Source organism: Drosophila tropicalis, unplaced genomic scaffold (assembly GCF_018151085.1).
Source record: "Drosophila tropicalis isolate 14030-0801.00 unplaced genomic scaffold, ASM1815108v1 contig_158, whole genome shotgun sequence".
Taxonomy (NCBI): Eukaryota; Metazoa; Arthropoda; class Insecta; order Diptera; family Drosophilidae; genus Drosophila; species Drosophila tropicalis.
The window spans coordinates 2,321,495-2,609,852 of record NW_027172602.1 but is presented as its reverse complement, the minus strand read 5'-3'; the positions used below and the strand labels follow the sequence as shown (position 1 = coordinate 2,609,852).

At 38.6% G+C, this 288,358-nt stretch overlaps 22 protein-coding genes across 33 annotated transcripts; 15 read left to right on the top strand and 7 right to left on the bottom strand.

Annotated features, from left to right (window-relative positions):
• Positions 1-68,194: 68,194 nt before the first annotated feature.
• Positions 68,195-77,146, top strand: LOC137583397 (uncharacterized). The gene is made up of 2 exons (XM_068298393.1): positions 68,195-68,230; positions 74,873-77,146. The coding sequence occupies exons 1-2, from the start codon at positions 68,195-68,197 to the stop codon at positions 77,144-77,146; spliced, it is 2,310 nt and encodes a 769-aa protein (XP_068154494.1).
• Positions 77,147-78,974: 1,828 nt separating this feature from the next.
• On the top strand, positions 78,975-79,799 carry LOC137586818 (cuticle protein 16.5). The gene is made up of 2 exons (XM_068302985.1): positions 78,975-79,046; positions 79,139-79,799. The coding sequence occupies exons 1-2, from the start codon at positions 79,044-79,046 to the stop codon at positions 79,667-79,669; spliced, it is 534 nt and encodes a 177-aa protein (XP_068159086.1). The 5' UTR covers positions 78,975-79,043; the 3' UTR covers positions 79,670-79,799.
• A 2,306-nt stretch (positions 79,800-82,105) lies between these two features.
• On the top strand, positions 82,106-83,057 carry LOC137583391 (proline-rich protein HaeIII subfamily 1). Its single transcript, XM_068298379.1, is given in 2 exon segments — positions 82,106-82,873; positions 82,875-83,057. Coding segments are annotated over 2 exon segments (951 nt in total).
• A 3,551-nt stretch (positions 83,058-86,608) lies between these two features.
• On the top strand, positions 86,609-88,794 carry LOC137587015 (skin secretory protein xP2). Its single transcript, XM_068303246.1, has 2 exons — positions 86,609-86,793; positions 86,885-88,794. The coding sequence occupies exons 1-2, from the start codon at positions 86,791-86,793 to the stop codon at positions 88,676-88,678; spliced, it is 1,797 nt and encodes a 598-aa protein (XP_068159347.1). The 5' UTR covers positions 86,609-86,790; the 3' UTR covers positions 88,679-88,794.
• Positions 88,795-91,693: 2,899 nt separating this feature from the next.
• On the top strand, positions 91,694-93,441 carry LOC137587344 (uncharacterized protein F09G8.5-like). 2 transcript variants are annotated; one of them, XM_068303705.1, is made up of 2 exons: positions 91,694-91,869; positions 91,934-93,441. In XM_068303705.1, exon 2 carries the CDS (start codon positions 91,995-91,997, stop codon positions 93,219-93,221), a length of 1,227 nt encoding a protein of 408 aa, XP_068159806.1. In that variant the 5' UTR covers positions 91,694-91,869; positions 91,934-91,994; the 3' UTR covers positions 93,222-93,441. The 2 variants fall into 2 exon arrangements, with proteins under 2 accessions (XP_068159806.1, XP_068159807.1); XM_068303706.1 differs by having other exon boundaries at positions 91,708-91,853.
• A 1,734-nt stretch (positions 93,442-95,175) lies between these two features.
• Positions 95,176-97,000, top strand: LOC137587337 (uncharacterized protein F09G8.5-like). Of its 2 annotated transcripts, none has more exons than XM_068303690.1 (2): positions 95,176-95,351; positions 95,416-97,000. In XM_068303690.1, the coding sequence occupies exon 2, from the start codon at positions 95,477-95,479 to the stop codon at positions 96,701-96,703; it is 1,227 nt and encodes a 408-aa protein (XP_068159791.1). In that variant the 5' UTR covers positions 95,176-95,351; positions 95,416-95,476; the 3' UTR covers positions 96,704-97,000. The 2 variants fall into 2 exon arrangements, with proteins under 2 accessions (XP_068159791.1, XP_068159792.1); XM_068303691.1 differs by having other exon boundaries at positions 95,189-95,335.
• A 564-nt stretch (positions 97,001-97,564) lies between these two features.
• Positions 97,565-104,570, top strand: X11L. 5 transcript variants are annotated; one of them, XM_068301902.1, is made up of 9 exons: positions 97,565-97,702; positions 98,184-98,607; positions 98,671-99,378; positions 99,441-100,403; positions 100,482-100,782; positions 101,014-101,153; positions 101,452-102,384; positions 102,453-102,593; positions 102,936-104,570. In XM_068301902.1, exons 2-9 carry the CDS (start codon positions 98,194-98,196, stop codon positions 103,005-103,007), a joined length of 3,672 nt encoding a protein of 1,223 aa, XP_068158003.1. In that variant the 5' UTR covers positions 97,565-97,702; positions 98,184-98,193; the 3' UTR covers positions 103,008-104,570. The 5 variants fall into 5 exon arrangements, with proteins under 5 accessions (XP_068158003.1, XP_068158036.1, XP_068158010.1 ...); XM_068301909.1 differs by having other exon boundaries at positions 97,566-97,702; positions 98,162-98,607; XM_068301927.1 differs by having other exon boundaries at positions 97,615-97,702; positions 98,145-98,607.
• A 14,102-nt stretch (positions 104,571-118,672) lies between these two features.
• Positions 118,673-123,111, bottom strand: stas (Transmembrane protein stas). Its single transcript, XM_068303829.1, has 4 exons — positions 122,592-123,111; positions 122,175-122,514; positions 121,785-121,913; positions 118,673-119,927 (listed from the first exon to the last, which is right to left on the bottom strand). The coding sequence occupies exons 1-4, from the start codon at positions 122,614-122,616 to the stop codon at positions 119,414-119,416; spliced, it is 1,008 nt and encodes a 335-aa protein (XP_068159930.1). The 5' UTR covers positions 122,617-123,111; the 3' UTR covers positions 118,673-119,413.
• A 242-nt stretch (positions 123,112-123,353) lies between these two features.
• On the bottom strand, positions 123,354-124,552 carry LOC137587416 (gelsolin-related protein of 125 kDa). The gene is made up of 3 exons (XM_068303830.1): positions 124,397-124,552; positions 123,798-124,335; positions 123,354-123,740 (listed from the first exon to the last, which is right to left on the bottom strand). The coding sequence occupies exons 1-3, from the start codon at positions 124,477-124,479 to the stop codon at positions 123,366-123,368; spliced, it is 996 nt and encodes a 331-aa protein (XP_068159931.1). The 5' UTR covers positions 124,480-124,552; the 3' UTR covers positions 123,354-123,365.
• Positions 124,553-124,662: 110 nt separating this feature from the next.
• jub (LIM domain-containing protein jub) lies at positions 124,663-128,051 on the top strand. 2 transcript variants are annotated; one of them, XM_068303827.1, is made up of 7 exons: positions 124,663-126,144; positions 126,241-126,270; positions 126,736-126,876; positions 126,942-127,111; positions 127,184-127,246; positions 127,330-127,495; positions 127,583-128,051. In XM_068303827.1, exons 1-7 carry the CDS (start codon positions 124,974-124,976, stop codon positions 127,828-127,830), a joined length of 1,989 nt encoding a protein of 662 aa, XP_068159928.1. In that variant the 5' UTR covers positions 124,663-124,973; the 3' UTR covers positions 127,831-128,051. The 2 variants fall into 2 exon arrangements, with proteins under 2 accessions (XP_068159928.1, XP_068159929.1); XM_068303828.1 differs by lacking the exon at positions 126,241-126,270 and having other exon boundaries at positions 124,665-126,144.
• Positions 127,978-130,976, bottom strand: Nup93-1 (Nucleoporin 93kD-1). The gene is made up of 4 exons (XM_068303826.1): positions 130,723-130,976; positions 130,475-130,655; positions 128,889-130,333; positions 127,978-128,819 (listed from the first exon to the last, which is right to left on the bottom strand). Exons 1-4 carry the CDS (start codon positions 130,881-130,883, stop codon positions 128,111-128,113), a joined length of 2,496 nt encoding a protein of 831 aa, XP_068159927.1. The 5' UTR covers positions 130,884-130,976; the 3' UTR covers positions 127,978-128,110.
• A 190-nt stretch (positions 130,977-131,166) lies between these two features.
• Positions 131,167-132,543, top strand: LOC137587100 (malate dehydrogenase, mitochondrial-like). The gene is made up of 2 exons (XM_068303357.1): positions 131,167-131,378; positions 131,447-132,543. Exons 1-2 carry the CDS (start codon positions 131,307-131,309, stop codon positions 132,389-132,391), a joined length of 1,017 nt encoding a protein of 338 aa, XP_068159458.1. The 5' UTR covers positions 131,167-131,306; the 3' UTR covers positions 132,392-132,543.
• Positions 132,544-134,239: 1,696 nt separating this feature from the next.
• Positions 134,240-137,351, top strand: ppk23 (pickpocket 23). The gene is made up of 8 exons (XM_068303323.1): positions 134,240-134,667; positions 134,760-135,059; positions 135,695-135,776; positions 135,845-136,127; positions 136,190-136,328; positions 136,392-136,602; positions 136,660-136,851; positions 136,990-137,351. The coding sequence occupies exons 1-8, from the start codon at positions 134,270-134,272 to the stop codon at positions 137,107-137,109; spliced, it is 1,725 nt and encodes a 574-aa protein (XP_068159424.1). The 5' UTR covers positions 134,240-134,269; the 3' UTR covers positions 137,110-137,351.
• A 4,308-nt stretch (positions 137,352-141,659) lies between these two features.
• On the top strand, positions 141,660-218,478 carry LOC137583348 (serine-rich adhesin for platelets-like). Its single transcript, XM_068298303.1, has 4 exons — positions 141,660-142,116; positions 162,967-164,981; positions 217,809-218,403; positions 218,472-218,478. Exons 2-4 carry the CDS (start codon positions 163,016-163,018, stop codon positions 218,476-218,478), a joined length of 2,568 nt encoding a protein of 855 aa, XP_068154404.1. The 5' UTR covers positions 141,660-142,116; positions 162,967-163,015.
• On the top strand, positions 217,809-226,630 carry LOC137582380 (rho guanine nucleotide exchange factor 10-like protein). Its single transcript, XM_068296899.1, has 6 exons — positions 217,809-218,863; positions 218,919-219,161; positions 220,713-221,565; positions 221,631-222,340; positions 222,410-223,596; positions 223,658-226,630. The coding sequence occupies exons 1-6, from the start codon at positions 218,492-218,494 to the stop codon at positions 224,733-224,735; spliced, it is 4,443 nt and encodes a 1,480-aa protein (XP_068153000.1). The 5' UTR covers positions 217,809-218,491; the 3' UTR covers positions 224,736-226,630.
• LOC137587073 (uncharacterized) lies at positions 219,201-220,116 on the bottom strand. Its single transcript, XM_068303326.1, has one exon. It carries the CDS (start codon positions 220,006-220,008, stop codon positions 219,337-219,339), a length of 672 nt encoding a protein of 223 aa, XP_068159427.1. The 5' UTR covers positions 220,009-220,116; the 3' UTR covers positions 219,201-219,336.
• Positions 226,631-230,368: 3,738 nt separating the features above from the next.
• On the top strand, positions 230,369-232,611 carry LOC137583343 (coiled-coil domain-containing protein 1). Its single transcript, XM_068298288.1, has 2 exons — positions 230,369-230,678; positions 231,258-232,611. Exons 1-2 carry the CDS (start codon positions 230,369-230,371, stop codon positions 232,547-232,549), a joined length of 1,602 nt encoding a protein of 533 aa, XP_068154389.1. The 3' UTR covers positions 232,550-232,611.
• A 205-nt stretch (positions 232,612-232,816) lies between these two features.
• On the bottom strand, positions 232,817-235,397 carry p-cup (presidents-cup). 3 transcript variants are annotated; one of them, XM_068302951.1, is made up of 5 exons: positions 234,643-235,397; positions 234,173-234,565; positions 233,657-234,120; positions 233,452-233,597; positions 232,817-233,401 (listed from the first exon to the last, which is right to left on the bottom strand). In XM_068302951.1, the coding sequence occupies exons 1-5, from the start codon at positions 235,222-235,224 to the stop codon at positions 233,019-233,021; spliced, it is 1,968 nt and encodes a 655-aa protein (XP_068159052.1). In that variant the 5' UTR covers positions 235,225-235,397; the 3' UTR covers positions 232,817-233,018. The 3 variants fall into 3 exon arrangements, with proteins under 3 accessions (XP_068159052.1, XP_068159054.1, XP_068159053.1); XM_068302953.1 differs by lacking the exon at positions 234,643-235,397 and having other exon boundaries at positions 233,657-234,118; positions 234,173-234,281; XM_068302952.1 differs by lacking the exons at positions 232,817-233,401; positions 233,452-233,597 and having other exon boundaries at positions 234,043-234,118; positions 234,643-235,396.
• Positions 235,398-240,012: 4,615 nt separating this feature from the next.
• Positions 240,013-258,239, top strand: LOC137587103 (uncharacterized). Its single transcript, XM_068303361.1, has 3 exons — positions 240,013-240,134; positions 256,562-256,851; positions 257,211-258,239. The coding sequence occupies exons 2-3, from the start codon at positions 256,797-256,799 to the stop codon at positions 257,357-257,359; spliced, it is 204 nt and encodes a 67-aa protein (XP_068159462.1). The 5' UTR covers positions 240,013-240,134; positions 256,562-256,796; the 3' UTR covers positions 257,360-258,239.
• ENGase (Endo-beta-N-acetylglucosaminidase) lies at positions 251,655-255,643 on the bottom strand. 2 transcript variants are annotated; one of them, XM_068302647.1, is made up of 4 exons: positions 255,296-255,643; positions 253,339-253,576; positions 252,939-253,265; positions 251,655-252,864 (listed from the first exon to the last, which is right to left on the bottom strand). In XM_068302647.1, exons 1-4 carry the CDS (start codon positions 255,498-255,500, stop codon positions 251,691-251,693), a joined length of 1,944 nt encoding a protein of 647 aa, XP_068158748.1. In that variant the 5' UTR covers positions 255,501-255,643; the 3' UTR covers positions 251,655-251,690. The 2 variants fall into 2 exon arrangements, with proteins under 2 accessions (XP_068158748.1, XP_068158749.1); XM_068302648.1 differs by having other exon boundaries at positions 253,339-253,523; positions 255,296-255,435.
• Positions 258,240-258,658: 419 nt separating the features above from the next.
• Positions 258,659-267,181, top strand: LOC137586967 (probable ATP-dependent RNA helicase CG8611). Its single transcript, XM_068303181.1, has 5 exons — positions 258,659-258,814; positions 258,870-260,674; positions 260,742-261,169; positions 266,078-266,267; positions 266,327-267,181. The coding sequence occupies exons 1-5, from the start codon at positions 258,761-258,763 to the stop codon at positions 266,595-266,597; spliced, it is 2,748 nt and encodes a 915-aa protein (XP_068159282.1). The 5' UTR covers positions 258,659-258,760; the 3' UTR covers positions 266,598-267,181.
• A 13,826-nt stretch (positions 267,182-281,007) lies between these two features.
• B-H1 (homeobox protein BarH1) lies at positions 281,008-285,338 on the bottom strand. Of its 2 annotated transcripts, XM_068303054.1 has the most exons (3): positions 283,967-285,338; positions 282,296-282,524; positions 281,008-282,203 (listed from the first exon to the last, which is right to left on the bottom strand). In XM_068303054.1, exons 1-3 carry the CDS (start codon positions 285,024-285,026, stop codon positions 281,597-281,599), a joined length of 1,896 nt encoding a protein of 631 aa, XP_068159155.1. In that variant the 5' UTR covers positions 285,027-285,338; the 3' UTR covers positions 281,008-281,596. The 2 variants fall into 2 exon arrangements, with proteins under 2 accessions (XP_068159155.1, XP_068159156.1); XM_068303055.1 differs by lacking the exon at positions 281,008-282,203 and having other exon boundaries at positions 282,348-282,524; positions 283,962-285,338.
• Between the last annotated feature and the right edge of the window lie 3,020 nt (positions 285,339-288,358).

The window sequence follows — 288,358 nt, the reverse complement described above, 5'->3', positions numbered from 1 at the left end:
GCCCCTCGCCAATGTTCAACCTTAGAAGACGAAAAATTTCGAATGCATCTGATGTTTTGGCCAGAAAAGTTTTTGGCGCGTCGGCCAAACAAACGCATGCATTTCTATTATTCCACCCCCCCTCGCCCTCTTTCAGTGGGTGAGTGGGTGAAGTGGAGCAGAATGGTGGTAAGGAAAAGGAAAACTTGCCAAGCACGTAAATAAATCTTAAAATTGTAAAATCCGCAAAAAGCGAAGCAAAACTCCTCTCGGATCTGTCGCCATTTTGGGTATGTGTTTTGTCGCCGTCATTGCCGCTGCAGCAAATTACGCAAGGCGCTCGTCGTTCTCATCGTTTTTTCTTCTTTAGTCTTTCTAGTCTAGAGTTCAACTAACGTTTGTCCTTGGCATGTCCTTTGGCGCACTTTTGTGCATTTAAACCCGCCACCCATCAGCCCACAAACAGTTTCAGACGACTACGACGACGACAAGGAGCAGTATGAGGACGACAAAATGCAGTCATTACTGAAAATTGGTTTTGGGGCTAACGCACTGGCTAGGCAGGGGCCCATCGTCTCTATGTATTCTGCCCCTTTTATGTGTGGGGAGGATGAAAGCCACAAAATGTGGGAGGGGATTTAGCGTCATTTCAAAAGTTTACTTCTTCTCATATTTTTCGTAAAATTGCATGCGATTTTTACCAGTTTACCCGCCATCCACTTTGTGCCTTTTGTGCCAACCAATTGAAATATGCGCTACACATGCGTTTCCAGATGACATTTACTGATGAACTTAAGGTTAAACTAACCAATTCCCTAAGCAGAGTCTTTAAGTTTTTGTGGGAAAGCAAAAGTTTATCTTTATTTTACCTATTTTACATCACCTTATCGTTAAAATGAAACGCTGTTAATATCCTTTAGCTAGATAAGGGATATTCTTGCTTTAACTATCTCCAAATTAATCGCCAATTCTTCTGAGATTTTCCACGCAAACTAGGTTTGATTAGGTTTTCTGTCCTAGTTTCGAAGAAAACTTATCAAAGAAGGCAACATAATGAGGATTGAAGTCTAACAATGCTTTAAGTAGTTGAGAATTATAAGTGAATTGTAACTGACATTAACAAAAGATAGAAATATAGTCAAATATTTAGCTACAGATAAACTATTTGGATTAAAAATATTCAATCAAAGAAGCCCAGGTGAAAATTTAAGGATCAAGGATATACTAAGATTAAAAAAACCAAATATATTTAACACTGGGCTACAAACTAATCCAGTTTATATTCCAAGTCCAGACAGATCAACAAAGCGAATGATCGAGAAAGAAGAGACAGAGAGAAGTGTTTTTTAGCTGGTTTTTGTTTTGTTTTTTTTTTTTTTGTTTTTCTGCTTTTCAAATTGCTTCTGGTTTAGCATGTGGCAGCTGAGCATTTGCATCAAGTTCGATGCTTAATCTGCTCACCATCCGCACAGGCCGAAAGCCGGCATCAAGAGCCCAGACCCCAGACTCAAGACTCAAGACTCAAGACACCAGAGTCGGCAGTCCCAGTCCCAGTCCCAGTCCCGAAGACCAGAGCCAGAGACAGAGTCAGGGCAATTGCAACGGCGGCAACCAGCTGCAGTCACATGCAACATGAGCTGCAACAACAACAACAACAACAACACTCAATAATTTGCCTCTTTTTTTTTTATGCTGCTTAGCTTGTAACTTGTAACTTGCGTTCACATTTCATTCCTGCTTATCTCATACTTGACTCGTTTTCATGTCTTTATTTATAATTTTATTGATAAAATTGACATTAATCGCCGCGTTTAAGATGATTTTTATCGCTTTGCGTGCAAATTGCTTAAAATTTGTATTACCCAGTATCGCAACGGTAAACGAAAAATGAAAAAAAGAATATATAACCAATCGTTGAAATGTATCTTGATCTTACAAGACTCAATTTGCTACAAAAAAAAAAAAAAAAATATAAAATTTCTCTCAATCACTCAAGATATTTGCAAGATTATCTGACAGTTTTCTTTCTTTCTTTTTGCCACAGTGTTGATATGATTAATACGAAGCAGAAGCAAAAGAAGGGTGTAACGAACACTCAATCGATATCAATCACTTTACATAGTTAGACACGGTAATTGGTGTTGAGGGATCCTCTTACTTAACTTGGAGCAGAATAGGCTAATATGTTTCAACAGTTAGTTGGTAAGTTTTGGTTAATAAAGTTGTGAAATGCTTTGCTTTGCTTTGCTGTGAAATGGCTGAGCTTTGCCCCCTAAAGTATGCCCTGGAAATCGCTTTTTCATCTATAGCATGACCGATCATATAAATGGCCCAAAAAGGATATCCTTTATATAACTCTTAAGTAATAGAAAACAAAGGGATAAATTTTCACCTATTTCGAAGAGGTTTAGTTGTCATTGCAAGGTTGATCAGGGAAAACAGATAATGTCCTGACTAAAGAGGACCTTGACATTGCACTGAAGATTCTTTAGTCAATCAAGATTGGATAAGTTAAACGTTATGCTTCATTCTTCATCTATGTGGATGTAATTCCCAACAAGTTATATCCTTAAAGAAGCTTTATTCTGATGGCAGGACAAAACCAAAAGACAAGGTAATAGTAAACAAATATAGACAGATTATCTGTATGTTAAAAGCAGTTGAGCAGAAGGAAGAAAGATTATCAGCTTAGAAAATGAAAACCTTCTCATGTATTAGGTAACTTCTCACACAGTTTAAAGGACATGAAGGTAGACCATTTCGAAAGCTATTTGAAAAGCATTCAGCTCAAAGGTTACCAACTGACAAGTCTTAGTATTAGAATAAACTTTCTTGATTTCAAATTGATTTGTACAATTTTCAAGATGTTTTTCATTTGTGTTTTGTTTCGTTCTCTCAAAACGAGAGGTTCTGCGTTCCTGCAATCCAATTGCATTTGTAAGTGCATTTCCCACGCCAACTGGCAAGCTGAGGGGTGAGTTCAAAACGATTTGCGAACGCCAACAAGAGACACCGACACCGTTTCGAATTACACAAAAGATTTGCTGAGAAACTCACTTTTGAGAAAAGGAAAAACCAAACCAAACCAAACCGAAAACTTTGCAGACTCACAGACACAAAATAAAATTCAACGGAAATGTTTGCTGTTTGATTTTTCGCTTGAACTGAATAAACTATTTATTTGTGCTCTATATTTTTGCAGCTGTGGCCAGTCAGGCAACAATGACGTCACAAAATGTTAGAGCCACAACCCACTTGTTGCCACTGGCCAATTGCAACAGAAACAACAAATTTTTCTAGAAAACTTTTCTCGCATGCCAAAACGCTTTTGTTTTTCACCCAAAAAACAAATTTGCATAAACTGTGCGATTTCCCTTTTTTACACTATTCTCTGCATCTTTCTATATAAATTACGCCTTTACCTTTGTCGGCACGATAAAAACTACAACAACAACAAAAGGGGATAAAATTTTTTATTATATTTTTTTTTGGTCATCGTCGTCGAAGCGCGCAAAAATTCTTAATGAGCGACAAACAATGTGGCTCGGAAAAAACAAAAAACTAAAAACAAAAATGAATGAATATATAGCTGGAAATTAATCGGTGAAAAGCATGCGATATCTACTATAGTAATTTGTTATTCATATGGTTATTGTTATTATCATTATTGTAATTGGCTTAAGGTAAAAGTTTTGAGTCAAGGACAGAGAACGAATTGTTTCAACAATAAAGAAATCTCCTAATTATCTTGGCTGAAATGAAGTAAAATTTGGAATATTTTATCTGATTTTATCCTTAAGTAATGCGTATTACATCTGTATTAAGAATAGTTTCAATAACTATCAAAATCAACCATGAAAAACTTAAACTAAACTTAAACTGTATATCAGAAAGTGTGAAGGACATTTCCAAATCATCTTTAAAGGATGAAACTTTGTTTTTGTTAAGAAATTCAACTAAATACTTTAAATCCATTACTAAATCTAAGTTTTATGTCTTTTTGTTGTCTTCCCACACTGAAATATCTTTGCCTTAAACAGAGTTTTACAACACTAAATCAATTTGGCTAAAGTTTTTGAAAAGAAGTTTCTTTCCTCAAATAAATATCGATTGATTGATTCAAATTTGGAGTCCTCACACTATTTCCAGCTGGTTTGAGATTATGTGAAACTTTCTAAATTTTGAGATCATTTTGTTAGGTTAAAAGTTTCTGAACCGAGTTCTGATTAAAATTGTTTCCAAACTTAAAAGAAGGCTTAAGGAAAGACAATATAAAGATGTAAAGAAACAGAAAAGATCAGAACTATATAAAGTGTATATAGTTAATGTGTGTGTGTCTATGTCTATGTCTCTGTGTGTGTTGCGCGTTTATCATAGAAATGAATGCACTCATTTCGACTATGCAGTGTATATAATAAATTAGGTGCAGATTTCTTGTCTACCTTTCACTATCCTCTACCACGTTGACAATCGAGTCGAAAATAAACGATAACTCGAAAGCCAGATGGGTTGCCCAAGATCAATGGCCAAAACGCCGACTCGCATACGGCGAGGCAAGAGGCAAGAGGCAAGTAAAGAGTAAAGAGATGGACCAAAGAATGAGAATGTTCTACGACTTGCACTTAGGTGCGATGATCGCACAAAAGCTCCAACATCAAGACAGAGTCAACTAGCAAATAATTGCACTAGGCACCGACTTGAGCATCAGCAGCAGCAAATTAAAAAGCATGGGCAGAGAAGGCAGTCCCAACTCTCGGATGTGAAGGAGTGCCCGGAGACCAAGAAGCAAAAGGTCTCTGAAATATTGAAATAAGATCAATATCGCAATAAGCAGCGCGTAGCCGCCAGTAGCAGAAGCAACAACAACAACAACAACTGTCAAACAAGCAACAAGACATATTGCGGGAGCGGGAATCAAGAGCAAACCACATCAAGAGATTCTGCTCTGGACCTGCTACCTACCCCTGAGACTCATTTATAACTTGGCCAAATCATCTACACACACACACACACACACACACACACACACACACACACACACGCAACTGTTTGTATATATGTAAATCGATTACCGACCCCTTTTAAGACAGTTGTTAGTTTCATCAAAATTTAGCTTATGATACGAAAACTTATGACATATTAAGGATCAAGCTGGACAAGTGATCAAGGATGGGCATGGCATAGAAAAGAACTATTAAGTTGATGTAAGAAGTTGTCCTTTAATGGAAGAATGGAACACATAATATTTGACTTGACAATGGCAATGTCAAAAAGTTATCCATAGACGACTTGAGTGGGTTCTTTCACCGAGTGCCCTTCTTGGTGTTTATCAAAAACTATACCACCCAAAAGTATCCCAAGTATGGCACAGAGGGAACCACTTTAAAAAAGAAAAGATAACATGAAAAGAATAATAATATCTCATATAAGGTGAGTGTGAGACAACAATACAAAACTCAGAAATCCATCCATAAATCTAGACGACTTCGGACTTATTTACACTTGTAATGGAACCTTCTTGGGACGTGCGTATGCAATTGTGTTTTAGCTTCGATTGTGTATTGGTATCTGTCTGTGTGTGTGTGTGTGTGTGTTTGTGTGTGGTGTTGTTTGGTGCCGCTTTAGAAGAGCCGCCGCCAACACCGTGGCATAAAAACAATTGTTTTTGTCTCGTTTTTGTTGTTGTTGCTGTTGTTGTTGTTGTCGTCTTGGTACGCAATTTAAATGGAATTTCAGCTACTGGGCCCACGAAACGTTGATCGCCATAAATAATCGCATACAGAGTTGGAGCTGGAGTTGCTCGTTCTCTGTCCCTTTGCCCCCTCTCTCGCAGACAACCCACTCAATCGGTGGTGCAGCATCAATGATGGTGGCGGTGGCGGTGGCGGTGGCAATGCTGATGGTCAGATGGTTGGTTCAGTGTGTCGGTGGAGACGGGGCAACAGCAACAACCACCGCGAGGAGCCTTTGAAACGGCAACCGCATCTTAGATCGCGCGATAAGGTAATTGGACTATTATGTCAAAAAGTATTTGGCGTTTAAGAAATATGGCCTGGCATTTGACATTTCGGCAGCCAAGTAACCAAGCAAGCTGCATTCAACCAGCCAAACAGCCAGGCTCCAACCAGGCTCTGTCCTACTCCGCCTTTACCCCCACATTACTCCAACCCCAACCCATCGAACGTAAAGCCGCCAACCTGTTCTCCCCATTGCCACCAATGCACCCGTTTCCCTTGTATTGCATTGGCATACAGTTGCAATTGCCACAGAGACAAAAGGTGCACATTAAAAACTATTTCTTTTCCTCTCACAGTTATAAACCATTTTTTTTTTTTGTTCACAATCACGATCAGCCCAACAATCTAGTCAAGTTTCAAACCATTTCAAAGAAAATGCAGGCTATCATGGCGTCGATCATTAATTGGTTAACCAAGTTGATACTTCAGATGCAATTGCTGCAATTTCAGGTGACTTGGCCCAAACATTGATCTAGGAGGGGAAGAGCTATAAGAAGTGAAATGTCGTTAAGTTGTAGATGTTTAAGCTAACTCAAGTCAATGTTATATAGTTCAACGGTTGACTATCCAAATTCTAGCTCTTGGTTTAAGCCATTTCCAAGTATGTCACAGTCGAAAAGCTTAAACTAAAACACAGTAAACGTTTACTTTATCTTTAGCTTAAATGAAAATCAGGTAATGAGTGAAATTTTCTAGCCCCAAATTGAGGTTTTACTTACATTTGGAAATCCAACAACGTTTGCCCCTTCGAAATGAGGGGACCACCCACTGAAATGACTCGAGAAATAAGTAAAAACAGGGTGAGATAATTGCACTTTACTTTACTCCTAATTGTGTTTGTTTAGGGTATCAATTAGTCGTATACATATACTTTGTGATCATTTGCTCAATTTGCTGTCAATTGTTAAGTGTCTTGAAATGTTGTTTTCTGTTAGATTAATTCATATTTGAAATTCTACAACTAAAAGCTATTTAAATGAAATGGATAAGGGTTCGGACAACACAATTTAATTAGCACAAAATAAAAAAAAAAAAAAATAATAAGTAATAATGAAATAAATAAATTAAAAATTATGGGCAAAACAAAGACAACAAAAAAATGGTTAAAATGAATGAAAACAAGATGGATTACTTTTTGCCACTGCACGTAAAATTGGCACGCCAAGCGAACCCGGCAACAGGAGCTGGAGCTGGGCGACTGGGATCTTTTGGCTCACATGGCTTTCAACACGTTCGTTTCGGCCATTTCTTTTTTTGGCCAACCCAACGTGGCCGATGTCTGCGTGACGAAGGCCTCGAAGCCTCAAAACGTTGATGATGATGATGATGATGATGAGGACGGATGATGTCTTCATTCATTCCGTTCTGTGTGTCTTCTACCTCTTTCGTTTGCCTTCTTTTGAGAAATGCATTTTTAATTTTAATTTCATTTTCATTGTCTATGTGTGTGTTTGTGTGTGTGTGTTCCTTTGTGTATATGTAAATAAACTTGTACTTAGTAAATTGTTACGCTAAAGGCGCGCACATTAAAAACGTATTTAACATAACAACAAACCCATTAAAATTACTCCAATTCATCAGTTTGTCTACCCTTACTTGCTGCCAATAAAATGAGTTGGCAACGAATTGGCCGAAGCTTTTGCTGAGTGATCGCCAAGTAAATTCCTGATATCGTAACCTAGGGTAACTCTTAGGTCGATGTCTGGTTCACTTGGCTTTTCAATTGCTTTGCCTCAATTATGATAAATAGAATGAATGTATGAGTAATACGCAAATCTGAGTGTTTAGCTCATTTTCATTTTACATGCATTTAATTGGGCTTGGTAAGAAAAACTAAACTAATTATATAGCCATGTCTGGCTAATCCAAATGATATGACACGAACAACAAAATCTACTGGAAAATGTATCTACATGATATACAAAAAGGTCTTGAACGTAATTCTATTATAAACTTTATATCTAACATAAATTTCTAATCCTTAAATGAAGAGAAATGCCAATACCTTGTAAATTTCCAACTTGACCTAACATAGAAGGGGTAAATTAGCTCCCAAAAGTATGCAATAAGCAGTTCAAGTTTCAAAAATATAAAAACAATAACAAACATAGCTTGTTGATTACACAGGCCAACATGTTTTAAGCTCAATAGGTCTCCTATAGTAATTGTTGGGTGCTGATCACGGTCCTGTTCATGGTTTTTCTCCATCACGTCAGGATTTCGAAAAAATGCATTAAAATTATTCAAAATGACCTCATTTGCTATATCTTATTCTATAATATTAATATTTTAAGCTTAATTTAAAAGAAATTTACAAAATATCAATCAGTTATTCCTTTGTTATAAGGCATAATATCTTGCACTTTGAATATGGTTCTATAATGAGTAAAATTTGAACCAAAAAGTATGCTATAGGAATTCCAGGAATTGTCTGATTTTTAATTTTAAAGAATAATGCAAACAAGAACTAATTTTCTTACATAGAATATTCTAAAAACTGTTAAAAAAGTTGAAAATTTGTTTTAAACTTTTTATAGCATACTTTTGGGTGCCTATTTTACAACCCCAGGTTTCCAGATTACTTAGGAACACCTCTGAAGTTAAGGTCAGCAAAAATCATGTCGGCCTGTGTTATTTTTAATTATAAGTTATCAATAAAGACTTTCCCAGCCTAATGCATACCTTAAGGGGCAAAGTTTATTCCATCAACTGACACTAAGACACCAAAGTTCATTTAATTAATTAAAATTTAATCATTTAGTTTATCCTGATAAATTGAAGCATTTACTAATCAATTTTTATTCATTTCGACAACTGATTGATGTTGTCATATTGGGGTTAGTCTGGGGTCCTTCTTTTGTTTCATTAACGCTTTCTGGTATTGGTATTCCAACATGTCTCATAGACCATTTCAAGCCACTTGCATTCAAATTAAACGAAATGTCTTTGCCTCATGTAGCCTTTTATGTAATTGTTGTTCAGTTTGGTTTTTGGGTTGCCTTTTTTTTTTTTTTTTTTTTGCTGTTCTGTCATGACATGTCTATGCCCAAATAGGCATATCAGACATCAAAATGCGGCAACATTTTGATGTCTTCAAAATGTAAAAAACTTTAATTTCTAAGCTGCCAAAAGATTTGAATATCCCGTTTTGTATATGACATGGCCAAAAACACACACACACACACACACAGAGAGCTGCCAAAAAAAAAAAAAGTTGCCAATCAAATAAACCAATTTTCAAATTCCCTCTAAAATGTTTTTGAGTATTTGAAATTGTTTAAACAGAAAAAAGTTGTTAAGACAATGTTGATTTTTGACTAATGCCTTTAAGGGCAATATTCTGGAATATTTAGATACTTGAAGTTAAAGTAAAATATCAGGATAATATAGTGTATAGTAAGAGGAACTAAAGAAACTATGGTACATGTGTCCCAAGTATGTATGTATATAGAATTGAGCATTCAGTTGACAGGTAGACAAAAGTTGAGAATTTGGACAATGGATGGACGATGACAACAACAACAACAACGAGAGACAACGAGCACAGTTGAACACACAACAACAACAACAACAACAACAACGATGTGCGTGCTTTTGAGTTTGATTTAAGTAAAAGACGTCAATTTGCAAAAAGAAAAGAAGCAAAAAAAAAAAACGCACAAAGTGCGTTGCGCAACGCTGACGACTCGACGACGACGACGACGACGACGACTATGACGACAACCATCCACTGTCAGAGTCAGTCTCAGTCTCAGTCTTAGAGTCAGTTTTGGCCAGTCTCCTAGTCCTCCTCTTTAGCTGTGCTCAGTCTCACCTCATCAAATAAATTTCAACCAAATTGCCAACGTCAGCAACGCTATCAGCGGCATTGATCAATTTACTACTGCAGATTTAGTGACCAACTAAAGAAGTACAACCAACCAACTTGCAGTGGCCTGTTGCCGCTCGTTGTGTGGTGTTTGTAACATTTCCACCTTGCCCCCTCCCCTCCTCCCCCCACTCCACTCGATGGAACAGGTTGCGCGGGTTGTTTGACTAACTACTTCTAACTTAACAAAGTTTACAAGTTGACTTAAATACATTTTTCGAACAGCCCTCGCAATGGTTTTACTTGGCTTGCGGTTTCAGAGTGGTCTGCATGCTTTTTCGTAATATTTAATTGGCAAAATATGCGTCTAAACGCACATAAATTGCTAACGCGTGTGTTGTTATCAACGTCATGGCTTCTCTGCTCTGTTGTTGTTATTGTAGTAGTGTTTTTTTTTTGTTTTCGGGGACACCGCACGGCAATTACCTTCCACATCCGCACGCAATGATGGCCATGGCCAATTGCAATGTCAAGGCAAATGTTTTGCTGGCAATGGGACATGGCAACAGCATTTGCTTTTGCCGCAGTAACGTCAAATGTTGATGCTACCAAGTTTAGTTTTGAGCTTCACTAACAACTGGTAATACATAGATTAACTTAGTTGTTATTAGAAATTCCAATCGAAATGAACTTGAGTTAGCCCACAACAACCATATTTAGGGTATTCTACAGTCGGTTTGGCCTCTGTTTAGGAAATTCTTCTTATGTGAAGAGGTCATCGCTGAAAGGTCCTGGTTTCTTTTTGTCTGTCTTCACTTTGAGTTCAGATTGTCCCTTTTAAACTTTTTATCTATCAAAAGAAATCTATTCAATTTTCATTCAAATTTGGACCAATTCAGGTGTACATTTTGTAGACTTTCAGTTAGTTGCAACATTATCAGCTATGTCCTTTCTACAAAGCAACGATGTTAGGTCAATTTTGTTCAACTTGGCCTAGTTTACAACGAAATCAGAAACACAAACTTGGTATTTTTGAAACAAGGATATCAAAAGGAAACTAAATATATCAAGTTAACTTGTTTTAAATTTTCAAACAAATTGTTGTCCTTTTGTTGTCCTTTTGTTGGAGATGGCATTCAAATAGACAACTAACAAACGAGTGGAACTTCTACTTATCACAAGGTTTATAGAATCCTTATCTTTCTTAACTGTTTTTATTTGTATCTTCTATTTTCATTCTATTACATCCAAGTAACAAGAAAGTCCTTTATATATTTACTATATCCTGGGACAAGAAGGTAGCAAAAAGTAAATAGTTTATAACTAAATCATATAATAGATCAGATCAGATTAAGTAAAATGAATATGAATAAAAACGAATTGAAATTGAAAGAGTTTTGTAAATGTTCTTTAAGGCCAAAAGGGATAATCTAACGAGTTGTGTGTGTGTGTGTGTGAAGCTTTAAGTGTGTGTATTTAGTTGACTTTAACCTTGAAATTTTAGCCAGACATATTTATTTCAAGTTGATAAGAATATCTCTCTTTGGCATAATTATTGAGCTTGCAGCGAAAAGTTTTCTGGCGCAGCGACCTTTGGTTAAAGTTGTGGAAAACATTTATCCCCATCCAACTCAAACCTTAAACTACAAGCAGTTTCCCATTTCTATCTCCCTCTCTCTCTCTCTCTCTCTCTCTCTCTCTCTCTCTCTCTCTCTCTTGTGTGTGTGTGTGTGTGTATGTGGGGAAAAACTTTGTTTTAAAGTTCAAACTGGAGCAAGAACTATTTGCCCCAAATGCGAATGGGGTAGCCGCAATAGCTTTCACGCTGAAGCATATAACTAGATATAGATATATGTATTTGTATATGAAAGTATATAGTATATATATAAATAAAATATATGTGCTTAAACATGTGTCTATGTCTGTGTGTGTGTGTGAATTAATGCCATGGGTACGTGCACAACTTTGGAGTCTGAAGTCTGTCGATTCTCTATTTCTTTCTCTTTTTCTGTCTTTGAGTGTGTGTTTGTGTGTGTGTACGCAACTTTCTGTCATTCCTTTGATAAACGGGTATATAAATTTTAACTACAAGTTTGTTACATTTGTTGTTAGAACAAGTTTGGCTAATAAGATTTCTACAATTGACTCGAAAAACTTTCCCAAACATTTTCATTTAGGATTTAGTTTAGGTAATGATTCGGAATTAGCTTATATAATATTGCATCGTTCGATCTCCTAAATACTTTGAAAATTTCTGAACTGAATCAATTGCTTTGGATAGAACGAAATGAAACGAATATGAAACATTTGGAAACTCAATTCTAATAAAAATTTATAATTTCCATTTAATATTTGGAATCTAAAAACTAAGTTCTTTCCGATTTCCTTTTGGCATCTTGAAAATCTAAAAAATTTTACTATAAAAATACTATAAAAATCTTATGAAAATGAAAGATCTATTTTCAATTTGTTAAATGTCACATGGCAAAAACAAAGAATGTATGAAGAGTCCTTAGGAGTTGGCCAGGACTCTTCAGATGTGAGTAATAAGAGTATATACTTAAATTGTCAGCTGTATTAAAGTTAGCTCAGCTCGTTTATTGTCGGTTTTATTTAAATGTTGCAGCATTTAAGACACGCACAGTGGTTTGAGATCATAAGTGGGGACCTAGATGAATGAAGCATTTACTTCAAGTCCAAAGAATCTGACTGATATGAGGCTATTTTGAAATCTCTTTTATCATATTTAGAATTGATAGTGAAAATTTACTAAACTTTAATTTATGTTGCATATTTTTTGTGGTTTGCTTCACTGTACAGGATCTGTTATTTTCGCGGAAACGTCCTTGGCCATTCTCCAACACTTTACTTGAGTTGCTCTCCTCCATATCCTTCTTGGCATTACCCACTAACTGCAGTTTCTGGTGCTGTTTCTTTTCTTCTTATTGCTATTGTTGTTGTTGTTGTCGTTGTTGTTGACTGGCGTTGTCTGCAAAGTTTTCTATATTTTTAGTGAGACCAAGAGCAAAGAGATAAACTGAGAGACAAGCGGAAGAGAAAGAGAGAGAGAGAGGGAGAGAGGGAGAGAAGGAGACGAGACATTTGGAGTTTCAGTTTCCCACTTTGCAATAAGTTTCAAACTTAAATAAGGATAATAAAATGTTGCTGCTACTGCTGACTGCATTCCCGTGTACCCCTGTGTCGGTGTGTTGGTGTATCGGTGTGTGTGTGTGTGTGTTCCTCATTTGTATAGCATCCTTACTACACTGTCTGACGTCCTTGGGCTTGTCCCTGGCACAACTCTAACCATCTCTCTTTCTCTTTTTCTGTCTGCTCGCTGTCTGCTGTTGAGCACAAGAAAAAGAAAAGCACAATATAGCGTCAACTTGCAGCCGCCAAGTGCCCCCACCCCTCTCCTAACCACCCGCCATTGCCAACCCTCTGTGCCACATGCATATACTGGCAGCATGATTCACTCTCGAACAACTTTTTAACATAATGAAATCAAAGAAAATATACGCAAAAAGCTTATGCAGCAAAATGTTGTGCTTGAGCATCAGCTGGAGCATGATGTGTGTGTGTGTGTGTGTGTGTGTGTGGGAAATAAAATATATGCAGATAAGTAAGTGCACACACACACACACACACTCACGTTAGATAGACATGCATATGTATATGTATGCACTTATTTCACTCTGTCTGCGGTTTTATTCGCTGTTCCTTTACCGTACTTTGGAACACTTTCGCTTTCATTGTCAGTGTACCAATGCCAACAACTACATACAACAACAACACCATCATCTTCTTCCTCTTCTTAACATCTTATTCTCATCCTTTTTCATTTCTTTCGTCTGCTAAGAAGTTGAACAGTTTCACTTTAAGTTTGTTTCCTGTTTCCCACATATTTCTTCAAGTTTTCTTATCAAGAATAAATAAAGGTTAACTTAAAGAGAGAGTGAGTAAGTATGAGTGTTTCTTTGACAATCACCTAGATAAGGTTCCTGTCCTTATCTGCAAGGATACGCAGATCCCTATCTTCTCCATCCATAAGGCTTAGCTTATGCATTTGAAGAGCATCGGAGGTGCCTTCTCTATCTTTAATAGACAACATTGCCATGAAGATCTTTTTGCATCTAGGATGGAATATGAATGATGCTGGATCATGAGCAGTTTTCAATAGTTGCTTGCATACTTTAGGGGGCATATGTATATTGCGGCAAGTTTCCCTCTAAAGCAAACAAAAAGTTGAGTTCCCCATTTGTCAGAGTCGTTGAGGAAAGAGGACATTTTTTGTTTTTTGTCTCTGATTATTTATATCCTTACATTGTATGTGTGTATGTACACACATGTCTATCTGCTCGTGTGTGTGTGTGTGTGTTGGGAGTAAATGTGATGAAAAAACAGGATGAAGAATTGATGATAAAGACCAGTAAAAGTAGGTGCAGCATAATAGAAAGACACAAGACCGAGCTGACAAAAACAAAAAAACGCCAAGCCCAACGAATGATGTTAGAGTAGAAACTGAGGGCGTTTTTAGGGGGCGTGGCACTGCTCATGTCACATGAGTTCGTTTTTTCCCCAACCCATAAAGTTTGTCCTTACCCCGAAAAATCCGAAATTTATGATGCGGGTGAACACTCCTCGTCGCCCCCCCTCGCTGGGTCCTCCGTCAGCCTCTCATGCCCCTATGAGTCTGGAAAGGAGCCATCAAAATGGCGGCCGACCAACGCTTCAGTCGATTATTTATAAGCACTGACAGCATAACGTCAACTTGATGATAAACTATGTTTACCGCGGCATCCTAATTGAAAATAATGCTGCTTCAACACAACACAAAGCAACCGACAAAAACAAAAAAAGGATAAAAAGGAAGAAAAAACATTCTTCTACTATGTGGAAATATATATATATTTTAAAAGGAGGAAAAAAAAAACAAACTTTCAACTCCAGCACTCAGTCAGAAGAAGTCAGAATATAGGCGGACACTGTGTGTGTGTGTGTGTGTGTGTATGGTACAACTGGACGTATACGCAACATCACGTAGGCGGCCGCTTGGGCTAGACAGGGATGAAGAAGATTTTAGATGAGGAAAAAAAAAAAAAAAAAAAAAAAAAAAAATTGCTGCAGTCCCGAAAAATTGCAATCAACTGCAAAATTGCCGACGTAAACGATGGCCAAACAAAAAGAAAAAGCAAAAAGAAAATAACAAAATAAAAAAATACCCAGAAACAAAAAATGAAATAAAAATAAACGAGCAAAAAGACGACGACGACAACGACAAAGAGCAGGAGGAGGAGGAAGAGGAAGGTAAAGAAAAGGAAAAACTGCAACCAGCTGCCAGGACACGTACAACACAACGTGGACGTCAGAGTCAGTTGAAAAGACAGTGCCTGGCATGGGCTGAGTGGGCGGACTTGGGGCTAAATCGGTAAGAGTTGGCGGAGTAGAGAGTCAAGAGCCCAAAAAACGATATTGCCTCCCGCAGTGGGAACCCAAACTGCCACCCCTTCTACCTCTCTCTCCCACTCCTTCTCTCTACGGCGTGTGCATTGTTGTTTTTGTTGCGCCAACCTCGTCGTAAAAACAAACTAAACTGAACTGCACTGAAAAGCAGCCCAAAGGACGCCCAACAAAAGCGAAGAAAACGAAGAACGAAAAGGAAGCAAAAAAAAAAAACACACATATATATATTGAAGAAAAGGAACATCAAGCCCAAGGAGCAAAAGGCCAAGGAAACATAGTTTTACAGCAAACCAAAATTCCCAAATAGGTGACTATGCAAAGACTCTACTCAAGAGAGTCTCAAGATTAACAAATCGAATACAAGTTCAAAATATCTGCCCCCTAAAGTAGTCTAAGAATTTGCTTTTTAAATACGACAAAGTTTTTGTATATTTTGTATATAAAAGCAAATCATGAGTCGAAAGTCTTGTGAATAGTACTCATTCCCTTTTATTTAGCTATAGTATAAGTATTAGAGAGAAATTATACGAACTTTGTCCCCTAAAGTATGCAATTACTTGTAGAAGAATTGCTTTTTTCAAAAATATATCAAAATATTTGGAGATAAAGCAATGATCTCAAGTCGATGGCCTGTTTGACCCATACAACTTTGTTCAGATCTAAGGGCTGTGAAAATACTTTGCTCCCTAAAGTATGCAATAAATAATCTTAGAATTAGCCATTTGAAACAAGTAACCAATGAAATGTAAATGATCTACTTAGATCTAGTCTAGTAACAATCTTTTGAATGAAATCCAATGAATTGAATGGAACATTCCCGATGATGGCGAATTTTAATCACAAAGTATTTAAATGCAAACAAATGGAATGGAATATGCTTGAAGTTTCATTTCATTGTTCCACTTGAAGTTAGTATGCCCCTACACGCATACAGTGTACACTGGAGGAGTCTAGGAAGAAACAGGCAGAAATTCCATTAATTTTTGTCCTTATCCGTTGGTTGTCAAGTTGGGCGCCAGCTTGGGCTGCTAAAGGTTAGGGCTTGATGGGTTGTTCGTCGTTTTCTTACGTATCGCCTCCTTTTCTTCTCCTTCTCCTTTTCCTTTTTTTTTTCTGTTTTTTTCTGTTTTTTTTTTTGTTTTGCTTGCTTGTGCTCATTTTTCGTTTCTTAGGTTTTTGTTGTTGCATTTTTTCTGATTCGGTTTTTGTTTTCTTGGCAGAGCTGCTGCGTGCGGTTCTGTGGCAGTCTTGGCTTAGCAGCGTCACGTGCTGCAGCGCAAACTTAACGCATTTCCGTGCAGCAGCAGCAATCCAAGTGGGTGGGTGTGGGTGTTGTAGTCCTGCCGTCTTAGGACTTGCGTGCACAAGGACCTTATTGATGGCAGCAGCGACATGGCTGTGGAAATTTATTGAAGCGTTAAGTTGCTGCCTTTGAGAAACTTGGCTTAGCCTCCTCTCACGCACACACACACACACACACACACACGCACATAGTCCCCTGCAGGTATGCAATACTTTTTCACCAGAGCCCATGTGGTTTCTCTCTCTCTCTCTGTGTGTGTGTGTGTGCCAAATCCAGCTGCTGGTCAATGTCTTACACGTCTTACACATACAAGGAAAATGCATTACATTTAGCTAGTATTACTTAATCAGCCACTTGTAAAGCAAAAAGGATAATGAAAAACCTTATGTTTCACAATCAATTGAAACAATGAAGTAGCCTGGCATTATGCCAAGGACTAATGATGGCCAATGGATCTGGCATTTAAAACCAAACTCTTTTAGGCTTTTCAAATTTCTCTCGTTTACTCCTTTCACAAGTTTTTCAGTTTGTTTTCTAACCTAACCTGGCCCAACAATTAAAGGATCAATGAGGCTACTTGAATTCATTCACTGACATGTTAGTTTCAAGGACCCTCCACTTAGCTGCACCACCCCCCACCCCCCGGCTAAAAACAATGCCCTTAGCTTTTCTAGCATTTGCGGCCGTGTCAATTTTGTTAAATTAATTGTTTATTTATTTTGTTTTGTCGAAGAGCCATCAAAATAATTCGACAGGCAACACAACATGTCAGAGTTGGGGGGTGGGGATGTATGTAAGTAGGGGGCGTGACATCATCACGGTATTGACTCCATTAAAAATGTATTAAAGATAATTTTAAATGGCGGCAGCCATTTTCTGCTTAGAAAAACACAAACAAAAAAACATTTTTGAATATTGTTTTTTTTTTTTTTTTGGGGGGTTTTTTGTGTTTTGTTGTTGTTCTCGTATTGGTTGAATTATCGATGAAGCGCCAAATTAATTCCAAGTGCAGTTACGTGCATGTAATTTGACATATTTGAGAAGGGGGCGGAAGACAGAGCGGGGGTGGGGTGGACAGTGGGCCAAAAGACATGCAACATAAGCACAAAAAGAAAAAAAACCAAAAAACAATGCAAAACTCTGAGCACAAAACCTTAGCAACTTTTTTTCTCTAGCAACATTGCAGTCGAAATCAAAAGAAAGAGAGAAGAGAGGGAGAGAGAGAGTGAGTGAGAAAAAGACCCATTCAGAATCCTCTGTTAGTTGCAGTCGATTTAAGAGTAATTTTAAAAGAGACCGTTATAGAGAGAGGGAGATAGAGTAAAGGAGTCACATAGAGTGGTGGACAGAGAGAGAGAGCAAGAGAGAGAGAGAGAGAGAGAGTGAGCCAAACTTTTCACTCAAACGCAAGCCAAAGCTGCTGCTGCTGCTGCCAAAGCTGACGTTCTGCTGACGCTCTGTCGACGTTCTGCTGCGTTTCGATGCGTCGCGTTGCAGTTGCCGTCAGCTGAGAGAGCAAAGCGCAACGAAGAGAGTCGTCTGGTTGCTGTCTCTTTTTGCGCATTCGTTTGTTGTTGCTAGTAGTTGTTGGTTTGGAGTGAACTCTCTCTCTCTCTCTGTCTCTCTTGCTCCCTTCCCGTGGGTGTGTGTGTGAGTTTTGAGTGCAAAAATTGACCAGCTGCTGCGGAGCGCACGTGGCGACATCGACATCGTACTACAATATTGGTATTCCGCCCCCGAGCCCCTTCCTTCTGCTATTGTAACCCCACTCAACTGCACCCAGTTGAGGCACTGTCCAAACGCACGCACAGCCGTCGCCGTTGCCGTTGCCGCCTGCGCCTGGCCACGCCTACGTTGCAACACCCACGCAAAGAGGCGCTAGTTAGGATTGGTTCACCAGCTGGACATGCCGTATATGCAATATAGGGAGAGGTTAGCCCCGAACCACAATGCACAATCCATAAACCCCCCACACCACATCACACACACACACACACACACACACACACACACACACACACACACACTCTTGGATACTCACCCTTCAGCATGTTCGGACATGGCGCGTAAAAAGCCGCTGCCAACGTTGGCGTCAACGTATTTTGCCTTGAAAAAAATTTCGGGATCCACTAGTGTGAAGAAGGGGATGGGGTTGGTTTGTTGCTTGATGGAGCTAGTCGATCCCCCACTAGCTTTTGTTTTCTGATGTATAAGAGCGAGTGCAAGGGCGAAAGAGGCATAGAGTGAGAGACAGAGACAGAGAGAGAGAGAGAGAGAGAGCGAAATACACAGAGAGTAGAGAAAGTAGAGAGAGGCATGAAAAATAGTAAAGGATATTGATGAACCACATTTTGTAGAGTAAGAGGAAGAAGAAGACTACAGGACACGCTTGCCCTCTCTCTCTCTCTCTGTCTATAGTAGTATTTGTCTCTCTCTTTCGCTCCACATTGCATACATATGTGCATACATATATGCGATTGAGTGTGTATGCGTAAGGGCCAAAATAGGAAAGCCCATACACGGATATGTGTGTGTGTGTTTGGGTGTGTGTACATTTGCGTGTGTAACTGCATAAATGAGGCTTTCAGTAGACTACAACAACACAACAACAACAACAACACACAGTCGCCAAAAAAAAAAAAACACTAGAGAAAGAAAAAGTTTTTGTCTATTAGTTACGAAACAAGAGTACTGAACTCCAAACATGATGAGGTCCATCTATATATATCTCTTCCTACTCCACACATACACATACATACATACATATATAGAATTGACTATACATCTCTATATTTAATCTACTTACATGTGTCATCAGCAGCAACAGCAACAGCAGGTACAGTCAACGCAAATGGCATAACTGTTTTTTTTTTTTTTCATAATTAAAACTTTTAAATTGGCATTTCAAAAAGTGATTAGGTATAAAAACTCACACATACATACATAGTACATAAGTATTATTAGAATAACATTGTAAATACGGAAATTAAGTATACGTAGTTCCTAAAAGTATGCTGCAATTTTTGAAAATAAACTACAAGCCTTTTGGTTTTTATGGTAAAGTTGGCCAATTCGAAATTTGAAAGACTTGCAATGATGGGCCCAATCGTTTGTGCTTACCCCTAAGTACGGTCCTGTCAAAGCATAGTTAGAGATAAGTTCTTGTAACTAACTAGTTTGTCTGATAATTAGTGATAATTGTGAGTGAACTATGTGATCTATCCTTTTTGTGGAATAAGGAGTCGAAGGAGTTGTAACCTTAGAACGCTTTCTATTTAGGCGGGAGTCTGGGGGTCCATTTAGGTTTCAATAACTTCCCGAAAAGTTACTCCAGTTCTTGATGATTGTCTACATTAGTTGGGGTAAGTTCCCTTTCAAATTTTTGGGCCTTTTCATATTAGTTATATATTCTTTTAAGGACTTTCTGGACAACCAACTGATGGCAAACACAACTGTACCAGTTTTATTCATTTTGGCCAGTTTACCTTTTCATTTGCTCTGGTCTTTGTCGTTTTCGGTCTGCTAAGTAAACATAAAATGCAATAAATTCCATACCCATCGATTATGGAACAGGACCAAAAACAAGAAGAAAAAAATTTGAAATAAAATACATACAACCAGGAAGGAAAGAAAATCTATAGCCCTACACTATGTACGTATACGTCCTGTATGTCTGCCTATGTTGGACAAAAGGACACACACACACACACACGGAGAGTGAGAGAAAGCGAGAGAGGATGAGAGAGAGATAGGGCCAAAGCGGGAGAGAGAAAGGAAATTTGCATGTGAAGACAACCAATAGATACGCATTGATATAGGAGGATGAAGAGCCGGCCTGGCCCAGCCAGACAAAGTAAGTGAAACAGACTGAAAGAGAAAGGAGAGGAGCCAAAGCCAGAGTCAGAGTCAGAGCCAGAATCAAAAGCAGCCAGCCAGTCATGGACAACATGGACAACGAACCGAAAAACCGAAACTAAACCGAACCGAAATCATCATGTGTTAGTGTGTGTGTGTGTGTGTGTGTGTGTAAGTGGGTGAGTGTGTGGGTGACTGAGCCTTTCTTTCATCTTGTTCTTTTTTTACAATTTTTTTGTTAATTAAGTTTTGTTTGTTTTGTGTGAGTTGCCGATTTCCAGACCGCATTCTAGTTGTGCTCCTTTGGAGCTTCGGCTCATACTCTCTGGTGAATAAGGTAAAATAGATGATGAATCTCCTGTCCACTCAGACACACACACACACACACACACACATACATAATGCCTCTGATTTCTGCCGATCTCTGTATTTGGTTCCCTTCGGGGGTGGAGGCGACAAAAATAGATTGATTTTTGTGCAGATTTGTAATTTTATGGTAGAGAAAGCTCTTCCTTTTAGTGAGTGTGTGTGTGTGTGTGTGTGTGTGTGTGTGTGTGTGCTATGTGTGTGGATGAGAATAGCATGGAAAATAGCCAAGTTACTTTAGTTACTTTAATTAATAACTTGTCAGTGTGCAAATGACATGAGAGGAAGCTACCAAGTTAACGCCCTTGGGCAAGCAATTTGAGCCAAAGCCAAGCAGCTGTCTTCGAGACGTCGTTGCCACTGTTACTCCTTCTTCTTCTTCTTCTTCTTCTGCTACTTCTCGTTTCGGCATTGGCTTTGGCTTAAACTTCTGCTGGGATTTCCTGTTTCGATGCGGTCTTGGTAAAGAGTCTGGCAATGCAGTTAACTTTATTACACTTTGGTCCATATTGATTGCCAATTGCCGCCATCACACTTAAAGGGTCAGCACAAACCAAAAGAGAAACTACATATGGCAAAGAGGACAACAGTTTATCCCTGATAACCTTAGCGCCTTTTGTTTTATTGAACAACAACATTACCAAGATCTAAAAACTAAAACTTTAAGCAGCTTAAATGACCTCTAAATCAGATTTTTACTTATTGAATAAAGTCCATTCTCGATTGATACTAACGTTATCATCACGTTCTCCTGAATGGCCTTCATAGTGTCTAAGGTTAAGCATTACTTAAATAGTATAAACTGAAACTTAAAGTATTCTTTTCTCTCTCTCTCTCCCGCTCTATCTCCCTCTTCATGGCCTTATATTCATCGCCCCAACATCATTCTTACTCTATGCATCCTTTTTGCAGCTTCTTGCGCCGTGTTGACCTAATTTCTTAACCCTCTGTCGTCTGTTTGTTTGTCTGTCTGTTTGTTTGCACAAAATGGGTTAAAAGTTCTATGTGTAGCTTAGGGGCTGGCGTTAAGTTAAGTAAGGAAACGCTCTATGCTGTATAAACTTAAAATATTTCCCCTTTTTGCCACCCGCAACGTTTTTTTTGTTGTTTTTTTTTTCCTTTGCCATCATCCAATCTGCCCACGCAAAATGTCACACAATGACGCAGCGTTAAAATGGCATCCGTAGTAGTAAATAGAAGATAAACTATGAGCAGCAGAAAAAAAAAATGGTAGAGAGGGAGAGTTGGGGGAGAAGAATGTCAGTGTCTTTTAAGTATGCGAAGGGTTGTGCTCTCTCCATCTCTCTCTCTCTCTCTCTCTCTCTCTCTCTGTGGAGTGACAAATGCATGGGGCGAGTGTGCAATGTAATAGAAAAAGTTAAATTAGACGCACTGACACAGCGCTACAACTTGAAGACGAGGGAAGGGGGATAAATGGAAGCAGGCAACACATAAGGGGGCAAACTCTTGCCAAGGTGTTACTTAAATCCCAATGAATAAAAAGCCAACTGATCGATTCTATATCTCAAATTAATAGAATAATCATCTAGTTGCATTTCTGATCCTTTGATAAGGATTGGTTTCGATTTCACCAAGAAATTTTTGGGCTAATCTATGTAAATACTATTAAGCGCTTTTGCGGAAGAGGTGCAAGCCTTGTGCTTCAGGAGAACAGGTCTTCAGGTTTAATGGCCAGAGCGTTAATGAACACGAAGTTGAGAGACGCGATGCGACGACGACGGCCACAAAAGATGATGATGAGGACGACGACGATGAAGTTGGTCAGGCCAACTCAATGTCCACGATGCAATAACCAGAGGTCCAGAGCTAAGACGAAGCACAAAATACTCTAAGAAACTAAATTCAAACTAACCTTTACTTTGTGTCCTTTGGTTTGCCCAAAACACAAGGGTTTATTCATTTCTGCATATCATAAAGTTCATGTTGATGGCATAACCGATATACTCAGCTCAACTGCAAGAGTATGAATAAAAGACGCAAACAAACAACAACAAAGGTCCTTGCGTGCTGATGCGCATGCGCAACGCATGTGTCTTGTTTGATTTGAGATTTCAGGGAAACGCTGCAACGACTCCAACTCCAACTCCAACTGCAACTGTTCAACTCAGACTCAGAAGGCTAAGGAGTGATGTCTGTAGAGTGAGAATGAGACTGAGACCGAGACCGAGACTCGAACTAGGTGGGTCCGTTCAGTTTATGAACTTGGCACACAACTTAATTACACATTCATCCAATTAAAGTGTGCAAAAGCAATTCATCATCATCGTGTGTGTGTGTGTGTGTGTGTGTGAGAGAGAGGGACTAGCGGAATTCCCGTTATGGCTACTGACCAACAAAATTCTAACAACAATTAAAATTGAAATGAAGACCAAGTCGCAACACATCCTCGTCATCGCTTACAGCCTAAATCCTCTGCAGGTGCAAATCCACATCGAATTAAGATCCGCTGCAAAGTGCAAGTGTTGAATTGGTTGGCTCTTTCGTTTCACATGCAAACAGCGCGTTAAATTTATAACCATGCCATATTATTCATCACTCACACTCTTCATCCATTGGCAATGAAGTGGCCAAGTCAAGTGGTCAGTTTGCCATTTAAATTCACCGATATACATATAGTAATTTAAGCATTGCAACGCAACTCAATCAATCGTTAAGACACGCTGACAGCAGCTGCCTTGGTATACCCGATCACCTGATCACCCGAGCACCTGTGCGAAAGGTGTGAAAGTGAGCTTGAATTATGTACAGAATCAAACTCCATAAAAACCATTAACTAACACCTCAAGAGCGTAGATCGATCGGCTGGTTATAAAAATCAATTGAACTTGATTCTAGAAATCGTTTTTCGCATCATATTTAATTGGCTAATAATCATAAATTCAAACGATTTGCAAATGTGGCTTAGGTTCACCTTCCATAATCCATGTACACTCTTCATCCATATTTGTCCAGCTTATTCCAGTAACAGATAACAGAGATCTGTGAGCCATATTCGTGTTTGGCTTATTAATGCTTAACTTCACCTGCTAGAACCGAAGTCGGAGCGGCAAGGGGAATATGCCAAAGTAAACAGATTCCAGCTCACAGCGGTCGGGGTGTGCTGATGAAGGGGTACCTATGTCATTATTGTAAAACCAGCCGTCATATCGTTTATGATTGAACATTCAAACACACCTCCCCGAACAACGCCCACGGCCCAAAGCTATGGCCAAGTCTAGGGTCAGAAGCAACCTCTGTTGGAGCCGAAGCTGAAAGCTTTTGCTCAGTAGATTGGCACAGTGGCACAAATGCCGGAAGGTAAATACACCAGGATGGCTATAGTGACTAGATTTAATAGCTTTTGCCAATCGTTAATTGCCAGTTTTTAGTATGTATCTTTAAGATAGTCAAGTTAGCTACCTGGTTGATCACTGTTTAAAGGGTATATGTAATAAAAATCAGATGAAAGCGTTATTCATCAACTAAATTGTTTTGTCTAGTCTCCCTCTCTCCCTCTCTCCCTCTTCTCATCTCTTCCACCTTAATCAACATTTCTCACAGACATCGAACTGAACTCAGGTGAGGTTTTTGAAGTGTGTGAAACCAATCTACATATAAGTGACTTTTTTTGTTCTTAATTTAAACATATTTATTTTAAATTTGTTCATCTTCATCTAGTGCAAGTTGTTATTTGGTTTTTTAATGTTTCATCGATCATTTTAAAACGTTACTAATTTAACGAATTTCCAAAAATCTATATATTATCTTCTTGGATCTTTGGCTTGTGTATTTCCAAGTGCGATGAAGGCCCTTTGCCTGGGGCTGTAGTAAGAATGTCGTTCATATTATGACAAGGACATTATTTATTACTTAATAAGGAATACTTTATGGTATCTAATACTTAGAGTATATAAAAGAAAAGAGCAGAAGAACGATAGGTAATCTATTTCGAGTGAAAGTCTAGTTATGAGTTAAGGATGTTGGACTCTTTGTATCATTCGGTATATAAAGTTTCTTCAAGTTCCTACATAATAGCAAAACATAAAACAAAAACCACACAGATTTTTACAGTTTCTATTATATATAATCAAAGTAACATTCTTATATATGTTAACCCCCAAGAATGTAGATGGTTCTAACCTATTGACCAGCAGTGTACCAATTCCTTGTTCAAAGGCGAACTTTCATCAACCATCTTACAACATTGTCAAAGTTCTTTCAACCACCAAGGGAAGTTTCCATTTTAGTCTATCTATTTACAGTTTATTGTTAATTCGTTGATTTTAGCAATATAATTTTGACGAGCCTTTAAACGTTTTTGCTGAATATTAAAACCCTTTAAATAAATGTGTTTAATTTTTTTTTTTTTGGTTTGTTTGTTAAACACGTGAAACGGTCGTTCACAAGTCATTTGTATTCAATCAATAGCCTATAGAAACAATAAACAGTCTTTGCTTATTACTTTTACAGATGGGTCAGATGGGATGTGATGAGAGGAGGAGGAGGGAAAGACTCCACCTGTGTGTGAGTTTGTGTGTGTGTGTGTGTGTGTTAAGGAGGAAAACCGTGGTAACAGGCAACCCATTTGAATTGTAAATCAGCCCTAGCAGCAGCTAATTGTCTTTCATGGAGAAGAAGCGACATGAACTTGTCTAAAGATTTACGCTTGGATTGGGCCATTAATGATTGCCTGCCTGGCCTAGCCTGGCCTGGCCTGTCCAGTTCGGGTTCGTATTCATATTTCTGTAAGAATTTTACCCTCGCTCCCTTTGCCTCATGCTTGGTTGGTTGTCTGCAATTCTTTTTTTTTTTCCTTTGCCACGTTTTTCTTTTGCCTAACCGCGGAACAAAGTGCTATTGCAATGTTTAATTTAATTAATCTTCTCTTCTACAGCCACTTGAAAAGTAACACTATTGATACACTCAAGCAAAATGTAATAGACAAAACATATTGACAGATAACTTGATTATCTTTATGGGGCAGCATAGAAATCTCCGATTAGTTGTTTGTTATTTCTGAAGGATAAACTGTTAAGGAGCTTGTCTGTTTGATATGAAAGTTTAAGGTTTAAGATTGAATCCAATTCGTTTTCCGTTCTCAATTGTTATAATCAGAAACTAGATCCGTTTAGGCATTCGAAATGTTCAAAGTTCCTATGAAATGCTTGACCGCAATGTATTTTGTATTAGGATTAGAAACATATTCATATAAAAGGTCTTACGATTTCCATCTGAACCACAAATCAATGCCCAATGACTAGAAGGCTTCAAAAGAAAGAAACAAAAATAGTTCTCGAGATTGAAATGCAGGACATTAAAGGACATTATTACAAGGCGTAGGGTCCGAAGAAGTTGAAATTCTTATATGACAAAGAGATATGATCTAGTCCAATTCTCCCTCTCTCTATCTGTATAACTTTCATTTGATTTCCTCAATAATCTGTCTAGTCCATTCTATTGTCCTTTGCTGGCATCCTGTGTAAAGCTTATTGCAAGTTGCAAATGTGTTCAAGTATTGGTCGAAAGCTTTTGCATTTACTTGCTTTTTCAGCTAATGTGTCTTGGGAGATAAGCCGATAAACAATTACTTACCTCTTGTTCGGTTTGCTCTTTCATTGTTAATGAAATTCTTCCTGGTGGAAATTGTGTGATTTTTGTTCTAATTAATAGTTTTACCTTAAAGTCTGTATTCGAAATTGAAGAAGAAACAAATAATTTGCTTGTTTTTATTTTTATTTTTTTGTGTTTTGTTTATCTCAACCCAAATTTCTTCATCAATTAGGAACATCAACTCGTTGTCGTTGGCTGTTGCAGCCGCCAACAATGCAAAGGAATAGAAATAGAGAGAGAGACAAAGAGAGAGAGAGAGAGAGAGAGAGAGAGAGGGAGAGAAGATGTGGCGGGAGTAAAAAATGTTTAAATCGAAAGAAAATGTGGAAAATGGCATCGTTGGGCCGACAACGAAAGGCAACAACGTTGCATCTCTGCTTTTTGCCTGGGCATACTTGTTATTATCCTTCGCCGAGGACGCTGACACTTTTTCGTCATTACTGTTAAAAGCGTTAAGGAAAAAACACGATGGGCGAGAGGCAAAAAAAAAAAGAATGAAGAAAAGAAAAAAGACGTCAACAACGACGACAACGAACGAAATGAAAAGAGTTTTATCGGGCAAGACGAACAAAAAAAGGGGCAAAAAAAAATAAAGAAAAGAAATATAAACCCCAACTGCAAGGAGCTGGCATAAAATCTGTATGAGTTTAGTGGGGGAGGAGGAGGAGATGGAGATGGAAGAAGAAGAGTGTTGTTAGCCAGGGTGCCAAAAATTGAGGTTATCGCTGCAACGACAACGACCAGAGCCAGAGCTACAGCCAAAGGACCAAGCACAGGACCAAGACGAAAAACGAAGATGAGGACGTGCACGTCGAAATAATCAGGCAGAAGGTTGCTTGCTTGCTTGCTTGCTTGGTTCGCTCGTTCGTTCGTTGCAAGATGATGCCAAGGAGCGTGGTTTTCTCTCTCGTCCTTCGTTTTTTTTTTTTTTTGCAGGCTCATCAGGCAAAAAGGCGGCGGTATTCTTGTTGTCCTGCGTGCTGCACGCGTCGGTGAGCTTAAATGCCAAAATGGGTCCCCAAACGCCATCCTATGCACTATATTATATAAACATTCCATCGAATTTGTCGTTCCATTTAACACATAGAAATATTGTTACTTATTTGTAGGATTTGTTCACAATGAACAACAATCTGTCATGATCTTTATAGACAAAGAACTTTTCATAATTAGTGTAAATTGTATTAAAGTGTATTCTTTTGGACTCGTTGATTCAATGTTTTCAGTTAGTTTCAGTTTCTTTAAGAAGAAGTTTTTACCTATGTATATTTTCCGCCCTCTACCACTCCTGGCCAAGGCAACAGAACTACTTGCAGCTAGCATATCCCTCGCCCTTGAAGAAGTTTTTGGCAGAGATTGATGAATTTTGATGATGTTTACGCTCAAAAGCAAAATTTTTCTTCAGCTGCAGTTGTCGGTTGGTGGTGGGGGGGGGGGCCTTTGTCGTTTTGGCGATGGAGCAGCATCCTTGAAATAACCTTAATCCCATACACGAGGGGCAAAATGAATGATGTTTTACTATAAGATGAAGACCCGCTCCTTCAGTACTTCACTCCTGCAATGCTCCAATCCTCTTGCAGTTCTTTTAGTTTTGCTCAGTCTGTGTCTGTGTCAGTGGCCTGCACTTTTCATCTCCTTAGCCCCATCCCTTTCCTTTCCCTTTCCCTTTCCTTTTTTTGTCTCTCTGCACATCTTACCGACTTACCGTTGCTCTGTCGTTTTATGTTTCAGAGATATCGTTTCACATTCTCTTCTCCATTTTTTTTTTTTTTTTACCCCACTTTTTTGTGCGTCTTCGTCGTTAGATTTTCATTTTCATTGCAATTTCATTTGCCGCATGAAACGCAAAGTGGCTTGAACCCCCCTCCCCCCATTCTCAGAATGTATATGTATTTTAGCCCTTCTTTACCAACTTCTCAGTTGGAGTGAGCGTATTATTTTTCTTTTTCCCCTTTAGGTTGGTTTGCTTTTTGTTAATGCGTGGATGCAGTGCAAGGACGCATATTAATATCCTTACTTAGCTGCATAAAATGTGCTTAGCACGTTTCCATCGTTAAGGAGATCTTCGTTGGCGAGGTAGGTGAAAGTGTTGCAGCAATTGCCACAAATTGGCCTAGTACACTCTTTTTTGGTTTCATCTTCGATGTCAATTTACATATAAACCTAAACTAGCCAATCATCTGATACAGATTATTATGTTAAGGCAGTTAAAACTTGGCAACTCTCTGTTTGGTCTAAGCCAAGTTATCCATATTTTCCATTACAATCCATGAAATACTTCATTTCACTTAACTTCATTAAGAATGTAAGCTGAATTACACTTAAAATGCATTATGCTATAGTTTCTAGGCCCCCCCAAAAGTATGCTATTTTCAGATGCTTATGACAATTCAAGCTTTAGTTAAAAAAAAAGATAAAAGAATTCCAATCAATATTGGTACATAATTTCTCAATTTCCATACCGCCCAACCTCTTTCAGCCCATTCTGCTTATTTCGTCTATATATATATCTACGATTTCCTTTCATCATCATCTGAAGCTCTGAAATGGCATACCAGTCAATGCAATTAGTTCAATTATTTTTCCACAAACTGGGCAAAAAAAAAAAAAAAATAAAACGAGAGCAGAAGCATAAAAAAAAATGAAAGAGTAGAAGATGTTGAATAAGAATGGGTAAGCAGGAAGGGAGCCCAAGGCAAAAGGCAATAGCAGAAAATGAATATGGCAGCGATTCCACACATGCCACACACACACACAAACACACACATTTACACATATGTACTTGGTCCAAAAGAACGCCAATGGCAATCGACTGAGGCTGTGTCGACTCGGAGGCCTCTGAGTGCACAAAGTGCACAACAGGGGGTGCCAGCAACACACACAAACACACACACACTCATATGTATATCCTGCAACAAGAGGACAATACAAAGACGACGTTTGTGCAACAATCATTCGCTGAAAAATGCTAAGCCCCGTGAAAGAAGAATACAAAACTAAACAAAAAAAAAAAACCAAAATAAAACTGCAAAAAGCAACTCAAACTACATAGGAATAAAAAATATGTGTGTGTGTGTGTGTGTGTGTGTGTGTGTGTGGTGGGTGTGTATTGCACTTTGATGTTCTTATTGCGTTTGCCACATGGACAGCAACAACAAAAAGCAAATCAAATGAGACGCCAACAGACAAAAGCAATGGCAACTCTGCAGTATGCTGGCAAGGATGAGAAGAGGGAGTAGGATGAGGAGGAGGAAACATTGAGAGCCACCCATGCAATTTGCATTTATTGCTCACACAACACTCATCCCCCCTCATCACCCCACCCCTTCTATATGCTTCCTTTGCCATCAGCGCCATCTAGATTCTGGCAACAGGCCCAAGTTTTCATTTCGTCAGGATGAAAATGTGAATTTTCCTTTTGCGCCCTTTGCATGTTAACGACGTTTGTTCTGGCCGGGCCAACAGAAAAAAATACAGAAAGCAAATGAAAAATACGAAAAAAAGTAACACAAGAGAGGAGGGAAAATGCTGCCAAAGCATTGCCAAAAAATTTCAAACCGGACGCAGTTGGTCAGTTAACTCATTTTTGTTGCTGTTGTTTGGACTCTCTTCCGAGTTTTAACGTTAGCCTTTTCTTGCCTCGTTTTTTTGTTTTTCGAGTGTGTGCGCACCAAAATATGCAACACACACACACACACACACACACATAGGGAAACAAAACACAAAGTGCAAACGAAAATGTAAATGAAAGGCAGGAAAGAAAGCAACAAAAAGAAAGAAACCAAATGGGGGAGAGAAAGAGATACAACAAAAAGAAAAAGGAAAAACTAATTCGATTAATCATCAGGCCAAAAGGCACAGACTCCAAGCAAGAGGCAACTCATGGATATGGACACTGACAAGCACACACACACACACACCCATATACACAGAAGCAATAGCACACTCACATATGCAACAGCAGTATTGCAGTTATTTGGCTACCCTCTATTTAGACACAGTCAAAGCGGCTATATTAGGACTTAAGGGATTCAACTGGGCATAAGATACCCTATTTAAGAAGAAGAATACTAAAATTTAAATCAAAGGCAACACAAAAGTCGAAGACGAACCACCAAGTTCTATTTTCAGTGGATTTGTCTAACGAATCGAATATTGTAATGGCCATAAGAACTTTTTAACGCTAAAACTAGTTGAGAATTCCAACTAAATGAAACAAAAACGATTGAAACAAAGAAATTGTATTCATTTCGATGTCAAAATTGATTTCAAGAATCGGATTTTAAGGAAAACTAGCAAGTTAAAGTATTTAATAAGCCCATGCTAAGAATTGACGATCTTAGGATATATGGCTAAAGATATATGACAGAAGGAGCCAGTTATACATTTTTCAAGGGTATTTCAATTGCTTATCACTGAAGTTAGTATTGAAATTTCTACAATAAGCACGAGTGTTGCCATTTTTTTGTTTTCATTTCTTTTGTTAAAAGGCAAATTGTAGGGTTACTCCTTTGGATGACTCTGGGATTGCCTGCGAAGGCGTTGCAATGCTGGTTTCACCCACCGTGACACCCAACTCGGCTAGAACTTCAATCAATGACGACAACAACGACGCATGCACAGAGCCGCATGGGCAACAACAGACACAGAATAGAGATATGAATCGAGCGGGGTATGGTGGCAGATGAATGTCAGTTTTAAACTGACCAATCTGCAGGCATATATTGCAAAAAGGCGCATTCTAGAGTGCACAGTGCGTATGCGCACTGTCTGAAGTAACGGCCCACACACACATTGGCACCCACACACACACACACACACACCCAAAGAGATGCAGAAATACAACTAACAAACGGAAATAAAAAGTAGAGTATATCAGAAAGAAAAAAAAGAAAGAAAATACAACAAAAATTGAGGACAAGCAATTAGTCTAATTGCTAAACATGCTGGGGCCATTTCCATTTGCTGGATTTGTACGAAACGCTTGAGGACAGATCACTGACAGTTAACCGATGGGACACCAACGTCACCGCGAGAGAGAGAGAGAGGGAAAAGTTCAATAGAGATAGCCTTATGGATGACGCACAGCATGTGCAACAGGGACGAACAAAATAAAGGAGAAGCGGTCGCAGTCCGCTAATCGTTCAAACGAAATCAGCAACAATTCATTTGCACAACAAGCGCCCAAGACTTCTCCAAACTTTCAGCTCTCCAACTTAAAGTTGGATTCGAAGTTGGAGTCGGAGTCGGAGTTGGAGTCGTTGGCTGCTCTTATAGATTATCTTAATTCACGTTGTGGGAGACTAATGAGTGCAAAACAAAAAACCAGAAGAAATACCGTCCAAATGGCCACAAAATCCGCCCGGCGGTCCGCCAACTGTTTCATTCCATCCCAGCCTTTCTCTCGACAAATATGCCTCTTTTTTTTTTTTTTTTTTTTTTTTTTTTCGGTTTTTGTTGTTGGTCTTTGGTTTTTAGGTGGAATTTTAGACGTTCATTCATCCTTGCCATTCATGCCACATGCGTGAGTTGTCTGGAACTCTTCAGCTTTTAATTGAATTAGAGAGCCCAGTCAGCCAAGACAGGCCAACAAATACACTGAGAAAAAATTGACATAGAGGGAGCTTAGAATAGTTTGGGACATCAACAGATTAAGTATACGTCTAGTACGTCAATCAGAAATCAAGGATTTAACAATTCAATGTTGAGTTATTGAAGGTTCTGGGACGACAGAAATATGAATCCTTTGGAAAAGGATTATCTTATTTTTCTTTCAGTGCATCGGTTAGTCGATCTGTGCGTTTCAAAAGCGCATTAACTGTGCGAAACCGTGTCTATAACTGAACTGAAGACGAGTCTTTTTTCATCTGCCTCTCGCCTCTTTCTCACCACTTAATCGCTCTTTCTACCTCTCGTTTTGTATTCCCCCGGTGTGAGTGTGTGTCTGTGTGTGTGTGTGTGTGTGTTTTTATGTAGTTTTATCTGGCTGAATGCCTTCTGCGTGGCTTGTGTCGCCTTATGTCGCTCTCTGTGTCGCTTTTAATTAAGCATAAATTTCATCACACAAGATAGGGAAAATATACTACGTTTTCGTAGTTGCCTAGAGTGGAGAGTGAAAGATAGGTAAAGAACAGAAGAAAAAAAGGGGGAATGAGGAAAGAGTGTGTCTAAACGGAACACGCATTGGTATCTGGCCTTATTGATGTTGCTGCAACATGCAGAGCAAGTTGCAAGTTGCCAGTTTGCCAACTCTTCAGCGCTGCCCTTATGACAGGCCGTTTAATTGATTGAGCCATTTCATTGATCGGTAAGCGGTAACAACAAGAAAATTTAAATGCCCTTAACATTTCATCATTTGTCAGTTTTTTCACTCTTTTCCATTTGGAGTTTGTCTCAGCTGTACACACACACACACACACACACACACACTGGCATACTGACTGGCCATTAGAAAATTTCACAGAATAATGTCAAGAATGGAAATGGAAATGGCATTTACAAATTATGAGCAAGTAAAACGCCTTAAGGCAAAAAGAAAAATCAAAATAAAAGCCACATTGTGGCAGGAGCCACATGAGAACACCAAAGATAAGCCTCTTTAACTAAATAATATGTTGTATCTTGAATGTTTCAAAAATTTACTTACTTGGGACTTAAGTCCTAAATTAAGAGTTTTTAAAAAGTAAATCGCAAGAATATGAACTAACACTAAGAAGATAAGTGAGTTGAAATAAGGAAATAATCATCATTGGATGGACAGTTATATCCGGAAATATGAAATCCTTCAAAAGGAACATTCCATAAACGTGTTGGAATCTACTCAAAGAAACTTTGGATATATGAGTTGTTCATTAAGGAAAACGATTTTTAAAGTAAATTCTACACAGGCTAACTCTATGAAAATAAGAATTCCATATAGATTTCCCGGGCGGTTTGTAAGGATAATTATGTAACAAAGCTGTTCTAAGTAAAAGTGGGACTTGGGGTAAGTGTTTTGACTATCATAGGCCCAATTAACAGTGGTCTAAATCATCTCGGTTTCAACTGAAATAAATGGAAAACATTGAAAAACTCAGAACAGCCAATAATAGAGAGAAAGAGAGTCAGAGAGAGATAGAGACAGAGAGAGAGAGAGAGAGACAGGGAGAGATGAGAGAGAGAACAGGGAGAGCAGTTTGTGTAGCTTGGTGTCTTCAATTACTTAAGCCAAACACACACAGAAAGGTTAAGGCCAAGCTTATCTTCTTAACCTTCATTCTAGGCCTAAGTTAAGTTCTTGTTTGTCTATGTAGTTAGTTCTTAATTCTGAATATTTTTTAGATCCTTCTGTCATCTAATGTATTCAAGGTATCTATTCATTCAATTGCTTTATTTGAAAAGATTAATCAAAGTAAAAACATTTGAACCATCCAACAAAGTGGTTAATAGAAGGAATTCAATGTGAATCAATACTTTTTGCAGAGACTTTGCCAACCTTAGAGATTAGCCAGGCTAAAGTAATAGTTAGTAGTCAATCAAATGGATCATGTTCAAGTCTAAGACGGTGTTTAATTGTTAGGAAGGACTTGTCATTGAATGCCATTTGTCATCCACCCTCTTGAAGGGATGATCTTAGATCCCTTTTCCTTGCCTTTAGATTAAGTGTTCGATGCATAATTCAACAAATTGTAACTTTAATTTTTTCTTGTCCAGAAACTGGCACAACTGAGGGGTCACTTTACCCTGTTTTTTGTTTGGCTGGGGGTAAAAGGGGTGTATGTAGGTGTGGGAAGGGTTTGATGTTGGCTTTTGCCAAAAAACTTCGGTCAATGACTTTGGACAACCTTTTGTTGCTGCTTGTTATTACACAGACATACTATATAGATATATATACATATATATATATATATATATATATATATACATATGTGTACATTTAGGTAGACATATATAACACATGGCCATGGGCCACTTTATGTGCGTGTGTGTGTGTGTGTTGGTTTTGGCGATAAGAAGGGCAGCAGACTAACCTCCATCTACTATCCTTGTTGTCTTGTTGTCCTGGCTGACATACACCTGTCTGGCCCGGTCCTGTAGTTCCTGCGGCTTGTGTATGCCTGTTTGCCTGCCAGCCAGCCAGCCAGCCTGCCAGCTTGCCTGCCTGATTTTTTGTCGTCATCATCATCGTCGTTTGAAATTGTATCGCGTTTTTTTTTTATAGGATATTGTTTCAAATAATTCAAACTGTATCCACTGGACCAGGCAACTCCTCCCTTCCTCCATGCTATAGAAACCTCTTTCTCAATTAATGTTTGTGCCAATATTTTGTTGCCTGGATAGAGGAGCAGTGTGGTCAACCTCCCATCAGTAGCCATCGTAGTCGTCGGCGTCGTCGTCGTCGTCGTCGTTGTGCTCAGTGAAGCGTGATGTCGTCTGACATCTACGGATATACATAGACACCCGGTGGATACTCACACACATACTCATCTCTCCGTCACATAACCGTTTACCAACTACCGGATAAAAATATTCTCATACCAAAGCCACACACCATAGCCTTTCGATCCACATAGACCTATACACCCACTCACACACACCCACATGTAAGGCAAAACAAAAACACAAAAAAAAGGTGGACACAAATGCAGACTTCATTCGTTCTCCAACTCATATTCCTTTGGTCTAACTTTCCCCCTCTCTAACCATCCATGTATGTATATTGCCGCGTTTTCTTTTACTCTTCTCTCACCACAGGCAAGGAAGGTGGTCTACTGTCTCCTCCTCACCCACACACACACAAACACACACACACAAAGAAACGAAAAACCAACATTACAAAAAATTCTGTTAACGTTAAAAAACGTCTCTTTGTTCGCATGGTCTGAGCACCATAAAAATATGCTAGCCATGTGCTAACTTTGCTCTTTCCCATCATATAGCCAGGTTCTCGCCCAAACCTGTATGTATGATGGGCATATTTACTATATGGATTATCTAAATTTCCAAAAAAATGAATCAAGTCATAGATAAAATGTTGGCATACTTTTTTACATTGCCCCTAAATTAATGGCCCCAAAGTTGTTCAGCTTAGAGGATTCTCATAGAGCATTCTTGGGTCGTTGTTGGCTTTCTTTTGCACTCACTCACTCTCTCTCTGTAGGTGCGTCTCTGATGTATCGTCAATATATTGTACCTTTTTCAAAATTAGATTTCAACCATGTGAAAATGCCTATTTTTGTTTGTTTTTTGTCTGTCTGTCTGTCTGATGTTGTGACGCAGAGATTTAAATTGCATTTAATATGATCGCTTTGGGAACTTTCTTTGGATGTTTGTTTTTGTGTGTCGCTAGTTCCATTACTTGAAGGACTTTCGTTGGTGGTTGAAATGTAAAGTCAACCCTTTTCCGTGTAACTTGAATGTGCTGCAGTTTTTGTATTGCACGGCCAACGCATAGGCCCATGGGCAAAAGCCTGGATGAAGCGAGTTAACGTTCGCTCGCTCGCTGGGGTCTCATGAACCTTCCCCTTTCATTCATCCATTTATCGATACGTGTACACCTCGTCCTATATAAAGCGGCGACCAATCCGAGAGGCAAATGCAGCAAATGCAAAAAACGCAGCAATACAACAACAAACAAGAGCAGAAGGACACGCTGACCAAAATGGAGACGCCCATGTGCCTGGCCACGATTTGCATGCGTCGCGTATCGCATATGGCGAGAGCGCAACCAACCACCCGGCACCCAACCACCCACAAAAAAAAAACGGAACACGCTTCTGTAAGGTGGTGTCATAGGGCAATATGTGGGTATGGGTTATATGCCGCGTGCACGTTAATTACTGCAGAGAGTTTCATATATTCGACTGTGTGTGTGTGTGTGTGTGGGTGTGGGAGTGTACATACTGTTCATCAATTTGCCATAGAATCAGAAAAGGTAATACAAAAAATGCTTTCAATAGAGCTTCGATGGCACCACGACTGACGATGTTCCTTCAAAAAACTAATCGCAAATCATTCGATATTTGCAATATCCTTTAAAGTCCTTAAAGTTTACTAAAAAAACACATACAAATCACTTTCTAATAAGCTTTTGTTGTTTGCATTCAAATCAGCAATCCAGAATTCAAAGTCCCACCGAAGAGGGTAGGCGAGTAATCTACAAGAAAGTCCTCCAAAATGTCCTAGGGAAAGGAGGAGACAAAAGCTAAGAAGACAACTTTGAAACTTTTGACCCATTTGAAATGGTCTTTAGTGTCCTTCTTGTAATGTCTTTCTGATGAAGCTGGTGACCAATGGAGTTTCCAATGTCAAGACTCATTTCTATCAATCAGGCATAGAAACTCCAAAGCATTCTCAAGTTATAGGCCATATTATACGGGCAGGATATTGAAGTAAGTCCGTTTTTATTATAACTCAAAGGAGTGTATCGTTCTTAACCCTAACTAAAGCAGATATGGCCAAAATATACCCTATAGATATATGGTATATATATGCGTTGTAACTACATATGACCAAAAAAGGAAGAACAAAACCGAGAAGAAAGAAATTGAAAATGGACAAGAACGAGCTAGCAATATTATTGGCATAGTATGAGATGGAAAGCATTTTCCTTATATGCTTCATATGCCGATGTGTCGCGGGTATTTACCGTACTCTTTTTTTTTCACTTTCTCTCTCTCTCTCTCTTTTTCTCCATCCATTTTTTTGTAGTAAAGCAAACTATGCTAAGTCTACCCTACCCCAACCAATTCTCCATTTTTCCATCCATACTCATCCATTTCCACCTATAATAATTGAATTGGAAAAATGCAAAGCGACGATGGCAATGGGGAGCGGGGTATGTGGGAGGGGGAGGTCTTTTGCTTGGTTTAACGCTACGCGACCACAGGAAAATTGTAATTAAACAGGATATGATGTTGGCAAAGGTTTAAGCCACAAACATACACATACACACACATACGAATTTCCATACATCTCCTAGTACTTGTATGTAGTTAGTGTATAGCTCGATGTGATGGCTGAATAAACATGTTGTCCTCTAATTGGAAATTGGAGGGTGGTAACAAAGCCATCAGTTAAAAAAATAGAAAACGAAACATGTGTCTCCTTGTAAAAGTTAAAGTGTAAAACATCTCCATGATGAGAAACTATAATAACAAAAATTTTCTCAATTACAATTTCTCTAACTTACATGACCAGGAACAGGACAAGGACAATGACAATGATTTGCCCAAGGAAGTCAAAGTGAACATAAAGCTATTCGAATAACTAGCTTAGAGATTGCCAAATGATAATTAATTAACAATTATGATTAAAAAGATTAGGCAGATGGGAGAGGAGTAACAATCTGCTTCCTTGATATTAAAAGTGATTATAAGTCCTCAGAAAGGTTTGCTTTCTTTAAGAATAACCTCAAATGCCATACAAATTATAGTTATTATAGACAAAGGAACCATTCATGATGGAGTAAGTTTACAATTTCATATTACACCCCATCTAATCTGGGAATCCTTTTCTGTCAACATTTGTTTTCTATCCCTTGGACTTATACAAAGATTCTGGCCATTATACTCTCACCTCTACAAGGAGATTGACTTAGCCTCTGACCTTTTCATATACAAGCTAAGTGGGCAGATTAATTGTTAAACTTAGTCAAATTTACTCCTTTCCGAAACATTTACCAAGCCACAAGGTGTCGTACATTAGACAAATTCCTAGTAGAGGTGGCTAACTATCGATGGTACTATCGATCTTTATCGATGGCGCCCATTATCGATAGGCTTCCACCTCTAATTCGGAGCCATGCTGCGCAAGGCCCAAAAATGGCAAAGAAGAGCAAAATATTTGATTCAATCCTTATTCCATCCAAGTGTTTGATGCCAAATTCCTATATAAGTTTTTGAAATGGCTTAGAAATCGATGAACACTCAAATATTAAGAAATTGTTAAACGATTTTCATTAATAGATAACAATTTGTTTAACTTTTTGATGAAAAGTGAAAGATTGCATGAGAGAAAGTTTACATTGATTTGTTAATTGGTGTAATTAACTAGTAAGATTGAAACATTGGCAGTGACATTTGTCTATTGTTCAAAATGGAATTAGTTACCAAGCAAGCCAAAGAGATAGAGACTAAAGTATTTGGTCATATGCTTGCGAGGATGGTGGGCAAAGGGGAGACGCTAGTGGGGGTTTGATGGTTTAGGTCTAAACAAATGTGACCATCAAGCATTTAATTGGCGTCTTTTTATGTCGCAGATAACTAGCACCATAAGAAAGATCGTGAGTGACAAAGCCAAAAGAAACACACACACAAACACAAAGAGAGAATAAGCGACAAAGCACGACGAGCGACAATCGATCGAAAGGGAACAATTGAAAATTGATATTGAGCAATTTCGCCATGAGAATCTTAAAGGCTAAATCGCCGCACACAGGAACCTACTTAACCGATATCCATTTCTAGTTTGCTTCCCAGTGAGAGGCTTCATTAACGAATTCTCTTACTCTTTTTGTGTTTGCTTTATTACGCATATGAGAAGGAAGCAACCATTTTTCTAAATTTACATGCAGTATGTATGGTGGATAACAAGCGAAGATCTCCTCTGCTCCACTCCACTCTTCACTCCACTCCATTGAAAACGCATTGAGATTGAGTAAGCGGTGTGTGTTTGTCACGTTGTTGTTATGCGCCTGCGCCTGTGACTGTGTCTTCGTCTAAAGAAAAGGTCTAAAATCTGAATCTGAAACGCGGAGTCCCAGTTGAAGATGCGCCAAGGCAGCAAACGTGTGTCCATCATTATGTCAACGCTGTGAATGCGCATGCCAATCAAGATGAAGTGCCGCTGATACAGGGAAGTCTGAAATGTGAACTGAGTTGCAGTTGCAGTTGCAGTTCCATTTCACCATCGTAATGGCTCTCATACACAAGAGCCCAGTTATTAGAGTTTTTTAAATATCAATAACCACAACCATTACTTACATACATATAAATACATAGATGATATTGCCATTATGGAACATTCTGTAGGTCTGTATATAGATAAAGCTGGAGGTCAATCTGCTGAAGAAGCTTCTTCCTCTTACCAACTAAAACATTAATTGAATATAAGTTTAGACCATTTCAGTTGTTGGTTATCTCACAAAGAGTGCTAAATTCCATCCAGTTTGTTATCAACAATTGTGGTATGTAGAGTAGTGTTTAGTATCGCAGTCTTGCTTTCCGTTAGTACAAGTGACTTAATAATTAATGTTTTGTCGAGTGCCAGTTGTATACCTTTTTTCTGGTTCTTGCTTCAAGCGAGACCATTATAAATACAAACGTTGACATCCGTTTGAGATTTGGATCACATGCGATACCCTTATATGTTGAGGGTATATTGGTAAGGGCCATGTATTCATATCCATCAGGAATTATGATTTTCCAAGCTCACCTTTTTGGTAATCTAGATCTTAAGCATAACATTTAAGCGTTGGTCTAGAGAATCCTGTTCATATGTATGTATGTGTGTGTGTTTACTTATGCTACCAGTTGATTAGCCTCACTTATTGTTAGTGGAACGGTATTAGGTCACCTGATTCAAAGTGCACCCCCCGTTTTATGAAACAAAGGTGAGTGAGTGGTGAATCGTGTGTAACGGCAACAGCTGCCAAGACGTGCAAATAATAAACTTAACTGAGAAAAAGGACTTGTTGTCCTTTCCAAAAAAAATATAATCCAGTAGCATGGAATGACAAAACGGCCATTAAGCGGTTCTCGGGGGGTAACAGAGACCGAGTGCCAGACAGACAGACAGACAGACAGAAAGACGCAGAGGAACAAAAAAAAAAAAAAAAAAAAAAAAAAGAAGGGATTACAAAAAAGGACTACCAAAAGAAAAGTTGCCAACCTACAGGGAGTGCTATAATTTGGCGTGCATTGAAACCGTTAGTCCTTGAAAAGAACAAAAAAAACATACAAAAATGCACAATGTACACTCGCACACACACACACACACACACACGACAGAAACTCAATATTTTTAGACTGGATAACAACAACGAAAAGACAAACGAAATATTGTATAAGAAGCCGCAAGCAAGAAAAAGGGGAGCAAATGTTTTGTATGTATGTATTTTGTATTGCACTTAAAATGACATTCCACAGTAAATTTCACGTTTATAGCTGACACAGAGAAAATAAATACCAGCGAGTCATACAATTCAGAGGGATAATACCATGAAGGCGTCGGCGTCGGTGTCGGCGTCAGCAACGGAATCCACCGAAACAACAATTGAAAGTGTACATGAATAACGGAATACGGCAAATAAAGAAGAGCGAACAATGAAATATTATATTGCCCTCATACAGACAGACATACATATATGTATCTCCTTCTGCAGGTTGTAGGTTGGACTCATCCTTTTAGATCTACGCCATAAATTGTTATCAATAAACTACTACTAGATGGCGCCATAATGAACCCAACACTTAAAATCCCCCCCCTTACTACTCTTCTCCATCAAAATTTGTAAGCCTTTTGCCATTTGGACCATCCTGTAGCCTCTTAGATCCTTTGGGCATTCTATTTTGGAAGTTCATACTCTAATCAATGGCTTTCTTTCGGTTCTTTGGCTTCCTCTTTCTTAATCCTTTTTGCATTTCTAATTACCTCATGGCACTGTCCTTTAATACCGCTTACCACCTTGCTTACCAATTATCTTCAAATTCAATAAGAAACTTATTGTCTTGGCCAAATGCTTTTCAGTTGGGCTGTTTTGGTTGTTGCTTCATTTCAGTTGAAATCGTGATTGGCATATTTTTATTGCGTGTATTTAATGACACTGCGGTCCAGTTGTAGCGGGGCATATTGTCAAAACAGCCGCCAACAAAATGAAATCATGGATGCAATAGCAACAAGTTGATAGCTTCAATTTACCACCCATTGCGACTTCATCTTCTTCTTCTTCTATGTATTTCTTCGTGCAACTCTGTGGCGAAAGGCAAAGGCACACAAAGAAGGTGCGCGCATGCGCACATGCCATTTCATTTCATTTCTCTCTCTCCCTCTCTCTCTCTTTGATACTCTTGCAAAAAGTATTGTTAATATTGCATTTTGTCACAAAATGGTTAAAGAATAGTAGTTTGGCAAGGGTATTTCAAGTTCGTCTGAATGTTGGCAATTTCCGGCATATATTTAATATCAAAAAGTCACACGCAGAGTTTGCACCACCTGTTTAATGGGATTGGGTGTGGGATTTCAGACAGATAGATAGATAGAGGAAAAGAGAAATGGAGCAAGATAGGAAGAAATGCGGATGGATGATGACAGGGACTGAGCGTGGGTTCGCTGAATTTCTTGATTTAAGTCTTGCTGTGCCACCAGGCGAACAGAAACCTACGATCACTAAATGGATCCACGTTGATATGATCACATTCAAGGGATGCTTACGAAAATAATACTCAATTAAGAAACAGTTAAAGTAATTACTTTAGCAAAGAGTCGATAGTTATCGAAAACCTATCGAAATTGTAACAGCTCTAAAGAAATCTACCCCTAAAGTATGCTATAAGATATTGAAAAAGAATTCACGCATTTGACAACTTTATCTCTTATTTTTGTGGATTGGTTTGAAAATGGGCTCACACTCACACTGATTAAGCTTTAAGTTGCGCAAGCCTGGGATTATTATTAATATTATTAAGCAAGGTGAATTCCGGATTCTAGTGCAGCGATTAGATTAGTTATGCTTGCCTGACCAGAAAGCCGCGTTAATGCCAATGACGTTGTCGATGGCAATGATAATAATGATGATGATGATGGCAGCGTCGGCAGCTTGAAAAGGAAAGTGGGCGGGGTTCATTTTACCTGGAGTAGTAATTGCAAGACAGCTGACGGACGGACGGTAGTGTGGTGTGGTGCTCAGTACGGGACTGTTTAATACAACTTCAACTACTTTGCATACACAACTTGAGGGTTTGGCGTTGCCGCGTTTCGCATAATTACGTGCAGACTCAATTCTAGACATAATTAAAATTATTAATGTGTGTGAGTATGTGTATGAGTGTGTGTGTGTGTGCAAGGGCAAGGTTTGATGGGGCTCTGTGAAGATTTGTAGAAAATGCGTTCAGGCGGCCGTAACTAATAATCCTGGACATGCAAAGCCAAATACCCAAATGAAGCTTTACAACAAATGCAACCTTACAATGTTGCAACAATAATTGGCCATTGAAAAAAAGGCCTAGATGTCTGGGTCAATCATAAATTCTAAACTCAGAATTGACCTCTGCTCTGGACTCTAGGTTCTAGGAAACATCTCTCACACTAAATAGAGCCTAAACTGCAGTTTGAAATGAAGAAGAATGAAATTCCATCAAGTTGTCGCCATAGAAACTAAGAATCTTCAATTATTCATCTAAAAGGAGTTGATATATTTGCTAGCTTATATGGTCAAATCTCTAGGTCTTTGAAGGTAAACTTACCAATTAATAAAGGGATGAAAGAGGGCGAAGCAGTCCCAGAAAATCTCATCTTGGATGGGGGTAACAGTAAAAATCTAAACATGGACTTTTCCGGCCTTTCGAAATGAAAATTCTACGCATGGCTAGCGTGTCGCATGCATGCAAATGGCTTTAAAGAAAATTTTCAAAGGAAATTGCTCATCAACAATTATTTTCATACACATAACTACATATAGACAAACATATGGACAACAAGTTGTTCATGCTCACACGGCTGGAAAAACATTTTTCGCTCAAAAAGTATGTTGTTCGCACATCGTAATTTAAGACTTTGGCATGGGGAGACAAAGAAGAACAACAAAGAAAAGAAAAGAGAGTAAGATATTGCCAAGTAAAGAAAAATAAGAGCACATTCAATAAATGATGCTTCTTGCCTTGTTCATAAATTTCATGACCAATTATTGAAATTGCCACCGCCATCGATGTGGCAAACGTTGGTGGTGAAGCTGTGAGCCTAATTTGACTTTGGCAACAACTTTGGCGTCTTGGCAACATGTAGGCACTTACAAAAATGTTGCCAGCAACATGCTTTACGTGTTCAATTAACACTTATGTATGGGATGGGATGGGAAGGTTAACGGGCGCCATTGATGGTTGGCAATCCATTTAGTTTGTTTATACACAACATGATGATGAAAATGGATTTCATATTGAAATCAACATTCTGTTCATTCCATGCGGTAACAAGCGCATTTCGCATCCCTCCTCAACCCCCAAACCCCTACTCAACCAACCCATTTGGATTCAACATTTTGCTGGCTTGTTTATTCATTAGGTTCTGCGGAAAAACGTGTTTAATTTGTGACAAAACGAAACGTAACGAAATATCTTCTCGTCGTCGTCGTCGTCGTCGTCGTCGTCTTCTTCTTCATCTTCGTCCTCATCCTCATCCTCATCGTTGTCGTAGTCCTCTTTGTCGACGTCTTGCTTCTCGTTTGGGGTCTTGGTCTTTGGTTTTTTGGTCTGCGTCTTGGTCTTGGCTACTGTCCACCATCTCTCTTCATATCAGTGTTATCTTTCTCTCTCTCTCTCTCGCTCCCTCAATGTCTGTTTGTCTGTCTGTCTGTCTGTCGGCATGCGCTTCTCGTCTTCGTCTTGTTGGTTTCATCTGTGTGCCAGATGCAATAAAAATTTATGAAGCCCAGTTCAGTTCTGGTCCCAAGGAGCTGCTGCTGATGCTGGTAGCTGGTAGCAGGGTTCAAATTTTTCGGCTCAATCCCCAATCCAAGAGTTGTTGTAGTGCGTATTCTACTGTGCGTGTGGAGCAGTCATCACTGGATCTGAGTTTGGGTTTTTTTGGGATGGTTTGCGGTTTTGGGTCTGGTAAATTAATAAGCAGCAGCCGCAACAGCTTGCCACATACTGCAATAGGCTAAAAGGCCCTGTTAAAACCCGTTTACTCAACTATTCGTACAATCTGTACTTTTCTGTGCGGAGCCTTGGCAGATGTCACGACGCGACATTGTCAAACAAGCCCCCAAAAACAAAAACAAAAACAAATTCAACAAAAATAGCAAAGTTGCTAACATTTTCGTTGGCAGCCACCAAATTGTAACATAAATACTGGCAGAAGTTAGTTAGAAGATGCACCACCACCACAACCACCACCACTCGAGATAGGCAGGTGAGGAGCTAGTGAGGTGGTGTATTAGGTCTCTCTCTTTCCCTCTCTCTCTCTCTCTCTCTCTCTCTTTCTTTCTTAAGAGCTGCTGCACATGCGCAGTAAACAACGTAAACCGAATGAACCAGAGAATCCAACATCCAAGTCACTGAAGCAATTCTCTGGCCAAGTCTCCTGTCTCCTGTCTTCTCTGTCTCTGTCGCCGTCTTGTACCGACCATGAAAAACGTGACATTTTTATGTTGCAAACTTTAAATCTTTCATATCAGAAAATGAAATGTTGCAATGCGATTGACTGCAACAGCAGCAACACAAACACAAACAACAACAACAACAACAACAACAATAGCAACACACGCTCTGCTGACATTTTCGCAACATTCATGTGCACATGTGTACACTGCGAATTGGTTGCTTTTGGTTGCTTTTGGTTGGGACCACCTTATTCAGGTCTTTGCCAAATTCTATCTCTACCAAATGGCTATCAAAATGCACAGGGTCAGTTAGGCACCAAATGGCAACTTAAGACCTTATTATGATAGTCAATAGTCAATGATAGTCATAAGATTTATTATATATTTTAAGATTGAACAATTAGGTGAAAATGAATCAAATTGTCATTGAATGGAAGTTAAACACCTTTTCTTACCATGTGATGACTATATAATTGATGACCATGACTATGGTTGATGGACTATAGATAGATTGGCATAGTTTTTCAATTTGTTTATTTAGGCGACCTTTTTGATTTCTATATTTAACCTCTTTGTATTCTCCTGGCCTGAACTATTTCCCAATATTTATGAACTTCTTCGGGATAGTAGTCCACAGAGGAAGTTTTACACTATTGACGTCTGATCCAATCCAAAAAGGAATAAAATCAAATAACAAAAGGTTTGGTATAAATCAAAAAGATTGCTATATATTAAGCAATTCTTATATGATATCTTATCAGTCTTAGAGCGATTTGATATGAGTTGTCCATGTATGCACAATTGGCTATGATTATGTCATATTGGAAAAGATCTTAACCCATAGGTTTCCCTTGATGTCCTTATCACTGATTCAGCACATTCAGGTCGACCAAACTATGTTTGGTTTCTTCAAGTTCAAGTTAGTGTCTTTGTATGTATTATTTTCTGGGTCATCTAAAGCATTCAATTAAGTCTTAACGAATTCTTCTTCCTACATAAATTTCATCTTGAAATACTTTAAGCAAATCTTTGCTAGTTAGATATTCCAATTGGAAGATCAAGTTGCTAAGGATAGCTCATTGAATTCTAGTAATATTAACTGATTGAAGTTGTCAAAAGTTGCTACAACTAAGTGTAGCTGAGGTGACTGTACCGCTTAAATGATTTATGCTCGCGGTTTTGTTTATTGCAAAAAACCAGCGAAAAAAAAAACCAAAAAAAAAAAAAGAAGAACCAAAAGATTTACCTCACCACCAGATCGAATGGGAAAAAACCAAACCAATCACAGTTCCAAGCCTGACAGGACCCAAGTATATATTCACATTTTCCTATTCCTATTTCAGTTTGTGTTTCTTATCGTGTTCCCTGTTTGCTGTTCGATTTTGGTTGGCTAACTTGGGGGCGACATATACGCATTGGACTAACCGTCGCCTCTTGTTCCTGCATCATGACGACCTCACTCCATTCATCACCTTGGCTCTTTGCGACCGACCTCTCTTTTACTCTGTCTCTCCTTCTCTCTCTCTCTCTCTCTCTCTGTCTCTCTCCATCTCTTTCTTGCTTCCTCATATACTCTATATGCATATATGCGCTTTCGCTGTACTTTCCATACATACATATATGGTCCATTTCCTCCCATCCTTACCCATTCTTTTTCTGCACTCTTTCACACACACACACACACACACACACACACACACACACACATGATACGCTATGGCAAAAGGAAATAAGCAAAATGTTTATCCCCATATTTTTGTGTTCTTTTAATTACAAAGAAAGAACAATTTTTCGATGCGCCATGTAGGCGGGCTCTTCCCAAAGCGCGCAGGATAAAAAACAAAAAAATGGACAGAGCGCAGCAACACGGAGTGCACAGGGTGCAGGATATGGAATGGGGAATGGGGCATGGGTATGGATATGGGTATGGGGATCGGGGGGGTGGGCTGTCGTCTCTGCAGTGGCAATAATTCGATTAGTGCTTCGTGTCTATTTTCAGCCTTCTCTTTGTGCAGTTTTCCATTTCGTTCCGTTAGCTAGTGCGCCCATCAGTTTTTCCACAGTTTTCTGCTTGCTTTACGTTTTTTTTTTTTTTTGTTTATATATACGAGCCTTGTGTGTGTGTGTGCTTGGTCGCTTGCAGGGCCGCACAGCGCACATCTCCCACAGGACTCCGAAAAACAGCAGCGCCTGAACATTGGTCATCATTCATCAAAGTGAAATGTTGATTTAGTGCTTGTTGGGCAGAAGCAGCAGCAGCAGCACCACCACCACCACCAACACCATCAGCACCACACACACACACACACACACACACACACACTAGCAACCACCCACTAGCCAAACATGGTGAATTTGAGGGGGAGCAAGCAAATGCCTGGGCTGCACTTTTTTTCGGCCACTGAATGTGGCGCCATTTTCCATTGTGTTGTTGCTGTTGCTGTTTGTTGCTGTTGTCGCTGCTGTTGCTGTTGCTGCTGCTGCAGTGTGTGATGTATTGATGCTATTTATCCGAACGCAAGCACAACCAAAAAGGACAAAAGAGGGAGGCCAACAGCAACAGAGGAAGCCTTGATGGAGAGATGGAGCAACTGCTGGAACTGGAAGAGGACTTTCATAAAAGAAAGAAAACCAAAAAGAAAAAACTTTTTTTTTTTTTAAATTCCCATTACTTCTTTGCCTTGTCTAGATGTGTGTGTGTGTGTGTGTGTGTGTGTGTGAATATGTAAAACAAGAATTAAAGGCAATGACAAAGTATACAAACTTTAACGAATGCAAAATACTCTAAATTATCCTTACATTGACATTGTCAATTCTAGAGATGCGCATAAATCGATAGTCGATAACGATAACTGCACAAAAGTATCCCTGAATCAGCAATCATCATTTAAAAGCAACAACAAATCAATTAACTGAAATTCACAACCAAACAAATGTAATGACTAGCATACCCCTAACTAATTATAGAGTATATATGTAGGTATAGGGCATACAAATTTCATATTTTTCTTCTGTTTTTCTTTTCACAAATGCATGGAAAAATAAAAGCAAGATGAACAATTTTTGCCGATGTTTTCTTCTACTCCTCTTCTTCTCTGTTATTTTGCCTCAGTCTCTTCATATAGTTGGCCAATCGAATTGGTCCGAGGCGATTCACATGCAGGGCGTGGCATCTATGCATATACGTGCATATATAGCAAAGCTAATAGGTATAGCTAAAAAAGAGCTATAGGTACCATCCATAGGTTATTGGTATATACTACATACATACAACTCCAAATATACATATGTCTGTATATATATATATATATATATGCGTGATATATGCGGCATATATCAAAACCAACAACTGAACGGTCTCTGTGAAGGATTTTACGTATGTATGTATGTATATTGATTGAATTGCCAATTCAGTAACTACAAAATATGACCGCCCCCCCTCCCTCCGCCACTTCTTGACAGTATTCATCCTTAAACCAAGGGAGAACTCTTTGATTTTTTCCATATGCCTGAGTCGTTTTTAATTAACGCTGATTTCAATTAAATATGACAAGTATACACAATGCATTGGAGTCAAAGATTTGAGTAGCTTAGGATTACTTACTAATTAATTACTTGCTATGCATATGAAGTCCACAATAATTACTATTACTAAGCACTGCAAGTCAACAGGTTTATCATTTTAAGTCGAGAGCTTAACTTGTGATTCTGTTGAATAAACTGTATTAGTTCCCTCCTAATCCCTCTATGACTAGCTTTATCTCTCTCTATAACTACTGATCTTTCAATCAGCCAATGTCCTCAGATGGATAGTTGGTTACTTTAACTAAAGTAGTCAGAAGGAGACCAAGAGGAAGGCAAGTTTTCCAGTCAGAAGTCAGAAGCACTTGGACGAATCGTCCTTAAAGTTTTATCACCATCTTGATTTAGTTAAATTCAATAAACATACATACATGTATATCAAGATTCAACTATTTAGTTTAAGATAAAGCCTTTTCATTAATTAGACGTACATATGTAACTTTCGTATTGTCGCGACTTCATTAGTTAGTTTTAAAGGACCTTTCAATGCAGTTGCAGTTTTTCTCTGTGAAAGGGCATACTTTTCCATTCAACTAACAACTCTAGTTCCACAAGATCCAACCCATTGCAATAACCTCTAAAAGGACTAATATAAGAGATTGAATAATCCTTAACAAAGGACGAATAAGCATAAAAAGTTTGTCCATCTTATGCTCATAATTGGACTAATGATTGCAGATGATCAACAATTTCATGAGTCTACAAGAAAACTTACCCAATCAATAGCTGGTCAATAAGTAACTAACTAACTACTTACTAATGGATATAAGGGAAATTTTCTCTCTTAAGTTTTTGCAAGTTTTCCAAAAATTGTCCAAAAAATTTCATTTTAGTCATTTTGTTAAACGATTTCCAAAAGTTATATATCATTTGAATTGCACTTTAGAATTTGGTAATATTGTTCGGACAATCTTTTGTATTATAGGTGCTCTATTAGTGTGTGTGTGTGTTTGTGTGTGTGTGTTTTTATGCATTCCAATGCAATGTAATGCAATGGCATCGGCTGTGCGAGATTCTTGCACTGTGATTCTGTTGTCTTTGGAGTCGAGGGAGCGGAGACTTGCAGTAAACCAAAAAAATAACAAAAAACGCAGGCGGGTGGGCGCCTATGGCCCCAAACAACAGAAGACCCAGAGAGAGAGTGAGAAAGAGAGAGAGAGAGAGAAAGAGGAGAGACTGAATCGCTAAGCATTATAAGAAGTCGTGCTTTACGTGCAGCAGCAGTTGGTTTTGAAAACCGCCCGCAAGCCCCACACAGCACACACACACACACCCCATGGTCCCCACCCCCCACCCACCTTTATTCCATATTTTGTTCGCCCCCGCCTTGCCACCGCTAGAACACAGAGAGATCACAGTTTGCCACACTCATAGTTTAGGTTTCTCTCTTTTTCGGGGCATATCCATGCTCCATTTCATTTGTGTTAGGATTAAGAGTTACCTTTAGTTTAGTCACTGTTAAAGGATACCAATGGGTCGTACCCTATGCTCTCCCTCTCTCTCTATATATATACATATATATTTATATATGTATGTGCCATAAACATTTCGTTTCTTTTGGCTTAGGCAAACCAGTACGAAAATCTTTCTTACTGGCCATGGCCAGCGCCGTTTGTAGTTTTTTATGAGCATCTTAAGGGCACGCACGATTTTTTTTTCGATTTTGCGTGGCGCATTTTAGAGTCAGTCAGTCAGACTCTCCTAACCCAGGCCAAGGCCTGAGACTGAGGCTGTGGCACTCAGGCCTCGCCTTGCAGTTTAGTTTGCAGTGCGTTATGTGGCACTGATTACCGTTCTTTGCCTCTTTGGCTACAGTTCATCGTCGTCGTCATCGTCATCGTCGTCGTCGTCGTCGTCGTCGTCGTCGACGTCTTCTTCTTGTTCTTGGCATTGGCATAGGTCAGAGCCGCTTGGAAAGCTTAATTAAATTTGATGTTTCCCTTCTTTTTGTCCACTTCTTTGGCCTGTTTTTGTATTCTTCTTAATTTTTGGTCAACCAAAATCTTCAAACTTGAGCTAATTACAACTATTTAAGGTCACAAGGCTGAAATTAACATAGGTCGAGTAGTTCAAAGGACTTAATTAATCTTCTTATATAAAAACAGATTAAATAAGATTTTGGTTTATTAATATACATAAGTGATTAAGTTAAAGTGATTTAAAGACCTACGTTAAGAGTTAAGAAAGCGAAAAGAAAATTTCATTAGTTTTTGTAGTTATTCTTTATGAAAAGGAGATCTTCAGCGAAATACAGAGAGAGAGAGAGAGAGAGAGAGAGAGACAGGACTGCAATGAAGGACCAATGGGTAGGCACTGAGGGATCCACAAAACGTGAAGCAAATGTGCATACAACTGTTGTCTTCAGAAAGTGCAATGCATAGAACACGGAACATGGAAAATGGGGATAAAAAAAAACCACCAAAGAGTGAGGGGCAGAGGATATGGGGAGGAGGACAGTCAAGAAGAGGACAACAGCCATTTTGTTGGTCGTCGCGTACCTGGAACCCTTATTACCTGTTCGTTTGCCATTGCCGTGACCAGGTATTGTTGCTCCTTTGAGACTTCTTGTAATCCTGCCTCGGTGTATGTCTGTGTGTCGGGTGTGTGTGTGTCGGTTGTATGCGGTGCTGCCGCGTAGCAGAGTCCATGCATTTTATTTTCGTTTATCATTTATTTACTACTCAATTTTTCTACTACTTCAGGCAGCGCCCTACTGCAGACCCTCCGGTGGGGCGGCAAGTTGATTTGGTATGCCAAGTAACGGCAGCTGCAGTGCATTTGCTTCTAGCCACCATTAACCCATCCTGCTCCCCACACACACACACACACACACACTAAACGCCTCTCTGGCTTACTGCACGCGACTTTATCCTTCAAATGTCCTTGCGTGCGTTACAACGCCGACGATGATTTTACGTGCCTTTGCTCTGGGCCCTAACTACAAAAGCACTAGAACAGCAAGAGAGACAGAAACAAAGAGGGAGGGAAAGAGTGAGCAAGAGAAAAACAGACAAGGAAAGATAGAGAGGGGGAAAGCTATGGTAGCTGAGGATTTTAATGGCTGCTGCAGTGTTGAGAGACTCCCAAACGGTCGTGGAGGTGGGCGAATCGAGTAATATCCTTCCACATCCTTGCATTCGTGATGCGTCCTGCTGCTGCTGCTGCCTGCCACTGAAGCTCTGGAACTGGAGTTGAAGCTAGGGCTGGTGCCGCCTCGTAGCCATTTTAATTTCGCCCGCTGCACAACGTCGAATTTTCTAATCTTGTGCGGACTACGGCTCCCCAGTTGCTGCCTTGACTTACTCCTCCGACTCCCACTCTGACGGCGACTCCTGCACTCTTCGTTGTTCTTTGCCGTTCGTTAGTTGTTGGCTTCGGTAGTTGACAGGGGCCACACAGTATTTTGGCGCCAGAGGTCGTTTTAAGGACTTTTGCCACAGGCCTCCTCCACTGCATGCGTTTTTACACCCAAATGCACCACACCCCCATTCCCTCACACCGCCAAGATGGATGACGTGTCAGTGGGAATTGATGATGCCTGCCATGACAGCGGCCAACACAAGAATGGCATCCTGCATCCTGCATCCTCCCGCATTGCTGGCCTGCCACGACATCGAAAAATGGGTCTCCCAACTCGAAGCGATGGCGCAATGAGAAGTGGAAAGTGGAAGTAGAGGCTAAACAAAATATTTTGTAGACATTCTTTTGATGTATTGCCTATTAAACTGTGAAAATTCAACAGCATATCCTTCAATCCTTTTAATTTCCAATCAGAAAGTAATAAGAACTTCGCTATGCTAATAAGAATGAACCTCGAAATATTGATTATGATTAGTTCATAGGGTCCATGTGAATCTCTGAGTTTCCCTTAAGTTAGGATTACACTGAACGGAATTTTAGCATATTACCAGGAGAAGGAGATCACCCAACCCAAATGTAGGTAATACATACTCCCATTTTTGGTCAATTTCATTTGGAAATTATACTCTCTCTCTCTCTATCTCTCTCTGTTGCTCTGTGGGCTTTTGTTCTCATGTTAAATGCAATCACAAATTGCCAACGTCGCGCTGTTCCAAGTGGACGTTGTTGTTACCGTTGTTATTGTGTGTGTGTGTGTGTGTGTTGGTGTTGTTGTTGCTGTTGTTGTGTGTTGTCGTGGTCATGACAGAGGCAGAGACAACATGCCGCAAGATTTGCTAAACTCTGTGGTGGTGACCAACGTTCATCGCCTTCGCTCTTGGACTCTTCGGAGCCTGGACTCTTCTTATAAGACTCTTCTTGGCTTGCGGCCTCACTGGCCGCCTGTTGTTCTTCGATTGTTGTTGCTGTATACACTCGACATGGTGCCTTTTCTTTTTTTGTTTTTGTTTTTGTTTCTGTTTGTGTTTGTGTTTTTGCTTTGGGGCAAAAGAAACAAAACCAAGTGACTCTGACTGACTATGGGCTCATGTTGTGTGCGCGTTTCCACTCAGCTGGCGAGATTTGTGCCAGCAGACAAGTGCGACATGATGTTATGTGTCAACAGCTTAATTCGCAGTGCGACAGAAAACGGGAAAGATCGCTGGATTGGTTGGATCGGTTGGATCGGTGGATCGAAGCGACACATGGCTAGGTAAGGCTAGGCTAGGCCAGTTTAAGCTGACTGGTTGGATGACTGGCTAGCTGGGATGGCTGTCCTGTTGTAGCCTGTACCCCGTTGTCCGATTTTAATCTCTAGCTAAGCTTAAACTAAGTAAAAAGAAAAGAAAATCTAAATTCAAAACGCACTCACAGCTCAATAGGTGAATTTCCGCATTTTGGCATTCAATTATTTATTAATCTCTTCTTCTTTTTTTTCGTTTTCTGTGGGATTTGCAAATCAATTGTGCTAAACAACATTCTTGTTGCTAATATATATACTTAAATATTTGATGATTTGCCTTTTAAAATAGCAATTGTCTAATTAGTTGTGCACAATTTTCCCACGCCCACATAATGGTGGTCCATGGCAATTGCAAACGCAAAAGGAAAGACCCAAAGAAGACTCACTTGTCCTTAGCTCTGATCGGAATGATCTATGGGTCCATGGGCCATGGAGCCAGTCAGCCAGCCAGTAAACAGACCAAATTTGGCAAGTATTGAAGCAACAAAGAGTAGAAATCAAAGCAAGCCACTCTTGTGGGCCTAAAAGATATCGTACACACACACACACACCGAAAACTAACTCTCTTCTCTAGAGAACAGAGACATAGAGACAGAGAGAGAGAGAGAGAGAGAAGTCGTCTACAATAAAACTCATAAATCAAACAAGACAAAAGACTTGAGGCAAACGCACGGAGTAAGCGTAGGGACATGATGGGCTGTAGTTTTCTTTTCGCTAAAACTAAACTGAGCTCTTGGCTTGAGGAAACTCTAAAGGTAAGAGGTAAGAAGATAGTAAACGTAACGCAATATTGACCGAAACGACTGTGGAACAATGGGAGCAAATAACTGGCAGGCATTTTGGGGGCGCATAAACCTCACTCAAGTCGGGGACAACATAGACTTGACTCTTTACTCTACTCTCTAGACTTACACACACACACATGGATATGGATTCTGGTCCATACAATCCGTGTGGATGAAGATGGGCTATGAATCGAAACGAAATGTAACATCGACCATCGACCACCGTAGCAGTGCCTGAGGAGTAGTAGTCAGCGATTTTCAAGGTAAGACAAATACCAAAAACTACGACGACGACGACGACGACGACGACAACGGAATTGTAGACGACTTTTGAACCAATAAGCCAATGTTGGCAAATCATAAGGAATATAAAATACCCTTTAAACACTGATCTTCAATTGAAACGGGGCAAGGAAATCAAGTGAAAGCATCCAACTAAAGAGTTCTAAGCATTTGCATTACTCAACTAAGTTTTTCTATTGTCCATTTTGTACAGTGTATATATGGGTCAGAGGTCTTTAATAACCCAAGAGTATTGAATTATCGGCCCAGTGTAGATTATAACCTGTGCCTCTAGTCGTTCTACCCGCCCCATTCCCTTACCGCCGCCCCTCCTCGCATTTTAGTTGTTTTTGTCATCGTCATCGTCATCGTCTTCGCCCAACTAGATAGGTTTTTTGGGTGCTTCGTTACACAAAATCACGAACCACATCGTGCACGACTATTTTGCGTGAGCTGAGAACATGACCACTGGGATCGACCGACCCTTCTTACCTTCAATCTTTTTGGTTAGTTCCTTCGTTTTTCGCCTTCAAATTTCTGCGCCTGCTGCAGCTGGGGGCGACCTGTTTTTTTGTTTTCTTCTGTTTTTTTTTTCTTGGTTTTTGTTTTCGGTTACGATCGCCCTTTTTTGCACTTGGCACACACCGAGACTAGTCTTCTTCTTCTTCTGAAGCTCCCCCTTTCGATGGGTTGGAATATTGAATTGATTCTGTTTCAAATATGTCACTCTGATTGACAAATAAAGCTTAGAGATCGTAACAAGTGCAAGTTCCATTAAGTTCCTCTTGGTGTCGATTCTCAAAGGAGGCCTAAGGGAATATATCAAAGGGTATAAAAGCAGCTGCGGCATGCCCCAACACCTCACCTCAACTGACCGTCTCAATGTATTATCTTAGGTAGAAAAAACAATGTGAACATTTTTTGGGCCAGGAGTAAAAATTGAAGGTGTTAGTTCTTTTTTGTTAGACTAAGGGCTGTAGCCGAAAGTGCAGAGCCAATGGGCAATAAATGGTGTGTGTGTGTGTGTGTGTGTGTGTGTGTGTGTGTGTGTGTGTGTGTGTTTGTGTGTGTATCGTTATGTGCAAGTGTTTTCCACTTGATGTAACATTACTTTGAAATCTTCCTGCACTTGGCTGCAGCCAAATGAAAAGCAAAAAGAAGATGTTGCTGAGAAAGAGCTTTACCCTTACCAATTTCCCTCCCCCACCGCCTCATTCCCATCTCTTCGGCAACAAATTAGGGGAGAAGGGTTTGAGGATTTTGCTTGAAAGCGGATATGGATACTCGGCTTAATTTTCGAGCCGATGACCAAAAAAAAAAAAAAAGAAAAGGCAAATACAAAGCGAACAAGTAGAAAAGTTTTTCTGTTTTGTCTTTGAACATGGGCACACACACACACACAGTTGTGGGATTAGTGTGTGTGTGTGTGTGTCGTGTTGATGTGGTGTAAATTCTATTCTCAGGACATGGGCGAACAACCGATGCCTCACTGGACAATGTACAAGCAAAATTAGAGAATGTAAACAGCGCATTTTATCCTGTTGCCAGGTTGCTGGCTAGAAAAAAACCAACTTGACATCATGAACAGAAGCAACAACAACAACAACAACAACTACAAAAAGCCCCATGAAATGTGCACCATTTTTCTTTGTCCACCTGCAGATAAATAGGAGAGAAACAAACAGAGAGAACGTGGACAGGGGGAGGGGTTGGGTTGGCAAGTGAGAGTGAGCGGAGGGTATAAAGGTGGCCAACAGCGACAGCGGCGCCAAAAAAACTCGTCTCTTTGCCGCTTGACAATCATTAAAACAGGCGCAACAACAACAACAACAGCAACAACAATTACAAGCAATTTCAAGTTGAGCCTCTGAAGTTGCCTGAAGTTGTCTCGCATTGACCTTTAAACCAACATAAAAGGTGGCTTAAGTCGTTTAACTCCCAAAGATCATAACAGTAAATTAGCCAAAGGCCATGCCCATGGATACATTTGCAGATACAGAATACATTTCTGTGTGTGTGTGTGTGTGTGCTTGAGGAGTGAGGAGAGTAGGGAGAGAATTCAATTTTCCATGTGTCTAAGTGTGAGTTAACCATTTCAGCCCTTTTTACCTCCTATTCCCCGAATCCTTGCCAGCTAGAAGCAGATACATATACACGTACATAAAACACTGGGCACTCTTTTTTTTTTTTTTTGGTTTAAGCTGCCTCTCCATTGCCCTACCCAAGCTGGCCACGTCTTCACATATGTAGATAGTTGTTACCTGGCAGAAATCCAACAAACAAACATTATGTACATATAGGAACAAGGCAGGAGCAAAACCAGACTTTTTGGCTATTGTTAGATGAAAGGCATTTGCTCCCCCTCCCTCCTCAGACGACTTGCCGGTCTGTTGGCCACTTTATCGATTCAGTAACAAAACAAGAAGAAAAAAAAAAAAGTACACCACGAAATTTCACATTTCCATTTGAATAATTTAGACATTTTCGTTGATGAATAACCGAAAGGCCATTGATAGATATTCCAGCCACATTCAAATGCCATACGCATTCCAACTCATAGATTCAGTCTCCCAGCTCTCAGTCCCATTCTGTCTAGGAACCAACGAAACCACATATACATGTCTAGGTTGAAGGATTTCAGTGTCCATCAGTTTCATCACTTTCCCTCACATGGGCCAAATGTACGTAAATTTATTCCCATTTGTATGAAGCATTCTATCAATAGTCCACTAAACTAGTAGAAAAAAATTTAATTGATATTTAAGCTTTTGTTGGGACACTTTAATTATTTCATCAAGAGAAAGGTTAAAGGGCATTTTCGTATCAAGTTTTCTAGTTTTTCTGAAACTAGAAATGATTCCAAATTTCTAATGGCTTGCTAGGAATAGTTCTAGGATCATGTTTAATCATTATTGAGAACAGAAATAGAAAGTTATTTTGAAATGTAATAAATTTGACAATTTTCCTTCAAGCCGCTTACCAAATCGAATTCGGTCGAAATTATTAGAAAACGGCAATGAAAATCGTCCTGAATAGGTCAAAATAAGTTAAGGCAATCAAATTTTTTGCTTGATCATTGAAATTAAGATATTGAATTGAGTGCCAAATGCAAATAGTTTATCTTGTTGGGAAACAGTTTGATAAGGCTAATTGAAGAACTGCCGAGTTTGTGGTTGATATTCCACTGGGCCCCCCCCTCTCTTGCTCTCCGACAATGTCTATGAATGTCTACAATGTATGTAATGAAGAGTTTATGGGTCATTGTCTTATTTAAAGATGGCATTCAGCAAATTGATGCCATCTTAATTGTACCATATTCTATAAATAAGTGTGTGTGCGTGTGTGTGTGTGTGTGTGTGTGTGTGTGTGTAGAAGGGCAAATCACATGCCAAACGTTCATGTATTCAAGTGTTGGGTTGCCTACAGTAAAGTAAACGTTTCTTCTTAGTTCATAATGAGGCAGCGGTTAATTAATTTGTATATTGTGCTGTCGACGCTACTCAAGTTGTGTGTGTGTGTTCCCTCATACCTTTTAGAATAGACTCATAAATAATATGAAGGAAGGTATGAATTCCTTGCCCCTTGCCTCATTCTCTCTCATATGTATATCTCTTGACGCGGAGATGTGCAATCAATTTAAGTTATAAGCACCCAGTCTTATGGCTCAAACAAGACAAGAGACCAAAACCCTTCTACACACACACACACACACACACACACGGAGACCCTAGTGCAACTGGCGCGATAAAACGTTTATTGTGCGTGTAATCAGGCTCTTAGCCATAATTTATGAAAGGAGCGAGAGACAGAGATAAGGAGGAGGAGGCGTCTGAGGAGTTCGAGGTGTTCGAGGTGTGCGTATATGTTTGTACTTCGTAGATACACTCGTATCTCGTGCATGTAAATAGGTATGTTATGTTAGTTCGCAGTTTAACGCTAGCCTCTTTCTCATCTACAAAAGCATCGCCGGAAGCAATAAACTTCTGTATAATTAAATAAAATAAAATTAATGAGTTAATGAGCTATATCTATATGTAGGTCTCTCTCGCTCTCGCTCTCACTCACACTCTTACACGCACACATTCTCTTTTTCTTTACCTTTTCTTTTTCTTTTCCCTTTTTTTGTTGTCGTTGTTTTTTTTAGTTCTTTTAATTTTTAATATAATCAAAGTGAAGGCTGGCAACTCTGGTGGTTAAGCCTATAGAGACCCTAGCCATGCCTCGTGGCTGGTTGTAAACAATTTAGCGTGTCTCCTCGTATTATATCATTAATATTAATATGAGTTTAGCGTGCCATCAGCCTGTACATATTATACTACTAAGAGTGTCTACTTTGTTCAGTAGTCCCTCATATTGTATCGTAGTCGTAGGTCTTTTAGAGGTGCGTACTAATTCAAAAGAGTTATCTATTCTAATAAATGTCTTTATTCAATCGTCAAAAGGTTACAATCCTCTCTTCGCACAGTTTTTTCTTTAAGATATTTCACAAGGGAATCGATTGAAGAGTTTGAAATCGTCCTTTTAAAAAGTTTTGGGGCCAACTGAAATTCTGATTTTGGCGTGAGTAAGTGATTTTAATATTCAATTTTTCTTAATCTAAGAAAGAAGTTGATTTCGATTTTGATGTCCGAATCGTATTGACATAATATAGACTTAATATTTGATTATCATTGACTTGAGACGCAGGTATGACATCATTTTAGACTGTTTTTTTGTGGCCAGTTCGTTGACAAGGGGATTCAGATGGGTTCCAAGCTAAGCGAACATTACTCTCAGATTTCAAATTGTTGTTTTTTTGGTTTTTCAATAATTGCATGCATAATATCGATCGATTTTGAAATGAATTCCTTGCGAATAGGGCAAGTATTTTTCTACATGTTGTTGTTAGTGCGGTGAGGCTTGGCTTTGCCACTTTATTGGTCTTGAGATTTCCCAGTTATTGTTTTTCCCTTCAACTGTGAGTGAGTGTGTGGAGAAGGAAACCTTTTCTATGAGGGAAAAAAATCAAATGAAATGCGTTCAAGCTTTTCTAATGACTACACAACATCCGTCTTGCCGTCGTCAAGAGTAATGACGTCTTGGGATTTTGTTATGAGTATGTGTGTGAGTGTGTGTGTGTGTATATGGCTATGAGTATGAGTTTTTTTTGGGGCCAAGAGTTTTGTCGCCGTTGGCGCAATTATTGAAACTTCAATAAATTTTCGATTTGATTACGCACAGTGCGAAAATTAATCGAAGTCATACGTCATATACCATTTGTGCGACCGCTTGGCAATTCCAATTAAGGCAAAGTCGAAGAAAAATTTCTTGGAATTATTATTTGCAGGAGCAAGAGCAAGAGCAAGAGAACAGGAGCAGGAGCCACACACTCATTAACATATTTACAACTAAAAATGCGAGTCAATACAAATGACAAAGAGGCGTAACCACTCCAGTTTTCCAGTTCCCAATTAGACAAACGAGGCGCGGTTCTTTGTCAACTTGGCTTTAACCACAATGCACACACACACACACACACACACAAGTTAAAGGCAGTCACCGGCAGCAATTCGCGAAAACTACGCGATTACGATTAATGATCAGACACTTAGGGAATTTCCGCCGCACGCGCTAAAGCACTACGCAATGGGGGGATATGGATATGTCAGAGAACTACGAACTAGCCTAGAAGAGGATGCTGACTGAAGATAAACCACTAAACTTAACTAAAGCTAAAGCTAGAAGCAGGGAGCTGGAATCTTTGTTTTATTATTAAGTTGTCCAACACCTGCCCAGTGGGCACGAACGAAAGAAAAACGAACAGAAACGCCGCACAGCTGGTTGCCAATTTGTTGTCTTAAGCCCGGCTTCAACTCACTCATTTGTCTTCTAAATACAACAAAGCGCACTTGCTGATGCACCAATTAAGTTCTTCAGCTCCAGCCGCATGTAAAACTACAAGGAGACCAACAAAACCAAACAGAAGGCACTAGCCAGACCAGTCACTCTCTCTCTCTCTCTCTTGCCTAGCACATAAGAGGGACACAGTCGAGGGTTATATAGCGTATTTGCCGATCGGCTATTTAAAGTCCCAGCTCCTTTGTTTTTTTTTTTGGTTGCTTCATGAAGTATTTGCCATTGACAGCGTCCTAATGGATTAGCATTTGTCAGTGTCGTGTTAGGCCACAACAATGCCCGCCAGTTACAAGTCCACCAAAAGAAAGTCACTAGAGACCATACCGAGGAGGAGAACGAAAAGGAGAAAGACAGAGATGCCTTGAGTTGCTTGAATGTATTTGCATTCACTACATATCCTTAGCATCTCAATCACATCATATTCCATTGGCATTAGGCAATTTGATTGCCCTTGAGGCTCATCTTCTGGTCATGCCAATACATATCTTCCAAGAAACATTAATAACAAAAGCATTTAAATGGAGTATGCAAGTAAAACTTACTAGCTAAACTTATTAATATATAGAGTACATAAATTTTAATTGGTGCAATGGAAATTCTTGGGTTTTAGTTTGCAATTACTTGAATACTAAATCAGATGCAGAAACATTACCATTACCATTCCATTTGACACGTTAATTGAGTTTAGAAGACCATTTGCATAGATGCATGCTACGAGTGACTGACGGACTGACGGACTGACTGACTGACTGACTCCACCTTGTTGGCAATTGTGCATTGAGCGTTTCAGTAGCAAAGGTTTCTTGGCAGTACGCCTCGATCGCCGAATGTTTTCCGGTCACGCAGGTAAACGCAAATAAATTAGCCGCCTCACAGTGTTGACATTTATTGTCAAGACAATTCACCCCCCCCCCTGCTCACCTCTCAAATGACTCCAACTTTCTTGAAGTCGACAATTTAGACAGACCTTCATTGGGTGTGTGTGTGTGTGTGTGTGTGAAGTGAGGCACTTGCAACAAGATACGCGCCACACGTTGGGCCCAAAAGCTCACAGATTGCCGCTCGCTCTTGGTCAATTTTAATTTATAACAACAAGTAAACAACGTGCGACACTTGGCTCGCTGGCCAACGGGCAAGGCGAGAGGGAGAGGCTAGTAAGTCGGAACAGTCCACCACATTCAGCACTAGTCCGAGGTGGGCCTTCACTCTTTAATTGGTGCGCACCGTTGTCATCGAAGGCTCTGCTGGTGGTGTGGTGCCTATAATGCCTGTCTGCTTCCTTAGCTGTCGGTCTGTCTGTCTGTCCGTCTGTCTGTCTGCCCGTCTGTCGTTTCGAGCCCTGTGACGACGGCAATAGCGACCGCAACGCGACGTCTAAATTGTCGCACCTTTTATAGTTTTCGCGATTCGCGATTTCAAGACTTTCCATTGTCACATAATTGCTTCATTGTCAAGGGCGTGCAATGACAATCTTAACCACTGTGCTCACCACACCACATTTCAATGGGACATGATGTCCCATGGTTAAGATTTGATAAACAATTCCTTACATTCGCAATTCGAATGGTTCACCTTCCCCTCATCCCCTTGTTCCAAGGCGTTCTATATATTTTGGCGTTAGTTTCGACCGTTCCCATTCTTATCAAGAGATCAAAAGATCTTCTCCACACTAGATACAACAGTCAGGTAAGTGTTGGTGGAAGGGGAGGGTCATGCTGTATGTTGGCAACAATTTTGATGCCCCTTTTAGATAGTGTACACACATATGTACATATATTCCGACTACGCCCATGCAGGCAATTAAAATTTTCCTCACTAATGGTCCGCTTTGCCCACAGTTTTCTCCCCTTGTCCAGCCAAGTCAAGTGTTGCCAAGTAAACGCCGCGGCGTTGCGGCCAAATGGGCGTTTGAAATGCAATTAAATTAAATTTGCAGTTGCCAGTAACTGAAACGGAATGGTCAATGTAATAATAACAACAACAGAAGGCAAAGACCAGAAGAAGGACTCACTTATAACCCAGGACCCAATACAGTAAGCACATCCAACTTGTCAACGAGTGGTCAATGTTGGTGTTCAGAAGAAGATGTTGTGCACAACACTCATCATGCGTGGTTTCTTCTTTCAGGATTCCTTAATAATTATGATTTCTTGAAGATTACTTCAGGATGAATAAAAATCAAGGTGATGTGTGAAGATTGCTAATCTTGCTGATCTTGTTCACTTGTTCTTCCTTTTCAAAAGGAGTCAACTCGATGATTTTGTTCACTTGTTCAGTTGCTCAGCATGACATGATCCATCGATCAGTTTAGTTCATTCACTCATGAGCAAGCCAACACCATTGTTCCTTTGCCACATTGATTACTTATTCATTTTCATTCAGTTTGCGTGATTCTTATTCGATCTTTCGATCGATTTTCAATTTGTACATGAAAATTTGTTGTTTGTTTTCAATAGCTCTTTATTTGCCCTACTCGTGTGATGCATTTTGTTTGCCTTCTATTGAAATGTCACTCAACGTTTATTTGGGCAATTATGCATATCAGTGTGTATGCCCAAGTGCCAGGTACATGGGCTCACAGCCACACTGATACACATACATGTGTGTGTGTGTGTGTGTGTGTGGGGAATTGCCTCTGCCGCAGCCTATCGATAAGGACTGATAAAACAGAAGCCGAATCCACCCACAATTCGTGGTGTGCGTGTGAGTTTAAAAGCTTTTTCATGTACACCAGATAAAATGGCAAAAATTGAATAACTGACAGAAGTCAAGGAAGCAGGAAGCAGCAGCCGCATAGATGGCAGGGAAGAAGAAGTTAGCAAATCGATAGACGGCTTCGGGTCTATTACATTAAGGTCAAATAAATTTAATAAAAAAAAAAAAAAAACACTTTCAAAATGACACAGTACAGAATTATACATACATATCCTTGAACAATAAAGTTGGCATAAAATGAATACAATTGAAGAGTATCCCATGGTCGTCTTTAGCTTGGTTTTCCATTGAATTAGCTATACAACCATTTTACAATGTGTTTTCTCACTGGTAACTAGAGTAAAGAGTCCACACACACAAGGATGGCATTCGGTCTTTTATTTTTTCGGTATCAACACATCTGCAACGATATTCATACAGTGTACCATCCCCATCCCCATCCAAAGTCATCGTCTCATACCGTTCCATGGCCGAGATGCCTTACGCATCGTTTAATGGGTTTCCATGAAGTGCATTCAAGTTGTTGATGAAAAATGCAGCTAACTCTGCCAACTGGCTGACTAGCTAGCCGGCCTGACCCTGGTTTTTGGCCCGGCCAACTGTCTACTCCAACTGGGAATACAACTTTATCACTTGCCCACAAAATATCTTCAATTGGTTCCATTAAACTTAAGCTGCACTCCGTGCACGTTGTACATGACCAAAAACCTAAACAAATCTCAAGCTTCACCTGAGCGCTCAACGCTCATCGTGCGTTTTGCCACAGTCACCGCCACCGCCGCCGCCGCCACCGCCACCGCCATCGACACTGCCGTTGCCACCAATTTCATCCTCATTCTCATCCTGAAACTCATCCCAAAATGCACCAAAAGAATATGTTGTGGAAAATTTCTTTCGTTTCTTTTTTTCCATTTGCTTGATGTGGCAAGTTTCTCTCAGTGTATCTATGTAGTAATGATGATGGTCGTAGCCAAAATTAACCTGGCCAGGGCATGATCATTACGACGCAGTCGCAGTCGCAGTCGCAGCCTCAGTCGCCTTAGCCCCGCTATAAAATCTATTGGCGTATCTATCTACACTACTTCTAATTTGGATTACAGCTCCGCAGCTCTGGCTTCTGCCTTCTGTCTTCAGACTTCTTTGGCCATAGACTCGTTGCTTCAGTTTACCATGTTACCAATGTTAATGTTACCTTAGTCGCCGCTGCCGCTGCCGTCGTCGTCGCCGTCGTCGTCGTCGCTTGGCCAATTTAAGTTTAAGTGCTTTGGTAACAGTTTCGCGCTTTCGAAACTTGAGTCGTGATTTATTTTTTTTTCCTTATTTCGTTTTCCTCCCTCAGCCTGTTTTTTTTTTTTTTCTTTAGTTTTTGTTTCTATTTTCTTCTAGTAGTAGGTATTACATACAAACCTATTCTTTCTATGTTGAGAAGAAGCCTGTGGAGGGGGTGGGGAAGAGAGGGTGCTGGAAATTTTTAAGTGCCGTTTTTCACGCCACGACACGCAATCGCAACGAGGTTGAACTCAGCAGTAAATTAGGAAAATTGATCCAAATTTTCTTGGGAACCTTTCTATTTCTAATTTTTTTTTTTTTGTTTTTCTTTTTGTGGGTTTGCTTGGACTTTGGCCCAAAATAATAATAATTAGTTTTGGCAGAGAATTCCAGGAGATATTGTTCAAATAGTTGAAGGATCCAATTAAATTTTTGTCACCAAAACAAATCTGCTGGGAATCGGAATGCCAAAATTTCTAAAAAAATTTGTTTCAGAACTTTTAATGATTAGAATTCCCTAAATTGAAGTTGAAATAGAAACATGTTTGGGAAATCAGAAAGCCAACTCATTTTAATTTTGGCCTAAAAGGGTTAAACAATCTTTCTTCTGGAAACCAAAAGTGCAAAGTTTATTCTGAGCCCTTCCCTATAGAAATGGTAGGAGACATTCTTATTGTTTAACTTTTGCTTAGTTTTTGTTGTTAATCAATCATTTTGATGTTGAATCATCACAAAGGCAAAGGAACAGTTTGGATTAATCAAATCGAATTGTAATTGAACATTGATATAACAATGTGCAGATGCTTTACTTTTCCTAATCAATATCACTTGGATTCTCTCTGTGTCTCTCCCCCCACTCACTCTCTCTCTCTCTCTTGTCTGTTTCTTAGGGCTGCCTCCCTCACGTAGCCAATTAAAATTCAATAAAAATTCATGCAATTCCAATGAAAATGATGGCCCCCATAGGCTCTAGGCTGTTGGCTGTAGGCTGAAGACTGATGCTGCTGCTGCTGGAGCAGTTCTATCACAAAATTGAAAATCTTCAAATCGGCGCATGACTAGAAGCAATCAGTACGAGTTCCATGTAAACAGTATCAGAGCCCAGCAAATGCATCCAAAGAAAGAGACACACATACATACAAGAGGCACACTAGAGCAACAAGTTGCAAGTTCTTTTGTTATTTTTCTTTTGAGGCAAAGTTAAAAATCTTTGCCAGGTCAGCGCCAAAGTCAAGTGCAAAAAGAGCTGCTCACGTTTCGCAACGGTGTGCTCTCTGTAGCCAGTAGCCAGCCAGTAGAATGGAAGGACGGATTTGGAGGCATGCAACCAAAAGAGTTGAGGCTAAAGCTGAAGCTGATGTTGGAGTTTTAGTTTAGTTGGTCGCCTCGTCACATAATCTGCTCCAAATCAAAATTGCTTATTAAACGTGGACGGGAAGCTTGGTCGGCCAGAATGAATGGTGATTTCTCCGCCCGTGGCTTACGATTGGCAATGCCCTTTTCTCATTTGTATATCAATATGACTTAATAATTTTATTATACTCCTCTCCAGCTCCTTCCATTTCTTTAAAGATCATTCAATACTCAAACGACAAGTGAGGTGGGGGGAGAAGTCAATCCTGTCGCCAAATCAAGAATCACTGAACATCATCAAATGGCTCCAGTTCAGTTCGCTTCGATCACGATCGCCTTAAAGTTTCTAGTCTTCAGTCCTTAGCCTACTATGCAGACTTGCATCTTGCAGCATGCCCCAAACATCTTGATAGGGGTGCGGCGTTACAGGCTGGCCAAAAAAAAAAAACTAAGAAGGCAAACCTATTGATGATCGACAATGTGCAAAGCTGCCAATGAGCCAAAACTAGCCTTAAGGCTCAACACGAGAGCTTCAACTCACACATACACTCTCTCTCTCTCTCTCTCTCTGGCTGTCTGTCTCTTTGTGCTCTATCTTGTATTGCCCTTTGAACTCTATGGCATTTTGTATATATTATAATTGCTGACCGTGCTACACAATCTACTTGAAGATGGCAGACTCCGACTTCGACTCCATCTCCAAATCCCAACTGTCCAGCGACTGGGCTGGGCTGGTTGGTCTCTGACTTTGGTTCTGGTTCTGGCTCTAGGTTGGCAGCGAACTGCAATTCGTTGCGCCTTACTTATATCATGGTAATGCATCAGATTTTTCATTTCTAGGAAGCTGCTAGCAACAATGTTTTTTGTCGGGATTCTGCTGCTGTTGTTGTTGTGGTGTGTGTGTGTGTGTGTGTGTGTGTTTTCTTCAGTTGGACTTTGCTGGACTTGTCGCATTAGCGCTCTTTGCAGAGGCATTGATTTCGATTTTGATTTGAATTTTGGATTTGGATGAAAGTGTACCACATGGTGAGATCAATTTCAGATATGAATTCCTACAACTACCTTGAAAGATGCCTAGAAATCTCTGACAAACTGAACATTAATTAAATAAACGATGCTTTATCCAATCCATCAATCAAATCCCATGAAGCGTTTGTTAATGTTTTTACCAATTTACAAGAGTTCCATAGATGACATAGAAGATTCACTTGCCTTTGTATGACTTTGGAATATCTAGTCTCTCTAGAGAGAGAGAGATCCAAAGGCTTGTAGCTAATCTGTAAATTGTAAAACTTTCCCTTTCTAAATCCCAACATTGTTATGATTAGTCTTTAAAATGGATGAAGCTTGTTTATATTGTAATAATCAATCCATTAAATAATAATAAACAATGAATGAAGAAATTGAGAATGTGCCATAACAATTTGAAATCGCTTTCAGTCGCCTCAGCTTCTTTTGTGACTTGGTTTTAGTTCGATTTCATTGTGGCGCTTTCGTATTAAGTGTAAAATGATTGAATTTATTCCATTGCATTCATATCCCTCTCACAAGTCCGATAGGCCATGCCAATGCCAAATCCAGCGCCCAACCAGGCTGGCCAAAAACGTCGCTTTAAGAACAATATGGAAACAATTGACCCAATTGCAAATCCTCCAGCCATCTTTATTAAGCCATCCGATAGACAGCGATCCAAAAGTTTCCCCTTACGATCCTCAGCAAAAGTGGACTGCCTAGAAACTTCCGACATAATCAAATTGGAAAAATAAAATTTTCTTTTATGGCCAAGAGTTCGTATGTTTTGTGGTTTGTAAATTTGTTTTGTTCTAAAAACAATCGAAAGCAACTTCTATGAGAACTATGTTCCCATAAGTTTTCAAATATCAAGTTTGAGGTATAAACTACAAAGTGTTGCCCATCTTTCTAGCCAAAATGTTTCCATATTTTCCTTTCTCCATTCGAAGTTAGAGTATACAAATGGTTGTCTATTCGCATATATATTTATTTCATTGGTTTTTTGTTTTTGGTTTTTGCTGGCTTGGGAAAACGAAACTCTTCAGACCGCGCTGAGTTGTTAAGTACTTTACCCACAAACACTTGGGTTCAGGCTATAATTTTATTGTTCGCCTACCCAAAGAAACTGGCAAAGGGGCTGCAAGAAAAAAACGCGGGGGAAAATGAAAAAAAAAAAAACCCAAAAGGTTAGTTCGAAAATTGTAAATTCGGGTGTTCAATTGGCAATTTGGCCGCTCAGCCATTCTCCTTGCGCCCTGTATTTAAGGAAATTGTAGTTCTTGAAAGTGTCGAGAGGCTGAGGTTTTTAGGGTGTTATCTTATATGCCGATTGCTAAGTGCTTTCTGCTTAACTTTTCACCAACAAAAGTGGACAATCATACATTTTGTTGTTCAAGCTTTAAATCTCATTTACTGCACGCATTTTCATCACCTCGTGACCTCGACAAGTGATGCCTAAAGGAATTGGCCCCAGGCAAAGATACAAAACAAAAATCAATGAAGTATTTAGCCAAAAGAAAGACATTTTAGCATCGAGGGATACTGTGGGATGTCTTGGATCAAAAACCGAACATTCAAGTTACAAGTCGTAAGAAACACTGCGGCCTCAGTCTCATTATACATGCAGCGCCGATTTGTTCTGTTGTCCCCCATTTGACTTTGAATTGATAGCATCAGGAAGCAGGCATCAGGCAGCAGGCAGCAGGCAGCAGGCGGCAGGCAGCAAGCAGAAGTTGCCACAACGGTGCACACTCGCATTCTGCACCCGCCGGCAGCAGCTGCTGCAGCAGCCCAGTGTCTTCTTTTAACTTCATCTTCTTCTTTGGTTTGATTTTGCTTTTGCCTGCATTTAAGATATAAAAGTGTTCGAACAATTGAGTTTGCAGCGCATGCGCATGACCAGTGCAAATATTTTAGATTCGCATAAACTTTGCATAGTTTTTAAATGGGCTGGATAGAATAAGATGGAGGAGGAGAAGGAGAAGAAGCAGGAGCAGGAGGTTTAGTATTTAAGCCACACCGCATCTTGCCCGCAACTGCAAATAACAGTGACTGGATGACAGCAAATAATGGGGTCAAACAGAGCACACGAAAGGAGGGATCTCTTAACAGCAGCATTAGTCAATCACAGCATACTTTAGGGGGCAATTATATTCATAAATTTCATTTTATTATTTAACATAAACTATAAGAGAAATCTCTACTATCTTTATATTTTCTATTTCAAGTTTCATTTTGCTAATAAAAAGCCTTTCAAAAACAATGTTGTACCTTGAAAGAGCCCCTTAAAGTATGTTATGAATTTTGTGACTTTAAGAAAGGAAGAACCCCATAGAGAACTTCTGAGTCTTGGTGTTTTGTAATGCTGAAACCACTGTATCAAAGGCATTAAGGTCCACAACTGCACCTACACTTACCCGCCACTGATTTACTGCGTGTATATACATGTACATGTATGTATGTGAGTGGGTCTACACGCACTCACTGTCGACGTGGTTGTAGCCACCATAGTCATACGATGGCTCGGTGTCCTCCTACCGCATGCCGTCTGTTTAGCTGCGCATTTTTACTTAACATATCATTTAAAATTCATGTAAAACACATGTAGCCAGTGGACAGCTTTGCATATCGTCTGTATTAGGTACGCACACATGCGAACTGGAATCGGTAACCAGGAACCGGGAACCTCTCACAGACAAACATCGCGGCTCAGAGTGTGTGGAGAGCAAAGAATGGTCCATCTGGGCCATCGGTGCTCTAGGCGCAAAAAATCGTATGCTCAAAAAGTCGATCCACCTTCTTTTTTATACGTATGTACATACATACGTGGAGATATCCTCCGAATGTCTGCCCCCTCGGTGGATGAAGATGTCGTTTCTTGCATTCTGCATTTAATTTGTAAACAAAGTCTTTTAGTTTATGACTGAAGTTTTATTTTAGCATATCTAGTCGGATACCGCGACCCGCAAGCCATTTCGAAATTTGTAAACAATTCGAAAATGCCGAAACACATTGCTCACAAATTTGCATATGACCAGGAAGACGAACGAACAAGGAGTCAGGCTAAAGATACTGTGTGTGTGTATGTGTGTGTGTGTGTGTCTGAGAGAGGGGAACGGCGGTGGGTGGTGGCCCATTGTTGGAGTTTGACCTTTTGCCTCGTTTATGTTCTGTCAGGCAAACAAATCACCAATGACGAAGCCCGACACTAAATGCAATTTATAACACTTTTTTTTCATTCTGCTTCTCCCATTCTCATCTCCCTCTCTGTATCCATCTCCTTTGGGCTGAAGATTGCCAAAAACAACTTGACTAAAAGGCAAGTTAACGAGCAGAGGCCCCACAGCTCCTTTTTAGCCAACCTTCTCCCCCCCTTCCATAACATTCTCTTGCCCATCTATTTCATTGCCGAATGAGCGACAACTTCATCATGGTCATGGCACACACCCTTCTCCGGTTTGGTTTTTGGTCGCCGCTGCTGCTGCTGCTGCTGCTGCTGCTATTCCTGTCATCAGCATTAACACACGACCAGCCAGAACCGAAAAACCCATTAAAACAAGAATCAGACCAAGAGACAGAGGCAACTCAAGAGAGAGAGAGAGAGAGAGAGCGGGAGCGAGCAAAAACCAACGCTTAAATTTAACAAGCCATGACGGGATAAAAGGCTTTCACTTAAGCAAGTTCAATGAAGATAAAATGCTCTTACTTAATCTCTAGGCCATGATCAAGGAAAGAAAAAAATCCAAATCGCCTTCAATTGTGGCCTTGATTGCAATTATAGACACCTTGATATCAAATGTCCATGAGACCGAAGCCGAACTGTTTTTAAATTGTTTTGTAGATTGAAATGAAAACGAAATATCAACTCGTTCAATAAATTTGCCTAGACGTCAGTGTAAAGATATAAATTTGATGAGAAACAAGGGTAGAGCTGCCGTTTTTTGGGGGTGAAAGGCTGGGCACATAAAATTTGGGGGCCCAAAAACCTCCACACACTCACATCGTATGGCTTCTAATACTTATGACCGCCCGTCACTCATTAAGCCGACACTGTCGTACGCTGTACATTGTATATATTTGGATACCCTGTAGAGTTCCATGAAAGTTTAAAAGGTAGACTGAAGTCAAGGATATAATGACACCGAGAGAAGCAGGCGGACTATCACAAAGTATCCCACATTCGACTTAGCAAATGCATCTAGATTCATTTTTATATATTCCAAAAGAAATAAGACACACTTACTTTTAGAGAAAATGTTGCCGTCGGGCTTATCGCAGCTCAGGAAATTGTGATTTTTCATTTCAGGTTTTCTTCGTTGACGAGAGGAGTCAAATTTTGTCAAATATTTGGAGGATAATAATTTATACGAGCATAAGGCAACTGAGATGCAGCCATCCATGCACATAGACGGAGTCGCTACTAAGCCAGCCATGTCCTGGTTCCTGGTCCTTGAATGCCTTAAGGCATTTTGTTGTCTTTACCAAGCGCTCCTCATTGTATGCAACACATTTTGTCGCCTAGTGATTATTATTATTATTTTCATTTTTCTCATCTTTTGTTTTACTTCTAGGTATGGGTAGTCGGTTGAGGGCGGAAAATGCACCTCATTTTGCTTGATTGCTTGGTTGGGTAAAACTTGGGCTTGGACTTTGTCAACAAATTTTTTGGCGACTACATCATTGTCATCATATTCATCATAATCATGACAATCATCATCATCAGGAAGTGCAGCCATAGCAGATTCTTGTCCTGGCACATGTGAGGGTGATGTTGGTTTTGGTTTGGCAGTGTCCCTTGAGGCCCCTCTTATTTGTTTGATATGCATTTAATTTTTAATGTTGCCTGAAAGTAGGCAACAATAAAGTTTTTACTGCTACTACTACCTGAAAGACACTTGGGCTAATTAAAATTCGGTGCAGAGGCAGAACCAGCAAGTTGGACCAACCAAGAAAAAAGGAAGGATTCCCCTCGTAAAATTGTAGTTAAGAAAACGAACATTTACATTAAGTAGAGCATTCTCCCTTGTCTCTTTTACTTACCAAATGAAAAACAAAGCAAATTATAAAAAAAATTCAGAATTTGTATTGTTTATTAATATGAACAATGTTCTGTTCCTACATTGCTTTGATTCTTCTCTCTTCTAGATTCCGACCATTTTGAAGTCCTTCTTATAAAGTCACACAAAACCCATTGAAACTTGGTCCTTACACATCTGAGAATCTTCCTGGGAGAAATGTTGTTATCTGCCTAATAAACTTAATACACGGTATAGGGAAGTAATTGCTTGGACTTGGGCCAATTTGATGGCACTTAACTTGATTAATCTCACATTAGTTGCACAAGATGTTTAATCATATTGTGCATTTATTAAGATAGTCACCTCAACATTGCCAGTGTGCGAATCATTTTGCCTATATTTGCCAATGATCAATATTTTATTTTAGTGGCGGGCAAAGATCGCGGCAAACAAATTGCGAAATACCGAGACAAATTTCTTATGTTGACAGCAACAACAACAACAACAACAACAACGAAAACATAGTAGTAGATAAACATAACTGAAGGTATACGAATCTGAAATACCCTTGAATTTAAAACGATGGTAATTAAATTAAATTCATTTCATGCGAGACACATGAACTTTAAATCGTATTGAAATTATTTGTTTTGTTTGCCAATCTTTTTGGTCAGCCACAGAATTGATCACTTTAACGTTTAATAATAAAATTTTAAAATGAATTTGCTTTTATTGCCTGTTTTGAAACAAGATTTTCAAGTGTAATGAGAATGAGACACACACACACACACATACGCACTCGGCCGGGCCCCTGATTTTTAGCTTTGAGTCGGAAGCTCAGTACGCACTTGTCTTATATTAGCCAAACAAAGTACACGATACAAGTTGAAGTTAAGTGACTAGGCTCTTAAACAACATTTATGTATTTTGCAAACATTTTTGTTCAACATCTTGGAGTACTGTAGAAACCGCCCAGTAAATAAACATCAACCAACTAACTAACTAACAACGAAATTCATTTTCTGGTAACACGCTTAAATGAAAATCCATTGGTCATATGTAGTTATATAATAAGTTTAAGATATTTACAATTTTCTCAATCCCTATTTGAAATAGTCTCAAATACTTTGGCTTAAAGTCAAAACAATAAGCTTCATTCCAATAATTTCAAACTCTTTAAACGCTTTGTTAGTGGGCGATTAACCAGTAGATGTTTTTGAAATGACTTTAAGTGGCTGACTAAGTGATAGATGATAGACACTCCCTAACAGTGGCTACTTTTAAGCGTTTAAGTAGAATAGAACTGTGAAAAAAAGTGAGCTGAGACTTGTTTTACCTATCCATCTCTTATCCATCAAGTGCTTTTCGGCGATCAGAGAGATTGGAGATTGAAGTTGTCATACCCATCCAACAGTTAAAGAGGTATCATTAACTACTACATTGGTATTAGATCAGGCGCATAGTGACAGATAATGAAAGTGGGAATTAGTTATTTGTATTTTCAAGAGGAAAATCCTTCTGGGTAGGGTAAAATCTCGCTTAGGAAGTAAACGGTTCCTCATTGCTATGCTATATGCATCGCCCAAGCAATCAAAGTGTAGAGCTATCCTTTTGCCATCCTTTTTGGCGTATACATGTTTACAAACAAAGGCCTAGACTTGATTAAAATGAACATTTATGCAAACCCCGAAATAGATTCTTAATTTACATGCTATGCAAAGATTTTTAATTTCTATTTTGTTGATCACAAAACTCATAGGTTTTGCATAATTTAATCAAAGAAAATATTCCACTAGACTAGACCACTTTTATGGATCTGTAAAAGACAAAGACAAACCAGTTCGACAGCTAACAAGAACGAAAGAAAGAACGAAAACGATATAATTATATACCCATCAATGAGTCAGTTCAAAACTCCTCACTGTCTATTACATACCTGTTATTTATCTTCTGTGTTTTCCAAAAAAAAAAACACAAACTAAATAAAACAAAGATTCAAGCAAGAAATTGCATATTTTATTAGCTCTATTTATGGCCAGAGCTTGACGTCATCATCGGGCGGGGAATCAATATCGGAGACAATGAAAGTGCTGAAAAAATTCACACAAGTCGACCATTAAAATGACCTGTAGAAGGAAGTTTACTATCCTGAAATATCTGCAGATCTTTAGTAGAAGCTTGTGTGTAAGGGTATACAAATATCGACTTAATCTAGGTATTCCAAAAGTCTTCTTTACTTCTCGTCTCGTACATTTATCTTGGGATTCAAATCTTATATTCTAAAATGGATTGATTTGAGATAAAGTTATGATCGCTGTCTAGAGAATCAATGGCATAATAAAGTTAACTAGTCAACAATAATTTAGTTAAAAAACCAAACAAGTCTAACATGAGTTTAGGCAACGCCCCACAGACGATTTACTCATTGTTTGGCATGCAAAATTTAATAATTGTTTATGATAGAAACAAGTTTATACAGTATTACCGGCAAGTGTAAGAAAGAATTTTTGTCTGATCACAAGGGGTTTCCAAGTTGTTAGTATTATTATTTTGTTCCCTCCATCATCTCTATCGTTTAATGGGCAAGTTTTAATGTGATTTTAAAGAGACATTGACAAGATCGCTGTGAGCACTCAATTAGTAGCTAGTGAATTCAATTTGTCATAGACATTTGCCCAATATCAAACCCGTTTTCCTTTTGAAGCTCAAGCCGATTAACAAAAGAGAAGAAACCTTGCAATGTGCTAATTAGTCATTTTAATTTAACAATCCATACAAGAAATTGTCCAAAAGCCAGATGAGATCTCAAGTCCATTGGAATCATGAGAACAAAATTTTAGACATTCAGCTGTAATTTCAGACAGGTTACCATGTAGAAATTCAATTTTTCTAACAGTGTATTATATTTTTTGTTTGTTTTTCTTGTTTATTTTTTGTTTTGTTTTGTTTTTTTTTTTTTTTTTATTGAGTTTTTGTTATGTTCTTTCAAATTATGTTGTTTATCTGAATTCATGTATAGAAAAGAATAACGATAATGATCAAAACCAGAAAGACAGACTGTCCATGGCAATGTAGAACTTTCTATACACTTACAGAAAGAAATCATTTGAAATGAGTCTTTATGATTATATAGTTTTAGATCGAGTGACTGCAAGTTAGTAATTAACGAATATGTTAGTTCTAAATCCGATATTTAAGGGTGAGTACCCTTAAGTTGGAGATCTTGGCTTGAAGTTTTTTGTATAGTGTAAGTATAGTCGTTGTGGTTGGGCATAGATGTGTTTAGAATGATATGGGTTGATATATGTATGATAAAAGTGAGCGAATATATGATCGGGAGTGACCGAATAGATGGACAGACACAAAACAATAAGGAAAGAAGCCAAACCTTTTGAAATCATAATGAACATCCAATTAGCATAGGCTCTTCTTTTTTTTTTTTTTTTGGGGAGGTATAAAAACTTGAAACATTTTTAATATTAACAACAGAATCGACTAAAACATGGTAAGTTCAGGTTCGAAGGGGATTCACTTTGAAGCTTATTCAATTTTCCATTGTAGCTTTCCCACTCCCAAATATTTAAAATTCTAATTGGATTTGGTTCTCTTTTTTTTTCTTTTCAGCAATTCTACGTCATTGCATTAATGCTGGTAGCAGGCCAGGTGGCTGCTGATGTCAGTCACCTTCACTTAGGCCAAAACGCCGACGAGAGCTATGGCCTTTCCTCCTCAGCTAACCACGAAGCCAACTTTAAGTACACCCAAGAGCAGGTTTCTGATGCTTCTGCAGTACCTGGTGGCGATTCCAGCTCATATCAGCCCGCTGAGTATACTCCAGAACACCTAAAGGCTTCTTCCTACAATGAGGAGTCCTCTGCTATAGTACCTGGTGGCGATTCCAGCTCTTACCAACCAGCTGAATACACTCCCTCTCATCTGAAAACTGTCAATGTCGGTGTTGAGTCTTCCGCAGTTGTTCCTGGTGGCGATTCAAGCTCTTACCAGCCCGCTGAATACACACCAGAACATCTAAAGGCTTCGTCTTACAACGGAGAGTCTGAAGTAGTTCCTGGCGGTGAATCCAGCTCATATCAGCCCGCTGAATATACTCCAGAGCACCTGAAATCTTCTCCTCAAACCGAAGAGTCATCCGAAGTAGTTCCGGGAAGCGATTCCAGCTCATATCAGCCCGCTGAATACACTCCAGAACATTTGAAGTCTTCTTCTTACAATGAGGAGTACTCTGCTGTTGTTCCCGGTAGCGATTCCAGCTCTTACCAGCCAGCTGAATACACTCCCGCTCATCTGAAAACAATCAGTGTCGGTGTTGAGTCTTCCGCAGTTGTTCCTGGTGGCGATTCCAGCTCTTACCAACCAGCTGAATACACTCCCGCTCATCTGAAAACTGCTACAGTCGAAGTCCAGTCCTCCGCTGTTGTTCCTGGTGGCGATTCCAGCTCTTACCAGCCAGCTGAATATACTCCCGCTCATCTGAAAACTGTTACAGTTGGCGTTCAGTCCTCCGCTATTGTTCCCGGTGGCGATTCCAGCTCTTACCAACCAGCTGAATACACTCCCGCTCATCTGAAAACTGTCAATGTCGGTGTTGAGTCCTCCGCAATTATTCCTGGTGGCGATTTCAGCTCTTACCAGCCAGCTGAATACACCCCTGCTCATCTGAAATCTGCTACAGTCGGTGTGCAATCTTCCGCTGTTGTTCCTGGTGGCGATTCCAGCTCTTACCAGCCAGCTGAATACACTCCCGCTCACCTGAAAGCTGCTACAGTCGAAGTCGAGTCCTCCGCTGTTGTTCCTGGTGGTGATTCCAGCTCTTACCAACCAGCTGAATACACTCCTGCCCATCTTAAGTCTTCTTTCGTGGGTTTCCAGTCCTCCGCTGTTGTTCCTGGTAGCGATTCCAGCTCTTACCAGCCCGCTGACTACACTCCTGCTCATCTGAAATCTGTTACAGTCGGTGTGCAATCTTCCGCTGTTGTTCCTGGTGGCGATTCTAGCTCTTACCAGCCAGCTGAATACACTCCCGCTCATCTGAAAACTGCTACAGTCGGCGTTCAGTCCTCCGCTGTTGTTCTTGGTGGCGATTCTAGCTCATACCAGCCAGCTGAATACACTCCCGCTCATCTGAAAACTGCTACAGTTGGCGTTCAGTCCTCGGCTGTTGTTCCTGGTGGCGATTCCAGCTCTTACCAACCAGCTGAATACACTCCTGCCCATCTTAAGTCTTCTTTCGTGGGTTTCCAGTCCTCCGCCGTTGTTCCTGGTAGCGATTCCAGCTCTTACCAGCCCGCTGAATACACTCCTGCTCATCTGAAAACTGCTTCAGTCGGTGTGCAATCTTCCGCTGTTGTTCCTGGTGGCGATTCCAGCTCTTACCAACCAGCTGAATACACTCCCGCTCATCTGAAAACTGCTACAATCGGCGTTCAGTACTCCGCTGTTGTTCCTGGTGGCGATTCCAGCTCTTACCAGCCCGCTGAATACACTCCTGCTCATCTGAAAACTGCTTCAGTCGGTGTGCAATCTTCCGCTGTTGTTCCTGGTAGTGATTCAAGTTCCTATCAACCCGCTCAATACTCCGCCAAGGTTACTACCGTTCATTCCTATGTCCAAGGAAAGACCGTTTTAAGTAATCAACTGCAAGCTCCCGCATACTCTGGAGAAATCGTTTCATATCAGGATCCCGTCTCAAACAGTATCGAGCCGTTTAACGCTGAGACACATGTTCCAGCTGCCATTGGCCGCGATACTATTACTCCAGCTCACTTGCAGACCACCTATTCATCGAACACCCATACAGGTTACAGCTCAAGTGCTGCCGCTTCATCAAAATCCTCATACGGCACTCAATATGCCTCCAATGGCGGATATGTCTACTAAGTTTGCCTCATCACAATAAAATATATTCCGATAATCAATCAATATGTATGCCATTGTCTGTAGACTATTATTCTTTGTTCGTATTCAATTGATGGCAAATCAATGATAATCTAAATCATTAATTTTGCAATTAATCGATCCTTTCTTCCATTGGGTTTTAGATACATTTAGCATGATATCTTCAAACTTGAGTGATTAGTGGGGCGTTGATCCGATCTCAACCTTAGGGTATGCATATTCGAAAAGTTTTCAGTTCATTGAAAGGGTATTAAATTTTACAACAAGCAATTATCTCAACCCCAAACACATTTATCGCAGCGCAATCAACTTTAATTAGACTGAGTAAATGGAATTTTATTAAAGATGATGTAAACTCAACTTTCTGTCTAGAATAACTTATTCATACTCAATCTTGAAGGCAGATGAGCCTTTGAATATTTGTATAACATCAATGTATCCTTCAAATCAAGCCGAGTTCTAAACAATTAACACATTAGCTTTATTTACAATTACAAAGTTTAAGTAACATTCAGCTAAACGGTCTGTAAATTATTTACCAATTTAACTATACCTAGATTTCACAGTATATAAACTCACAATGCACTGGTAAAATTTTAAGCTTTAGTCATCATTTTTGTCATGTTCTCATTCTCAGTTGAGTCATTAGGCAAAGTTTATGGGTTCCGCATCATTTAGTTAAAGTTCATGATCAACTGCATGGCATCAGGCAGCAGGCATCAGCATCGCATCTGCCCTGTTTGTCTGTTTGTGTCTGTCTGTGTGTCAGCAGTGTGTCTTAGCGGTGGTCAAAGTAAAAGTTGATCTACCGGCGTCTTCCCTTGGCAGTGTGATTCGCAATGTATCTGTATCTGTATCTGTATCTGCACTTGTACTTATTATGTAAAGCTTGCCATGCGGCTCGTAACTCTAGGCAAGCCCAAGGCCGTTTTAGAAAGTAAATTAACTGAACTGAACTTGATGATTCCCTGCAGTCTTATTCTTATGCGTTATTTTCCCCAACCAAACCATTCTCTGGGTTATGATGACCTATTTTCTAAGTGCTTTATGGTCCGCACCCAAGCTTAGATAATTAGTTGATTTGATTAATCAATCGTTTGATTTTTAACCTTCGCTGTGGACAGAAATAAAACAAAAAGTAGCCGCGGGTGGAGGGCTTTATGTTGGCGTTTGCCATTGTCTTAACCGCTAATGAGCTTCATTAAAATTAGTCCACTGCGAAAGAGATGATCCAAAAAAACGTGGTTAACACCACTAACAATCAAAATGAAACCCGTTGCGTTGGAAAACGATTTTGTAAAATAAGTTTAAAAACTTGTTTACGCCTTGTATTTGTCGCTATACCCTATACCCTTGACAGAGTATGTTGTGTCGTTGAGGTGCTTTAACCAGGACTCTATGTTGGCCAAATTATTGATATCTTTACAAATAGTCCGCTTAATCAATCAATCCGGAATCATAATCATCAGTTTTTTTAACCACTTGTTATCTTTTAATTATCTGTGGCCCATTTCCTATGCCACAGGGTATCACAAGGTCTATAGTCTTGTAGCCATTCCTTTACGGGATGGTTTTAGTTTTAGTCTTTGCCTTTTTTCTGACAGTTACTGGTTGTTTTGTTTTGTTTTTATTTATTTATTTGTTACAGTGAGCCTCGACTCTTCTTCTTTTGACGTCTGACTCTCTTATACTCACATTGCAAGCTGTTGATTTATATTGTATACATACGAACCGGCAGGCACTTATGTATGTTTGTTTGTATATATGCATAGATGGGTAGTGCTTTTGCCGACTATAAATTGCCGGCACGTTAAAGAGATCAGCATCAGTTCCAGTCTCTAGCTCGTCCAGCTCAGTAGTCGCAACAATCAACTTCATCATGGTGCGTTTGGAGCCGACATTCAAGAATTTCACCTCCTTCTATTGGATTTGATAGCGATATTAATATTTGTTCTTTTCCTTCTAATTCAACAGAAATTCCTTATTGTCTTCGCCTTGTTCGCTTGCGCATCTGCCGATGTTAGCCATCTGAGCAATGAGTATCTGCCACCTGTTCAGCAGGTCTACTCTGCTCCATCAGTCCAGAGGACCTACTCGGCTCCTTCCGTCAGCTATGCGGCTCCAGTTCGTTCAAGTGTGTCTTACTCGGCTCCCAGCAATGAGTACTTGCCCCCAGTGGCTCAGGCTCCATCTGTAAGCTACTCTGCTCCTTCCGTTAGCTACTCGGCTCCCGCTGTCCACTACTCGGCTCCAGCTGCTCCATCTGTCAGCTACTCTGCTCCCGCTGTCCACTACTCGGCTCCAGCTGCTCCATCTGTCAGCTACTCTGCTCCCGCTCCCGTTCAATACTCTGCTCCATCTGTTAGCTATGCTGCTCCCGCTCCCGTTCAATACTCCGCTCCATCCGTAAGCTACCTGGCTCCTTCGTCCAGCTACTCGAGTGGCTCTTCCTACGATGTCGGCACCCAGTACGCCTCCAACGGTGGCTATGTCTACAAGAAGTAAAAAGGAAAACCAACAAAAAATTGTAAATAACTCTCAATTTTTTTTTTTTTTACTCCCCCACAAACCCCCCACAATTTTTATTTTGTGTGAAGAAAAATAAAACAAGAGACGAAATATTTATGTAAACAAATCCATTTTTTTTTCTCGAAATTTATTGGAAATCGCAACCTAAACTATATTTATTGGCTACCAATTTTGGAGGGCAACAACATTCATCATTATATATACATATATTTACCTGATATTTAACATTAACATTTGGTTGAATAATTACCAAGTTTGGTGTTAATAGCTCAGGAAATAAACGAGTTATCCTAACACTTTTGAGAAGTTTCTAAACAAAAAGGCACCAAATTTATTGCTCCTCAAATTATGGACCGATATTTACGTATGTACGTTTGTTTGTAGGTATATAAATAAGACATTGTCAGCTATCGGTTGGATCGAGAATAAATATAGACCTCTGCATATGATTATTAACGAGTCAGCATCATAAAATACCCATTTGGCATAGTCTAGATAATCATTAAAACCTAAACCAGATATGTCATAGCCAAAATTTAATACAATTTGATTGCCAAACCAAAAAAAGAAACCAAATACCCTTCAAAACTGATGGAAAACTTTCCAAATGGACGGAACTTTAAAGTATCTTTATGCTGTATAAGAAGTTCCTACAAATCTCTCAATGCCATTGTGAATGTTCTGTGTATCCTTAATCGAAAGATTAGACTACATATAAAAAGGAGTGATGGAATTTACGTAATTGATTACCCCAAGATAATGGAAAAAAGTTTACTTTCTCATGGGAATATAAACAAATTTCTGTACAAAGTATACAATTGACCAAAGAATGACAGAATCGCAATGAAAAAGAAGGTTTTTCTATTCATTTTGTTCTTGAATTTCAAATTATTTGTTTTGTTTTGCCCAAAAATTAATGACCATTATACATAATTTTTGTTAATTACTCAATTTATTTGATACGCTTGGTAACCCTTTATACAGTTTATAAAGTTTTATATTGACCATTAAGCCGCCTTAAGGTCAAGTGAGTTTAACTTTTTGCCAATATATCATTTCATCATTAAAAATCTTAAATATTTTGCATAAAGAAGAAGAATGTAGGAATCAAACGTCTAAGCTACTTTTGTTATAATTAATTCTATGGTAGTTTGTCACGATTTATTTATTTTTTTTTTTTTTTTTGGTTTTTTTTATAAATTTTCCGTTAAGTCAAGTCGCTTTTGATAAAAGGGGAAACCCATAAACATGAGCTTTATGAGAAAACAAACAAAACATTGCATACTTTTCGGGATAAACTGTTTATCAATATCTACACTGCAAAAAAGTCAACAAAAGGATGTCATCCCCTATTTGGAAACAATATTTTCAGTTTATAAAAATGTTATTCTCAAAATCATTAATCAAAATTGTTTAAAAATTTTTCAATTTCTTTAACTTTTGGATATTGAAAACGATAAATATTAACTCTAAGTAGTCATCGACTTGCATTGGCGATCTAGAGTTAAAAAAGGTGGCCAAACTAGTAAAAAAATTACAAATTTTAGTAAAATTTTAGAATTTATGAGACAAAATTTATTCATATATTAACTTATTTTGTCTTTTAACGTTTATTTTTCAAACACTTTAGAGCTTTATCAGTTTTCTTTGCTAAAAAAATGAAGTTTTTTATGAAGTTTAATAGACCAAAAGATATAAATGGCTAATATATATTGTATATTTTATATGTAGGACAGCAGAATCGGCTCCAGTTCTTAATAGAGTCGGATATGTTACCTTCTGTATGTTTTGATAACTTTAATATACCATTTCATCTTTAAGGTGCACGGTATAATTATGACTCTAATTGTGTCAAAGAGTCTATTGCCATTTTAGGCCGACTAGCAGCGACTATTCCGGCTGTCTCTCTGCAACATTTTACTGGAGCAATATATGTAAGTATAGGCAAACCAGTTCAGAGTTTTTGTCTGACCATAACAACCATAATATTTTGAATGTTGTCTCTTTTTTTATGCTAAAATGATGCGGCAGATTTGTTGGTTTCATTTTTAGCTAATTAATTTGTATATACTTTTCGGCAAATGGGTCTATTAGTTGAGGCAAACATCTTCACTTCTTTCATTTTTAGATTAGGAAGACAGCAAACAAAATAACCAAGTGTATTGGCTATTCGTGGTTGAAATCTTGTTGGCTTATGCTTAATTTTGATTGTTTTGCGACCCTCCGAGCTAAAGTCGGCATCTATATTTAGAGTGCAGAAACTTTTGCGGAACCTTCTCCCATTATGATGCAAAGTGAAATGGAAAGTGAAATGGAAATGCCAATGATGGGTTTGCATTTTATGTAAGCTAATTTGTATTAAGTCTCTTATAAGTAGGCACTCCAAAAGGCCCCGGTCACACAGTGTTGAAAATGGAATTTGATTGGAAGCAACTGCTTCCGGCTGTATGGGCGATCGTTCTCTTCGTACCGCTAGCTCAGGCAGATGTCAGTCACTTGTCACTGTCCCATGAGCATGGAGGGCATGGAGAGGAAACTAAACAAGCAGATGCTGCCGTGGAAATGAATGATGGACAGTTCTATCCTGTTGCCGGATTGCCTTTGCCCCCAGGTTATGCTATACCGACAGGAAATAATGTTCCACCTCCACCTGTGGCGCCGCCTAATTTCCCGTTGCCCATATATCCGCCGTATTTCGGTTTCGGTGGTTCGCAGGGAGCAGGGCCGGGACCGGGGCCGGGCTTTTCGAATGTTGGTGGCCAACAATTTGCAGGTGGACCGATCCCAGAGCCCACCAATGGACAGTACACAGCTTTCCCAACGGCCTCACAGGGCCTTCCGTTCCCAGGTGCTGGTCCACAGGGTGGCGTGCCTTTCCAGCCTGGATCGCAATTTGGATCATTTGCAAATGGACCACAAGCCGGTCCATTCCCAAATGGGCAACAAGCTGGCCCTTTTCCACCCGGGCCATTCCCATCTGGACCACAACCAGGTGCTTTCCCTTCTGTCCCTCAAGCTGGTCCCTTCCCACCGAGTCCACAAGGAGTTCCCTTCCCAGCAATACCACAAGGTGGTCCCTTCCCATCACAACCGCAATTCCCACCGGACTATCTTACCAATCAGGGTCTACCGCTCGCTGGAGCCCAACAACCATTTCTCCAACCATCAGGCTTCAACGTCCCCCCCCGGATTCGCAGGACCCGGCATTGATTTTTCCAATCCCTATCAGCAACCCTTTGCCGACGAAGCACAGCCGGAAGAAGTGGATGCACATCCCACCACAGATGAGCCATCCAAAGCCAAACAATCTAGCGACACAGTCTATGCCCCGAATGGTGGCTATGTCTATCAACGAGCCAAATAAATACAACGCGTTTACGCGTTATTTTATAGCCATCAGTCTGCTGGACGACACAAAGACAGACATCATGTTCATCATAAATTATTTTTAATTTTTCGTATCAAGACAATCCAAACATGTGTTTGTCTATTTCGATCCATCGATGGCCAAACGTAGACAAAGTGTTTGGGGCACTGACGACCTCATTGTCTCTATGCTAATCGCTGTATCGAAATTTACATAAATTTAACGATATATCATCCATAATCAAAATATGCCTAATAGAGATTACAACTCGGGATAAGCAATAAGCAACAAAAATAAAAACCAAAAGCAGTTCAAAGTAACATAAACTAATAATTAGACAGGCATTTCTTACTATAGTATATAATAATTACCAAAACAAAAAGTAATTACTGAATTGCAGTACTCAAAAAAAGCAGACTTTAGTTATGAGTCTCAAAGTATGTGATGGACCAACCCAATAATAAGGTTAATTAGGATCCTTTAGACCTCGAACACAATGTTAAGCTCTAGATTGAAAGATGATTCAACAAATGGATTAATTTTAAAAAATATAATCATTTTTAATGTTAAGTCCATCTCTGGGTCATCCATCTATAGAAACAATTTCATGGTAAAGTTTAGTTTAAAGTTCAACCTAATAACACGACGAGTCCGTTTAATGGCTAACTTTTTTTGCCTTTGTGTCATCCTAACTAGGGATCAGATCAAAGGATACAGAAAGATGACACTTTTTAGACCCAAATTCAAAATGTCATTGACCATTTCTCCAAAACTATGAAAATACTCCAAATGGAAGAAAACTAAAACAGTAACTAAGTTAGACTAAGACTATTACATATATTACCCACATTATGCTATCCATTTCGACTGACAACCATGTTAAAACAGATTTAGCTTATCTGAATATTATGATGACATAAATTATATATGTATATTCAGTGCCGGATTGGCCATATAGCAGGATTAGCAATGCCAAGGACCCCGCGCTATCATCTAATTCTAAAAATTCTGAAACTTTGCCAAATTTTAATCAAATTTTTGAATATGATATCTCATTTCAATGTTTTGAAATTGAAATATATCAAATTATCTTTTCAAGTGAGACAAAGTAGAGCAAAATATTCTATTAATTCTTAATTAAATGAAGCTACAATTTAGTCTATTTTTGGAGTATTTGAATATCTACATTAAAATCTCGAAAATTGCCCAAAAATTTCTAAGTAAGCCATTTTTTGTGAATTTGAAAAGTGATCTCCTCAATTGCTTTATGGTTAGATAGATAGCTGCCCACCTCCCATCCGACCGACCGACCGAGGAGTGCAGCTATATAACGCATAGAACATAGAACGACATATAGACAATAGAAAAAATCATAATACTATAACTAATCTATGAACTAAATAAGAGAGGATAGATGTTCTAAGTATAGTAAAAGAAGACTTTGAGCAAATTACAGGGCATCGAAGCAGAGGACTCTAAAAGGTTCCTGCATGGCATAGTTAGATGGACAACGACTTAGGGTCTACTCCGTCTACATGGTACCGACAGATGAACCTAAGACAGATTAACAAAATCATTGTTTATGTTGGCTCATTTTGAAGTTAATGTCCCGCTGGACATGATCATTTATAGGAGATATATTGCAGAAATCTGCGTTTTTTTGCAGGGTAAAGATAAATGCAGATAAATGAATTCAACACTATGCCATCTATGAGGTGCTTATGTTGGTGAGAAATCGATAATATAATTATTGATTTATGATTTGCCAAATGGCCAATCATTTTGTGTGTGTTTGTGTGTGTGCTCCAGGGGTGGACTTGATTGGCGAAGACAAGACCAAATTCTTACCCCCTCCAATTGAGTTTATACTATGTAACTTAAGGTTTTTCCCACATATTTATTGTCTTAGGTCTTGTATTTAACGTTTTCTTGAGCAAGTATTGTCCAAACTATTATCACCCACTCGCCTGGTCCCTGAGGCACTTCTCCCATTTCAATATGGATATGGATAGCTTTAACCTTTAAGTGTGTTGTTTTGTGTATTATGCAAATGAGATCTACAGCTGTGGTCTGAAAACGTTTTTGTGGCTACTTCACAAAATGTTGTTGTTTGATTCAATTCACTTGTAAATGCGCTTCATAATTTATGCGAATAGCAACAACAACAACAACAACAACTCTATTATTATTAATATCATTATTATTTATATGACACTTTGGGTGATGTGTCTCTCTGGTTGATGGTTTCTTTTTTTTTCATTTACACGGTTGTCGGCACTGCAATTAGTCATTATCCGATTGATACTTTTGTGACATTTGACTTGTATCCCTCCTCCCTCCACTGACCACTGACCACTGACCTCGCTGTGGGTCTGAGGCACGTGCACAACATTCAACATAATATGCATAATTTTCTAAGCATTCATTTTTATGGATCTCGATATGTTGTCCATGTCTCATGTATAACCAACAAGCTTATCATATAATCTTCGGCTATGGGAAAAATACACAAAAACACCTACGATAATAATAATATTGCATGCATAAGATATTCCATAACATTATAAAAATGTGAAACATTTACACATTTAAATGTATGTACATAACATTATCGCATATCGAACATTTTAATGACTGAAAGGTCAATCGTTTCATTCAAAACGAAAATTTCTGATTAATTTAAATGGAGAATTTAAATTTGTTGTCATGTCTGTAGTAGGAGAGAATCAATCGTCCTCATCATCCTTGGGATTCTCTCTAGTGGTTGATAAGGGAAAGGGAGAATTTTTATTGCATTTAAGATTCGCCAAAGTTATTAATTTAAGTCATAGTTTTGTGGGCGAAAGTTCTATGACTAATAGTTATAGTTTTGGATATTGAATATTACGAAATTTGGGATTTAGGTGGCCAATTCGAGTGGGTTTAAGCTTTAAAATTTCATATTACATGCCAATTTGAAACAGGTTATTTGAACATTCGTAATGATTTTTATCATATACCCTGTACCCATAATATAAGAGGGTATATACGATAATAATAATATTAATTATGTTAAAGCAAAAACCTCCATAAATGTTAACTATTTCATAAACAAATAAATCTTTTGCCTGTTATCGAATGCTAAAACACTTTGCAACACTGCAAAGAAGTGCTTGACAAGAAACGCTAATAGGTTTTGCAACACTGTCAAGAATTTAGAATCAACATCTATTGGAAACTCTGTTTGAGTATTGCCCACCTGTAAAAAGGTATCGAAAATTCGAGCTAAACAGCAAATGCTTACGAGATTTTTATGTTAAAATTGAAGATGCAAATAGTCTGTCACACAATGATAGAGGTTTTACTTTGTTTCTCAGTTTTTTGTTTGTTTGTTTGTATTTCATTTTTTGTCTCTTTGGTTTCGGTTTTTTAATATTTTTCATATCTTTTCATTTATAAATCAACATGAAAATGAAATGCGTTTTGCACGCTTTTGTTTTGCTGTTACCTAGAGGCTCATTAGCATAGCTCGAACCAATTAAGGAGAGATGGCCATTTGGTGGACCGTGCATATGGAGAAGATGCCAGCGTCACCATCTGTTGGCCAAATGCCTCATTGGCTCTTCTATTTTGTAACTATAAATGCTGACGAGCACTCTTAAGCCGACATTAGTTTATCGATTACATTCGCTTCGTGCAGATTGGCTTTATTGCATTTTGTGCCCAAGGGACAACAGTGATTTAAGTGATTATGGTAGGTAGCCCTTCCCTTCCCTTACCATAATTTTGTATGTTTTTTCTGTGTTTCTGTGTAAAAAAATCCTTTTTTTTTTTCTTCTGCTTAGAAACAATTTGTGTTTATTCTTGTGGTGGCTGCTCTTAGCTGGGCCCAGGCACGACCCCAAGGAAATGTTGTGCTTGGCCAAAATGGATATACTTCAAGCAATCAGGTGGTGTCGGCCAATCCAGTCTATCAGCAGGTCCTGCAACAGCAGCCGTTGGTGTCTGCGAGTCCAGTCTATCAGCAAGTTCTGCAACAGCAGCCACTTGCCCAAGCTCCAAGTGTGCAGATTGAGTCGATTAAGCCATCGTTGCCATTGGCCAGCTTCTCAATTCAGCAATCGAGCGGCCAGCAAGAGATTAGAGCCGCGGTGGCTACGCAGGTGAAGAATGCCTACCTGCCCCCAGCACCTGCCCCAGTTCCGGTTCAACAGACCTACCCGGCTCCTGCTCCAGTTGTCCAAGAACAACAAGTGATTGCACCTGCCCCCGCTCCAGTTCAGATCCAACAGACCTACACGGCTCCTGCTCCAGTTGTCCAAGAACAACAGGTGATCGCACCTGCCCCCGCCCCAGTTCAAATCCAACAGACCTACACTGCTCCTGCTCCAGTTGTCCAAGAACAACAAGTGATTGCACCTGCCCCCGCTCCAGTTCAGATCCAACAGACCTACACTGCTCCTGCTCCAGTTGTCCAAGAACAACAAGTGATTGCACCTGCCCCCGCTCCAGTTCAGATCCAACACACCTACTCTGCTCCCGCTCCGGTTGTCCAAGAACAACAGGTGATTGCTTCAGTACCAGCTCCAGTCCAAGTTCATCAGACCTACTCGGCTCCAGCTCCAGTTGTACAGGAACAACAAACCTACTCTGCTCCAGCTCCTGTTGTCCACCAACAGGTGAGGAATGCCTATCTGCCTCCAGCACCTACTCCAGTGCAGATCCAGCAGACCTACACGCCTCCAGCTCCAGTTGTTCAGGAACAGGTGGTTGCCCCTGCTCCAGTGCAGATCCAACAGACCTACACGCCGGTAGCTCCAGTTGCCCAGGAGCAACACTTTGCTGCCCCAGCTCCTGCTCCCCTTCCAGTTCTTCCTGCTCCTGTACCTGTTACTATTCCCGCTGTTCAGGTTCAACAATCCTACTCACCCCCAGCCCCTATTACCGTTGTTAAAGAAGAGACCAAGGTCCAACAGACCTATGTGGCTCCGGCTCCAATTGCAGCTCCAGTTGTCCAGGAACAGCACTACACTGCCCCAGCTCCAGTTGTAGCTCAAGTGCAAGAAACCCATGCTGCTCCCGTTCAGGTTCAACCTACCTACACGGCCCCAGCTCCAGTCGTCCAGGAACAACAGGTTATTGCACCAGCTCCTGCTCCAGTTCAGATCCAACAGACCTATTCGGCCCCAGCTCCTGTTGTTCAGGAACAACACTACGCCTACACTGCTCCAGTTCCAGCTCCAGCACCTGCTCCAGTTCAAGTTCAACAGACCTTTAATGTTCCTGCTGCTCCTGCCCCTGCACCCGTACAACAGACCTATTATGCACCAGAGCCCGCTCCCGTAGCCCAACCGACATACACTGCCCCAACAGTGCAACAGCAGCCTCAATATGTGCAAAGTCCAGTGCAGCTCCAGCAATCCTTTGTCCCACCCGTAGCCCAGCCCACCTACAATTATAGTCCACCTGCAGTCCAACAGCAATTGTCCTACACTCAATCCCAACCAACTGCAATTGCTGCACCCGCTCCCATTCCCTTGCCCACCAGCCAAATCACTTCCTCATCCAGCAGCTCAGTAGTCGCAGAGACCGGAACTGTCTATGGTGAGAACGGTGGCTATGTCTACCAGAAGCATTAAAGGAACCACAAAAATAAGTTTCCCCATGCACCTAACATCGCTTAGTTCAATTTCTAGCACAATTTTTACGTTATATTTTTTTTTTTTTTTGGTTACCTTCAATAAAGAATTTATTAAAAAAATTCAAATTTATTACATCACAGTTGGATCCATGGAAAGCAAGGTCCTTATTGATCCTTATCCTTTTGGATATCATAGCTTGTCCTATGAGCAAAGGAGGATGTTCTAAGGCAAATGGATCTTGGCCTTAGCATTAAATTTATGGCCAAGTCCCAACTTTCTTGACTTTATTAAAAAGTAGTACTATAGATAACATAGTTGATACTTGATCCACTCCATTGTCGACTTACAGTCCCGAGAGTTGGTGGTTCTACCATCGCCTCGTAACCTAATTTCTTTTTTTGAGGATCACAGAAAAATTAAAGCTAACCGTAACGAATTGAGGTGAATCTCAATGAAATGGCATTAAAGACGGTCAAGTCAGATCTACTTGAAAATTTGTATACTCTAAGCCAAAAAGTATTTAACCGAAGAGGAGAATGTGTACATACATATGTATATGCAAAGGGTATACAAAACATCAACAATGGTCGTTGCATACCCTGCATAGTCGGTTTTGTTGTTGTTGTTCTTTGTATCTGAATGCCGAAACCAAAAATCGGGTTAATGTTGATGAGCAAAAAAAAAAAAAAAAACTTGTTTTACCACAATTAAGGGAATTGAACTGCACCCACCATAAGTTAATGAAACAATACATCCACATACATACATATATATGTATATGTATGTATATATAGCACACAGTAGGTATATAAGGCACAGAATGCAGAATGTATATAAGAACAATCTTTGCTTGTAGAAATTTCAGTTGATTCCTCAAAGTGCTTGCAGTTCGTCATGCAACGGCTTGAAGGCCTCTTGGCCAAGTTGTTATGCCTCCACTTGACGTTGGCCATTCTCCTCCATTCACTTGGCCGCGTCGAGAGCAGGTCATTAGACCAGGCAGCCAGATCGATACAAATCATTAAGAACATCGAGGATGAGCCCATACCGATGACATATCAATTCATCACCGATCACCATCAGCCAACAACATTGGGTCAAAACTATTATATCAAGCCGGGTCAATTGGTGGGCTCATTCAATCTGGATTCAGGTATTCTGAATGTAAGGCATCAGAGTGATGGCAAGAAGCCGATTCAAAATAAACACAATATTCTCTTCGTGGCCTATGGACTTAAAAATACTAAGCCAAAGGATATACAAAGTTAAGCCATTTACCTAATTGTGTTTTGTGAAATAAATAACTACATTTACGTTTAATTACTTTGCTCATAAGTTAGTAATTGAATCGAACGAGAGAATGGAGAGTGTATATTTAAGCCCCCATTAAAATCTAGATATATAATCGACATATAAGTTGCCTGTACAATTTCAAGAAGTAAGAAGGAAACAATATGCCATTTGGCTGTCTCTCTTTCTCTTTATTATCCTCTCGCTCGCACCTTCTCTTCCCCTTCTTTGATTGCATTTCTCCACTACACTTTGTATCATTATAAGGAAAATGAAGCAAGTAAGACGTCACTTGGGTATACCATACACCAGGTGAAACAAATATTTCAAATTTCGAAAACAAATGTATGTCTATTAAATTGTTTTACATGTTTCATAGTATGTGCTATCTCGCTCACTCTACGAACACACGAGCACTCTAGCGCCGCTACTACCACGGCCAATTCTGGCCTTGGGACCGCTTAGTAAAATACGTTCATACGCATATTTTGCATGTTTCTAGTCCGATTTCAATAAAATTTGGTAGTTTTGTAGAAATAGATAAGATTAATTAGTCTGCCGAATTTGAATGCGATAGTCAAAAAACTACAGGAGGAAACGGTTTTTCTTAATTATGGAGGCGGAAGTGGGCGTGGCAAAATATGAAAATATATATACTCTGCGCGCATACTAAGCCAGTATACATACTAAATTTGGTGACTTTAGCTTTGTTTGTTTTTGATTAAATCAGTTTTGTTTAATTTACGGGGGCGTAAGTGGGCGTTGCAAAATTTTTAAATAGCCAGTTTCTGCGCGTCTATTAAACTAGTCTTCATACCAAATTTGATGTCGGTAGCTGTCATAGTTTTTAAGAAAATCAGTTTTATGTAAATTCCGGGGCGGAAGGGGCGTGGCAAAAGTTTAAACAATTAGTTTCTGCGCGCTAACTAAACGGTATACAAACTAAAGTTGATGTCTCTAGCTGTTATACTTTTTAAGAAAAATAGTTTTATGTGATTCCTGGGGGCGTAAGGGGGCGTGGCCGAAATTCCAATTAACTCTATATATGTACATAATACACGAGTATACATACCAAATTTGGTGGCTCTAGCTCTTATAGTCTCCGAGATCTGCGTGTTCATACGGACGGACGGACAGACGGACATGGCTAGATCGACTCGGCTGTTCATCCTGATCAAGAATATATATACTTTATAGGGTCGGGAAGCTTCCTTCTGCCTGTTACATACATTTTGGCGACTTTAATATACCATTTCACCCTATGGGTGTATGGTATAATTAGTCTTGAATATCGAAAATTTCCTCTAAAATTATTAAATTTTCCATGTCTTTTTGTATTTATTCATATGATAAGAGTCCTTTAGAGAGGATCGACTTCAAAATTAAACTTTGGTAGATCTCTAGGATTTAAATAATGTCCGAAATAATGTTATTCTGGCCCATAGTACATTTTATTGAACTTTTTTTAAATTTTCACAATATCATGGACCTTTTATGGATCTTTGGATGGCTCATTCAAAGGATTGCAAAAAACAATTGAAACAAATACATAAATATCACGCTTGAAAAGGTTTCTAGAAATTTCTAGCTGGTACAACAAAAAACGAATTCTCGCCCATTGTACTTAGCAGTCGGAACACTTTTTTTGCCAATCAAGTAGGCCACGCCAATTTGAAACTTGCCCCAAAAATCAAGGTACTTGGAGATTTCCCTGGGTTTAATCATAAACAAAGTTACATGAGACACGTTTGTACTCTATTCCTATCCACTACTGCTTAATATATATTTCTACAATATATTAATAACAGCCGGGCATTTTGGTTTTGAGTTTGAAGTTAAAATTTTCGTGTCCAGGAATCCTGAAGATTGTATCCTATATCAGGTAATATTCCAAACAGGTAAGTACTAATACTAACACACTAACATAAAAAGAGGATATCCATCCATTCATTCTACTTCTAGTGTAACCAAATCTTATTTCAAACGGGAAGGAAGTCGGAGCGGTAAGGGTCCGCAACCCAAGATGGTTAAGCTTAGCCAACAACTAATTGAAAGCCGCGGCAAGGGCTTGGACTATCGCCAAATTCTCAATCTGAACATATGGGGAACCGATCTTGATGATATCAGCATCTTTATGGAGATGCCTTTGTTGGAAGTTCTCTCGTTGAGCCTTAACCAAGTGACCACATTGCAGGGCCTCAGGAACTGCCTCAATCTGAAGGAATTGTATCTACGCAAAAATCTGATCGAAGATGTTGATGAATTGAACTATTTGAAGGAGGCGAAGAATCTGAGGACCTTCTGGCTCTTGGAGAATCCTTGTGTAGAAATCCTTGGTGATAATTATCGCCGCGCTGTGATACGTCGTTTGCCGCAGCTGAAATTCCTGGACGGTGAGGCAATTACCGACGCAGAATTGCGGTCTGCTCTAAGCGAAGGCCCCCAAAAGCCGGAAAGAGATGAACCCCGAGGACCTCCGCCTGAGGCACCAAACCCAATACCCAAACGTGCTGCTATTAAGAACCGTCGCGAGGAACTTAAAAAGGAACGCGAGCAGGAGCCACAAATGGGCCACGATGCTGATCGCAAACGCCCAGCCAAAACCCGACGTGCTAGTCCCCCAGCACCGCTAGAGATGAGCCGTCCGGTGGTCCAGGAACGTCGCCCTATTGCCGACAGCGGTGATGGCAATCATATAGAGCAGCAGAATGAGCAGACCATGCCGATGCAAGCGATGCAGCCGATGCCACATGTTGCACAAGCTACAGGACCGCAGACAATCCATTGTCAACAGGGAACACTAGCCCAGCAAATGCCCCAAGTGAACCAGATTTCCCAGATGGGACAGATGCCATCGATGCAGCAAATGCAGATGCAACAAATGCCAATGCAAGCCTCGTCAGCTGCTTCACGCAGCTTCTGGTCTGAATCTCCGGGACCCGATTTTTCGCAAAATGATCGCTACATGGAACAGATGAATTATCAACGTTCACACGACCCAATGTCATCGAACTTTATGGGAGGATGCCGCCAGGAAGAAATGGAGAAAATGCACTATCAAGCTGCCAATTCGATGATGTTCCCGATGAACCGTGTTGAGCATTTTGCTATGCGCAATGGTCCAGTGCGTTCCAATGTCAATATATTGTCGTCGATCCGTTGCCTGATCCGTGAACTGGACACAGCCAGCTTGGTGGTTCTTAGTCAAGCCATTCATGAGCAAATGGCCAAGATGCTACCCACTGATTAAATCCAAATACTTCGTTCCCGTTCATATAGCAGGCCACGATAAATCGCGAGTCCTAGCTATTCAAAATTTTCAAGTTAATTTACGTTCCGATGAGTTTAGTTAGTATTAGACTGAAAGAAGCTTGGCCTATGGACTTAAAAATACTAAGCCAAAGGATATACAAAGTTAAGCCATTTACCTAATTGTGTTTTGTGAAATAAATAACTACATTTATGTTTAATTACTTTGCTCATAAGTTAGTAATTGAATCGAACGAGAGAATGGAGAGTGTATATTTAAGCCCCCATTAAAATCTAGATATATAATCGACATATAAGTTGCCTGTACAATTTCAAGAAGTAAGAAGGAAACAATATGCCATTTGGCTGTCTCTCTTTCTCTTTATTATCCTCTCGCTCGCACCTTCTCTTCCCCTTCTTTGATTGCATTTCTCCACTACACTTTGTATCATTATAAGGAAAATGAAGCAAGTAAGTCGACTCGTCGACTTGGGTATACCATACACCAGGTGAAACAAATATTTCAAATTTCGAAAACCAAATGTATGTCTATTAAATTGTTTTTACATGTTTCATAGTATGTGCTATCTCGCTCACTCTACGAACACACGAGCACTCTAGCGCCGCTACTAGCCAACGGCCAATTCTGGCCTTGTGGACCGCTTAGTAAAATACGTTCATACGCATATTTTGCATGTTTCTAGTCCGATTTCAATAAAATTTGGTAGTTTTGTAGAAATAGATAAGATTAATTAGTCTGCCGAATTTGAATGCGATAGTCAAAAAACTACAGGAGGAAATCGGTTTTTTCTTAATTATGGAGGCGGAAGTGGGCGTGGCAAAATATGAAAATATATATACTCTGCGCGCATACTAAGCCAGTATACATACTAAATTTGGTGACTTTAGCTTTGTTTGTTTTTGATTAAATCAGTTTTGTTTAATTTACGGGGGCGTAAGTGGGCGTTGCAAAATTTTTAAATAGCCAGTTTCTGCGCGTCTATTAAACTAGTCTTCATACCAAATTTGATGTCGGTAGCTGTCATAGTTTTTAAGAAAATCAGTTTTATGTAAATTCCGGGGGCGGAAGGGGGCGTGGCAAAAAGTTTAAACAATTAGTTTCTGCGCGCTAACTAAACGGGTATAAACAAATTTGATGCTAAAAAAAGTTTGGATGCCTGGGGCGTGAGCTGTTATACTAAATTTTAAGAAAAATAGTTTTATGTGATTCCTGGGGGCGTAAGGGGGCGTGGCCGAAATTCCAATTAACTCTATATATGTACATAATACACGAGTATACATACCAAATTTGGTGGCTCTAGCTCTTATAGTCTCCGAGATCTGCGTGTTCATACGGACGGACGGACAGACGGACATGGCTAGATCGACTCGGCTGTTCATCCTGATCAAGAATATATATACTTTATAGGGTCGGAGAAGCTTCCTTCTGCCTGTTACATACATTTTGGCGACTTTAATATACCATTTCACCCTATGGGTGTATGGTATAATTAGTCTTGAATATCGAAAATTTCCTCTAAAATTATTAAATTTTCCATGTCTTTTTGTATTTATTCATATGATAAGAGTCCTTTAGAGAGGATCGACTTCAAAATTAAACTTTGGTAGATCTCTAGGATTTAAATAATGTCCGAAATAATGTTATTCTGGCCCATAGTACATTTTATTGAACTTTTTTTAAATTTTCACAATATCATGGACCTTTTATGGATCTTTGGATGGCTCATTCAAAGGATTGCAAAAAACAATTGAAACAAATACATAAATATCACGCTTGAAAAGGTTTCTAGAAATTTCTAGCTGGTACAACAAAAAACGAATTCTCGCCCATTGTACTTAGCAGTCGGAACACTTTTTTTGCCAATCAAGTAGGCCACGCCAATTTGAAACTTGCCCCAAAAATCAAGGTACTTGGAGATTTCCCTGGGTTTAATCATAAACAAAGTTACATGAGACACGTTTGTACTCTATTCCTATCCACTACTGCTTAATATATATTTCTACAATATATTAATAACAGCCGGGCATTTTGGTTTTGAGTTTGAAGTTAAAATTTTCGTGTCCAGGAATCCTGAAGATTGTATCCTATATCAGGTAATATTCCAAACAGGTAAGTACTAATACTAACACACTAACATAAAAAGAGGATATCCATCCATTCATTCTACTTCTAGTGTAACCAAATCTTATTTCAAACGGGAAGGAAGTCGGAGCGGTAAGGGTCCGCAACCCAAGATGGTTAAGCTTAGCCAACAACTAATTGAAAGCCGCGGCAAGGGCTTGGACTATCGCCAAATTCTCAATCTGAACATATGGGGAACCGATCTTGATGATATCAGCATCTTTATGGAGATGCCTTTGTTGGAAGTTCTCTCGTTGAGCCTTAACCAAGTGACCACATTGCAGGGCCTCAGGAACTGCCTCAATCTGAAGGAATTGTATCTACGCAAAAATCTGATCGAAGATGTTGATGAATTGAACTATTTGAAGGAGGCGAAGAATCTGAGGACCTTCTGGCTCTTGGAGAATCCTTGTGTAGAAATCCTTGGTGATAATTATCGCCGCGCTGTGATACGTCGTTTGCCGCAGCTGAAATTCCTGGACGGTGAGGCAATTACCGACGCAGAATTGCGGTCTGCTCTAAGCGAAGGCCCCCAAAAGCCGGAAAGAGATGAACCCCGAGGACCTCCGCCTGAGGCACCAAACCCAATACCCAAACGTGCTGCTATTAAGAACCGTCGCGAGGAACTTAAAAAGGAACGCGAGCAGGAGCCACAAATGGGCCACGATGCTGATCGCAAACGCCCAGCCAAAACCCGACGTGCTAGTCCCCCAGCACCGCTAGAGATGAGCCGTCCGGTGGTCCAGGAACGTCGCCCTATTGCCGACAGCGGTGATGGCAATCATATAGAGCAGCAGAATGAGCAGACCATGCCGATGCAAGCGATGCAGCCGATGCCACATGTTGCACAAGCTACAGGACCGCAGACAATCCATTGTCAACAGGGAACACTAGCCCAGCAAATGCCCCAAGTGAACCAGATTTCCCAGATGGGACAGATGCCATCGATGCAGCAAATGCAGATGCAACAAATGCCAATGCAAGCCTCGTCAGCTGCTTCACGCAGCTTCTGGTCTGAATCTCCGGGACCCGATTTTTCGCAAAATGATCGCTACATGGAACAGATGAATTATCAACGTTCACACGACCCAATGTCATCGAACTTTATGGGAGGATGCCGCCAGGAAGAAATGGAGAAAATGCACTATCAAGCTGCCAATTCGATGATGTTCCCGATGAACCGTGTTGAGCATTTTGCTATGCGCAATGGTCCAGTGCGTTCCAATGTCAATATATTGTCGTCGATCCGTTGCCTGATCCGTGAACTGGACACAGCCAGCTTGGTGGTTCTTAGTCAAGCCATTCATGAGCAAATGGCCAAGATGCTACCCACTGATTAAATCCAAATACTTCGTTCCCGTTCATATAGCAGGCCACGATAAATCGCGAGTCCTAGCTATTCAAAATTTTCAAGTTAATTTACGTTCCGATGAGTTTAGTTAGTATTAGACTGAAAGAAGCTTTAAGCGAAGAAAAATTGGAAATTCTTGTCAACCAAAACCGAAATCGATGCCGGATTCCAAAATGAGAAATGAAAGCCATCAGCTCAAGTACATTTGTAATTGTTAAAATTTTCAATGTTATTGTATTCTTCAGTGTTCGATATGTGCATAAATATAATTAATATGTCACAGTAACTTTAAATTGTTTTTTTAATTCTCAAGCATACTTCAAATGAAAGCCGTTACTTTTTTGATTTAATAAGTTACAGCCAATGAACTAGTTATTAAAAATGAACCATTAAAACCAGTGAAATATAATAATTGCATAGTAATGAAGTCGCATATTAATATATATATATATATTATAAAATGACATTTAACTAAAACGATAATCAATTTGGCGATGGCAAACGATTTATTTTATTTTTCGCAGCTAGTGCGTCTAGCTCGTTTAAGCGCCAGTGTGGCCCTAGGCCGCATACCGATATTTTTCATAGGCGCCTTAATACTAACAATCGATACTTAGAAATACTGACATCGATATATGTGTAAACATTTATTCATTCATAAATAACTGGCATCTTACAATATATTAATTTTATAAATATATTAATTCCAATAATTTTGTAAATTACTTTTGTTTTTTAAAGTATTTTTGTTTATTGTTCGAATTGTTCGTAACAACTTTAAGTCACATGACTTGCGCTGTGACATGAAGTGATGAATATATGTAACATATCGATAGTTATTGACAGTTATCGTTAACTTCAATGGTATCCAAAGATTTTACTATTCTGAACTCTGAGTGGTAATGATTCGTCTTTTAAAGGATTAAAAACCGAAACTCCTGGAAACGGCCACGGGTGTAGAGAAGTGGAAGTGCAATACTAACTACTGGTGCGTTGTTTTTCGTCTGTCTTTGTGCTGTCTTTGTCAATAATTGTTATTGCTGCTGCTGCCGCTGTTGTTGTGGCTGCTGGTGCTGGGTGATGGGTGCTGCTGGTTTGATTGGGGGCGGTGGGTGAGATGCGTCGGCGAGCAAATAAATCTATTGATTTTTAGCAACACTGATGCGCATAGACAAAGTGATAGGATATAGAATAGCAATAAGAAAAACAAAGGAAACAGAAACCAGCCTCCGACAGTTCACCCAGATGTCCTTTCTTGGCTACTCTCTTTCTCGCTCACTCGCATTTTCACTTTCTCTCTTGCCCTAAGGGTAATGTTTTTCTATTGGAGGCCAAGCTTACCTGCGCAGCAGTTGCAGCAACAACAACAACAACAAAACAATTTAATTGGCCTAGTCTTTGCGATGCAGTTAAAGTGATTCATCCGTTAGATCATCATCAACATCAGACTCTTTCTATCCCCCCCACAGCTGTGTCGTCATGAACTCCAATTCGTGCAGCGACAGCAGCAATGACTCCATGGCCAATCCCCATCAACATACACCCGATCCAAGGCAAATGAATTTTGGTAAAACTGCTGCCGTCGGTGGAGTAGGAGGCGGAGGTGGTGGTGGTGGTGGATCAATTTCATTGCAACAGGAACGTTATGTATGGGAAATGCGGACACGTAGTCCAAATGTGACACCTGCCAGCACAGTACTGAATTCACCCGATTTAAATGCCGATCTGCCGTATGCACCACTTAAATGTGATTTGGAAAACGGATCGATTCAAGGATATGACTCCCCAACGGATCATCATGCAGGCAATTCCTCATCTTATTATTATCAACGTCCGCACTTGCATCAGATACGTGTGGGGCGCAGTCCGGGCAGTCAGTTTGAGCATTCTCAAGTAAAATATTTGCCCATTACTCAATTTTCGAAAATAATGATTCAACTTTTGTCCTTGTTTTAGGGCCTAGCTAGTCCCGGTTCACCTACAGATGTCGGCAAAGCCGACGGCCAATGTGTTCGCGATGGTGAGATTGTCGTTTTTGATGACATCGATACCAATTGGATGAATAAGACATCTGCATTGTATCCGGGTAGCCATGAAGATGTATTAAAAGTGACGAAAATGATCGGACAATTGCCAATTGCCGAATATGAGGGTTCGCCACGACGATTTGGCAATCAAGTGCCATTGTCCATGAGTCTACAAGGTTCGCGAAAGCGTCCACCAGGATATCCACAACGTGTCTCGCCCCAGGCAACCAACACAGCCACAGATACCACCATTACCAACAATAATGTAGCAAGTGGAGGTGGAACTAAGTCATCAGTGGGAAACCTTATCGATCTCATTGATCATGAGGAGTCTGCTGCTACTGCTGCAAGTGGAGGGCCAAAAGATCGAGAGAATACGCCGACTTTTGATTATCTCTATGAGTTTTCCGAGACACGAAAAGTCCTTGAGGAGTTCTTCAAGGCCAATCCAGAGGATGAGAAACGTTTTGGTGACTATGCGAACACAGAGAATGGTGAGGATGCAGCCAGTTCACACGACAATCGGACGGCAGCGGCGACACCAATAGAGCAAGCCTATATTGGTCAGCGCTTGGCTAGAATACCCAATGATGAGCTGTACGTGGTGCATCGTTCACCAACCAGAAAACAGCACCAGGTGAGAGACTGTCTCAATTCGATTGGCTCATAAATGTCAATTACTTTCTTTGCGTTTTTTAGCCCAGTGGTAATCACAATATGACACCGTCCAATGTTGTTTACCAGGAACACAACGATATTGAGCTTTATATCGATTCAAATAGCCGTAGCAGCGGTGATCTGGCCGATACCGAACTAGAAGCCAATTTGCGTCGTCATTCACGAAATTTCACACTATCGCCAGAGACAACTGACTACGATTCAAATTGCGGTGATTTAGACAGTCTGTCCAATGATATTAACTGCCCTACAGATTATGGCAAACTCTATACGAGCATGCCAGTTCTAGAGGATGGCCTAAGTAGTGGTCATGCCTCCGACACGGAGAATAACGCATCTGTTGTCTGCGATAAGCATAATGGGAATGGCAACGAAAATAGGAATATTACTGAAAATGGTGAAAGACTGGAGAATGACTATAATAATAGCGCAAGTCTGGCAACTGTCACCACAGATGTCTCCCAGTCGGCATTGATAAGCGATTTTGCAATAATTCCCATGCCAATGCCACCGCAACAGTCGCCGACATCACCGTCCCCTGCTACGCCGCCGCCACCGCCGCCCACTCCACCGTTATCCGAACTAAAACACGAGCCGGGAGAATCGTCAATGGTTGAGGATGATAATAATAGCTCAAATGGCAAAACATCGTATTATGGAGCAGTCTACGCAGCAGCAGCTGCAACGCCTCCTCCTCCAACAACGACATCAGCAGCAACCCATTGTCCAGCTGTAGAAATACAAGAGGCCATGAAGGAGATACGTTCCGCTTTGCAACGAGCCAAAACGCAACCGGAGAAGCTTAAATATTGTGATGAGGTGCTACCGGCTGATCCCGATTCACCTGTATGGGTGCCACGACAGTGTATTCCCACCAATATAGGCAACTTGACTCTGGCCGAAGAGGAAGCCGATACGGATTTGGAAACAGATCGTTTGTTGGGCCAACAAAGACATAACGAGCATGATTTCTTTGCAGATCAGGTAAGATGAACATAAAAATCTTGCCCTAAATGATAAGAGAGAAAGACTAATTTACGTGTGTGTGTTCTTTCCTGATAGCCTGATAGCAATGCCAATGAGGCCAATGCGGATAACGCTAGCAATGAGCATCTAAATGGTGATAACAATAATTCCCATAAAAACTCCAAGACAATCTATTCGCCGGCCACCTTAAGACAGGGTATCGGAACCACACTCACACCCAATTCACCGGATATTTGCAAAGTGGAGGTTTCAGTGACAACTGGCCAACTTGGTTCACCAGATAACTTGCAGTTCACCAAAAGTCCAACGGGTTCAATTAAATCCCTTAAAGATTCGGCAAATAGTGACCGGAAGGCCAAAACGCGCAACAAGGAGGGTAAGTAACGCCCCCACCGAAACCCCCTTTAAATATTATTAGTATATATGTTCCATAGAATTTAATTCAATTCTATTTTGTATGCTGCATTTAAATATTAATCACTTGTCGTATGTCTGTGTCATGTAAGTGTTTTTCCGCCACCGCCCCTCCCCTTAAATTTATTGAATCCTTTCGATTAGTGAGTTCTAATTCTCTTTGTTGTCTCTCTCTCTCTCTCTCTCTGTTTAGGTTTGTTGGAACCAAAAGTATTAATCGAAGGCGTTTTATTCCGTGCCAAGTATTTGGGTTCCACTCAATTGGTGTGCGAAGGTCAGCCAACAAAATCCACACGCATGATGCAGGCCGAGGAGGCAGTCTCTCGCATTAAGGTAAGTCCATATGATTTGATTCGATCAATGAATTCCACAAAAACACCTTAGCTAGGCTAGCTTCCCCCATAACTTACATATATGTATGTCTCGGCTTTTTTCTCTTGCCACCCTTGCTGCTCATTCCTCACTCTGTCTCTCTCTAAAAAAAAAAAAAAAAAAAAAAAAAATCAAAAAAAAACCACAAAAACCAAATAAAACAATAATAGGCTTTGGTAAGCATAATTCTTTGGTTGAACAAATTGTTTCTTTTTTTTGTTTCATAAACTAATTTTATAACTTTACTCTTCGCTACCAGGCGCCAGAGGGTGAAAGTCAACCTAGTACTGAGGTTGATCTTTTCATATCAACTGAAAAAATAATGGTGCTTAATACAGACCTCAAGGAGATAATGATGGATCATGCTCTGCGTACCATATCCTATATAGCTGACATTGGTGAACTTGTTGTTCTGATGGCTCGTCGTCGTTTTGTGACCAACAGGGATATGAATGTTAGTAGCGGGATGGATGAGAGTCTAACATCTCCCTCTGATTTGGGTGATGGCTCGCATCCAATTACCACAACAACTACAACTACCACAACCACCAGCACCACCAATAATACCACTAGCAGCAGCACCACCATTGATTGTGACTCACCTCCACTCAAAGTGGAGGGCAATAAGCACAATCGCACACCCAAAATGATTTGTCACGTATTCGAGAGTGATGAGGCACAATTTATTGCCCAATCAATTGGCCAGGCCTTTCAGGTAGCCTATATGGAATTCCTTAAAGCCAATGGCATTGAGAATGAAAATTTGGCCAAAGAGATGGACTATCAGGAGGTATTAAATAGCCAGGAAATTTTTGGCGACGAACTCGAAATATTCGCCAAGAAGGAACTGCAAAAAGAGGTCGTTGTACCCAAGGCCAAAGGTGAAATTCTTGGTGTGGTCATTGTCGAAAGCGGTTGGGGCTCAATGCTTCCCACAGTGGTGATAGCCAATTTAATGTCAACCGGCGCCGCTGCCCGTTGTGGCCAATTGAATATTGGTGATCAATTGATTGCCATCAACGGCATGAGTTTAGTGGGTTTACCTCTGTCCACCTGCCAGAGTTACATACGAAATGCCAAGAATCAAACTGCCGTCAAATTCACCGTCGTGCCGTGTCCACCTGTTGTGGAAGTCAAAATCCTACGACCCAAGGCATTATTCCAGCTCGGTTTCAGTGTACAAAATGGAGTGGTAAGCTAAAACAAAGTTGTCTCTCAAAGCCAATTACAATCTACAAGTATTTGTTTTCTTTTATACAGATATGCAGTCTACTACGCGGTGGTATTGCCGAGCGTGGTGGAGTACGTGTGGGTCATCGCATCATTGAGATCAACAATCAAAGTGTGGTAGCCGTGCCCCATGATACTATTGTAAAGCTGTTGTCCTCTTCTGTTGGCGAAGTGAGTTGCCCCTTACAAAAGTTCTTTAATAAGAAGAAATTTAAGATTTTAATTTATAATAAGCCAATCTGTCAATAGTAAGTGGCATCCATTGGCTTTGTAAAGAAGACCATCCTTCAAGTCATCTCTTCTCTGTTGATTGTAATAGTAAATTTTAGGAGATCAGTCAAAGAGTTGTAACAGGATTCACTTTACAATTGTCATTCAATTACTAATAGTTCTTAATGCTATATAATTTTCTGATGGTGGTAGATCTTGAAAAAGTTTGTCTAAAGAGTTAACTGGGAATCCTTTTTATTTCTCAATAACTATTCATGAACTTTACTTTGAATTATTTTACAGATTCTTATGAAAACCATGCCCACATCCATGTTTCGATTGCTCACTGGCCAGGAGACGCCTATATATATTTAATATGTTCACTTACATGTCGCGCACATCCAATTGACAAAGGACAACTGGAACTGGAAATGCAAATTACCCAAAAAAACAAAAACAAAAAAATGGAAATTATTGAAAACCTTAAATTACTCATTTAATTTTAAGGACAAATAACGCACGCAAGATAACAAAACAAACCAACAAATCAACAAAAAACAAAAAAACAGACAACAAAACAATCAAAGAAAAAAGCGAATGCAATTTACTTCAGTTATTTGCTTTTCGGTTGCTCCTTTTTGTTTCAACTTGTATATGAAAAAAGACTGAATTTGATTATAATTGTGTGTGTATGTGTGTGTGAGTATGAGTGTGCGTGTGTGTGTATGTGTGAGTGTGAGAGTGTGTATGTATTCGAAAGACAGGAGACAACCAAACAGAGAATGACAAAGAGACAGAAAGAGAGAAAACTAGCTGAACTTGACTACTCCGCATTAACATTCGGAGATTGCTCGATCCTTTGGATTCCTGTTCCTGATTCTCGTAGGGAGTTAAAATAACCCCCTGGCATTCCACACAATCTGTATAAAGCCCTAAAGCAAATAACGGCCTTCTTGATTCAAACTCGGTCTATATAGGAAATATTTTAGTTGAAGATTTCAATTTGAATTTACACGCAAACGCGCACTTTATTTTTGTTTATTAACTACATTTATAATTTAAATATAATGCAAAATGATAAGAGAAACGAAAGAAAGAAAGAAAAAAAAACAGAAAACACAAATCAAAACAAATGAAAAGAAAATGTATGCCAAAAACTAAGTAAGCATTGGAATGAGATTTCGTTAATTTTTTTTTTGTATATTTTAAAGATTTTACTTTTATTTTAAATATTTATAAACTAATTTAAAAAAAAAAAAAGCGCATTCATTGCCTGCCTGCTAAACAAAACGAAGCAAAAACGAAACAAAAATGAAAAATGCATTTAAAAAAAAATTGAGAAAACCAAAATTAAAGAAATCTTACTTGATCTAAAACTAATTAATGCCATATATAGTTACAAAATGTACAACAAGAACAATAATTCCAGCATTGAGTGTAGTTTCTGTTAATACATAAATTACATATATATATATATATATATATATATAGATATATATATGTATAAGCAAATAAGAGAAAATGAAGATACAGATTTAGAAGTTAATTTAATAAGCAGAGAGATAAACGATAATAGATAAAAGTAAACACACAAAAAAAGAATATAAAGATGGGGGAACAGTTAGAAAATGAAAACAGAGAGACACACAGAGAAAGATAGATACATAGAGAGGGAGAAAAAGAGAGAGAGAGAGAGCTTATTTTTGCAAGCAAATAATAAATAATTGATATATAATATTTAAAATATTTTCAATGTGCAGGTAAACGCAAGTTAATAATATAATATTTAATATAACAACGCATTATTTTTGCAAAAAATAAATAAAATTTATATATATATTGAAATTTAACTATCACAGCTAACACAAAAACAACTAAGTATATTAATTTATAACTTACAGATTATTATTATTATGATTATAAAAACAACAATGAAAAGTAACTCAAAAGAACTCAACTGCTATGCGCCTCCTTAAGTAACTTAACTTAACTTAACTTAACAACAACAACTTTGAACGTGTACTAAAAACAAATACTTCATGCAATTTATTTATTAATATTAACACATGACCGAATATGAAACAAAATAAAAATTTAAATTTATACACAAAACAAAAATAAAGCTAAAACTAAATATAGATACTTCGATTTGGAATACTTGGAGGTTGCCTTGTCACATATAGATTTGGATGGATCATCTATCTATATAGCCTAAATCTGCAATCTAATAGTCGAAAAAGTAAAGGCAATGGTAATATAAACTTGAAGACTTGAAAGGATCTGCCGCTTCCATCTTTAGACTAAGCTAACCTTAATGGTTTACTATTGCTTAATGCATTTGAAAACTGATTAGTTACTTTCAGTATTGATTTTAGTAAAGACAATCTTTATCTAACTGTGCCACTTCTCTAGTATCCTGGATAGTTTAAAGTCCTGTTGATGTTTAAAGATAATTGCTTCAATTTGAAGTTTTCCGCCCAGTTGATGGGCAGGTCGAAAGTTTCTGGGCCCTATTTACTCTGAGCATTTAGTTACTAAGCGATTTGTTTCTCAGCCCCATTCCCCCCTCCCTCCAACCCCACCCCAGTCTCATTGCCATCTTCGGTTGCCCTTTACGCTATGCTATGCCGCAAACAATTAACTCAATTGCTTTTTGTACTCATTTTGCATGCAGCAAGCAACCTTTACCTCTCACCCCTTTCACTTTGGCCGTTGGCCTGGTTTAATCAACTTTCAAATGCATTGAAGCCACTTTACAATTTTCATGGCTGCTCTATTCATTTGTGTTGGGTCAGACTTTAGTACGTACATACATACATACATATACGAAGTTGCTTTTTGTGTTTAAATTTATTTTTGGCATTTAAAACAAAAATTGAATTAGAGACCATTGCACACTGAAATCCATCACAAGGTTGAAATCAAATTGGCCAATTAAATTCAAAGAGAGACCTTACCGAATTGAATGGAAATACAAGTGTTTCTTGTTGGCCATCTTGAGGGCATTCGCATAGGGTCTAAAGCACTTTATTATGGCCGAGAATCCAGGGCATTTAGACGGCTGTTCGAACAGATTTCTGTGGTTCTTTAGTCTTTTGATTTCTCTTTCTTAGTATTTGTTTAGTTAGTCCAACAAATTGTCAGTTAAAGAAAATGGAGAAGCTTTAAACACTTAACCATCTTAAGAGCCCTACAAAAATAGTTTGGCCAATTCCTGTCGAATTTTTGAACTACAGCCAGGCGAAACCCACTCCAAAGAGCCAAAAGAAGTTTATGATGTTAGACTGGATGTACTTAGAACATTTAACTTTTTAGTTTCCTTCTAGGAGCAATGCGTGATCCTAGTTGGATGGCCCATATCAAACATATGTGCTGAGATGGCATCAATTAATACTAATTTACAACCTGTTGTTAGCAGTTGCAGTTACTTAGTAGCTACTTTTCATTTGGCCAGCTTCCTGCTGGTTGTTGGTTGGTTAACAACAATTCCCACAATATATATGATACTAATCTGGCAGATGTAGTTATTATATTATGCTGGTTGCAGCCGAGACTTAATTTGAATGGAAGCATGCAGACTGAAAAGGAGTATGCAGCAAGTGGATTTCTAAAGCTATCTTTGTGTGGGTGAGTGGGTGTGAATGGTTGGATATGGATATGTTTATGTTCATACATATGTATATACATGTGTTTCGTCGCGACGGTCGACAGCCGATGGCAATGGCAATGGAAATATAAATGGAAATGGAAATGGCAATGGCAATGGCAATGTCTGGGAACAATTGTGGTCTTTTGCTGTTGCTTTTCTCTACTAACTTGTTGTTGTGGCAGTCAATTTATGAGCAGACACACACATACGCATTCTGGGGAGGCGCAATGCTTGGTAGGGGCGTGACAAGTTATGCTTAAGCAGCTGTCAAATTACAAACGCGTGCATGTTTCTATTTCTATTTCAGTTACCCCAAAAAGTATGCCACAAAATTTGATTTGCACACACACACACACACACACTCGCAGACAGACAACGTTAGACAAATCCCTGATCAAGAGCAGGAAGATGGCAAGTGTTTGAGAATCTATTGAATTTATGATCAAATAACTATAAATCAAACTTTTTAGAGAATTTGTTGAAAGGACATTTTGGAGAACTTTAGTTGCAAATGCATTCTCAGTGTTTTCTTTCTATACTCCATTTTACTATCAGCCAAATCAAAGATTTGTATGCTTTGTCATTTGAATTTATATTTCCGCTTATTATTATTATCATCCGACCATTGAAATGGAAAGGTATCAGATACGATAGGTGATTTAGGAATACACCTCACGGAGACAAACCTTCAGATACACACACATACATATATATATACATATATAGCTATAGAGTGCAGCGACCGACAATGCCTCAACATTTTCAGAGTTTATTATTTTGAGTGAAGTGCTTTCAGATGTGCGGTTGGCAAAGTCGCCTCTTTTGCTTTGCCTCTTTTACACCCACGCCCACCAAATGCGGCATAAAATGTTGGTGGTCTAGCATGTGAGTGTGTGTGTGCAGTTTTGCCATCGAAATATGCGCATATAGAGGACCTGCTACTCACACACACACACACACACACACACCCACGTTTATGGGTAACCATAGAGCCACAAGATGGGCATAAAAATAAATAGGTACCCATGCTTAGTGAGAACTAATAAAAATCTTTTCTTCTCTTCATTTTAAAGATTTTATCCATTTCCGTTTGTGTGTTGATTTAAGATAATCTTGTGTAAATTTCATTCAATCATTGAAGAAAAGGACAACTACTAGATGTTTTTATCATAAACAATAACACATCAACATCTATGTATGTGGGTATAGCTATAGATCAGCTAAATTCAATTTAATGTCCATAGCCTAACCAGCTAGTGAGTGTCCTTTGTGTAAAAAGAGTCGAACTGTGAAAGAGAAGGGATCGTATCCAACTCATCAAAAAGAGTCGTGATTCAGATACAATTATCTCCATTTCTTACTCAAATGTTTGGCTTAGAAAACTGAACAACCTAAACCATAGACAGTCATATTGTTTAAATAGTTTGGCTTTTGAAATAACGTTTGCACTTTGCATACTTTTGGGGGCAAATTACCAACATTTTAGCATTTATTGTTTTAGAATTATCTCAAATATTGCAATACTTTTGAGACAAAAGAAAGAAACAAAGACTTTGTCCATCAATTGGGTTGAATAAGTCCTCAAGTTAGGTATTTCAATTAAAAAATGTTTTATTCAAGAATCGATCTCTAAGGCGTGAGAATACCCTTTCTATGGCAGGTCTTTGATAAGATTGTTAAGACCAAAGTTTAAGTCATAAAATTCTTTCTCCTTGTTGATTTCCATTTCAAGTTAACTTTGAGCAACTAATTAGACAAAATAGTTTTTAGTTTTTATCTGTAGGTTCTAATTGGGTCTACATACATACATACATATGTAAGTATGTAGGCAATTTTTGAAGTTCAACAAGTTTTTGTAGTAGTAAAAATAAGGTGAGATAACATCTGACAATTTACAATTTAACAGCAATTAAGCCAATCTGATTAAAACGAGGACAATTCCCTTTCCTAGCCTTTCGCATTTGCTACCTGTGCCGCATTAAGACAATGTCATTCAACTTGTAATCAAATCCCAGTCCCGGGTCCTTGCAAGACACCAAGTTTAAAGAACTTGACACACGCGATGCCTTTTGCTTCACTTCATTTCCCCATTCGGTTGGAGTTTGGTGGCTGTTCTTGCCGCCACCCCCTCTCAACTATTTAACAAAGTGTTCCCAGGCGCGTAGTAAAACTCATTTCATTCATAAATTTGCCCCTCTTAGTTGGGGTAAGACCAAATGAAAAGCTGGAGAAAATTATCCGCGCCGACGCAATGGAAACTGTTACCAATTGCCAGCGTTGTGTGCCAAAGGCCCGAAGCAGTTTCCACAAGTGAACCCAGTTGGAGAAATAACGGTATTCGAAGGGGTTTCCTAAGAGAGAAGCTACAAATGTGCTCTCTTAAATAAAAAGTGGTTACAGTTTTAGCCTTCTACTGAAATGAAAGGCCATGTGAAGAAGATTACCTTAAAACCAATGAAAAGCGGTTTATTCGAATGGCTAGAGATTTTTCAGCATGTTTTTTTGTCTACATTGATTTAACTGAATCTCATATCCATGTTCTGTAGGTCGTTATCAAGGCGATTATCAAAAGATTTGTTTACTTTGTATGGCTAACTCCTATAACTAATGTGAAACTAAAATCTTAAAAAAAAGGACATATCAACATGACGATGATTAAACAATCAGAATCAACAATTTTCCACCAAGCATGAGGAATAATTGTGTTTGTGAAGATTTCACTGACAAGAGTATGAAAACTTTGACTTAACGGTACCTTTTCCGGGATCATTTCCATTAAAACTGTGTAAAATTAATGACAATGAGAAAAAGTGTTGAAAGCAATGAAGGACTTTCCATCTTTTCTCCCACCCATAACCAAGAGTTAAGGAAATTAATTACCCACTCTGTGTATGTGTGTGTGTGTGTGTGTGCTTATGTGCAATCGTTTAAAAAGATGGGCAATGAAAGAAACAAGACAAGGAGCAAGAGAAACAGAGAGAGAGAGAGAGCGAGAAAATGAAATCCAAAACGCAAATTTGAACAATCAAGAAACCAAATCAGACGCCAAACAAATATGCAGACAAATAACATGCCAAACAAAGTCTGACATATGACCAGAAATGAAGCGAAAAAGGGAAGCAAAGCATAAAAACGTGAGAACAACAGAAACCACTTGAGTAAAAGTGGCAAATTACGCTTGGTTTTATTCACATTTTTGATTGTAAATTGAGAAAATTAATTTGATTACGTATACGCAACGTGAATGAGGCTGGAGACAATTTGTTATCTAATGTCTCATCAACTGGCAAAAAAGCACAGAAAGAAGATTATACCACAGCAATTTACCTAATCATTTCTAAGGAAAATTTATATTTTCCTTTCATTTGGAACTATTAAGAACCGAAAAAGTGTTGTTAAACGTTATTACAATCTTTAAATTTAAAAGTCTTCAAAGATTACTTCAAGAATTCAATTTTTTGGTGCTGACAATAAGATTTCTCCCTCCCTCTATATGAGATTCTAAATCGTAGGGACTTGTTTTTCATAAAATAGTGTTGAAAAACATAGTATCATTCAAAATGTTTCAAATTTTCAATCTGTTCGTCCGTAATTTTCACAACGTTTTCCCATTTCATAATCAGTTGTTATTAAATGGTTTCTGACAACCGAAACGAAGCAAAATATTGATGTGGGACTCACTCTATTTGCACGCTTCGTTTGATATTAAGCCACTAAGCTGTCAGTGTGACATTTGTGGACACTTGCACTCCATTTGTTCTCATTCCTCTCAATTGCAGTCGTTGGTCAATTATCACCCACAGTAAAAAGGAAAACTAAAGGACACAAGGAATCGAAGCATTTGGTGAGACAAGCCTCTTGTCCGCTTCATTGGCAAAAGGCTTTTCGAAACACATACACACACAAATCTTGCCTTTCAGCTGATGGCAGGACTTTGGATTTTAAAGAATTATCAAATAATAGTTACATTTGATGACTATTGACTTTCATTTGTTCGATATTTTGTTGAGTCATTCATGTCTGATCGGTCTGAAACTCTAAATTAATTTGTTTTACGCTTTGTGCTTTTAGTTAATTTGCAAAGTTTTAACAAAGTCACAGTCATTGTCATAATATACTCTACCCACGGAAAGGGTAGTGACTTATTAAGTTCTGTGTAAAAAGTAATGATGTTGATTGTTCGTTTCATAAGAGTGTTGACTATTCGTCATAGTCTGGTTTCACTGTCTAAGAGTCTAAGAGTTTTAATAATAATTATTTGACTTTTAAAGACTTTATGGGCAAAACCAAAAGGTAAATGCAACCGATTTGGATTGGGAATAGCAAATGGGTGAAACCAAATAACATACATATACATATGTATGCTTGTATATGTATGTATGCTGTCTGTTAGCCAACTTTGAAGAAAGTTAGCCGCACTTGGCCGTTGTCTGTGTTCTGGCCATACGTCAATTTAGCTAATATACAAAATGTTTATTTTATTTTATGATGAATTTATGTGCACTGCGCTTTTTCCTTTAGCCTGAGCTTAAGGGCCACAAGTCCGAAGGCAGAGCGGAGCAGTAGCGGGCCATTAAAAGAAGCCATGCACAACAAACAATGAGTTAGCATGAGTTAGCCGACCTATGGATACCTAGTAATTGAACTTAAGAGTCAATTATTTACCATTGAATCAAGAGAGAAAAAGAGAAGGAGTGAAACCTTTTAAGCCTTTTATCATGTCGCTTGGGTTTTTGGTCATATTTGGATGACTTTAATATACCCTGCTTGGATGGCACAGATAGCAGGGCCTGAACGTTAAGCGACGACGACGACGACATTGAAACTCAATTTGTACTAAAGCCAGTTCAGACACTCAAAAGAAAACAAAAAAAAACGAAATGTATATATAAAATGATTGCACTAAACAACATTTTGACAGCACATTGGCACTTGAACTTGAACCGAACCGATGCCAGAAAATTTTTATACATTTTATAAATCATCATCATAATCACTTTCAATTTCCCAGCAACAACAAAATGTTAATAGAATATGTGAAGCACACGAGGCAAATAGTCAAAGAATGGCCATGTTTAATTTAAATACCAATTATTATGCAAATGTCATAGAAACTTGACCTTTGACTGGTGAATTGTGTGTCGTTTTGTCACTGCGAATGGCCACTAAAGGATACTAAACTAAATTTCATTTTGCGTATTGGATTTGTGATAGGACATTAAACTTAAGGTGGCCTAAAGCCCATTGATCTTAACACGATGATGATGATGATGATGATGGGACTCATGGTCAAAAAGTTGGAGTTTTTCAATTGATTTCAGTTTACTATTGGATTGGGAAGATCCTTAAAAGTTTCTGTCATAAGTTTTCTAGTGTGAGCCTAAAGCCCAAAGATGAGGAAGCCGAGTGAAGTAGGCAAATAGCGCATACGCGGTGTGTGACATTTAGACTAAAGCGTTTAAGCAAACACTTCAGCAATCAAATGAAAATTAAGATTCTTGTAATATTTATTTTAGATAATGGGCATTTACTTGGATTAACGATAAACAAACGGGTTAATAAATAATAATTCATTTTGGAAAAAGTTGCTTTGGTATGATGAAATGATTACCATTAGTTTTATCATCCTCTCCCCAGTCGTGTGAGACGTTCACTTACTTAGCCGTGTTCTCCTTTCGGTCGTTTTCCTTGCCAACCCACATCTCTCATTTTTGCATTGCTGTTCTTCTCATTAATGTGCACCGTGTGCGCTTCAAATTAGGCACGCAAAGCGTTTGCCATTAAAAACGATGAAGAAAAACAGAATAAAAAGGGACCCGTTTTGAAACAAGAACAAAAGCCGCCGAGAATAAGTGTGTGCGAGAGAGAGAGAGAGAGAATGGGAACGCGAGGAACAAAAAAAAAAAAAAGTGGAAAACGAATCTGTCGCATAATTACAAAAAATGTGTCAGACACGGGCCAAGCTCAAACTGCCTTGGCTTTTATGCGTTAACGTCTAGACGGGCGCCCAGGACACTTTTTATTGGGTGGCAAACAGAGAGAGAGAGAGAGAGATCTGGAGCGTGGGAGTGGAGGTTGGTAACAGAGGAACCAGAGCTCATGCCATAGCCATATGTCAAATTGAAGCGGCTGTCAATCTTTTGGCCCCATGCAATTGTTGTTGTTGCCCATGTACCAAAATCAATATTTATCATTGTTGCCATTGTGAGACTTCCCGCCAATTCCGCCAATCTTCCCGATTCCCTCTCTAAGGGACATTTAAACATGCGAGCATAAACGATTTCTTGTCGAAATGTTTGCCTAACTCATGGACCTGCCTGCCCCCGCACTCTCGTCTCTCAATCAACAATTGGATCCAACAAACTAATTACAAATTATTTATATACAAACATATTCCATCTGATTAGAGAGATGAATTCATAGGAATCCTTTTTTTTAGTTAGAGAGGGAATCATCGGTGATTAAAGATGCTTAAAGTCCATGTCATTGTCATTTGTTTCTGATCCGCTTAACCTCATCCTTCTTCTCGCTAGCAACTGCCAACCGCCAAACCATAATCTCAAATTAGAGAATCGTTTGCTCCGAGTTATGAAAGTTTTCTTTGATTCATTCAACTTGTAATTTAGACCAATTTCCAACCGACGCAAAAAAGTCATCACCCAATTTGGTTGCTAGTTTCTTACCAATTTCCAAAAGTCACTTTCAAGAGTGATAACAAGGATATCAAGGATACCCTTTATTCTTTGTCAGCAGAAATTTTATTTTGCCATAAATGTTTCTGTGTTTTTGGTTTTTTATATTTTTGTGATTGTTCAGCGAATGTCTAAATAGTTAAATGTCATAAATGATACGAGCCATATACTACGAGGGAAGTTCGGTTAGTTCTAACACCCTAAAATAAACCCAAAGGTTTTGAAATTTGGGCCATATCTAAACGACAAATGAAATGGCCTTAAAAATTTTGTAATACATTTCAATTTAGGTCTTTGAATTATATATATGTACATATAAATATAGTTATTAACCCGCCTTCGTTTATATTTATATACATTGAAACAAAGAAACATTTTGATCATTTAGTTTTCATGTCCTTTTTGGGCTTTTCTTCTTGTTATGGTCTTCTTTGGCATTCATATTGATTTAAATTGGCCATTTCATTGCTTCATTATTTTAGCAACGATTTAGACTGCCCTACCCAAGTGGAATGGTGTGGAGTAAATGGGGGAAGGAGGAGTAAGATATTGACTTTTTCTTTCTTTCCACTTAAAGCTCAGTAACATTCAGCCCAGCTTCAGGTGTGGGCAAGGTGAGGATATGCTCGTGGACGTATGTCTATGCCGTTCTCTATTTTCTAGCTGAATTATGCAAAATTATATTGAAACATAAAAGGCGCCGACCAATCCGACCATCCGACTAGTCTGTCCGCACTCCTGAGTCAAGCAACTCTTCAATTCAAGTCTCAAGTTTGTCTACAAATGTGGGATTTACTTAATCAAGTATTTATGTTTGGCCTACAAAAAGTTAAAATTATATGGTGCCCGGTCCACGGACCGACCGACCGACCGACCTCGTCGTCTGCATTGTTGACGACCCAAAAGACAAACAAAAAGCACAAAAAAAAAAATTGCCTATTCCAAAGGATCGACACCTAAAATACTCTGTATTAAGAATTAACAATTCGATCGAAAAGAAAACCTCAAAATATCTCTATTTCATGGTCAACCATTCATATTGATCCGTTTTTAGTCCTAGTCGGTCACTCAAACTACCGCACTGATATACCCTGCGGCTGCCTGCCTCTGTGGGGTATAAGAAAACATGCAAAATGAAAACTTTTTTAATACCCCACGACCACCACGTGGCCAAAAAGAAGAGAAAAGGCAAAAAAAAAAACGTCGAAGAAAGGCATAATCGACGCAAATGTGTCAGGATTCGAATTAGAATTAGTGCCAACAAAAAAAAAATATATAAAATAAAAAGAAAAAAAGTAACGCAGAAAATGAAAACGTTTTCCCAAATGGCAGTCGGCAAAAAACTTTGTAGTCTCGGTTTCTCGGCCTCTTTGGTCTCTTTAGTTCTCGTGAATAATGAGTGTAAAGTCTGAGTTGCGGCTTCAAAAGGCAAATACCTATATACATATATATATATGTATGTATATAGAATATTATGGAGAACAAACCAGTTTGTTCAGTTTGCAATTAGTTGTTAAAAGTTTAGTGAATTGAGACCCACGAAATGATTTATTCCAATTACATCCATTTCATTTGGATTTGGTTTTTGAAAAGTTTTCATTTTAACACTTTTCTTAAGAAGCATCAAACGGTGCAAAAGGAGATGAACATTTGATTTCGAACAAAGTATGTATCTTTGATGTGGGGAAGGGGGGCGGTGGAGGGTGAAGAACTTCTCCCAATGGGCCTAGTTGTTTATTAAAATAAAATTAATTGTATTTATTTCCAAAACATCAAACATTTTGACGCATAGCCTGGCTGGACATGAACATTGAATTAAGCCTGCGGCTCTAGATAAGACCCCAAAACACATCCATTCCCTACACAGGACTCTTGTTGCCTGTGCAAATGTTTAGATAAAAGCCATGTCCAGTGAATTCAATTTAGAGAGAGAGAGAGAGAGAGAGATTGACCTTCAATTATACACAGATGGAGATACAAACAAATGGTGCTTCAAAATTGTTGAGGTCATTGAATTGAAGTGAACAATTAGACGACTATATGGCATATCCTTGATCACTTTTGGCTTCGATTTGTTCGATCGCTGATAAGACAAAGTAACAAATTTTTGGCAAAGCAAAGGTCAAGAGAATTGCCTTGTCTAGGTCACAGAATTTCAGGCAATTAAACTCCCTTAAACATCATGCATTACGTTCAGCAAGCGAAGGAGCAAGAGGAGGAGAGAGTGTAATTTCTAAATTGTTTTTGACCTGGCTATAGACTAGGTTGGCGCTTATCACTGACAGTCGTGGCATTGAGAGTGCATGTGGATGGCAGGCAGCCAGCCAGTTGGCCAACACGGCGTATGATTGATTTGCATAATTGCCAGACTTGCTGACATGGCAAAGTGGATTAAGCCAATCAATTTCACATTGCCCCAATACAAGGTAGTAGAATTTTCTGCATGCCTTTCTTTTGGTATTCTTTTGGGCGTTCCTTAAGCCCCCCTACCCCTAGTATAACCAATTTGATGATAAATTTATATATATATTGGTATAAACAAAGCATACATCTGAGCACATGGAGAGGAGAATTACCTTCTCTATTCTCTGTTCATATGTTCATTTGAGCCTTGTTGTGTAGATAAAAGTAAAATTAAAATCCTTTTCCCTCTAAGAAACGGCTCCACGTGTGCAGTGCACTTGACACTTAAAAGAGTTACAGCAATTAATTAGCTCTATTAATAGATTGAATAATTAATAGCTATATTTAGGCAGGTCTTGGACTTTAATGCAAAATGAACTCCACAGAGAAAGATGAAGATATTGAAAGATTTCAGAGCTCCAAAGAATGGGAATGAAACGAATTCAAAAATCTCTTCTAAGTCAATCTGGAAGATTGTGATGAAAACTCTTTTTTACCACAGTCTCCATTTGCCAAGTTTTACTGACTGCTGAACTAATGTCAAATAAGTGAAATCCTCACCAATGGTGGGCCACTATCCCTGGCTAAGCTCTTGATGGCAGAGAGAGAGGCTGTGAGGCTAATGAAGTACATAAATAAATTAAACAACGATTACCGCCTGCCTTTTCTTTGTGTTCCCTTTTTTGTTTTTTTTTTTTTTTTGTTTTGTGCACGTCTCCACTAAGAAGTGTAAGGACTGCGATAAGAATTTGTTACCATTACAGACAGACCGATGAACAGACGGATAGATGGACACCTAGACAGACAGACAAACAGACAGACGGACGGACAGACGGATGGATGGATGAATAGATAGACACACATTTACGTGTGTATTTGTGTCTACTACTTAAGCCCAATAAATATGTGCATAATTTTAGGCAATTACCACAAAAAAAAACAGAAGAAACATCTAAACATGAAACGTTTGCATTATACCCTGTAATGAAGTATAATGAAAGATATCATATGAGCAAGACTGGGCTTAATAAATTTCATGAATTCATAAAATTTAAAATCATGAGTTGCCTGAGCAGACTTTGCTAAGGCCATACCATGCCTTCCCCGCTAAAACTAGTTGGGAATTAGAACCAAATGAAGGAGAAAAAGAGATTCATTCTAAGGGCGAACATACGGGAAAATGTTGGAAATTTTCAACAGGACGACATTGTCCCATCGATCCCAAATCTTAAAGGAATCTAAATGTAACAAGTTTAAGAGGAGCAGCAGGCGCAGAAAAGATATCTAAAATGTTTTCGAGCTGTTTGTATCCCTAATTTGACCTTGGTTTAATATAAAATGTAAAGAAAAGAAGATTTAAGGGCAACTTTGCCGAAGCTCGATATGCCTTGCTTCCCCTTGACTACAGGGTATGCATTACAAAGGGCAAAAAAAAGAAAAATACTTGGCATATCTGTGCTCCACAAACACCCAGGCAGGCGTAAAATTATGATGTCGTTAATACAATTTCAGTATTTTTACTTCACAATGTCCCGGCCTGACGTAGTCTGTCCTTTCCTGCCAGGTTCTGAGGCATGGGCCCATCCCAATACCTCTAGCCCGAGATTTAGCGTCCTAACTACACGCATTCTAAATCAATTACCCTGTCCGTATCTGGGCAGTGTCATGCCATGGATATGGCTATGGCTCTGACCACCTGTAGCTCCTCCTCTGGGCCATCTATTCTCAGTGTCTCTTTTTGATGGGACAAGTTTTGCTCGGCTAAAAGCAAAAAAGTTAAAAGTGAATTAAAAAATATATATGTATGTATGTATATTTCTTCTTTTTTTTTTTTTTTTTTGTTTGCAAAAATGTCAGTAGATAATCCTTTTAAAAAAGTTTCACCGAAACTAATTGAGCACACAAATCATTAAATGGGTCAAAGGTACACAAAACCAAAAAGGGACGCAACTCAACTTGATCTAATTAGAAACAATAACAATAACAACTTGGCAAAATAACAAAAAAAAAACCTCGAGCCCCAAAGAATCCTTTGCGGCCTTGACAGAAAGAGATGGACTATTCAATTTTTTCACATTGGCATTTGCTGACTTGATATTTTTGTCTATCAAACTTTTAATTGACTTTACTTTGATGTCATGATAACAAAACTATTTGAATACACATACATACATACACATGGCTTGACTCTTATTTCGAATGACCACAAGAGTCAACACTATGTATTTGGTGAAAGGACTATGGTATATTGATTTCCTTCTGTTGAAGGATTAAAACATTGTCTTAAAACTCTAAATTGAGTTTAGAGTCACTCTGAGAGTCAAAAATATAAAAAAAAAGGGATGAAATTTTATTTTGAAGACCAAAATATTTTGCGTAGAACTTCATTTATAATGCTTGCTTTATCTCATAGCCAATCGAGTGGTCCTTCCAATTTTCCATACAGTGGGCAAAAGGCAAAGAAAATCCGACCGTATATTCCGTTTTTAGTAATACATTTTTATCTTTAGTATAACTCTAACTATTGTTAATATTTGGATATTCATTTATATTTTACTCGTGCCCATGTCTTAACGAAGTCTAGTGCTCTCTCTCTTGCTCTTTCTCTCGTTCTCTCTTTGTTGCTCTTTAAAAACTTATGTATCCTACGTAGTTTGCATTAAAACCTCAAAAACTTATATGAAATCAAACGTTTTTTTGAAATATTTTGATAATATTTGACAACTTGATGACTACTTTGATGCTTGATTAAGTTTTCAATTTAAGTTTGAATTTAAAAAGAGATTTCCCTATTCGAGAATAGTTTAAAATTTGTCACTTTTTGAATTTGAACTTTTGGTCAACTAATTTAATTTGCTAAAAATTGTATTTTGATTAATGGATAAGCAATAAATCAACATTTTCGTTGATGAAAAGCCTTTTTACGGCCTCCCTAGCATTTGCTATTCCTGCTATATGGCTAGTCCGACATCGATAATACATATATTAGCTCCAAACTACAATTTTAAATATTGCCCATCAAGAAATTGATTTCACATTGAATGAGGCATTGGATTAGTAAAATGGCTTTTGGTTTTTAGCCGGGACACACACCACAGCAAGACACAAACCGAAAGCTAAATAGAATGGCTGTCACACGCTGCGTATACGTGATGGAATCAACTCTATTTCAATACCTTTTTTACTTACAATCAGATTCTAGAATTTTGCCAACCAATAATTAATTTTGAGTTTTGCTTCTTTGTTGCAGACATTAATTTATTTTGTATTTGTGTTTTGGTTTTTTTTTTTTTTTTTTTTTTTTTAATTACTTTTTACTTAGACAATATAAGAACAGTTTCTAGTAAATACTGCAATAGCATTAAACAAAAAAATGATCTAACCTAAAAACGATAATATATGTATATGGAAAATTATGTTGCAAAAGAGTTTTCTAAATAACAAAGTTACAAAATAATTACAATTATAATTGTTTTGGCTAAACTTAAATATATAGTGGATAAGGGGGGACCGGGTCGGCTCTGATTTATTTAATTTTTTTATTTGCTATTTTTGTTTTTTTTCTTTGTTTAAACATAAATAATTTTTTCAAGACATATATAAATATAATTAATATTATTGAATTAATTTTTTTTTTTTTGTGTTTTGTTTCTATTCTCTTTTGTTTTTTTTTTTTCTTGTTTTTGGAAATAGCATTTCGACACAGACTTGATAAAACTTAAAAATGTAATAATAACACACAAAAAAACCTACATACATATATACATATATAGATATATATGTATATTGGATACATACATATATACATATATAGATATATATGTATATTGGATACATACATATATACATATATAGATATATATGTATATTGGATGTTGTATACTCGGTGTACCACTCGGTTTGAGTTAAATTATCCAACACATAAATACAGATAAAGCCAGCCATCTTTTGGTACAGATTTCAGATTTTGCCGTTACCGCTTTGCCACTTTTGTTAACTCCATTCATTCATTTGGATATTCATTCACATTTATGAATTTACGCCACCTTCTTCTTGCTCTTGAATTTGTTCTTCAGCAAGCCGGGCGCAAGGGCGGCACAGGCGCACACTGTCAGCACACCCATTGAGGTCCAAGAGAAGGCATCACTCGAGCTGGTCATCTTTTGCAACGTTTTGCCGGCCTGTATGGCAATCACAGATGGCGGAGCCACACCACAGAATGTCCCCAAGGCGAATGTATGCACGGGTACACCAATTACCGGCGATGCCAAATTGATAAACCAATTGGGCAGAATTGGTGTCATGCGTAGGAAAAGCATGTAATTGAAGAGACTATCGCGATACTCTTCCACATGCTTCGACCATTCGCTGGTCTTCTTTGGCCAAAAGTGACGTATGAGTCGTCGTCCGACCAGATTCGAGAGCGTATAGCATAGCGTGGCGCCCAGCGCCGAACAGAAACAGATGAGGAACAGTGCTATGGGGAATTTATACAGGAATCCAAGTAATATCGATAGGAATAATGAACCAGGAATGGCAAAAGTTTGTAGGCTACAACGAAAGCAAGTTATGGAAACCAAATTTTTGTTTTTTTTTTTTTGCCTGTAACAGAGTAAACATATTTGAATAAACAGTCTAGATCAGTCATATTAAAGCCTATTAGCTTAATCAATTCGATTTATCACATCTCTAACAAGATTATCCTATCAACAATCTGATCTTAGTCTACCCCCCAACTAGTGTATACACCTCTATATATGTACTTTTATATAAAGATTATTCAGTCAGAGCGCGTGTGTGCTTGGCATGTCTACTATATATATATTTATAGACACCGCAATAGGAAGAGAACATTGGCAACGCCAACAACTTGACAATGGGCACCCGCATAGCACATGTCGCAATTTCTTTGATAACAATAGAAAATAAGTTAAAGGGCAGGGCTAAAGTCGAATTTGACAAAGTTGAAATACTCTTCTGCTCAATAAAGATACTCCTACTACATTTTCATTGGCCAATTATGGCATTAACTATGCTAAATAGTTTAAGCGACTTTAATATGCTCTTTTTGCCAGTAGGCTAACTGTTCATAGGTGTAATTAAAAGAAGAAAAACAGTGAAAACACACAAAGAAAATGCTGCCAGCTGCTTTAAATGCGTGCACATACACACATATCTATGGATATTTATAAAACACAGCTGTTTTTTAAATAAAAGGAATACCATTAATGTATAGGGCCATAATGAGATATGTAAGTCGGTGGAACAATCAAAAATAATAGAGTAAAATCTAAAATGGGTCGCCCACTATCAGCTGGATTAAGTATGACAAAGGGGAAATTAACTAGACCAAGTTGAAATATTAATACATCGCAAAAAACACAAAAAAATAAAGCATTATAATGCTGAGTAAACTGTTGTTTTTTTTTTTCAGCTAAAATATTTTGATGAAATGTTGCCTCTATTTACGCAATTTACACAGACAGTCACATTTGATACATGTTTTTGTTTGTTGTGTGAATCAATTATAACGCAATTGAAAATTTGCTTAGATTAGCTGTTCCAGATACCCTTTCCTTTTACAAGTTTATAGACATTATGGGCTCATAGTATTTTGGCACTAATAGCAAACATTTCAAAGTTTCATTTCATGTACGATAAAAGGCTTTATAAAAGCGAAAATTATAAGTGCTTCTTCATTTAAATGTTATTGTCTTCTATTTTTGAGTTTAAGAAGAAATTGTAACAAAAAATGTTACACAAATTCTTGAAAATTCAAATTGATAGTGTATTTTGAAGTCGGCATTTGAAGGTGTGAACTTTTGGGGGTATTCGATGTTTGGGGTCTCTGCTGATGATGACGATTTTGCTATGAAACGATCAAAAGTCCAAAGCTTTTAAAGTGACCTTGTGTCTCTCTCACTCAAGGAAGAGAATCACAAGATCAGCAAAATTGTTCTAAATTCTCAAAATGAGTAAATCTCTTGATCACAATTTGGTATAAAACTACAATGAACGTTTCATTTGATTAGAATTATTTGAAAACCTAGGACCTTGAGGGTTGACCTGAGAGCATTTCCGGGTTTTAAAGCCGCCTCCCTATCTCTATCTCTATTTCTAGCTATCGGTCTCTGAGGCTCAGTTTCACTCTCTGTATGGTTGACTCATACTGAGTTGAAATGCGAATAAAACACGTCGTAGAAGAACGTGTCGCTTCATGTTGGTGAGTGCTTTTTTTTTTTGTTTTTCTTTGGTTTTGTTGTAATTAATATGCAAACTATATACCATGACCGTGCATATTAATTAGTATGACCGTGAATTCTTTGTTAAGCGTAATTGGGTCAAGGTTATGTTGGTTATGTTTGTTGTTAGATTTGTTGCTTATGTTGTTGTTGTAGAAAAGGATACAATACGTAGGCGACGACCACTCCAAACATGACTTCAAAATAATACATGTCCTTGTAGCGATCCAAGACTTTGGCCAACATTTTAGCATCTTGTATATCACGAGGTATTTTCAAATGTTGTTTCTCGGCCCTGCAAGCATATGCGAGAGAGAAAGAGAGAGAGGGAAAGAAAGAAGGCGGAGAGTTACATACGCTCAAGCATACAAACAAGTTAGTTGTAAATAATTCTCTCGGTGTGTTTGGGTGCCTGTGTGTGTGTTAGTGTGCGAGTGAAAAAGGTGGCGTGACTTGGCTGAGCAATAAATTGGCAACACATCAGCCTCCGCCTTTGCCACTGCGTCTGCGTCTGGTTGTTGTTGTTTTTTTTTTTTTCTTAAGTCCTTTAACTTACGCATTTAATTCCGGGAATATGGCATAGACGTAGCACATTGTGGCCACACTGGCAACGAATATGCCAGCGACAATGACCAGAGATCTTCTAGTGGCTTTCCGTTCATCCGCTGACATGGCTGATGATGACGATGACAACGACGATGACACAGCCGCCTGCTTTTGTGGTGTTGATTGCTGCTGCTGTTCGTCCTGTTGCTGCTGCTGCTGCTGTTGTTGATTTCCTCCATGATTCTCGAAAGGTTGTTCATGTTTTTTCGGTGGTCTATGTTTACCGTTCATTAGGTTGCTTGTTTCTGTTGATGTTGCGGTGGTCAGCCCCTTATCAGCAGCTGCAATGGCTACAAAAGAAAAGCATGCAAATTGCCATGAAACAGCTCCGACATCTCTACCACCCACTCCACCACAATTTACTTACCACCATTATGCATAAGTGTGGACATGACGAATTCACTAATTGTTCTTTTAATAAAACTTTCAAAATTTTGTGCAGTTGGTGTTTTTTTTCGCGTTTTTGTTTTAAATCATTTGAGATAAAATTTTTTGTTGTTCTCTATGTAACTACAAATTTAGCGTCTAATAGAATTATCAATTAATATTATTATGGTGTATATATGTATGTATGTATGTACATATATGTACGTATGCATGTGTATGCGTTCTTTTTATGTCGATTTGCGCGCTTTAACAGTTTTTTCTCCCGTCTCTCTCCCTCGTTTTTTGCTGATACTCTCATTAAATTAAATCAATAAAAAACTATATTGTGAAACATGGAAATAGTGTCAAAACAGGCACTGACACTTGATGAATTTAATTTGAAATTTCTAAATATTTGTTGTTATTTGCCACTAATGTTGTACTATAAATTGAGCTATAATTCCATTTTACACACACACTTTTCTTCAGCATTCGCTCTGCTTTGGTTAGTGTGTGAATTTTATTTTAATTTTTCTTTTGTGCTAAAAAAAAAACTATCGTTATCGGTTCGATAACAGATAACCAGCAAGATTTTGGCTTAAGTAATCGATTACTGTGTTTTAGCTAAATTTGGCTAGTTTTATCTGTAATCACTTAGTACTGGTTTATTTGTATCGATAATCATTTGGTAATATGTTTCTCCGGCATTGTTCGTTTTCTAAAGAACTGTATTTCAAGGACAATTAAATAAAAAGTAACGCCGTTTTTATTTCAATTAATCACTACTTTTATTGGTCGTCGAATTGCTTTTCAGTTGACGATATAGCTCGATCATTTTTTGCTGCTCGGTTTCTAGCATGGATCGTGTGGCTGCTGGAAGATCCTTGCGTTTGCCTTTCATTTGAACTTTTGTGGGTGTTTTGTGTTGGATTTTACTAATGGCAGTTGGTTTCACTCGCTCCTCGTTTGCTTGTATTTGCCGATTCGTTCCATCCAGCATGGAGGACAGTAAAAGATTACCCTTTCGCCCCGGCCGTGGCACCGTTTCATTCTTGGCAGCTTTTCGTGGCAGAGTCTTTAGTGTAGGTGGAGCATGAACTGTTTCGCCAAAAGTGAAAACATCTCTTTTGTATTCAGCGGGATGAGACACCTGTGAACGTAGAGATAGTGTCAGGGGTTATAGACATAGGAAACATTTAATTTATACCTCGTCCGGATCCTTTATGCCATTTCGCTGTTCCTGTTTAACCTCTCGAATGGCTTGCTTGACCAGCTCCTTCCTGGTCTTTTCATCCATAGAGGGTTTTTCTAGCTTTTTCCGATTCTTTCCGTTCTTCTGCAAACGTCGTTCCTGCTGCTTTTGCTTCATTAGCTCATCGATCTCGTTCTTTGGACGCTTTTGAACTGTTATTTCCCCCGTTTTAGGATTACGCAGCACGTTTACACCGTATTTGGCCTCATATTGCGCCTCGCGGACTGAGGCATTGGTTATACGATTCACTCGCCTCAGGTAGTCTTCATCAGTTTCCTCGGCGAGTTGTCGTATATTTTTGATGGCGTTCGTTTTAGAATTCGTGGGGGAAGCACCTGTTGAGGACTTCGGCTTGTCCTCCTTACCTATAGTACCTAATTTAACTTTATTGCCCTTTTTGCTAGCTTCCGTTAGTTTTTGGAATTGTTTAAACCGAAATGAGACACGCTGCTCATCAGTTTTTTCTGGCGGATTGTTGATCACATTGGCCAATCTGTAAATACCAAGAAACATGTGAGAATTTGGTATTTACTCTTTATTTTCAAGTAACTTACTTTTTCTCTCTTTGCTCCTGTTGCTTGAGTGGATCACGTATTCCATGATGTTTGCGAACGGGAATTTTACGCTTTCTAGCCATTTGTCAAAATAAATGAAATGAATAAACAACGTTTTAAATATTCAACAACATGCTTTCTAGGCAAAAACAATTGATATCGATAATTCGTTACATAGCGTTGACAATATAGCGGTTTTAGCGGATTTTTGACTAATAGTATTTGGTCACACTGCGGCAAAGATGTTCTTAAGTGTTATCGATAATCTTCGATCGAAATCGCAGTCTCTGTCCATTTGCCTTGTGATGAATAAAGAAAATGTGGAAAATTGTTGACAAATTGCAAACGGAAAATCACACCCATTGACCAGAAAGAACTCGGCACACGCAGAGTGAAACAGTATTGACAAATGCAATCCAAAGGGCTTAATTGACCCTAAAATCTTTAGTAGCAAGAGGCGGTAGTTGTTTACTTTTGGCGTCCCTCCCCGCCCTGGACTACACGAAGATTGAACGAGAGAGAGAGGGAGAGCACTTTGAGAAGAGAAGACGAAATTAGAGGCAGGTGCCCCATCACAATGACCACCCGACGCACAACAAGGAATGCCACAAGTGCATCCAATGAGTCCGAATACGACTACGAGTTGCTCATGCAGCGTATGCATATAGGCAGCAGCGGAGGAGGAGGTGCAACAATGTCTGGTGCTAGCGCTGGTGGATTAGGTGTTCTGGGTCGTAACTATCAACGCTCACCCGTTGCTGTTGAGAACTTTGTTGAACAAATCTTTCACAATGGCAGTCCACAGATATATGCACCAACTGCTCAGGTGCTGGGCCAACGCATTGCCCCACAAAAACATTCGCCGGTCTATGAAAATTTGGAATTCCATGGCCAATTCGACTCGAATCATAAACGTGCCCAGCCCCAGAGTCCAGGCAGCAGACATGCAGCAGCTATGAGTGCCGGAAGCGGAATGCTAAAAGACTATCTGGTTATGCAGCCAATTGGAGGACGTCTAGCCCATACCCCGGTGCCGGATGCTGGTAATTCTATAGCTAATAGTAACGACACCGAGAATGTTGCCAATCCTATATATGAGAACATTATACCCCATTCGGGGCAGCGAGCACAACCACAAGCATCACCTGCCACGGCTACCATGTCCAGTTCATCGTCTGTGTCATCAGTCACTGCCTCTGGTTTGGATCTCAATGCACTGTTAGCCTCACCCATGCATCAGCGTAGCTTTAGCTCCCACACAAGCTCCACAAACTCATCCACACAGGCTGCTCCTGCCGCTGCTGCTGCTTCACAATCTAATTTAGCTTCGCCCAACCAACGTTACAGAAACTTATCGTTGCCCAATCATATTCCAGTCTCGAAATTACAACAGCATACACTTATTAAGCATTTACCATCACATGGCCCATCGGTAGTCTCTGGCGGAGTCTCTGCTCCGCAGCCTGGCATAAATGTGTCCGTGAATCCCAATTATATTGAGGATATCAATAGTTCCGATTATGTCTGCATGACAGCTAATCTACATCGAAATACAGCCAGTGGATCTATAGCACCTGTGGGCGCTACTCCACAGCGGGCAGCAGCAACCGGACAAGCTACGGAAACTGGGATAGCAGCAGTGGTTCCTCCTCCCACGTTATTGTCGGCAGCGACTGCTGCAACCCAATCATTGCGAGCCACGCCCATAGCAGTGGCCACCTCACCTACACCCTCACAAGGCAGTACAGGTAAGAAATTTTCTTTCCCCCACTAAATTCTATCACCCTCTCTTCACAACTCTTAACTAACGTTTCATCTTAATCAATTCCCACAAATACATGCAGCTGTCAATGCCGCTTTAAAGCCCAGAAGAGGTAACAAAGAATCAAAGAAAAAAACATACAAAAATACATTCAAGGATTTACATTTTCTTTTGTTCTTTTATTTATACACCTTCTTGGCAAATAACCCCTAAGTTAGGCTATAAAATATTCAGCCACACCTTTCTTTGTGATGAATTTGTGTATTCTTTTACTCGATAACTAATTGAAACAAGTCCCTGAAAAACATATTTGAGTTGTTTTTTCAATTAATATTTATTGATGAGCTTTCATTTGCTTTATCAATTGACTGAGGTTTTTATTGATCAACTGAAATCGAAACAATATTGATTCAATTATTGATTTATTTACCATATTTTCGTATGCCTTTTTGTTTTCCTTATTTTCTTAGATTAAGTTTTAACTAATTTAACTAACTTAAAAAGTATTATTCCTTAGAAATTGAAAAATTTGGTCAAGGACATATCTACAATTGAATAAGTTTTTTGCCCAAATTAGGTTTGACCAAAAATTTGCTGCCATATAGCGTGACACCGCCACGTCCGGCTGGTCCGACCGAAGCGCAACGCAAAATCGAGGAATTAACCCGCCAGCTAGAAGAAGAGATTGAACAAAGCGAAGAGCATGGCGAGTACTTTGGTAAGAGGTTTTCCCCCAAATACGAGGACCTTTGGTTCAAATCAAATAAATTTTCATTGTTTTAGGCATTTGTCACACTTGTGGCGAGAAGGTGAAAGGTGCTGGACAAGCTTGCCAGGCTATGGGTAATCTATATCATACGAATTGCTTCATTTGCTGCTCCTGTGGCCGGGCATTACGTGGCAAGGCATTCTATAATGTGCATGGGCGTGTGTATTGTGAGGAGGATTATATGGTAAATAGGATAATAAGGGAAAATTCTAAAAGAAAGGCGTTTTAATCAAATGATTCTTATATATTCTTGCAGTACTCGGGTTTCCAGCAAACGGCGGAAAAATGCGCCATCTGTGGCCATTTAATTATGGAAATGGTTGGTATTCTCTTCCGCTCTCTCGCTCACTCTCTCTCTCTGTCTGCTCATTAAAGGATTAAATTAAACTTTTTTGTTGATAGATCTTGCAGGCAATGGGCAAATCATATCATCCCGGTTGCTTCCGCTGTTGCATATGCAATGAATGCCTCGATGGTGTACCCTTTACTGTCGATGTAGATCATAAGATTTATTGTGTGAATGATTATCATCGCATGTTTGCCCCAAAATGTGCCAGTTGTGGCAAAGGTGAGTTCACTAGATTAAAGTCAATCAATAGTCACTTTTACTATCAGCTCTCTCTTTCTCTCTCTCTGTTGTTTTGTTTCGTGACAGGAATAACACCCGTTGAAGGCACTGATGAGACTGTTCGTGTTGTTTCCATGGATAAGGATTTCCATGTTGATTGCTACATATGCGAAGAATGTGGCATGCAATTGACTGATGAGCCAGATAAACGTTGCTATCCCTTGGATGGACGTTTACTCTGTCGCGGTTGTCATTTACAACGATTGGCCCTGCAATCCTCACCACATGTCCGCCATCAAGAGCCGGTATGCGCCTCCTATCAGTATATGGGTTAAATCATTGAAACATACATACATACGAAAAAAAAAAATAACCATTGAGAACCAGCAATCAATTAAATCTGTCTATCGACTCTATTCCACTCCGACGACTGAAAGTAAACAGAGCAACTACAACAAAAAGAAAAATAAACTATTCCAATATCCAATTAATTAATTAATTATCTTTAATAAAAACAGAAAGAAAAAATGCATTTATATAATTATAAAGACAGAAAGTTAATGAATTTTTCCTCTCTGCCTCTGGCTCTCTCTCGGCCACACCCACTATCTCTTTCTAATGCATAAGAATTTCAATTTGTACAAGACGTTTGTTGGTATCGGCTGGCATACGATATGGCACAGTAGCTGCCATATTGGTCAATGCTTTGGCACGATCACGCAAATGGCATAGGGCAGCCTCTTTGCCAAGTCCACTATCATCTATGATGGTCAAGGTGGTGTTGTTATTGGGCGATGCGGAGCCAGATCTCAGTGATTGATACTCAGAGTAGATGATATTCATAGCGGCCAATAGAACATCGGGTAGAACTTTGATAATTTCCGGGCCCATACGCTTTAAATTCTTGACACACTCATCGACATTGGCACAGGAAGTGGGTGTCAGTCTGTAATCGACCAGAATTTCCAGTGCCAAACGCGCCTCATTTTCATGATAATAGTCAAAGAATTGAAGCAATTGTGCTAGCAATTGATATGTGACCACCGCTTGAGCATCTACATCTATTTTACGCACGGCCAGAGCGTTATTCATGCGCTCTATAATGGCAACGAGACGATGTCGCAGGCTTCCCTCCCGCGTCCTCTGATGAACTACCTGGGCAAGCAATGATGAGATTAAACGCAAAGTCTTATCCAAATGGCCGGCAATGAAATAGAATTTAATTGCCGATTCGAAATTACTGCGATTTGCCAATTCATCGCCCACCATGCCAGCCAAGAAGTATTTATCAAAATCCAAGGCGGGGAATTGTGAAAAAATGCCGCTAAAGTAAACAAAAATGCGATTAGCAACAGGATTGTTCGGACTTGTCAGAGAGTAGTAGTTTACTTACCCCGAATAACGCCATGACTCTGTCGTATCCTGTACCCCAAAGACCAACTGCAGCATTTGTTCATCACAATTCTCGATGAGGAGGTCACACATGCATGTCAACATCAAATTCTTGCCATCGCTTGATTTAAAGTGTCGCAATAGATAATAATATTGCATAGCTTCGTTAGGATCGGTTTGTTCGAAACATTTGGCATACATTATGATGAGGCGGGCCAAATTGAGACGCTTCATCGGCTTAGGATCCTCTGGCTCAACACATAACAATGGCTGCTGCACTCCCGAATTGGGAACACCCAGCAGACAGAGTTCATGCAGGGCAATGGCCATGTGTACCGCATGGGGTCGATTCGCTTCGGTGCGAGCCAAAAACTCAATGGCCGATTCAAATTGCCCGGTTAGGGCCAAAACCTGGAAATATAATTCCGTCTTTTCGCGTGCATTGAAATAGTTTTCGCCATATTTATCCAATATCATGGATTGCAGGCCACTGTATGTCAATTGTTCGACATTATAGTCGCGACGATCGTCAGTTCGCAATATGGATAATTGCATCCAGAGGAAATCATCGATGCTATGCATAATTTCGGCATGCGAATCATGGGGATCACAGGCCAGGATAATGGCATAGACGGCCTTCTTAAACGGATCCGAGCAGAGGCGCAATTTGTTATTATATTCCAATTTTAATTGTCCCACAAGCTTGCTATTCGATTTTTCTGCCTCATCGCTCTCTTGGAGTAGAATCATATATTTCAGGAGCTCGGGGCATGCACCCGATTCCTTAAGGAATTGCACGGCTGCAGACAAATCACCACTTCGTAGGCTATAATAGACCAGAGGCCACAATGGTCGGCTATTGTTAACATCGAGTAGACCGACCAATGTCTGCGGCCCTCGGAATGTAACGCCCACAAATGAACTAACCATATTAAATATATTGGGTACGCCTCCTCTCTGGGCAATAGCCAGATTCTGTTTGATCACCGTATTCATGTAGTGGCGATAGCGCCGTTCCAAATATGTGCGCGCCTGCTGCACAAATTGTGGAGTTGTCTGACGATTCTTAATGGGATCCACATTTCGGGTCAATGGTGTCACCCCGGCCATAAATTCCAGAACGCTCCACATTTCATGGACGAATTCATCGGGGAATTTCTCTCTGGCCAATTTTGTGAATTTCGCTATCAAATTTGGACGATGCCCAACGGCCGACAGATGTGTGTGATTATATGTGGTTATCTCCAAGGCATATAGTAATTCAATATTAGTTAGAAGAGATTTTGGTGTGGGATTTTCCTGCAATACACTGGACACTGTTTGCCGCAAAACGTCTGGGAAATCTTCCTGTTTTGGCCCCACCAATGAGTTCAGTAGGCGTTCCTTCTCCCTACCCCATTCGGCATAAATGCAGCGCCATTTCGATCGCTCCACAGAGTCAAAAATCTAGAAAAATTTATAAAATATATGTAGAAAATGAGTATGATATGTTTAAGCCATATTGTGGTATCCCGAAAACCATCTGCAGAGGCAGTTGGTTCAGTTGGATGTCTAGAATATATATTACTAATGATCTGAATGTCTTACACTGCGATTGGTCTCATCTATAACAGAGAGAATGGCATTTTCACGTTCATTCTTCAAATAGCCCTTGACATCGGAGTCTGTGACAGGATCCAATGGCTCAAATGATCTTCTAGCACTCAGCGATTCCAATTTCTGTGTCAATTTAGGCAAATCCACACCTTTCGAGCCAAGCAGAGTGTAACTATGTGTGTGTGGGAGACAATTTAGTATTTGTTTAATAAACAAAAGAAAACGCATCCAGTACTTACGCTTGCAAATCATTTGTTCCTGTTTGCGTGACGCGCGAATGGAGCTCTTGGGTGGCTTGCAAAACTTGCGAAATTGTTCGCTCTACGCGCGGTAATTCGGCATCCATTTTTGTTCTATTATTAAGGCGTTGAGCCTGCTGTAGCAAGTCTCGTAAATCCATTTTCGTTATTTTTCTAAATTTGGCAGTATGAATTGTAAACGAATAAATATTAACAACAAAAAAAATACAAAAGCGCTGTGCACGCCGGCTGACTATCGATAACGATTGTCGCGATAACAATATTTGTTCACGATAACAACTGAAAATTTACCAGTACTGCAAAAGTTTCCGCCATTTGATTAATAATTCATGGCAGTTCAAACCGTTATTTTAAAATTTAAAAGTATTTATTGTAGAGTTTATTCACTAGTGTTGATTAACAACAAAGTAATCTAAAAAACGTTACAATCGTCAAGAAATTTTAAGTTGAGACATTAACTTTGACTTAATGATCAATTTTATAAATTCATTTTCGGCTTCATAATCAACAAAATTGCATATCATATTTAATCACCGGCCTTTATCGCTTCTGTGGCCCTTGGGATGTTTCGTTTCAAAGTCAATGTATCAATGTTAAGACAATGTGTGCGGCAATTGCCTCAATCAATACAAATGGTAAGCCCTAAAGTGATCCAACTATAGCAAAAGACCTTGTCATCCTATTTGACTCCTGTTGTGTTTAGCGTTCCTTTAGAGTGACTGTGGTGGGGGCCAGTGGTGGCATTGGTCAGCCCTTGTCCCTGCTTTTAAAGACGAATGATTTAATCAGTGAATTGGTTCTACAGGATATTGTGGATTCACGGGGTGTGGCTACCGACCTATCGCACATATCGACACCATGTCAGATCAAGCACACATTGGGCAAAACCGAATTGGATAAGGCCATCAAGGGTTCCGATGTAGTGGTAGTTGTAGCTGGTATGCCTCGTAAGCCGAATATGGAGCGTGACCATCTGTTTGATGTTAACGCTGATGTGGTTATCGAAGTGGCCACTTCAGTGGCCAAAAATTCACCTCACGCCCTCTTGGCAGTTGTCACAAATCCTGTCAATGCCCTACTCCCGATGGCAGCCGAAATACTCAAACAAAACGATGCCTACGATCCGAATCGTTTGTTTGGTGTCACCACTTTGGATGTTGTGCGAGCAGAGCAATTCGTAGCCGATCATATGAATTTGAATCCAAAGAAGGTTCGCATTCCAGTCATAGGAGGTCACACAGGTCTAACCATAATGCCAATATTCTCTCAATGCAAACCCGCCTTTCGGGGCGATGATGAATGCATTGCCGCATTGACCAACAGGATTCAACTCGGCGGCGATGAGGTGGTTCAAGCCAAGGCTGGCAAGGGTTCCGCCACCCTTTCAACAGCCTTTGCCTGCTTTCGTTTTGTCAATGCGATGCTGATGGGTTTGAAGGGAATTGAGGGTCCACCGGAATGCGCCTATGTCGAATCAAATGTCACCGATGCCGCGTTCTTTGCCACACCATTGACTTTTGGTCCAAGGGGAATCGAAAAGAACCATGGTCTACCTGCCATGAATGATATAGAAAAACAGGCTCTGGAAAAATCAATCGGAATATTAAAAGTTTCCATTGAAAAGGGTATTAAATATGTTAAAAAGTAAAAAAAAAAAAAAATTTAATTCGTTTGCAATTTTACTAAAAAGAAATTCCTCTTTTTCAATATTTACTCTGAGACACATTATGTACGTAAATATTGAAAACAATTTTGCCTTCTCCAAAGGCAATTACCATTAATCACACATAAACAGATACGCGCACGTCAAAGAAAGAGAAAGAGAGCAAGAAAGACAGAGAGAGAGAACGAGAAATGAAATAAAAAACGAGTTCCATTCACCTTTACTCTCTCAATTTTGAATTTATTTTTATTTATATGCACCTGAATTCACTTTATCTACCCTTCTTTTTTCTTGCGCTTTTTGCCTTTATTCCTTTCTCTGTTTTCCTTTAGACAAATTGTCACAATTTCGGTTAACAAATGATTACCGATTACAATGGGGTTTTAGCACTTTACAATACCGAATTGAGATGCTCTTTTGAAAATCTGAAAAGATCGTTTTAACATATTTTTTCTTAACCATTTTTCTGACTAATATAAAATTTACCCCTTAAAGTATGCAATGTGATATTCATTGTTTTTAACAATTTTATAACTTTTCGTTAGACTAGTTCAACAATGTTTGCTTCGATGATTGTTATTTACTTACAGTACATTCCAAAAGTTCTTTGTATGCTTCTTTGGGCTGCCAAATGCATACTTTAAGGGGCTAATTTACTTCATTGTACAGCCCTAGATTCGCCTATGTTTCAGTTAAAAGTTGTTTGAATTTGAGTTGTTAACAATTATAGCCAATTTTTAAATAGATGAGCGATAAGAATCGTCTTTTTATGTTGTCCTATTTGAATGGCTAGCATTGTATAATTTTGTTGCCGCCAGACTTTATAGAGGATAATGTAGTTGGTAATATTTTAAAATATAAATTTCAGTATATAAATATTTATGTTTTACTGTATTTCATTGCGATTCAAGGATGTTAGCAGAGCTTTTCTTTTGGGTTGAGATTCATACAAAACATATAACTAAAAAAAAAAAAAATATGTTGAGGCACTTATAATAATGCCCTGACACTGGCGCCACTGGTTTCTGGTGAAACTTAAGATCGGGAGATCCTTCTTTGTGTCTTCCAAGTGGGGAAGGGGAAGAGCATGCGGCGGATGCTGCAGGCTGCTGCTGCTGCTGCTGCTACTTATCGTCATTTGGTCGCTCATCGGATCGCCCCATCAGGGTCAACTGAATTCGGTTGCCGTTTTGTCTTTTGTTCTGCAGCGCGAAACTTGAGACAACTTGAAATTTAGTCTCTGATACCCTTGGCGGGCACAAAACAAATGCTCTTTGGGTATATTTAATTATCAAAAATGAAAAGTAAAATACTTGATATTGGGTATTCAAGAGTTGTGCTTCTTGTATCGGGATAGCTACGGTTTAGCATCGTCCGTTCGCGTCAGGAGTTCACACAAAACTTGTGAACTTGTTGTTGTTAAGCGGCGCCGGATATTTGGCAGCCAGCTGCAGCCAGCTCCTTCGGAGCCACCCTTTTGTGTTGGTCAAAAGGGATCGCCATTTTGTGTAGCAACCCCAGCAATCGCAATAGCTAATGAGCCATCTAGATAAGCTTTTGAATTGTACATACATACATAAGTAGGCGCGGGACGGGTCGGGACGGGGCGTTCAATCAAAGTCATGCAAACCACTAATGCATAAACAATGAAAGGCTTTTAGTGGCCATACATATACAGGACATACATCCATTCCATTCCATTCCTTTTCGGCGGGGGCAATTAGAAGTCTCATTAAATGACCTAGATACCCTCCTAGAGAGCAGCAACATGACTTTTTCTCTATTTCTTTTTTTCTTCTTTTGTTGGACATTTAGTAATAAATTCCATGCCGGTTGGTAAGGAACTATGTTCCTGAAACGAAAATGCCGGAAGAGAAATCAATGTCAAATGGAAATCAATCGGACTCAACGTTGACTCGACGCCAAAAACTTTTAAGCACTTTGGTCATCTTTCGACGCAGTTTGATCTATCAGACAAAGGAGTTCTTTCAGAATTCCACATTACATGGTGTTAGATATATTGCCGAGACGGGACGTCCAATTGGTGAGAAATTCATGTGGTTCTGTTTCACATCGATTGGTGCCGTCACCGCATTGGTCATTATTATGAGTTTGTGGGAGAAATTTCAAACGAATCCGACCATTACGGGTCTGGATACCGATTTCCATAATCAAAATGTTGTATTCCCAACGACTGTGGTTTGTCCCGAGGCGGGTTTTGATTTCGATAAGGCCTATGAAACGGTATATAAAACATTAGCGTAAGTTCACAAATGACGCGACCTTTTACTGACCTTACCCTTTAACCCATTGCCATCTCGCTCTCTCTCTCTCTCTCTCTCTGTCTCTATAGCAATTACGATCCCAGTAAGGCGGCATTGTTCGCACCATTTTTGAATCTATTGACCACATTGAATTTTGAGAATATTAAAGATGCGCAAACTTTTGGCGAACCCATACCCCAGGAACAATTGATGGAGCACACGATAAGGGATTGGGCATTCCGGGCACATATCAGCTGTGAGAATACTTTAGTCTCATGCAAATATCGTGATGAGGAGATACCGTGTTGTGCCCACTTTGAACCCATCTATACGGAGCATGGTTTCTGCTATGCCTTCAATAGTCGCTTCAAGTCCACCGAAACAGAGGAGTAAGTATAAATAATTATGACCCTATGAAGTAAGAATCGGTTGGATATAGCATGAAATACTTGAGCTAGATGATGTGCATGAGAGCAGTCAAAAGACTGTTTTAGATTTTGTCACTCTGAACCTAGTTTTTAGTCCTTAAATTAGTTCGTTTGCTTTGCCCATCAAGGAAAGAATTTCTTGATCGTCTGTCCTGCAAGAACTGAAGGATCTAAGCATGGCTCACTTGAGCTAGCGAGTCCTTGAATCCTATGGGATGTCCGCTAAATGAGCCGACGAAGAGCTCATTCAATTTTGACATCTCCCAAAAATATTTTTAATATTCTTCCATATTCATGTGTTTTACAGTAAATGTGCCCCCTAAAGTATGCAATAAACATTTGTTTAATACGTTTAATGGCCAATAGCACATAACCAATTGCTTATAGACAATGTTTTCACCTGCAGAACATTTCAAAATCTCTTTATAAATGTTTTTAGTATAGTTTACCTGTTTGTCTGATCATTGCATACTTTAGAGGGCAATATTTACCCATTCAACATACCAAAATTTAACTCTAAAAGGATATTTTAAAATCTACAACATTAAATATAAATTCATTGATATTTTCTGATTGTTTCATACTTTTTAATTTAGCATTAAAACTGGAGCACCTCATGATCTTTATGAGACAGACAAAAAATGGGCTCTATTTTTTGTACCCAACAGCACAGCCCGTGTAAGAGAGAGAGAGAGAGAGAGTGAGAGAGACAGACAGAAAGAGAATAATCCTTTTTCGTTTTACAGATTTTTATATTTTCCAATGAGGAATACTTTGGCTCGGACTTTAATGCCCAAATCGATTGGTCCGAGAGTCAATTGGTTGAGGTAAGGATCTCTAAGAAGAACACATATACCACGGATGATGCACGTCAATTGTCGATAGGACAACGCAAATGCATATTTAGCGATGAAGTGAAATTGAATTACTTTCCCGATGCCTATACATTCTCCTCATGCATGAAGCAATGCCGCATGAATAAGGCCATCAAGCTATGCAAATGTAATCCGCCCTTCTATAAGCCAATCTGTGAGTATAGCAAGACATATTGTTAATCTCTTCATTAGGATGTGTTTTTTTTTTCCCTTAAGCCAATGTACCGATGTGCTCGATTAAGGATTTTGGGTGTCTAAATGACTTCAAGATGAATATAACCAATATCAAGGATTGTCTGCAATGTGAACTTAGTTGCTCCAAGACAGTCTTCAATATTGATAAACTGATTAAGATGTAAGTTTTCCTCCGCCATCCAAAGATTATGATTATTTCATATCTTCGCTTTCCCTTGTCAAGTGTCGATCGGCCTGAAAGTCCTGGCGTTTTGGTTGAATTTCTCACTTGGCCCATTATACGCTATAAACGTGAAGTACTCTTCGGTTGGGTCGATCTTTTGGTATCTTTTGGTGGCATTGCCAGTTTATTCTTGGGCTTCTCCCTGCTATCGGGTGTTGAGATAATCTATTTCTTTACCCTTCGGGCCTGCTGCATGGTCTACAAGAATCGGGTAGATACATAGCATCGAATAAACTATATTTCTCCTACTAAATATAAAAACTTTCAGCAAGAGCTTTATGAAATTGAGGAAAGAATTCGTCATGAACCACCGCCAGCGATTGATCTGCAACTAAAACTAAAGTCACATTCAAATTTCATGAATGACTCAATACCCACTTCAGCTGTATTGCAGGTGAAGCCAGTGGCTGAGGGCGATGTCGTCAATCATTCCTGGACAAGGCAACGAAAAAATGAAAAGGTCAGTTACAGAAGCCAAGATTAAGTGTTATTCGAGCCATGAAACTAGAAAGGAAGTAGTCACAAAATTGGCAAAATGCTATCCAAGTTACCTTTAAATCACTTAAAAGTAATTATTATTATTGCCTTTTTCTTTCAGGACTACTTCAACTACTCGAAGGGTTTGTATCGTACACCAAAAGTCCTACCCGAACATGGATACTCTAATAGCACAACTAAAGAGAAATGGTTACATGATCACTCACAATATTTACCCTAAAAACTGATGCGATAAACAAATATGAAAAACAACAACAACAACACACAAAATGGCAAATATATTTGCACCAGTTAAACAGAAATACTTAATCGAATCTTTTTCCAATTACCAAAAGAAAATACTTACAAGTCGCTGTGTGAAGAGAAGAAAAACCTACCTACATATATATGTATGTTTTTTTTCTTCTTTGCAAGGGTATTCTTATAAAGCTTTTGTGCACGAAATAATAAATATTCTCAAAAAAAAAAAAAAAAAAAAATGAATACGAACAAAAAATAGTCAAAAGAAATTTCGAGATTGTCGATGGATAATGGAATTTTCTTCTACCAATTAAACTACAGTTTTGTGTTGCATACTTAGCGGCGAGTTCACTGCACTATGGGCCCCCGCCAGTAAACAAAACCGCCAACGCCATCAGTTGCCCCAGCCAGTCAGTCAGCCGGGCAGGCCACAGAGCCACAGAACCCCACAGACCCCACAGACCCCACAGACCCACAGTTCCACATCCGAGAACCACAGCCCCAAAAGCTAACAGCAGCAGCAGCAGGAGCAAAAAGCATTTTTCAGTTAACATCGTTGCCGGCTCATTGTTAATTCCCCAGAGAAGCCAGAAACCAGACGTAAAAGAGAAGGATATACATATACATATACATATACATACATATATATATATAAGTGAAGGTGCAGGGAGGTCCAACAGGTGAGGCGGGGTACATACAACTAGTTGTAATTGCAGTTGTAAGCCGTGAGTACAACTCTCTCTCACCCAAAAATTCCCATACTCCAATCACCATTCTCTCGTCCTGCTCCACCACCACACTCTTACCCACATTTCTCTGAGCCGATTGTATTGCACATTTCTGTGAATGAATGAAATGAATGAAGGCCGAGAAAGTCGAGCGCATATAGCCGCACATAGTTTATTTGTTTTAAGGCAAAAGAGTGAACAAAAAATAAATGGCGGCATTTCTGCAAAAGGAAGAAAACCTTCTGCCACACACATACACACATACATACATGCATGCATACATGTCTAATTGTAGAAAATTTACATGTCTTTGTATGGCAAATTACAAAAATTTATTAGTGAATAGTTTTCTATGTGTGTGTGTGTATGTGTGTGATTAATCACAAATTATGAAGGCAATGCAATTCCCTTACTCTAGATTATATATGTATGAATTGAATATCCTTTGAGTTTTATAAAAAGTTTTAATAGTTGTTTTATAGTCTCAGATTTCCATAGATATATCTGCCAGGTGTTCCCCGATAAGTGTCCATTAAAATCTTGAAACCGAATCGTGAGAATCAATCAATCTAATGTAACTAATTAGTTAGTTTAGTTATCGATGGTCTTTATAATCTATACCTTTAAAGGACTTTTATAAAAGACAGAGAGAGAGAGAGAGTGAGAGAGAAAGAGCGAGAGACAGAGAGAGAAATAGAGAGAGAGTGAGAGAATTACCTTGCTATTTGTGGCAAGGACTATGGTAATGTTATCTAGGCGTTAACATAATCTGAGCGCAACCGGAAACGGAAACGAATTTTGAACGGAAATCCATACAGAAGTCAACGATGGAATAGGCCAAAGAATATATAAACAAAATAGAAACAGAAATCAAAGGACAATGCAAACCAAAATGAACCAAATGAAAATGTTACAAAAAAGAGACAAAGAGAGAGAGAGAGAGAGAGAGATCAACATCAAAAAGAGACAGAAAGAAAAGTAACGATCATTGATGGAAAGTGGGCCATGAAATGGAGGAACTTTACTCCTTAAAGTATGCAATGGTGTGAATAAGCATTCATTAGGTTAGCTTAAGATACCCAAGTTATGTTAGGTCATGATAAAACATTAGATAGACTCAGCTTTGTTTGCCCACTTACAAAAATTTGTTTGGTTTATGAAAAATTTTTGCAAAATTTATGGATTTATATTTTACATGGAAAACATGATTTTCTTTTGCATTTATGCTATTAAATCTATCAACTGCACGAGCGCACAACAAAAGTCATCAGACAAACAGACACTCACACACACACAGGGAAGTGGCAATGTTGTATGTGTGGCCCTGAAATATTGCATTGGGTCCATTCCTTTTTTTAGCCAAAACTTATGTACCAAGTAAAGCTTTGGACATTCGTTTTGAGACACTTGTAAAATAAACGAGAGTCGTGTAGATTATGAAATACCCTTTAAAACAAAATATTATTCAAGCCATATTGATCATAAATTTTGGTTAGAAGTTACAGTCATAATTCAATGAATTTATGTCCTTTGTCAGAAGTATGTGCAGATCGACTTGTCCGTAGATACTGATCAAGAACATCCACTATATTTATATGGAAGTGTGTTTCTGTCTACGAGAGTGATTTACACCTTTCTCTGGTGGGAAGGGGGGAGGAAGAGGTGAGAGGTCTGTTGGCACCGAGTCGACAGACAACTTCGTTAGACTTGGCTTTGTTTGATGCAGCTTTAGAACGCATCTTCGTTATATGCAATTACACATTTTATTATTATTAACGTTAATGTCGCCCATGGGAGAGGTGGCTGGATGGTTGCTGCTGCTGCTGCTAGTTCTAGTCCTTAGTCTAAGGCTCCTGGGCTGCCATAAAAGGCGCTTATTAATAAGAAATTGCTATAAACTATGACAAGGCAAGCAAAAATTAATGTACCAAGACTAAGACAGAAGACAGAAGACTGAGACTGAGACTGGCGCTAAGCCAAGCAACAGCTGAGAGTAAGAGTGAGAAAGAGAGAGAGACTCACACACACACAAACTCACCTAGAGAGAGAGAGAGAGTGAAGGAGAGCAAGTCAGAGAGCAGTCGGCGAATAGGTGGCCAAAAACAAAACATGCAAAAGAAAAAAAAAAACTGCAACAAAAAGCATGAAACAGCTGGCTAAAGAAAGTTACTACTTCTCGTCCTCTCTCCCCAACCCACACACTCACACTCACACTCACACTCACACACAACCCCACTCCTCCCCCTCCTTGCACTTATGCTACTGATCCAACTCACATTCTCTTATGCGGGCAACGTCGACGACGCTCCACATATTTTATTAAGTTGGAAACCAGTAATAAAGTAGGAAGTGCGCTCACTGCCAGCTGCAGCACACACACACACACACACATTGGAGGTGTCTCTCGCTCTCCTTAAAGTTGCATTCTCTGCTCCCTGTTGCCTTCTGTCTACTACTTCGCCTGATGGGGTTGCTCTGGCTATGCTAGCTTGTAATGTAATGTTGGCACATCGAAATCCCCCCCTCTCTTCTCCTCTCTCCCACCACTCTGTCGCTCTTCCTTTGTCTCTCTTTCTCTTACTACAAGTTGGGAGAAACAAAAAAAAATGTTACACGAGCAAAAATGCACAAATTTAAGTACAGGGACGTTTTAGTCTGTCAGGAGGTTAATTTCACTTTGATTAAAATTATAAAAATATTATGGAAATTGAATTTGACAAACATTTGTGAGGTGAACAAACACTTAAAATATGAAATCGAATCTTGAAAATCAAGTTTTATCGCTCTCAAAGGGTTAAAGCTTTCGAATTAGATTCCAAGACTATTCAGAAGACAAGCCAAACTTCGTTCTATATAATCATATTCGATTCATATCAAAGAAAGAGTAGAGTGAAGTTTTTCATTGATTTCATATTTCAATTCTAATTCTATTAATCTAAAAACTCTTTGAAAAAGACTTTAGAAAACTTATTGAAAGTTAATTAGTCAACATTTGTTTATTTGATGGAGATCAAAGTGAACCGTACCTTGGTTTTAGTTGCAGCGGCTTAAAACGTGCCGGCTTAGCTTTTGTATTGCGTATACGTAATATGCACTACTCCATTTCCATCTCTCTCTCTCTCTCTCTGTCTCTCTTTCTTGTTCTTTCACTCACACTCTCTTGATTCATTGGAATATTTACCAAGGAGAGAGCAGAGCGCGCGCCGCCAGCTGGTTGGGATGGATACACATACATATAACGCCAAACTCTAACTCCGACTCTAGCTCCGGCTCCGGCTCCGACTTCAAAACAAAAAAAAAAAAAAAAACACACATTTTCAACTCCGACTACTCGTTAAGCGCTTGTTCCCAATGCTGTTTGTTCGTCGTTTCGCTTGTCAGCCTTATAGCTCTCGGCTCGTTGACTAGCTGGTTCTTGGTTCCTTTGCCTGCACTCCATTCACACACACACACACACACAACAGGCAGTGACTCCAAAATGCAGTTGCTACTGCCGGGGCCAGTTGGTTTTGCGTGCCAGTCGCGTGAGGACGTTCTCCACGGAGCAGAGCGACCAAAGAACAGGAAAAAAACAAAACACAAAACTACAAATTAACAGAAAAAAAAAAAACACTTTTCGGCGGTTCATACAACATTCGCAAATATCGTCGTGGACGTGGTCGTGGTTCTTTCGTGCTTCTTGCCCTGTGCCTTAAGTTTCATCCAAAGTCTTGGCCTCTATCGTGGCGATCTTCGGAACGAACGCAAAAAGAATATAAATAAAAAAAAAAACCTAAAAATTGTATAAAAGAATGAAGCAAAAGTGAAATATTATATTTTAATTTTGTGCCTGTGCCTCAACGTTTCCCGCCACCGAAAAGCAAACGTTCAGGCCACATTTAGTCGTTGCCCCCGGTTCCCCGCACCGGCCACCTACCACAGGAGAGCCTTCTCTGAGAGCTAATGCATTTTAGCTTCTATGCACAAACACACACACACACTACTCTCTCACACACACACACACACACACGGAGAGACACAAGAGGATTTTATTTTATTATTATTTTTGTATGTTGTTGTTTTTTTTTTTTTTTGCGATTTTTGTTTATGTGCCAAACTAGTTTCGAGGTAATTGAATTTTTGCTGTTGTTGGTTTTTGTTGCCATCGAAGACATTCCGGCAGCTTATTTGCAAAAATGGTAACTAAGCACATGATGTATCGCAAGGGAAGCTGAAATTGCATATCAAGAGAGAAACGAGAGGAGTGAAACGATAAAGAAGTGAGTATATAACTAGAATAATATTAAAAAATTGCATGGTCAAAAAGAGTTCAACCAAAGGAAACCCACTTTTTTTCCCTCATAGCCATGATTGTGAAATCTTCTCTTTATGAATCTGAGTTTTCAGAGTCCCGTGCTCTTCTAAAACCAATTGAATTTGTTTATAGATCTTTATAACTATTCGTGTACTAAATTTCATAAGAATCGAAATCAGAATAGCAAAGTTATATGGTAAGACTTTTGGTGGTCCTAGGAAAACATATTGAATGAAGAAGAGTAAACCTTTATTTCAAAGTCAATTATCTTTGCACTAACAATAAGCAAAAGTCACGTTTTAAGGCCATAGAGAAGAATATTTACTTTTAATTAGGAGGTCATCAAATGAATTCGTATATGGTTTAGCTTAAGGGGTATAAAGGTACAAAAAAAATGTATCTATGTGTGTATGTGTGTGTTAACACCTTCGCTTAATACGCTCTGATTTCTTTGGCCTGTATTTTGATCAAAGGGCCGCCTGGTCTTACGCACAATTTGGATTAAATGGCTATGAAAGGGCACACAACAACAACAACAACAACTCAAATGGTAAACTGTCGAAAAGGTTACGTTCTCTTCTTCACTTTTTCTTCTTCTTCTTATTGCTCTTTGTTAATACCCTGCACATAAGACTAGGGTTAACGGGTATATACATATGACCATTTCATGTGTAAAATGCTTAAGCTTTTTAGCAAAAGTAACAAGCAAAAAGTTGGCATCTCAATTGAAAGTTAAGGCATTCAATTGTTGTTGTTTTTTTTCACACAGGGTATTCGTCATTCGATGACTTGACTAGCTTTCATTGTAAATGCCAACTATGCCACCAGTCAAAGTCAACGTCAACGTCAACGTCAATGCCATTGTCACATCGTCTCCTGTAATCATGTGAAGCTGCTGCTGCTGCTGCCAGGGAGGAGAAGCTACCAAAAAAAAAAAGAGAAAAAGACGAAAAGAAAAAAAAAAACCCGCACAAGAACATTTTCACTTGAAGATTTCGGGCGAAATTTTGGTGCTCTTATAAGCACAGAGCAGAGAATCACAGACCAAAAGAACTATAGAGAAAGGACTTAACTCTAGTCTTGTCTTAGAAATTGGCCAAAATTCTTTTTGTTTACACTTGATCTAAAGTTTTGATCTTCACTTCTGAGGATATGATATATAACAAATAAACAAAGAGAGAAAACTATATAAACTTTGTCTGTTCATAATTATAGTAAACCTCGAAGAGAATCAACAGAGAATCAACCATTTGCCCTCTAATGTGCTCTCTCTTTTTGGTTTGAGCCAAATCAGATTTGCCCTTCTAGTCTCCATTAGCTTAACATCAAAGAAAAAGGAAATAAGAAACCCTTTCAATGGCCAATTGGTGAGCATGTAAGTAAGTAGGGTAGAGTCCGTTCCAAGTGATGAAAAGAAGTGTCAAATAATGAATAACTGTTTCTTACCAACTAAATTTAATATAATTAGCACAACTTTTACAGATTCATAAGCATAAATGTTTCTAGTCTGTTCTAATCGGCAAAGTTTAAGTTAAAGTTTCAAAAAAAGGGGGCTAAATAATGGGAGGAAGGCTGCATGCATGCGGAGGGTCTAACTAGCAGGGAGGCTGGGCTACTGGTCGATGGTGTCTTCACGTCATGTCTCCTGGCCTTTTTGGTATCTATGCAAGTGGTGAATGGTTGGGGGAGATGGAGTGAGAGGGGGGCGGCCTTAAGTTCTTTTAGTTCTCTCCTAGTTAAGAGTAGTTGAATTCGAATCCAAGGCGAGTTTTGTAGCGCCGAAAAACCGGTCTCAAAAAGATGTCTAAATGTTCCAAGTGTCTGTGAGTATGTGAGTTAGTGATGGTGATGGTGATGGTGATGCTGATGCTGATGGTAGTGATGTGGTCTCTCCTTCTTTTGAATTCCCAGTGGAATGTGTTAAAGTGTCTAAAGCTGTTTGCCCTCCCCTCTATCGCCAAATCCCTCCGTTACTCCGTCATCATTTGTTCTTCCTCCCCGTTCTTGGCCAACTTCTACAACTCCTCCATGTCTTGCTTACAAATCACAAAAAAAAAAAAAAAAAAAAACGAACGAAACGAACACGAAAGAGACGCATCCGAACATTGCTAACAATTTATAAGCGCATCATTTTGTTATCGCCCTTTTTTTTTTTTTTTTTCTACGACCCGTAAAAGGCCAAGGGATCTGGAGTAAGTCCCTTTGGCTTCGTCGTTTTTTTTTGTTATATTTGAGCGGCGAAATCGAATGATATCGCATAATAATAGCTTTAAAGTACAACAATTTTTTATTAAGGATGATTCTTTTTTAATATTAAGCACTAGAGAAAACACATTTATCTATTTTGAAGATTACACCCATACTATACTCAGTATCTTAGTATATATTATTTAGTTATCTAGCGAGCTTAAGGGATCTTGGTTAGAAAGTACTTCTAATTATCATCTGGAATTTCAATTTTGATCTTTGAATCTAAAAAATATTAAGCTTCAATCTAAAGTCTTTCAATCTGCATTAAAATCTGGAGAACTTTGGCTAAGCTTAGTTCGGCACCCTTAGGAAGACATTCCACAAACATTTAGAAGACAAAAACTATTGCATACCTTTGTGAGCAAGAGTTACAAGCAAGTTAATTAACCAACTTTAAATGCCGATCATAATATGAATTTATAATTCAATTAGCAATTAATTTCAATGTCCTTTTGGTTTGTCGTAAACCTATTGCATAACTTAGGGGGCGATGCACATTGCTAGCCAAGGACAATTTTGATTTTAGACTTCTTTTTGGACATTTACTTGCTAATCGTTTTGTTAATTAGGCCAAAAAACTATCTCACAATGGCATTATGTATATATGCATAAAAATCGTTTGTTTGCCAAACTCTAAACAGAATTCCATTAAATTCTGTCAAGTTGCAACATTTTCTTTTTGTTTTTTTGGGGTTTAACAGCAACAGCAACAGCACCAACAACAACAACAACAACAACGAAAACGACAAACAAGCAACATACATTAAGTAAACCAATTAGGCGCCTGGCAGTTGTAACTTTGTTCCCTCCATATCTTTGTCTGTCCATCTACCACAGAGTGTTTGTCAACTGAAGCAACAACGGCAACAGCAAAGGCAACGGCAACGGCAATGGCAACGGCAACGGCAATGTGCAACGTGCAACGAGCAAGGAGAACCGACGCGTTGGTTTAATGTAACTGTCGCCATTGTTGCCATTTGGCATTCTGGCTGATGCTTCCGTCGACTTTGACTTTCAACTCAAACCCAGATCACAGGGCAGACAAAGTTGGCTAGCGGTTTAGTGGTTAGCGGGGGAGTCATGATGGCATGCATGTAATGGTGGTGGTGGTGGTTTGTTGGTGGTGGTGCGGCTTCTGTGTATTTTGTAGTGTTATAAGCGCATTTGACTTTTCGTTTACCATCTACACCAACTTACTTACACATCCCAAATCATCAAGGCGATGGAGAACACAAAAAAATCGGGGGCAAGGCAGTGTATAATATATACATATAAATATCAACTATAGCTTCTTTCGATTTCCTTATAGAAAAGTAGTAAATTTGTCCACTTATCTCTTGGTAAGTAAGTTTGTTTAGTAGGTTAGTTGTATTAGCTTAAGTATGAATACTCTAAAATATGTATCCGAAATCAATCATATAACTAGAGCAATAAGATTTGGTTAGAGACTAAGTTAACTCTCATTAGATCCCAAGACCTTAAGAAGTGACTCGTGTTTTTGTAAAGTAATATCTATCTCTATCTCCATCTCCAGCTGAGATTTTAGATAAGATACTTAATACTAACTTGAAACTAAATAAGCAACAACAATTTTAGTTTTTATATCCCATTAATGAAATGAACAATATGAAAATAAGTTCTACTTATTAACTGGAAAATATGTTCTTGTTATGAAAGATTAAGAGAGAGAGTAGTAAAGTGTGAGCCATGAATTTCGCAACTTGCTTCTTAAATAATGGCAATCTGCTCTTCTCTTTCTCTCTCTTCTTGACTTGACTTCTTTCTTGTCGTTTTCTTTACTACATATTTCTTTGCATATGCCCTTTGGCTTATTGCTTATATACATTTTACTAGAGGAAGAGACCGGTAAACGTTACTAATCTTCCAATGGCATGATGATGATAATGATGATGTTGGAGGGGGGGTCGGAATCAGATTACAGCTCTTCAAGTTATTCAATTTTGTAAGCTAAGTGATTTCAACATAGTTATTTATGCACCAAGCCGCCTTTTTATTTCATCTTTTGACTATTCGTTTCGTATGGACTCTTTTTGGCATTAGTAAAACGATGACCTAACAATTTACATGCATTGCCATGGTCCAAGAAGACCAAACAGAAACTTTAGGGCTATCGAGTGGATGTCTTAAGTGGTGGTTCATCATGGCCTTTTGGCTTTATAGCTAATGAATTAACTTGGCTATATTCCCATCCTTCTGAATCACGCCTGAAGTTGTTAATAATAATTTATGAGATTTCTGACACATTTTCAAAAACTTTATTTTATCTATTAAAACACTGATATGCAAATCTAATTAAATGCTTAATGCTTTTTAATTTAAATGACCATTAATAATAAACTACTCGAAAATGAAACTTTCTGATGGCCACAAATGTTCTTGCAATGGACTAATTAACTAACTCTTTTAATGAGAGACTTTTTGCTTTAACCACAAAAAGGGCTTTTCAGTTTATGGTGGTGTGAGAGTGTGTGTTTGGTGTGTGTGTGTCAAAATAAGCCCCAGAGAAAGCAAAACAGAGTTCAAGCGTTCTGGGGTTGACATAACTGCGCCAGGATATAACTGCCATCAGGATGCAGGAGTCAGCCAGGCTGTAACTTTTCTTTACGCAACTTTTGCCAGAAACAAAACTTGTTTGTTGCACTTCTTCTTTTGTGGTGGCAGAAGTTTATCCCCTTTACCCCTCCCACTGCCTGCTCCACCCACCCATTTAACGCATTGCAATGCACTGCTGACTCTTGTGCTTTGCCCTGTCCGCGAGTTTCAATGACTTTTGCACTAGACACAGAGTTGACTTTTATGGGCTTTTTTTTTGTTGGCCAGTAAACTGCGTGGAGGGAGGGGAGAATTTCTTTTAAACGCCAAGCGGCCTTGTTGTTATTATCAATTTGTACTTTTATTTCAAGTCTGTCAGAAAACAGAAACTCAAGCATCTGGACAATTTGCACTTGCAATTTGAGCTAATGCCCACATGTTGAGGAGGCCTCAACAATGTTGGCAGCACAGAATTTTTATGATGTCTCAGCCAATTTTGCCATCAACTAATCTAATCCTTTGGCATTTCAGCCTGACACACAACTTTTACGAGGCTGCCGGGGCAAAAATTAATCAACAGTTTCCGCCATAAAAAAAGGCGCGACAAATTAGCTGAACTGTCTGCAGGGGCATGGGCAGGGACAGAGACAGGGGGCAGGGGAAAACACTCCAAGTCCGAGGCGGATTGCATTTCCACTTCATCAGCATTAAATGAAATTTTATTGTCTAGTTGCCACCCATTTCCCTTCATTTCTCACCCAACCTCACGCATCCTCCTCAGATGGCTCGTAGAGCATATGGAAATGCAAATGCAATGTATGTATGTGTGTGTGTGTGTGTGTGTGTATGTACATAGTTCTCATTACAACTTCCAAGTTGTTGGCAGTTCGTTCTGTCTGAACGAATTGGTCTGTGCATTTTAATTAATAAGTGAATGAATTATCAACATTATAACGCGTCGTCGATTATGATGTCGTTGAAGACTTGAGTGCGATAAATATGATATAAAATGAATGAATCAAAATGAAATACAAAATGTATGCAAAATCACAAGTTAATTGCCATTACACTGATATAAAATGATGTCAAGTGGACATGCTTGTTAGTTAGTATTCAAATCAAATCGATCATAACCATAACTAGGGCAGAAGCCAACTTATTTTCGAAACTATCCTAGGGATCCATATTAACCATAACTGACAGAAGGGCTCTGAGCTAGACTCGCTAAAAGGTTCAATCCAGGCACAGAAGAGTGGACACTAATAGAGCTTGATGAAGCCGTGTCCTTGATAACAATAAGGACACAAGAATAGTTCAATTACTGACCATTTTTGGCATCTATTTTGATAGGCAGGCCTAACTGGACACTCTGGCATTGCCATGTCATACTACACAACTTCAATGACAAAACTAGTTGCGAGTCACAACAACAAGATGAAAGCACAGCACAAAAAGTATAAGAACAATAGTTAATAACAGAAATTTTAAGAATTCTCTTAATCTATCTGGCTAATTCGGCACTGGTTGATAACAAAAAAAAAAACTAGATAGCCGCAACCAGAAAGTGTCAAATCTGAGTTAGCCGAGTTAAAAATGTATTGAAAAAGTGCTGGAATTTCCACTGGAACATCATGAATTTCTAATTGAGCCAGAGTGCCAAGAACAAAGGGCGACAAGGATAGGCGGATAGGAGGATGGGAGGATGGGAGGATATATCGATGCACACAGGAATGTGGCAAGCTGGCAGGCAAGATGTCACTTTGGCTCACGGCAAGCGGCAAACGGCAACGGGCTGTCGGGCTTCCACATTTGACGTATGTCAGAAGCATTTAAGCTCCCAAACACGCATGCGCAGCGTGGCCAAGACCAAGACCAAGACGAAAAAGTACCGTTTAGCCTTTAGCTTGCGTTCTTAATGCGTTTACTTTTCCTTTTTGTTTTTGTTTTATTGTGATTCGTCTTCTTTGGTTTTGGTTTTTTAGTGGTTTCTTTCTTTTTTCCTTTTTTTTTTCTTCTTGTTTTGTTGTTTGTTCGTTATTTATGCGCATTTTATGCGCTGCATTTGCCGGAAGAGAGTCGGGAAGAGAGTCGGTCGCAGTTGCAATCGAAATTGGAGTTGAAGTTGCAGCTCTTTAGATGGCATTGCACAGTTTTTGTATCCTGAATTTGATGTAAAGAAAGCATCTAAAATTAGTTTTCTCTTGTGTTAAGGCAGAGTTAAAAGTTAACTTTATTTTGAAAGGTTTTTCAAGATTCACTTCTGAGATTTTGCTTTCTTTTAAATCTAGTAATAGATTATAAACTAGATCAGACTTCTGTTTTTTAACAGGAAATTTATAAACATTATTCAATTTATCATGTCTTATAGCTTAAAAAGGATAACGCCAATGTTTTTGTTGTCCCTATGAAGGCTAAGATCTTGGAGGATCTTAAGTTTTATTTTATGGCTTCACCAGGATATCAGGGTATAGAATATTCAATAAACAATACATCAAAGTGGAAGTTTTCCCACTGTCTTTGTGGCCCTTGTGTGTGTAAAGATTCTGTCTCTGGACCCAATTTGAACTTGTGAACTCCCTCTGACTGTTGAACTGTCACTCACAGCGGTTTATTTAAAAGATGAGCATTGGGGAAACTAGGAGTCCAGCTGGAGCGCATTGTCAGGTCAGGCATCAGAGGCATCTGCCTCTGACTATGGCAGTTCGTTGAGTGCAGATGCACTGTGGAACAATCAGACAGAATTCTAATCAATTTTCTGCTATATCATTGCCATTATTCAATCTGTGTATCTTTGTTATATAACTGTCTGTCTATTAAGGTATATATTTTGAGTTTTTCATTCTGTTGATTCCTTTTTATGGTCGTATGCTTTTGTGGTCACGTAATTTTACCCTTCCTAACCGCAGAATCGAATGCCACACACCTTCTGAATGCTCGTTTTGGCCGCAAAATAAATCAATTAAGCCCAATTAAACAAATAAAATAAATGCAAAATAAAAATGTTAAAACAGACCAAGAGGAAAGTTCTCTTTTCCATCTCCTCGGGGCTACCAATTGAACATCACAGAGCCTGAAAAGTTGCGTAAATGGCCAAATGTCTAGACATTCGTTTTGGCGTGAAAACTAAAGTTGAGTGTAAAGTTTTCATTGTTTTATTATTATGCAGTGGAGTTTTGAGTTCCAATTCAAACCGAAACGAGTTCAATTAAAAATTGTTTGATCCAAAGTTAATCGGAAGCTATAAAGAGTAGTACCAAGGCATGGATTGACTATATGAGGATAAAGAATAGTTATAATCAATATGATTACCGCTTACTTATTTATAAAAGGTCCTATTAACCCTTACCTCAAGTCTCGAGGATAAGAAAAAGGAATACTATTTCAATGAAATTTAAAGACTTTAATTTGTCTAACTAACATTATGATTGGCCATAAGGAAAAGACTATTAGGAACTTTAATTGATTCTCAAATTGATGAATTTTAGAAAATAATTCTTAAAATTTTGTAAAAATAATTTCGAGGACCTTTTGGTTACTTGTCTCAGACTGTTTTCAAACCATTTTTATTATCTACTTCTAAGTAAAGTACACGAATTTCAAAATCCAATATGACCAACAGTTTGGTCAGTTTGATTAAGTAAGAGAAAGACTTAAAGTGGAATTCCTTCTTACTTACTTATAGGATAATCTTGTTAATTACTTTCAGTTGTAACCAATTGCAAGTCCTTTTTGAGTCCTTTTCATTTCATTTAGTTTACTTTATTCGAAGATTATCAAGATGCATAAACTTGAATGAAGTTTAACGATCGCTTTAGGAATTTTATGTTTAAGCCTTGTTTTTGCCATTCGTTGCCACAAATTATTGTATGTAAGAGAAACCGTTCAGAGGAAGCGCCGCCCTCTCTGCGCTCTATTACCAAAAGTGATCGGGATCACGCTAGTGTTGGGTAAACGTTGCTCAATTTGGTGAACATGTTCACTTGTTCTTTTTTCGAAGTGAGTCGACTCACTCACATTGCTCAGTTGCTCACTGTTCATGAACAGCTCAAAGCTACTGAATTCTTCACACAACAGACAATGAAATATGTTATGTTCCATTTTAAATCTTTTTTTTTATGATTTTTATAACTCTTGTACTTAAAACTAATTTAACAAAACAAATCAAAACCTTTTTCATAGATTTGATTCCCTTCATTGGGAGTATTTATGTTCTATAAAACTTGTACTTAAAACTAAATTAGAAAATAAAAAAACAAAAGGTTAAAGTTAAAGAAATTCCCTTCATTGGGAATATTAGTCTTCTCGTTAAATAAAAATACTATTATTTAGGAACATACATAAAATTTACATGTTATTATGTAAAATCATAAGATTTTCCACATTGGTCGGCTTCAACAGGGACCGTCTTTTGGTTACTGTTTCACCAGCACTGGAAAATATGCGCTCGCATGGCACAGATGTTGCAACTATGCATAGGCGACTTAGCATAGATGTATATAAATGCGGGTATTGCATTTTTCGCTGATTCCACCATTCCAATGGATCAGCCTTCCGAGATATATACTCTTCAGCTAAATATTTATCCATTTCTCGAATACCAGCAGCAATTGTATTTGTGGGGTGGCTTACTTGTTGGAACTTATTGTCGTACTCGTTCCAGATGTCGTCTTTGTCAGTAGAACCCAATTCTTTAGCTGGGACACCTTCATTCAGTGCGACAACGGTGCGCATTTTTGTCAGTTTTTTCTTCATTTCAGAAACCGCGTTTTGAAAGGCTTCTGTTGATTTAAATACTCGTCCTTTAAATCTTGGATCCAGAATGGTGTTTTCTGCGTACAAAACATTTGTTTCCACCTCTCTGATGCCATCCACTTCAAAAAGAGCGTCTCGACAACCTCCTGCAAAGTATGGCTTGCAACAGACGCATTTATTGTCACCATTTTTTTTGCAGCAACCCAACTAAGACAATTATCTTTGATAGCGTCACGTTTTTTTTCCGCGCAGATCTCTTCCGTTAGTTGATAGAAGGGCTGTAAAATTGGAAGTACACCTTCTATCAAACTCCAGTCTTCTGGGGACAAAATAAGGTCCGTCCGTGTGGAGAGGGCTGCCACAACTGCCTGCAACATCGACAGTCTTTGAAACATTTTGAAGGTTCCACCTTGTGGGCACATCCTGCGTGAGTTTTAGTTGTGGCAAGTTAAACATAGCTTGCATGTCCTTTAACTTTTTTAGCCCTGATGAGCTACGGTTAAAGTACTCTGCGATAGCTTTTACTTTCGTGCGCACACTGCTGATTTTCTCCAAAGCCTTTTGAACAATGATGTTTAGGGAGTGCGCAAAACACCTCACCTGTTTCCAATTGCCCAATTTTATAGCACCAAAAATGTTGTGGGCATTGTCCGAAGCTATAGCCATTACTTTATTTTGTAACTCCCACTTGACAACAATTTTTTTGAGAAAACCAAAAAGGTTTACTGAAGTGTGTGACTCTTCAAAGGCCTCGCAAGCAATGGTGTGTGATTGTAGCACTGTTGTATCCTGATTTATGTAGTGCACAGTTACTGCTATATAGCTCTCATTGCTGAGTGGTGTCCAGCCGTCTGTTGTTAGACATACTGCAGTGGCCATTCGCAAATTGTCCAAAATATGTTCCAAGTGTTCATCACGAACTTTGGGTATCAAAGAGGTGGTTAACGTTTTTCTTGTGGGAAGCTTATACCCTGGAGCGTGCGAGATCTATGCGAGACCTATGTCCTCAAAATGATTCCAAATCTCACTGTGTTTCCGGATTAGCGACATAATGAATTTTTAAAAGCGAAACAAAAATTGGCGCTAACACGAAGACAATAAAAAACGGAAGAACGCAAAATGAGCTAACAGTACGTAAAAATGAGCAAAGCCAACAAAAGTGAGTGTTGAAAAACAGCTGAGCAAAAGAGCATGTGAGCAAAAGGAGCAAGTGAGCAAAAAAGAACAAGTGAGCAAGAAAGAACAAGTGAGCAAAAAATAACAAGTGAGCAATAAAGAACAAGTGAGCAAAAAAGAGCAAGTGAGTAATAAAGAACAATTCGAGAGGAACATGTTCAGTTGCTCAGTTTAGTGAACAACTCTTTTTGTTCACTCACTCATGAGCAACCCAACACTAGATCACGCCTACCAACAACACCAAAGATCTCTCCCCCCCCCCTCCCCACCAAGTGTACAGGAATAGCAAACAGGAACCGAACAACAAAATGCTTACAAAATGCTCCTCCGTTTTTGCTTTCTGTTACTTGTTCTGGGAGAGAGAGAGAGAGAGATTCTGCAATTCTGATTTCTTGCGTTCCGTTTTGCGAACTCTGTTGGGTGGTCGTAAATTATTATGATTATTGGGAAAGGAGTTAATGTGCAGAGCAACAAGACGAGGATGATCGGGCAAGCAGCCCAATCGGCAACTTGTTAGTGGCCCACAAGAGAGACAGAGAGAGAGAGAGAGAGAGAGGGGCAACTGGAAAACAGGGTGTGCTCGAGTGTGTGTGTGTGCCCGTAAATAATGCCAAACAAAACGTGCACCACGATCATGAAAAGTGGCCAAAGTTTTTGAGGATGCGACTGCGAGAAATTATAAATGACTCTCGGGTAGGCGTTGCCACAATCGACAATGGAAACGGCGGCATCAGCAGCAGCAGCAGCAGCAGGCGTTGGAGGCATTCATTAGATGAAGCCACTGGGAAGTGCTGGAAGTGTGTGCCAGGAATCGGGGAAGGGGCCTAGTATCACAAAAATTAATTCGTGACTAGCCATGGCAGAAATGGTGCTTAAATATATTGTGTGTCCAGCAAACATTTTTGAATTGTGACTAAAATAAAAAAAATGCGCCAGGCAAACAACTGCACGGCCAACTTCATTAGCGCTTCAAGCTGCAGGGAGCTGCAGTCGAAGCTAAACTTGGTTTTCGTATTGGTATTGGTATTGGATGAAGGCAAAAAAAAGAAAAATGAAGGAAAAATTTAACACCTCGACAACGTGATGGAGCTATTGGATTACGTCGGGTCACTGATAATGATCATCAATGCCATATTTAACGCCATTTAAGCAACGGGATGGACGCCTCAAGGCATACATACATACGTGAGGGAACGAGGGAGATTGAAGCGAATGTGGAGGATGTGCTCTGCTCTGTGGAATGGAGGCGGGGCGAATCAAGGCGTTTGTGGTTGTTGGCCAACACAATGAATTGTAATGGCAATACGAACATTTATTTATAACGGTGTTTCTCTCTCCAACAAGCAGCTGCTGCACAGTGGTTAAAAAACACTAATGAAATTGATATTAGACTATAATTTATAATAGGCTTGTTAGAGTATTGGTAAAAAATTTCAATTTGTAAGCTTCTAAAATCTCATTTTAGTATTCAGAACAAACGAAATCACACTAGACTCATGAGTTGTGGCAACCCTAGCTAAAAAAATAACAGTGTTGTCAACGTCATGATATAGTAAAGTTGTTTTATAGTTTTACAAACAAAATTAATATATTTTAAAGTTTAATTAAGACTTTCTAATAGTGAATTTTCTTATTTTATTGAGTTGATAACTCGAACTGAGCAGTTTATTACGGGAAAACTGAAATACAAAATTCGGCCCATTGTCTTGTATGGGTTATTGGCGAAGGAGGCCAAGTAATTTTTAAAGCGTTAAGTTTTTTTTTTCTTACCCCGGACAAAGGAAAGGCTTCAGCTTTAGCTTCAAATGCAAACTCAACTTTGTTTCCTTGCCATTTGCACGCTGACTCCCTCTGATTCTGACTCTGACTCTAAATGCGGCTTGTGACTTGTTAGCGTTTTTTCTTCTTCTATTTTTTATTATTATTATTTTTGTTTTTTTTTTCCTTTTTTTTTTTTTTTTTTTGGGAGTCTCATCCACACACATCCTACACTTTAGCCAGCTCTGCACTCTGTCGCACTCCCCCTCCAAACACCGCAATGCCAAATCACTCACATTTTATTATTTCAGCATCATCGTTGGGCTCTGGGTCGGGATTTTGTTTGCTAACAACTAAAATGCCGAAGTGTGTTTACTCTTTTTGATCTAAATGTATTTGCATTTGCATTTGTGGCAAGTCACCTGACAAATTGTATGTACCCTTCTTTACTGAAGGCAAAAAAATATCGTGATGAACGCATTTTGTATGGGGGAGAAGTACAAATGCTTGCAGCAGCTTTTGCAGTCCAAAGAGGAAACACTTTATGGCCATTGATAATTTGGTCTCATAATGTGCAGCGAAATTGACTCGCTTAGTGGTTCTTGTTGTAGTTGTTGTTGCTATGTTGTGGTTATTGCTGTAGTTGGTACTAATTTATGCATTTTTCAAGTTTGAGGCAACTTTCCCAAAACTACTAGATACTCTATAGCTAAAGAAATCTGAATAAATGTTGTTAACCAACACTCTTAGGATGATGCATACATAGGGTTTGCTCAACACTGGTTAAAGAAGGAAACTAACTCTAAGTTCTATGGAAAACTTGAATATATTTTAGCAAATCCTTTAAAGACTTTTCAATAGTTCTTATCGATCCCTATAATCCCTATCGAATACCTAAGAATCTTAAGAAGGGATTCTATTCTCAAGTGTCAAGAAGGGCATCGAAGGAGAAAAAGTAAATGTGGATAGCTAGAATGTAGGATGGCAGGCCACAGAGTCGTAGGAGGTCGTTGCGATGGGAAAGGGCATAATTGTTAATGCACAATGACTGCAAATCTAAGTTAACACATCTAACAGAATGCCGCAAATGCCCCAACGATGACTCAGCTCGTTTTTTTTTTTTGTTTGTTGCAATTGTCAAGTCATTGCAATTGCATATTTTGCTTATTACTTCAGTGAAGAGGACATTACCAGAATTACATATTGTTTAGGCCAAAGAGCTATTGGACAGATCCAAAATCTAATAATTTTCAGTAGATAATTTGCCTTTTCGTTTCAATAAGTATAATCGATTCGAAACTAAGAGAATCCTTTCAATACTAAGCAAATAAATGTCTGTGAGATATTGGTCCTTTTTTTTTTTTTTGTTTCTCTTAGTATTCACATTCCCAGTTCTTTGGCATTCCAGATGTCGGTTTTATTGGTGAACCGGGCACAAATGTCCTAGCATTTGTAAACGATATGCGTTCGAGTTGCCCATTGACAGCGCTAATGGCTCCAAGGTCCAGGACCAGGGCGCTTGTTCGTCCGTCACTTCATTCGCTCTAGGTTGTGGTTAGTTGCATAGTTCGTCCATATGTCTGTCTGTCTGTCTGTCTGTGTGTCTGTGGCCATACTGTGCGCTCAATCAGACGCGCTCAATAAAATTTGAGGCTACTTGGCATTGTTCGAATGCCAGTTATAGAGTGCGATCCTCCATCCAGCATCCTCTATTCTCTCTTGCCCTAAACCATTGCCATCGTCATCGTCATCATCGTCTTCGTCATCGTCATCGTCGTCGTCGTCGCACGTCCCACAAGTTGTTTGTCAGTTGATTGCTGTTATGTGCTGGTATGCAATGCTTAACACGCCAAGTCAATTAAATGTTGCTTCCGCAACTTTGGCTCGAAAGGAAAGTACGAGCCAGCCGACAAGAAAAGAGACTAGAGGAGCATACATTGGGTTTCGTTATGGATTTCAAGTCGGGCTGCCAACAACAACAACAGCAACAATTTGATATATCACACACTCACACACACACACCCAAGTGTCGATGAAGTGTTTATGGCCATGTTTGCGGATTTCTGTAGGATCTCCTTCACACGTCCATTGACCATTGTTTTCATTCGCGTCGATAACGAATCAGACAAAAGCCCAAATTCTCATCCTGGGTCTCCCTCCCTCCCTCTCTCTCTCTCTCTCTCTCTCCTTCTCCTTCAGACTCTTCACATGCAATCGAATGTGTGGTGAAAGTGATACTTAAAAAAAAATTTGATGTGAAAATAAAAATTGTTTCCTAAAGTGCTACACAAAAAGGGGAGTAGTAAACAAAAGAAAAATCGATTGTTACACCAAGTAAAAGCTTGTTTAATATTAAAGGAAACATGCGCCATCAATTAGATGGTTTAGTAAAGGCTTTTCACATCGATCTAATGAGATGAGTAATGAGTAATGAGTAATGAGTTTTAAATTAAAACTTTTCATCGCTTCCACTATCAAAGTGGTAGAAATTTGTCACCCTAAAGTATGCAATTGATTGTTATTTAAGTTACTATTGTCAAGTAGCTACATATTTCACCGAGAATTTTATATTATAAACTTCTAATCTGCCCAAAAAGTTAACCAATCTTCAATTTACTTATAGTTTAGCATACTTTTGGGGGTAAATTTCTTTCATTTTGATGCCTAGTTTCGGCATTTTTATGGATACAACTTCACAGTTGCCTGATCGGTATGAATGATGATATATTTCTTGAGGCAAATGTTTAAAATTAAAAGCTTTTCATGTTTCCCCCGCCCCAGACGCCCAATTTCCCGCACATTGGTTTAGCTTATTGTAAATATGCGTTTTTTAACGGCATTTCAGCACAATGGCCCTCCCCCTCTTGCTTATGAAAGTCCTTCGTTTAGCAGTCATTGACTTTGTCAACGCGCCTGGAGTGGCATACGTTAAGTTTTTCCTTTTTTGGAGTGCAACCAATCTCGTTTTTCCACTGTGACAATATCTGCGCTGAGGGGCCGTAGGGCATTTCGCCAAAAGGATCTCTCGCGCTGGGTTATATTTATTTTTTTTTCGCGCCATCATGATTTCCCCCCCATTTACAATGTAGTTTGTTGTTTCGCTATGTTTCTCTCTGCCGAAGGATGAAGAAAATAAAAACTTCGATGCTTAAAGGTTTAACGAACTCTGGCGAAACCCTTAGCCAACTTATGCTATATATGTGGGAGGTAAACTCTCAATTCTCCAACCCAACCATCCAACCAACCATCCATCTATGATGAACCCACAACAAACGTCAACGCTGCTTCTGCTTCTGCTGCTGCTTGCTGTTTCTTTTTGCCTTTGACGTTACGTTTCGTTTCGTTTCGTTGCTGCAGAAATTCGTCAGAAGGGGCACCTCTTGTAATTATACTCTAACCCCATCGAGGGGTATATCAAATACTTGCAACAGTTGTTCATGCCATCTCTGATGATCGCCTGAAGTAGGGTATGGCAAAAGCATGAGGGCCCAAATCCCTTTTTTCAGTTTTTACTTTCACCCTAGTCCAACGGCTGCTTCTGATTTTGTTGCTGCCGTCCCATGTGAGGCCCTGGAACACTTGTCCTGATGATGACATTCATGCCCAAGAGCTACTCTTAATGGAACATACAAACAGCCATGAGATAGACAAGCGACGAAAAAAAAAACAAGAGGAAAAAATGACAAATACAACTGCCTGACAAATGGGGTAAGGCCCTTTTCCCCTTTCTTTCCTTTTCCAGATCCTACTGGTAAAGGCAAAGATGTATAACCGCTGGCAGGAGAGGGCGTGTCAATGAAGCTTAACCAAGACAAGAAGAATTGTAATCTATATAGTTAAATGATATAGCCATCGAGTGACTAGCAGCTGATCTATAAATGATCTTTTGTTCTGTCTATATAGCAACTGGCATATGTCCTAGTCCTAAGGCTAACCCTAACTGGCAAGCCATATTCATGCTCATTCCCATAATCTTGAGGCAAGTGCAATGACTGCCAAGTTTCGGAGGGGTGGAGTGAAGGTGGGGCTGGTTGGTGGGGGGCTTAAGAAATTATGCACAAAGTAAAAGGCGCTTGAGTGCACAAAATAAAGAAGATGACGAAACCCGCTGATGTTTATGTGATGATGTTGATGACGGTGATGAAGGTGACCCATGCCCAATGCTCCATTCCTGACGTTGCCATTGTTGTTGATGAAACAATAGAAGGCCACACACTCTCTCACACACACACATACATACATTGGGGAGGATGTATGTAATTATGCACGGCATGTGTTTGTTGCCATCTACATACACAAACACATACATACATATGTAGTTTGTTTTCTACATGGAGAAGAAATGCTTCTACCATTGTCTCCCTCTGCAAGTCCAAGTGCAAGTGGCGCTCCGTTGATGGTGTCCTGCTATTCCTTGATGAGTCCAAGATGGCTAAGGTTAAGCTCCATCCGAAATTGGCATGTCCATAGTCTAGGTTCTGTTTCCATTTCTATATAAATGAGTATAACTAGTTGAATCCTAACTTCTTCTTAACGAATTAGCAAGAAAGTATGAACAATTGTAACTTAGGATGAAGTGAATGATCCAGTGAACGGAAAGGAATTAGTCATCGATTCACTCACCTCGTTTATCCCACGAAATATTTCGATAATGTTAACCCGTTTTCAAGTTTCTCTTTATTAAGCTCAAGAGGATGACACAAATTGGTTTTTAAAGTGAGAAAGGGAGGATGAAAATCTCTAGCCTTTAGGTAACTTTATCTTGCACAGTGTATCTAAGGAGGCAGCCAACCATCTAGTCATTCAACCGCCTTTATCTATGTCCTTTCACTTTACTTACTCAGTGAAAAAGTAAAAGAAACTAGATATCTAATACCCCGGTTAAATGCAGTTGGTCTCCTTTGCCCGTTGTCCTCTGTTGGGTCTACAAGGGTTTGCTCTCTAACAGGACGCACTTGTTGACAATGCACCATGCACCATACACATACATATGTATGTATATACATATGAGAACATGTAGCCCTTCCATCCAACATGCATGCCAATTATGTCAGAGGAGTAAAGAATACAAGTCAATGCACCCTGAGAGAAGTAAACAATAAATGAAAGCGAATGAAAATATCATGGGGTCGGTCCATCTATGCAATCTGCCCCCCCCACCACCATGAACTATGTATGTGGAGATACCCTGTAGGCAGGATGTTAGGAAAGTGACCCTTCCACATCTCTTCATCCTACGTCCTAGAAAGGGTTGACCCGCTCAGTCAACTAAGAACTCAAATTAAGCAATTGCAGTTTTTTTTTTGTATTTTCATTGGTAGAGGATAAATTATTAGTCTAAAAATGTTCCTTCTTTGAACTAAACTTTACATAAGATTTCAATGGTTTCTTTTATTCCGACTAAGCAGTTGAGATAAATCCAATGAACTAATGAACTTCTTAGGATTGCAAGATGTTTTGGGTTTTCAAATTAAGTCTTGATCTACTTCATAAGACATTACTTAGCAGCTGCATATGAAATATGCTTTTCTAATTACTTGTTTCCACTGGAGGTCACTGGAATGGGGGGGGTGGGGAGGCCGTAAAGGAGGCTCGCATTCGGTCTGAGTGAATTGGCGACACATAAATTGTAAATATGATAGAAGAACATGCAACAAAGTGCTGCATATTGGATCATGGTTTGGGTAACAGCAAAAACTGGGGTCGCAGCATATAATTATTGCAAATGCGTTGCACGCAGATGCAGATGCAGATCCAGATGCAGTTGAAGTTGCACATGTATGTAGATGCAGATGCAATTGGAGTTGTGAGTCTGGCAGAATGCCCTGCCCTACCCAAGTCATGCCTTGACTCATTCACTTTCTTGTAAAACACGCGCCACGCTGCCAGCCAGTCAGCCAGTCAGCCACTCGAAACGGCTGGCATGTCTTCTCAATCCTTCCACCACCACCATGAGCACCATCTCCACCTACCCCATTTTGTTGTTCCCCCTGTTTCCCTTTCTGTTGATCCTGCACTTCATTCCTTAGTCGGCGATTTGCATGCGCTTTAAAGAAAAACATTGCCAACATTTGCAATCGAATGCAACTTTAACAACAATTATATACATATATATCCCATCTCTCTCTCTCTCTTTATCTCTCTAGAGTCCAGAAAGCAGCTGCAAAATATCTTTAAACTGAATTTTTCAAGTTCTTGGTTTTCAATGCTCCTCATTAGGTGGCTTCTATTCCATTCCCCTTTTGAATAGACCATAAAATAAAGTACATTGCCCATTTGGCTCAAGACCATTAACCCATTTAAGGCAATTTCATTTACTATAATAAATTAAAATATTCAATTCAAAGTTCTCAAGAAAATCAATTAATAATTAACACATTTGTTCTCCACATGCAAAATGCATCATCATATATCTAATACCTTCAATTAGCATCAATTTTGCATAGAATGGGTTAAAGGCTTGTGGATAAACTAATTGGCAGCAGCTTCTTGTCGCTCCTCCCTGCCCCTGCCCTCACCCTTTTCAGCCTTTACATTTTCTGGCACGTTGTTAGTGTTTGTTTTTCCTATTTGTGAACGACAGGAAGCCTTGTTGATGTTTTTCCTATATGTTTTCACTTCACTTTCCTTCAACAAACAAACGAAATAGAAACTTAAAACGTTTAAGGAAAACATGAAAAACGAGGTTAACTTTTTGGCCGTACTTCCATTTGTCTAAGCTCATAGGAAAGAGTTATTCTTTGGAATGAGTTTTCAAGAAATATTAATTTCCCAGCAATAGGCTTTGACTCGAAGTTGATTTCAAGAGTCTATAGAGTCAAAGCCAAAGAAAACTCAACTCAACTTTCGACATCTGTAAGGACATCAAGGACTTTACTTCCCATGCGCTGTATCAACTGTGTGAACAAGCGGAAAATCTACTGTATTGAGTCGGAAAAGCCAAGAAAAACAGAAGTAGAAGTTAAAGGTAAAACAAAAGTAAGCATAACAGAAGGGTAAGAAGAATCCTTGCAGTTTAAGGCTCGAGTGGGGTTTATTGTTTCCGAGGACTTATTTTTACCGTTTTGCTTTAATCCTTTTTGATTGGCAAAGTAATAAACTTTGATTGAGATCATGATTTTGTTATTTTTCAATTTGGTCAGCTTAAGAACACTTAACTTGGTCGATTCTTAACGATTCTTAAAAGTTCTAACTAGACCTTATTCCAAAATTGGTTCAATATTTTCGGGCTCTATAAACTTTATAGTCTTAAGTTCTTACCAGACCAACTCAAAGCTATAAAACTCTTCACTAACATTTTATGAAATTGGAATTGAAGATCAAAAAAATGTATATCCCTGAGCTGCATAAGAAGTCAAGTCCACTCTTATGTATGTATATCCATTTTCATGATCTCTAAAATATTCAAAGCTCTCTGGATATTCATTTAAACGTAGACTTTAAGTCTTGATGACAGGAGAAATCTAAAAATTTAGATGCTAATTTTGGTGAGCCGCTCTGGTCATTATTTGATTGAGACAGTTCAAGCCAGTGTCCGATTCTCAGACATATCTCAAATTACCATGCACATGGGACAAAAGCCAATGAAAAGCAGAAGAATCGGTCTCAAATTACCAATTGAAGCTTATAACTCTGGCAGACAAGCCAAGACAGCGACTCGTTTACCACTTAGCCAGTTAACCAGTTTCAGTCCTGCATACCTGAACTTGTCTCTCTCTCTCTCTCCCGATCCTCTTACTACACTTTGCACTTTGTTTTAATACCCTTTATAGTATAGGAAAATTGTAGAAATTGAAAGCATATTAAAAAGGACAACTGATTTAATTGAAAACAAAAAAAAAGGTCTTAAAAAGTTTAAGAAATTGATTATTTTGGAAAGATTTTTAGGTCACTTTATAATATTGTAAAGGGAAATCAGAGTTGAGGGGGGGGTCATTAGGCAGGGCAACTCTCAATACGTCACCTTCACAGGTGTTCGCAAGCAGGTGTTTTAGAAAAGTGGTTTCAATTAGCGTTAATTAGTCATTATGGGACACAGCGAACCCTTTAAAGAAAGACACAGTGGTTCAAGATATGCTGAAAAGCGGCAACATAAAAAAAAAAAGATCTTATAAAAAAAGGCTTAAGCAATAGAGAAACTTTTAAGTGATTTGTTTTAGACTTTAATTAGCTTAAAGGTTAAATTTATTTACTAAAATTTTTTTTTATAAGAACAAAACATTTGTAATTGCTGACAAGTTCCAAGAATATTGCCTACATATATGTAAACACTCGAAGACTAAATTGAGAGTAATCTTGGGATTTTCTGCTTGCTTTTTAATTACAGGCATTTGGCTAGCTAAGATTGGAGATTGGCTATCAAGCAACCATGTGCCATGGAGAGCCTGGGCCTGGGCAGCAGACGCAGCAACAGCAATCACAGCAGCAGCAACAACAACAGCAGCAGCAACAACAGCAGCAGCGGCAACATTATATCAGCAACAACAACTGCACCAACTGGCAATGCGACTGGAGCAGGAGTCTTGAGAATAGTAGGAGGAGGAGTAGGACTAGGTGTAGGTGTAGGAGTTGTCAATGCCAGCAACAAAGTATTGGTTCATTCCAAGTTAAGTCAAAATCAGCAATCGCAACAGCAGCAACAGCAGCAGCAGCTGCAGCATCATCATTATCATCATCATCAACACCAGCAGCAGCAACCCGCCAATCAGAATTATTATACGCAACAGCAGACGCAATTGCAACGCTTGAAGAAGTTGCAATTGCAGCAGCAGCAACAACAATTGGAGGCTATTCATGGCAATGGCATTAAACATGGACTTAAGTTTCCACCGCCTCCAGATTATCCACCACCGCCAAGTACAACAACAATTGCAGGACCAACAGCAACAGGAGCAACTGCAACAGCAGCAGCAGCAACAGCAACTACTAATGTGAGAAGACAGCTGCTGCCACGCTATCCAGATCCTGATCCTGATGCCATCGAGATATGCAATGAACAGCAAGAGCAGCATGTGTCCACAACAATGCCGCCGCAACATAAACATCATGATTACTCCTATGCCTACTATGAACCCGGAGCAGCAATGCGTCACTCAAATGTACCCAAACCGGAGCAACAGATGGCTTCAGCCATTAAGATTAGCGGCGGAGGAGGAGTGGACACATCGGCAACGGCTGCAGGAGTGGGATCAGCATTGTCATCATCACCACCACCGCCAAATTCCATACGTGCTCTCCTATCGAAGGGCAAGAAAAATAAACAATTGGTAGGTTCGGCCACTTTGCAATCGTATCAGGCACGCTATCACAACAGCAGCAGCAGCAACAACAAGAAGACCAATGAAAGCAGTGAGAATTTCTATGAGGAAATCAATGCAGCTGCCCTACAATGCACCACAGCCTCAATTACCACCAGCACCACCACCAGCACCACCACTAACACCATCAGCAGCTCCCTTTGCATCGCCAACTCTGCTAGTAAAACCAAATCTCAATTGAGAAGCTCGATTGGGTCCCATTCAGCGGGATCGCTCAATCAATCCCTTGTCGAGGAGGAATTGCGCCGTGTGCAGAATCGCCATCACAAGATATTGGGTGAACTGAATCTAAGTGTTGAGGCCATGCTAATGCCAGAGAGTCCACCCAAGCATCAGGGGCCGCAACCCTCGATAAGTGTGACAGCAGCCAGTGGACAGCCACCGTCTGTTTTGGTTCGATTGACCTCCTCTTCGGCGGATAATATCTGTGATAGCAGCAACAGCAACAGCAACCACAACAACAACAACAATAGCCACAGAAGCGGCCAAACAGTTGGCCAATTGCTAGCCTCTCTCAAGGGTGGAACGCAACCAGATCTGGACAGTGGTTTCAGTGGCAGCAGCGGTGCCAGCTATATAGGAAGTTTGCGTCTGTCCAAAACTCAGCATATCAAATGTGCCCGAAATCAAATGCCATCCAGCCAAACGACAACCAGTTGCCAATCCTTCCAGCGAGCTGTCTACGATGATCCGACAACCGCATCATCATCGTTATCCACATCATTGTCGTCGGCAACAATGTCCAGTGGATTCTTGACTCGAGCCTCATGCGGGCGACGTATCCTCAGTTGTGCCCGAATACGCGCTGCCGAGGATCCAGGACCAGTAGCTGCCAGCCATCATCATCATCCCCATCACACGCACCATCATCATCATCATCATCATTCATCTAATCATCATCATCATAATCGAGCTGAATCGAAGGCTCGCAGTTTTTGGAATCGCAAAGGCTGGCGAAAGCTACCCGGCTTCTCCACCTCCATTTCCACATCCAGCATCAACATCAATGACACGGGTCTCACAGGTGAGCGCCATTAAACTTTCATTTGCTCTAATAGTCAATTAAATTGAATTTCCAATTTGCAACTCTTCTAATCAAATAGACCAAATGATTTTAAATCAATTGCCCGAATCCCAAATTCTGTTTGATTCAACTTTGTACCAAAATAGAAAAACAGAAAACCATAAAAAAACAAAATAGTTAATTAATGAAAATGGCAAAAAGGTAGTGCAATTAGAGGGGTCGTAAAGCTTGACGAGAATTAGCATTAAACAAAAAGTCTGGCAAACTTTAATATCACATGACTACCTGACAGTTTCTTTTCTATTCTGAATATATGTATCTTTATGAAGTCCCCAAATTGTTAATGACTTGACCTAATTTTCCCGACCTGGTTAAGCCCTAGGTCTTAAGCACAGAGGCACTTGATACGAATAACCGAATCAAGCCGAGATGTTTTTAAAAAAAAGCAATTAAATGGACTCAAACAGTGGATTTGTCAGTCGAACTATGAACTATTGCTTGACCCGAATAACCAAAACAAACCGGTTATGGCAATAATAATCTAAAAAATTCATAAAAACACCCAATCTATCCTTATAGAGTTGACATTTTTTCATTATTTACCTTAAAAACTTAGTACCAATAACCGAAATGAATTGTTATACTCTTTTTGATATGGTAATCTTTTATTCAAGACAAGAACCACTTTTAAAGCTTAGCCCCAAAAAGCTTTCACTCCTTAGAGTGCGAGTAATAGTCCTAAGGTTGCGAGTAACAGTCCTAAGGGTCAGAGTAACAGTCCTAAGGGAAGATTTACAGTCCTAAGGCTAGTAATAGTCCTAAGGTTACGAGTAACAGTCCTAAGGGATTGTTGGCGCTTTATTCAAAACACACTCAATTTAAATTATATTACTTTGATTTAAGACAAAATGTACAATGTAAACTTGTTTGCATCTGGTGAAGGGGAGGTCAATTTACAATTAAAATTAATTCTAAAATTTAATTTTGTATTTACAAAAGCATTTTAACTAAACTGTAACAAACAAAAAAAAAATAGTACATACATATATTGTATATCCATCTTATTCTAAATAATATGGACGTGTCCCGATCCTCTTGCTGTGGCTATTGTTGATCCGGTTGAGAATAGTAGTTATTGTTTTTTTCCTTTAAAACACCCCAAAGATGGATTAATCTATTCATTTTAAAACGTTTTTGGCAACGATGTTTATTGATCTTACGGGTCTCAGGTAAAGATCTTGCCTACCAATTATAAACCATCCTAGAAAACTTAATCTTAAAACAAGTTTTCTTTCAAATTTCCCAATCATGTCAATGGTTAATATTAAATAGATTATTGTTATAAGAATTGTTTTTTTTAATTGGAGTAGCTGATTCGAACCATCTATATAAATAGCACGATGCTTTTTAGTAAGAGTATATACCAGTCGTTGGGATCCTCTATTTTTTACTTCGCTTGGTTTGTTCGTTGCTTTTGTGTGTGTTGTTTTTTTTTTTTTTAACTTTTGTTTGATTTTGTTTTTTTTTTTTTCTTTTCTTTTTTTTTTTTTTTACTTATTTTGGTATAGGCATGGGGCCATATGCATGCATCTCTGTACAGCTCCACACTCACACACACAGACACACACACACACATTGGAGCCGTCGATGGATGCATGGATGTGGTGCGGTTTCAGTAGAATCGATCTTGTCGTAGTCGTCGCATCGCATTTTTGCCATTCGCTTTGCCAAAAAAAAAAAAAAAAGGAAAAAAAAATAAATAAACAAATAAACGAGTAAAAATAACAAAAGACAGCAGTATAAGTTTTTTGATTTTGCCGGTGGCTTAATTCCCTTTCATTTACTTTTTTTTTGTGTTTGTGCCAAGTGGGAGATTTGAGAAAAAGAGAACTTATGAGGGAGATAAACCAAGAAAAACTCAATGTTTAATTAGTTTTTTATTAGGGGGACGTATTGTTGAAAGGCTTAAAACAAAACTCAAATGAATATGACACATGAAATTATTGAATTGTTCCTTATCAGACTTTGCCGCAGAGTCAGCTTCAGTCTGAGTCGCAGCTTTATGGTGCAATCTGTGTAAATGCCAACCGATAACCCTTAGAGTAATCTGTGATTAACTTCAAATAACCGAATTTTTGTGATGGCATTTCAACTGATTAAGTCTGCCTTGGATCATCGTCATCATAATCATCATCAACAACAGCAGCAGCAGCAGCAGCAACAAAACATAATTGGATTGATTAGTAATATCCATCATTATCATCATTATCGTGATCATCATCAGCATGATAATGGAGTTGTCCTTTTAAAATGTGAGTTAAATTTGAGTCAAGTTTCTTATTAAGTCAAGAGATTCTTCTTCTACAGTTGACCTAAGGCAATAGCAACAGCAACAACAACAACAACAAATATATAACAAAAATGAACAATTAAATATATTTTATGGACACACTATAGAACCAAATGCCCCACCATTACCTTATCCATATGAAGTAGAGGCTAGATTGAGGTTCATTGCCCAGTCTCCTTCTTTTACCTCCATATGCATTTTCGATTGACGAGTGCAACGACTGTTCTTCTCTACTAGATTTCTCTCCTCTCTCTCTCTCTCTCTCTCTAGTCTTGTCTTTAAGGCAGATTTCTTCTATATACTATACATTCTCTAGGCAAATGCCAACAAGTGCATCCATTCCATTCAATTAGGCATTAACCTCGCTTAAATACAAGTCTATCCATAAATACCTATATGTATATGTGTATGTACTTAGTATGTACATGTATATTATGTATATACTTATCCATTGTTGAAATTTGCATGTTGTTGTTGTTGTGGTTGTGGTTGCTGTTATTGTGTCCCTTGATGCCCATTGTGCCCGGTATTAGCGCGTGTTTGAGTGGTGATACAGCTTTAACTTTAGCTTCAACTTCAATTAAACTCTCGCCAATCAATATATTCCAAAACTCTGACAAATGGAGGTGAAGTGGCGATGGTTAGCAACAGAATTCTTAACCAATATCAATAGATCCTTAGTAAACTCCAAGTAAATAAGCCGAACTTTAATATAACCCAACTCGATTACTCTAAAAAGGCGATGAGCCCTGTTACGCATAACTTGGGCCATTCCGTTCTAAATCTTATGACATTTAGTGGGTAGATCCATTGTATTAACAAAAATTATTGCACTAAATTTGACAAAGATATACATATGAACCATTTAAACCCAAAAGAATTCTGAATAAACCAAAATTTATCACAGCTCGATTTATTTAATACTTTAATTCGTTTTTTTTTTTTTTTTTGCTTTGTTTTGTTATCTGACATATATTTTAGCATTATGGTAATTTTCACAACATATTCATTGTGTTGTGGCTTTGGTTTTGGAACCCTAAAAAATCAGCCTGGCGGAGCGACGGTGGCGTATGCGCAACAAAATTCAAATGAAATTTGCTGCCGTATTTAGCGGTGGTTAGCAAATTTGCATAAAAACATTGCACAAAAAAAACAATAGAATGAAAGAGCTAAATAAAACATTTGAAACTTAATTACAAACTAAAATATAAAAAGAATAATTCTAGACGACTTTACGAATATCCTGGAAATAAATATATAGAAATTTCTTCTTTTATCAGAATTATGTCAACACAAATATACCCTGCGATCCTGTGGCTAAAGAGTATGTGATATAAAATGTATTGTAAGGCATTTGTTTGTGGTTGGCTCATCTCTTTTTATCTTCTCATTCCTCCATCTCTCATATATCATACGAATGCCAAGAGCTATGCAAAGCAGAATGCATCGACAATTCTATACCCTTGATAACAATTTGACAGAGAAGGATATAAAACACCTCCTCAACTCCTCTACTTTCATCTAAGTATGTCTATAAACCATGGAGATGGGGAAAATATAATTCATTCTGCTAACATTGTTAGAGCCTGGAATCAATTCATTTATTTAGAACAGCAACAAAACAGATGAACTGCAAGTTAAAGCAGCTTAACCATCTGGTTCTGGTTTTTTATTTTTTGCGACTATTTGGGAAAACGCAATGCAATCCGTTAACACACACTTGCAATTATTGCCGTCAATGCCAAATGAAAAGCCATAAATTTCTAGCCAATTGTCAATTGGCTCCGCTAAGGCGAAACAGCCAAGTGGCCCAGGCTTCCGGACCGGCCTTTTGCTTTGCTCCAAAAAAAAAAAATGTTGTTGATTTTTGTTTTTCTTTTCTTTTTTTTTTTTGCAATTTGCATTTTGCATTTGGTGTTGACACCATTAATAAAAATGAAATCTTTTGTGGAGGCTTGAATTCAGCGTAGTAGAGTAAAAGCCATGTGAAATTAACACTTTCCCCCCCGCCCGTCTCCTTCCACACAATTGAAGAGCAACTCTGAAAGGGAAGTTGGCTCAATTTGTAAACTAATTTTACATTTTCTTAAGAAAATTAACTGAATAAAAAAGAAATCCTGTTCATATTAATTGGAGATGTGATATTTGGACAAACTTTAATAAATAAATACATTCCTATTTTAGTCAAAAGCAAAGTTGTTTATGTGAGAAGAATAAACAGAATGAGATGCTATGTAGAAACATATGATTCCCGATCTTGCAAGAGAATGAAATTGTTATTTGATTGGTACTTGATTGTCATTCTAAAATTTTAAAGAGGACAACATAAATGTTTGATAACAAAAGAGTCAAGAGAGCAATCCACAATCTTCATTAACTTTCAAATAGCTTTCAAATCAGCTAAAGTCCTCCAGTCCTCCAGTCATTAAGGACCAAGGTATGGATTTCAATTGGCATTTTAATTATTATTTAAAACTAATTTCTATGCATTGCAATAATTCTGCACGAGTTATTTGCAGTTGGTTTAGTGTCGTGATCTCTGACTCGGTTAGTTTTGGTTTTTTCTTCTCTCTTGTGCATTGTGCAAGCCAATTAAAACAACGAAATAAAAACACGAAACACTAAAATGTTGGCCAATATTTTGGTCTTTGTTTTCTAATTAAAATTTTTCTCTGTGCTCTCTTTTCACTGGTTGCTGTACTTTATCTGAGTTGTATATGTGTGTGCGAGTGTGTTTTTGGTTGCATGCCCTATATCAATGATCAGATCCCCCCCCCATCACCCGTTTTTGGCACTCTTTGCCATTATTGTAGTCACCCACAAGTTGCCTAATTGGCCAACAGCCAGAAAATGCAAAGTTTTTGTCCACATTGCGCATACGCACCGTTGACCTAACCGCATTACTTTCTGTCTGTCTTATAGTCTTTTCGTCTGAGGCAGAGGACAAAAGTGGGCTAACAAGTGAGTAAGTTGCTACACATTCGCCTACCCCTTACCCTGCCCCCTCCCTTGTCCCTGATTTAGTTGCTTACCTCCTGCAACATTCGACACATCGCTTAATTAAGTTTTTATGTTATGGCTGTCAGCAACTGGATTGACTTGAAATAGTTGAAAATCGACCAAAATCAAATATAGCAAAATAGTTGCAACAAATCACAAGAAAAATGTGCGACTTACAAATACCCTCGACAACATTTAATCTAGACTAAAGATAGTATATGCACATAGCTAATACACTCTTGTCATTAGACACACCAACAACAACAACACCAACAACAGCAACAACATTTTGTGGCACAAAACGTTTTTGGACGCATTTGTGTGCATTTTGTCAGCGTGTGGGTAGCAGCTGGTCAACATGATTTATGTGTTTTGTAAGGCCAATGAAAAACCAAAAACAACACCAAAAAAAAAAAAAAATAAATAAATACTAAAAGAAAATTACGCGCCTGGGCGTGGCTCAAACTAGAGTCGGCCAGACGGAAGCAGACCGCAAGCTTCCTGTCAAGCCAATTCTTGAATTTCAGTTGCGTATTAATACAGATCCCTCCTTCAGCCCATAGCCCACTCCCTCCCCCCTTTCTCTTCCCTCTCTATTGCATAATCGAATGAATGGAATGCCCAGACCCAGGTGTCAAAAACAAAAAGCTATCCGCCAATACAAAAAAGTAAGGCACTAAGGCACTTTGTAGTCTACCTACGCACACGCCTTCGCCTCCCACTCTTCCATATGGATTTTCAGACAATGCAAATGCCTTGAGAGCCCAGCATCAGCAGATAACATGCAGCAACACTCCCCTTCATTTGAATAGGCATCCTTTTAATCACTTTTGTTTCAAATTTGCTAAATAATTTGGCATTTTCGTCAACCTTCATACATAACACAAGTTAGTCTCTGAGACTCTAAACTGATTAGAGATAGACTAAAGAAGAATCACATTAAAACAAATCATACTTAGTAGAATGCAACTAGTTGTTCTTATAGAGAATAACTAAGTATAGTGTCATCATTGATAATGGTCATCATTTAGTACTTTTCTTTACCCTTCCAATTGTTTTTTCTGGGTTTTAGTCGTTGTTACTTATAGACTAGACTTTTTTTGGGCATAAAGATATAACTGTTTTACCATATATATCCAGGCAACCTGTCTTAAGTCGAACTTTAAGTAAAACTATCAAATTCCATTCAAGAAAATCGCCTACTTAATAGTTATCTACAAATTGTTCTATATCATAAAAATTATTTCCAATTTTGATGCAATATTCTACATATTTTTATAGAGTATACAATATTCTACTTTTCCTTTTATTTTTTTAGTTCCTTTTTTTCGTTGCGGTTTCAGGTTTCGCTTTCGTTTAGTTATTGTCGTCGGCAAAAAAAAAAAAAAAAAAACAAAAAAAAAATTGACTTTTAATGAGAAACCAAAAAGCGGAATCGCCGCCACCGCGAAACAAGGTTTGTTTGCAATTTGCCTTCGTCTCCATTATTGTTCCAGCTGCTGTTTTATTTTGTATTCCTCTTTTTGTTTTTGCACCCATTAAACATAAATTTCTAGGAAAATGCAGTCAGAATAAAGAACAAAAAGGGGAAATGAGAATAGTCGACTAAGAGTGACTCGGTTAGCAACCTTTGATGAAGTTTTAAAACTCTTAACAAATCCTTCTATGCCAACCATTATCCTCAAAGGGAGAGGGAGAGAGATAGATTGTACATGTGTTGGTATTACATGCTTCTTAGCAAAATGCATATACCCTTTTGGCAAGTGTCAATTAAACAAAATGGCATTAGAGCACTTTGTGCTTGAGGGTTTTCAGAGGGTTTTTCTATTGGTCTTTGTTTTCCATTTTGCATTTTGACCAAGTTCTGGCAATAGAAGTCATTTGAACAAAGTTTTTTTTTATAGAGTCCTTACATGAAATTGTGTGAGATGTAGGGGAAACAACATGAACTTGGTTTTAGTAATAAGTACTAAATATTTTATGACCTGCTAGCTAGTTTTTCCTCATCTTAAGTAGTTGACTTTTGGATAAGAGAGAGTTAAATAGATACAAAATCAAATGGTAGAAGAATCACTATAGAAGGTTAACTCTGAAAAGAGTTATGAGCTACCCAACTGAAGACTGGATAGATATATGTAGATAGTGTAGATAGGGATATATGTATGTAGGATTAAGGAACAGCCTTACCAACTAAATATAGCTCAATACTAAAACACCAAGTTTCATTTCAATAGCTTTTAAGGGACATGGGCCTCTCTTAAGTAAGTCCCACTTAGATCACCTTGGCTTTTCATCAAGACTTCTTTACCGATCGACCGTTTCTATTGGCATGGCAAAATAGTTTTGTAGCTGAGAGTGTGAGACAAAAGGACCAACAACTCGACTCAACTGTTGAAGAATTTGTATTCTAGATTTTTAAGGGTTCGAAATTATGAGATGCACGCGCATTTGCCCATTTACCACCCCAAGAAAACACAAAAAAAGAAAAAAAAAAAACGTTGCTGTGAGTAGTTTATATGAAATCGCTTCATAATAATTGAGAGCACGCGTTCAGGATTATGTGAAATTACTTTATGGCAGGATATACACACACACACACACACACTTAAGCACAATGCACACACGACACACATGCCGAGCAAACGAGGACCAGCAGGAGCTCGGTTGCGGTTAGGGTAAAAGTCAATAAGGCATATGGAAAAGAATACAAAAAGATTTTTCATACGCATTATAGAATTGTGTGTGGGGGGGTAAGTGAAAATGATGCGCAAAATGATTATTCAACAAATTGGCTGTAGGGTATTAAAGGGTCGTTGCTCTAGTCCATTGTGTGTACTTTCTGTTTCCGTTTTTTTTATGTTTTTCCTGTTTGTTGCAATGCATTTTCCAACTGACAAATTGACACACCCTTGCAGTTATAAATATTGATTTGGTCTTTGGTAGGTAAACAACATGAATATCCTCACATAAATTACACTTCATTATCATTGTCATTGTGTGCAAAGTTCTATGTATGTATGGACGTGTTAGATATCCCAGCTTAACCCACCACCATCTATTGAGATCATTGGGCGCTCCCACTGTACTGTACACTTCAGATTCTCTTTGGTGTTCATCTTTCAATTTAGATTTTCCATTTGGTTATTGTGTCGGCTTTTTCCAATTGAATGTTCAAATTAATTGTCTCCTGCCCCATTGCCCACACGCAGACGCAGATGCCCCCTCCAAAACTTCAAACTTCTTCTTCATTGGTGGTCAAAGGTAAACGAAGAAAGAAAAGAAAAGGTTTGCCCGCACCTAACACTTGAACAAAAACATAACAACATAAAATATGTATAAAAAAAAAGGGTATTGTTACCTAACTCTAAGCCAAGTGCCGTTAAATCAACAGAAACATCAAGTCGAGGAACAAGTTAGCTTCTCGTTATCTTGACGAACATTTAATGTTCTTACTTGTGGTTTATTTTGATTACTCTATCGATTCTACCAAGGATTGCCAGATACCTTCCTCTCGATTTCCAATTGGAAAATAAGTTATTCCATAAACTTGATTCAGTCACAAGATCAAAGTACCCTCCTCATTGAAAGAGTATACAAATTGAGTGTAAATGGTTAGAATCCAGATTTATGTGGGGGTGGAGGAACTAGAAAAAGTAGAAGCAGATTGTGGAGAGGGACAAGGGAGAAGGAGTTGGAAATGGCAGTGCTTTTAGTAAGCTTATCAGATTATCCTTTCGCCTTTCTTTGTGCAACTGCCAACATTTCTCTGATCGCCTTAGCAGCATTTAATTTTAATAGCTCTTGTTAATTATAAGCAATTATGGTTAATTGAGTTGCAAATGGTTTCCTTCTTCTTTTTTTTTTTTTTTGTATTTTTATTCTTAACCATGGTTGATACGATTACTTATGCAATAACGGACGAATCAATGTGAATCAATGGCATCTGAAATTGTGGCCAATTCTATTGGGCTAGACCTTTCACTTCAATTAACTAACTACAATTGATTCAAAGTGTGCTAAATCGCGTAGGTTAATGCTGTCTAGAATTTGGAACAACTTTAACTGTAGACAACAACACAAGCCACAACTTTTGAGATATTCATGCAAATTCAAGAGCACAGAGGAGACAGTGAGACAGGGTTATGGCGGAGCGGGTAGGAGAGGGGGACAGTGAACATAAAAGATGTCTAACGAAAGGGCAATGCAGGATGTAGATGTAAATCCCACACAGGTCGCAAGGCTGTCTAAAGACTTATGCGGGCAACAACTACCACAGATTTTAGTATACAGAGCTACAACAAAGCCATTAAAATGGTGACAAAGACGCCGAAAGAAAGACGCAACAAAGGAAAAAGGCACGGGGACTGTCATTAAATTTGTTCAATTAATTAGAGGCAAGGGCTAACAATCGAATGTACTAATTAAATGGCAATGCCATTCTCTGTGATCTCAAAAAAAAAGTAAGGTATGGGTGTTAAGCTCTCTGATTATTAACTTGGCCGAAATTTTCGTTAAAATTGCAAATTTTCCATTCGAAGCCAAGGAAACACTGACAGGTTGGCATCTTTTGGTATGGGTTCTGGTTTTCCAATTTCAATTCAAGTGTTTTTTTGCATAATGAAGATGTCGCGACGTCGGGGTCACCATCACAGAGTCAAGAGACGCCAGCAAACGGCTTATCTGCCATGATGAAGCTAAAGTTGAGTTGAGTTCGTGGAAATATCTTGGATCAATAATATTATTGAAAATATTATTATTATTATTCAAAGTTCTCCAAAAGATGGAAATTTCAACTTGAATAGATTTTCAATACTATACATAAAGTGGATTCAAATATGTGTGTGTGTGTGTAGTGTATCGCTCTATTTACTCCAGGAATGAGGCCGGAAATGGAAAATGCAATTCAAAATTCGAATGAGTTCATCGTATTAAGTGGAACGCGTGGCGCATCCATTGATAAATTCTGGATAAAAACAACAACAACAACAACGCTGAAAATTAAGAGCGATTGTTTTCCCCTAATGAAAATTTGTTTTTCTTTTTTTGTTTTTGTTTTGGTTTTTTATTTGTTTTTCCAAGCACTCTACGAATGCCACAACAGAATGAAAGAATGAAGCATTCGCTCTCTGTAGCCAGTATTTAATTTAATTAAAAATCTATCTGGCGCCGCCAATGATAATTACAATGATGATGAGCAGTTGGATGGTGGGTGGGCGCGTGGGAGTGGCCCCTACAGTTTGGATTCTACTCTACACTAACCCATAAACGGTCCAACTTTAATAAGTTGAATTAGAGGTCAGAAACTATAAGTATAAAGTAATATTCGTATGGAACATAATAGTCTTCTGACTGACCTATGTAAATTTCAACACGAATGTCTCTTTTTCTCTTGGTATGCATGTATGTAGGTGTTAATTCTATGAAATCTTCATTAGCGACTATTTTCAGCCCCTTCAACTATTGTTCAATTGTGTCCTCCTCCTCGGCTTCACACCTTCTTGTACGACACAAAAAAAAAAAAAAAGAACAAGCAAAACTAACTAAGTCCCTCCCCAACTTTTCTGGGATCTGGTCAACAATGCGACAACAAATGATATCCATACATAATCATAATACATAATAGTGTGAGTCGGAAGGGGGTAAACCGAGAATGAGGAGGAGGCGTGCTTTGATGAGAGTTTGCTGTTAGCTGTCTACTCTACTCCTCCTCCTCCATGTCTTTCCCTATTCAAGTATTCATATTCTAATAGCCCACTTAAGATGCACACAGAATCCAGACAATGGGCCAGACAATGAACAAGACGAAGATGTAGATGGCGATGGCGATGGCGATGGAGATGGAGATGAAGATGTTGTCCAGGGGTAGTGTGGGGAATGGTAGGGTAGTGCCAGGGATATGGCGATACCTATACACTAAACATGTGTGTGTGTGTGTGTGTGTGTGCCCAAAAAAAAATTAAGCTTAAGTAGGTTTGCTCATTAAGATAACACAGAGACAGCGGGAACGAAACGTATTGACTTTTAATTACATTCACATAGAAAGAGAGACAGACAGACAGTCTGGACATGGATTATGCAATACTGCACTCAATTCCACTTCTACTTCAATTCACTTCACTTTACTTCCCGACTCCAGATGCCCGAAAAAATTCCCATATTGGCTCCCCTTTTTGTAAGGTGTGCTGCCCTACATACTTTCATCTGTATATGGGTCAAGCATACATATCTTAATACCCAGTAATTAGTGCTCTAAGAAAGGGTATATTAACACTACTCAAAGAATCCCTCATTATTCATAGCACTGAAAACCTTTAACAGCATTTGAACAGAGAATTTGCAAACGATCTGGCAACACAGTTGAAGGATCTCCACCATCAATGAGCACAACTAATAAGCATGATGATAAAGGGTATATACTATGCCAGGGTATCACAAAGTCGATGTACACATATCAAATTTTGTATGCAGTTGGCTAGCATCTGATCAGCATCAAAAAACGAAATAAAACCCAAGAAAGAGAAGAAAAACAGGAATAAAGAGGGCAATTATGTGTGGTTGCGAAATATCATCACGAATATAGTATAGAATCGGAGTCTATGGCGCCATCTTGCCATAGATTTTGGACAGTTGATACTGACGAGATAATGGAATAACAGATTGCCACAATCTAAATAGTTTATCAGAAAAGTGAAATACACTTGCCCCTTCTGCTTTTGCCTTCTCTATAACAAACTCTAAGGAAAAACTTTGTGATACAACTTTTCCCCACAAAGCAAAGTGTGAAAATTGTGGCAAAGTTTAAAGCCTTAGAGCAGACAAAGGATATATGTACGTACTAAGGAAAACTTGGCTAGAAGGTTTCATGAAGAAACAACATTTAAATTATTTCATTTAAAGTAAAATTTTCGACATAAACTAAATCTAATAAGCAATAGCTGAGACATTTATAAAGTTAATCACAATTTTTAGCAAAAGTCTATATAAATTTCCAATAGAACGGGGAGAAAAGTTGTTTAAGCCTTTGCCTATTTTTTCCTTGTTTTTACGTCATCAGACAACGTTGAAATAAGGACTCCATGAATCCAAGAGAAAGAGAATTGTGTCTGTGTACATGACCCTGACAAAGACCAAGACAAAGACTAAGACCTAACCAATTGTCAGTGGTGACGTTAAAGTAGTAGGTGACTCCATCTAAATGGAGAAAATTATGCAATCCAGAGAGAGAGAGAACAGAGATTGAGAGAGAGATTGTATATTTAAGAGAAGAAGCAACACCAAGTGGTCTTGCAACACGTGGCAAGACAAGACAAGAAACAAATCATTAAAAGAAAATGTCATGACATTCACGTGCCAGAATATTCCAATCCTTCCGCACATTCGAATGCTGCTAAGGCTCCTGCTGCTGGACAACAAGAAGTCAATTCAATTAAAAGCTCGTGTTTCATTCTACAACCAACCAACCAACCACCCAATGAGTTGGTGGTGGCATGTGGCAAATGGGGGGGGAGCAGACAGACAGACAGACTGTAGAATGTATTCCGTTGGTTGGTAGGCGGAGTGTGGGGGGGGTTTGGTTAAATAAACAATGCAAAACGCACAAATACAGACACATAAATGCGGTGAAAGCAATGTCAATGGAATAATAATCGCACAATTCTCGAATAAGCAACGACAAATTGGTATTTTACGCAATGATGAGCTGAGAGCCGAGAGTCCACGTTGCTAGGTCACGTTCTCTATAGCCCAAATTGAGCAACATGATAAGCTGATTGACTTGAAAACAAACCAAATACTTCAGGCCATTTCAGAGACGTAGCTAGCTTGCAATGGCAAACTTAAAGTTATCCCTTGACTTTTACAAAGGACAAATGAGAGACCTCGAAACTGAGTCAAAGGATTAAGTAATGTGATGAGAAAGAGAGAGAGAGAGAGAGAGAGAGAGAGAGAGTCAAGTATATGGAGGCACACCTTGCAATTAAGTATGTAAATTACCCATCAACAACAATTTATGAAAAACTTGGTTGTCTGCTTTTTATTTTCCATAGGAAACAAATTAAACCTGATAAATCTCACTCTCTAATAATGGCTAGGCCAACCATCGACTGACAGACCATCAAACAACAGACCATCGTCCGTCGTCCATCGTCCGTCGTCCATCGTCCATCGTCCGTCGTATTCATAGGCCATATCAAAGTTTTAAAATCTTTGCCAATTGGTCACACACTTGAGGGCAAAAAATTTGTTGTTGATGTTGTTGTTGTTCACTTTTCCAATTTTTCCAATCATATGCATTGCCACATAAAATCATCTCACAGTTCATCGAAAGTGATTAAAAGCAGCTGTTGATCAGAGAGGGAGAGAGGGAGAGACATACAGATAAACAAAATAATGAAATGAATCACAAATTCTGTGATCATATATAAACAGAAAATTTCCATGGAAAACAAAAGCAAAAAGGAAAAACAAACCATTCATGGGGTTAACCATTCAATGACATTTACCATTAGCTTAGGTTTAAAATACCCATTTGGCTTAATATATTTATATATATTTTGGAACACATGTTGCGGGTTTTGTTTAATTAATCGTATCTGATGGCCATGTTCCATATAATGATTGCCATCGCTTCCTTTGGGCACATGAAACCAGCTCGATTGATCAAGGCGTGAAAATTTTGCATGTTAACTTATTTATCCACCATCGAGCAGTGAAAAGGATTCAGGCAAAGGAAAACCATAATCAGAAATTTCCTTAAAGCAAAGTGAATTATTTCAATAGAACTATAAGAAAACTGAAATGGAGTATATAATACAATTTTGTCTAAACTAAATAGTTTGAACTTTTTTCCAAAGTTTTTTTTCAGATTGGGGCATTTAAAATTTAATAAATATTAGATAAACAATTTAATAATAATCTCTTAAATCAATCTATAGTTGATTTTTGAAACATTAATCACAGAAATTTATTGAATTGGATTAGAATGAAAAGGTAAACCTTTCTCTCATCTTCATCCCATGTCTCTCTTTTGATCTAAATAAGATTTTCCATCTCATGTCTCTTTTTTGATCTTTTTGGATATATCCTATAGGGTCATAAGGCATTTTAAGTTAAAAAGGGAAATCGGTTTGTAAAGTTGACTAAACTCATCATTTATCTATGGTCTAGTAAGATTTTTAGATGACTTAAGATAACTTTAGACTTTAGATAACTTTTCTCTCGAGATTGTAATTCAAAACAAAGTGTTTTATTCGAACTTTTCAAAGTAAACAAAGATTTTTGAAAGTCGTAACTCTCAGTCGGTTAGGTTTTGGCAAAAATTCAACGAGTTCAGACTTATAAAATGACCCTTTTTAGGACTCCAAATTAAATTCTGAAATTGTATTATCCCCACCCGCACTTTAATGAGAAAATGGAAAAAGGAATTCCATTCATTTTGAGGCACATTGACAGCCGACAAAGTGTCGGTAATCCAAACATTTGGCCTTTCAACTCTATTGATATAGACATGTGCTGACATTGTCACATTCGTGTCTCTTGTAGGTAGAATCGATGTAGGAAATCACATGCATTTGCCTCATCATCTGGTGACAAATTCTCGTGCGGTTTACCTTCTAGCGCCTACACGAGTGTCAACTGGCAACGTGTTGCAATAGAAGAGCAGGAGGAAGAAGAAGAAGAACATGAAGACGATATGAACTTGGTCACGGGTCACACATTATTGTGTTTACCTGTTTGTGATATTGAATCACATTGAAATCAATTGACAAAGAATTTACTATGTTCGATTGTCTATACAGGATGAGCAAGAGTTTGTCCCTTTTCACTACCTGGACGTACATACATACATACATTCGTATCTACCTAGCCTTTCACATGTTTTTAGATTATGACGCATTTTCTAAAGCATTGCCCCGTGTTTCATTGTGCTTTTGATTTATCTCTGCGGTTGGCCGACAACAAAAGCAGCAATAAAATAACAAGGGGTTAACTCAAGGGTTGAGACTTGCTTTCTAAGGCATTTTCCCAGGCAAACCACTGGGGTTTTCTCCCACCCCGTTGTTTTTTGGGAAATGACTTGTTAATTTTTCAATTACAAAATCATTCCCTAATGTCGTTTATTTTTTATATCTCTAACAAGGTTTTCATTTAGTCCGTGTGTGTGTGTGTGTGTGGTTAGTCCTGTCTATGAGTTGCTTTCGATTTAGCTTACTTTACGTTTTTAGCGGCATCTTTTGAGCTGAAAGGAAAAAAAAAAACCTGTTTGATTTGTCTTAATTTCTACCACCAAAGAATGAAAATTCATTGTGAGGTGTCTCTCCTTATCTGGGTTAACGCTATCAGCAGCAGTTCATCAGCATGACATTGTCAGGGGAGAAGGAGAGCCTGCCCTTTTATGCCCTGCGTCATAGGATACTTTTGGGGCGTGGATTATGTGTTTAGCAATTCAATTTAAGCGGCTTTTTAGATACCCTAATTCATGGAAATAACAAATATTGCATACTTTGCTGCGTGTCTCACAACTCCCAAATATTTGTGTTTTACTATCACAACAGTCTTTGTTTATAAACAATTTGTAATACACGTACTTGAATGGCGTAAAATGTCAAACGAAAAGTGTTTTTTATAAACATTTAAATATAAAACATAAATATTGCATAAAATCTCAAACAAATAGTGTCTCACAACACCCAAAATCAATCCTAAAAAGTTGTTCAAGATTCTATTTAAAAATACCTTACTCAGCATTTTGGCCACTTACTCTGGCTGATTTGAATATACCCACTAAATAATGGATATCCAGGGTATAAAAAAAGAAAACATAGCGAATGAATGTTCTTTACCTGTTTCAGTCATTTGTTTTCTGTAGTTATTTTTTTTTTTATTTTATCATTATCATTTGTGGAGCTGAAGAGCGGTATGTATTTTTTCTTGAACCGCTGTCCGATGCGTATCTCTAAGGCACACACACAAACACACACACACACACACAGATAAGTGTGTGCATCTGTGTGTTTCTGGCCTGGCCCTGTCGCTTAGCAGCATGAATGATTTCATCTTGGCAACTTCAAGAAGATATGTTTGTATGTGTAAGTGAAATATATGTTCAGGTTCAGCCTGATGATGATTCTTTGCTTCTGTCTACTTGTTGTTGTTGTTGTTGTTGTCGTGCCTGCTTTTATGGTTCTCTCCACGTTTGTTGTCTGCTGTTTTTTCTTCTTCTTTCTTTTCTGTCTTGGTTTTTTCCCCTCCTCTTTTTTTCTTCTTGTTTTTTTTTTTGTGTGTGCTGGTAATCATAATTATCTTTAATTTTCTACAACAACAACAAAATGTAAGGCAAAAAGTAAAAGAAATGCTGGAGGATGCAACAAAACGAATGTTGTGTTTGTATGTATGTATGTATTCAGCTTTTTACCAAAAAAAGCACCAACAACAACAACAAGAAAATAATTTAACAAAATCAATAGAAATGAAATTACGTTTTAAAATATTCACAATAGATTCGTTTCAATGTGCAAAGAACAAAGAACTCAAAATGCAAACATTCAGGGGGGCAGCGGTTGAGTGAGAGAGCTAGGCCTAAAAGCGAGAGGGGGCAGGAAAAAAGCGAAATTACATGAATGAACAAAACTGCTGAACAAGTCAAACAAACACACACATACACAAATACAAACAAAGTTTTTACTCTCTCGTAGTTGTATCTTCATTTCGTATCTCTGTCTGTCTGTTTGTCTGTTTGTGTGTGTGTTTGCCTGTGTACCAGTTGCATCTGCAACTTCTGTATCTTTGTTGTTTTTTTTTTTGTTGTGTTGTTTTGCCTATGCTTTGATTTCTTGCATACTTACGACGCTGTCATTCCAGCACTCATCTCATCTTCTGCTTCTTCATTTTCTGTTTCTTCTCTTGTCTGCTTACAGGTGAGTTGAATCCACATACGAAAATGCACTTGCTAAATGCTCTAAGGACTGGGTGAGTGGTAGCAACAATGCACCTGCATTGATTTTAAAGCCCGCTTGTATGTAGATAGAAGACAGCAAAACGTTTTGTTGAACCTCTAATCTTGTTATCACTGTGTAAACTTCCCCTTCTGCAGTAGCTCCCCCGGCCTGGCCAGTTGGGGCTAATCGTTTGCCAATACGCAATTTCCGATCGGGATGAAATGTTCAGTTTTGTGGCGGGGGAGGGGCGCCAGTAAGGTTTTTATTGTTGTCACCACAATTGAAAATGTATTTCTGTGTAGAAGAAGAAATTGAAAAACGACAACGATGATGCAGAGGAAGAAGAAGAAACAACTCCGTTGCCGTTTTACGTGGAAAACAATTCAAGTGCAACGCGTCGGCACCAGACGTCAATTCAAAGAAGAGAAGAGAACAGAGAGAGAGAGAGCGAGCGAGAGAATAAAGAAATTCTGGTGCGGGGGGCAGAAGCGACGGCAGCAGTAGAAGAACGAAATAAGAAAAAGAAGAAGCAGCAAAGAGTAGAGTATAGGAGGCGTACAAAAACAACAGATGCAATCATTTCCGGTACCGGGGCTGCTATTGTTCTCAATCAGCTAACGCCATCTACCCTCTCTGTCGTTCTCTCGTCTTCTCTCCCTTCCCCGCTCATGCAGACACACACGCATGGACACAGATGCGCATTTTTGTATGTGTATTTGCGCAGACGCAACCATCTCTGTCTTTGTCACTAGAATATGCGGGTGTGTCACGACCATCATCACTTTCAGGGCCGAAATAAGCCAACGTGGGGCCCGTACCAATCAGATATCAACAAAATATTAGTTTTTGGCAAATCAGAAGATATTTCTAATTAAAATGTTGGTATATGAATGAACACAAAAATCGTTTATTAGCGCGGCACCCCTGACATTTGCCATTCCGGCACTGGTCAGGACCATCGCTTCCCCCATACAGATCAGATGAGAGTGAGGGAGAGAGCTACAGAGTGTGAGAGGCAAAGGACAACAAAAGAGAAACCGCAAAAATCTTCATGCTCTTGTTGTTGTTGTTGTTTTTTACCAGCAATTTTTTTGAAGTAAATATCAAAATTAATTTTCATTCATAAAAAATGTAATGCTACAGTGAAGACCGCACAGACACAGCCGATTTTTGCATAAAAAAATTTATTATACAGATATACAAAATCAATATTTTTCCAGGATCTGAGCTATTCCTTTTCCTTTTGTGCAGGTTTACATAATTGTTAGACATTTTTATATATTTAATTATTGAAAATATATTTGATATTTAAAGTAAAGACTTTAAAAAACGGCAGTGCCAATAATAAGTTAGCTAAACTAAGTAATAGTACCACTTATTAATTAACCAATTAGGACTTCATTTGGTTTTTGGGATTTAAAGGAATTTCTTATTTGTTAGGGCAGACTGTAGTTGGAGCGACAGAGATGGGGCAACGTGTGTGTGTAAGAGAGACAGACTGTGCCTATTTTGACCCCCTATTTTGAAATACAGGTTCGATGCTGGCATCAATTGCTCGATGTTCGAGCTGGTTGCAAAAAGGTACGGCGAGAGGGCTAAAAAGTTGCGGCAAATAGTCAATTTCTTACGGCGAATATTCAAAATTTTACCGCCCGGGCGAATTCGGCCTTGTGGTTGTTGTTGCATTTTTAGACGGCTCGGGCGAATTGGCGGCGAATTTTTTTAATGTTGTTTTTGTTTTCAAAGTGAACGGGTGTGTGCTTGCGCGTTCGGCATTTTTTGAAAACCAATTTTGAAAAAAAAAAAAGAAAATGAATTGAAAAAAATTCGAAAATTTCAAATAACAAATGGAGAAAAAAGAAAAATTTACTCCCTCTATCGAAGTTTTTGTGGTGTGCAAATTAAATTGAGATGCAACAGATGAGAAAACAATGCAACAATTGCATAAACAACAAATAAACGAAAGAATTGTTAATTCTGTATAAGATTCGCAACAACAACACCAACTAAAGTAATATTTAGTTGGCGCGTGTGTTTAAACAATGTTTTATGTTCTCTCCCTCTCCCTTATCGTTAGCCCCGCTTAGAAGCAGCAAGCAACAAGTGCAAAGGTAAAGGCAGGGCAAAGACTACAACAACAAAAAGGGGAAATAATTCAACAAAAAAAAAAAACGCCGAGAGAATTGTGTTTTTTTTTTTTTGTATTTTTTTATTTTGGTGGTGTGTGCGTGCAAAAGAATTTGTTAACAACAAAATCAAAAAGAAATTAAAAGAGAAAGACGTGCTTGGAAATGTTCTAAACCAAAAGCTGCCAGTCGGCGTATTGTGCATAAATTAACAAAATTAAAACCAAAAAAAATTATGCATTTTAACAATAAAACAAAAGTGCAGTGACTTACAGAAGAGAGAGAAACAGACACACACACACACAGGAAGAAGAGATAAATAGATAGAAGGACGGTCGAAGACGGGGAAGAAGGCAACACAAAAGCGAATTGTAAAATAAATAGAAAAAAGCAAAACACAGAACGAGAACAAAAAAAAAAAAGCGAGAGATAGAAAGAGAGAACACACACACATTATCGTCAACGATCAACGCCAATTCGAGTTGTCGACCGAGAGAGTTCGAAAAAAGAGAGGGAAGAGAAAGAGAGTGCAAAAGGTAAAGAATTAATGTTAAGAATAATAAAAAACAATTATATATTATATTATATAGACAGATGTTAGAAAAATTGCTTACATACAAGGCCCTTGGACTGAATCATCTAATTCGTTAAATCGATCAATCATCAATGATCGTTAAAAACTCAAGAACAAAATCGGAATATATACTATATATAAAAGCAATATATGTATATTTATAAAGATCTAACACCGGATGTTTGTATGTATCTGCAAACAATTGTTGTTTAGTTAGAGGGAATGAAGAAAGGTCTTTATGAGCTTCTAGATCATTTTTTTTTCTGTCACCCCCACAATCCCCCGCATCTCCTCTTCTCGTTTCACTTTGACGTACTTATTCCTCTCCGCTATTATTATTATTTGATCCTCTGTGGGACTTGTTTGCATAAGCAAACTCTATTAAAAATTCTTATTGAAATGCATTTGGCAGAACTTCTTTCGCTCTCAAAGTCATATTCATTTGACCAAGGGCAGAAGGATACTCTTGGAGATCCTTGGATGTTCATTTTCCTGCAGCTAATTCAGTCTAATCTGTATTGTCCTTTTTTCAGTCTTCTATTTCCCAAAGTATGTATGTATGTACATTTGTATGGTAAAAATTCTATATAACGAATCTTAGGTGAACCCCTTTCTATCATTCATTCATTATCATTCGTTATAGGTATTTAAAAGATCCTTGTTAGTTTCTTTTTCAAGGGACCTAATGAGGATTTTGTTATATTGTGTTTTTTGTTATTAATATATTATATTTGTTTTGAGGTTTTACTGTATTTTAGAGTTTTTCTTTTTAAATACTAACTATCCCGATTTTCTAATGCATCTGCTGTAGTCAGATCTTAGTTGCTCTGATTATATTTCTTAGTTGTAAAAAAGGATATCTTCAGATTCATGTTCCTTTAATAGACTTGAGTTACAATTAGATACGACAAACAGAGAGTGAGAGAGAAGAAGAAGGAGAGAGAAGTTTTGAATGATTCCTAAGTAAGTCTTCAGTTTTAGTATTCGAAAACTTACTCGTTCTTTGTGTGCTGGTATCCTTTGTGCTTTAGTTTGCTTTCATTTATTAATTCCATTTTAGTTCGCCTCTCTTTTACTTAAATTTGTTTTGCCATGTCACTTGTTTCTAAGTTAGTTAGTTTTCAGTTTTGTTGCCTAATAAATATTTAGTTATGTGTACTTTAGCTTGTTCCACATACACACACACACACACATGCTCGAAAAAAAGGTTCATAAGGAGGAGGAAGCTTCCTGCTGTTTCTCGGGCATTTAATTACCACCATCCTCAGTTCTCGGTTCTTAGTTCCCCCCACCTCCATTGACCATTTCTCAGCTCCAAAAAGTAACCAAGTACCCACATAGAGCCTGCAGCACAAAATGCATTTTTATTTATTTATTATTGTAATTTTTCTCTCTTGTTGTTGTTGCTGTTGCTGTTGTTGTAGTTGGATCCATTGGACGACGAAGTATTTAAAAATTCAACACGCAGTTGCATTTAAATTTTTTTTTTTTTTTGTGTTTGTACCGATTCCAAGAACCATTTGTTCTTTTTTTTTTGTTTTGTTTTTGGTTTTTGGGCAGGCAGTAGAAACAACAAAAAAAAAAAAAAAAAAAGGGAGGAGAATCAGCGTGGAGCCATGCACGATAAAGTATTCAAAGTCTCCATCTTCCGCCTCTCTAAGCCCCCCTTCCACCAACTCCTCAATATCAAACTGCAATTGCCCTTTACCGAGAAGAAGCCCTAAACAAAAAAAAAAAATTGCATTTGCCAAAAAAAATAATAAAAAACAAAGAATGAAAGAAAACGAAAACTGAGAATAAAAGCCGAGCAAAGTGGCAGAAGAAGAAACAAAACACAAACATGGCCTTAGGCTCGGATACTCGGGAGACCTTACCATAGTAATATATATGTATGTACGTTTAATACCTACTCCATAACTTGGCGTATCAAGTGTGCTTTTGCTTCGTGCCGCACACACACACACACTTAGTTTCTGATTCAGATTCAGTGCAGCTTTTTACCCATATTGTATTACATCTCTTTCTCTCTATCTCTCTTTCCCTTGCCTCGACCCAGCCTCCATTTCCATCTTTCCCGCGGGCGTTAAAGACCTTTGCTGAAATCGCAATTGCAAGGTTGAAAATATTAATGCTACTCTCTTTTAAAATCTTAACGGTTAACGATTATATATCCTTTTGATCAGCAGCGACCATTATTCCACCCATGGCGGGGACCCCCACCAAACAAACGTTTATGGTAATAAACAATTTTTATGAATAAACTTTCAATGATAGATGATCGTTAAAGGCAGACAAACTAATCCACATGCATTCCCGAAACACGACAAGTCTCTTTGGATTCCTTTCATTATTCTATACATCATAAATGTGTGATCATTTTCCCGAATTAGTGTATAAGAAGAATACAGGTTATAGAATGTATTTGTGGGCAATGATAGATCCGCAGGGGCGTGGGAAAAAAGAATAATCTCCTACCATGATACCTTAATACCTTGCTTTAATGTGAATCATATTTATAAATGTTTTTTTTTTTTTGGCATCGATCGGAATGAATAAGGAAAGTCTTAAACTAAATGTACACTTTTCAGTCTTTGTTTTAAATATTAAATGCCTCAGAATGCTTTTCGTATTCGGCTAACAATCTTTACCCAGTTCCAGCTTTTGAGTTAATAATTTCATTAGCCCTTTTCTTGGGGGGTTTTCTAAGCCAAAATCAACTTTAAAGCACATTTGGCCCTATCATCATAAACATAAACCAAAATACAACAATTTTGGCCAAGAACTGTTCGGAGAAAACCTTTTGTCGCCATTGAGGGAAATTTCCTTCCCCAAGAACAATATCAAACTGTTGACATTTCGATATTCATAACTGATTCTACCCAAAATCGATTCCTTGGACCATAAAACAAGTTGTGTGATCTCAAGAATTAAATTACATATATACCCAATAATATATTATTTTTTGGAGAAATCGTTTAACTTTATTGACACTAAAAAAACTAGTTGGCCCTGGGGCTTTACTCACATATACCTATTATTGTTATTATTATATGTAAGTATAGGATATAGTTGTAAACTCTCAACCTAACCAAGTCCTTGGGCTTATGTTGGACGAAAACTACATCCATAAACTAGCCTGGGAACGCGAACCCGGACCTAAATGACTAAGAATTGACTAACATATAAACTATTTAGTATAGATGCAAAATTTGTTTCATTTCATTTATTTTGCCGGATATCCGCAGGATCCTTTTTGAAATAAACACATTGCGATGCTTGAATGCTTGTTGGGAAAAGAAAGAGAGACAGAAACGTGGTTTTGGCCTTTGTTTTATCTTGAATTCAAAAGTCGGAAAGTAAAGTGCAGAATACGTGCATAAATGTATTTACAAACACACATAGATATACATATGTATGTATATGTACATATGTATGTGTGTCTGTCCATTTCTGTATGAATATTTCTTTTCATGTCGCACATTTGCCACACATGTTTGACATTTGTTTCGAGCGAACAAACAAACAAACAAACAAATTTCGAAATGGAAGAAAAACTTCAATTTCTAATTACATTGAAAATTTTGGTTGGTTGGTTGGTTGGTCGATACCGAAAATAGAAGAAAAACTCAAGATGTCGTTACGTCACATTAACAACCAAATACAGCAGCAAAAACGACAAAAACAAAAAATAGAAAAAAAGAAAACAGAAAAGATCTCCTCCACCTCGACAACAATAATTAGAAACAAAACGAAATGCAGTGAAAGCGTAGACAGCAAAATGCATTTAAACAAAGAGATTTAATGATTTCAACTAAACGAAACGAGGCAGCAGATAAAGCAGCAGTAGAAGAAGAAGAAACACCACCACCACCAGAAGAAGAAGCAGCAGCAGATGAACAGAAACTGAGAAAGAAGACAGAAAAAAAAAAACGAAAGTTGAGCAAATGAAATTTTGTACCCTACCCAACCCTACCCCTTCTACAAACATACTCACACACACACACACACACACATGCAGATACAGATACAGATACATTCATAGAAAAGATAGTTTTGCTGCAGTTAACATTGATTAATTTGCTTTTCTCGCCTCTGTCGTCGTCATCGTCGTCGTCGTCGTCGCCGTCGAAGATGTCATTGCTTTTGACAATTTTCAATTTTCATGGCAACAACACAACACACACACACACTCACACACTCACGTTCGAGTGAGAGACAAATATAGAAAACAAAAAAACATAACTTTTTTCATGCGCCCCATTTTTAGGTTTCGATTTCATTTAGAGAAATTTTGACTAGACCAAAAATAAATCCTTCATTTGTTGCATGCCACAGGTGTGTTTTGCTTATGGTTTTTATTATTTGGTTGAAGTTGAATGAATACCAAAATTTCACGCCAACAATGCCCTCAGACTGCAATGGGCCCTCAATTTCAGCCACATGTATGTACTTCAATTGTGGTAAGAGGGGGGAAAATGTTTGGCGAAAAAAGATTCGAAATTCAAGTATTTTCAGATATCTTCTCTTCAAACGAACTCCAAAGAGATTGCTAAGTAATCAGACAAAAAATTTGACTAACGAATCCGAAATGTATTTAAAGTCATGTTCTATAATCAAATAAATATGTATACAAACTTGCTTGATTATTGCAGTAAAATTATAAAAGATAAATTGTAAATTTGTTTACTTGTCTATTAGATATCATTCTATAGAAATTGATCTTATCGTTTTTCGTTTGAAACTCTTGAAAGTTTTGTCAACACAATTTATAAAGAAAACTGAGAAAATATCGAAAGATTATACATACATATGTCTTCTAAATTTTATATATATACAGATTTAATAATAAAATATGAATGTGAAAATCCTTAAATGTCAATAAAAGTAAATAAGTTCGTCGGTAAAATTTACACAAAATGTTTCATTTGACGTCAAACAATAAATTAGATTGTCAATATAAAATTAAAGTTTAAAAATGGCATCAAAGTCGAAAAATTGAAAACAAAATATGAGATTTTATGTTCTTTTAGCTGTCGTTTCGGCTATTTTGGTCTTAAAGAAATAGGTAATACATCCTAAGAAAGGACTATGTTTCCTTTATCATTGACAACCACTAAAATATAGGTATTTCTAATAATTTTTCAATTTCTTCGCTTGTTTTTAAGCCAAACTAGTAATTCTACGAAGTAGTTTGACAATTTCAATAACTCCTCAAACTGACAAAATGCTTCCATTCAAAAATTATGAATTTAATAACTTAACGTTTCAAGATTTCTAACTACTAGACTAAACAATTGTTATAAAAACAAACTCAAGCAAAGTTCATTTTCAAGTATGTAAAGTTAGTTTGTTAATTTAAAAACTTTTCTTTTTAGAGCCTAAGCAACAGGTCAATCAGTCGGTTAACTATCTATTTATGTATGTATGTATGTATCTAAAAAAAAAAAACCAGAAGGGTCAAAGTGGCAAACCATTTCTGCGGAACCGTGGAAAGAGCTCCTTTCGGCGTTAAGTGCGTTGATGAGCGTAAAATGGACTCATGCTGACATTGTCAAGGGGAAAGGGGGGTCACCCACGCAAACCCCAGAGCAATGCGGGCGATTGGTTGATCGACTGCCTGCGCCTGGTCAGTAATAATCCTCTTCCCGCCACCCCTCCTCCTTCCCACCCCTTCTTCAACATGTTCATATTCATTTAGTTTTATTTGATTCTGTTTATTGTCTTTCGGTCAACGGCAATGGCAGCGGCAGCGGCAGCCACTTGAGCTCATTAACTTGCAATTTATATAGTGCTGCTATGTGCGGGTCTTTTAAGTTAACATGAGTGATACAAAGAGATATATATTTATTTAATTTACATAGTTTATTGTAATTAGAAATGTCAAAAGTTGGTATGAGAAACAGAAGCAGAAAAAATAGCACAAAAAAATTAAACGAATCATAAACGTCGAATAGATATCAATAAAAATCAAATTAAGGTGAAATAAACAAAGCAAACAACTTGCAAAAAATACACCAAAAGTTAAGAAGAGAAAAAAAAAACAGAACAAAAGAATTCCCAGGCCAAGTTAAGTTTGAGTTAATGTCATTGCCGATAAATCTTTGGCCAACAAATTGTAATTTACGATGGAAGCAACAGAAGCAGCACCAAACACCAGAAGAAGTATCTCAACCCAGTGGATTGTTCAATTGTTCCCAGGCAGCACACAAAAAGATACAAAAGTATATGAGAGATAGGGAGACAAGAGAGAGATGAGGGGGAAGAGAACGGGCAGTTGGGGGGAACGTAGTAGCGCAAAAGTTGCCATTAGAATCCCATAAAGACACCACACAGATGACTACAACATCAACAAGAGAAGAAAAAAAATATATACATACACATACACATACATTTATATAAACTCAAGAATAACTGGCAAAAGGGCAGTAAATCAACTTTACACTTCATAAAAAGACAGCAACGTAGTTATGGCAGGGCATTTAAATAGCGTCAGGCAGGCGGGGGGAATAAGTGGCGAGGGGTGCAAAGTACTGCAGAGAGAAGAAGGAGAAATGAAAACTAAAGGAATTCCTTTTCATGTACATTGGAACCAATAAAATGTTCACTTGAAATTTGTCAATGTTGATTCAAAGTTTCCTCAAAAAGAATCTTTGAAATACACTTCACTTGTAATGCGATATCATGTACTTTATAATTAAGGACGTCTCAATCCTTACAGTTTCCCCCACTTCCTAGGTTTCGATTATTATCAACGAATAAACTGAAAGTTTGTGAAAGAACTATTGAAGCAAAAAGTACAGAGATTAGAGTCGTCAGTTGAGTGGTTTTAGTATTCATGTTTATTAATACTTTAGTCTCTTATCACTTGGGTTGTTTCTTTTAAGGTTTTATAGCCAAGGATCAGGTGAGAATCGAGCAAAGCGATTCAGGTTCAATCAATGCTTTTCCAGAGCAATTCAGAAGTTATTTCTCTTAGGTGAAAAAATTGATGGTCTCTATCAAGATTGTTGGTACATATAATTAATTTGTAGCCATTTATTTATTGCTTTTTGTTCTTTGAACGATTATGTTACTTTTTCAGAGATTTTTGTGGCCAAAAACAAAAAAAAAAAAAAAAAAAAAACATCCATCATTCCCATCAGAGTTCATATAATTTGTGTTTCTATTCTTTACAAGTTCAAGTTGAAGAAAATTTAATTTGAAATCAATTTTTTTTGTCTTTTTGTCTTCCTCTTATTCCAATTCTCATGACATTTTGTTTGTCTTGGGGTGGCGGAGGAGGAGCTGGAGGCGTTGGGGGAGAACTTGAAGGCTAAGGCCAAATCGAAACGATTTCCACAAAACTTTTCAATCAATATTTAATGCCTTGATATTTTCGGTATTTTTATTGATTTCTATGACAAATGTCGCCTCTCAATCTGTCTCTTTCTCTCTCGGTTTGTTTTTGTTGTTATTATTATTATACATAATTCTCTATCAGTTCTTGAGATTGATTTGTTTTTGTTTTTTCTTCTTTGTGTTTTTGGTGTATCTTTATCTGTCAATGACCTTGGAAGTTAAATTGATTCCCTTTTGGATTATTTTGTACTGACCTTTGTAATGAAAAGAAGGCGCGGCAGCGGCTTAAATAATTTCATTATTTCATTTTGATTATAAATATAAATTTTACATAATTTTTAATGCTTATTAAAATGCCATTTCAAAACAAAATATATTATTTGATTTGCATAATACCATTGAAAAACCATTTGTTTTCATACTATTAAAATTAAAAAAAAAAAAAAAAAAAGAAAACAAGGAATTAATCATCGGGAGTTGCGTTGAGTTAAGCGCTTTATTTTATTTATTTATTTATTTATCTATTTAGAATATTGAGTTGAACACCATGATTTATCACTGCGGAAGTGTGTCGCTTGGTTAGAGACCTCTATCTGTCTCTCTCTCTCCTTTTCTATTGGATGTAATTTATATCAATATAATACAAAACAACTGTCGAAAAGAAGGGGCTGTGTATGTAAATGGGGCGTGGAATGTGGGAATGGAAACGGCAATGGATTCACATTTGAATGAAATCGAAAGCAGAACATACAAGTAGATAGAGAGGAAGGAGAATGAAAGCTAGTGAATCTATACGATATGGCTATGATATAAAATAATATCATTGTGTCAATCAACAGGTTTCCATCTGTTAACTATCTTCATACCTTCATGATACCCTTGCTGAGCGTAAAGTTGATTTTATTCTGATTATTTGAGTTAAAGTTTCAAATTTTGAATTGTAGTAGAAATTTCTTGATTATTAGCCAGCTGGGAATACATTTTTGCCATTTGTCTGACACCCAAAACGAACTGACTGGCTTTTGGCATGCCGGCATCCGCTATCAATAATCAGCAGCAAAATAGTGGGCGTGGTGGGAGGATAAAAGATAGATGTGGAGGGAAAACAAATCGTAAACGAAACTGAAATCGAAAACAAACACCCAACGCATACATAGAACAAAAGTCAGGAGAAAAACCCGGAAAAAGGTGACCAGGTGGGTGGCAAAGCCTCCTCCTATTCCCATCGATAGTCTCACACGCAGGCTGGCACGGTGTCATTTATCATACTTATGTGTGGAAATTGAATCGAGAGAATGCCAATATGATTGACAGCAAGAGGAGAGAACTCAGTTTGTGACCCTCTTTGAATTTTGCATCTTTAAGTTTAATTGAGTGTTTTTTTTATTATACATATTTAATATGTAAATGACATATCTTCTTCGTCATTGTGCAAACTGAGTCAATAAGAAAGCCACAGAGTGTGTGGGAGTGTGAGAGAGAGGGCGATAGCGGAAAACATATGGTTGGTGGTCTTCTGTCTGTGAAGCGTTACAAATGATGCATGATAACACATTATCAATGTCAAAGCGAGTCGGCAAGAACAATAAAAGCATTACCAGATTGTCCTGAGGGCAAAAACCAAACATTGCAAATGAAATCATCTACTTACAGAATTTCATGTGTGTGTATGACAAATCCTTTAAAATGGCTTTTTCACTAGTTGTTCGTCTTTGACTTTTTGCTTTGTTTTTTTTTATTTTTGCACATTCCTTTATGCATGAGATGTTTCAGCGCTTTATGTTTGATAAGAAAATTCTCACTCATTTTGCATTGAACTGAATCATTTTGTCGTAAACCCAAATGCTGCGCCTGTGTATTCCACATTGCACTTCAATACATTTGGAGAACACAAAATATCCATTGGAAATGCCTCCCAACATTGTTGCGTTACGTTGCCTTCTCTATGGTTGATCTTGTGGCTGCGATAATGCAGTCTGCCTCCACATCGTCGAAGTCGTCGTCGTCGTCGTCATGAGGCTATAAGGAACAGCCACCGCCACCCGCAGTTTTGCGGTGTGATCTCATTTCAGTAAGAAGAAACGAATGCGGCTCTTAATTCGCGCGTAATGAGACGGCGTCGGCACTATATTGTTGATGAAGTGTATATGCGCTCTCACTTATCAATTTTGTTAATTAACGCTTGGCATTTTTATTGCCCTCTTTTGTTGCAGAAAACGAAATGCAAACGGCGGTCAATTTACGCCACTGCCCCAACCCCAGCACCAGTCCCAGCCCCGGCCCCCCGCCCCAAGCGAGGTTTACTAAAACAAACATACATACATATATGAAATCTACTCATACATATATGAAAGTTACTCCATCAACAGCTGATATGAACAGCTGGTTTTTAATGACAAAGCACTGCTCTAGGTTGCCATTGAAAATAATTAATAATAATGATAATAATCACAAGGAGTTCGTGTGAGTGTGTCCCTCTCTTAGTGTGTCTCTGTGTTTTTTGCGTTTCTTTTTTATTAAATATGTACCTACAAATATGCAGGTGAGATGCAAAAACATGAAAAACACTATTTTTAAGGGAAAGGGAAAGGTCTGAAGGGCTAAAAAGAAACTGAATTTGGCTATGATGAAGCTCAAAACTCTTACAATTCACTGTGTTCCTTTCTTTTTTTTCCCTAAGCCCTCAATTTCCTTTTCTTAGCCTTTGTCCCTTCTCCTTCTCACATAAAACTTTTGTAGCTTTTCATCGAGGATTCAATGGAAACACTTTATACGATTTGCAAAGATCTGTGATCGAGGAAATGCGGGGACATTTGGTATCTGAGGGCACAGACTTTACGTAGAAAGCGTTTTGAGTATTGACACTTCATCCAATCCAATTAAAAGATTTAAAACTATCTAAGTTTGATTGGGTGCACGTTTCATTGGTTCTATTTGTCTCAATCATCCGATCTGGTCAATTTTTAGGACAAATAGACAAGAGTATATCGACTGATAAAGATATCATCTGAAAAGGGCTTAACTTTGTTATTAAAGCGTCATTTTGGGTCTGAAAGTGGCATCCTTCTAGCCAAATTAGTTTTGACAATCACCAGGAGAATCTTGCGGTTCTCTCTTTGGTTTTTGACTGTTCCATTTCCTGTAAAAGTAAAAGAAGCCGCCATTAACAAAATCGTTTTTCTCTGCAGATTTCTCTTATTATTTATCGAATAATTTGTTAAATCTACAGTTAAATAATGACAATACTTGTTTTGACTTGTATGTACACATAAACATCTAACCAAATAGGACAATCAACCTATCCCCCTCCCCATCCCCTTTGCCATTGACACGGAACACGCTTTTGCCACCTATCTATCCATATCCTTTGAGCTGGCTTTGTGCGTATTTTATTGTGTATTGATTTGTAATTTGGGTTGCTTTGCTTCGGCCTCGTTTCGGTTTTTCCAAAAACATTTTGTCAAAGGTTTTTGTTATTTTGTTGGCTAGTCTTCTTCTTCTTCTTTGTAGTTTCGTTTTGTGCGTTTATTTCTATTTCTGTTTGCTTGCTTGGTTTTATTTTTCTCTTCTTGGGTTGCTTTTGCCCTTTTCACTTTCGTTTAGCCGAAGGTCTTTTGAATTATTGTATTATTATCACCAGCCTGTCTGTCTGAATTCCCCCCGTACACTTCTACTGCTCCCAGCCACCCTACCTACCCCTACCCCCCTCCTTTCTGCCCATCATCATTGCATTGCACTTTGTATTGTTTTCACTTTTTTTTTCGTTTTTGTCGTTTATTGGTTTGGGCCACGCCCACACAACCGCACACACACACACACAGAGACACAACTTGTTGCGCTTTTACTTTTACTTTTTTCCCCCTTTTATTTCTATGTGTGTGTGTGTTTTTCTTTGTGCTCATTTTGGCTAATTTCTTGTTTAAGGTTTAAGATTTTTGTGCCATTTGTTAAATGGCATTTGACTAAGTCTATTATTTATTTCTGACTGTAGGTGAGTGAGTAATTCTGTAAAAAAAAAAAAAAAAAAGAAAGAAAGACAACAAAAACAAATGCCACAACGGTTCTTCTTGAAGATCTTTTCTCACTTCTCAACACGAGATACAGATACTTGCATAAATCTCCGTTGTTGTATCTCATCTCTTGGTGGGGATATGAGTCATTGCGTGTGCCTTTACTTTTCCTTTGGCTTCTTTTCTTCTTGTGCTAAATGGCAGCATGGATGGCCAAATGGCAAAATGGAGTGACTCACAGATTTGCCAGCCATTTGGCAAGAACTTCAACTTAGTCATCAAAATTTATTTGCAACACGAAAATGAAGAAAACAACCAACCGAATGCGTTAGAAGATGCAATGCAATGATTGAAATGCAACAATTTTCATAATTTAGACAGTTGTGTTGTCTATTTGTTGTTGTTGTTGTTGTTGCTGCTGTCTTTTAACCTATCACTTACTTGGTAGTTGGCAGTTGGTGGGTCAACAAATTACCTTTCACTTTTTTCCCCAGTCATGGTTGTGCCCCCAAAACTGACAACTGACCATTGCCACGACCAACCGATCGAGATATGAATTTGTTGTCTTTTCCTTTCAACGTCAACGACAGCACTGAACGACGGACGAAACGACTAGATGCTGGTCAGTCAACCTTTTTGATGGTCTTTAAATGACATCGACTTGCAAAGAAGAGAAATTTGTTTTGTGTTAAAAATAAAATTTGCCCTTGCTAGATTCTACAATTCTCAAGGGTTTACAGTGGTCTGTGGCATGCATCTCTATTTATGTATATATATTTGAATTGACAATACTTTTAGGCCAAGATACTAAAACCATTTTACTAGTAGATGATCTAGGGCTCTATAATAGCGGGGGAAGGAGGAAATAAGTAGTGTAAGTCTTTGGTTTATCATTTGACATACCTTTCCTTGCATACTCTAAGGGGCAACATTCGATCCTTACATCAATGCATAATCATACTAAATACTTATGTATAAATCTTTAGTCAGTGTGCACATAATTTCATTCATCTAAAAGTCAACTATTCCTTTTGGCCACATCTCATGTACAGTCAGTGGATCTTACCCACCACCACCGCCGCCGCCGCCACTGCTCCACCCACAAACACGTCAAATGTGTCATTCAACTGCCCGACGGCTCATCAAACTTAATTGGGCATTCATTGCCCTATGAAGTTGAGAGAAAAATAAAACCACAAAACCAGAAACCAAAGTGAATCGCAGGGGCAGCGCACCACCTACTCACCCACTCACCCACACTCAAACGTCTAGCATTCACACCTACCACAAGCCCCTCTCCCCACTCTTTCGTCACTTCACCTCCTCGGAGCATGCAAATTAAATATGATTTGATGCCAAAAATCTGAAAAATTCGTTGTTCATTTTTACGCCTTGAACCGAACTCTCGAACTGGCCAAGTCTGTGGCCAACCAAGCAACCAACCAAACAGCTGGCTTCTTTAATTCCGGAAGTTTTTTTCATTTCTTCTTCTTTTGTTTTTTGGCCAAATATTGTGTATGTATGTGAGAGTGTGTCGGCTGATCATTTCGATGGCTTTTTAAATGGTGCAAAAATGTGTGTTCGTTTAATTTTGTTTATAATTTTTCGTAAATAAATAATTTATTGCATACATTTTTGTTTTTGTGCGCACATTTCGTTTGCAATTTAACAATAAAAGTTAATTGCATGAACTTTGCTTTGGCCACCCACCCCACTCCACCCCTCTACACTTTGTGGTAAAAACATTTCCAGACAATCTTCATTATTTTGTTGGCCACACAAAATGATTTCACTGCTCGTGATCATGATCATGATGATTGTTTTGTGTTGTGATCTTTTTAGCCTTTTTCTTCTGCCTCACATATGTTAATTTGTCGCAGTTTCATAAATTTCATAATTTATTGCACAAATTAACCTTGAAATGCGTTTCCCTTAGCTCTATGTGATCCGAACTGATCTGATCTGTTGAACTGAACTTACTCTGGTTTGGGTTGTTGTTGTTGTTGTTGTGATCTTTGCGTTGGTCGTTGGAGCTTGGCAAGAAGATAAACAATTTGAATGTCAAGTTTATGGGCAATAGCATTTTCATCTTTATATCTCTTTAGGTCTCTCTCTCTCTCTCTCTCTCTCTGCCTCTTCGTTGGAGAAGAGAATACTTTAATACCAAAAGTCACTAGACTTGATCGATAAAAACATATTTGGTTTTACTATATGCACTAAAAATATTTTTCCATGTGTTTTCTCTGCCCTCTGCCCACTTAGTTTTTAAATTTTTGTAATAATTTTTGGCAATGGTTTTTGAACAAAATATCGGCATCAATGATGCAGCTATAATTACCAATCTACCCACACACATGTCTTTTTAGATTCATGCACGAGCTGACCAATATACATATATATATATGTATGTATATACATACATAAAACTGAACGCTTCAATAAATATTCTAGAAAAGGGCTGGGCCCTTGGTTAACAAATCCTTCTTCTCTTCTTTTATCTCTCTGTTGTTTTGCTTGACGTTTTTGGTGAGGCGTAGTTCCGCTTTTGAGAATCACTTTTGGAATCGATGTGCGGTCGATGATGCACTCAATTGATGATGATGATGATGGTTTTTCATAGGTTTTAGCCGCCTTGCCAATTTGACCTTGGAGTCGTTAAAAGTTTTGAAATATTACCAAAATTTAGCAAAGAAAAGGAAAAATACACTTTCTTATTAAAGTTTTTTTTGGCTTGACCTTAACTGGTCTGGTTTTTGGGTGGGGGTCCTGGTTGGTCTATCGCAACAAAGGTGTAAACAACTAATTGATTCACCTGCCACACCTGAGTTCACACACCCATAGGTCAATCGAAAAATGTGTTGATTGTGTAGAGAAATCTAAATTGCAAATCAATTGAACCAAATCGCATATACATTGAATGGAGACGATAGCATGAATAAGCTTAATATTTAAATTAAAATAGAAATCAAATCAAATCAAAACATAACAAAAAACTCTTGTTTTTTTCAATTCAAAAACCAATGGGCCACCTTTGGGGAATAGGGCAAGTTTTTTTTAACATAACATTTCTGCTATACTCTTTGAAAAGTTGTAAAGAATTAACCGAATACTTCAAAAGTAATTGGCAAATTGACTTTCCAAGTAGTACTTACCTTAATCAAGATCAGCAGCTAAGCTGTTTTAAGTAATTTGTATTCTTAATGATTAACATAATAATAATTGATGGAAAACAATCTATGCAATTGATGCCAAAGGACTTTCTGAGAAAAGAAAAGCTAATGATGATGGCCAAAAAGCGGCATCAGCCCATCAAAAGGGCTTTTGATGCTGTTTAGAAATAATAACTTATATGTAGTAGGTACATACATATGTACATATGTACATACAAACATCCATACTTCTGTCTGTCAGTCTGTCTTTGTGTAAAGCCTAAGGCTAAAGGGTATAAAAACATCAAGCATTGCCAATTACCCGAAACAAATCATATACAGCCATACAAATGCTTTTGGGAGTGGGACTGGGAATGGGAATGGTTGATATGGTATGGCATAGAGTGCTAAAGGGCAAAAATCAACATCATCATCGTCAACAATCTACCTACCTATGTATGTATGTACCTGACTGATGCGTACAACACAGTGAGTGAAAGAGAGCGAGAGGGAAAGAGAGTAAGAAAAAAGAAAAAAAACTAAGCCCCAAGGGCACAACTTGCTATTAAAGTCACGTCCTTGACTTAAATATGTGCAACGCCGCCGCCACCGCCCCTCATGCAAAATATAGCCAGGTAAAGTAATGTACGAAAAACCGAAATAGAAACAAAAAAAAAAAAAAAACAACAACTAAAAATGAGCATTTAAGTAAAAGAGTAACAAACAGTTAAGAAACACAACAACAAAAGCAAAACAAATGTTGGCCTATCTAGTAAGCCTCTGTAACCAACAACCATAGCCGCCACCCCCCACCCCCAAGAAGGTTCCCACACACGCTCTTTGCCATGTGAGTCATTTTCATTGACGAAACCAACGGGCGCACATGATTCCATTGAAATCACTTCAGTGATTTCCCGCGAAATTAGGTACCCACTGACAAAAAAAAAAAAAAAAAGAGAGAAAGAAATATAACATACAAACATATGTATGTATGTAAGTATGTATGTGTATTCTGCAGAATGCTTTTCATGCTGATTCTGTTGGTTTTTATTCAGTTGGCTTGCTTTATTATTATTATTTTCTGCAATTGTTGTTGTTGTTGCTGCTGCTGCTGCTAGAGTTTGTGGGCCATTGACCCAAAACATTGAGTGTAAAGTGTGAAGAATGAGACATTGTAACCTTAGCCAAAATGATAAACACTGCTGTTCACTTCAATTCCTTAAGAAACTCCTTTTTTTGGCAGAGTTTTTGCCTGGTTGCTCTCTCTCTCTCTCTCTCTCTTTCTGTCCTTCTCCGCCTGGGCTAATCAAATTGCTAGCCGCCGCCGCCATCAACTAAATTAATGTAAATTGAATGACACGCAATGGGGCACCGCGAAGCACTCGACTCGATGCCTTTTAGGAAAACCAAAAAAAAAAAAAAAGGAAAAGAAAAACATAAAATAAATACGAAAATGAAAATGAGAAAAAAATCCAAAAAAAAGAGGAGCAAAAAATATAAGAAAATTCATGGCACCTGGAGCAAGGTAGAAGGTTAGGTGTTTAGGTTAAGTTAGTTAAGGTTAGGTTAGGTTAAGTTAGATATAGATGTGTGTGTGTGTGTGTGTGTGTGTGTGTGGGAGTGAAGCGGAGGAGTGGGCGTAAGGTTGGCAAATTAATTTGTCTCGCTTTTGTGGCAAAGGCTAAACCTCCATTTTCTTTAAGAGGACGTGCTCATCCCCCTTTTTGTTCCCTTTTGAACGTTCCAACATCATCATCTTACCGGAATTGCCGAACAAGCCGACTTCCTGTCGTCTTCTGTCTGTCTGACTCCCCCCTTCTACATGTACTGTGCCTAAGGCACCCCCTACCCACCTCATCCACGACTCCTGCCTGCCCCATCATCAATGAAATCGTGCGTGCTGCTTGCATGGGTCGCCCCGCTGGCTGGTTGGTTGGTTGGTTGGCTCCCTACTTCTTCTTGTTCTTTTCGAATTCATCGTGCTCTGACTTTGAAATATGCTAATGAGCGTTTAATTTGCTGTCTGCTTGTCTCTGTCTTCTGTCTCTTCCTCACTCACTCACTCACTCATTGTTTGATATAAACCATAAACGCTTAAAATTCACTTTCAACTGTTTTTTTTTTTTTTTATTGGAACCGCACCCCCAGCATTTGGTCGGGGTCTTTTAGTAGCTGCTAAAGTTGAATTTCATTTGAATATTATGAGGACCATACAAATGAATAAAGCCTAATCTATATTCTATTTCAAATATTAATTTTAAGATAATTAAACGATAAAAAAATGTTAATTTTTGTTTAGAATCTCATCGATAGTCCATGACTTGTCTTTGTCTTGTTTAAAAGTTAAGTTTGTCATGTCTTTTATTATCTTTAATGAACTAATCGTTAGCTAACTAACATCAGTGATTTATACTCCTGAAGAAATGTATATCAAATTAGAAATTAGATCAATATATTTACATGGATTCCATTCTAAAAGATTCATATGTGTTTTTAGATAGTTTATTAATTACAGTGCAACCTCAATATAACATCAATTGATTTGATAAAGATTCCTTAAACTACTTACCTGTGGTTTTTGTTATAAAGAGTATTCTTGTACAAAGGTTTCACTGTACTTGCTTTGATTTATTCTTCATTAACAAAAGAGAAAAGCAAAGTGACCTAATTCGAGAGATTTTCACATGCATTTACACTTTAGTTTTGATTAAAAATTATAAACGAGTGAATTAGTTTCATCAGCCTTTGCAAGGACTTGAAGGTCAAAGTCGACGAAGTTAACTCATTAAATGCATTAACATGGTTATCCTTGTCGTTGCCTTTTGGGGACTAGTTGGATAATTCAACGCCCACTGGCACCTTGAAAATGATTCTTTGGGTTGGATAATTTTGTGATATTTTATTATTTTATATATTTTACCATGGTTACCTAAAATAGTTTCCATTTTTCACGCTTTTCCCTGCCTTTTATTTTGAAGTGGGTGTAAACTGAATAAGCAAACATTTATCAAAGGTGTTGCACATCGTGTAAACTAAACTGATTGACAAATTGCATTTGTTTGACTGTGTGGTGGCTCTGCCTCTGGTTTCGGTTTCAACCATAAACCATAAACTCTTTTTTTTGTCTTAAGGCCTACAACGAACGGCGATAAAAAATTAATTACAAATTGGCCATTGGCTATGTCGTAAAGAATTAATTTAATTATATATACAAATACGCCCACTTCCAATGCACTCCATCTCCATATCTGTCACTGTCTCTGTCTTTGTCTTGCCGCCCCCGACATTGACATTGAAGTTTGTCCATAAATGCAGCAACAAAAACACGACATAGATTGGCATTCAACGATAAAGAGTAGAAAATTGTAAACGAATTGACTTTGAATACAAAGCAAATACAAATATTGAGACACTGTTTATGTATGTATATCTGAGATCTGCTTGAGCGCGGCTAGGAAACAATTACAAAGTGTAATACAAGGCAAAGCAATAGATCGATATCATAACACAAACTCAGCAGTTATGGATACAAAATTTGTTAATGTTGGAATATAAATATTATGATTATTATATTGTAATTGCTTAGTTTTTTCGAATAAACAATATTTCAACTCTCTTTCTTTCTTTCTTTCTTTCAGGTGGGTAAAAATAATGCAATAAATGAATCAAAGGACTCATAACTCGTCTACAGCTATGTATTTATAATTATTTAAACAAATTGCTCTGAAAAACTAACTAACAATTGAGACCTTTTTTATGAATTTGACCCCTTAATATGGGTAATGGACAATGGGATCGGTTCCAACTTGAAAATCCAAAGTCATATTTAGGGAAATGAAAATAACTTTAACTGTAGGCTTTATCCTTAATGATTCAGATTCAAATTCAGATATTAAGGAGAAGTAAGAGAAGAACCATTGAGTAATACAAAATACTTTGATATATTTATATGGGCATTTGCCCATCATATGGCAACTGGCCTATTAGCTTGAAATTGTATTTAGCGTTGCATTAACTCAGTTTTTGGAATATTTAAATTAACTTATATTATACGCAATAAGTTAAGCCAAAATCTAAGCCAACTGCAACTGGCTTCAGTTGTTTAACCATCCCTTTTTTTTTATTATTTAGTTTCTTAGTGCGAAAGCCAAGCCCAAGGCTTAGAGCAGAAAAGGACGGCTGCAACGACATTGAGATACCCTGTAAACTAACCAAAATGAATCAAAGTAGTTAACTTTTAAATATCTAAAATTTGTATTCAACTTATTCAAAAGTAGCGAAAATAGAGAGAAAATAGGCAGTGTTTGTAATAACACTAAAGCAACAGTTGTTCAGTTAAGCTACCCTTTGTCTATTCTATATTGTTGTTGGCGACATCCGATGATAATATCCCTCTGGCACATTTATAGATTGTGATTTCATCTGGCCTAATATGCTTATTTGATTTATATAGTGTACGGTATAATGGGTTATATTAACATATTCGCTTTTTCTTTACATCGATCCGTTTTGTTGTTTGTTGTCGTCATGGTCTATTTGGTTTTTGGGTTTTTTTTTGAATGCCTTCTCACTCAATTTATTCAGCCGATCCGTTCATACATACATACATCTATCCTCCCATCCATCGATTCATTCATTCATCTATCCATCTGTTTTGTTGTAGTTGAGATAGTTGGTTGTCGTCTGTCATTTGGTTGTAAAACATTTTGTCAACGTTTGGCGCAATGTGTTAATTGCTTGTTCGTCCCGGCGAATGGAATGTGTTCTCCTTGTTCGTTGCAATCCAAACCAAAAAGGGGCAATGGGGTTTAATCGGGTTACAAAATGCCAAGAAACGGGGCAAAAATTCAATTATATGTATGTATGTATATAATGCCCTCAAAAAAGAGTTAGCATTGAGAAGGAGAAGTAGCAAAAAGTTCGGCAAGAGATTTAGAGACAGGCTAATTTAATACACCCCAAAAGAACCGATGAGATTCGGCGGCATAATTTCGTGGCCAAATTTACCTTTCATTAAATACTACGCGACACCCCTTATCCCTACTCATGGTTCTTGCCATATCCTTGCAGCTCCAGCAATTTCAAGGATTCGCCTTATATTCCATTATTATTATTATTATTATTATTATTATTATTATTATTTATGTATGTATTCTATACACTGGAAGGGCATATAAACTTTTTCTTCATTTTGCCAAAAGGGATTTGTGTTACAATTTTCTAAATTTACCCTTAAACCTGGTGCCAGGTGCCTTTCCCCTACCCTTTCCTTCCCTTCCCTTTGTAGACCTCAGCTCTCCTGTTGCTTTATTTTATGCTAGCCATAATGCTATATTAAGCATAATTTGAATTCATTTTACATTTCATCTATGTACCTAATATCATCTACATAAGGCAGGATTTACCCATTTACGTGTAGAGAAAGAGGCAGAGTGAGAGTGAAATCACTCAAAATATTGATTACATAGTGAAACGGTGAGAGAGAGAGAGGAAAAGGGAGGAAGGAAGTGAAAGAGACTCCAACCGAGGCGCTGTGTAAATTAGTTTGAGTTTAATCATCTAGAAATTGACTTATAATGAACTTGCCTTGCCTTTTATTAATTAGCCTCATTGGATTGGTATATTTATTTTCTTTTCACAAATAAAAGGCTTTAAAAAACAACATTTTTATTAGAGTAAACAAATTGAAATATATATATATGCTTATATTTACATAGTACTTGACCCTAGGCGTCATTATTTCTTAAAGAGTGAAATTTTGAATAAAGTTATATTAAGAATTTCCATACTAATCATAGGAAAACATTTTGAAATTAATGTCTCAAGTACAACAACAACAACAACATCCCAGACAGGGCCAAAAGAAGATGTAGCCAAAGACTATATTTGGTTAAATTAAGTCACCGTCAGACAAAATTCCCAAAAGGTCATTAAACATTATCTTATATCGAACATGTTTTCTGTTCAATAATATTTGTTCGCAGCTCATTTGAAAATCGAAACTCAATCGAAAATCAATAAGTTGTCTTCTTTTCCACCATCTAACACTATATTTAGCATATATAATTTCTTGGAGAGTAGAGGGGGCTATCTCCTCACCTATAAAAGTTTTTCTTTTTGATTGGTTTTTATATAACACAATAATATGTTGCATATTGCATATTGCATTTGCTTTGATCCTACCTAAAATATTTCAAAAATATGCTAATTATTTTCGAAATTGAAACCAGTTCATTGAGCAGCAGCAGCAGCAGCAGCAGCCACTTGGAATGGAAGGTGATTTGCGTAATTGAATATCAACTGAACTCAAGTGATGATAATTTGTTATTGATATTGGATTATTGGCTTATTGGCCTGTTGAATTTATGGATTTTGTGCAATAATCAAACAAACATTGCACCAAGTTTAGTACTTAATTTTTTACTAGCATATCTATGCGACTTTTTAAAGTCAACAAAATGTCAGGTGGTGAATACAGGCGTCACTCAACTTCAATAAAGGGGATCGTGAGATGGGGGAGGAGGAGGAGGGGTAAAGTTTGCCATAAATAACAAAATACTGAAAAACATTTTGCTTTTACAAGTTAAAATTCTGTCAGCATCACGAAAACTTCATTCAACTTTCGTAATAAGTAAAGCACAAAGTTGGTCTCCCTTCCCCGACTTTCATCAAAAGAAATCTGTCAAAAATGTTACTTACAGTATACTATTTATCATATGCCTGGCATTTAAATAGAGTCGAAGAGTTTTGACTTTGATAACACACACACGTATAACAAGACGCGTTAATCGATAAAATCAGTAAAAATAATTGTTCAAGTTTTTGATTGGTACGGCTTTTACTTTACCATATTTGTTTTCTTCCATCTGCTTGGTTGTTCACGTCGCAAGGGTATGCAATCTTCGTTCAGGTTTACATAGTCAAAGTGGCCCTCAATGTAATGACAGATATAGGAATCATAAAGTCACAGGTTGTTCGTAAAGGTTAAGTGTCCCCGTCGACTAATTTGGCAATTTTGATACCCAGCAATCGGAAAGCATTTTACTTTTTAGCATATCATTTGATATTACAAGTACAATCGATAATCCTTATCTTTAATTGGATGTTTTCGTCTTAGATTGTCTTAGATTGGAAATTATCGAATGTTTGAAACATTTTTGTTGAAGTTGATTCTAAAATGCAAATAAAGGGTAAGAGGTTCTGGTTTAAGGAATGAATATTTAACCAAAACCTTCTTTTAAACCAAATAAATTGGTATTCATTTTAAATTCAAAAGACTCGTTTGCTTTGCCATTATTATCATTGATTATTTTGGTATTAGAGGGTATCGTTAGCCAGCTAGATAGCTTGTTATTGTTGGTTAGTTCCCTCTGGTCAGCCCACACGCATAGACAATGTGACGCGGCTGACAACGACAACGACAACGACATCGACCTATACTGCGACTGGGGCTGTCGATAGGCGAATTAAGGTCAAGTTTGTTTGCCTGGTGTGTGCCTCAAAATCATCATCATTATCATCATGATGATTGAGTTGGTTGGTTGGCTGGTTGGTTGGTTGGTTGGGCATGTTGCAATATCTTCAATGGGCCATATGTCGCCCGCAGCGTTCAGAATCAATCATAAAAAAAAGCAAATGTTTTATATACCCTTTGCAAACTTGACTATGACGGCAAAAAAAAAACCAACAACAACATTTTGTAAGAGAAAACTTATTTCATCATCATATTCTCCTTCCTCTAGAAATACTTATTCATATTAGGATTTAGATTAAAACAAATGATTCAAAAAAGCCATTAAAAATATGATGTCATATTAATTGCCTTGAATTTATTTTATTAGTTTTTTAAAATATGCCTACATTATAGGGCAATAAGATTATTCTTGAGATGATCTAATTAGACGGATGTATGAAATGTGCTGCAGGGTATTCAAAAATTGTTGCTGTGTTTTGTTGTTTTTAGGTGAAGTTAAAATTCTTTTGTCTTTTTTATGTTGACTCATAAAATAAATGTGTCTCTCTGGCTGTCAACCTGAAAGTCATTAATGAACATTAACAATATTTTGAGTTTCAGTGCTATTATTAAAAAAAATATATTTTTGTTTTTCATATTATTATTATTATTATTATTATTAAATGTTTTGTGATATTTTGGCATTAGTGCAAAAGCTGTTAATAGATCGTTAAACTGGTTTTATGAGCTAATGTTTGCCATCTACTTTGGCTGTGGCCCCCTTTCCTCCCGCCCAATTAACCAGTCTAAGTTTGTTGCTTAACCTGTTGCCCAAAAACAAAAACACACACACGCACACACAGAGAGAGAGAGAGAGAGAGAGAGACACATTATTTACGGCATACTCCCGCCAATTTCCGATCGCCTTACATTAGCTTGTTTTCAATTAAGAATTAAGATTTTTTTTCTTGAAATTGTGTGGGTATTTGGGGCTATAGAATCCATATGCTCTGGCCTTTGAACTCAATTGCTTGCAGGGTAACGGCTAGGCGACTTTTTGACTATGCGGAAATGTGTTAGAATAGATTCCGTGTGTTAAGCTTGATTGCGAATTTAGAATAAGAAGGTGACAGCAGCTGAGATCATAAAATCGAATCGATTGCAATATCTCAACAATGATCTCACAGCCCACGCACTGGATGAACGGACATGTAAAATAGTATCTCAAATGAAAATGAATTTTTGTTTTGTTTGGATTGTTTCAAATGAAATTTAATATCGCACCTAAGGAGATTTACCATATGGCAAAAATGGGGGAAGAAGGGGACAAATCAAACAAAACCAAACCATAAACAATGAGCGATGCAATAACAAGAGGTTGATGAGCAGAGCAAGAGTAGGATGATGGGGAGGGGAGGGGCCGTTTGCCAGAAGAAGATGAAGATGGAAGACCAAGTTAAGCAGTAGAGGTTATTGCCTGCACTTTGATGTAAAAAGCCTAAAGATGAGGAGGGTAGAGGGCAGAGTAAGGCAGCAGGGTGCAGACTGCGTGTCTGTCTTCATCTGGTGGGCTGATGGGATGGTGGGGGGCGAGTGGGCAACTAGGAGGCATGAGAGATGTAGAGAGACAATTCGATTCGATTTGATTTAAGACCAACCGCAGCAGGGTCTTTGACTGTTTGATATTTTATATAATAACGGGAAGTTGTAGGCCCTCCTCACGCATATGCGGAAAATGCATAAACACACACATGAAAAAAAGGGAATAAATGAAAAAGAAAATGAAAGAAAAACGAAATCAAAACAAGTCAACTGTCACTTCCGATGCGTTTCAATTTACATATAAATATCTATACATACATACAATATTAAAACTATTTCAACCAGCCAAAATGATGACCAACATAATGCTGCATTTCTCTGATACCCTGTAATTTCACTTAAATACCAAATTGCCCTAAGACATCCTTTTATTCAAAGCAGAGTTATTTCCACCTGCAATGAATTTTCAACATCTGCTTTTCCAGCATTTTTGGCAGCTGATTTGGGTTAACAACCTCAAACCGACTACTTAGCTACACTAACTTATGCATCATCTGTCGAAAAGAGCTTTCAAATCAATAGTCAATCCAATCCATTAGTCTTTATATTAAAAACCAACTCAGAACTCATCGACTATTAGCGTTTAGTTTGTCTTCCTTCTAGATAAAAAGAAGGGTATACGAATACCGAAAGCCTGGACAGATTTCGGTTCAATTTGTTTGAGGTTTTTTTTGTTGTCTGTTTGACTTTCACTTTGAACCTTTTGCGCGACATTCTCAACTAATGGGCTGCAATTTTCGATCTCCTTCTTTCCCCTTCTTGTTCTTCTTCTTCTGCGTCTCTCAGATCTCTTTTCAGCTGGTCATTTTTCAAATATTTCACTTGCTCGTCTGCTGGTTTTGGGGTTGGAATGGTGATTATGTCGTCTTATTATTATTATATTATTAAAACCATATTGGTTATCAACAACAACAACAGCAACAGCAAGTGTCTCGGTCATAAATTTGTAGTCTCTGTTCAGGTTGTTGACATAATTACAATGAATGAATGAAAATCTGCCATCTCGCTTAAAATGTGCGCAAATTGACCGACAGCTGACAACTGTAAATTTATGTAAATTGCAATTACCAAATATGCAAAGTAAAAACAAGAAAAACCAAAAACCAAAACCCAAAAGGTGAAACTGGCATCTGTGTGGAACCATCGTATGGTTATGGGTTATGGGCCATTGCATTTACCATGGGCGGCGGCGGCGGCAAACCACAAAAAGACGACAAGAAAAATAAAAAACTCGTTCAAACTGATAACAGAGTCCAATGAAAGTGAAACCATGTCACACACACACACACACACACACACACAAATGCATATTGTAAATATCATAAATGTTTAACCTAAAACAAATGCAACTCCAAAGCATTTGATTAAAACAACTTTAGATAAGTTGTATCAAATTATCACCGACTGCTTATTACCCTGCATACACAAACACACAACACGTACACACTCTTTCCCGCTCTCACCCTCTCTTTCTCTCTTACACACTTCCGTTTTGTAGTTTATCATGAAAGTTCAACCAATCTCTTTGTAATGAAGTCTAATCTTAATCTAATAACTAATAAACTTAATTGTCGGTTTTTATTATCAGATTTAAGAAATTCTAGATTATCGTTTTCGGAAAATAATAATAATCAACTATATGGGTTAAAACTTTCTAGAACTTTTCATTTAGAATGAAATGATTAATAAAAATCCTTTTGGCCCTTCTACTAAAAAAGATTGGCTTAATCATATCACTTAAATTTGGGTTTGCCGCATTGTTTTAGCAAAAGAAAAACCAAAAAGAAAGAAAAGGCAAAAGAAACTGTGGTCTCTGTGCTTCACCGCACGGAAGCAGGTGGAAAAAAAATGTTTGCACTCTTAGTTCAGGTAGCAGCGACTAATTCAACAAGACACATTCATGGATGAACATTCCATTCATTTCGGTTGGGCGGATGAAACAATGCAGAAGGTAGAGTCCAATGTTTCTAAAGCTTTTAAAAACTGTTTCAGGACAAAAGCGCAATAGGTCTCACTGTCCTGCCCTGCCCTGCCCTGCCCAGCCCAGGTCCTTGTTGGCCCATTAGCTGTTGCCAACCCATTACCACCTGATCCTATGTGGGCGATGACACGTTTGTGCAATCCTGCCACTAGCCAATGTAATTAAACCATGACTACCGTTCCCAGTTCGAAACTCTATCACATTTCCCACACACTCTAATCTAGCAGAAGGATATAGCCGAATGAATTCTTTGCTCGATTCCTTACGGGACCTCTTGTGGGTGGGTAGAGCATGTGCTGGTCGACGAATTTGAGAGATTTTGGTTTCCTTTTTTGTTTTTTTTGTGTGTGTATATCATGTGCCTTGGTCCTCTGTTTTGAAGGTAGAGTGTTGTGGGCCACTTGAAGTCTGCCAGCCAGCCAGCCAGCCAGCCAGCCAGCCAGCCAGCCAGCCAGCATTGTTTTTCAGCTCACTGCGACCGCTAAAAATAGTCAAAGGCATCCTACATATGCACAAGAAGAAATCAGAGAAACATACAAAATGACAGAGGGAGTACAAGAAGAAAGAAAGATAGATAGAGGGAGAGAGAGACAAATAAAGAGGAAAAAAGACATCGCACAATGAAGACGACGATAGAAGAGTTTCCTTTTTCAACGAAAAACAAAACCAAACCAAAAAAAAAAAAAGGGCTAATGCAAGGAAATGCCTTAATAAATAGAGAATGAGAGACTAAAAAAAGTTGTGAGAGAAGAGAACACTTTAATGGTATTTTGCATAACCAGCGACTAAGCAGGGACCAGGCAAGGCACCACAGGAAAGGAATTGTCAAGTGCATACACAGACCCTGGGTCTCCCGACCCTACAGCCCAACGTCAAGTTGCCAAACCAATTGAGTTTAAGTCGTCGACGACGTCGTCGTCATCGTCATCGTCTTGCGCCAGACCCACTCGAAGGCCCAACAAGAAGAACAACAGCAAAAAATAACAAGAGAACAAGAATAAAAAAAGTAGAGGAGGTTATAACAAAAGGGGGGAGTGGAAATGAAGTAGGAGCAATTGTGGGAATGGGGAGGTGAGTGGGGATGGGATAAAAATCACATGCCACGCGTGCAATTTAATTTGGATCTGGCGTTTTTCACATGACACAGGTATCCAATCAGAGCAGGCCAGCTAAATAATTCATGTGGGAGAAATGGCGATTCTCTGGCCCTGATTTGCCCCACCCCTCCCTGCTGCCAACTGCTGCCTTCTTACGACTAACTGTAAACAAATGCATCGCCATGTGATGTGATGGAGAGAAGGTGAAAAACTAGTACATACATTCACTAGGTTAATATCCAAACCTAGCAACCAAACCAGGCTATTGTTAATTATAACTATTCTCGCAAGGGCTAACAACCTGGCAGTCAGTCATTCATTCATTCATTCAGAAGGTTAAATTGGGTGAAAGATACTCCCACACACACACACACATGAATTTTGACATTCGGGTGGGGGGTTGTGGTATTGTATGTGCTGGGGTTTCAATGCAGATGACATTTTAATTGAATGTACATTTTATATTCAATTCCCCCCTGATTCTATTTTTAAAATTGAGTTTGCAAAAAGTAAAGTTTGACATTTAAATTGTTAATTCTGCAATGTATAATGAAATAAAAGATTTCTCCTTTTGATTTACAAGTTAAAGTTGTAATTGATTTTCTTTTTGAAATAAGCTAGAAACTCATTAATTGGCGAAAAGTAGAAACGTCGGGGTCACCATTTTAACTGAACTTTAAAATTTCAATGAATAAACGAATACTCTGAAATATTATGATCAAAATTAGACTGAATATTAAAATTGCTATGTGTTAACATTCTCTAGCCTCAGTCTGTCGATTCTATTTTCGTTCATTGACGTTGTCTCTTTATGAATGATCAATTTCAAAATATGCATAGGTTCACCTCTGAAATAAAAAAGGAACCGCATACCTAAAGTATTTTGTTTTTTTTTTTTTCTTCTTCTTTCGATCAACAGCAAGTTAAAGCAATTTGCTGGAAAGCAACAAAATAAAATAAAATTCTATTCAAGTAAAGTGCGCATAAACTTTTCACACAAACAAAAAAACAAAAAAAAAAAAAAGAAACCCAAAAATGAAAATGAAATCCAAGTGCGAACTGAAAGGCGCAAAGGCAGGCAAAGTTACGTAGGTGCTGGCTGGAAATGGTGGCTCAGCGGGATGAAGGGATGTGGGTGCAGGTGGCAGCAAATGCTGGTGGTGGGGGAGCGAGAATTGGAAGGTGGTGCTGGAAGGCAATCCCAATAATTAAGTGCAAAATCTTTTTCGGAAAATTGACTGTCTGGCAGCTGCTGGTTTGCTAGTAGTTTAACAATTTTGTCCAATTGGCATTTAACCCAATTTTTCTTCTGTTTTTTATATGTATATATTTTTTCAGTCAGTTTGGCTTGATTTTTGTGTTTGTTTCTTCTTCTTCTGCTAGTCTTCCTCTATTTTTACGGTGCCGTTTGTTTGTTTTTTTTTTTTTTTTCGTCTTTGCTTTTCTTTATCCAAATTAATACACAATTTTAATTGCCTTTGCAAAACAGTTTGCCAATAATATTAATGACTGAACTAAACTGCAAATGTTTATTACTCGCCGCCTTACTGGCACTTTTCGATTGTGTTTTCCATTTCATTGAGTAATTTTGAGTTTCCGAAGATTATTTAACAGGTCCATTATTCAGTTTATCAGTTTTGACGCTTATATATCCTTTTTAGGAAGTCTAATAAACTAAAAGCTTTGGCTTGAAAATCATAAAATTTTAAATACTTGGTATTGGCTTCTTTTTTTTTTTTTTTAGTGTCAACATTCAAATTTTGAGCTTAAATAAATTAGTTTTCAAGTTTTTTAATATTCTAATGGGATTTAGGACAAAGAAAGTTTTTTCTGGGATTAGAATTTCTTAATTCTAATTAATTTAGTCTAAATACTCAATCCCATGATCCCATGAATACTTTCGAATGATTATAAATTGACTGATCTATTGAGAGTAATGTTTATTCTGTTTCTGTTCATTCAATTCTCGATTAACTCAACATTTTTGAGTTTCTATTATGTTTGTAATTAGATATATAAAAGATAGATATTAAATATGAATGAAATTATTCGAACTTTCATTTGCAGTTCCCTTTAAAGCATATATTTATATTTGAATTGAATTAGTTTGCAATTTTATATTAAAATTTTAGGCCAGATGCCAGTTTTTGTGGCAGTTGTAAGTCCTCGAAATTTTCTAAACATTTCCATTTCCAGTATCTCTTTCTCTCTCTCTCTCTCTCTCTCTCTCTCTCTTTCTGAGTATATTTTGTGCCAAAATTAACATTGCCAAAGCGCTAATTGATTTAGGTTTTTGAACAAGTAAGAACTGTGAAAAAAAAAAAAACTATCGACTATAGAATTTATAGATTCTATTTGTACCTATTTTGAGACTGAATCGTTTTCATGTGTATGGCAAATCAATTATCATGTGCTACTTAGTTGATGCAACATATAAACAGAAGCTTTTGCCTCATGTGGAGCAATTTATTTAGTAGAGTTAAATCTATGTCAACTAATTCTTATTTGTATTCATAAATATGCAGACCTTTAGTGCTTTAAGGCAACAAGGACGTGTGTGGGTGTCTGGGTGGGATAAGACTTATCCGGTTACCCGCTTTTCTATGGAATTTCCCTACAGGAATTATGTGATTTCCTGCTGGCACCCACCTCCCATCTCCCAATTCCTCCCACTTCAGAGTCTTTATCTCACTCACTCACTCATTCCTCCTATTTCTCTCTTTCTCTCTCTCGCTCTGGCAATATGCTGCGTGTGTGATTTACATTATAATAATTAGTTTATACCAAAGTCATGCGCTCTCCTTTGACTTGCTGCTGCTGCTGCTGCTTCCTTTCTAGATTAAGGCCTGAGCATCAAAATTGCAAATAGCAAAGCAATTTCCACACACTTATTATAGACACGTGTGGGCAAGCAAGCGGTATAACCAGGGAAAGAGGGAAACACGAGCACGAGCCTGGAGGTGGAGGAGGAGCAGGAGGAGAGGTGCCATAGAAGGGTAGACACATCCATAGGAAAACTTGCCAACTTTAGCTGAAGGTGAAGAGGGCCAAATATGGCAGAGTATGATAGAATGGAATGGAACTGGCTAGCTGACTGGCTGACGACCTGGGTTACTGGGATGCTACTTTACTTTGCAACTCGTGCCACAGCAGCAGCAGCAGCAGAGCGCTTGGTGGGCTCATTAGATGAAGTTTGTTTCACAGCAGGTGGACACCATGGTGAACCTAATGACGAACCGAGCAGTGTGTGTGTGTGTGTGACTTTATTTTACAGCCAGTCATCAAAATTCGTAAACTATTCTTTTTATCCTAACGGTAGATGAAATTTGCATTTTTCTTTGAAAATGGCACTTAATGGTTTTGGAAAATTCATTGACCATACAAAACAAAATGTTCACGATCTTAGTAATTAATACTTTTAACCAAATGCGAATTCAGTTTAAAAACTGTTGATAAACATTTGAAAAAAGAACAAAATTAATGACTTATGTCTTTTCGATTGTCGGTTATACCCAATAAGAAAGAGTATCTTTATAGAATATAGAGAAATAGAAAGAATTTGAATGCAAAAAATTTGAAAAAATCGATGGACAAAGCTTTTTGTTCGTTTTCATTTTCATTTTGTTTGTGTGTGTGTGTGTATGGGACATGAAAATTTGTGGGCGTTCACATTTTACAACATGAAATCGGTTAAAATATATCAAGCTTGAGTATACCTATAATTTTGTATAATTTTGAAATCAAATATTAGCATTTTCTACATCTGCATTTGCCTTAATGAGACAATCATTAATCACTTAATCGCAAGAAAATAGGCAAAAAATAGAAGAGAAAAAAAATGTTTGCCTCCCCCCGCGGCGTCGTTTCACTGAGCCAACCAGGCGAATGATTAATTTTTGCTGATAGTTTTTCATTGCAAATTATGCAAAGAAACAAACAAACAAATAAATAAATAAATAGAAGGAAAAAAAAAATGGGAGTTGCTTGCCGATTTCCGTTAACTGGTTGCACATTTCATGTGGATGATGATAATTAATGAATGGACGATTTTGTTGATGTTGTTGTAAGTCGATGTCGGCGGGATCCAATGTTGCATGTTGCTGAATAGAATTCAATTAAAGTCTCGCAATGAAAACTGCGTTTTGCCATTTGAATTTGAAATTCATCGAAAGTATGTAGGAATGGGATTCATTTGAAATATCTGTTAGATCTAACTATTACATAACAAATATCCATCCGAACCATCCATAACCGAAAACCGAAACCGAAACATTCGCGATAACATAAAGCATTAGACAAAGAGAACGATTACCACCAAAGTGACTTAAAATTAGAAGAGAATTCAATTTGCATAGCATTTTTTACTTCCCAAAAGTATGCTACAAATAAGAAAATCACTTGTGTCGACAAATTATGAATGTAGAAACCCTCAGAAAAATTTCCATTCAATGCTAAAATCTCTCAGTATGAAGCGTATGAGCAAAAAAGGGACAAACATTTTGGAGAGGTCGGGCTTGGGATGAGATTTCTCGTCCTAACATATCAAAGTTATTTAAGATTAATTATAAAAAGCCCATCGTTTGGCATTTGTGGCGCCCCTACACCACACCATTCCACTTGCTACACTCGAAAATGTTCATCTACATTCGAGATTATGTTAATCAAAGTATATGCAAAATGTTGCCAGCAATCAAGTTAAATGCGCCTCCAACTCCTGCCACACGTTTTCGGCAGCAAATCTGTTGTCAAAGTTTGCCTTAATTATAAAAATGGAAGAAAAACTCAATATGTTTGAGGTTTTTAACATTCCATCCTCTCTATCTCTCTCTCTCTCCCCCTTGTTCAGTGTAGGCAGCCAAGCAAAGGAAAATAAAAGTTACACAAACTCAATTTTGTCAAAGCGGATTTATACCTATACATATCTGACGTTTCCACATCCCCCCTCCACATATGTATGTATGTATATATACATATTTATATATTCATTGCCACACATATGAGCAGATATTTTCACATTTAGAAGCTTTTATTATGGTAAATATTTGTACAACTTATTGTTGCTCTTCTGAAAATTCTAGCAAAGTCTCTTCTGATGTTCGTTTCACAAGGTATTTGCTTAGGTGGTAAATGTGGTCGATGGTGAGGAGGAGGGAGAAAAAAAAGAGCAACAGGCGTGGCAATTGTCATAATCGAGTAACCAATGATTAATAATCATCCAGAACGACTGACAACAAAAAGAGAGAAACAAACAAACAACATGACGTGGGTCATCAACAAGGGGTGCCCCCCCCCACACCCTTTCTAACCGACAATCAGTGCGATTCTGTTCATTTCTGTATTGTTTGCTCTTGGACTTTTGCTGTCACTATCAGCCACACACCACTGTGTGTATAGTAATGGCCATGACCACTTAAAAGGCGTCATTCTGTATGAGCCTCCCACACTTGTCGACCAACGGCGCTAACGAGTTGTCAGTTATCTTATTTTTTGTATCTTGGCTAAGAACTTTTGATTCAAAACAATGTCGGCATTTGCTCTTTGATGCAAGCCACAAGACACTACCCACTAGGCATAAAGCGCACTACCCACACACACACACACACACAGTCACAGCCACAGACAATTCTTAGCCATTTAAATTTATGAAAATCCTTCTTAGGCTGACAGCCTTTGACTAGCTGGCTGGTTGGCTACTTACTCATAGATAGATATATAATTTGAATGGCGTTAAATTGCGCACAATTGATAAACTTGGCCAAGTACATAATTGCCAATTATTAAGAGTCGTTGTTTGTGTGTGTGTGTGTGTGTGTGTGTGTGGTGAGTGTGCAATACCAATTTCAATTTCAATTCCCATTCCATGTGGGCGGCCAATTATTCATTCATTCAACAATCAACTAACTCTAGGCAAAGGTAAATAGTTGTGATTCATATTTTTGTTCTTGCTTATTTGTAATCTTCAAATTGGTTGTAATTCTCAACCGATTCTCTCTCTCAGTTAAAGCATTTTCAATAGTCAAAGTTTAATGTTTTATTTTTATTGATTCGTGATCATTTTAGGGTCTTTTTTGACTTTTTAATTGAAAAGAATCCCATTAATCCCATGGTCAAAGCTCTCATCTCATTTACCTTTACTTAGAATAGAATATATAATATTTTGTTTTAGTTTCAATTACTAATTTCATTTGTTTTTGTTTTGGTTGTCTTGCAGATGAACATAAAGTGAACTCTGGTTCATGGGAGGATACATTAGACGATCTTCATCCACAGCAACAGCAAAAGCATTCGCATTCACATCCGCACCAGCAGACATCCACCTTTATAAGCAGTCCAACTGCTGTGCCAGTGACCCATAACGCTAGCATAACTACTGCCCAGCTTCATAGTGCTTTTAGTCGTCGCATTGCCGAGCAGCGGGAACAGCAACAGCAAAAGCAACTGCAACTGCAACTGCATCAGCAACAGCAAGGATCTGCGGGAACAAACGACTGTTCCGGCCAAGACAACGTCACAATTGCCGGCGGAAGTTTCAGCGCCAACGGTGGCCAAGCTGCCGTTGGTGTTGGCGTCGGCGTTGGTAGCAGCAGCGCCTGCAGCAGCAGCAGCGAAAGGGACACCAAGTCGCCGTGTCGACGTCGTACTGCCATCGAGCAGACGGGCGGCGGGACAACAGGGCCACACGACTCCGACGAGGAGTCCAATTTGACCGAGGAGGAGCATACCAGCAGCAGCGTGAGTTCATTGAGTGCCGGCAATCAACGCAATTCTCAATTGCGTTCAACCCTTTACAAGGCCAAGCAGCATTTGTCCTTTGACAAATGGCGCACGGCTGCAACTGGGTCTGGCTCTGGATCGTCTTCTGGTCCGCAATTAGAGACTAACGGCAGCAACAATATGATATTGCGCAGAGCTAGCGCCTGCACGATGCCCTCAGGGGGATCGGGAGGAGCGGCCACATCATCATCTACTTCGACATCACAGCGAGAGGATATCACAACGCCAGGCGAATCCCCTGGTAGTCGTCTCTCACGTTGGTTCTCTATAAGACGAGGATCCTCGCATCAATACGATGTGGGCGGTCGTGATGGCCGGCAATCGGCAGCTTCTAGTTTTGATATACCTGATACAGCCATGCCCTCTTCAGCAGCAGCAGCAGCTAATGGTGGTCAGTCAGGTGGTGGATCATCAGGCACAACTCTTGATGCCGCCTCGCCTCAGAAATTGGCCAATTTGGGTGCCATGAAAATGATGCCAGGAGTGCCAGAGGTAATTACCCCTTATCTAGTCTGAAGGATATCTCTCACATCTCTTTTTTTTCCAGTATGAAGATGATGAATCCGGTGCTGGAACTGGCGGCAGTACACGCTACAATCTGGATCTTATGCTACCAGCTGGTCATCAAGCCAATGGAACACCACGCAATGCCCACAATCGTCTCATAGTGCCAACGTTGCCGCCAGCTCCAGCTGGCCTATCACAGCAGCAGCTAAAGCGTCGTCACATTGTGGCCGCCATAGTCCATAGCGAGAATTCCTATGTGGCCACACTCCAGCGTCTAGTCAATGTAAGTTCAGCAAAAAGGAAAAAACAAAAGCGGCGAAAGTGGGTGTGGGTGCTCTCTAGTCTTGTGTTTGTTTATTTGATTAACCATAAACAAGAAGGAAAAACAATTTTGAATTTTATGTTTTGAATTTTGTATGTGTTTTTTTTTGCTTCATTTGTTTTGGTTTTCATTTTGCCTAATCTTCATCAGAATCCATCTCTACGCAATGCTCCTCATCTGCACCATCATCGTCCTCACCTTCCTCATTATGGGAATAGAAATCATCGGATGTAAAATCCAATGTCAGTGGCAATGTCAATTGGGGTACTGTAATCTCATGGACTTCATAGCAATCCGCCTCAATGTCAATAGGATGCTCCAAATGATTGACCAGCATATCAATTTCAACGGGAACCAGCATATACATCTCACCGGTCTCCTCATCCCTCTGTATTTGACCCAAACACTGCTCATCTTGCTCTTCTACCAAATTAATTTCAACCATTTCATTCACATTGACGGCATCTGTGTACCATTCATCCACTGCTGTTCTGTCCTCTGGATTAAATCCGGTCTCCACCTCTTGGCAACCACTCGGTGGTAATTGGAATTTGTGTATATTTGTTGGCCCCAATTCCACAAAGGCGGACTCATCTCTGCCAGTTTGTAGATATATTTTAACCTCACTAAAAGCATCGGCCACAAAACGCACTTCATCTTCATCGAAATGTTGTTGCTCCGTCTCATTTGTTACCACCTTCAGCAACTCGTTATCATTTTGAAGCTGTTCTTGTTTAACGCTCTCCATGGGGTTATCTAAATATAAGATATTCTTAGTTTCATCTATTGGCATTAGTTGATCTGCCATTATTATGGTATCTGCAACTCCTTTCAATCGAAAGCAAAATCTAGTATAATTTTTCTTTGTTTTGTTTACTTTATCAAAATATATGTCTAACTTTTTGAAGAGATTCAATTCAACTAAAATGAATTCGGTTATAGGCTTAGGTGTCGACGATGAAATCTTTGGATAAGCCTACTTGATGATTTGAATCGTTCCCATTTCTGATAATGAAATAACAAAATGACTTTGTTGATTGACTCTGAGGATAAAGAAATCGTTTCATATATCGATAACTTTATACACTGATTGAATATATGTATCACGCATGCCGCATTAAGCTATTACCTTCTTTATTTTGTATTATTTTTTCCACACTTTAGTTAGAACCTTCACGTAACTGTGTAAATTTTTAATGCCATTTGAAAAAATCATTTAATCTCTTTACATGCCATCCTCTTCCCATAAACGTCGACCTCATCACCTCATCATAAACTAACTGTCTAACTATGTTTCTTTCTCTCTCTCTCTCTCTCACACTCTCTCATACACACACACCGACTAACTAACTAAACACCAACTATATAAAACGAGTAGTTACAAAATTAATGATAGATTAAATTAAAATTATATGTTTACACTTAGGTAATACACCAATTTTTGTTTTTGTTTTTGAACTAATTTCATGTTTTTCCCCTTACAAATTGTTTAAATTTTGTCTCATTTTGCAGGATTACAAGAAACCCCTGGAGGAGTGCTGTCCACCTGTATTGAATCCTGTGAAAATCGCCACTTTATTCCATTGCCTGCCGGATATATTACACTCACATAAACTGTTTCGCATTTCGCTGGCGGAATGCGTACGCAATTGGGATCGTGATGAGAAGATTGGTGATTGTTTTGTCAATGCGTTTGGAAAGCCACAATTGCTTGAGATCTATTCGGGATTCATAAATAACTTCTCAGTGGCCATGGAATTGGCCAAAATGGAGGAGAAGCGCAAATCGGCATTGGCTGATTTTTTTAAAGTTAAACAGATCAGTGCCCATGATCGATTGTCGTTTTTTGGATTGATGGTGAAGCCAGTTCAGCGATTTCCCCAGTTTATATTGTTTCTGCAGGATCTGTTGAAATATACACCGCAAGGACATCATGATCGGATGTCATTACAGTTGGCTCTGTCGCAGCTGGAGCTGCTGGCCGAGATGTTGAACGAGAGCAAACGCGAAGCGGAACAATATCAGGCATTCAAGGAGATGCTTGGCCACATTAGTGGCACCTTCAATACCCGATCCCTGAGCAGTGTCAGCATTAGCGATAATGGATCGAATCGTCCGCGCTATTTACTGCGTGAGGATAATGTCACCCATATGGAATTCAATCAGGCGGGCCTAATAGTCAAATGGAAACAGAGGCGTCTACTTCTGCTCAATGACAAGGTGATCTGTGTTTCGGTGGCTCCCAAGCAATCGCATGATTTCGGTGCCACCGAGAAGCTAACATTTAAATGGATGTTTCCAGTCAATGATGTGGAAATTGTCGATAATAGCACATCGGCCACATTATCTAGACTCTTGACTGCGGGTAAGATTAGACAAAGTCACTAAAACTTCCTTGCTCTCTAAACTCTTTCTTACTCCCTCTCTTAGGTCTCAATCGTGGCGGTAGCCTAAAGTCAAATGGCAGTAGTAGTAATGCCAATCACAATTCAAGCAGTGGCACACTTCCTGGCCAGCCTTATGATCCGCATAGCTCGCCAGCGGCTCAGCTAACAAACGGAGCCGACAATCTCTGCAATGAGATGAGCACTTTAATGTACGATTACGAGGTGATCTCACGTATTCATGATCTGGTTGGCAGCCTAAAGGGTAGCTACAAGGAACTCAATGCCAATACCACACGAAACGTCTTGAACACCATTCAAGGATCCATACAGCGCAAAGATGAGGAAATGGCATGGGTGGATTCGTGTTGCCTGCAACTGATTGGACGCCATAAGTCTGGCAAAGAGGAGACATTCACATTTCAGACCCTGACGCCCAATGTCAAAAAGGAATGGATAACCGAGCTGCGTTTGGCCCAACTAGCCTTGGATCCAAATAATTCACCGGCATGGGAGCGCGGCGGCTCACAAGCTGCAACATCCGGCGTGGGCAGTGGAAGTGGTGGAGCAACATCGGGTGGCGCTGGCGCAGGAGGTTCGACTGGCTCTGGAGGATCCCAATCGATGCCAGGTGCATTGGGAATGACAGCAATTGGTGGACTTAGTCACGATGAGGCCGTCCAGCAGAGGCAATCACGCAAAATGCCGCTCTTTGTCAAGGCAATGCCCGTCTATAGGTCACAGCATCAAACGGAGGTAAGCAAATACTCCAAAAGAACTCTAGCAAACGAGTTCCTAATCCAATTTTCTCTCTATCTTTGTTAGGTGCGCTGTGGTTGTTATTATAGCATTGCCAATGACACCAAACAGAGCGGAAATGCACGACGTCGCCACAAGCAGTTGAACTACTTGTGGATGTGCAGCAGTGATGGCACCTCATCCCACATAACTGTCCTTGCCCAGCATCCGCAACAGGCTGGCAATTTACGTGAAGCGGGTGCCTTTGATTTGTTCGAAACGCAAGTCTCTGCCTTGGAATTTGTCAAGGGACTGGACCAATGTCGCACACGGGAGGAGCATGGCAGTCTTCTCGGTGATCTAGTGTGGCTTGGCACGGATAGTCGCAAGCTTTTGGTCTACTCTGCCCGAAATCCCGAGCAGGAAGAGCAACTGGGTAGCTACTCAGTTCCAGGAGCTGTTCAACGTATACTCTATCATTTCGATGCCGTCTATGTGGCCCTGTCCAATGCCACAATACTGATCTATCGTCGTGCCCACGATGGGGTGTGGCAGCTAAGGGATCCTCAGATCATTTCATTGGGCGATTCGGGACTGCCAGTGCCCAGCTTGTTGCCCATCAACATGAATATTTACGCATCATGCGCCAATCGGGTCTATGTGATGAATGCCCTCAATGGCGAAATTCAGCGCAGCTTTGAGGTCCAGCACGGTGCCAGTCAACAGGTCAATCTTATGGCTCACTCTGGCATTGGGCTCTGGATTTCGTTGAAGAACTCGACCATGTTATGCCTGTATCATACGGAGACCTTTAAGCATCTACAGGACATTAATATTGCGTCGAGTGTCCTTCGGCACGATGGCAAGAAGGAGCAGCCGCTAAATAATAGTTCCATCTATGTTACCGCTTTAATGGCCTGCAAGGGACTGCTCTGGGTGGGCACCAATGTCGGCATTGCGGTGACTATACCACTGCCCCGACTCGAGGGTGTTCCCATCATTAGCGGCGGCATCAATATGTCATGTCATGCACATTTTGGACCAATTACCTTCCTTCTGCCCCTCATACCGAAAGTTTATCCCACCTATAAGCCAACGGTTGGTGCTGCTGCAGTCGCTGTGCCTGTGCCCAGCATGGGTGAGGACCTGCAGTTGCCAGCCATCGATGATGCCGATGCCAAAGGCGATTTGGATGAGAGTACGGTGATATTACGTCGAGATTTGCCGAAACGTGAACAAAACGCTGACCCACAGACGCTTTCCTCCTCATCCTCGCCATCCCCCCATGGTGGGTGTGCCCACGGCAACAGGTGTGCCCGTTGAGGGAATACCCGATTCACCGCGTGGCTCCAAATTGGATAAGCAGCACTCATTGGATCAAAGTTTTACCGCCAAAATTCGTGCCTCATTGGCGAATTCGCCAGCATTTCATCGCAAACGTTTTCGTGATCTAGATGCCCGTATGTCCAAAACATTGCCCAGGGGCACAAGTACCCATGCTGGTGCTGGTGTTGGTGGTGGAACTGCATCGGCTGTCGCCGGTGGCAATCAGTCGAATACTAGCACATTGTCCACCCAGCATAGTGAGCATGGCTATTGCGATGTCTATGGTCTGTATGGCAAATTGATTTTCGTCAAGGAGGACTACGACGCTGAGGAGGGACCACAGAGTAATCCCATGGACATTATGTACGAGGGTATGCGTCGCTCGGATCCCGAATTGGCAGCCATACCTGGCAAAGTGTCCACGCTGGATCGTCGTTTGCATATGAAGGCATCGCGACCGCGTTCCTTGGACTTGTCCAATTGGTCAGTGGACTCGAAATCATCTAGCCTCTACACCTCATCGGGCAGTGAGGAAAGCATGGGCATACGTCTCTTTGGTGGACGCAGTGTTTCACGTAATAGTAGTAGTGCCAGTCATAAAACATCCGGCACTGGCAGTGATTTGGGTAATATTTCCGAGAATGGACTAATGACCACAGCTGATATACATCATCATCATCACCATCATCATCATCAACAACAACAGCATAATCAGCAGCAGCAACAGCAGCAGCAACAGTTGCAGCAACAACAACAACAACCAAAATCTGAGGAGGCAACACCACCAGCTGCAGCAGTGGCCACTTTAAAACGCAAACAGAAACAAAATTCCAAGCAGCAACAACAACAAAACGCCGATGGACCACGCACAGTCATCACCCTAATGGGTGGACGTGGCTATTGGCGTCATGTATGGTATAATTCTAGTTCAGCCGGCTCGCCCAGTCATCATCACAATAAAAGTGCCAGCAGCAACAGCAGCGCCGCTGGTGGTGGTGGTGGATCCAACTCATCGGACAGCAATTCATCGCCACTAACAGCCAACTCCAATGATGCTCACATTGTGGTATGGGAAAAGAAATTATAATCGCAGGAGTTGGTGTGCTGCTGCACAGTCCAACAGCAGCCACATCAGCATCATCCACCCCTAACGGAAATCTGGCGACGAATCGATGACCAGAAACAACTCCAACAACAGCAGCAGCGACGTGGACGCGGACGAGTACGTTTTCGTGGCACTTTTATACATCGGGATAAAAGTGCTGGCTCCGGCGGTGGCTCCACCGCTGATGGTGGAGGTGGAGCTAGTTTAGGTTCGGGTGGCATGTTCACAGCCAGTTTGAAGCGTTTATCCAAGCTGAAACGTGGCGGTAGCTTAAAGGAATTCTGAATCTCCCCTCCCCTCCACAACCCAAGCCTTCTACCACCCACCTCTCCCACTTTGTGTATAGTTTTCAAATTAGCATTAAGATGGCCACATAATTTACTTCACTTTACATTACTTTACTGCGGACTCGAACAAAAGATTTTTTGAAAGATTTTTGCTACTTTATTATCATCATATCGGAAAACTCATTTTCTAGCATCTTTTTCCATCTCTCCATCGTCATATTTAATGGTCATTGAATCTCAAAATATATATGCATATATATCTTATAGCAAATCTAAGCCTTAAAGCTTCATTATCCCCTTAAAACAAAAAAGGAAAACCCTTGGAAACCTAAGGAAATTTTTATTATTATTATGTTTTTTTTTTTTTTTAATTACACAAGTACATATATATAAATATATACAACACAAGTTAAAATATCCAAATATTATTATTCCCATTAATTTTTTTTTTTTTTGTATTATCCTAAGAATCTAGAAATATAAGTTAAAGAATTAATGATAAAAATTAAACCCTTAGGAAAAAGCGGCAAAGCCAAGTTTAAAAAATAAAACAAAACAAAAAAAAAAAAAACATGTTGTCTGTACCATAAGTATATAAATATATGTATGTATAATTATTAATTAATTAACAAACTCAAAAACGAATAAATATTTGTTAACAGGAAAACAAACGAATTGGAATTCAACAAAAAGAAAAGAGAAACTAAAACAAATCGGCTGATGAATTATTATACTATATATATTTGGCTTTGCTTCTCTCTCTCTCTCTGTCTCCCTCCCTTCCTCTCAAATGAATAGTTATTATGTTTTTTTTTTTAAGTTAATCAACATATTTTTGTTGTTGTTCTGGAGATAAAATTAAATGTTATAGTTGTGTGTGGATACATGATAAAATAATAATAATAATAATGAAAAGAAAAACACAAATTCATATTCTGATTATAAGAGACATGCCCGTTTATAAACACATATTGATTGATTGAGTGAATGAGAAGTGTTTTTTTTTTTTGATTGTTCATGAAGCAAATGATATACATACATACATAAATACATATATATATATATATCATACATATATATACGATTTATATACAGTTGAAAATTATTATAATTGGACCATATTGTGGATAACCTTTGATATAAAACTATGTAAAAGCATATATATATATATATATACAATTTTTTTTAAGATGATTATGTATCACACATATACAAGCCCCTCCCCCCCTCCCACACACACACACAGACACACGCTTATTTACATGCATATGAATATAGATACAAAGAAACAAAACTTTATATATATTTACATTTCACCTCTATCTATACATAACACACACACAAACACACACCCCTTCCCTCCCCCATATGCATACACAATATATAACAGACATGCATAATACCCTATGTATGTACATATATATATATTTATCGAAAATGTATTATCAATGTCAAGAACAAGAAACAAAAAACACAAAACGTGGCAATTGGAATTTGTAAGAAATGAAAACATTTTTATTGAACAACAATTTGTATGTATTACAACAACAACAACAATAACAACAACACAACAAAATGAAAAAGCAAAACATATTTAAAAAACAACAACAACAACAACAAAAACAAGAAAATATTAAAGAAAAAAAAACCAACAAAATAAATTCATAAATTGTTTTCAATTAAGTATTTCAGTCGTAGCGATCACCAGGATAACAAAGAGATCTATTATAAAGGTGACTTACATATGGATATATACAGATTCCAGGGAGTACGCAATGCCTGAAATTTTTCTCTTTACATTCCCAACTAGTGAGTCTTTGATAAGTCTTGATCGGGACAAAATGCAAGACCCTCCCGAAAAATATTTTCCAGAGGATCTTTAGACCACATAAACCTAGACCTAGACCTCGACATGAACTTAGATGAAAGAAGGTTCTCTATAAAATTGTAATCCATAAACCCATCTAATGCCGAATTAAGACTGTAGGAATCCAAAAAACCTAAGTATAGGCTTTCGAGGTCCCAACGATAAGGTCGATAAGGAAGATCACTTTCTAATGAGAAAGTTAGGGTCAATCTGACCATTTCTTCCTTTCAGACTGTATTTTGTTTTTGTCAATTTATCAAATTTTAAAAAGGCATTCAACATTATGCAGATTGAAAGACATTATTCTAAAAAATTTACTAAATTATAAAGCATCATAAAGTTAAGGGCTCTTAGAATATTTTGCTATTATATATTTGTCAAAATTCTGGAGTTCTTTAGCAGAGTCTGCTGATGATAGAACTATACAGAGAACCGGCTTAACTTTTTGTGTTGCCTTTGAAATAAGGGTTTTTAAGAGATAGAGTTTTTCAGAATTTATCAAATCAAAATTTGTTTTTGGTCAATTTTAAACAACTGCTAAATGGCTGCAGGATGCACTAGCTGCCATCCATGACCAAAGGACATTACAAAGTGGGTTGCTGATGATTTGAAGGTAAGATTGAGACTGCATTTACCTTACAGCTCAGATAAGATACGTTTTTGCGAAGAACGGAAGTCAACATGTCTTAGGACAGTCTTTTCAGTTTAAGCCATGGCTTAAATAAAAGTTTTGGGTTGCGTACAGATGCAAATGGGTTGCGCTCCAGCTAAAAGCTTTAGTCTAGCTTTTTCTTCTTGATTTATAAAGCTTTTCATTCAGCTTGAAAATGCCGCCTTAGTCGACACATTTCTGAAGGGTTTTCCTAAGAATAAACTTGTCTAATGAAATCATTAGAATCCACAAAATGAAGGGCCTTATTCTTCGCCTACTTTGACTTTAGAAAGTGAATTTTTTATCCTATCCTATAGCTAATCGTTTAGGAAGCCCCAAATAAGATCCTTTTGGACACTTATGTATCTATTTTTTAACCGATTTTCATTGTGAAACTCTGCCAAATTGAAGATCCAAAAACAGACATACAAAAATTCAAATTTTCAAATTGAATTCTCGGGCCAATTCTTCTCTAAGTTTTGCTAGACTTGCAATTTTCTCAAAGTTTTCAATACTTGAAATTTGAATGCAGGGATCAAGTGTGGGGCAAGGATAAGTTAAGGAACAAACTTTGCCCTCCATAACTTTATTTTATAACTTAAAAGTTGTAAATTGAATCTTATGAATCCTTGAATAATGATAATGATTGAATGTCGATATCAACGTAGAAGGAAAAGGAGATAATGATAGGTGTATGTGTGTGTGTTAATTACGAATGTTTAACTGATGATTCAACTGGTTGAGATGCCATAACTGTGTACCACCACCACCAGGCATCCATTCGATCGCAATCACTACTTGACCCAGATGCAACAGATGCCAACAGATAGATGGATGGATGGATAGTTTGACTATATTTGGTGTGGATTGATTTGGAATTGTTTTTTTTCTTTTTTGCGTAAGTGCCACCAAAAGGTGGCCGAAACTAATGACGCTAAAAGAAATGTATCGAAATGAATGAATGAAAGGTGAGAGACGCAGTTGCCGCTGTCTCAGTGCAGAGCCATAAAAAATTGATATTATCAGTAATGAATAATAGTGCCTAATAAGCGGCAACCCATGATGACAATGACGACGAAGACGACTGCGACTACTCCAATGATGATGATGATGATGATTATGATGATGATGATGATGATGCGGCTGAAGTTGGCCGGTGGCTGGTGACGGCTCATTACATAAACGGCGCATTGCTCCTAGACAAACTGTGGCAGCGGCTTATTAAACCTAATTGCTTACAACCAACTGGCGACACTTTTTTCTCTCTTTCTTTCTTTCTTTTTGTTCGTCGTTTATTTTCGTTTGTAATTTTTTATCAATCATCCAAATCGAACTTGGCACGTTATGGATCCGCTTAATAATGATTAATTAGATTGACTCAATTTCGAGACCCAGACGATGGGTCTTATGCAATCTCTTAGGAATATTTAAAAACGAATCTGAGTAGAAGGAAATTTAAGGAAATTTTCCAGTTTATTCATAGTCAAAGTCATGACCTGCCTCTAGAAAATAAAATAAAGTGTTTTGCGTAACAACAACAACAACAATGGGAACCACAATGAACAGTTGTGGTTGAAACGGCATGGCAGGGGGGGAAGCAGAAGTTGGCTTAATACAAGAGGTCACTATATTTTTCGGCTGCCATTGTTGTTATTGGCTTTCCCAGCCAGTCACGATCGTCGCAATTTTGTTGTCACTGTCAAAAAAACAAGAAAAAAAAAAACGTTGCTGCGACTCACGCAACAAGACCAAGTGGAAATAGACAAACAAACAGCGGCTACAACAACAACAACAACAAAAACAACAACGGCAACAGCAGAGAAGCAACTTGGCTGACGATTGCAGCAAGCTGATAACAAGAAAGAAAAGAAAGAAAAACCATTTTAATCAACACAAAATCAAGCCGAATTACACGATACACTTGCCAGCAATCGATTCTTCCTATGAACTAAACTTAAGAATTGCGAGCAATTCTGTTTTTCTTTGACTCCAATTGTGATTCGCAACTAGTTTAGACCCTGAAATAGTTTGAGAAATATGCAATGAGTTGTTGGGCTCATTTGGAGCCTTTCAGAGACAGAATTGGAAGGACTTTTGGAGGCAAAGATGAATAAGATTTGCGATTCCATTCAATAGAACTTTAAAGATTTCTCTATTAAAGATTAACTACTTCCATTCTATAAGGAAATGTAAACAGTTTGGTGTGTTTCTTGGCTGTGTCTGTGTTGACTAGTCTAATGTAGTGTAGAAAAAAAAACCAAGAAGCAGCAGCAACTGCAACGGCAACGACAACGGCAACAGCAACAGCAAAAGCAGCGACAACTTAACGAACTCTGCCCCCGCTGCCTCTAACAACTCTGCCCCTGTCTTTATCACTCTCTTCGTCTCGGTTTCTGTTTCAGTTACTGTTGCTGCTGTTGCTGCTGTTGCTGCTGCTGCCGTTGATGTTGCTGCTGCTGCTGCTGCCGGCAGTTTCCATTTCATTTTTAAGCTAACGCTCGTCGCGTTCAGCATTTTAATATTTAATTGTTGCCGTTGCTGAACGGTTGCCATTGCCATTGCCACGGAGAAGCAGCTGAAAACGTTGTTTGTTAAGCGTTGACAATTTATTGCACGAAGCAGCAGCAGCAGCAGCAACAGCAACAGCAGAAATCACACTAATAATTCGAATAAAAAGACCATCGGTTCAACTGTGTTTGTGTGCGTGTGTGTGTGTGTTCCTTTTTTTTGGTTTTATTTTGTTTTGTGATATTTTGTCTTGGTTTTTTTTGCAAACAAGAACATTTTTTTAAACCAAAAAAAAACCTAAATGTTTTCCTCAATTGAGGCTGGAGCCAGTGCCAGTTTGTTGGCGTATGTGATCGTATTCATCACATGTCCCATCTCATTAACCACGGCTCGAAGCTATAGCAATGGTTTGATATTCTATGAGTTGGCCAGCCATACGCCGTATTTGCCGCCCACAGTGAGTGTGTCTCGTGGTCGGAATTTGGCCAGTGTCAAGTATTCGGAAAAGGGTTCGATTTGGTCAACATTTGGTCAGCCATGCGAATGTCGTGGTCCCGTATGCGGTTGCTGTGCCGGCCTGAAGGTCGATCAATATAAATTCGATCAGAAAGGTAAGCAATCATCATTGGTAAAACTTAAAGTCAAGGTATCAGGTGAAGAAGTTAGAGGAAGTTCCTTTGCGAAACACTTGGAAAACAGAACTAAACTAGACTAGTCCCTCACCTAAACAGAAGTCGTTTGCCTTTGTGGTTTAAGTTTGGCGATTTCCATTTGGCAAAAGATAAATCTCCTCCCACCTCCACCACCACCACCACGAGACGATGGCATACCATACCCACCCACACTTTAACACTCACACTACCCAGACGGACAGAGAGACGAAATGGATGGATGGATGGATGGATGGAGCGACTCCAAGCGACTTTTAAGTCGCGTCTCGTGACATGGTTACATTTGCCAATCAAAATGCCACAAATCGTTTGGCGCTTGAAGGCAATTCGTTTGCTTGGTATTCCATTTCATTTCATTTTCATTCCATTCCATGAGCGAATGCCACCCGCAACTTTCATTCCATTGATCGAATGAATTTTCTTGTTTCATTGTTTCCATTAACTCTCTTTTTATTTTTTCTGTGCTGTTTTCTTAATTTCTTTTTTTTTTTTTTGTTTTGTTTTCTTCATTTTTTGTAGTTTGTGCTAATGTCACGTTTGTGCCGCAAGTGGAGGAGGCCCAACTGGAAGTGTATCTAAATGAGCGCCCCTCGTCAAAATATGGGATATCGGTGCGGAATCCCATACCATTTTGCATACCTGTCATGATGGGGGTCCCGATGGCAATGTGTGTGCAGATGACTGATGTGGCCATCATGAATAACCAATTGAATATGTGTATGGATTTCGTGGTCAGATTGGCGACCACCGATCTATTTGAGATGCATTTCCAATGTATGCGAATGGGCTTGGATGGTTTGCAGTATGTGGATAAAAATGGTAAACCAGTCTTGCCCACAACCCAAAACAAAGATGACGATCATGGTGATGATGATGATGATGACGATGAGAATGATAACGACAGCGATGACGTTAACGATAATGATAACGATAATGATGGGGTTGAAGAGACGAAACAGGAGGAGGAGAAGGAGCAGCAGCAGCAGCAGGAGGAGGAGGAGGAGGAACAACGTGAACCATCGCCAATTGAAAGTGAAATGCTAATGGCAAACGATCAATTGAATACGGAGGAGGAGATGATGGTGATGGAAGAGGAGGAGACACCTGACCATGCTGGCGAGAGCGACCTGAAGCCAAACGAAGTAATTGAAACAATTACAATGATGCACAATTACACGGCACATGGAGAAAAGGTGAACGAAGAGAAGATGCCAGAGGAGGAGATACAAAAGTCAGAGGAAGAGAAACAGGAGGAGGAGGAGGACGGGGAAGAGACTACCACAATACCTGAATTGGTTAATGTGAGCGAAAATGAAATAGATATAGATGATGATGAGGATGATGCAGACAAAAAAGACACAAAAATTGAAGATGAAGCAAAGAAAGAGCAGGTTATAGAAACTGAAACTAAAAGTGAGATGGGAGCAGAGCCTGAGGAAGAGTCCCAAACTGAAATGGCTACCGAAGTGACACAAGATCATGACGAAAACGAAGATGACGACGAAGAAGAAGAAGAGGCAGCAGAAGATGAAGAGGAAGGAGAAGATATAGACGAAGCTACTGAAAATGAAGATGAGGACAACAACAACAATCACGATGCTGAAGGTGATGATGAAGGTGAAGTTGAAAATAATGATGATGATGAAGAAGATGATGATGAGGATGATGCTGATGAGGATGAGGAGCCAAAGGAGGCAAAGAAAAATCAGTCAACTAATGGCAATGAAAGCTCCTCAAACAGTCGCCAAGCTGTTGATGACCTTGCTAATGAGGTCTTTAACCAATCCAAACGACGACGATTACGATTATAAGTGTGTGTGCTGTGTCTGTGTGTGTGTGTGTGCGCCTGTGTGTGTGTGTGTGACAGAGAAAGAAAAAAAACATTTAAATTATTATAGTTGTATTGTAATTGTTAATGAATTGTTAATAATTTTGTTAATTAATATGTATTTATTGAATTCCATTGAATAACTCAAGAAAAACAAAAACAAATAACACCGCAATAAAAAACAAAAACAGAATTTTAACAACAAAAACAAATTGAGTTTGAGTTTTCAAGAAGACAAAAATCGTAGAGCTACTTCGATCCAGATTGAGAGATTTAATGCCATCAATTAGGTATGTATGTATGTATGAGATGATGTACAGAGAGTAGATAAGATAAAATTGATTAGAAAAGACAAAACTAAAATGAATCAAATCGGTTAGTCAGCAGTCACTTAGCAGCTGTTCCAGTTAGACTTTAAGACCTGCTCCAAACTTCGATGGATGGATGGGTTCTTAAAAGCTAACTAGGACACCTGAATAGCTGCCACTCTCCAAATCTCTGTCCCTTGATCTAGCCGCTTGGCGTGTTATTGGAATAACTTTATTATTGCTCGTCTGACTGACTGAGCTGGCTGAATCTTCGTTACTCCTTGGGTTTTTATTACGCACATATTGCTCGGCATAGCGCATACGCCTCAGGCCCAAATCGTGATCATTGACTGTGATGCATATCGATAGATAGGCCACCAATTTGGGTGATTTCAATTCATTGGCCAATTGACTGGCCTTGGCCAATGATTCTTTTAGACGCTCATAACGATTGAGTGTGGCATGAACTTGACAGACCAGAAAAATGCTATTAAAACGCCAAATTAAACTCTTGCAATTTCGAGCCTCTAAAAAATGAAACTTAGTTAGCCATTAGGGTTAAGGGTTTGGGGTTTACCATAGACTGCTTTGCGTGCCATAGTCAGACATTTGTCGAAACGTGATTCCATAAAATGATTTCTAGCCATTTCGAATAGAAGATAACACCTTTCAATGGAATAGCGAGAGTGACGCAATCGATCATCCAGATTATCCAATTTCTGACTGCAAGGACACACACACATCAAAAAAAAAGTTTTCATTCCCAATTTGAGAATACCTACTTGATGCGATTGTGACGCTCTTCATCCTTTTGTATATCTATATATAAATTTGGACCACAAAAACTAATGCTCTTATCTTTTGTACGCTCCGCTGGCAATTGATAGAGTAGACCACGATTTTTTGGATTCAAAAAATCAACATTTGTCGGCACGGCACAACGATCGACATGGGCCAAGGCCAATATATTGTACACTTCATTGACAAACTCGAATTTCCAGGGTAATATGCGATGGGTCTTCAAGTCGATGTATGTGGACATTATACGCTCCACATAGTTGGTCATCCGTTCGATATTTCGTTCCCTGCGACGTTGACGCACTTCGCGTAGCATGCGGAAACAATCGCGTCTCGTTTGATATTCCAGACGATATAAATGCTTGTTGAGTGTCCTTTCGCAAGCCTGCGAACCCTGACCCCTTAACTGATTACGATTGTACAGAGGATTGCGGGCATGCATCATTCTCTGGAAAAAGGGGAAGAGTCATCTCTTGTTGGATGGTCAAGATCAAACTTACCATAAATTTACGCACTGTTTTATATTGCTCGGCACTGAATTGTCGCAGAAACGGAGTCGTTTCCCGTAGATGGGGATTCAGGAAATTGGGATTCTCTTGCAGTTCTCTCAATATGGCCACATCCTTGGCACTGCGTCCCAGATATTGATAGTTAAAGACATTCTGACAGACACGACGACGGGCTTTTTCCAAGGGTGTTAGATACACTGTTGGCTTATCGATAACACTTTGGACATCACACTTGTTTTGCTCTTTCATATCTTTCCACAGGGGGCGTGGCACAAAGGCAGCTAATGTCTTGCGGCGACGATCGATTTCCTGAATCAGAGCGAAATTCCGTTTAAAGAACCAGTTTAGGGAATCCCCAACGGTGTGATTAAAAACGGTTAGAGTCTGCAAAACAAATGAATTAGTTTAGATTAGGTTAGTCTCTCTCTCTCTCCCTGTCTCTCTCTCTCTCTGTAACTCACTTTCGTTAGGCGATTTTCAAGGCACTGCTTATTGTTTATCGAGTTCAAACGATTTGCCTCCGAATAGAGAGTACACAAATTATCCTCAAATCGATTGTCATCGTAAAGAGCATCGCATTGTTCGAGTATAATATCTTCATGCACTTCCGGTTGATCGTGCGTTATTTCCTGAGCCTGTACAGCACTTAACCAGGCCTGTTGAGGCATGGCCAACGATCGTTCGCATTGCGCCTGCTTTAACAGCGCCACATATTGATATCTACAGGATTTCTGCTCGGCATTGAAACAATTGCGCATCTCCAATGGCATGTTGGGCCTCGGCGCCATACAGGAAACCCCTGTGGGTCGTGCTGCTTCCTCTTTGCAAACGACACGAGCTCGGCCATAGCACTCCAGAGCCTTCTTATTGAGCAATCGGCGGGTATAATATTGGCCCCAGTCTTTGTAGAGACGCGCCTGAACGCAGCCAGGCCAATCGATGCGTTGCCAGGGCTTTAAGTCGGGTGCCAAGCCACTGGCCAAGGCTGCACCACTGCCACCACCCTCTTTTAGAGTGCCCACTCCAGCATTTGGCCAAGACATTTGAAGAGATTTTTCCAATAAAAAAGTCTTACAATAAAAAATTACCACAAAAAACAAAAAAAAACCACTTTAATTTATAACAACGAATTTTGGTTAATAAACAAATCAAAAGAAGAAAAGGGGGCAAAAAAATAGCTAAACGCAAAACAATTTTGTTCACACTTCCAATTGAAAATGAAAGAAAATTCCCAGAATTAACAAAAAAATAACTACAAAAATTCGTCTTAAAAATCTAGAAAAATTTAAATGAAATTTAATTTACTAATTTTCCAATCAATACCCATCGAATCAGATGAATATATAGTCAATATCATCTTTGGAATTCACAAAAATAATCAAGAAACATATCAATTAGATCAATTAGATTTCCATCTCATTATATCTTGTGTCTCTTTTCCTCATCTTCTGCTTATGTAATGTGGCCTCTTTCTTAATTGTTATCTGTGGCCAATTTTGTGGGCAAAAAACCGAAAAAAAATGGGTTAACACTGAACTTTCTCACGCCCACACCTTTTGGAAAAATTTGGTGTCCAAATATTTTTTTGGTCGTTTACTTTTACACACGGCGACGACACAAACGGAAAAACTCACTCACACACACACACACACACACAGAATGTTTCAATGGCCAAATTAGCAAAACACAAAAAAATTCAACCAGTAACAAAACCAAAGCAATGAGAAAACAAAACAAAAGAAAGGCGCAATTAAAAATTCAATTTGTTGCCAACAAAATTATGAGAACGAACTCTTAATACCCAGTAAATTATGGCATAGATACTTTTCCCACAATAATATGGGCTTCTACATTGTCTATGGATTAAGGATTAAGGATTACCTTGAATACCATTCAAATGCCATTCTTTGAGTCACTTAACTTGAATATTAGAACTAAATCCTAATCCTTAGCATAGGCATTTCTACTTAAATATCTAATAATATACTTAAATATGTATGTATACAGTGGGGGACATGAATTTAAGAGGTTATTTTTTTTCCTAATGGAATCATTTCTTCTGTAATTTGTAGGTCATTGTATGCAGACCATCAAAATGGTCTTCATAGTTTAATCCGTTTTTTTTTACAGGTTGAACAAAGAAAATTTCGTTTTTTTGGGGGGCATATATTTAAGACGTCTAAGAAATCTTAAATATTAAAGATAGACGTTTGATATCTTCGCATCTTTGTAGATCTAGCAAAACTAACATACCACAAATTGTTGATTTAGCTCAAACTTTCGATTTCTGAATCTGAATTTTGTATGGAAATTTTTGGTCCTTTGGGCGAGGCTATTTTACAACACTAATTCATACTAAAGTAGATTTTTCCTTGAACTACGAAAGAAAGTGAATTGAATTTCCCGTCGAATGATATATTTTTCATTCAAATCGTATAAAAATTAGATAGTTTTCATCGCCTATCAATAGGACCAATCTAAGCAGCGGGCTTCGAGATGGAGAATGGAAGGGCAGTTTCCTTTATTGATAGGCGATGAAAACTATCTATCAGAACTGAAATCATCGTGTCCACCTCTAGTTATGTGGAATAACTGTTAATATGTAAGAGATATTAGTCTCTAGTATTAGTTCTAGTTCTTTTTTGGGTAAAAGTATAAATATTTTCAGTTTAAAGCAGAAGAACCAACAAAAGTTATTTATAACTATCAGCTGATTTTACAATTCGTTGCGCTTATGATTCTCAACTGATTGAGGTAATTTCACTTTCGCTTTCAACTACTTGCAGTTGGTATATACCTTTTTGGATTTCAACTATAAGAGGTAGCAAAAACAGGTCATAATCGAGCAATATTATATAATTTTTAGCTACCGTTTTGTATTGTTGTTGTTGTTGTTATGCTAGCTGTGAAAATTATTTAATTATTTGTTGTTGTGTTTGTTTTTTGGGTAGGTCGAGTGGTCGATGTGTTGGTGCGTCGCCGTGTCGACGATTATACGACAATTATTACGAATGTTTTTTAATAATTTTTAATTGCTTTTGTCTTCTTCACATCATTTTTTTTTTTTGGTTTTTTGTTTTTTTGTGTTTTTTGAGTGTTGATTTTTCCTTTTGTTTTCATTTTCGCTTAATGCCTTTTTGTATTGTTGTATCTTCTTCTTTCTTTTTGCATAAGCGCAACGTGAGTTCAATTTCTGTTTTGGATTTTTACCGCATTGTGAGGCAGACAGGTTGGCAATTGGTCAGATCGGCAGGTGGAGTGGGTGAATGACAAAATCGAGGGGGGTGCCGGATGCTATAGCTATCGGGTATTGGGTCGGTCTGCTGGTGGCATGGTCAAACGATTGCTCCTACTACATTTTGTTCATTTGTATGCCAATGGCAGAGCTGAGGTCGCTACACGTTTTTGCGTTTTTCTGTTTTCGTTTTTGTATTTCATTGTTGTTGTTTGTTGATAATTTTTTTCTTTGCGGAAAGAAAGTTCCAACTGAATTTGCCAAAAATAAAACTCTGTCGGCAGCGGCAGCGATGCAAGCAAAAAACCAAAAAAACAAAAAAAAAAAAATGTGTGGTCAAACGCCAATTAAAAAAGTGGCCAACAGCGATAAAGAAACGAAAAGAAACAGACAAAACACCAACTACAACAACAACAAGAAAAAAACGCGTCGAGCCAAAAGCAAGAGAACAACATTGCATGTCAATTAGATTGGATAGTTTTTTGGTGTAAATACCAGAAAAAACCCCCAAAAGGGCAGAGAAGAGGGTAACCAAAAAGTGGCACCATTTGAAGATGGGCCACTTGAATGAGGAAAGCAATTTACATACATATATCTTGGAGCGTTCTTTGAACTAAAACATAGACGAAATATGCCAAAGTACATATATAAAGGTAGTCAATTCTTAAAGAGTCATCAAATGGTATAATAGGAAAGACCTACAACTAAATACTCTTTAATTTGAATTTGTATTCTATGTTTGTATGTGAAAACATCTCAAAGAAGCCACCAAGAGTAAAGGTTTGGCTTAAAGAAGGGAACAGCATGAACAAGCATTCATAGTAATAGACGTTTCCGACCCCATAAAGATATCCGTAGATATTCTTGATCAACATGAGAAGCTGAGTCGATATAGCCATGTCCCTCTGTCCATCTGTCAGCCATCTTAAGAGCAATTGGAATGAAATCGGTTGGTATTTGAGCTACTTATAACCCGGGTTGGATAAAGTATCGTCAAAATCATCAGGACTGGACCACTTTATCATATAGTTCTAGAAGAAAGCATGGAGAGTATTCCTAGGAAATTTACTATTGTTATTATTATTGTTATTATAAGTCTAGGATATAGTTGTATACTATCAACTCAACCATATTTTACAAGCACTGGCAACTAAGGCCACATCCATACACTAGCCTGGGATTTGAACCCGAACTGGGCCATTTAGACAACTCATCTACCGAGGATTGATGAAATTTACTAATTTGATAGTACATATTGGATATAAAACATCCCAGATCCCAGATTCGGCTATGCCGAAGTTAGCTTCTTTGATATTTTTCATCTAAATTTGAAAAGAAATCAGAAATGTTTAAATTTAAAGCATTTGGAGTTAGCTTTAGCTGGTCTAAAGTCTAGACTCTAGAGGTTATCTTGATAATATCCATCATCACTATCTCTTCAGATGAATGCTTTTATAACTTGTGGCTAATCGTGGCCAATGGGCGGATGCAGGGATCAAAAGCTGGAAAGGACAGTTTGCCCTCTCCCCCAAAAGATGCAATGAAAAATGTATCAAATATACAAATATTATGTATCTCTGCCGCTCCCTTCCCCTGAAAACTTTCCCAAAAACCAACCTTAATAATCTTACAATTTTTGGGAAATGAAAATAAGATTTTCAGAAGCTCTTACTCAAAGGGAAAATGATAAATTATCCCCGCGAATGGGCTTAATTTGTTTGTGTCGTTCTGAGGAAGTTGTTTTTTAATTGTCAACGTTACAACAATTAAATTAATAATTAATTAATTAGATTTATATGAAGAAATATCCTTAAATAGCTGTCTCAGTTTTCAACTTTGATTTGCTTTCTTATTAACAATGGCAACACCTTTGACCAATTAGCCAGTACTCATACGCCCTGTTGCGCGCATAAACAACACTCAAGACCGAAAAGAGACAGCTGCCTGTCAGTCACACACAAACACACACACACACACACACAGGTGAGGTTTGTAGTGGACACTCGCTTGACATTAAATGTTGACTTTGTGTCAAATGATGATACGTCCCAAATATAAAAGACAACATTTTCTATTACCAAGGAGAAACGTTCAAAGTTGGCGCCTCCCAGTCGAACTTCAATAAGGAATACTGTGTGTGTGTGTGTGTGTGTATTTATGGCACACATCCATGAGCCATGAGTTTTGCTTGGGGTAGGGCAGTAAGTTTTCGGCTTAGTCAAAGAAGGCCTAAGTACTTACAGTGGCGTCTGCAAATATTTGCAATACCAAATCAAAAATGTTTGTCTTAATGTTAAGCGAAATGCATTTCCGATTTTGTCCTTTTTTGGCTGGCATCGAGTGTAAGGTCAGGTCAGTTATTCACTGGTGACGTTGTGGTAGTAAGTCAGACTCTTTCACCCCTCCGCCCATGTCTACACATGGAATATTACAAATTCCAATCGGTTGCCTCTCGTCGGCCGGGCGGCATTCTCATCGTTGTCTCGTGCTCGTGTCGTCGTCGTCGTCGTTATGTCGTTCGTTTTCATGCTTGCAGCATCATGCAAGGCTCAGTTCGCATTTGTCTCGCTATCTGGCAGGTCATTCTCATATTTGACTCTCTCCAAGACACACACACACACGCAAACACACACAGAGCAAAAACCTAGAATTTCTTGTGACTTGGCCAAAAACCGAATTTCAGTTGGAAATTTGAAAAGTGCGTTAGGCGTTGCCTCGGTAAGTTTACAAAAATAAGTATTTTAGTTTGTTCTCCTTTTCGAATTTATATATTAAGATTCATTTTTTTAATTAAGAGTCTATTTAATACTTTATAAAAAGTGAAATAAAAGATAGATAAGGCAATTTCGTTGGTTGGGTGACTTTTGATACCATTTCGTTTGGGTTAAATGTTTTGAGTGACTTCAGTGTGTGTGTGTGTGACTATGTGTGTGTGTGTGTGTTTGTCATCTTCAATTTAAACATTCCATCTCTGTGTCACTTAATATTTATGACAACGCGCCTTTTTCTTCCACTGTCATATGCAATTTTCGGCAATCAGCCGTGTGCAACAATGCTGCAATTTCATGGCAACTGACAACTCAATTCCTCTGCCTCTGCCTCTCCTCCTGTCCCCCCCCATTGTATATAACGCACTAACATGAAACAGCTGCAAATTGGCTTCATATAAAGGATACCAAATCAGCCGTGAGAAGCTACAAGAGTAAAAAGATGAAATGGAATAACAATAGGGGAGAGTGAGAGACAGGAGGACAGATCGCGAAACAGCAGATACATTTTACATATACATACATACATACATATGTATGTACATATATTAACTACAAGGACATGCAGAAAACTGACTTCCCTGAATATAATTGAAACCAAATTGAATTGCATTTCTGATCAAATTCTTAGAGAACTTCAACTTCTACTTAGCCGGATTCGGTTGAATTTGATTATGTTTGTGTCGGCAATTAAGATAAATAGAATCATTCTTCTTGTCTTCTTCATGCTTCTCGGCATGCAAATGTTTACAGACAAAGAGAAAAGAGAAATGAGAAAACCCATGGAAATTAACCTGAATTGCTAGACTTACAAGTGGGAGGGGGGTGTTACTTATTTGTATGTGTCCCATGTTAGCCATTTGGTGTGTTGTCTACCCCCCAATGGAAGCCCCTGCAGATATGCAACAATTTCTTTAAGCACGTCCAGCACATGCCTAATTTAATTGGCTTAACTTGAGCTCAGGCGACGACGACGACGACGACGACCCGAGAACTAGCTAGCTAGCTAGGCTAAGAGCATTGACCTTATGATGCCTGTAGCTGTTGGTATGTATGTTTTGTTTTAGTCGCGGCATCGTTTAAGCATTGTAAAACCCTGCGCATCAAATTATCGTTTAGATTGGATGGCCCTCTAACCCTTGGGTTCGCATTCGCTTTCGCTCTGTTGTCTTTATTGTTGTTTCAGTTTTATTATCTTTGTGTGTTTTATATGGGGCACAAGATGAAATGTTTACATTTTATTTGCACCTGACCGACCCCCCCCCCACCCCAAATAAATAGGCAATGGAAAATAGCTGACATTTGATAAGCCCCAATAAGTAGGCAACATCTTTAGCATTTGCATCTATTTTTACCTACAAAGGAAAACGAATTTCAATGCCATAAGCCATAACATTATATATTATGTTTACTCACATTTTGGTTTTATAATTAATATTTTCTTTGGTTTTTTTTTTTTTAACTGTTGTAATTGTTCCTTAATTAAAGCAAGCAGGTGTATATTTTCCCTCTTATATATTTTTGTTGCCTTTTTCTTTTTCGTTTTTGTTTGCGTTCTTTCTTCCTGTTGTTTCTTTTTTTCGTGAATTGCCGCCGTTGGCGTAAAGAAAAAAGGATAAATGCGGTTACCAGACCAAAAGCGCGTCGGTAATTTTAAATTACACAGAATCGGTTTGTTCCATCTCTCGCAATCCATGGAAGAGGAACTTTGAAAAATATTTCGAAATGTTTCAATTATCTATGTGAAAATTGGAAATATTTTCTTGAATATCAAGGGCATTCACGCACTCTTTGCTCGCTGGCATTCGCTTGGAAAACTTTTTGAGTCCGAGCTCCTCGTTTCGTTTATTTCTTGTTTCCTTTTTGTCGATTTTCTTGTTGCGGCCGCTTGTTGAAAGCAAGTTAATTTATGATGATTGCAATACAGAAAAGTTTTCCCGTTTTAATACCCGCCCATGTGCTAGAGTTATGGAAATATATTTCATTTTTGCAATACCCATTGTGCATCACAATGGTGGGCATTCGAATGAATCAGGGCATAGGAAAGAATGCTACATCAAATGTTTCGAGTGATGACTTTTATTTTGTGTTTATTTTGTGCAGATAAGGCAAAATATAACAATGTAAACAACTAACATCTAAAGGGGAAAAAACGAAAGGAAAGTGTCTTGAGGGTTTAGGAATCACAGCCAAAGAAAAGGGGAGGGGAAGCAAAAACGCGAAAGAGAAACTGTTGACACAGTGCTAAAAGAAATCCTAGACAGAAGGAAACACTTTTATCAATGTATGTATATCCTTAGCTTGAGGTTGCCTTAATGTACATAGTTTTCCATCTCCCTGTCTGTCTCTTTTCATCTCTGGCATCCAAGAATAGTTGAAGAAAAGCAAACGGAAGAAAAAAATATACAATGCCTAGCAGGGCATAGTGAAGGCAAGAATGTTTAAAAGAGAATGATAAAGGAAAAACCGTTAAAGAAAACGTCAAGACATGATTTCAATATTGGTTTCCATTGGTCTTATAATTGAAATATATGTATACAGATGTAACATCCTTGAACAACTACGCCTCTGACTTTTGTGGCCTGTGCCAGGGAGTCCTTATGTTGCCAGTCTAACCACCAAACTAAATGGCAAAATGACTTGACTGGAAGATTAAAGACCACAAGGATTTCATACACCTTTCTACAATGCTCGTTGTTTGTTTATGTGCTGTCAGTTGTTTAATGAATTAATAAATATTATTGTCAATTAACCTTTGATTTATGCCATTATTTGCTAAAGTTATGTGTGTGTGTGTGCGAGAGAGGGAATGCTTACTTATAACAAACTTTTTTACTCACTTCTTTAATCTGAAAGTTACAATGTTTTATATAGGAAAAAAAGAGAATAAAAAGGACTAGGCATACGTTGTTGATAATGCTATTTCGATAAAGGATCTTGGTTGGAATTCCATTCCATTCCATTCCTATCGAAATGGCATTACATTTACCTGTAAAGGAGGAGAAAGAGATTCTGATACCAAATATCTAAATGAAGTTTTGAGCCCTCATGTGTTTGCCAAGTAGCTCGCACTTGACCAAAGAGGATAACACAACCCTCTCACACACACACACACACAAATATACACTTTGGATATATGTTTTTTGGTTTAAAGTTTCATTTTTGTTGCTCTCTTTTTATTTCCGCCTCACTTGCTATCAGATCTCTTACAATTCATTTGGCTGTTAATTGTTTTCAAGCATCTCTTGTGGCTGCCGTTTGCAGTTGCAGTTTGTTTTAGTGGCTGTGGCTAAGTATTTTACAAGTTAATTTAGTTGAGCAGCACTGATTCAGTGCAGTTCATTATGCAATGTTTGCGTGTCTGTGTGCCAGATCCTTAAACTGTCTGAAGTTCCAGTTAAGTCCACACGAAAAGACAGAGAGAAAAACAACTGTTTGCTGGTATTCTAAACATTTTGAAAGTAACTTTATTTATGGGCAAGGGGCATGGTCTGTTTTGGTATAAACAAATGTTGAAATATATTTAAATTTATAATTAAATACAAAGAAATATTCTTTTTGATACGTTTTTAGTGAGTTTAGAACTTGACATTTGATTTTATTTATAATTATTTATAATTTTCTTTCAATGTTAATTGAAAACTTTTCATAAGTAGAGCGAGTCCTTTGAAGCTCTTACCTGCTCTCTCGTATCATCAATAAGTTTAAGTCCTTGATTGTGATGTTTGAAGTTTTCATGCTTAAAAGTAAACAAAAAAAAAATATGACGCTTTCATTTTATTTACTATTTTTAGCTATGATATTTCAAATGTGTGTGTGTACATGTCAAATTAGAGAGAGAATATGTCGCTTACCTTTTTTGTTACTCGGAAATGTTAATTGTGTCCTGTCATTTTGAATTCGTGACCTTAAGTCTCAGCACAAGAGTTTTATCATTCTCTTGAGTAACATACAGACTCAGACACACCCACACACACACACACACATACACACATAAGCGACTGTCGCTTTTAATTAGAATTTCAGTGGCATGGCCCTAGAAAGTAGGCAACGAAAATGGAAAATGAAATAAACTTTTTTTTTTTTTTTTTAAGTGGCTTTCGTTGCTTCGTCTTCCTCGTCTTATTTTCTGTCTTTATAGTCGACTCCTTTTACTTTTCTTTTTGTCTCTTTAGCCAGCATTTGTCATTTACAACTTTTTGGCAAAAGTTTTTGCAATATTCTTCCTCTCTTTATGTGTGTGTGTGTGTAGGTGTGGGTTTTAATTGAATCTGTTGCAACTGGCTAAACGCCCCTCATTGGCCATTGAACATTAAGAAAGATTATCCCCATTGGCTGGCAGTTAGGCAACCCAAAATGAGGGCCATGCCATGCATTGTGCTTTAATTAACTTTTTCAGCAGCACTAAATGCATTTTCCTTGTCCTTGTTGCTGGCAGTCCTTTCAGCAGTGTCAGCATTCCTCCTTTTTTCTGGTTGTAGTTAGCCATTTTGGATCCTAACTGCAAATTTTAATCACAACTACACAACTCATGCGTGGCAAGGACAACAGAATGGCAATACAATTGTTACAAATCAGAGATAAGCACACACACACACACACCTACACTCACACACACACACAGAGATGATCGAAATCAAATTGCTGTGAATGAGAACTAATTGGAAAATGTTTGCAAAAAAAAAAAAAAAAAGCGTACGAGATAATTTAGATAAAATGTTACAAGGACAATTGGGCTAATGCAACGATTTCCGGTCCCCCACATCCGGTTTGCATTTTAGTTAGTTCAGCATTTTTGCGTTACCAACTTCCGGTGAAACGGAAGTGGGTTGGACAGATAGAAGCCACACAGCAATGACAGTTAGTCAGTGTCAGGATTTTGTGTTTTGATTTGTATGTTCGTTTCGTTTTCTTTTCCGTATTTGCTTTTGCATATGTTCAGGCCAGTGGCGAATCTCTTGGATATAGAGACTCTCTTGCCATAGTTTATCGTTCTCTCTCCATTTCCCTCGAGATAGATCCAGCACTGTGCCCGGCCTATCTTCATGTCACAGAACACAGTGTCGAGTTCCAAAGTCAGACCCACTTTAAGCTCTTATTTATGGTTGCCTATTGTCATGTATGTATATATACTCTACAATGACTCAGGCATCATGGTGTGGCTATCAGTTTGTTGTAGCTCCGGATTCATTCACTTTTAAAGGGTATACAAGAGTTTATAGTGAGAATTTCTGCTTCATTTTTTTCTCCTTTTTTGTTTTTGCACATATTTCATTATGACAGAATGCGTATGCGTGTGCGTGTCCCGTCAACAACAACAACACACATACACAAAATATAATAATAAATAATCTCAGCAACAGACTCAACCAAATTGGCATCAAAGTCAACTAAAAATATTGAGAAAGCAGCTGAAAGAAGAAACATGTCGAAGGAGAAAGATGAGTTTGTGCCTGTGTGTGTGTGTGTGTGTGTGATAAAGGAGTACATGCTGAATCACTCTGGACTGAGAAACCTTAAAATATTGTATACTCTAAAAATGAATATAAATTTACCAAAAAAATAGAAAGATATAAAGAAAGATCGTGTTGCAAACTGTCAAAATAAAACAAACTGAAAAGTTTTTTACTTTGTTTAACTAAAACGTTTTCTTACCTTAAACTTTGGCTCTCGTTTCAAATACTTAACTATTTCACTTAAACCTTGAGGCAAACAATCCAATGAGTAGATAACTTAATCACCATACATCTTTGCATTAGTTATAGACTAAGCTTAAAGAGGTCGGATTAGGTTTTTTTGGTATGTTGAGGGTTTATCTCTTTCTTTCTTTGCCACTCAATCGAAATGCGGTTAATAATTTTTTAATGCATAACCAAAGTGGCGCTCTTTCTCAATATTCATTCATAAATTTTAAATACAACATTAAATTTTTATGAGAGTTTTCAATTTTGATGCAATGGAGAGCTTTACAAATGTTTCTTCTTTTTTTTTTTGGGGTTTTCCAATGTTTATTGACTGCAGTCGACTATTGACACAAATATTAAATTGTTTGTGTATGGCAGCATTACTTTTTCATTAGTATTGAAAATAAAATCAGGATAATGAAAAATTTTTCAAAACGAAATGAAAATTAAAAGTAATGAAACATTTTCGTTTGGCATTGAATGAAAACACAAATTCATTAGCATTATAATAAACATTTTTAAAATCAAGAAACATTAAAATGAATTGTTTTTTTAAATAGAAAGAATTTATAAAAATACGAAAAATTTACATAAAATTATCATAAATTAACAAAATATTAACAAAAACTTTGAAAAATAGGAAATATTAAAAAAAATAACGAAAAATCAACAAAAATTTGAGACTTATTTTAAATTATTCCCATTTTTTTCTTAATTTTATGAATTATTCTTAGTTTTTGTTAATTTTTTTGTAATTTTTCCCAATTTATTTAATTTTTTGTTAATTGTTCGTTAATTTTTTGTTAACTATTTTAAATTTTTTCCCAATTTTTGTTAATTTTTTTCCTAATTTTTCGTAATTTATTTTTAATTTTTCTTAATTTTTTGTAATTTTTCCTACATTTTGCATTTTTTTTTAAATTTTTTCTAATTTTTGTTAATTTTTTCTAATTTTTGTTAATTTTTTTAATTTTTCGAAATTTTTTCCCAATAATTGTTAATTTTTTCCTAATTTTTTGTATTTTTCCTAAATTTTTTACAATTTTTTTTAATTTTTCTAATCGTTGTTAATTTTTGCAAATTTCTTCCTAATTTTTGTCAATTTTTCGTAAATTTTCTTAATTTTTCCTAATTTTTAAATATTTTTAACATTAAAAATTATAATTTACTCACCTGATGACTTCCAACATTTTGACCTCACTGAGCAATGCAGCTCAAACCACTGATGCGACTTCCCTCAGATGCAGCTTCTTTTATAGGCCCAGCGATGGCAAAGAGCGAGAGAAGTACTCTCCCACAAAACTGCACTGTCACCCGCGCACTCAGTTGCTGATCGGGAGAACTGCACTCGCTCAATTACTCACTAGCTAAGTGTGCGTGCATTTGAGCGGGCAAAGGGTTAGGAAAAATTAAAAAAATTAACAAAAATTAGAAAAAAATTAGCAAAATTTAGGAAAAATTAAAAAAATTTGCAAAATTAAGAAAAATTAAAAAAATTACGAAAAATTTTAAAAAATTAAGAAAAAAATTAACAAAAATTAGGAAAAAGTAAAATAAATTGGCAAAAATTTTTAAAACTAGGAAAAATTAACAAAAATAAGGAAAAATTAAAAATAATATGATGAAAAATTAATAATAATTAATAAAATTAAGAAAAAAATGGGAATAATTTAAAATAAGTCTTAAATTTTTGTTGATTTTTCGTTTTTTTTTTTAATATTTCCTAATTTTTTTAAAGTTTTTGTTAATATTTTGTTAATTTATTGTAATTTTACGTCATTTTTTCGTATTTTTCGAAATTCTTTCTATTAAAAAAAAAAAAAACATTCATTTTAATTTTTCTTGATTAAAAAACTTTGTGATGAAATTGTGTTTTCATTAGCATTATTAAATGTCAAACGAAAATTGATCAGTAGCATGGTTTTATTTTCAATGCTAATGAAAAAGTAATGCAAAAGTAATGTTAAACGGCACAACTCTGGTATATAGAATGAATTTTTCAATATTAAGTCAAGTCTGCAAACTAATTAACTAAATATTTACAATGATTCATTTATCTATTTATCTTGGAAACAAAATTAATAGCAGATAAGATGAAGAGACAACTGAGATGAAATATTATACGTAATTAGTTTGTTTACTTTAGATAGCCCAAAATTTGAATGATGTTAAGCATTTGGCGTTAATGTTGAGGTTTAAATTTGAAGATGACTCTTGAGACTATCAACTTTTAGATTTAAGGTGTCAAAAAAGTGTACTTTAAACATTATAAACTATGACAGTTTGAACACAGAGAGCCTAGCTTTGTGTGTGTGTGTCAATTTAGCTGCAGGAAGAGAGAGGGAGTGAGAGGTAGTTGGTTGGGTGCCCCTTGTGTGATAAATGACATGACATCGAATGCTGCCGCTGTCAGTCACTGTACAAGAATCGAGATGTTGCCATCAACTCAACTGTGACTAAGTCCCTTGGGCTCAAAGAGGAGAACGTTTTAAAGAGAAGAATGCGATGCTCCTTCAATCAAAATGCAATCTGGAAGGAAGGCAGGTGCCAAGTTGGCTCAGTTTGCCTGTTGCACTTCGTTCACAGTGCTTCATTTAGCAGGCAGAAGATGTGTTGTATATTTATTTGCTCAACTGATTGAAAAACAAAACCCAGAGACACACACACACACACACACAGAGAGATAGTGACACATTTCAAGGACATCTCGACACGGAATCAATTCGTTTTCCTTCTTCTCTTTCTTTTGAAAGCAAAGACAGATTTCCGTAGCACCATAGAAGGAAAAGAAAAGAAAAACCAAACGAGCTGAACAAAGCAGAAGCGGAAATAATGAACGTTTAGCTAAACCAGCGACGACAACCAAGAAGAAAAATGAATGTTTCGCGCTACGACGGCGAAAATAAAATAAAATCAAAAAAAAATCCTTCCTTTTTGCACAAGGCCGACAAATTTAGTTACATGTTTGCTCATCGGTGTTGGTTTACGACCATCATCTCTTTTCCTTGCCCTGCCGTTCCTTCACCCCATTGCTGGCCAAGTGGAAAAGTTATCAGTTATCCCAAACAGAGCCCAACTCACTTGAAGCATCAGTTCCAAGGACCAAAGAAAAACTGCTTCAATTTAAGGTTAAAGGGCTGCCGTGTACGTGTGTGTGTGTGTAGGAAAGGGCCATTACTTGAAGTCGTTTCTCAGGCAATCTTAATATTTGACATGACCTATTCTCCCCTCTTCCTCCCTTCTCCCAGACACACTTTCCGCATAGAAAAATCAAAGTTTTGAGGAAAATGTTTCAACTTTAAGAGCCTTTACACCTTCCTTTTGATATGCCACAAGCCAATTAGTTGCATAAATTGTTAAGTACTCGTGTTTTTGAGTAAACCACTTGATTTCAATATTCATTCATAATGAAATTTCACATTATTACTTGAGATAATTCATTGTTGTTGGCTGAAGAGTACTAAAATTTTACATTCTATTTAGGCCGAAATTTTGAGGAATAAAAATTGACCTAAGCCGGGAAAATCTACCAAGACGTTCTTCTTCAATTCTGCATATCTCCATATCAAGATCATGACCAAAGCAAATCTCTTTTAGATATTGAAATTTTTAAAAGGATTTTCCGCAAATTGGCCACGAATATGGTAATCACCGACGAGAGAAGGGCTCTGAGATTAATGGCCAAGTTTGAGTTTTTGAAATGAACTACTTAACAAGGACCTCATACTTAAGGCACTCATAGTCCGGAGTGAACCTTATTGTCTGTTTCAGCATAAGGACGACTTGGCATAAGGATGTAGAATACATAGCAAGATGCTTTACATGGAGAGAATCGTAGATTTTCAAGTCAGAAATAAAGAAATTCTTTTCATGAATATTCAAAAATTTACAAATTCATTTTGATTGAATTCAAAATGGTATAAGACTTTTTGAAATTGTTATGAAAATGGTTGAAAATACATACATACATTCTAAGAAAAAGTAAATAGTTGGAATTATGATTGCCAGCACACATGTCGTATGCGTAATTCAAGTACGCTACATTACTCATACGACATGTGAGCCGCTTATAATAATCAAAATTAACAAGAAAATAACTTTATTCCATAATATAAACATCTTAAATTTATAATCTTCTGTCATTATCTTATTTAAGTAATTAATTCTTACTTAAGTAATTTGCTTACTTTTCTAGAATCGTCAGTTTCAATAGGACGAAACTTTGAACAATTCTACATTGCATGGCAATATTTGATTAACTTTTTTTTTAAAAAAGAGATTTCCTATTTTCATTCGAAATGTTCACTTTGCTCGTTTCTTTTCAATTTGTTTGGTCCGTAAACCAAATGAAAGGCAACTATATAAGAATTTCAAATCCAAGAGTCTCGTTTATGTATGTAAGCATGTGTTTATGTATTGTATGTAGTTGTTGTTGTAAACTCATTTACATTTTTGCTGGACACAGGGCACAGGGCACTTCTCTGGCTGATTGCAATTTCATATATTTGCAATTCAATGTAAACCAATTTTTGTTATGTATGAAAAATTGGAATCGAGATAAAATGTGTATTAAATCAGCATAGGGGAAAAAATAATTTCCAATGTAAATGTCGAATGGGTAAACCAAAAAATGGGAATCTAGGTCAAGATAACCATTCATTTGGCCCATACATTCCATAAAGTGAGCAGCAGCAGCCAACCAACTGGGGACACACACACACACATAAATCCTTTCTCCCCCGGCTCGTTTCATTAACTGTGCCGCAATTTGGTGCATCTCTTCTTCTACTGTCTAGTGGTTCGACGAAATGCCAGTGCGTAATGAACGGATAACCCATAAGGATAAGAGAGCGGCTTGAGGGGAAGTGGCCAGCCTGAAGGCTGAAATCGAAATTGAATAAAGCTCATCATCATGTTGCTGGTCAAGCGGCGAGAGAAGCTATAACCAAATGGCTTGTGATTGTTCTCATGTTCTCTCTCTTCTTCTCTGCGGTCTGACTGGGTTGATGGTGGGCGTGGCTAATTACATACAGTTTCATGTACATTGAACTAGCCATGCAGCGATGCTTTAAATAATTATGACTTTTGCAGTGCCGTGCCCCCCTTTGCCCCAGAGGCGTTACTTTCCTTTCCGCCGTGACACTTTTGCCTTGGCGCCCACGCAAAAAAGTTGTCGAGCCAAACAACAAAAACAAACAAAAAGCAAGCAGTAAACTAAACAAATAAAAAGGGCATAAAACTGTGAAAAAGTCTGAGCCGAATAAACTAGAAGCAGAAGGACGCAGGACGAGGACAAAGATGGGGGCCAAATGCTGTCATGCATGCAAAAAATGATGTCAACGGGAAGCAACAACAAAAACAACAACAAAAATGCATCATAGAAATGTAAAAAGTGAAAGAAAGAGACAGAATTTTTGCACATTAAAAATAATACAAACATTTTTTTTTATTCGTACCGTTAACCGAGACTAAACTAAACGAGGCACGGAATGTTGGTAAAAAAATAAAAAAAAAACCTAAAAAATAATATTTTTATAGCAAACATTTTTGGCTCTTGCAGTTTTTGGCCTCGAAAATTTGTTAAACAATTGTTTTTTTTTTTTATGGAAATGTGCCAAAAAAGTAGCAAACAATTTAAAGAGTGAGTGATAGGTAACCTCATAGCCAGATTAAGTTCTGTGAATGTTTTGGCAAAGTCTTCAGAGGCTCTTGGTAATCGGAGATCCTGGCTTAAGGTCAGCTAAGAGCTAAGGACAACACTTGATAAATGACAAGACAAGTTAAGATTCCTTTTTGCAAATTCAAGAGCAAAAGAGTTGAGTTTATTTTTGCCACAATTTTTGAGTATACACATTAATCTCGGTCTTTTGGTGAACCGACTGGCAATCCTCAAGGGACAGGGAATTCACGTGGATGGCCCCCAGATATGAGCCCGCAGTGGATTGCTCGGAACGGCTACATTTCACACCAATATCCAGTAGACGAACAGGTCCATCGAACTTGACCATGTAATGGCGGACTTGCCAATCATCAGCCAGTGGACTATGGTTCGAGGACAACTGCTTTATGGTAAACTTGTCATCCAAGCTTTGATTCAATGGCGATATGTAGCAGCGTCCTGGTAACATTATATCATCATACAAGCCACAGAAGACATAGAGATCCTCGTTCTGATCTGATGTTGGGGAGAATCTTAAGACCAAGTCAAAAGTATTGGACGAAGCCATTTTATCTTGCTTAAAGGCATAGCCAAGCAAGAGAACACCATGGGGCAAGTCAAAGTCGGTGAGGAGCAGCCTAAAGGCTCGGGCATAGTTGATAATACGTAGGGAGTTGCCACCCTGATAGACCCTATCGAAGCAGTGCTCGGCATTGCCCACCAATGGCACTGACGGCTGCAGCGATTGCTGAGCCAGATTGAAGAACGAACGATGCGAGCGACGTCTGCCACGCTCGTAGTTGGATCTACCAGAGCCCACACAGAAGTCCGTGTAGAAGGGCAGCGAACGATACGGATGTGTGGCCAGCCAGGGCCACAGACGTGCCCACCAGCGTTCATTGCGGTCCAGGAATGCAGCGTTAACTGTTTCATCACCCTGCGTTTGCCTGATATTATAGCCAAATTGCTGAAGAGTCTCAAAGCACCAGGCTGGAGCGAAAATTCCACCAGAAAATCCCTTAGCCGCTATGCGCGATAAGGTCTGCGAGCTCTGAAACCGTCCAATTTGTCCCCGACCGAAGACATCCAGGCCCATGAAGACACGATGCGGTGATGTCTTCTCCTGGCTAACAATAGCCGCACTGTGCTCCAGCGAACGATCATTCCAATTGTAATTGATTAGAGTTCCATGACTCAAACGAAAGAAACGTACATTGCGGTCATTCAATTCGTTTTGCCAGGACAAATCGCCATTATCAATTACACTATCATACCAAATGACACGGCCATGGGGCACTTGATTCTCTGTCGCCTCACGCAATTCCTCGACAAAGCGACTAAAATGGAAAGAGAGGGAGAGACAGAGAGCAAGTGTTATTGATTAGAAATCGTTTAAGGCATTCATACTTACTAAAGATTTGCCATGCTCTCAGCTCGCACACGACACTCCACATTAACCAGCCATCCCTCGAAACCAAAGTGAAGACAGAGACGTGTCATGGCGGCAACAATCCGTTGCACACTCTCGACATTGGCAAGGACTTCGTGGAGCAGGCGACTACCTTGATCATCTTCCACGATGTAAGTGCCCAAAACGGGAACCCCGTGACGATGGGCAGCATTTAGCCAGCCACTTGGCGGAATTGTCACATACTGATGGCTAAAATAGCAAAAATAATCGACAGCCGACCAATGTAGAAATCGATAATCATCATATTTCTCCGAGCTATGGAAATGTCTGAGAGAAGCAGAAGAAGATTAACATCCAAGACCCCATTTTCGTGTGTGTGTGTGTGTGTAATGTAACCCACCGATCATTCAGATAGTTGCCCATCATGTCGTGACAGACAAGTAACTCACGGCGATTATCTGCATCCAGGCGACGTCTCAAGCTGCTAACAAAGTCCGATTGCTTATCCAGATAGACCGACTGGCCACGGACCTCAGTGTCCAGGGGCTGGACATACTCGGGCCATCGGATGTGGCGACTACGCACCTGAAAGTCCAATAATTGCTGATTGTTACGCAAAGGTTCTGCCTCCAGTTGGGCTGCAAGTTCGTAGGTTAGTTGGAACTCAGAATTTGATTCTTGATTCTTTTGCCATTGCAGCATCTTGGGAGATTCGTTGAAACGGATCGAATGAATGTACAATGCAAAATGAGACTAAATCTGTTCTAGTTTCATAGATAAGACCTACATTTTTGAAATTTAAAGTGTATCAAAGGAAACACAAACTAGAAATAAGAATTTCAAATTGTTAAACAAACTGCAAAACTGAAAACAGAAACCAGTTCAGGATCATTTTTGTTCTCTTGGGATAAAAATTTGAGATTTTGTTGAGAATTTTCAAGTAAAATAATATTAAATTATGTCTTTATGACTTGGAATAGGGTATAAAATGGGCGATTAAATAGTCAATACTCGTCGTTTTATCGTCATTGTTTTTTGTTTTCTATACTATTTGCTGTTATCTGGCGGGAAATGTGCACAACAACAACAAAAACAGCAAATTGCATTGCCAATGCATTCAATTTAAATGGGTCAAGTGAACACATACCCTTTTCCTCCCTTCCAAACTCTGCCTTTGTTCACATAAACCTGAACAATTTCTCAGTGTTTATTGAAATGTTCAACTAAAGTTTGTAAGTTAAACGTTTGTCTTTATATAAGTATACGCTTAGTCTCTTTCCGAATCAGCCAAAAAAATCCCAACCCAAAGTGATGAAAGTAAACCATTTCCAGTCCTGCACTTGCAGCTGATGTCCATGCAACAACAAAACTTTTCTAATCATTTCAGTGGGATAGTTTTTTGTTTTTGGTGGCGGGGGCGGGGTGGACGAAGGAGGGGCTAAAGGCGCCAGGGCGTAACTTTAATCTATCATTGTCCGACGTTTTGTGTGTGTGCATCTTAAGGCCAACGTCTGGAATATCAATGAGACTCAAGGGCCACGAAAACGAAAATGCAGTTGGTCGGCCATCTAATGGGATTGAAATTGCATAGCTAAGTAAAAATGGTCAAAATCAAATTATTTAAATGTTTTGAATTACTTTTTTCAATCACATTTCGATAAATAATACCTGAGAGACGCAATGACTTTGATTTCTAACATGTACCTAAGTGAATTTTCATGTCCTTTTTCATATTGTCAAACAGTTTTGAACTTGTTTTTGTTTTGTTTAGGACTTTAACTAACAAAAAAGTAGACTAATATCTCCTTATTTAGTTGAGCTTAGTCTTTTTTGAAGGAGATAACTCAATTACACATACATATGTCACTATATATACGTACTATATGCCTGTGTGTGTGTGTGTGTGGGGGTATGGTATATGTTAGGTGGTCCTTTTTGATTTATAGCAGCTAGATAATAAGTTATAGTCAACTGATCCAACGAAATTTCAAACTTGATCTCAATTAGGCAATACTAAGTTTAATCCTACAACATCTAGATCTCATCCTGAACAAGAATATATACTCTATAGGATCAAGGATCGAATTTGTGTTAACAAATTCATGTAACTGTGTGTATATTAACTAGTAAGTACATATATTTTGCCAGTTAGCAGTTGTTTTAGTAGTAGAAGTTAGTTAATTGTTTTATGCATAAAACTTTGCAGCATAATTATGATATATTTATGTATGCAAATTTGTTGGCTGTTGGAAAATCTATTCCTACTACATGCATGTGGGAAAATGTAATGAGAGTTTTCACATTGTTTGCGAAATGCATACGAAAACAAAATACATAGTTTGAAGCGGAAAACTTACGACAACCACAGGTGGCAGAATTTTCACAGTTATCCACCGAGCAACGAGCGAAGTCGTGTTGTTCGTTTGCCTGCCCCTCCTTCTTATCCTGCGGCTCCTCCACTACGTTTGGGTCCTCGTCGTGCAATGTGCCGGCATCTTTGTCCTTATCCTTGGCTTGTTCACTCTCTAGTTTACGCTTTTTATTCAACGGAGACGTTTCCATATCCTTTTGACTTGGCTTTGAATGTTCAACAAATATAATATTAATTTAAATTAACTTTAAAATTCTAATTAATATGGAAATTTAACGTTTTTATGAATGCAAATGAAAATGAATCAGCTGATAATGTTTTTGTTGACAACTCATCGGGCCGGGGTTGGTTGTTAGTGATGTCAGAATCTTCGGAACTAGTTCCTCACGGTGGAATACTCTGTAAATAAAGCTAAAACAGTTTGTGAATCTTTAAATCGTATTTATCCTTTATATGATTCGATTTAAGTCATTTTCTTTTAGTTATTCTCTGATTCTATGAAAATGATTATACAAAATCCTTAAAATTTCAACTACCAATATGCAAACATTTTCTTTTACATCATAAATATTATAGGGCAAGATATTTTTCTAAACTAATTCGGATAAAAGGTTTAAAAAAAAACATTGTTTAAACTTTTTCGTAATAAATAAATCAAAAGTGTACAAAACTTTTTAGAATATTCTAAAAGATTTTGAAAGGAGTTTTCATTTGCTTCCATCGTCCAAGTCCAAACGATTGCGGGGAATCCCACCTTAGTGAAGGAGCTAAACTTAAAGATTTAACAGGAAAAATATAAAATATTTCTATTTCTATTTCTATTTAAAATTTAACTACTATTTATACTTGTTTGTCATTTGGGAGAAGGACTCTAAGAAGTAAGAATTCCTCTTATTCCCTCCAGGATAATAGTGGATCTAAATTCCTTAATGCTAGCAATTAAAGGATGTCCTTTTGCTTAAGCATTTAAATTAGAGACTTTTAAATGTTTTGACAAATTAAATAAAACACAAAGTCTTAAATTTAATATTTTTTTTTTTTCATGTTTTCTATTGAAATTTTTGAATATTTTTGATGATGATAAGAAAATGTATCCAAAATATTATGACTTTGCAGTTTTTAAAGTCAACAACAAATTGATTTATGTAAAGTTATTCTTGCGTAAAAAAAACCATTTACCATGAATGCGGAAAATTGATAAATCATGTTAAATTTGTGTTCTGTTTGCATTTTATTTTACTTTTTTTTTCAGTTTTCAGCTCAGCCATTTGCTGCATATTGCCTTGCATCCTGGAACCGATTGCCAAACGTAATTAAGGGCAGCCAAAAAGGAGACAGAAGAAGGATTCAAAGTGCAATAAAACAAACGGAAAAGTTTACTGATTTACTGGCGCAGTTGTCTAATAGTTTTCTTTGTTGTTGTTTTTTGTTTTTGGCAAACAGTCCTTGTTTTTCAATATCCTCTCTCGCACTCGTAAGGATTCAGAATGCCAGCGGGCCGAGTCGCTGGCAAGGCTGGCTACTCCAATCATTATTACAATGGTAAGTGAATGGGGTATCAAAAATTCATTTAAACTTTATATAGGGTATAGGGTATAACTAGCTGATGACACAATTTTGTGCCCCTTCGAATGAAATGCCATGGAACACGGTTGATTGGCTGAATCGATGCCAGATAAATGCAATTGCAACTAATTGAAAGTTAACGAAGAAAATCAATAATCAAATGATTCTTTGGTATTCATTGCAAGAGATTTGTTTTAAATCGTTATAAATAAATACTTTTGAAACTTTTAAATTAAAAATTTGAATGTTTTTAATTATTAAATGTATGTTTTACCATTCTCTTGCATTTGTTCCATGTTGTGCGATGATAACGACAATGACGATGACAATGACAGGACGTTCCTATGTGGGCATCAATGAGGAGATTATGTGGGTGAGCATCGGTATGGGCGTAACCATTGCCCTGCTAATTACCATAGCCCTGTGCTACATTGCACGAGAGAAGTGCCAAAAGCGACAGCGAGAATATTATGTGACTGCATAGTTGTGGTATGCAGCCTGTGCCTGCAGTGAAACGAATCAGAGGACAACGCCAATGGATGGGAGAGCTGTGCAATGCGTCCTACATATGCGTATGGAGGGGGGAGATCAAGTGAATGACAGGGCCAGATATGAACACGGTGTCGGTGTCGGTGTCGGCATGGGCATGGCAAATGTAAATGTGAATAAGGAAAAGGACCAAGAATGTCAAATGCAGTGCCATGTGCGAGATGTGCCAGAGGCTGAGGCTGGTGTCACTATCATGCCATGGTCTGCTGTGGACATTAACGGTACTCGCAGTTGGGGCTAAGAGGAAAACCAGAAGACAGAATTTCCTTTTGATCAGTGTTATGGAGAGCAAAGAAAACAGAACTGGAAATTGATTCGAGAACCAGGACGTGCTTACTAAAGCAAGTATAATGCTTTAAATCTGAGGTCTGAGAAGCTATTACCTCGGCTTGGGAGGTATAAATTAAACATTAAGTGGATAACTTTCACTTATGAGCTGAATAAATGATAGCCTCTTTAGAACTAGTTTCTAAAAAGGCATGGGAATAGAGTGAATAGACAGAACAGGATAAAGAATACACACATAGGGTACCTTAAGTACCCTATATACATATGTACATACATATATATGAAAGAATAGATAGATATGTGTGTACATACTGCATGTACCTTTTCGGCAAGGAATCGAAAAACTAATCAAAAACCTACAAAAAACAAAAAAAATCAAAAACCCACCCACGCACACGAATATATATACATAAAATACACGCATTCAACATTGGCCCAAGGCAAATGTCGAAACAAATTTTTTTGCATAAAATTTTGTTAATTTATTTATAAATTAATCAATAAAAATTAAAGAAAATGTTACTGAATTTGCCAAATATTTACATACAAATATGTATATGAATATTTAATATATATATATATATACATAATAAATAAAAATAAGTGAAAGAAACCGTTGATTTAAATATTTGATTTGAAATTGCCGCTCACTTTAAGCGCCAACAACACTGCACGTTCTTTTCAACACTGACGACATGTGGTGAGCAGTGCTGCAGTGTCAGCAGGGCATGCAATTGTAGTTCCGCCATATAATGAACTAATAAAAGGGCCTTGAAACATCAAATAAATTTGTGTCAATAAATTGTTGAGTGCATTTTAAGTTTTTGTAAAATGAACTTCTAAAAAGTACTTTTCAATCGTTTTCTCCATGATGTTTGGAACTGGTTCCCTTTGCAAATTGATTAACTGAGTGCGTCATCTCCATCAGTTTAAAGGGTGGCGTTTTCCAACACTGTGTCAAACAGCTGTGCCGTGGTATCAGGCCGCGCACGTTTTTCTTTTATTTACAAATTCCGTTGGCAGTTGAATTTTGTCAAACTGCCACAAAATGATGGACAATTTAATGTTAAATGTAAATGTGAGACCAGGAAAGGTTAAAAAGGTGAGTGTTAAGGGATAAAGGATTTCAGTTAGCTAAATACTCAATTCTCTTGCAGCCTCCGACAAAGACGCCAATACAGAAACGTGTTGCCATGCCCACTGGAGCAGCTAATGAGAATTTCGATTTCCAATTCAATGCCACTGAGAAGCCCAAGGCAAAGGCTTTAGTAGTGAGGAGAAGACGTCTGCCCACCGCCGCCTCTACGCCCAGTGCCTCACTCAAGCCCAGTGCCACACTCAAGCCCAGCACGGGCGAAGACTTAATGTTCAATGTGTCGACAAAACCAAAAGTTCCAGAGATTAAGAAGATTTCCAGACCAGCTGAGACGCCCGGTGAGGATCTGATCATAAATGTGACCACCAGCCAGCCCCAAGTCTCCTCTCTTGTGGGCCAGAAACCCAAGACCAAGTTGAGTCGTGCCGAACGCCTGGGTCAGAAGAAGCGTGGCCAGCAGCCGTTGGTGAAGTTAACCGATGAGCAATTGAAGCGCGTTCAACGCCGACCACAGAATCCCAATAAATTGCCAAGACCCGGTGATTTATTTAAGGCTGAAATGGATGAACAAAGACGACAAAAGAAACTGAACGAAGAAGACCTAGAGAAGGATGCAGAGAATAAGATAGCTGAGGAACAGGAAAAGACCGAATCCAACAAAGAGGAAACACAAAAGCCAAAACCAACGAATCGTTTTCGTACACCAAAAATTGGTCTCTTCGATCAGAGTGATGTGGAGGCGCTACAGCAGTTGGGTCAACGTGCCGTTAAGCCAGTCAAAGAGACGATATTCTCGACGAGTAAAGTGAAAAGTTTGCCCTTGCATCCGCATGCGATAAAGAATCTGGAGGATTTACTTAGCATACGTGACCTGACGACAGTCCAAGAGAAAGCCATACCACATATATTGGCTGGCAAAGATGTCCTGGTACGATCCCAAACAGGATCAGGCAAAACATTGGCCTATGCCCTACCCTTAGTCGAAAAACTGCAGGCACAAGTGCCCAAAATTAAGCGCACCGATGGTGTAATGGCCCTAGTTATAGTACCCACTCGAGAATTGGTCATGCAGACATATGAACTCTTGCAGAAGCTAGTGAAACCCTACACATGGATAGTGCCAGGCTCATTGCTGGGCGGCGAGAGTCGTAAGAGTGAAAAGGCTCGCCTAAGGAAGGGTATCAATATATTGGTGGGCACACCTGGACGCCTAGTTGATCATCTCCTGCACACAGCTTCATTTAAGTTGACATCGTTGCAGTTTCTTGTACTCGACGAAGCCGATCGCCTGCTAGAGTTGGGCTATGAACGCGATGTCCAACAGCTGGTGGAGGCCATTGATAAGCAAAGAGCTGAGAACGAAATAGTCACGAAGATGCAGCGCCTCTTGCTAAGTGCCACATTAACGACACAAGTACAACAACTGGCCGGACTAACGCTCAAGGAGCCGCTCTATATTGACAATAGCGATGAAGCCACCAGTTTGGCCCTAAATGGCAAAAGCGGCTATCAAAAAGAGTCCATTGAGGCGCAACTGGCTGATGATGGCCTGGGCGAGTATCAGGAGGATGTAACCGGAGTGCTTAGCATACCAGAGAATCTGCATCTTAGCTATATTGTTGTGCCGCCAAAGTTACGTCTGGTGGCCATTTCAGCGCTGCTGGCCAAAGAGCTGGCAGCTAGTCCGAAGCAATTTAAGGCAATTATTTTTATGAGCACAACGGAAATGGTTAACTTTCATCATGATATGCTCAATGAGGCTCTCACTCAGCGTGTTCTTGACGAGGATGACGAAAAATCGGATGATGATGACGACGATGACAATGATGATGGAACGCCACTATTGCAGGGATTACGTTTCTTCAAGTAGGATTTAGCGAATAAGCATTATCCAGAAACCATTATTTAAAGAGAATTTCATTTCTACTTACAGATTGCATGGTTCCATGACTCAAACAGAACGCCAGGGCGTCTTCAATGGCTTCCGCGAGTGTCCCAGTTGCGTCCTATTGGCTACGGATGTGGTCGGACGTGGCATCGATGTGCCCGATATCAAACTTGTGATCCAGTACACTCCACCGCAGACAACGGCTGATTTTGTCCATCGTGTGGGGCGAACCGCACGAGCCGGACGCAAGGGCAGAGCGGTGCTCTTCTTGGCCCCAAGCGAGGCTCAGTTTGTGCGGCATCTGGAAAAGAAAAGGATTCGCATACAGCAGGGTGATATGTATGCCTACTTGCAGGCCCTTCTGCCTCGGGACGACGAGGCCCGTACTGTGCAGGAGGCGGCCTCCAATTTGCAGCATAAATTTCAGTCACTTCTCGAGGATGATCGGGAATTGCATGACAAGTCATGCAAGGGTGAGTCTCCTTCCACATCTATCTATTGGTCTGTCTGTCTGTCTGTCTGTCTCCCCCCTCTTCTGGCTAGTTCCCATGGCACTCACTTTTCCAATTGCCTCCAACTCCAAAAGGGGCTCTTGTACAAACTACCAATTTAATCCTTTCACCAAAGGACATTTACTTTGTAATTATGATTTTTTACAACACAATTCTCAACTCAAAAGGGGTTAAAAAAAAACCAACAACAAGAAATACAGCAGAAAATGGGGAAAATATGAATGGAAATACAACAAACTGCCGTCTCTCTGCTATTTTTCCAATTATAACTTCGACGTGAGCGCCACGCCTTCTTTAAAACGCCCACTGACACAACGCTGTCCTAGGCACATCGCGGGGCGGCGCGGCGAGGACACGCGTTAAAAACACAGAAAATTATTTCATATTTAAAGTTAATTTCGATTGCGTGTTGTCTGTCTGTCAAATCAGAAACCGTCAGTAAATGGAAAAAAAAAGAGGAGAGAACGAGAAAATGACTCCGTTCATCGGTCAGGCTGTTTCATTAGTTGGTTTAGCAGGAGCTGGAGCTAGAACTGGAGCTGGAGCTGGAGGGGAACCGCCATTTGCAGAGTATCCTATTAAAAATTATCCCTGATGTCGATAGCAAAGAAACAGTTGAACAATTTACCAATTTTCAAAATCTAATGATCAAAGATTATGATGTTGTCTGATCGTTTGAATGAATAGTCAAGGATTTCTTAACCTTTATCTCATCTTGAATGTCACCTAGAGTTTTGCTCACCTTTCAGTTTCAGTTGGTTAAGGAGTTTATCGAATTAGGTCCTTTGAAAAACCAACCAAACTGCTAAACTTCTGATATCTAAGAACGTGTTTCCCCTCTCGAATGGCCCCCTAACCAACCAGCATCTATTTATTTAAAACTATGGAAACCTGTCAAATTACTGCATAATATTGCATCTTATAGAATCAGCGCTTTATATAAGATATTACAGAGTTTTGTGAGATGAGAATATCATTCAAAAGTTGTTCAATTTCTTAACTAACTAAAGATGATAAAAATGATTATTTTAAGTTTGTTTAGAGCATGGCTAATTCGTTGTAATCTTTTCACACATTGTTTATTTGCTTTTCCCAAGTGTCTTAAGTAATGGGTTGGGTAAAATAAGAGAGACAGAGATAGAAAGAGAGAGAAAAAAAGTTAATTAGATGTTACCAAGGCTGGCACTGCCCCTCTTTTGGCCACTGTCTCCCACAGCTAGACTCAAGAGCTAACCATTAAATTGAAAGGGTTGCCGTGTTGTTAAGGTTAGAAAATGGAGTTAACATTTACACGCTTTTGATTGAAACATCAGGAGAGACTTACATCCTCTCTCTCTCTCTCTCTCTCTGAAACTGACCAGGCTAAAAGACAAAACTATATATGTATAGAAAATAAACGCAAATGAATCATCGACTTTTGGTAGATGGCTGGCGACTTGAAACAGGAAACGGAAACTGAACTGTAATACCCAAATGGCATTTTCAAGGCAACTACAAAACAATGGATATACAAACCAACTCTAAACTCAGAACGAAGAAAGGAAAGCCAAAAAGAAAAAAAGAAAAGTAAAGATAAACATAAAGAGAAGGGCAATGAAAGTTGGTAGATGGTTGAGGGAAGAGAAGCACCGTTGAAAATGGCAACTCAAATTGCACTTAAGCGCCGAGTCAAGCGTCAAGGCAGGAAGCCACTTGGCAAAACTTAAGGAGGACACCAGGAGGGGGGGGCGGAATGGATGATGATGATGATGATGCAATTGCTCTCTTCTCTCCACTCTACTTCGATACTCTGTGTGTACTATGACTCGGCTTTTCTCGTTCGTTCGTTCGCCCAATCAAAATGCCATTAAAAAGTATTACGCTTGAACAAAACCCAGTACAAAGCAGGACAAGGCTGTTAGGAAAGACAACAGGATACACCTAAAAGATAGTCTAAAGGACGAGTGAAGAACAAGTCCAAGTGGAGCGAAACAAAATGGAGGCAAAACGGCAAAAGGATTTCTAAAGATTTCTTCAAGCAGAGAGTCAGAAAGAGAGATAGAGAGAGACAGGGAAACTTTAGAGTAATTGAAACTATTTTCGTAACTTAAAATTCACTTTTTAAATGGGATGTTAAGTTCAATCTACAAGGGGAAAACTAATTGGGCAAGTCACAGGAACTAAAATTTATGCCTAGGATTGCTCCCAACACACACACACACACAAACCTTGCAAAAATCTTTGCCAAAATCCCCCCAAAAACAACGAAAAAATAAACCTTAACCTTAAGCCTCAAACCATTTGAAATCAGGCAACGACCCTTAAATTAACAACACAATAACAACAATACAAAAAGGCGAAGGGCGCAAAACAAAATGTGAAAAACAATCACAACAATTTGCCACGCCCACACCCACACAAAACAATAGGAAAAGTTATCACTGTCTCTTTCACTCGTTCGGTGGGTGCAAACAAAACCACATGGACACGCGCTTGAGCCGTTGATGTGAGCATTAAGCCCAAAAAGCGCAACAACCCCGCCCACCAGCGGGGCGACCCACCTTGGCCAGTCAGTCAGTCAGTCAGCCAGCCACCCTCTATCCACCAATCCATCCATCCATCCATCCATTCCGGCCATATATGAAACGGAGGAAGAAAGTGGCATAAAAAGCCATTTTTTGCGGTTTTTGTGTGGTTGCAAATTGGGATTGGAATTGGAATCGAGGATTGTGAATGGAGACAGAGTGGTGGAGGATTGTGGGAGGATGAGAATAATCGCAAGTCTCGAATGACATTTATTTTATACGCTTACTTCCGGCCTGCAGACGTTCTCTAAACATCCGGTCCCTGTGATACTTTTTGTTTTGTTTTCTTTGTTTCTCTCTTACTCACTCTCTCTCTCTCTCTCTCTCTCTGTGTCTCTGTCTCTGTCTAAGCCAGCTACTTGACTATAATCGCATTTGCGGCAATTAAGCAGAGCCCCAAAAGACACACAGGGCGTCGTGCTGACTTTTCAGTGTTTCTCTTTAGTGTGCACACAAAAAAAGGGACGAAGCCAAGTTAAGGATACGGATACGGATACAGATCGGATGCGGCAGCATCCAAAACGTCTGGAACTTGGCTTGGGAGACGATGGGGGAAGTTAATTGCTTGGGCAGGAATGTTGCTCACTCTCACTCTCCCTCTCTCGCTCTCTCTCTTTCTCTAGTTGAAGTGGATTTTAAGGTTTCCAATAAGGGTTTTCAGAATTGTCGGTTTTGTGGCTTCTTAATGGTTGGTTAGACCAACTCTAATATGTGGTTGTTAGGAAAATGAATTAATGCTTTTCCCCCTATGTTAGTTATGTGATTGATTTTGACTTGAAAATTAAATTTAAATGTTGTTGACAGTTAAGTAAATTGGATAACTTAAGCAAATCTTTATTCAAACTTGAAATTCGCTTAAAATGTTCTAGGTTTAAGGGAAAACCTTTGTGTATTATTTTTGTCCTTTAAAGCACATCCTTATGAGTACATGTATATGTACATGTATATGTATGTATGTATATGTATCTAATCTCTTTTTAGGCATTTTTGTTGATTTAAAAAGTTTGAACTAATTCTTATACAAAACCTCTAATTTAATACGTTTTTTTTTTACGATTTTTCAAATTTGAATAAATTCTTCTAATAATTTTGAATATCACTTTAATTTAGATTGGCCAAAATATACTTTAAGTGGAATCACAAAAAAATATTTCGAAAAACTCTCATCAAAAACTTGCCAAAAACCCATGACTTTGTGAATCTGCAATTTCACCCCCAAAGCTATGCAATAACTCCTCCAAGCATTCCGTTTTTTGAAACTTAAATAGAAATTTTAAATATATTCTGTATATAAAAACTATTCTTAAAGCAAATTCCTCCCATTTCACAGTCCTTAAAAACTCTTTCAAGATCTCAAATCTGTAATTCTGATGATTTGAAAACAGAATCGTGAGTTTGAAAAGAATCTGTTAATCGTTATGTTTAATATAAAAAGGATATATGTCTTAACTTTTATGGCCATGGAACACTTAATGGCCATGAAAGGATGCATTTCAAATTGTTTGTAAAATGCATTTAGAAAACGATTGAATGTTAGTTTTTTTATTTTTTAAATTGTTCACTCTGTTGGGACTTAATATTATCTTGTAATCTTTTGTGTTGTATCTTTATCTTTATTGTCAATTCCGTTGGTTGATCGGTTGGTTGGTTGGTCGCCACCCTCCCCTTCCATCTGTAGACATCTGTCTACGGTTCTTTGGCAATTTCCATAGCATTTTTCATTTCACATCAAATTTACATAGCATTCTGATACTTTTCAGTAGATGTTTATCAGTGAAACAGGGTCGACACACACACACACATACACATACATACACAGGGATACCAACAGGGTGAACAATTGTGGCTTATTATTGTTGTTGTTGCTGTTGCTGTTGCTGTTATTTTTCTTTCTTTCCTATTTTGGTGGCTGACAACCGCAGTTGGTAATTTGATATCATTGTTGTATAATTTGGCATTGCCTTGGCATAAGTGCTGCGTAATTAGCAAGGACATGCCCACAACCAAGGCAAATAATAATAACAATAGACGACGACGAGGACGACGACAAGAACAACGTCGACTACAGCGATGGTAATGTGAAATCCTTTGCTGACATTGCTCATTTGTCATTTTAACAAATTTATTTTGTAATGAATGCCGCACACACACACACACACACACACACACGGCAGCAGGCACTTAAGCCAGTACATCAATTAATTCTGAAAGCATTAACATGCTTACCAATTTACCATTCCACAACTCCAACTCCAACTCTCTCTTTCTCACTCTCTCCCTCTCTCTTTGTTATTTGTCTTTACAGCTTTTGTCTCATGGATGAAGTTCTATTCGACATTTCCCAAGGAATTGAAACCCATATTTAATGTACGCATCGCTCATATGGGACACTTTGCCAAGAGTTTTGCCCTGAAAGAGGCACCATCGAAATTTGCCAGCAAACATGCAGCACCTAAACCAGCACCGCCAACCAATCGTTTAACCTATACAGAAAGGTAAGTCCTATCAGTCGGACAACAAATTCTATCTCACTTTGCATCACATTGAATTACAGAGATCCCGAGAGAATGCAACAACAGAAACGCAATAAGCGACGACTCTTTACCACAACGGTGACTGGTGAAGTGCGTCAAATGCAGCAGCAGAATAATGAAAATCGAGATGGAGCCACGACGAGACCAGGACCAAGAGAAGGTGCCGGTGCCGGTGCCGGTGTCGGGCGCAGCAGTTTTATGAAAAGTCTAAGCAAATCCCGTGCCCTTAATATATCCGAGTTTGATAGTGGTCTACCATCAGCAGGACAGCCCAAGAGGCGCAAACAGTAGCCATCATCCACACCCACATCGTCATCCACATTCACATCATCGTCATCCTGATTTGAAGAGCATTTTGATGTCTGTTCAAGCATTTAATCGAAAATAAAATTGCAAGAGCAAAAAGTAAAATCTAACAGAAAATATAAAACTATAAAAACTTTTGCAATAACCAACTTTTTCATACACTATAAAATGAAAAATTTAAATGCGTTTAAAAGTTTTAAAACAAAATAACAAATATGAAAACAGAATTTTGTTACAAAAAAAAAAAAAAAATAGAATAGAATAGAAGAATTATAAATTCATAAAAATGCATTGAACGCATCTGTCACACACATCCTTAAATTGACTTTTTGACTAAAGTGTATGACAGAGAGACAGAGACAGGGAGAGAGAGAGTGAGATGGGGAAAAAAATTGCTCATAAAAGTTTCATTTTTCTCAACTTTTAAGCCCGGACATCCTGCGGGAAAAGTTCTACAACGAACGCGCTTCTAGCATATTTTAAGCTAATGTTTTCTCTCTCTCTCTCTCTCTCGTTTCTCTTTTATGTAATATGTTTTACTAGAAAATATTAAAAATCCATTTTCCACTCACTGACGATTCATTCAGTTCATTCAGAAAATCGCCTCATCTTGTCAAAGTGATGCGTGGCATGGCGAGGGGCGGCAGGATGAGGCACGTGTTGGTCTGCCACCGCTTGCCTTTTTATGCAACTGAAGCGCATAATTTATTGGACAAGGCATAAATAAATAGAAAGCATTAACAAAAAACAAAAAAAACATGGGAAAAAAATAGAAAATCAAACGATTTCCATTTATTTTCTTCCTTTTTTTTTTCTCTTTTCTCCTTGTCAGGTCAATATTTGTGAAGGACACGTGCCTGGTGTGGCAAGAGGGATAAGAGTCCTTCTAGCTAGGGCTATTATTTTGGGACTCCCTTTCCCCACCATTTAATTGTGGGCTCTCAGTTGACCGCCACACCCCCTCCCGTCAGTTAGACAATTAGCTGACGGTCAGCGATTGATTTTTAATTAGGACTCGCTTTCATATGCCTGTCACTCAAAGTCAAAGTCAAAGTAAAAAAAAAACACCAAGTGAAAGTCCATGGCAAAAGCCAATCAAGCATGAACCATAAGCACAACGGTTCATTTCCTCTAATTACATGCGAGTGTCAACATATGAAATAATATTTTGTTATCAAAGGCTCTGTGTGTGGGTTGATGGGATGGGAAAGGGCTTTAGAGTTCCCCCCCAACAAATGATTTAACAATATATGTACATACATTTATATCGATATCGCGTTAATGACTATTGAGAAACCTGTAACTGGTCATGATTAGTGTTATCCCTCAATCAGTCAAAGTTACTCTAGAATCGCGGATCGAATCAACTTTAAAGATAGGTCGACGGATAATCTTTCATCTCTTTAGAACGAATCAAACCGAACAAGGAAGCCAAATCCTTTTTAGGAAAAGTTAGCAGCGAGCTAAAACAAACTCAATATAGACCCATGGAAAGACTCATAAGTAGTTATAATCACCCATAGCTAATCAATACAAATAAAAAAGAGTCAAGAAGAGATTCATCCTGTCGCGGTTTCACTGCATAATACTTATAAAACATCCCCGAATTGACACTTAAAAGGATCGGAGAGGTCAGAGGATTATTTGGAATCATTAAGAAGTAAAATTTTAAATATAAATACTTTTTGTTTAATGAAATACAAAATGTTTCGTTAAAATGTCAGAAAGAGCTTTGTCTTTAAAAGGATATTTAGTAATGTCCTCACTGAGGAGTCTCACTCACGAATTTTCTTGTCTACTTATTCGATTTGTTGTAAACTTTTGTCTTCAAAGTAATTGTAATTGTTAGTTATTCTCGTCGGGGTCACCAATTTCACATAGTTTGCTTTTCCCCTTTATATAGAATAGAAATGCAGACCAGTTTCAGAGCACAATTGAAATTTGGCCAAAGTAAAGATTTCTAAAGACTTAGCTTCTAAATTGCTTCAGTTCAGTTATCAAAGTTCCCAAAGAGCTTTGGATGGAAAACTTCTTGGAGCCATTTAATCTGTAATTACATATATGAAAGACAGGAGGAAATCAAGTTTTAGTTGAGTGACTACAAATAATGAATTGATGACAGATTTTTTGTCTCTCCGTTTTGTTGTTTTTATTTTTCCTCCACTAACTCCACATTCAAGGGGTTGGCCATAGAAAATTGCTAATGTGATTGCATTAATGGCTCGAATTATAGACGCATTAGAGTGTATTAAAATGCTTCATGCACATCCTCGGGCTGGGGGTTGTTAGCCGAATCCAGGCAAATGTGCAGCCAATGGGAAATGGTACGATAAAAGAAACAGGGAGCAAAGTAACGAGGACTTTTTGTTATTGTATGTATGTGTGTGTGTGTGTATATTGGAAATAGCCAACTCACCGTTATGGCCTGCGGCTTGACCCTTTGTTGAGAGTTGAGTGCCGGCGGGTGGTGGTGGTGCCGATTGCTTTTTAACAGCAATTGAGGGAAAGGGAATGGGGTATTTCCGCTCCCCTCCCCTCCCGTCACCCCTTCTGATGAAGTTGTTGTTGTTGTGGATATTGTTCGAGTGTCATTTGTGGTCAGGTGGAAATGTTGGGGAAATTGAAAAAGAATAAATGTACATAGAAAAACAATCCTTGTCATAGTTGTTTAATAATAAGGATAAAATTCCAAACAGCTGTCACTATTTTTCATCTGGGAGGGGGGAGGGGGGAGGGGGCTGGGGAGAGTGGTTGGAGATGTTTTATCTGCATTAACACTAGTCTTAATTGGTTTAATCTAATAGCCCTAATTGGTTTACTTTCTAAAATGGTTAACGAATAATTTTTTGGCCAATTCACACACACACACACACACACACATACACACCTTATATCGCTTAATTAATGTTCTGATGATGTTCTTTTCTGTTGCTTCTGTTCTACGCGTTTTCAGATTTGCCATAGCCATGGCCATCATCATCATCATCATCACCGTGTGGCCCCGTCATCGTCATCGTCATGGTCATCGTCACTGTGAACCATCGTCAACTCCGTCAACTCTGATGTGCCTTCAAAAACCAATTAATTTCAAGATTCAACTGGGGCGATCTTTTTGGAGTCTCCTTTGGGGTTTTATGCCGTTTCATTAGTCATAAGGTGTGTGTGTGTCTGTGTGTGTGTGTGTGTGTGTGGATGGTCGATCGGGTGGTGGGTACCACCTCCCATTTTCGTCTTCTCCGACTTCGCCTAATTGTTTGCATTTGTGTTGCAATTTAGTCTGAAATCTCGCCTCTTGGCCAAATTGTCTTTAAATTGGCAGTTGGCGCTGCTCACCATAAATCCACGCACCCATGCAAAACGTATAAACAGTATTTGCCATTTCATTTATAAGCACTTACACACAAGTATCAGCAGAGAGCGGAAGTGTATCTCTCTCTCGATCCTTTCAGGGACCCCCGACGGCGGCGGCGGCGTCGCTCGCAAATTATCAACAAATTAGACTTTTCGTCGAAAAGTCTGACCATTTGTTTGCATGTCTCGTTGTCATTTTGCTAAATTTTTTTTTGTTTAAGGCGGCGGTGGCGGTTTACCAATTCTCAATGACTCCGCGAGCGGCATCTCCTTTGGGGGCTCCACTCACTTGCAAGTTTCTGTTTCTGTTTTATGGATCCTCGCCGCCGTCCTCATCGTCGTCGTCGTCGTCGTCGTCGTCGTCGTCGTCGTCGTCGTCGACGTTGACGCCGCTGGTAAAGTGATTTCTTCAACGCTTTGTTAGCGCACAGGATTGATGCAGCTGTCATTAGGCGTTGGTTTTTTGTTTTGTTTTGTTTTTGGCATCGACTTTGACTTTGAGTTTGAGTTAAACGGGTCCCAAGTCCGTCAAGTTCGTCAGATTGTCTTCATGGCAGCTTCAAACTCGGTTTGCTAAATGCGTTTTTAACGTGCTTTTAATTGTCAGTTCGTTGACGTTTATACCTACATACATATGTATACCCTCGATTTGCCCCTTTCCCCTCTTTGCCAGGGTGTTTTATCAAATCATTCAGCGTTAAGCCACAATCTACTACTCCCAGTCCCTGTTCTCTGTCCTCTCTGTCCTCTCTCCTCTGTCATGTTGTGAGGCTGTGTAGTCTACTCTTCCATTCACTAAGCGCAAATTAAATCAAATTGAAACTAATTAACATAAATAAATTTACACAAAATCCAATCGCAATATGGCTCGTTACAGGCTTTCACACTTTACGCTTCAGTGGGCGTGGTAGTAGTGGTGGCAAACCCATCCCCCCCCCCCCATTCCATTCTCTGTGACATTTACAAGCGACAACTGTCAAATTCGACAAGTTGCATTTGCAAATAAATAGAGAGACAAGAGTCGAATCGAGTCGTTGTGTTGATCGCTCAAACGGAAACGGAAACGTAAACTGACGGCCCACGGAATCCGAATTCCAAAATCAGTAAACGAATTCTGCTTCTGGTCCGGGTCCTGGTTCTGGCCAATAGACCGACCACAGGACCAGGGATGAACTGTCAACTGAGTGAGCGAGAGAGAGAGAGAGAGGGCAAGGACTTTTTGGGCGTGGTTGGGGGGTCTCAGCTAGGGGTAGCTGTGATATTAGCCTTGCTTCGACGCTTACGCTTAAAGTTTTTAGGCGCTATGAAATTAATTGGATTTGGCCCGTTCTTTCACTCCTTCTGTCATCATCATGTTGCGCCCTTCCCATCCACCCACTCAGTCGGACCGGAATGGATGTAGTGCCACAGTGAAATGAAGCAGGCTGAAATTTGTTATCCTTTTTCAAATAACTTTCAAGGAACTCAACAGTCGACATAATATTAAGACTCTCCCAGTGGCTAAAGAAGACTCGACTTAGAATTGATCTTACAATTAGATCTTCCAACAAAGCAGATGTTATTATCTAATGGAGGATGTTATTGGGGAGCAAGGAGGGATATGGAAACTATTCTAAGATTGATGTTTAGATTAAGTTAAATACAAAGCCAATTGAACCAGTGTACATGGTTGTCTATTGCACAGTTTCCACTTGGACCATGCGGCGTATGCGCAATGTAAGCTAACCTTTTTTTTTAGCCCAACACCAGGTCACCCAGCCAGCCACTCGTACCACTCACTTCACATCATTGACTCCAACTCCGACTCCCAGTCAGTCAGTTATTTACTGCTTTATTTGCGGTCTTGTCAAAGCAATCAACACAGCCAGACCGTGTCCTGTGTATCTGTGTCCTGTGTGTGTTGTCGACTTGTTGTTGTCCTTGGTGGTGGTGGTGGTAAATTTTATTTAGTTGTTGGGTCTCACTGAATGACTGACTGTCTGTTGTCGGCCTGTTCCTTCAGCGTTCTGAATTTATTTGCAGAATGATTTTTCAATAATTTATGTATGACGACGACGACAACGACGACGACAACGACGACGAGCCACTTGATTTAATGTGCGGGGTGTTACTTTCGACACCCTCCAATCATAATAACAATAATAACTACACTGTTTTCTGTTCGCGTTGTTGTTGCTGTTGTCGTTCTTGTTGTTGGTATGACAATGCAATTATAAATGGTGACAAAATAATTTCCGCTCTGTGATTTTTATGACAGTTGGTGGTCCGACTATATAGACTATTGTATGTATCTGTATCTGTACATATGCGAGTTCATTGCACATTGCCTGGCCTCGATTACAAATTGAATTAAAATTAAACTAAAGAGCCTTAAGCCATTTCACTCTCTATTCATTTATATAGTAACTATATTTTTTTGTTGCCCCCATTTCAAATGCCATTTTAATGACCATAATTTGGGGCTGGCATCGGCATGAGTATACACTATGTATATGCTTGGCAAACATGAAATATAATTTCAGTTCATCCTGATTTCCGGCCAAAGGGTCTTCTCAGCCAGAAATGGCCGTGCGGGGGGTGTTGCCTTTCCAAATGCTTCCCACAGTCCAGCGAAATGAAATGAAATCATAATTTAACGTCTCGCGACCAAAGCGATATTTTTTTCTTCTTCCTTTTCGAAATACCCTACTCGAAACGAGGGGTAAATTGAAATGAAGAAGGGGTTTATACTTAATAAAAGAAAAGTAAATGTCAGTTTTTGTATAACTTTAAATTAGAGTTTCTTGGTACACTTAAGGGTATTTTGAAAGGGTATTCATACACATACATGAACTTGAATGCATTTAGTCATTTCGTTTGACTTCTTATACACATACATACATACATACATATTAATAATAGCTTGTCATTTTATGCACGCAATCCCATTGCGTTATAATTGGAAATTGGAAATTGCTATGAAAAAAGGAGTTTGTATAAAGATATGTCAGACAGACAGACAAACAGACAAAGAGTGTGTAAGAGAAAGAGTAAGAGATTCCCAAAAACACATTTAATATGATAAATCTTTCCTAACTGAAGAACCCTGACTAGAATTTAGTAGAAAGGTTTTATTATGTATACATTCTATATCTTCAGTGGACTCCAGTCGAGGATAGAGTTCCAGTGGATATGTCCTTTATCAGAAGGACATAATCGTATTAAAGCTTCATGAAATTAAAGTTTGTTTATCATTGGCATTTTTGCTCCTCACTTGAGATGATAACTTTATAAAATAAAAAGAAATTTATAAACCTTAAAATTGAATTTCACTTTTCAAAATCCATTCAAAGTTGGCAAAATTAAGAGAATTTTTTAGGAATTTTTCGACTCAAACCTGAAGAATAAATCTTTCTTTGATGAGGTCCTTTGTCTGACACTCTCAATTTCGGATCTTTGGGTGGGGGGAAAAAGACAACAAGCGACACTTAACTACTCAAAACTGGTCAAGTTTTATTCTCCACAGAACCACAAAGGAGTGGATATTAAGAGATGGCTTGGATCCCAAATAAATTTCAATCAACACGAACTAAAGAAACGAAAGTCTTAAAATGGCCAAACGAAAGATCCCTGGAGATCCATGCAGATCCATGTTAGATATTATTGGACAAAGATTAATTCATAAGGATTTATTGTAGATTAAAGTCCATTTAAGGACTAAAACATTTTGTAAACAATCAAATTCATTTAATATGCATTCTGTTTATAAATATAATTTGTGTTTTTTTTTTTCAACTCGACTTTTTGGATTTCCGTTTGACACATGGCGTATGGGCCATGTCAACAGATAAATGGTGTGGGCGTGGCCACATATAAATGTCGGAGGCGGTATTATTAATGGTGAAATTTATGAATGATGCATCTTGCAACAACAACACAAAAACAAAAAAAACAAAAAATAGAGTGCCGAGGACACAAGTGGGAGTGTTTGTATGTATGTAGGTCTAGATTGTTGTGTGTAATTTGTCTCGTTTGAAAATAAACTACAAATAAACCTACACACACACACACACACACACACACACACATGTAGTACTTGTATTATGCATTTAAAATAATAATAATCGTTTGACAGAGTACGGAAATTGCGCTTAATTGCATTTGAGTTGAGGTTTCATTTTACATGCAAATATAAATATAGTAATAAACATTTTTTTGGTTTGCTTTGTTTTTTTTTTTTTTTTTTTTTGTATAATTTTGCCTGATTCATATTCAGTTAATTGTTTATTTATTGTTTTCTGTTCAAATTTTTAATAAATTGCTCCCTAAAGTATGCAATCTACAAGAATTTGGTTTTGTGAACTCTATAAATAAATTTTAAAATGTCCTGTGGATAAAAACTAGTCAAACATAGTTTTATTATCAATAATATTTTATGGGGCATATGAAAAGTTATACATTGAATACTTTTGCAGCCTATTGCATACCTTAGGGGGCAACGCCTCCCCTTATTTAACACATGGGCTGTCACAAACAAGAGATTATTCTATTTTTTTCATTTTCATATCCGTCTGTTTATCATAACTTTTACATCCTTCATTTAGAAGCTGTTGAAATGAAACTTGATACTTAAGTTAAGTTTTTTGTTGGCCAGATCGATCGATGTTGTTATCAGTAAATTGTTTTAATATTCTTGCCTTAAGTACTTTCTGTTTAAGGTTTTAAAAAGTCTAAGGTCTAAGGGTTTTTTCGTTTGTTTGTTTTAAGGTAAAGTTTTGGAGAACGCCTAAAAGGCGGCATGCAAAAATGTTTTAGTTTCTTTACGTTTCGTGTGTTTGTTTTACTCTGCCAGCGATTATATTCAATAATTGTGTGCATTTAGATAAGTTACAAGGGGCCCCGAGGGCCACAGACAAATAACGTTGAACGAACACACACACACACACACACACTCACTTATATACTGGAGGCCACTTCAGGCTCTGGTTTTGGTTTTGGTTTTGGTTCTGGTTCTGATTCAATTCTAGGCAAATGGAGTCAAGTCACGCCATCGCACACTACTACACAATGCACTCGACTCATTCCTAGACACTCTGCGACGGTGTTGTAGGTGTTGAAAGTAGCTACAGGCCAGTAACGCCACCACCACTACCACCACAACAGCAGCAGCAGCACCACCACCACCACCAACGACAAACCATCATCATCACATCACATGGAACATTGCCATGGTCGTTTGTGGACTCCCGAGCAGTGGGTGTGGGGGCTAGGGGCTAAATTGGCTGTCGGCGCAGAAATGTGTCGGAAGTCTTTAGTAAAAGTTAAATAGAAAGCATATAGAAGATTTATATTGCAATTGCCCGGTATATTTATGCAAATTTACCAACTGCAAGTTGGCTTACAAATTTCTTCCCTCGTACGTGTGGACGTATGTACATACTACGAATATGGCTAGAAGGTAGTCAAGATCAGTTTTTCCTTGACAAACTGCTAAATATATGACCTTGAGCCTGTTCATTCGAGAGTTAACTCAAAGAGAGAGCTGAGAAGTTTAGGGTTATGTCGCTACAGATCCTTGTTGCTTTAAGTAGCTGATCCTTTTATTCATACTTATGTTCTTACCATGACTTCTTTAGCAATTGAAATCTACGCATTCAAGCGATTAAATATTACAAAAAACTTGGAAAAGTAAGCAAAACATATTTCACAGCTCAATAATCTACAAAAAAATGAGTTTAATATATAATCCGTGAACTGTAGTAGAAAGTAAGGGGGGAGGGGAAAGTAAAAAAGAAATTCAAACATTTGTTGCCATTTTCTATCTGAAACGCTTCAATCTCCGCATGGAAGGGAGATTAAAAAAGCAAAAAAAAAACACATTCCCTTTGGAAACTGAGCCATGGACTCTGGAATACCCTATATTTATATGTACACTAGCTTTGATTAGAATGCCAGACATACCCTTTAGCTGGAAGGACAATTGCAGGATATAAATACAAATGAAGCGATGAGATGGGAAGGCTTTTTGAAGAGGCAATCAGTGGGTCGGGATTTTCGATTGGCAAGCGTCTTATCAGAGATGAGAATTTGAGCATTTTGTGTGTGCGCGCGCGCTCTCGCTTGAGCTCTGGCAAAAAGGACAACTGATAAAGGACTCGATGAATTTGTCACATTAGGCGGCATTATCGCCGCATATGTGAGGATGAATCTGATAAGATCATGGACAAAAGGCGGATGTCTGCAACTACTGAGGCTACTTCAGAATTGGTGGTGGATTTTTCACTCAGCCACGGCTCCGGCATCGACCCCGGACCGGACCGACGACAGGCTAATATAATTTTCACGAAAATATTGTTGTTGTCAGTGTAATTGCCAGGATATTAACAAACAGGGGTTGTCCTAGTCGTTGGCTCCTTGTCCTCTATTCGGTCCTCTGTCAACGGATTACGTTGGGCATTATGAGCAAATTAAGTGTGAAGTGGCATTTGGGATTTACACACACACACACACACACACACATAGAGGCAGGAGTAGATGGAGAAAACTGCTTAAGCGCTTAAGCAGCCCTCGGCCCATGGCGCTTTAAAATCAACAAGAGGAGAGAGGCACACAAAAAAGTTGACAAAAGGTGTCACATGTCAAGGACCTTCAGTCTCATTCATTCTGATCCTTTTGGAATCGCATACATACATAAGTACTTACTTATATACATACAAACATCTTCTCCATACAATATATGTATGTATAGATTCGTGTGTTGTTTTTTGTTGTTGTGTTTGCTTTTTGGAAAAGGCATGAAAAACAAACTAACAAATGGCAAGCATTTAACCCTCACCCTGGCCACCCTCCTCCCCACCCCCTAGTATATTCCTCCCACTCACTTACCGTTAGCTTATCATTTACACTTAACGGCTCAGTGGCCAGTTGGCTGCCCCGGCACGTGCAATGCGCATCGCATTAAGACATTATTAACCGCAAAATACTCATAAAGGATCAATTTGTGCGCACACGTGGCCAGGATAATGCCTAGCCAACACGGTCCGACAGGAGGATACGCATAGAGGATACACAAAAGAGTCGGAAAATCCACATAAATCATCGCAACGGCTGCCCGGCTGCTCGGCTGCCGACAATGCAACCAAGATGCAAATGTCAGCACGGAAATGCAATTTAAATCAAAAAGGAAATCATTTTCAAATGCTAAACTCAAAGTGTGAAGATGATGATGATGATGATGACGGCGACAAGAACTCTCTCCAACTCCCACTCCCACTCCAACTCCAAGTGAAATGAAATGAATAACTGCCCGAGTCGCAAAGTGTTCTTTCTTGCATGGCAAACATCCATTAAGGACAATTTGAATCATTGTAGCAGTAAATGACCTTTGCCTCATCTTCATCTTCTTCAATTGTTTAGCTCGAGTGTTCTATTAAGAGTCACACTCTGTGAATAAGAGAATCAACATTCTCTGATGAGAGATGAGATATTGAATGTCCTTTAGAGAACTAAAACTATGTGCCACATAAATTTTCACTTCAACTTCCAATTTTTATACTGCTTTAATCACTCTTTAGCATCATCCAACTGCAACTCTCGATCTTTCAATTGTCTGAAATGTAAGTCCACAAGCGATTAAAAGGGGCAAACTAATAGAGAATCCTTTCGGGGGGTTGTTAGGCCACGGTCAAGGAAAGGTATTTAACAATCCACGATGCAGGCAAAACCCTTTTTCTAAGGCGATTATATTAGGATGTGGCATCTGTTATCAAGTTCTTAACTATGATTATATATACTAAATATTTAGAACGATTTGTCGCCCAGTCCCAGCAGAAGGCTCTGTAAAACTTCCATGAATTAGGGAATAGTTTTTCATCTGAATATATCAATGGTATACATAGGATATGTTGGATATAGGATATTACTTAAACTCCTTTGATTTGAAGATACAGTTTTGAATGTATTCTCAGCCCTCATATGGATTTATTTTCATATTTGATTATAAGAAGATAGCAAACAATGTAAAATATATCCATTAAGTAGGTCTACCACTATTCAAACTGTGACTCAAAAGCAGTTGAAACTGATTAAAAGAAAACTTAAAGTCTTGAACAACTAATTTAGAGGAATCCTGTCTTTGTTTCACAGTTAATCCAAAAACAATCTCTCTCAGAAGGATAATTTTAAAATGATTCGCATTTGATTAGATATTTCATTAAGTTTTGGATGGATGGATGGATGGGTATATTAATTTTTGACAATTTAATCCACCATCTTTTAAATGTTCTACTTAAGATTCTCATGACTCAGACACTAGTTAATCGATACACAGATCAATCTTGAAGTAAGAAATAGTTTCAAAAGTTAAGAGAGAGAATTATAATGGATGTTACTTGACAACTTTGGCGCATCGTCCATACACCCACACACATGCCATAAATACACAAACAGATTGTGTGTGTGTGTGTGTGTGTGTGTGCGTGTGGATGAGTGGGTGAGTCCAACCCTTGTTGATTGGCTGCTTAAGCGAATTTGTGGTCCACCCACAAAAATGTGCGACTAATTGGATGTGTATATCGCCATATACATACATATGTGACATTTCGGGTGGTGTGATATGTGGTCTGAATACGCCTGATAGAGAGAGAGGGAGAGAGAGAGAGAGAGCGAGATTGACATTGGCAGGTACTTTGACAGTCGGCGGCTGATTTCCATGCAAATTGATGTTACAGCACAGTAAGCAGGCAATATTTCTGCTTCATTTCATAAATGCGTCCAGAGAATGGAGAATGGAGATTGGAGAACGGAGAATGGGGCGGCGAATGTTACTCCCCAATCACCAAACGAGCTCACACCACAACGCAATTCATCCAATTCCCCAACGGATGGCCTCCAGCCATCCATCAGATGCCAAAGTTTGCATATCAAAGAATTTCGAGTTGGTTAATCATCATTACTCTCAGTCTCTTTACCATCATTGGCAACAACAACAACAACAACAACGATGATGATGATGATGATGATGTTGGTGATATAAATACGAAGATACTCATGCGATTTCTGCTTGGATTTCTTTAATTTATACATGAAATTTACACAATTATTGTCATCAAAAGTATATGGGAATATGTATTGATGTATTGCAATTTAACGTAAATTAAAATATGGCAAAGATCAGAGGATATATATAAGATATGGTCTCTCAACTTCGATATTCTAGTCACCATGAGAAAAAACTATATTGAATATGTTAAACCGAAACAAAAGACGAAATGTACTTTCAAATGACTCATGGATATGAATGTACTTATCATATAGTACTTAAAACGTAGCATACTTATTGGGTAAAACAAGGAAATAAAACATTTTCTTAAACACTTTTCAGATGTAAATGAATGACAACAAATATATTCGTATATCCTTGAAATCATAAGAACGAAAGTGATAACAACGGCTTCAAAAGGAAAAGGATAATATCAAAAAAGGCGCTAAGCTAAGAAGTTTCTTGCATACTTTTGGGTGCAGTAGCCCAGTTGCGGTTATTGTTGTTGTTGTATCTAATCACTTGGTATTTCAATTTTCCAACCAGTAAACATTTGGTCGATAGTTGGAATAGACTTATGCAAAAAGAGATCTAAAGGCAAAGTTTGGGTCAAAGATGTTCTGAATGGATCATGAAAACTAGCCATATGTAGTACAGTTGTCTCAAATGTCTTCAAACTGAGCGATTTATCCCCTTTGTTGTCTTCTTGTGACTGCAGCGCAGTTGTTGAGCTCATGTGTTGGCATCTTGGGTCTACGTAAAGTCTATAAATGTTTCTCTCTGTGTTCTTGCCAATAATTAGCAACATTTGTGGTTGAACTACCCCACCCTTTGGCCATTGCATCGGTGTTTAATTGAGCAGATCGGAGAGCAAGGCACTATTTTAGTGTCATTTGGCCCTTATTTTACTGTTGTCCCTGGGCTTCGCTTTTGTTTTAAAGCAACTGCAACCGAACTCAACTAAACCAATTAGGAGTATGCCAGAGAAACGAATCGACTACATGATACCCTGTGATTGTAGTTCGATTCATAGTATGGCAGATTGTCCAGGACTCTTAGAGACAGATGGAGAAGCGAATTGGATGGTGTCCTGCAACAGGTTTGGCATGGTAAAGAGAGTTTGAAAGAGTTTGATTTAGCCCTTTGATATAACGTCTTATATATGTATGTACGTGTGTGCTAATCTAAACTTAATTGGCTGGCTTTATTTTAGAGCGAGGAGAGAGTTTTGGGTCAGTTAGTCGGTCAGTCAGCTGCATGTGTTCAACTTCAAGGCTCGTTTGGCCGCCTGCAGCGTCCTTGCATGTGGCAGTAAAACAAAAAAAAAAAAAAAACTCCCGTTGCACGCAATGGCCATAACTTCTCTCTTTTGCTCTCTCTCTCACTCTCTCTCTCGCGGTCTGGGCCAACTGTCAGTTATTCAATACATCAACTTTTTGGCCTAATAAATGCACTAATTGCGGTTAAATGCATTTTGCATGCAATTATTATCATTAGGGGTTGGCTGGCACGTCGTCGTATCCCTTCCCTCTTTTCTGCTTGTTGTTGCCACGCCCCCACCTCACCCTCTTACCCAGCCCCTTGGATGCAGAGTCTCGTTTGTAAATTGTTTCTGTTGGTCATTATTTTAATTGCCTTTGGACACGTAGCCAGAAAAACAAAAGTAACAACAAGAATTTTAATTTTTTCACCGTTTCTGTTTTGTTTTCCATTTGTTTATATACATATATATATATATATATATATATATTTGCTTTTTATTAGACAAAAAAAAAAAAAATTATCGCTTAAAAAAAAATATATATAATTTACATTTACAATTACAACGACACGACGCATTATTCTAGGTTTTTCTTTTTGTTTTTCTTTTTCACACACAAAAAAATTGTCACATATTTTTCATTTATATATTTTTTTGTTGTTTTATTATTTAAAAGTTGTTGTTGTTTTTGTTTTACTTAAATTTTTATGGTAATACATTTTGTGGACTAAAATTTTCTTACACTTGCCACGGAATTTTTTTTTTCTTTCATAATTTGGCTGCTAATTTATACAACATTCAAATAAATATATATATATATATATATATAGGTATAGGTATGTCTATATATTAAGACAAAATCTATCTGAAAATTGAATGCCGAATGTTAACGAAATGTTTTTGGTGAGTTAGGCAGAGAGGGAGAGAGGAGAGAGGGAAAAGAGTTTCGTATTGGCACAATTCTTATTTGAAAGAAGGAGGGAGAGCGAGTGAGTGAAAGGGGGCGGAAAAGAGAGGGGAAACATCAATTGCAGTAGCTAACTTTCAGATAGAATTTGTATATACTTTTTGTTTTATCCAATATCTCGTGGGTTGAGGGAGGAGGGAAGGGGGCAGGCGGCTTAATGCTAGACAATGAAATAAACAATACAAAAAAAAAAAAAATTAACACATAATACATTTTGAATAAATTACTAAAAGCAAGTTAATAAATAAGCACACACGCACGCACAATTAAAGCTATCTATATACACACACACATACACACACACACACACATGCACACACATGCACTCATCACACTGGACTGCTAAGGATATGTGCGAATTCTTCAATCCCATGTACTTGTCCAGCTCACACTTGTATCTGATCCTCATCATCGGACTGAGCCTGCGAACAACTATCCACAGATCTTCCGGGTGGACTGCCCGGATTCAATGTGGGACTGGGTGTTGAGGGCGGATGTGGTGGCGATGCTGTCACCGACGGCGGTGTCGATGTCAATGGCTTCATGCCAGGTGTAAGACTATTTGGCGGACCAGCCGCTCCTGCGCCTCCACCGCCGGCGGCACCGCCGACAACGGCCACAGCTCCGGCACCAGCCGCCGCAGCAGCCGCACTCTGATAGTAGCTACTCAACGATGACAATGAACTGGAGGCGGATAGATGAGAGAATGGGGCCGCCGCCGAGGGTACCCCGGCTGCCGCATACAGATTATAGGGCAGAGGTTTCTGCATGGCAGCCGCTGCGGCTGCCTGACGATAATAGATGTCGATGCTCGAATGCGATGGTGCCCCATGGGCGGCAGCGGCGGCGGCAGCGGCCCCAGCACCGGCAGCAGCCGCATACGGCCAGGCACCCAAATACGGTGAGCCGCCATATAAACGCTGGAAGGCAGCAAAATTGCCAGCCTCGGCTAATAGTTCCAGGCCCACAGCCGTTTGACGTTTCCATTTGGTTCTATGTGCATGGGGTGAGAGGAGTAGAGAAAGAGAAAAGGTGAAAATTTCATTCATTTTCCACAATCTCGCTCTCTTTCGCCTTGAACTTACCTACGATTCTGATACCAGGTCTTCACCTGACAATCGCTCAAGTCCAATTTGTGTGCCAATTCCTGACGCTCCTGCACACTTAGATATTTCTGACGTTCGAAGGACTTTTCTAGTGTCTGCAATTGATGATCCGTGAAGGCGGTGCGAGCTTTGCGTTGCTTTTTACTCAATCCACTCATGTCATTGGTGGAACCGCTCTTGATGCTATTGCCATCATCGTCTTTGGCACCTGAAGAAAACATTAAATGGGATGAGATGGAGATTCATGGGAAGACGACCCCCTACTCTCATAACGGTTAGCTTATAGTATAGGGATTGTTTGCCAGGTGCATGGCAAGTTTTCCATTTGTATTTTCTTTTTGTTTCCCCCCCCCCCCATCCCCCCGTTTTATGTTCTCTGCTTATTAACTTATGCCTACGGCTAAATATCTTAAATGTGCACTTGGCAAATTTTCGCTTTAAATAATTTAACGCTTGTGAGTTTTATCCCCCCCTCCGTCCCGTCTCACTCTCGCTCACTCTTACTCGCACGCTTATCGGGTAACCACAATCAAAATGAATTTACATAAATTTTACCAAAGTAAAGGTGGTAAGAATATACTTGAATTCTGAGAGGGTTGAGAGAGCGTTTTGGCTCTTTGTACACACACACATTTTTATTACACTTACAACCCAGACCCAGGCCAAGACCGAGACCGAGACTCAGAGACTGGTCTGAGTTTGGGTTATAGTATAGGAAATGAGTTAGCGGTAAGGGGTATTGGCCGCTTTGTGAACGGAAGCGGCATTTGCTTGGCCATAAATGAAACGAAAGCAAATGTAACTCTAAAACTTTTAGTTTTGTCGTTTTTTTTCGTAGAAAGATTTGTTAAGGATCCTTTAAGCTTTTGCCTCTTTAAGATGAAACAGACAGAGCAACGGAGACTCAGAGAGAGAGAGAGAGAGAGAGAGATAGAGACTACCGTTTATAAAGAAAACAAAATGCCAACAGGAAATTGGCCTAATAAATGGTCAAGAAGCAGAGAAGCAAAAATCTGCCTTTAAAAGGGTTTTTAAAGCACTTTTATAACAATTTCCGCGATTAAATGAATGCAGCGGGCGGCTGATGGGTGGGGGAGTTGCAGTTGGAGTGTAAGTGAGTCGCCGGGGAGTTGTGGGGATTAGTTAATTATATTTTGTTTTGTTTTGTTTGCGTTTTGTCGTTGACCACGCCCACTTTGCTGCCATTATAATTTCGCTACTTCAGAGCGGAGATTGTGGGAGTGAAGAGAGAAAGAGAGTGGGTGAGAGAGAGAGAGAGTGGCGGGGCAACGCAAGTAAAGCGTGAAAATGCAATTTTTGTTGGAAAATGGCAAAACACACACACACAAACACACACAGACAATGCCTAGAATATGATGAAAGTCATGCAATAATTTTTACAGTTTGTTTTTGAAAGCGCCAACAAAGCTCTAACTGCCTCTAGCTTCCCTTGCCTCTCCACTACAAATTATAAAACAAAAGACTTAGGCAACGAACTTGACAAAATAACTAAATTAGTGGTAAGAGAAAAGTTTCACATATGTATGTGTGTGTGTGTGTGGAGAGGAAAACAACTCTTGCCAAAGATTCAGCCCACCTGTCTGTCTCTACCCGGCCCGCCCCCCAAATAAGTACAGAGGCTCACCTCACCATTACTACAAACGCTGTGATCGTCCATGTGTCCACCGATGCTGGAGCCTTCGCCGCCACCTCCAACTCCGCCCCGTAGTCCACCATTGCCCATGCCAGGATCATCGCTATCGCAATCGTCATTCTCCTCCTGATAGTCGCTACTGTCATCCAGTTCGGCTGAGTTTGGTGGCAATGATGATAGAAGTGGGTGTTGTTGTTGATGTCGTTGTTGTTGTTGCTGCTGCTGCTGCTGCTGTTGTTGGTGGTGATGATGATGATGATGGTGGGTCAAAGATGCTGGGCCAACGGGTTGACCCTGAGCTTGAGCCTGATGGGCGGCCGCAGCTGCAGCGGCAGCGGCATTACGTGCGGCAGCTGCTGCTGCTGCAGCGGCATAATGTTGTTGCATGGCAGCGGCATATTGGGCCACATTTAGTTTGGCATGATGCGGATGCGGATGCGCATGTGCATGTGGATGCGGATAGTGTGTATGATGCGTTGGCGTATGCGGATGTGCATGCGGATGTGCATGCGGATTGTTGTGAAGCGTATGAAGGGATTGTTGTGCTATTGGTCCTTGCCCTGGTCCTGGTGATGGTGGTGCTATCAATGATCCACCCACATTGTTTGGCTCCAAAAGTTCCAAATGATTATTGTTGTTGTTGTTGCTAGTATTATTATTGTCATTGCTTAGATTATTGTTGTTGTTATTGGTATTATTATTGTTGTTGTTGTTGTTGTTATGCTGCTGCTGTTTGCTATAAAAGACAGCAGCCGCTGCCGCCGATCCAGCCAATATATCATTGATCATGAAACGCGAACGATTTGGCTTCAGACTTGATGTTTGCGGTGATGTTGCTGCTGCTGTTGTTGTTGCCACTGCTGCCGCCGCCGCCGCCGCTGCTGCTGCTGCTGCCGATGCTGTTGCTGTCGTCAACGACATATTGATGGCCGTCGGATAATGTTGCAACGTATGATAATGATGCAAGTGATGATGATGCAGCAAATGTGGATGAATTGCCGGCGATGTTCTCGCTTCGTTTGGTGTCTGAGTGAGTATGCTCATTGAGTCTTTCATTTATGGCCCAGCCAAAAAGCCACAGGCACAGCCTCACAGTGGCTCACTTCTTTCAAAATGTTTGCACACAAAACAAAAAACAAACAAACAAACATATAAAACGAACACAAATTTCTTTTCCCTTTGCGTTTTTCTGATCGGAAGGGGGAGAGATTGATTTCCTTTATTTCCCGTCACGTTTTTGCCCGTTTTTGCTCGTAATATTTCTTAATTTTTTTGTTTGGAATTATATTTTATTTTGTTTTTTTGGTTTTTCAAAATATTTTTGTATTTGCTCTTTTCTTATTGTATTTGATTTGGCTTGTTACGTTGTGCGCTCGCTGGCTGCCAAAACGAGACTAAACGCACCTGCAAATTGCTCGCAGCTCGAGGAGGGTTCGCTGCCGACGTCGCTGTTGGCAGCGGCAGCAGCCAAGCCACGTTTTTGCCACTTTGTCATAGGGCAAAAGGAAGGAAAAAAAAAACAACAAACGTTTTTGGTGGTGGGCCCCAATTCATGTGCGTTAGAGCGTGTAGGCAATATGTTCTCTCGCTCTCTCTCTCTCTCTCTTTCTCTCTTGCCACCCTCGTGCTTCGTGTGATGACTTCTTATGTATGGCTATCCCACTCTAGAGTTTAGCGCCATGTTAGCCGGCCCATATTCACCATGCCATGGTGAATATTTATAGCGACTTTGTCCATTTTTATAGCAAGTTCTGTGACAACTTTGTCTAATCAAATGTCGCTCTAATTCAAAACAAATTTACCCGCAAAAATTAATAAAATTATATGGCATTTGGAATTCGAATAGATATAGAATTATAGTTATCAAATAATCATAATTTGGCCTGAATGATTGGCATCAGAATCTATTCAAAACCTTTAAAAATTATCTTTTTTAAAGACCCTTAAAAACTAAAGTTCCGAATTCTTTTCTTTTAAGGACATCCTTTAGTTGTTGCTCCTGACAATGGATCGAATTTGCCTTTTAGAAGTAATTGGATTGTCTCTCGACAGTCTTATGTACTTCACTTTGGTCTTTCGTCTTATAATACCTTCAAATTTGTATGGGAAATTCCAAAAACTTGTTAAACTAAAAGTTGTCCTTGAAGTAATTGGCTCTAGTCTTGTCACTCTAACAAAAAGGACTTTAAATTTTTTATAAGAAATTCTGAAAAGTAGTTGAAGTTTTTCACTTAATCTTGAACTAAACATAATATTTGCTGATATAAACGATCTAAGTGACAATTTTTTAACTCCAAAACGGAAACGAAACCAAAAACTGACCTAAATATTTGAACTTATTTCCCATGAAATGAGAATATGAAATGTAATAACTTAAAAATTTGTCTATTTTGTAATTATCATTAAGAACAATTGGTCGAGCAATTCATTGATGTTAGCCAAAAGAAAGCAAAATGGCTAACCTTTAGACCGCAATTAAAATTTCACGCCAATCGCTCAGATCCTCAATTCGGTCGTTGGGATCGTGCAGCATTTATTCGATATTTTCCACTTTTCTCTCTCTCTCTCACTCTCTCGCACTGGACTAATTACTTCTCGCACCGGAAGAACAGAAAATGAGCTAGATGCATGGTGGACTAGAGGACGAGTGGACGAGAGGGCAAAATGCAATTTGTCGAGCGGCTATCCTTTTGATTGATATTGATTCTGACTCTGCGTTTGAACCAAAAACAAAAAAAAAAAAAAAAACAACAAGGTATGGGTGAGTGGCAACATAAAGGGTCTCAGGTCATTAGTTCTATGCGGTTGGCAAAAGGCGCAACGAAATTAGAGCAGAGCAGTAGCAGTAGCAGAGCAGAGCGGAGCGGGGCAAGTGGCAAGTGGCAAAGTGGTTGTAGGGACAGAAGGGCAGGCGGCAGAAGGATGCAAAAGGAATGCGCGCGCTTCAATTGCGAGAGGCGCACACATTAAACATAATTAGACATGTTCAAACTGGAGTTGGAGTTGAATTCGGAGTCAGAGTCAGAGTCCTTTCGACATCCTGATGACGGTTATTGCATTTAAATGCATATAATTGCCCTCTTGCTGCGGTTATTTGTGCGTTCTGCGGTTGAATTCGAACTTTCAATGGAATGCTTAAAATAATTGTACAAAAACACACACACACAGAAACACACACACACATAAGTACGCCCAACTGAAGCAGCAGCAATGAGAAATAATAATAAATAAATATCTATGAAAACCGCAATGCGCAGTTGTCCACCGCCTCAGACTCTCTCTCTCCCTCCCTCTCTTTCTCTATCTCCCTGTCTCACCAACGCGCCTTCAGCTTCAGCTTCAACTTCAACTTCGACATCGACATCGATGGCCGATCTGTTGTTGACTGGTTTTGGACTGGACGATTGCCAGTAGTTTTTTCCGGTCGTCGCAGGAAGCCTGCGCTTCTGCGAATTTTTCGTTCAATATCTAATAACTATCTAATTAGCGTTGTTTGTTGTTGTTGTTGTTTGCCATGTTAATATTAATGAAACTTTTATCAATATCGCATGCTCTTAGCCACATCCGCAATCCGCAATGCCTGTCCTTACTGTCTGTCTGACTGTTTGACCTCAAAAAACCAAACACACACACAAAAGAGATGGAAAACTATAATCGTTGATTCTTTGATATTATATTGTAGCCAACGATTGATAACAAAGGATCACACGAATCAGTTCATAGGCTTCAAATGACAATAAGTTTTTAATACATATTTCCTTAACTTTGTAAGGAAAACCCCTCAGAAAATATTTCCCTCAAAAGTCTTGAACTAAAAATTATACTAATTAATCTTTTCTTCATCCTCTAAACTAACCAAATATAAATAATTTTCATTTATTGTTTAAAAAAAGACCCTTGAATCAGGGTTTGGGTTAAATTTTTTCAAATTTCATTAATCATTACATTAGTTATTGATTTTATTCCTGAAATTAGGGAAGACAAAAAGATATTTCGAGACCTATCAATTGAAATGAGATTGAAAAATCCGGAAATTCAAACGATTTTAGAGAAGGATAAAGGATGCTTGACTAAAAACTAACTTGAAGTTTTTGTTGCCAAAGAACTAAGTCAATTGTCGATCTGAACTAAAGTAACTGCATTCTATAGTCAAAAAGGAATTAAGTCCATATGGAATAAGTACTTACTAATGTTTAGTTAAAACATGTCTCAACAAGTATACAAGATTCAACTATCACTTCATTGGAGCATTATCTTTGTAAGTTTCCAAACTTTTGTCTTTAACAATTGTCACTGATTTGCTTAACTCTTATGTCTCTGGGTCTTTGGAGCTGACTGAATCCGTCTAGATCAATGAACAACTCCTTCTGGACGATTGAATTTAAAGT

Bases quoted from the DNA above. Each gene is read 5' to 3' on its own strand.
- LOC137583397 (XM_068298393.1), top strand. From the start codon at position 68,195: ATGGAGGAGGAGAAGGAGAAGAAGCAGGAGCAGGAG. The intron at 68,231-74,872 runs GTTTAGTATTTA...TTTTCTTTTCAG, and splicing joins AGAAGAAGCAGGAGCAGGAG to CAATTCTACGTCATTGCATT.
- LOC137587344 (XM_068303705.1), top strand. From the start codon at position 91,995: ATGGTTAAGCTTAGCCAACAACTAATTGAAAGCCGCGGCAAGGGCTTG.
- LOC137587337 (XM_068303690.1), top strand. From the start codon at position 95,477: ATGGTTAAGCTTAGCCAACAACTAATTGAAAGCCGCGGCAAGGGCTTG.
- X11L (XM_068301902.1), top strand. From the start codon at position 98,194: ATGAACTCCAATTCGTGCAGCGACAGCAGCAATGACTCCATGGCCAAT. The intron at 99,379-99,440 runs GTGAGAGACTGT...TGCGTTTTTTAG, and splicing joins CAACCAGAAAACAGCACCAG to CCCAGTGGTAATCACAATAT. The intron at 102,385-102,452 runs GTAAGCTAAAAC...TCTTTTATACAG, and splicing joins TCAGTGTACAAAATGGAGTG to ATATGCAGTCTACTACGCGG.
- stas (XM_068303829.1), bottom strand. From the start codon at position 122,616: ATGTCCACACTTATGCATAATGGTG. The intron at 122,515-122,591 runs GTAAGTAAATTG...TTTCTTTTGTAG, and splicing joins CACACTTATGCATAATGGTG to CCATTGCAGCTGCTGATAAG. The intron at 121,914-122,174 runs GTAAGTTAAAGG...ATATGCTTGCAG, and splicing joins ATATTCCCGGAATTAAATGC to GGCCGAGAAACAACATTTGA.
- LOC137587416 (XM_068303830.1), bottom strand. From the start codon at position 124,479: ATGGCTAGAAAGCGTAAAATTCCCGTTCGCAAACATCATGGAATACGT. The intron at 124,336-124,396 runs GTAAGTTACTTG...TGGTATTTACAG, and splicing joins CAGGAGCAAAGAGAGAAAAA to ATTGGCCAATGTGATCAACA. The intron at 123,741-123,797 runs GTATAAATTAAA...CTACGTTCACAG, and splicing joins GCATAAAGGATCCGGACGAG to GTGTCTCATCCCGCTGAATA.
- jub (XM_068303827.1), top strand. From the start codon at position 124,974: ATGACCACCCGACGCACAACAAGGAATGCCACAAGTGCATCCAATGAG. The intron at 127,247-127,329 runs GTTGGTATTCTC...TTTTGTTGATAG, and splicing joins GCCATTTAATTATGGAAATG to ATCTTGCAGGCAATGGGCAA. The intron at 127,496-127,582 runs GTGAGTTCACTA...GTTTCGTGACAG, and splicing joins ATGTGCCAGTTGTGGCAAAG to GAATAACACCCGTTGAAGGC.
- Nup93-1 (XM_068303826.1), bottom strand. From the start codon at position 130,883: ATGGATTTACGAGACTTGCTACAGCAGGCTCAACGCCTTAATAATAGA. The intron at 130,656-130,722 runs GTAAGTACTGGA...ACACACACATAG, and splicing joins GGAACAAATGATTTGCAAGC to TTACACTCTGCTTGGCTCGA. The intron at 130,334-130,474 runs GTAAGACATTCA...AAATTTTTCTAG, and splicing joins TAGATGAGACCAATCGCAGT to ATTTTTGACTCTGTGGAGCG.
- LOC137587100 (XM_068303357.1), top strand. From the start codon at position 131,307: ATGTTTCGTTTCAAAGTCAATGTATCAATGTTAAGACAATGTGTGCGG. The intron at 131,379-131,446 runs GTAAGCCCTAAA...TGTTGTGTTTAG, and splicing joins TGCCTCAATCAATACAAATG to CGTTCCTTTAGAGTGACTGT.
- ppk23 (XM_068303323.1), top strand. From the start codon at position 134,270: ATGCCGGAAGAGAAATCAATGTCAAATGGAAATCAATCGGACTCAACG. The intron at 136,329-136,391 runs GTAAGTTTTCCT...TCCCTTGTCAAG, and splicing joins ATTGATAAACTGATTAAGAT to TGTCGATCGGCCTGAAAGTC. The intron at 136,603-136,659 runs GTAGATACATAG...AAAAACTTTCAG, and splicing joins GCATGGTCTACAAGAATCGG to CAAGAGCTTTATGAAATTGA.
- LOC137583348 (XM_068298303.1), top strand. From the start codon at position 163,016: ATGGAGAGCCTGGGCCTGGGCAGCAGACGCAGCAACAGCAATCACAGC. The intron at 164,982-217,808 runs GTGAGCGCCATT...GTTGTCTTGCAG, and splicing joins CAATGACACGGGTCTCACAG to ATGAACATAAAGTGAACTCT.
- LOC137582380 (XM_068296899.1), top strand. From the start codon at position 218,492: ATGATATTGCGCAGAGCTAGCGCCTGCACGATGCCCTCAGGGGGATCG. The intron at 218,864-218,918 runs GTAATTACCCCT...TTTTTTTTCCAG, and splicing joins TGATGCCAGGAGTGCCAGAG to TATGAAGATGATGAATCCGG. The intron at 219,162-220,712 runs GTAAGTTCAGCA...CTCATTTTGCAG, and splicing joins CACTCCAGCGTCTAGTCAAT to GATTACAAGAAACCCCTGGA.
- LOC137587073 (XM_068303326.1), bottom strand. From the start codon at position 220,008: ATGGCAGATCAACTAATGCCAATAGATGAAACTAAGAATATCTTATAT.
- LOC137583343 (XM_068298288.1), top strand. From the start codon at position 230,369: ATGTTTTCCTCAATTGAGGCTGGAGCCAGTGCCAGTTTGTTGGCGTAT. The intron at 230,679-231,257 runs GTAAGCAATCAT...CATTTTTTGTAG, and splicing joins ATATAAATTCGATCAGAAAG to TTTGTGCTAATGTCACGTTT.
- p-cup (XM_068302951.1), bottom strand. From the start codon at position 235,224: ATGTCTTGGCCAAATGCTGGAGTGGGCACTCTAAAAGAGGGTGGTGGC. The intron at 234,566-234,642 runs GTGAGTTACAGA...TTTGTTTTGCAG, and splicing joins TTGAAAATCGCCTAACGAAA to ACTCTAACCGTTTTTAATCA. The intron at 233,598-233,656 runs GTAGGTATTCTC...GTGTCCTTGCAG, and splicing joins GAGCGTCACAATCGCATCAA to TCAGAAATTGGATAATCTGG.
- ENGase (XM_068302647.1), bottom strand. From the start codon at position 255,500: ATGGAAACGTCTCCGTTGAATAAAAAGCGTAAACTAGAGAGTGAACAA. The intron at 253,577-255,295 runs GTAAGTTTTCCG...ACGAACTTGCAG, and splicing joins TTCTGCCACCTGTGGTTGTC to CCCAACTGGAGGCAGAACCT. The intron at 252,865-252,938 runs GTAAGTATGAAT...TTTCCATTTTAG, and splicing joins GAGAGCATGGCAAATCTTTA to TCGCTTTGTCGAGGAATTGC.
- LOC137587103 (XM_068303361.1), top strand. From the start codon at position 256,797: ATGCCAGCGGGCCGAGTCGCTGGCAAGGCTGGCTACTCCAATCATTAT. The intron at 256,852-257,210 runs GTAAGTGAATGG...TGACAATGACAG, and splicing joins CTCCAATCATTATTACAATG to GACGTTCCTATGTGGGCATC.
- LOC137586967 (XM_068303181.1), top strand. From the start codon at position 258,761: ATGATGGACAATTTAATGTTAAATGTAAATGTGAGACCAGGAAAGGTT. The intron at 258,815-258,869 runs GTGAGTGTTAAG...ATTCTCTTGCAG, and splicing joins GACCAGGAAAGGTTAAAAAG to CCTCCGACAAAGACGCCAAT. The intron at 266,268-266,326 runs GTAAGTCCTATC...ATTGAATTACAG, and splicing joins CGTTTAACCTATACAGAAAG to AGATCCCGAGAGAATGCAAC.
- B-H1 (XM_068303054.1), bottom strand. From the start codon at position 285,026: ATGAAAGACTCAATGAGCATACTCACTCAGACACCAAACGAAGCGAGA. The intron at 282,525-283,966 runs GTGAGGTGAGCC...TGTTTTCTTCAG, and splicing joins TCACAGCGTTTGTAGTAATG to GTGCCAAAGACGATGATGGC. The intron at 282,204-282,295 runs GTAAGTTCAAGG...CCATGCACATAG, and splicing joins ACCTGGTATCAGAATCGTAG to AACCAAATGGAAACGTCAAA.